This window comes from Manis javanica, chromosome 4 (genome assembly GCF_040802235.1).
Source record: "Manis javanica isolate MJ-LG chromosome 4, MJ_LKY, whole genome shotgun sequence".
Lineage (NCBI taxonomy): Eukaryota > Metazoa > Chordata > Mammalia > Pholidota > Manidae > Manis > Manis javanica.
In genome coordinates, this window is record NC_133159.1 from 121125525 (window position 1) to 121413882 (window position 288358).

At 40.9% G+C, this 288358-nt stretch overlaps 2 protein-coding genes across 14 annotated transcripts; one reads left to right on the forward strand and one right to left on the reverse strand.

Annotated features, from left to right (window-relative positions):
- Window positions 1-73122: 73122 nt before the first annotated feature.
- Window positions 73123-201364, reverse strand: MAP2K4 (mitogen-activated protein kinase kinase 4). Of its 3 annotated transcripts, XM_037001384.2 has the most exons (12): window positions 201182-201362; window positions 191211-191243; window positions 168760-168862; window positions 139153-139327; window positions 125752-125871; window positions 114112-114231; window positions 111685-111736; window positions 102805-102932; window positions 87166-87243; window positions 84273-84421; window positions 76874-76919; window positions 73123-75662 (listed from the first exon to the last, which is right to left on the reverse strand). In XM_037001384.2, the coding sequence occupies exons 1-12, from the start codon at window positions 201294-201296 to the stop codon at window positions 75549-75551; spliced, it is 1233 nt and encodes a 410-aa protein (XP_036857279.1). In that variant the 5' UTR covers window positions 201297-201362; the 3' UTR covers window positions 73123-75548. The 3 variants fall into 3 exon arrangements, with proteins under 3 accessions (XP_036857279.1, XP_036857280.1, XP_073090861.1); XM_037001385.2 differs by lacking the exon at window positions 191211-191243 and having other exon boundaries at window positions 201182-201360; XM_073234760.1 differs by lacking the exons at window positions 114112-114231; window positions 125752-125871 and having other exon boundaries at window positions 201182-201364.
- A 15962-nt stretch (window positions 201365-217326) lies between these two features.
- Window positions 217327-262051, forward strand: ZNF18 (zinc finger protein 18). Of its 11 annotated transcripts, none has more exons than XM_073234766.1 (8): window positions 217941-218024; window positions 218682-218772; window positions 223332-223810; window positions 225061-225250; window positions 225676-225767; window positions 231176-231260; window positions 231946-232053; window positions 235013-236299. In XM_073234766.1, the coding sequence occupies exons 3-8, from the start codon at window positions 223421-223423 to the stop codon at window positions 235798-235800; spliced, it is 1653 nt and encodes a 550-aa protein (XP_073090867.1). In that variant the 5' UTR covers window positions 217941-218024; window positions 218682-218772; window positions 223332-223420; the 3' UTR covers window positions 235801-236299. The 11 variants fall into 11 exon arrangements, with proteins under 11 accessions (XP_073090870.1, XP_073090869.1, XP_073090867.1 ...); XM_073234772.1 differs by lacking the exons at window positions 217941-218024; window positions 235013-236299 and adding exons at window positions 261506-261645; window positions 261740-262051 and having other exon boundaries at window positions 218031-218772; XM_073234773.1 differs by lacking the exons at window positions 217941-218024; window positions 235013-236299 and adding exons at window positions 261506-261645; window positions 261740-262050 and having other exon boundaries at window positions 218031-218772; window positions 231985-232053.
- Window positions 262052-288358: the final 26307 nt, after the last annotated feature.

Consider the following 288358-nt stretch of genomic DNA (forward strand, 5'->3'; position numbering starts at 1 on the left):
AATGATACAGTAGTTTGTCATTTTTACAACCCGTTCAGTTATTTGTTTCAACAACGTGGTAAGGTAACTACTGTTTCCCTCTTTATTACAGGTGAGAAACCAGGAGCCCATAGAAACTGTGAGCAAGGTAAGTGGCAGAGATGGAATTCAAACGCAGCTTTTCTGAAGCCAAGTCTGTGCTCTTTATGTTCACCTGTCTACCTGTAGGGAGCATTTTTGGCTTTGCTTACCCAAAACCCATGGCCTTTTCTCTCAGTACCAGCACTTTGCTTGCCTCTGGGAAACCACCTCTTTCCCTCATGATGCAGCCTTGATGAGAATGTCAAGGTCCCCCACCCCCAACCTCCAGCCAAAGATTCCCTCATTGGAATCTGACCTTGGGATACAGAAAAGGCTGGAGCAGACCCATGCCAACAGGAGCACTCCGCCTTTCCAGAAGCCTTGCAGTAGATTTTCTTTCCCCATGAGCTACCCAATATCCAACAAGCAAATTCTGTTTTTGGTTTTAAATCAGCCACTTGCAGCTTGCACCTAAGGAATCCAGACACGAAACCCCAATCAAAAAGTTGAGTCTATTTCAGCAATACTGCTTTAACTTCCAAGTCTTTTGTTTCTAATATAAAAGTTAAATGACATGAAATACTATGTTTTTTGCTGATAATCATGTAGCAGAAGGTTAGGTGGGATATTTTCTGGTGTCTCAGAATGGACAGTCAGGACCCAAAACTGGGATCAAGGAGATGTGAAGTACCATACATTCTAAAAAGAACCAAAAACAACCAGAAACCTGCCTTGGGGCTTATGAGACAATGAAACTGGTTGTCTCAGCCATGTCTTCTATTTTCTGCATCCTGATGGTTTGACATCTTGGGGTTTTACTGACCATGGGAGGATTTAATTTCTAGAGATAAGAAACAACTTGCCCCTGAGAAGACCAATCAAATGCAAAGCAATCAATCCAGAGGCCACATTCCTAATATTTTTCCTCTTCTAGGGCCTCACATGCCAGGCCAGTATCCTCCTGCCCTAGTCACTCCAGGGCCGGGTACCAGACCACGAGGGACATCCCCTGTGCCCCTGAGCCTGAGGAAATGATTCAAATGAGCCAATCCTAAGCCTACTCACCCTTCCCCACCTGCTCCTTTCCACAGAAACCACAATAAAAGCTCTTGCCCATGGCTCTCCCCCTTCTCCCTCCAGCTCCCGACTGACCCTGGAGGTCCCCGTGTGACCCTGCCTGCCGTGTCTCCTGCTTCTAGGGCTCTGCGAGTCTATACACTTCTTATTTCATGACAGTCATTTCTACATCTGCATGGCTTACCATACTTGGTTAAGACAAGTGCCAGGTACCCTTAAAACACTGGCCTTGATCCCCAGACACTCCCAACCCCACCCCCTTTTAAAAAAGGAAAATGAGCAGAGAGAGAGAGGAGAGCTGTAGATAGGCCATCATCAGTGCCGTGAGAAACAGTGGCTTTCTCCTCTCCTCTCCAAAGTCAAGTGAGGGGCAAGGATCCAGGATAATCTTTTGCAGTGATGTCGGGGGATCTGCAGGCAGGGGGCCTGGCATCCCATTCTCCTGTTGGAGATCCCATTCTCAGCAGACTTGCTATGCTGCAGTGTCTATCTGGACGGGAGAAAAGAGAACTGGAAGCAAGTGTAGTAGGGAGGATAGTGGAGCAGCCTTCGGTCCACTGCCGGGCAAGGCCAAGATACATAACTTTCCCATGGGCCCAGCAGACACTGGAAGGCAGCTGGGCTTGTGCCATCTTTCCGGTACCCCACCAGGATGGCTGCCTGCCAGGCAGGCAGTTTAATAATGGAGCTGATGAAGAATGGACATCAGTCCCGAGGCAGAGCACCTATGTCAGGGAACTGGGCACTGGAGAGGCCCACAGGGTGTTCCAAAGAATTCAAGCAGCACCCCAAGAAAGCCAGCATTTGGACACCTGCCACACCACACAGAGCACAGAACTGGCTGGTCAGCGTCAACCCAAGCAGCAGCAGCCTTACAGAGAGGGCTGTAAATGCACCCGCTGAGGCAGCTGAGGAATAACGGGGGCGGGGTGGGAGGGGCTCACTGATAGGAGGCAGCACAGAAAGGCTTCGGGCAGTTTTCTGTGTCTTGGTCTGGTTTGCACAAGTGTTAGTGAAAAGTCAACATGCTGTGACTTGTGCAGATTTCTATATGTATGTTTTACTCCAATTAAAAATCGGTTTTCAAAAAAAAGAAAAACCACAGGACAGTCCCTCTGCCTGAGGACCAGTCCCCCACAGTGCCCCTCCTTACCCATGTCCACTTGATTTTCCAGCTCTTGGTCTTTCTGCCTCTCCCTTAGTCTCTCTAGTGTCCCCTCAAAGGCACAGGCATCGTTTCGTCTAATCCTTTAAAGTGGCACTTTCTCTAGCTTTGAGGTTATTCCTTCACCTACATGAGCTGCCCGGCCCTCATCTAAGTCTCAAGGGGGATCCTCTGCTGCTCCCTGGAGCCTTCTCTCCACAGCTCACTCCTCTGTCATGCATGTACCTGGTGATATCCCGCTGCCTGGCTGTTATGCACTCCCACCTCTGACTCCTCAACTAGGGGAGACCAGCAGCTGTGCTGGGGTCTCTCGTCCCGGGCTGCAGCCTGCAGACTCTGCAGGCAGCAAGTTGGGTAGCCACAGGGCAGGCTTCATTTTCCCCTTCAGCATCCCGTCCTCTGCTACCTGACTTCCAATGCCCAAAAACCACTGTTTTCTATATTTTGTCTTAATTTTTAGTTGTGTCTGGTGTCAAGGTAAACCTGGCACTCGTTACACCATCGTGGTCAATGCAGAAGTCCCTGGTTTAAGGAGAACCAAGTCACATCTAATTCAACAGCATTTTTTAAATGAATTGATTTTATCAAATTCTTCACAAAGCTTCTAATGTAGTTTTCCTAGCATCAACAACCCTTCTTGTTCAAATTTTACTATTTGACATGATAAGTACTGGTGATATAACTCAGTGAGGGAGTAAGCACAGTGACTCATGGTGGGGGCACACCTGCAGGAGCAGGTAGTGCCAGAGCTCACCAGGGCTCTGCTCACATTGTCACTGTGACCCAGAGAGAACAGGGCATTGTTTGTGCATCCCAGGAGTCTCCTGCAACAAAATTATTTTGGTGCATGTTCTGGTTGAATCACCTGAGGACACTCACAAGGAGATGTCCAGTTTTATACTCAAGAGAGGTATCTTGATTTGGGTAGTCTTAAGCAAATAGGAGCCAGCTGAGGCTGGCGATGGGGGCAACAGAGACAATGGAGTGTGTGCAAAAGGAGGGAAAAGAGGACTACGGTAGAGTCCATGGAGCTGTGACATTTAAGAGACAGGCCAAAAAGAGATCTCAGAAGAAGCCCCACTAGTGCCACTAAGCCTGAGTCACAGCAACCAAGAGGTGGGCAAGCCACAGGGCAGCCAGTGAAAGGTCAGTGTCGATCAGCTTCTCTGATAACACAAGCAAGGGTTGCAAACATGCTGGCCCCACAGCTGGCAGCAAGCAGAGGGGGAACACTGATGAAAGTGAGGGCACCTTTTGGTTGGCTCCCAACATCTGGACAGAAGTGCCTGAACAAAAACCCACTCTGTTTGGTAAAGACCAGCTTCACTCTGCACTTCGGGCAAGCTCAAAGTTCCCACTGTAAGAATGAGCAGAGAAAGATCACTAAACACAACAAAAATATCTGGCCCATCCAAAGGAGGGAACTGGTAAGTTAAAAGCATGTGTTATTCCAGGAAATAGGAGAAAACTTCACAACCGTCTCTAGTTTGACATCTCACTGAGATTCAAGAGCACACTGCATGTATAAAACTAGAGGGGAAATGGGGAAATAACCTAAAATCAGGAAAAAGTATGTGGTGATAAAAATACAAACATCTAATTTTAAAAGCAATGGAGGTAATGAGTCGCATGTTACTGGCTGAAGAAAACTAACCGGAGAATTCAAACCAGCTCAAGAAATCCTCCTAGCATTTAAAGAAAAGGACCAAAATAAGGTCCAATTGGTGTATTAAAAAAGTAGAAATATTGGAAAGAAGGAAATCATGGTAAAAGTTAACATAATTTGAAGATTACATAATTATCTTTCCAGAAAATCTAAAAACAACAACTACAAAATGATTCATCTAATGATTCAATAAGCTGGCCATTTACAAATGGGGTTTAAAAATAAAAACACTGAAAAACATGAAGAGGTCATTTAAAACCTATAAAAGTTAAATTAACAGTAAAAATAAAATATGATCACCATTATCTATCAAGAAGGTGCTTATGGCAACAATGATTTAATATGTATTCTTCAGCAAATAAAAAAATTTAAATAATTTATCAGTTATTGCCCAGTATAGTGGGAAATTAGCTTCTAGATTCACTCACAGATTGACAGTTGCAGGCGATTAGTTGATATGTTCATGTGTTGTAGAATTTTGCATACATTTTGACCCACCTTTCCGACTTCCAGGAACTTATCTTAGGAAGGAACCTTGATCCTGTACAAATATATAGCCACACTGTCATCGTGGTATCATGGCACTGGTGACAACAGTGAATCATTGGAAATGATCATAATTTCCAACAAACAGGACATCTGTTAAATAAATTGTGATTTATCAATATGATGGAATAATACCCATTAAAATACTATGGTAGAAAAAATTAACAAAAGGAAAAGTTTATAATAAAGTATGTAAAAATGACTTAAAAGACAATTTGAAATGATCCCATATATATATATATGTATATATATATATATATATATATATATATATATATATATATATATATATATATAGTGTACACCGAAGTGTTTAAGTCTAGCTGGTGGAATCATGGGTGCATTTTAATTTTTTAACTTCTCCCTTCTGTGTTTTCCAAAAATTCTAATATTAATATCAAGTAACTTGGTTGGTTTTTTTAAATGCTATTTTAATACTCTTCCCTGAAGTCTCTTATAGTTGCATTTTTTAATTCAGACTGCAAAGGTGATGCAACACTGAATGCAGGATAAGGACCCAGGTTGCCTCTAATTTGAAAGATTCTACACATTTAGATTTTAAGTGATAAAAGGAATCTCAAAGATGACAACATGAAAATATACATCTCTGCAGATTTGAATTTCTAGACTTACTGAGAAGCACAAAATATACGACTATAGATAAGAGGTTACTAGTGTCAGGAAAAAAAAAGAACTTGTAAAGCCTTGCTGATTCATTTTTTCTGTTTAAATGTTGGTTGAGTAAGTAAGCTGTTAGATAAGATCGTGGGTAGGGGAAATTTCCTATACTTTTATATAGCAGATGAAAACACCCAGAGACCGGCTGAATCCAGGCCTGGGAAAAACACTCATTTCTCTGCATTTTTCCTGTGTTCCCTACACACCCTGCCCTACCCTCATCTTCATTTCTTCTGTAAACCACAGAAATTAGATTATCTTATCTCGTATACATAGCTGCCGGGCATGGGAGGGGGGTGGTATTCAGGAGGATGTTTGGTACAGCTAGTCTGAATTGCACTGAACGCCTGTCAGGAGATGTGTGGGTTTATTCACATGTCTTTCCCTCTCCTCATTAGAGTTTGCACAAATTTTGCTAAAGGACTTGGGTTTTCTTTGTGCCCTGCAGCCTCTGCCCATCTCTTGCATCCCTGGGGTACAGCAGTGTGCCCCATCCGTTAACCTGCTTGGCCCAGGCTGGAGGAGGACATGGGGGCATCATTTCAGAAAGCCACAAAGGGTCACAGAGAATAGATTTTACAAAGAACAGAGCACATTCTCAGGAATTGTATCATTTTACCTTTGTTTGTTCCCTCTGAGTTTTCATCTGTACTAACTCGGTGCTTGCACTTGAAGGCAGTTCGTTTATCTACTTTGTAAACAGAAGCTTAAAATGACTCCAGATGCCAATCAGAAATCATTAAAACAGTTGGCACTGGGGTAGGGGAAACCCAGATCTAGACTGGGCTTCATGCCATGAGTCCAGAATTTGGGGTCTAAAATCTGGTACACTAGAGTGTGATTCCACAGGCAGGTGGAATGTGGTAAAAACAAACCCACAAGCCCCTGGTTCTTAGAGATCAAGGAGAACAGACAGTCTTCCTTTCATTAAATTCTTGTCATCACACAACATCATAGCATAACGTTAATTTGCATTGCATTTCCCATAATAAGCTCTCTTGTGAAGAGAGAATTCAAACGGGCATTGAATAAACCCATTTGACCATAGGCGGGTTAGTGTGTGTTCCTCACAAAGTAGAGGCCAGGGACCTTTCTGAGTCAGGAGTCAGCCTACCCTACTCCATCAGTGTCCGAGACAGAGCCAAACAGACTCTCCAACACTTGGCTTCCGCACAAGAGCCTTGCTGAAGCCTGCTCCTCAGCCGCAGAGCTCCTGGATCCAAGAACGGCCCTTTTCCACCAACGTCAGACACGTTTCACAGCTGACCTGCCAAGAATGTGGAGCCTGCTCTAAGATACACAGCATGAGACAGCCCACAGCAGCCAAAAGAGGGAATCTCCATTTAGCCTGAGTTCTAGTATATCCCCTACAGATGGACAGTGTGTATATGGACTGGCGAGGAGCCCAGCCCTTGGCCTCAAAAGAAAAGTTCAGGATTACTTCAGAAGTAGATTGAACAGATAAAGCATCTCTTCCAAATATGCCTTTGTTTTCCATGGGGATTGGGAAAATGCCATTGAAGGAGATTCTCAGGTCAGTCCCTTTAGGAGGGGTTTGACCAGGACAGGTCCTGGGACAATCATAGATCCCTGATAAACAGTGCAGACATACACAGGCTATGAAAATCTCCCTGGATTTAGGGGGTTTAGCCTTTTCTCTGATTATCTGTATAGTTTCTAGGTCCACTTGGCCAAAAATAAGGCCATATGGAAAGATCACTACACTAGGAGTAGAGAAATTTGGGTTCAAAGCCTCAGGGTCACCGTTGATGTTCCATGCACTTGGAAAATTCACTTTCCCTTGCTTCACCTTAGTTTTTGCATCCTTAAAGTGAAGGGAGAGGGAGATAGATCTGAACCAGAGGTTCCACACAGACTTGACATTCTGTGATTTTTCCTGCCCCAAATTCCCAAAATACTTCTCCCGTCAGCAGACTGCTGCAGAATGGCCCTGATGCTCAAGCTGGCAGGAAGTCCTGTATGGATGGCGTCACCAGACCTCATGAGATGGTTAGCAGAAAGCGTTTGTGTGGTAGAGGGCGGGGGTGGAAAGCAGAGTCGGCTCTCTCCCCCAGGTGTTCCCTCTCTCCACTCTCCAACTGGAACACTGCCAAAAAGAGCTGCTAAGAGACAGGAGGATAACCCTAGTCTTAAGTGTTAATGGCTCATCATCACCCAGACCTACTCTCAGAACCCCAGGATCTACCCCAGGCTCACTGGTCTTTGCTCTAATGAAGTCCCTAGCTCACTGTTTCAAGACACAAAACCTTACTAATTCCCATTTCCCGGCTTTCATGCATTAGGCTTCAAAATCTGGAGTGCCCTACTATTTGCTTCCCCAATGAAACCATATAACTAGCATGCCTTCTCATGAAAAGAAAATGCACATCTGTATTAGAAATCGGAAAAAAGTACCAACTACACAAAAACAGAAAACGCTAGGCAAGACACTGGCTAATACCTTTCAAAATCACAATGAAATGGACCATTTTACTTTAGTGAATTACCAAAATTCCTGACATGAGAAGATGAGGCAGGGAATTAATAGAAGTAATCAGGGACATTCCTGAAAAAGTTCCTTAAATGTGTATCTCCAAAAAGACTGTAGGCCCAGATGGGTTTATTAGTGAAAAAATAAGAATTGCCTCAACCATTCCAGAGAACAGAGGTAAAAATTGCAAAGCCCTTAGTGATTTGATTCCAGAGAATAGAGAAGAGAAATGAACAACAGGGACTTTATGGTGGAGAAACCTGGCAAACAGACCTTAGCCAAGTGATGAAGGTTCACGTCCCTGGTCACGACACGTACCCTTTATATATGATGTGATGACAAGCGCAGTTCACAGCTGTGGTTTTCACCCAAAAACCCATACACCCAATCAAATCATGGGAAAACCACCAGACAAACCCCAATGGGGGGAAATCTGCAGGATACTCAGCCAGTATTCTTTCAAACTGTCAAGGTCATTAAAAAACAAGGAATTGCTGAGAAATTATCACTGACCACAGGAGCCTGCAAGGCAGGAGATCTAAATGCCATGTGGTGACTTGAACTGGATCATGGAATAGCAAGAACATTCAGGGAGAAAGAGTTGAAATCCAAAGAGACTCTGGGGTTTAGTTAGCAATAATGTTTCTTGGTTTTGATCAATTTACCATGGTAATTTAGCAAGAAACTGGGTGAGGGGCGTACAGCAACTCTGTACTGTCTGACAACTGTTACGCACATCTAAAATTATTCCAAAGTTAAAGGGGAACATGTTTATAATTATATCAATAAACACAGGAGGTTTGGGGCAAGAATGTTTTCACAGGCTATAGCTTCGCTGCTCAGAGATCTGTGAGGTATGACTGTGCTATAAGGAATTCTGATCCATGACTTAGAAGAGCAAATAAAGATGCAAGTATGAAGCTCTCAGCATCTAGAGAAGGTCAGGAGGTTAAAAGCAGCATTTGGATTTCCTCTGTTAGGGAATGAAAACACATAGAGAAATCAGACCAAAATCAGTTTCAATTTAGGAACGCAACACCTAAGTACTTCTAACGAGCATTTTCTTTTTTTTTTTTCTTCCTGGCAAATTTTCATCAAGGCAAATACCAAATTGTCCTAAGGAAAGTGTCCTAAGGATTTCCGGCACTCTCATTTCAAAGCTGACCCCCAAGTCAAGAACCTCAGCACTCTTTTACTTCTGCTAACCTGAACACCTCTGGTAAAATTCTCTAGATACCATCACTAACCCATTCACTCCCAGGTCCACACCTGGAAATAGAACATGACCCACTTTATCCTCCTCTCTAGCCATCAGATCCTATTGATTACAGTCAGCTCATTTTTTACCAGCATCTTTTGTCATTAGGACTTACCGAGTTGCTCTATTTCTGCCTGAAACCCACATTTTGATTCAGCATATGCATTCAACCACCAGGAAAAACTGCAAAAGACTTTGAAATGAGGAAAACAGTGGTAGAAAAAATGAAAGGTCCTAAGGCCAGGATTCTCAGCTGTCCCTGGTCCCTCTGCCCACTGCACACATCTGGGCAATACATTATTATTGACTCTGCATAAAGAGCTCCGCCCAGTGCTCCGGGTGACACAGTGGCAGGGCTACAAGACTACATGGCTGCACAACTGCAGGAGGGCAGAGACTGGAGTGGTGGCAGCGCTGAGCACAGAGACTTGAGACAGCCGCGGGGACAGAGAGGCCCAGTGGCAGAGACCGGCTTGCTGTGTGCAGACTCGCTCTGAGTGGATGGGATTCTAGCACTTGACCTGCACGAGGAGAATAAAGTTGGGTACAAATCCTTTCTCCCCAAGAACGTCCCATTGTTATTATTGAGTCTCACTGAATCAAGAATGAACTTGCCCAGGGCTGAAAGTCTCAGGTCATTTGACAGTGTGTGACTGTCCTTTCAAATGCTAAGTCCACCCTTCTGGTTCCTTGATTTTACATTTACATTGTCACTCTCATCACCCTGTAAGGAATGCAAATGATTCTCAATCACAGAAATACAAGTGAATTCTGTCTGCCACAGATGCAGCAGATTTTGTCCTATGGCTAGTGACCATTCTTGCATCTCTTAGACAATTTATTTTTGTATTTCTCATTGCTTGCACGTGTGTGTGCTCTTTGAATTCTCCTTTGGACTGATTTTATCCTCTTACTGGTTCCTTCATTAATTAAATTTATTGAAACAAGTTCAATAAAATCCTTGATACACACATATTTTAGGTTTCTATGACAGTTGTGAATTTTTCCCTTTCTAAAAACCGTTGTCTCTTAACACAGCTTAGCATCCTCATACCAATGAGTACATAACCTGGTATTTGAAGAGAAACTACCTTGCTATAAATAGCTAAGTTGTGCAATTGGGAAGCCGAACTAAGCACGCTGAAGTCCCAGTTTCAGCAAAGATGCTCAGACCCAAAGATATACAAAACCATCAAACATCAAGAGACCACATACATTTGACAACAAGTACCTCAAAGGCAACAAGGATGGACCAAAATCTGTAGAGATCTTGCCAACACTCTGCTCTGTGCAAGGCCTTTGGAAGCTTTAGAAGACTCTGAGATTTTGGTGGAGGAGAGGAGAGAGGTGAGGGTCCCCTCTCTAAGTTGAATTTCTTGCCCCAAAGATGAGAGGAGGCCCACTTGATTTTAATTAAGATCCATGGAATACTGTTCATATCTGCTCATTGACTCTAGGGAAGGAGAAGGAAGAGATTCATGTTCTTAGTGAATTTACAGATTTTGAACATGCTCCCCATGGGGGGGTCTTTTCAGTGGAATTTTAACTTGGAAGCCCAGACCCCACCTTGCTCTGTCCTTCTGACCATGGAAAGGTCCCCTTTCCACCCAAGTTTTCTTTGGGGATAGTGGCAGTATCTGCACTCATCCGAACTGGTGTGGCTTTCGGAAGCTGCTTGTTTTATTAACAAAACCCTTTGCCACCCTTTGTTGACTGCCCACATTAACAATGGGGCACAGAACAATGACTTCAGGGTTCTTCACTGAAGTGTAATTTGACCCTGCCCTTCATTCAAGGCGTTCAGTTTGGTATCTAGCCTTAAGGGAATTACAGTGTGCCCACTTGAGTGAACCTGACTTCTTCCACTGCAGTTTATTCTCATTTAGCCTGCACTGAGCTACCTGCAAGAGATCATTCCATATCAAGATGTGACTCTGCATCTGCTCACCAAGGTGTCATCACGACCCTTCATAAGACTTGTTTTGGTGGCTTGCCCTCAGGTCCTGTGCAGTGAACAGCACCCATTCCTTCCCTGTAATTAACTCTTTGGAGAGCCTTTCCTCTAGCTCATAAAATTATTGACTAAAAATTTCAAAGGTTATTTGAATGTCAAATTAGATACTATTTAACAGTACAGTCTATCCATGAACAACTCAGGATTTAGGGCACTGACCCCCAGGTGTTCGAAAATCCCCATATAACTTTGACTCCCTAAAAACTTAACTATTAATAGCCTGCTGTTGACAGGAAACCTTACTGATCACGTAAAGTCAGTTAACATATATTTGATATGTTATATGCATCATACACTGTATTCTTACAATCAACTAAGGGCAAAGAAAATGTTTTTTCGAATTTTCACAAATCTCAGGAAAAAGAAATCCAATATATTTAATGAAAAAAAATCCACATATAAGTGGACCCACGTATTCCACACCCATGGTGTCGAAGGGCCAACGATACTTTTTGAGATGTAACTTACATTCACATGACAAAAGCTTACATGTCAGTCAGATCTTAATGGACTTCTTTACTGTTTTAGAATCTCTAATAAAGTCTATGTGATGTCCCTTTTGGATTTCTGCTTTTCCCCCAATTGCTTGTCTGTTTTAGGGAAATTATACAGCTCTTCCTGATAGGTTCCATCAGCTTCCCAGGGGACAATCCTGCCAGACCCCCTGACCCCACTCATCAATAAGGTTCATGATGTCCTTAACTCCAAGCTGAAATCCAGCACTGTACCAGTCATAATAATAGGATGAAGAGGGTGGACCTGCTTCCATGCAGTGCTCCACTTAACCTCTGGACAACATCCAGACTTCAAAGTGGCAGTCATATGCCCTAGGGATGTAGTCATACTCTGGCCATTTCACTTTAAATATGAGGAGCAGCATAGTATAAAGCTTCTGGTCATAGATTCTGCAGCAGGGATTCAAATGCTGCCTCCACCATTGAACAGCCATAGGAAACTTCCCTAACCTGTGACTCCTGACCTCTCTGAGCCTCCGTTTTTGAATCCATAAAACAGGGCTAACAATAGAATAGGTGTCAGAGAATTAAATTAGGAAATATAGGTAAAGCTAGAAATCAATACCTGACACATGATTAACTCTTTAATAAAAGATTAAAAATGCTCATATGAACTGCCAAACTATACAACACCTGTAATTTTTTCATCAGAGTTGATTTTCTTTTAATAGAGACAGGCCAACTGAGCAGGGAGAAATCACACAGAATGTGTATCTGACATGGAAACCACTTCCGGGGTGAGTGAAAAAAGCCTGTTGTGTCATTAAGACATTACCGGACTGAGGTTTATACTTTGCAATCAGTTGTTTTCAGCAGAAACTTACTGATGAATTCTGTCAGCAAGTCTTACACTGAAGACAGCAAACGGGAGCCCCAAACAGGCTCAGGCAGATAGCCAGTCCATGTTCATCTCTAAGGGGCCAATTATGCTCTGAAATTTTTTTGACTTTTTCTTTCACAGCTGCAAGTCTTTTGACTGTTTTCCTTGATTCTTTAGTCAATACCATTTCCAACTAGCTTACCCACATAAGCCAAAAGAATCTCCCAATCATCCCATTCTGCTCTCAAGACCTCGAGGGGCTCCCTGCTGCCAGGCACGCCGGCCAGCTCTGAACGCCCAAGGCTGCCACTCCATCAGCCACTCCAAACCTCTCCATATCTCTCACTCCTCCTCTCCTAGTTCATCCTTTCCAACCAACCTCTTTGCTCACACCTGCCTCTAGGATGCTTCCTATGATGTCCTTGGTCCCCATCCTGGGCCCCTTCCTCTCTACCAATCCTTTTCTCCTCCATCTTTAACCCAAATCAAACACAGGCAGGAGGAGCAGATGGTAAAAAAAAAAAAAAAACTCACTTTTTTCTCTTCTCTACTTGAAAACTTCTGACACCAAAAGCTTGGGGGTTCTCCCCACACTGACCAGTTCCCCCACTCTTCAGACACCAACTGGGTGTCCAACAAATGAGTTCAATTATGACACCACCCAGAGTTAGCGCAGACACCATAGGTTAAGTGCTCAGTCTCACCAGACTGCCCCCACTTCAGATGCTACTTGCAAGTCCCAGGTGTGCGCCTCTACTTTCGAACAACTGGCTATTAATCAGTGTTCCCACAACCCCCTCTTCAGGTTCCATATTTGCTAGAATGGCTCAGGGAACTCAGGGAAAACTTATTTACGTTTATATGATAAACAGGTTCTCAGGGTAAGACCTGGAGGGGTCCCCATGGAGGTGGAGTGCAGCATGTAGGTGTGTTCACTGAACAGAACCCCACAGTTCAGGTATTTTTTTATGGAGACTTTATCAAGTAGGCATAATTGGTTAACTCAACCTCCAGCCCTTCTTTCCTCTCCAGTGATGAGGAGTGTGGCTGAAACTTCCAAGCTTCTAAATCATGGCTCAAACTTTCCGGCAACCAATCCCCATCCTGAACATATCCAGAAGCCCACCAGCATTGCCTCATTAGAACAAAAAATACTCCCAAGAAATTTTAAGGGGTTTAGATCCTCTGGATCAGGAATCAGGACCAAAGCCAAATATTAGAACAAAAGATGCTCTTATCACCCCATCACTCAGGAAATTACAAGGGTTTTAAGAGCTCTGTGTCAAGAACTGGGGGAAGAAACCAGATATATATTTCTTATTGTCACAGATGGTCAGCAGATAGACCAGGCTTCTGCGTAAGCAGTAAAAGAGCAAGCTGCGAGATCCAAGCCACACAGCAAGGTAGACATTTTGAGAGCTGGGCCAAGAGGGAGACACAGGCTGTTGCAGAGCCAACCTGGGAAGCTCAGGTTATGTGACCATAGCCTATCAGTAAGGTGGGGAACTCTCTTCCTTTCTATGGAGAGATGTTCTGATTGAGAACCAGGTGAGAGGTGAGAGGTCTGTGCACTGGGTCCATACAGAGTCCACGGCAGAGCAGCAGAGCTCTGTCTGTCTTTATAATCCAACAAGATACTTTCACTGTCCACTAACAGTTCCTTTTCTGTGTGTACAAAGTACTTTTCTTACTTTGCTTGTTCATTTTATTGTACTAGGGTATATTATTTTTTTCCTCCATTTGGCCAAGATTTCTTTGAAGAAAGTGACTACATTTCTGTCTTTTTTACCGTATCAATGAAAAATCCTTTTAGCTGCAAGTGATAGAAAATATGATTACAGTGGTTCAAAAAATAGGTTTAATTTTCATCACCTAATAAGAAGTCTGGAGGTAGGTAATCTGGTGGAGTTCCTTGAATGTACTCTTAGAGACCTGGGTTCTTTTCATATTTTCTTTACCACTCACAGCATGTTGGCCTTTGTCCTCATGCTGTGACCTCAGGGCCACAAAATGACTGCTGCATCTCCAGGCATTATAACAATGTTCCACACTGAAAGCTGTTTTTTTCTTTCTCTTTTTTTTTGATCAAGAAAGCAAAAGATTTTCCAGAACAAGGTATCCATTTGTATCTCATTAGCCAGAACTCCAGATCAGGGCCACTTCAAGCTATGGGGAATGAGATGACCATGACTAGTTTTGAGACCTAAGACAAGGTTCCCCAGCCATGACTCAGGACCAGTTTTGCCAAACAATAACTGTGAATTTTACCTCCAGGGACAGGAGCCTGACTTTTCTGAGATCAAAGCATCTCCACAGCTATGTACCCACTATACTTTCTAAATGTCAGGCACTGTTCTGAAGTTATGTGGATTCTCATTTCATCCTCACAGCAACCCTATGCAGTCAGTACTGTTAATCATGCTATTTTCCAGAGGAAGAAATGGAGGTGCAGAGAAAAGAAGCACCTTTCCAAGGCTGCACCACTAATAGGCAACAGAACCACGCAGACTGACCACAGAGGCCATGTGTCTAGCTACTGTGTCCCATGGCTGCTTGCCTCTCTCCTGTGCTGTAAAGGGGTCAGTAAAGTTGGTTGAATGAATGAATGATTGAATCAACACACGCACCTTTTCCCAGAAGTCCTAACCATGCTAGGCGCTTTCAGGGCTGTTTAAAATCAGTGTTCTCCACCCATCTTCTTAACAGGGTCTGAGTGTTATTATATGTATGAGATTTATGTCAGTTCACTGTGCTCTGAGGGAGAACAAAAAAATCTGATTTTCTTGCTGAGTTTCCTGCATAGCAAAGTAAAAGACATTTGTAGAAGTCTGAGCTTTATCAGCAGACTAAAGTAAAACAACTCTACATACATGTGAGCCTTGAGCCAAAAAATGAACAAAATGCAAAGCATGTCCAGACTTCAGCCGAATCCTTGAAAATTCTAGTAGCATGGCCCAGGCCCCATTGGAAAAGGAGGGGAGAGGGGCACAGGGTCATCACAGACCAGAGAACTGAGTTGTAGATGCTGTCCCAGCACGGCATGAACTTAAAAGCTACAGATGCAACATGGCAGACTTGCAAAGGAGAGTTGAACAATTCTGCCAAATGTCTCAATATTTTGTCTACCCGGTGCAAACATCTCCACTGGGAATAAGTGATTGGATTTTTCTGGGTCCCTATCGAGATCTGGCGCTGCTGCAGATGTAGCTACAGTCCCCCTAAGAACTCCCAGAAGGTACTCAGACTAGGCCTCTAAGTAAAGATCCAGGACAAGTCTATGCAGCCATAATTCAGTCCGATAAATATTTGCAATGTGAATTTCTTCTTCTGTAGGGTGGCCAGATTTAGCAAATGTGAATGCAGGATACCAGTTGAATTTGAATTTCAGATAAACTGTGAATAAATGTTTAGTATAATACGTATGTCCCTAGTATGTGTTTTGGGATGTACATTTGAAACATTTATTCACAGTTTATCTGAAATTCAAATTAAGCTGGGTGTCCTGTATTGTATCTGGCAGCCCCAATCTTGCAGGATCCATAAATCTTGTTATGCTTTTGTTGCTGTTCTTGCTCCCCAGCTGTAAAGGTGGAACCAGAGACTTTCCTTTCCTTGTATTCTCAGCCGAATACAAGTGAGAAAGTCCCTTTGAGTGGCTACCAGGAGACCAGGATCTCTGTTCCAGCCCTGCCACCAACTATTTCTTTGAGCTTGGACACGTGGCTTTCATGCCTCATTTGTAAAGCGGAGGCTGAAACTCTGAAAGCACGTGATTCCTCTGCCACGTTCCTCCGAACCACATCCGGGGCTGAGCGCCGACACGCATGCCCGCTTAATTCTCAGGACAGCCCCGCCACCACTCACACCTTTGACAGGCGAGGAGCCTGAAAGGTCAGCAAGGTCTCGAGGTCCAGCCGCTCTTAGGGCTATGCTGTGATTTGCCCTTACTGTCTCTGAGGACGGAAATCCGGATGCACACAGCTAAGACGATTTAAATCCACTTCAGTGTAAACGACTTCCTGCATGAACACAGAAGTATACAGGCGATTAGGGACAGAGGCCAGTCCCCTCCCTGAGAGCCCTCGGGGCCTCTGGGCCGCCTGGCCCTGGGCAGGGGAGAACCATTAGTTTGCCCAGCCGGCTGACCAGAGACAAGGGAGGTGCAAGGTGGGGGCGAGGCAAGACCCCCCTGCAGGCGCTAACATCCCCATCTTCGCCGCCTCCCCGCCCCCTCTCACCAGGGCACGCCCAAGCCGGCCTCTTCGCGTCCCCCTCTTGGCTCCTGGGAGCTGCCAGGACAAAGGGTTAAGAACGCTCTCCCACTGACTCCTCAGTTGCCAGGACACCTCGTATTCAGAGAGCGCTTAGAGTTAGCATGACTCAGATTCCGATTCTCACAACCAGTTTTGACTCACTGGTGAGACTGGTTAGGTCTCTCTGTATCAAAAATGTGGAAGGAAGGGAGGTTAGAAAGTGGCAAAGCCACCACACCCAGTGCCCAGGGCTCCACCCGCTACACCTGATTTCCATTAACTCCCGCACGTGACAGGCGCTGCCCTGAGCTCTCGGCATCTGCACAGGAACCAAGGAGCCATCCAGAGAGGTAGACGCAAAGGGCCATCACCTGGAGCCCCCTCAGCAGCTGAGCAAGCAGGGAGAGGGCATGTTTTACAAGGACTCGGACGGGAACAGAGAGGCCTGTGGTTTAGCTCCCTTCCACATTCAAAGGGAGAACCGGCTGCGGCAGCCTCGACTGTCAGAATGACACTAACTCTGCGCAGCTGCTTTTCTAAAAGGAATTTGAACCTACTGCAGGCCACCAGGAAGCAGGAAAACCCGCAGCTGTTCAGTCCTACAAGTTTGGAGGGGAAAGGAGAATGGGGTGAGAGGAATCATTCACCCCAGGACGCAGAATGCTGGCTCCAGCCCAGAGCCCATTGGTGTGTTAAATAAAAATGGACACCAGCGTCGGCGTCCGGAGACGTTCTAGTAAAAGCTGCCTCCCCTGGTGAAGCTGGTGCAGAGCTGGGAAGGGCTCTGCCCTCTGATAAGGAAGTGCAGAGAGCTCTGGGGGAAGAGGCCTTTGCTGGGGCTCGAGATTAACTGAGAGGGGCAGGGAGGAGCCGGCTATTCTGGGAGTCTGATAAGGACAGGATTTTCCATTTTCTCCTGGTGTTGGCAGAAGTTGCTCCTCAGATTGGAAAGTCACCATAGGTTATTGCTCACTGTTTATTGCTCAATAGATGTCCTCAAGACTTAGAATTCTGTGACTTTTGTTCAAAACCCCACTGGGGACCGGAATGCAGCTTTCTCTGCCTTTCTCTCCTGGGGAGCAGTGGAAACTAACCTTCACTGCCCATGTCTATATCTAATGTGGGGACCCAGTTATGCTATTTCATCCTTACGACCTTCTCATATGGGTCAGGTGGTAAGCACTGCTGCAGGACCCGGCCTGATCCTCTTGAGGGAAAGGGAAGACACGGGCTTCTCCAGGCACTGGGAAAGCACTATAGACAATGCTGTACGGGTGGACGGGTCCAGCACACCCCGAGGAAACAGAAAGAGAGGAGAGGAGAGGGTGGAGGGCTCAAGGGGAGCTGGCCTCAGAACACACAGCTGGGTTGGTGGATGGTGGGGGGAGCTCCTGCTGCAAATATTAGACAATCCCTGCTGGGAAGGCAAATCACCTCCTGGCTCACCTGCACCCTAAAGATGGCACTGTTCCTATCCATTTCTTTTCTTTCTGCAGCTTCATTTTCTGCCCTTGGTTTATCCCTCTAGCCAGAGTGGCCTTGTCTTCTGTTCCTGAAATGTGCCAGATGAATCGTTGTCTGGGGACACAGGGACTTCAGCTCCCTCGTCCTTGAACATGACACTTACCTGCAGTCCACTGAGTCTCATCTCCACTGCTGCCCGCTCAGCGAGCCTTCCAGAAGCATCTGTATTAAATTAGCAAAATACCCTCAGTCTTGCTCCATCACACCATGTTCTCATCCGTAGCATGTTTCACCAGCTGGAATTACTCCAGTCATTCACTTCAGTGCTTATTTACCTCTCAAATAGAATGGAACAGGTTGCTTTTCATCTCTAAATCCCCAGTGCCTTGAACAGTACAAAGATGGTGTTAAGAAATAATTGTTCATTCAACACTGATTAATGATGATTAACTAATACAAAACCCAGCTGCAGAAGAAAAGAAAGGAGAGAGAGAGGAAAAAGAAGGGAGAGAAGGAAGAAAAGAAGGGAGGGAGGAGGGAGGAGAACTGATTTATTTGTACTGGGGTGGAGCCTACGGATTAGTTGCTTTTTATTCTTTATGTCTCTCAGGTGTTTCCGCTCTGCAGCCGGCACTGGGAAGGCCTGCTCTGGGGCGCACAGAGCTGCCATACATGTCTGTGTCTTCGGAGGAAGTATGATGCTTACCTATTTGGCAGGAAGAAATGGAGCTGTATCGTGTGCCTCCTACGAAACCAGCCAGCAGTGTGAGCACCCACAAGGACAGAGATGAGTTAAACAGATCAATCAGCTGTCATTTTGGACAGCAAAGAGCAACCTTTCACCATCAAAACATGACAAGGAGACAGGTAAGTGGTGGGTGGGGGGAGAGAGGAGCGTTTGGAGCACAGAGGGCCCTCCTGGAAGGCTGGACCCAGGAGTGGAATGGAAATAAAGGAAACAGAGCCATCACAACAGATCGTGACAATCACAGCATCCAGAGGGACAGTAAGGACACCACCCCTGGGCACTGGAGAGCAGATGCCTGAGCAAGAGTCCAGGTGAAGGTTGGCAAGGGCAGGGTGCCACCGTGAGGGGGAATTGGGTTCTCCCTCACACAGCTGCTTGAAAACGCAGGCCAAAATCTGAATTTGTGCTGTCAGACATCTGCCAGTGAATTCTTGCTGCCTCCTCTCCCCCATCCTGGCCAAATATGACCTGGTGTTCTGGGCTCCAAAGACACAGGTTAAGTGTGAATAAGTATTCTTTTCTATTTAATATAGAGTAGGAGCACAGAAACTATTAAAAGGAAAGAGGGCCGCTGTGACCAGGAATGCCATTTTTGCAGAAATGCATCCTGCCCCAGACATCACTCCCTGTAGCTCTATCTGACCAAAACCTGCGCCGTCCTCCATTTACTTCACCACCTGATTTATATGCCCACAGGCTATCAAGCATGGACAAGCCCATTAAGGCATTAATCACTGTGGGGTCATTTTATTTTCAGCGATAGTGTCTCTACTCCTATTACCACTCTTGTCATATGATAACAGTTGTATGTGTTGAAAAGAAGAAAAGAGAGAAGAAAAGAAAATGTGGGAAATTTCAGTAAGAAAAACATTCAGAACCTTAAAAAATGCCACAGGAACCACAATGTTGCTTGTGTAATTATATATTAATGACATCAACATTTAAAAAAAACACAAAAACCACAAGCCAAGAAAAAAATGGTAAATACTCCCAAATAGCAAAAAAAAATGCCACAGGAGCTAGAGTTGGTGTTAGTCTGGATCAGTGAGAATGTGCTATGGTAACTAATTACTCTCAAAAATCAGCAGTTTAAAAGAAAAAACTGAAGGAACAAAACAGCAGCAGACTCACAGAACCCAGGAATGGACTAACAGTTACCAAAGGGACTGGGGAGGATGGGTGGGAAGGGAGGGATAAGGGGGAAAAGGGGTATTACTATTAGCACACATAACGTGGGGCAGGGGGCATGGGGAGGCCTGTACAACACAGAGAAGATAAGTAGTGATTCTATAGCATCTTACTACGCTGATGGACAGTGACTGTAATGGGGTATGTGGTGGGGACTTGATAATGGGGGGAGTCTAGTAACCATAATGTTGCTCACATAATTATACATTAATTATAACAAACTAAAGAGAAAAAAACAATCAGTAGTTTAGCCTCACGCTTATTTTGCCTTCACGCTGCACATCCAAAGCAGGTGGGCAGCAGTTTTGCTCCAGGGATGCAAGTCAGCGCAGACCCTGCCATCTTGTGACCCTGGGGCTCACTGCATCAGAGGAGGAGAAGACGTGCAGGCCTCATCCCTGCTGGCCTACGCTTCAGCCTGGAAGAGGTGCCCATCACTGACAATTGGGTCCACTGGCCAGAATTAGTCCTGGGATCCCACAAGGAGCAGAAGCTCAGTCTTCCTGTGGCCCCAACGAGAGGAAAACCGACAGGGAGGAAGCATCGTCCCTGCCACAGAGGGGCACAAGAGCAGGCTGGTAGGAAGTGTCAGAGACTTGAGTTTAGCCCCGCTCTCCAAGGAGCCTGTGGGTGGCACTCCTTCCAGGAGCCCGGCCTCCACTTCAAGAGGCTTTCAGAGGGCGGGGCTTGTTCCTTGAGGTCAGACCCACCCTGGATTTCCTTACCTGTGTTTAGGATGAGGCCATGTGGAGACATCTGCATCCTCTTTGGTCTCAGAACATCGCTCTCCCTTCCCTGTTTCTTTCATTAGCCAGCAGAATGCATGTAGTATCAGTACTTCCCCTGTCTGTGATGCTGGGCCCTGACCACAGTACTGTGAGAAGAGCAGAGAGTCTGTGGAAATGCCCACACCCATCAGGGGACATTCCTATATTCATGGGCCCATGTTCAGAATGCCAAGAGATGGCAAAATTAGATTAGTGAATGACCCCCCATGCAGTATCACTGAATTGGGAGCAAAAGCCACAATTGCAACCCACTCCCCCAATCTGTCCAGATAAGGCCCATCACTGATTATGGGGAACCCTTGTTACATGGGAAGCAGTGAGTGGATGAACTGCAGTGGAATTATAAACATGGTGAGGGGAGGCAAGTTCAAATGGATCCAAAGCACCTGAATTTGAAAGGTTATTAGGGCTGTTCCAGTAACAGTGGTGGGCATCATGAGGTGACAGCATTCCCTAAAGGCCCATATATCCCTCCTTGTTTCCACAAGTCACATAAGCACCCCAGGTGGGACAGAGCTAGTAGGAGGTAGAGCAGGATGGGGAGGCCACATGTCTCCAGGTGGTAACATTGAATGGGTCCAAGACCCAGATCTGAGTATGAGTACACAGCTGCCGCCAAGGCCCTGGGGCAAGCCAGACATTAGAAAAGTACCTCCTTGTGCGAGTCCTTCTTTTCCTTTGGATATTTCTCTCCTACTTCTCATCTCCTGCACCCTGACCAGTTCAGGTCAGACTTCCCTCCAAATGGCCATGGCTCCTCATCACCACTCAGATTCTCAGAGTGGATGCCAATCTGATATTTTGATGGGAGTAAGTGTCCCCAAATGCGAGTTGCATACTGAAGGAGCAGCCAGTTAATGCAAATGAGTCTAAGGAGCAGAAGAGTGCCTGGAGGCTGCCCACCTGCCCTGGTCAGGCACCTGTGCCAGCGGCCACCTCAATAATGCACCCTGGTCCTGCTGCCCTCCTGCCCGTGTCCTCTGCATATCTGCCCCTCTCATACGAGCTACTCACACATGAGCTGAGGTCTCAGGCTCTGCATTAGGGGACTGCAGGCTGAGGTAACTAGGAAGGAAATGTCCTGGCTGTCTTCTGGGCACACCACCACCTCCATTTCCTGGCACTGCAGCTCCCAGGAGGTGTGCCTCCCAGGTCTACACCCAACACCTGTTACCTTCACAAGCCCAGCTCTGAGATCCCTGGTTCCTGTTGTCTTGACTCTCATTCCTCCTTTAAAGTTTCCTGCATTCATCGGTTACGCCTCTGTCCTTGGGTTAGTTTCCCACTGCAGCTGTACAAGCTCAGTGGCTTCAAACAACCCAGGTAAAAGCAGAGCTCTGCTGCCTCTAGGGACCTGATGGGGGATCATTTCCTCGCAGGCTCTCCAGGACTCCCGAATTCCTTGGCTGATGCCCCTTCCTGCAGTCCCATGACTCCAACATGTGTTTCTGTTGTCACATCTCCTTTTCTGATCCTCTTACCTTCCTCCACCTTTATGGACCCTTGTGATTACATAGGGTGCATCCAAAGAAGCCAGAAACACCTCATCTCAAAATCCTTAATTTAATCAACTCTGTAAAACCTCTTCATCCATGTGAGTTAAACATTCACACATTCCTCAGATTAGGACCTGGGCATCCTGGGGCACTCATTATATCCATGTCATGCTCTTTAAACTTGGAATATTTCTTAATTTTTAAAAAGCCCTCATTCTTCGTTCACTATGTAAGAACTTGTTCATTATGCTTCAGAAGATTGGAGACTGACGAGAACTAGGCTTGAGATGGATTAAGGATTGTGCATTGAGCATTGACCCCCCTATACAGAATTTTATTGTTGTTAACAACCATTTGATCAATAAATATGAGAGATGCCCTCTCAAAAAAAAAAAAAAGCCCTCATTCTCCCACACCTTCCTCTTTGCTCGTCTGAGTATCATAAACCCCACTTGCTCAAGCTGGAGGGACCCTCCCCTTTATGAGGTATTCATGTAGCTGAAAATACATAGATAACATGTTAAAAGTCACCCGGACCACCCCCTTTGGAGCGCAAAAAATGTTTTGTAAGAATTTACATTTCAACTCACTAGCCCATGTGCAATTCAAATTCCTATTTTTAGGGATTGGAATATTGGGATTTTTCCATCCCAGAAAAATCACAATGTGTGATTTCTCTGTGTATTTCCAGGAATCGGGATTTTACCAGCTCCATTGTTTTCTCCAATGGTGGAAACAACTCTCAAAGTCAAACTTCACCTCAGATATCACATTTTCTTCTTTTGCTGCAATGGAATTGGAAAACAGCCACCACCTTATGCATTAAGTTTTCATACATGGAAAACTTATTCACAGAATCACACAATTTAAGGCTGAAAACAACTATAGGAATCATATAGTTTATTTGCCTCATTTCCTGCATGAGTAAATGGAGGCCCAGAAAGAGATCAGGTCTCCCTCAAAGTCAAGCCACTATGTGAGTTGTCTGCTTTTAGACTCCTCAAGGAGAAATAGTCCCAATTCTTTTCATATTTCTCCCACTATTCTTGCCTTCATCTCTTCCATCATTTTTTTTACATTTCCTTGACCTTCTTGCAAAGGCCAGTTCTTCCACACAGGCTAACAACAGGAGTGGAGGCCTGGCCAATAGACATCACCCTGCACACAGCTGTGGAAATTCCTCCATCCCAGACCACATTTCTTGGCCAGTCTGTGAGGAAGGGAAGCTCTAAGGTGAACACCTCTTCCCTCTCTCCCAAGCAGATACAGTCTAAGGGTAGTTACTACTTTTGCGTGTGTGCCCCTCTGTGGTAAACTGCCAAAGTCAAAACATTGGTCCACGGAAGTGAGCAACACTCTATGCACAGGGACTGTGGTATTTGAGGCCAGGGAGGTTGTGAGGGGATCATGTCCATGCAGTCATAAAAAGAAATTTACATGCATGTATATCCAATGCAGCTGGAAGTCTGCTGCAAAGATATGTGGGAAATTCCCACATCCATGTGAAATTCCCCTTGCTGAGTTCCCAGGCTTCCCTGCCTGTTTGATCAAAGGCTGCTTCCCATCCTCTTTTCACTGTGCATCCCATGACACTAGTTTCTTTCTGGGCTAACTTCGTTTATGTATTTATGTTCACTCTCTGATCCTCCCTGCTTCCTTCCATTCTTCCCACCTGGTTCTTCTGCATTCACTCATGTTTTCATTTTTCCCATATCAAGTTCATCCTCATGATGGTCAAACGGCTGCCAGCACAGAAACTGGGGCTTTGTGCTTCCTCATTCACATGCACAGACAAGAAAACATGTCCCACAAAAGGATGATTTCCCTACACACGGAGCATCTAAAACCAGTACCTGTGGCCAGAGGAAAGCTGTGGACCTATTTATGATGCAAATTTCCAAACCTGTCTGACTCCAGGCAGGGCTGAGCCCAGAGCTCCCAACAATGCACAGGCCAGCCACAGAAAGCAGGTAATAGGCTTCCCAAAGGAACATGGGCTGCCATTTGGAAGGGAGAGGAAGAGAAATGAATGCCAAATGTGCAACCGATGGATATCACAGCAACCAGTCAACCCCATCTGCTTCCCAGCTACCACTGTGTCCCGGAGTCCAGGTCAGCCACACGGCTTTCTGGCCAAATTATTATTCTATGTACACATACATTGTCTCTGAAATAGTATCATTTTTTTAAAGCAAAGAATTGATTTTATGAGCATCCTCTGTTATGTAATGAAAATACTGTTACAAAACTCCACTTCGAATGGCCCTATCCATTTTTACCTACATTGTGCAGGATTTCCCATTTTAACCCTAATTTTTAACCTGAATTTTAACCCTGATTCCATTAGAGCAACTAAGGGCTTTTTTTAGCATCCAAAAATGCTTCTTTCAACTTGGAATCATTTAAAAAAATGGTTTTGATTTAGAGAAGTGTGTTTCTTGGCTGCATTCCTTCATGAGAGGGACAGACCACAATATATCTGGACAATGTGTTCAGATGAAAAAGCTTTCAGACGAGCTCATGTGTTTGGGGGGAATAAAATGTGAATTTTATAAAGTCTGAGAGTTTTAAGTTTTCCAGATTCATATAGTTTTTTAAATTTTCTGCAAGTAATTTGTAGATTTGTTTCCTGGATTTGGGCAGAGTGAGTATTATTACAGAACTTAAAAGTCACTGGATTTTTCTCCAGCAACAAGAATGTATAGATATTGAATTGAGATACAGATATTTAATTGGTTCCATATGTTTAACGCACTTTAAAAGATTTTGACTGAATTATTTTTTATAAATTGGGTCTAAAAGGACTTTGCTGGCTTGCTTGCTTTTTCATATTGCAGATGAGGAAACAAAAATGGGGGAAGATTGCCTAACATTGGCCCAAAGCTCTCTCCATCCGAATATATGGCTTTCCTCCACTGGGATGCATCTTCTCAGGGAAATGCCATCTCCCATAAGTAAATCAGTGCTCTTGGGTCAACCTGAGATAAAACCTTGACTTTTTTCTTTGCTTTCTAACACACTGGGCCTACATGTCACTAGCAACTTTGTAGAAACACAGGAAGTTTGAGCTCTGATTGTCAGCTGAATCCCCTACGATTCACAGGGGATTGCCTCACATCACATGTTTCCCCAGTGGCTCTATCTTTCCACTTTTATGCACACTGGTGCTGTGCCTTGATAAATATATCTCATTGCACACTAGCCCTGATGGAAACACAGGGACACAGCGAGAAGGTTTTCACTCAGAGAGCCGTGCTCCGGCGCATAGCCAGCTTTCAGCACCCGGCAGATGGTTTGGTCTGGGAGGCTGGGGAGAAGAGGGCTCAAGGACAAGCCTTCTGGACATGGGGGGCTCACTGTGTGCTGGGAAGGAAGCCAGAGAGGCAAGCTATGTATCCTGTTGGGAGTGGAAGGAGGGTCAAGGCTGTGAGCGTGTCTGCATGCTTCACGACGTGTGCGGACTGGGAGGGAAGGTGGGCGGGATGGGCATGGAGACCAGCGGCCAGCATGGCCTGGGACTGAGGGACTGGGAGGCAGCTTCCACTGATGGGCACAGAATAAGGGAGGAGTTTTGAGGATCAAGGAGGAAGTTTATACCAAAACTTTGTTGAGACAGTAAGGACCTAGAACAATCGAGTAGAACAGAAGGAGGCATTATAGGAAGCGGCGCCTGAGAAGACGGATTTCTTATCCTCTATGTGACAAACCCCCTTTACGTTGTCTCCCTGTGTTATGGGTTGAGTTGTGTCCCTCAGAAACAATATGTTGCAGCCTTAATCCCAGCACCACAGAAGGTGACCTTATTTGGAAAGAGGGTCATTGAAGGTGTAACTAGTTAAGATGGGGTCAGACTGGAGTAGGGCGGGCCCTAATCAACACGACTGGGATCCTCATAACAAGAGAGAAAATTCGGACACAGACGCCTGCAGAGAGGAGAATGACATATGGGTCGGCAGATGCAGACGGCTGTGTGAGGACGGGAAGAGACTAGAGTCACCTGCCACCAGCCAAGGAAAACACGTGTGGCTGCAAAAAAATAAATAAATATATTTATTTGCCTCTCAGCTAGGAGAGGCAAAAAGCTAGGAGAGGCCAAAACCTTTGAGGTTTTGGAGAGAGCTGGGCTCACCAACACCTTGAATTTGGACTGTGGCCTCCAGAACTGTGAGATGATACATTTCTGTTGTTTCAGGCAGCCAGTTCGTGATCCTTTGTTACAGAAGCCCTAGAAAACTAATACACACTACTTTTATGATTTTTCAATCTTGTCCAATTAAAGGACAAAGAAACACCACAAAGATATTTTCAACCAGTTTTCAAATTCATTGGTCAAAATCTACCCAAGCACGCGCTGTCCCCACCAGCTTTGTGTTTTCCCTCCACCAACTTTCTACAGGACCCTCTGGGGTCGGGAGAGGACGGAGCTCTCAGTATCTACTTTCCTAAAGAGATCTTTCTTGCTAATGTCTTTCCTCTCATCTGCTCTCTGAATCCTTTTACATTCTCAAAGTAATCGAAAGAATCTAAATGTTGCAGAACTAGTTCTCAGAAATTCCTAATGAGTATCTTCATGCAGTGAATTGTCACCTTTGTTTGAAAGTTCCTATCTGTTGTATCTTGGTGCTCAAACAAGACTTTATATTTTCAGAAATGGTGAAAGAATACAAAACTACAGAGGCTTGTAAATATGATCAAGGCATGAGAATCTATTAAAAAGAAACAAAGGTCTAGAAGCAACATGTGTAATAATCGAAATTGAGCATTTGATGGACGTGCGAGGCAGTAAGGCTTGAGCACCACAGGAAGAGATTTGACAATAATTCAACAAGTTGGAAAAGATGGTGGAGTATTTCACTCTGGCATAAAGGTCTGAGGTGAGCATTTCAGCTCATGGGCAGCTCTGTTCCAGGTGGTCCTTCAGGGACTCAAGTTCCTTCCCTCTCAATTTTTGGCCACCCCCTGGGACATTAACCTATGTGGCCACAAGCATACGGGACAGAACAGTTTCTCTTTTTTTATAACCCTTTTTTAGCCATTACTTTTGTAAAATACAAAAATATTGATTACCAGGAAAAATGATTTAATGCTTGGGTACCGTGACAATGTCAAATTCCTATAAAGTATCGAAATGCCTTCCTCTCTACTCTTTAACTAATCCCATTGCAAACCAGTGACAGTGTATGGACTTGCAGGTCGCAAGAAAGAAGAAAGGTATGGAAGAGAGACACCCACCATGCCGACTGGCACATGTCACTCCCACTCACATCTGCTGAAGACTTTGTCACATGACCACATCCAACAGCAAAGTAGTCTGGGAACTGCCACAGAGCTGAATAGCCATGTGTCCAACTATAGTACTATTAATATTGTAGTTCAAGTTGCAGATGAAGGAGAGGATGAACTATTGTATACAGCTAGCTGTCTACATCACAACTGGGTTGCCAAGCAAATTAGAGAGAGTGCAGCAGAATGTCCATAAAGTATAGAACCAAATAAATTTATCGTGGAGACCCTCCAGAGACAAAGACATGGAAATGCAAAAGACATGAGTCTTAAGAGAAGTTCCAATAGAATGGAGAAGAGACAGTATTTAAGAACAATACAGACCAAGAGTTTTGTAGAATCGTTGACAGATACCAACACTCAGATTCTGGAATCACAATGAACCCCATGCTGGACATTGTTGTAAAGATTTATATCAATACATTTAATGCACACAGCAACCCTATATGGAAGGTATTGTTATCAGCACCATTTTACCATGGAGGAAATCCGAGATTATGTGACTTTCTCCATGTCACACAGCTGTCAAGGAGCAGAGGTAGGTTTCCAGAGTCTCTTACATCAACACTGTATTAGCTCTCAAAAATCTGTACTGTTTGAATAACAAGGGCAATTAAAAAATAAATATGTTGAGCATTTTTATTTACATCGAGTTATTTGCATAAAATTTTTCTTTAGGTCAAAAGACCTGAATGTGACTCCACCCTGACTATTAAATTCCTTTCCAGAAACCCACCCAAAAAAACAAACCAAAGAAATGGAGAAGAAAACATCATTTACAGTAAAACTGGGACCTGGCTACGGCTCCATACCACAAGCCCTGAAGACTCTATGGCAGGCCCTGCCCATTTTCATCCAGGTGTAAGAGGGCCCACAGAGCCACAGTCACATTCCCATTGCTGTTCTTGGTGACACACAGAGGTCCCATCTTCTTTGGCCCATCTTGCTCTGCATCCGGGAGAGACGGAAGCATGGTCCTGCCTTCCTCCTTCCCACTTTATCTCTGCTCCTCAGAATAAGTCCTCTCTCTCCCCAGCCCCCAGCCACAGGGAGAGGACAAGGCTGCTAGTCCAAATGCCCTTGCCAAAAAGCTGTGCGACCTCAGGCAAATCACCCCACCTCTCTGCCCTCCAGGGTACTCATCTGTAAATGAGAGGCCTCACTTGCATCCGTTTTCAGGCCTTCCCAAGACTCAGATCTTTTCTACGTACAAAACCTGAAGCAGAAATCGCAGAAACTGCGTACAGAGAACGGAAAAGAAACTCAAGCCACGGGAGCCGAATCAGAGAGGGTGGGGCAAGAGGACCCAGCCGGCCAGGCCTCTCCGTCCCATCCCAGACACCGACCGGAAAACCCCTCAGAACACTCAGAGCCGTTGGAAAGGCACCATCTCTGGGATCTCTGAAGTCCTTTCTAGCCACAATAGCTGGTGATTCTCTCAGGAGCCTCACAACTAGATATCGGTCTCTGCTCTATTGTTTGGAAAAGAAATGTAAAGAGGAGATGATGGACCGAGAGGGGAGGAGATGGAGGAGAAGGAAGGAGAGGGGACGGGGAGAGGGGAGGTACGGGAGGAAGGAGCAGCCGAAGGATTCAAACTAGAGCTACAAATTGTTTTCAAGCTGGAGCCCGAATGAAATCTGACAGCTGTCTTTGCTTAGTGAATAACGAACAGGAGGTAACCGAAGAAGACGTTTATTAACAAGAATAATGTAGCTATATCTCTTCAATGCTCCATTCTATTAAAACATCTTGCGAAGAAAGAACCTGGGGAGCAGGCCAAGGGAAGCCAAGACCCCCATCTCTCGGGGCCCCAGCAGGTTGGCGGTGACAGCTCTGGCGTAAACCGAACCAACATGTCGGCGTCTCTTTGTTTCCACCTGAAAATTTCCATCAGCCGTCAATGTACGCAAAGCCAAAGAATGCCAGCAAACTGGAAACATGGAACCAGAACAAAAAGCCTCTTTTGTCTCAAGGGCAACAAAATAAAAAGGGCTTCTTTTTCAGGCCATAAGAAAAGAATTACTCACTTGAAGCGCACAAGCTGACGTTTTCATAAGAAAACAAATTTGGACGATTTCATTTACTGCTTGCAAATACTCAATGACCGGGAGAAAGCTAAACAGTGTTTCCACAGCCATCTCCCCTATGCTGCCCGGCCCACAGATGTTAACTCGCCCATGCCTTCTTCTCTTCCCTATGTATCCCTAGGGGTGCCTATAACATTCTTCTATTTATTTACTTGGGGTAATTCGGAAAGTGAGTATTGTGTCTATCTGCCATGTGTTTTTTCTCAATGTCAGTAGCAAAGTAATTCTTACACTTAAACTGTACCGAGTGCTATTAAGATGACAATGCATTGATGTTGCAGAAAATAGCCCATTTGTTCCATCTCGGAGGGGCCGTCCCTCCCCAGAGAGCCTCATGTGCCCCTGGAGCTCCCCTCCTCCCACTGAACTCGGGGGCCCCTCACACTTGTCCCCGTGGCCTTGTACCATTCTCACAGCTCTTCAGGCTTCCCGGACCGTATTGCATGAGGTCCAAAATCTCACTGGTCCTTAGATGCACCACTATTTATGTAACTTCAAGAAATGAATTTCCCTGCCAATGAAATGATGCCTTCTTAACACTCAGAACTGTTATTTTATACTTCTCGGAAGAGTTCTTTTAAGGTGTATTTAGGTATAAGCCTGGATCCTTTGCTGCAATCGTACCTAGATAAAAATGAAAATACATGCGACATTAATTGATCGCAGTGCTTGTAAAATCTCCTCATGTTGGCCGTCTAGCACTTCTGAGTCATTTTCCCACTCTGAGTCATCGATGCCCGTGTTCTTTCACATATTCTATGCTTCACACCCTCGAGTGTCGGCAATCCTGGGTTCCTGTCTCTCTCCCTCAAGATGTTCTTTCCGTCACGGACACGCATTTTGCAAGTTTTGAGGTTGGCACTTTCTTGGTCCGACCAGAAGGCATCCATGAAGGTCTTTAGATGACAATCAAGCCTGAAACTCCCTTCCCAAGATGGCTCCGAAATTGTCTCTCCACGCTGTGGTAAACAACCGTGGAACCCTGTGCGCGCAGGCAGTGACGGCACGTCACCGTGGCCACCGGCTGAAAGTGACTGTGGAATGCTGTCTGTTTTGAGACTCGTTCGGACTGAACATGGGCCGTGGCAGTGAGAAACGATGGGGTCTGCCCCCTTTTCTCTGAGTATTCTCCCCGCCCTCCCTTCAGCCCGCCCCTCTCGGGCTCCATCCCCACTTCAGGGAAGCCCTGTTCTCAGGACACGTGCCCTCCTTCAGAGCGCATCTCTCATCTGTCATTACACACTGACAAATATGGTCAGATATGGTTATAGTACAACCAGAGGAACTGAAAAAGGGTACTGAAAGAACAAGTGGGTGAGTTCCTATTGGAATCTGCATGCAAATGTACAGTCAGCTGGCAGTGAAGTGTTATCCAGGTATAAGGTATGAATGTCACTAACCCATTTATTCATTCAGCAAGTATGTTTGAGCCCCTCTGTGTAGTGTAGTAATGAGTTCTATCAAAGAAAAAAGAGCAGGCAGACAGGATAGTGTTGTAACAGAGCTGAGCAGGTGCCGTTTGAACTGACCCCTAAATGGAGGGGAGGAAGGCCGTGGAAGTACCTGATGAAGCACTCCCCAGGCAGGGTGGAAAGGCAAAGGCCTGGTGTTGGAAGGGTTTGGCTTTTCTGAAGGACAGCACAGGGGCTGGTGTGACAGGAGCATCAGCAGCAGGAAGGGAAGTCATAACCAGTGTGAGAGATGGGGCCGAAGGAGAGACTGGTAGGGCCTTGAAAGCTACCTGAACAGTATTTTGGACTGGTCAGGTGTCCTGGTGTGTATTCATGAGCCCTGTAACTCCACTGTGCTGATTCCCCTGGGGATTTTAGGGCAATGTCCCAAATAGTAACATGAGCCTTGCTTTCCATACCTGGTCATCATGCCCTTGAATCCCTACCTACCCAAAGCTCCTCTGGACAAGTATATCTGTGCTTTGAGGTAACTGCCAGCAGCACACACTGAGCAAGAAGAATGTGTAGACACAATAATTGCAAAGAAACATTTTTCTTCATCCCCTTTCCCACGCAATCATGCCCTACGGGACGTGCTACTCCATTGGCTCTAGATGGAACTTCAAGGAGGAGCGACAGACGCTCATTCTCACATCTGGATGGAAAAGAGGCAAACACGTAATGTCCAAGAACACAAAGGCTCCAGGGATTGACTCAGTCTCCTTAAGAGCCTGTCTTCCATACAGGCCTTAGAGTAAACCTCTGGGAATGGTATTATATCCAGAAGAGGAATCTATCTCCAGCCCAGACTACTTCACAAGTTGGCTATGACTGTCAAATATGGAGACCTGTGTAATACTTCCACCAAAAAGCTGAAAGCGGGGCTAGGGGTACAGGCCAGACCCGAGAGCAAGGCGATGTAGGGAGACTACAAAAGCTATGCCTTTGGACGATTCCACCATGCTCGCACACCGGCTTATGTGTTCTTTCAATTTTCAAATGATTCTAAACAAGCCCAAATTTATATTTCTATATTTAGCAGCCCCAGTTTGATTCTGATCCTGTCTGGAGACGGCATGGCCTTCTGCCAGTGATTAAATTAGTCTGTGGGATATCTATTGCTCTGAGCTAACCGATGGTCATGTGATATTTTTAGCAACTGTAACATAATGTTGGTAGAATTGTGCATTTTTATGACTTTGTAAAGTAATCTCTAATGTAGCTTAGAAGTTGCATCCCTTATTAACCCCCTAAAGGCCACAGACATCTGGAACAGGAGTGAGAAGAACAGGCCTGATTACCGAAGCAGGCAAGACCGGAGCACCGCCGTGGAGGACGTCCTCCCACAAACCACTACACTCAGGAGAGACGCTGGACACTCTCTTCTCTCCTGGATAAACCACCCCTTTGCCATGCCAGAAAGAGACATGAAGGAGAAAAGAATCTGGCAAAGTGGATGAGAGCTCTTTCTAAAATAGCCATGCCCGGGGTGCCGTGTGCAGCCCCCCAAAACCCCTCCTCACCCCTCTGACCAGCGCCACCTCTCCTGGCCCAGCCGCCCCTCCCTAGGCACCACGCACACTCTTCCGCGTCCCAGGCCTTCCTCACACAGCCTCTTCTGCCCAGATGCTCTCGCTCCACCTCTGCCTGCCAGGCCCTCCTTTAAACCCCAGCTCAATCCTACAGTTCCCAAGAAGCCTTCACAAGTGTCCCAAGCAGAACTCACCTATCACTTGTCTTCATGTTATTTCCATAAGGATAGAAAAGAAATATTCTCTCTTAAAATGTTTACAAGGGTCATCCAAAGCAAAGCAAGTCTGAGAAACCGTCAGGGCCCAGCAGAATCTAAGAAGACATGAGAACTCATCGCAGTGTGGGATCCCACGTGGGGTCCCAGGACAGAAAAGGGGATTAGGCAAAAACTAAGGAAATCTGAGTCAAGTATGGATTCCAGGTCGCAGTCATGTACCAGTATCGGTTCATTCATTTTAACAAGTGTCCCACACCAGTGCAAGATGTCATGAACAAGGGAAGCTGGTCAGAGGTCTGTGGGGACTGTCTGTACTGTCTTCACAATTTTTCTGTAAATCTAAAATTGCTGTAAAATATAAGGTTTATTAAAACCCAGACACACACACACACACACACACAACTTTGCTGGTCTGCTGCTTAATTGCTACTGAATAACAAAAAGGACCCCCATAGTTAAACCTGCCGAGAATGAGGCATCCACACAGTCATTACCAACCGCACCTGCCTCAAGAAAGAATATGGACAGGCCCAGAGCCCAGAGAACAAGTTGGTCCCCATGGGCAAGGGAGTGTCCGCCCTGATCCCAAGACAAGTTCTGCTCAGATATGTGAAGAAGCTCTCACACAGACAGAGACTGAAATGCCATGTGAAACTCTATGAATAAATGGTTTGTGACAGCATTTCGAATAGAGAATAAAATGTCATCTGATACAAAAAAAAAATGTACAAACTGTTTGGGGAAGTAATGTGTTAACATCTGTTAAACTGCAGAATGCATACAGAGCAGTTTTACTCTGGGCCTCAGTCTTTAAAAATGAATAGCAGCAGTGCCCGAGAACATGCAAGCAAGCATCTGCACTGTGGCATGGGGCAGAGGGCCCCGGACTGGGCAAGAGCTGAGTGCTAACAGGGAACTGGTGGACTAGCTGTGGGACGGGCATATTACACAATCATGTTGCAGTCCTGACACCGAGTTCTTTGAACTGGGAGGATTTCCCTGATGTCTAATTATTAAGTGAGGAAAGCAAGTCATAGCAGAGGAAATGGGCGGGGTAACAAGGAGAGACTGGTTAATGGGTGCAGAATTTCCTTCAGGGATAATGAGAATGTTCTGAAATTAGATAGTGATGGTGGTTGCACAACATCATGAAAATACCAAAAGCTACTGCATCGTACCCTTTAAAATGATTGAAACAGTGTATCTTAAATGATGCGTATTTTACCTCAATAAAAAGGATAATAAACCCTTGTACATGTATATGTTCCAGGTGCTGCCCTACGAGCTCCTTCTTGGTTAGGAAGATCCTTGGCATTGATGAATGTGCTGCAGGAGGAGAAATGAGCCTCCCAGGCCTGATTGGAGCTCTGGGCTCCAGTGGGAGGAAAGGAATCTCTCCCAGGGGCAAAGGAAGGAGTAGGGAAGCAGGAGGGTGGACAGGCCTCCTGGTTGAGGCTGGGAGGAGAGATTAGGGAGGAACCTGTCCAACAGGAATGTTGTAGGGAAATTCTAAGTGCTGAAGAACCTAATGCCTCTCCTGTGACTGCACATGCCCTCAGTAAACATCAGACATACTTTCTAATTCTTACTTAATTGATGCATGACAAGTATGTTTCATTTTCTTATGGATGCCAACAAAGATCATGAGGCTTAAATCAAGCTCAAGATGAGGTCCATAAGGAGGGAGCCCGTGGAGACCTGGAGGACCACATTCCATGAGTTCAGTCACGTTCCTCTGTGCCTCAGTTAACTGGGGGCACACCTGTTCCATGAAGGTATGGCTGAGGTCTTGTCTATCTGAACAGCCCCTGCAGTACTTAATACAATGCCAGGTACTTAGCAGGTGGTCCGTAAACATTTATGGAATTGAACTGTGTTGAGATGGATATTTTTAATTGACATACAGTTGACAGTAACATTGTGTAAGTTTAAGGTATACAATGTGCTGACTTGATACATTCATATATTGCAAAATAATTACCACCATAGTGTTAGCTAACACCTCTATCACATCATATAATTATCACTTTTTTTGTGGTGAGAACATATAAGATCTAGTCTCTTAGCAACTTTGAAACATATAATACAGTATTGTTGACCATAATCACTATACTGAACATAAGATTCCCAGAACTTATTCATCTTCTACCTATACGTTTCTACCCTTTGACCAACATCTCCGCAATTCTCCCATTCCCCAGTCCCTGGTAACCACCATTCTATATGCTGTTTCTATTTCTATGAGGTCAGCTTTTTAAAATGCCATGTATTAGTGATATCACACAGAAATTGTCTTTCTCTGCCTGGCTTATCTCAGCATAATGCCCTCAAGGTCCACCCATGTTGTTGCAAGTGGCAGGATTTCCTTCTTTGATATGGCTGAGTAATATTCCATTGTGTATACCTAAGCCTCTTCTTTATCCATTCATCTATTGATCAATGCTTAGGTTGCTTGCATATCTTGGCTACTGTGAATAATGCTGCAGTAAACATGGGAGTACAGGTATTTTTTCAATATCCTGTTTTTGTTCCCTTTGAATATACATCCAAAAGTGGAATTGCTGGAGCATATGGAATTTCTATGTTTAATTGTTTGAGGAACCTCCATACTGTGTTCCATAGTGGTTGCCCCAATTTAGATTCCCTCCAACAGTGCACAGGAATTCTCTTTTCTCCACGTCTTTGCCAACACTTGTTGTTTCTTGTCTTTTTGATGACAGGCATTCTGATAGGTGTAAGATGATTTCTCATTGTGGTTTGCATTTGCATTTCCCCAATGATTAGTGATGTTCATCTGTTCATTAGCCTGTTGGTCATTTTGTATGTGTTCTTTGGAAAAATGTCTATTCAGTTCCTCTGCCCATTTCTTGATCAGATTGTTTGTTTTCTTGTTATTAAATTGTATGAGTTTTGTATGAGTTCTTTATGTATTTTGGATATTATTATAACCATGATTCCAATATATGGTTTGCAAATATTTTCTAGCATTTGGCAGGTTGCCTTCCACTTTGTTGATTGCTTCTTATCCTGAGCAGAAACTTTTTAGTTTGGTGTAGTACAGCTTATTGATTTTTGCTTTTGTGACTTACACTTTTGGTGTCATATCCAAAAAAAATTATTGCCAAGACCAATGTCAAGGAGCTTACTTTCTTTGGGGAGTTTTATGGTATCAGGTCTTATGTTTAAGTCTTTAACCCATTTGAATTAAGTTTTGTTAGTGGTAAGATGCAGGTCTTATTTCACTTTAAAGCATGTGGTTATCCAGTTTTCCCAACACCATTTGTTGAAGAGAGCTCCTTTCCCCAACTACTATTCTTGGCTTAAGGTGAACATTATTTCTGATCCAGAGATAAGTCAAAGCTTTTTGGTATTGACAGAGTTAATGCTCATCCCCACAGTTCAAAGGACTTCAAAGCCTCTGTCCAGACTTCTTTCAATCACCCCCCATTTGGAGACTTTTCCCTGTCCAGATCTTGTGCCTCTGCAGTACCAGGTACACAGACACTGACTCCATGTCTTCACCTAGTACTACAACCTGTGGGAATTATATTCAGACTGAAAACCAGGGTGTGCCAATGAACAGTCACAGCGGTGGTAGCCAACACAGAGTCAACTGATCATTTTCCAAGGCAGATTCCTCTTCTATCCTTGTGACAGCTTCTGCACCATTCTGAGATTAGCTCTCCATTCCCCTGCCCAGCCCAGATAGAGGCTGCAAACCACACATACGAGCAGATCGCACACCTGGCCTCACACCACCTGGAACAAGCTTAAACTCAAGGCAATAGTCTCTGATGTCCATGTAGTGCTGTACATTTTTACAGAATTCTTTCTTGGAGGGCATTATTTTGACCTCAACGTAACCCTAAGAAGTACACAGGATAGGTTTTATTAGCCCCATACTATGGTCGATGCAAACAATGAGATTCCCACTCAGCATCTAAATCATAGGAGTAGTTTTTATGAGCTGAGTCAGCCCTTTGGGGAACAAAACCTCCCTGTTGAAAGCAGTGTACTTGTTCATTCATTTAATCATTTGTCCATTTGTTGATCTTCATATCCCTCCCACTTGGCCCACCGTTTAACATAATTGCAAGCCTCTCTAAGTGTTTTAGAATAAATGAATGACACTCTTGCTTCCCTAAAAAAGAGTATACCATCAGGTCACAATGATAAACAAGTAAACAAAATACAGTGTTATAACTAAAATTATATTAATTCAGTGAATATTTGTTAAGCACTTTCCATATGACAGGAGCTGGGAAAAGACAGACGAGGTGGCTGTGGTGTGGATTTTAAGCAGTATCTGATTGACTACCTGGCATCAAATCCCAGCTCTGCTACGTTAATTTGGGGTTTGGGCAAATTATTTAATGCTAAAGACCTTCAGGTTCCTCCTCTGTAAAATGAAGATAATAAAACATACTTCACAAAATAGTGGTAAGGATTATATTAGTTACCATATGTAAAGGTTTCAGAATGGTGCCTGGTCAGTAAATGTTTGTTGCCACTTTACTAGTCGTTACTGTTGGGAAGCTGTGATATAAAAGGTGGTGTCCATAAGGAGAGGGAAATTCAGATTTTTTTAAATTACAAACTTAAAATCTATAACTTTAAAAATAATTGCAACCCACCAACATATATGTGGTTGACTGATTTTCAAGAAAGGTGCAAAGGAAATGTGATGGGGAAATGAGAGAGAGTCTTATCAACAAATGGTGCTGGACAAAAACTGTATATATATATATATATGCAAAACAAAAACCCCACTTCAATCCTTACCTCACACCATACAGAAAATTTAACTCACTATGTACTACAGACCTAAATGTGAAAGCTAAAATTATAAAACTTCATCCCAGAATGCTCCCTCATGTCCCTTGGCAGTCCAACCTCTCCCCCAACCCCAATGTACTCTTGACAAACAGTTATTGGCTTACTTTCTGTCACTATCATTTTTTATTTAAAAATGCAATATAAAGTGGAATGATACAATATTTAGCCTTTTGCATCTGACTTCTTTGTTTAGCACAATGGTTTTGCGATTCATCCACATTCGTGCACATTTCTGAAGTTTGTTCATTTTTATTGCCGAATGCTATTCCATACATGGCTATTGCACAGTTTGTTAATCTATTTGCATGTGAACACATGTATTATTTGCAGTTTGGGCCTATTATAAATAAAGCTGCTGTGAATACTTGGATACAGATCCTTGAAAGGACCTGTGTCTCCTTTACACTTGGGCAAATACCAGTTCATAGGGTAGGTGAAAGTTTTTAAGAAATTTGCAAACTGTTTCCCAAAGTGGATCTTATAATTTGCCTTCCCACAGCCTCAGCCAAAGTGGGAGGAAGATGACAGGAAGAACCGTTCAGCTAGCCTAGGACATTCTGAGGAGGTACATATATGGTGTCAGACTGAGCACATGAGCAATCTTGACTCCTAAGACAGGACGTTAGGAAGACAGAGGCAGAACTGAAGCACAGAGCAAAACAATAACCAATGTCTGGCCCAAACCAAAGGCAGGGCCTCATGTTGGCACAGTCTCAAAACATCTTAAAGGCAAAAGAAGACAATTTTCTTACTCTCTAAGCTCACATTCTTCATTCATGGGCTCACTCTTTGGCATACAGAACTGCAAATATTTAGGAAACAAGAGGTTGGGGACTATTCTATATACAGACCAAGGGACCTCCTCCTGAACTGTTTCCATTTCATGTGATTTGATTCATACTTGCTTCATTTGTTTAAATTCATTAGACAGGGACTGAAGTCCAGTGAAATCCAATAGTTCTGTAAAATGCTAGAGGAAACACAAATAGCAATGGAGCATTCTGGAGAAGCATCTCCCTGCAGGTTTTTCACTGACCACATCAGCTGTAAGACCACACAGACCCAGGCACACAGGGCTGCCCATCAGGCTGGCAAAGGGAAGAGAGCACTGTACTCTAGGGGTGCTCTAGGGGTCAGCGAGATGGTGCAGGCAGGCCTGAAGGTCTAGTTGGCAGCTGCCCATAGGACAAATGGTCAAGCCGGAATCAGCAGGTGGCTGCAGGGTCCGACTTTAGACAGGTTCCCAGGATCTGAAGTAGGGCTTTTCAAACTGCCTTTAGAGGATGTATACACTCGGTAGTTTTCCACAGTCCCCACCGCTCCCTTTTATATACCCTTAAGCCAGCTTCAAGGCTCCCCACAGTGGACCTGAGGGCATATAAGGCTCCAAGCTATTCCCTTTGGCCTTCATTCAAAATAGCTCTACTTTGAAGTGTTTTATATACTCAGGTTTGCACAACAGTTCAGTGTTGTTGTTTTTTTTAAAGAAACAAAAACTCTGTTGGAAAAACAATTTGAAAATTACTACTTCAGATCTAGCTTTCAAAATCAAGCCTCTACAGAGGTAGGGATATAACATGAGTGAAGCTGGCTGAAGGATATAGAAAAGGGAGTGGTGGGGACTGTGGAAAACTGATGAGTATATATATCCTCTAAAGGCAGCTGCTACTTACTTTCAGCAAACGTAGACATGTCCACTCATGTCAGGGGCAAACACACACACACACACACACACACATAATTCCTGAAACAAGATAGCTGGAATGGGAAAGGGGATAGAAAATATAACCTTGAATAAGAATAAGGTTGGAGACTTTCTTTTTTCTTAAACATAATATTGAACTGGATATATAATTACTAAAATGAGAATATTATTGAGACTAAAAACCACCAGCAGATTTCATAATTCTTAAGAACTAGCTGGTTGTCTCTGATGGTCACTCAGGAGTACAATAAAGTGCAGAGGATACTCTCCCCAGAGAGCTGGGAGAGAGCAAATAAAATTGTTGAAGTGGTAGCTTTTAATATATGGGGAGAGGGAAGGGCATTCCAGATGGTGGGATGAAAGGTGTGGGAGTACGAGGAAGAGCAGGTCGGCCGCGGGGGCCAGAGAAGGGGAACGAAGAAGGGAAATGCGGTCCGCTCACGAGAAGGCTGTTCAGTGCTCTGAAGTGCGTCCTTTATTCTGCCAGAGACAGGAAAGTTCCTTGAGGAGTCAGAGATAGGGCCTGTTGGCTGCTTTCAGACGTAAGCATGGGGACGTTGTGTGCAGAGATGAGAGGGCCTCTGGAGGTCATGACGGTAAGTAACCCAGGTGAAAGACAAAGGCCTGAGTTAGGACAGTAGCAATTGGAATGGAAAGAAGATGGGAGGCACTAAATCTCAATCACAATATAAATGAGTCATGGGGATGAGAGTGCAGCACAGAGAATATGGTAGTAGTTCTGTGACATCTTTCCATATTAACAGACAACTACACCAGCTGGGGTGAGCATTTAATTATGTAGATAACTGTTGAATCACTGTTGGGCTCTTGAGACAAATGTAATATTGTACATCAACTATATTTAAATCAAAAAATAAAAATAAAGAGAGAGAGAAAGGAAGGAAGGAAGGAAGGAAGGAAGGAAGGAAGGAAGGAAGGAAGGAAGGAAGGAAGGAAGGAAGGAAGGAAGGAAGAAAGGAAGGAAGAAAGGAAGGAAGGAAGGAGGGAAGGAGGGAGGGAGAGAGGACGGAGGAGGGAGGAGGGATGGAGGGAGGGAGGAGGGAGGGAGGGGGGAGGGAGGGAGAGAGGAGGGAGGAGGAAGGGAGGGAGGGAGAGAGGACAGAGGAGGGAGGAGGGATGGAGGGAGGGAAGGAAGGAAGGAAGGAAGGAAGGAAGAAAGGAAGGAAGGAAGGAGGGAAGGAGGGAGGGAGGGAGGAGAGAGGAGGGAGGAGGGAGGAGGGAGGGAGAGAGGACGGAGGAGGGAGGAGGGAGGGAGGGGGGAGGGAGGGAGAGAGGAGGGAGGAGGAAGGGAGGGAGGGAGAGAGGACGGAGGAGGGAGGAGGGATGGAGGGAGGGAGGAGGGAGGGAGGGGAGAGGGAGGGAGAGAGGAGGGAGGAGGGAGGGAGGGAGGGAGAGAGGACGGAGGAGGGAGGAGGGATGGAGGGAGGGAGGAGGGAGGGAGGGGAGAGGGAGGGAGAGAGGAGGGAGGAGGGAGGGAGGAGGGAGGGAGGGGAGAGGGAGGGAGAGAGGAGGGAGGAGGGAGGGAGGAGGGACAGAGGGAGGGAGGGAGAGAGGAGGGAGGAGGGACAGAGGGAGGGAGGGAGGGAGGAGGGAGGAGGGAGAGAGGAGAGAGGAGGGAGGAGGGATGGAGGGAGGGAGGGAGGGAGATGGATGGATGGATCTGAGAACCTCAGGAACCAGCCACAGAGGAGGAACAGAAGTCAGGATGACTAACTTCTTAGAGGCTGAGCAACAAGGAACTGAATGGCACCCACAGCCTAGAGATGAAATGGAGACTGAGGAGGAGGAATCTGGATGGAAAACAATGAGATCGGTTTCAGACTTGGTGAATCTGAGGTGCTGTGGCAGGACGTTTCAGGAGGTGTCTGAAGAGCAGCTGAATTCTCGTCTTGAAGCTTCAGAGAGCCCAGGGCTGGTGGGATGCAGGTCTCTTCTAACTCAGTGTCCTCCTCAAGGGAGTAATTCCAGCATAAAGTGTTCATCCACACTTGGAAAAATTTTCCCAATTATTTTTTAGCACATCTTAGAGGTAGAAGAGAAAAACAGATCTCCTTTTAACATTTTCATTACATTCATTCTAAAATTATGCCCTCCTGATTTCCAAGGACTTCCAGTGCCTGGTGTTGATATATAACCACATAACTTCACTCTCTGTATATAATGGTGAATTACTTACGCCTCTTCCAGGGCTCACTCCTGACAAGGGATGTCAAACAGAAATAGAACATGCATCTCCTGCATCTGGGGGTGAAACCTTACAGAGAATACTACAGGCTGCAATAAATAATCCTTGATGTTCCTGGAAAGGAGCTCCGTGCACAGACAAGGTAGGGTCATTGCAGATTTATGAGTGCATCTTCAAGTCAGCAGCTCCACAGAGCCCAGGCGGGGGGCCTACAGACAGTGGGAGGTCCAAGTGACAATGCTGCAAAAGGGCAGCTGGTCCTAGGACTGTGACACCTGGCCACCTCAAGAGCCACAGATGTTTCCATTTGCCAGCTTTTTTACTGCTACCCTCCCTGCCAGAAAAAGAACTTGAGTTTTATGGAAATTTAGGTGTATTTTCTGACAGCCATTCAAGTCTGATAACACTGAGACAAGTTTGTACTATTGTGAATAAAACTTATCCTGGCTATTCAGCGTGCTCAGAAATTGGCCTTAAATGAACTGGTCATGGGTAAAGGTTGCCTCCCCATCCCCTTGCTCATTTATTCTCATTCCTCAAACACTTGGCTTGACTTCCCTCTCCTAATTTTCCTATGAAAACCCCCTTCCTGTGCTCAGTATGGCATAAATTACTTCATCTCTCAAGCCCTTCATTTTCTTGTCTACAAAATGAAGGTATAAGGCCAAATGCTTCTCAAACTTGAATGTACAAATGATTCTTCTCAGGATGTTGTTAAAATACAGATTCTGATTTAGTATCTGGCATTTCTAGAAAACTCACAGGTGATTTCAATGCTGTTGACCCGTGAACCTCACTTTAGGCAGGAGAAGAGTCCTGGATGACAGAATTCTCACGTGTAGGGCCCCCTCCATTTATGTTCATGCTTCATTTTACAGGCTCACAGAACTGTGTTGGGAGTACTGGGGATGCTTGATGTGTTGTGGGGGCCTCAGTAGGGGAAAGGTGAACATGGAAAAATGCATACAAAATAAGCCCACCAAATTCCTCTGCTGGAATAGATGATCTCTAAGCACTCTTACAATCCAATATTCTAAAACATCTGTGGTTCTCCTCAGTGGGGAACTGAGAATTAGATTGTCAGTGAAAGAATCTAATGATGATGGATTATGGGGGGAAATCTTCAAGAAATAAGGATAATGGAAATCATAAAGATGAAAGTCAATAAAACATAGGACCAAAAAAATTTGTACATGGTTAGTAAGACAAAAGTTAGCTAATAAGACAGGACTTTGGAAAAAGTATTCAAGGGGTAAAAAAAAGGAGAGAAGTTGCAAATAAACACAGTAGAAAATAGAAATGGAGGAATAACTACAGATAAAGGAGATGTTGTAAAAACTTTAAAAGAATATTATGAACAAGCAAACACCAACAAATTTCAAAACCCAGAAGCAATGGATGAATTAATTGAAAAGTATAAAATGCAAAAATTTTAATATGAAAGAATGGAAAACTTATTTAGACCAATAGTGCTGAAGAAAGTGAGAAAGTAATAAAAAGCCTTCTCTCCAAACTTACACCCGGACACAAAAGCCAGGCATAAAAGGATTGACAGGTGAGTGCTACCAAACATCAAGTTACCAATACGCCTTAGATTATACAAGTTGTCCCCTTAAAAAATAAAAAAATATTAAAATATTAAAAAATAAAAATAAAGTTTACCCTTGATACCAGAATAAACAGGGACAATGCAAGGGAAAAAAATTATAGGCCAATTTCACTTATAAGTATAAATGAAAGTTCTAAACAAAATATTAACTAACAAAATGCAACATATATCTTAAAATAACTTATCAGAATCAGAGTTTATCCCAGATATTGGAGGATTATTCAACATTAGAACATCTATTGATCTAATTCCCAAAACTTAACACAGGAAACTCAAATGACTATTTTATTAAATAATGGAAAAGCATTTTATATGTATGTCAGCACATTCTGATTAAAAATTTTCAGAAAACAAGAATATAAAAAAGGCTCTTATATTGATAAGCTTTAACTTTCAAAAGCCTATAGCAAACAAAATATAAGTAAGATAGAGAACAAAGCAAATATACATGCTTTAATCACTACTGTTTGCCATGATTTGGAAGGTCTTGTCTAATTCACTAAAACAAAAACAGAAGCAAAAGATTGAAAAAAGTAGAAAGAGATGCTCTTATTTGAAAAAGCCATGCTCATTTGCATAGAAAACTCAAAGTAATTAAATACATGTTTAATATTTATGGAATTGATGACTAAATAAATGAATGAATGTGATGGTTCAGCAAGATTCCCAGACACAAGATCAACACATAAACAGCAGCATTCAAGAAGTGCTCTGGAGCAGCAGTGTGAGGAGCTCCACATACCCTCTCTGTCTTAGCCTGTTCAGGCTGCTGAAACAAAATACTGTAGACTGGATAGCTATTAAACAACACTAATTGATTTCTCATGGTTCGAAAGGATGGAAGTCCAATATCATGGTGCCAGAGTGGTCAGGTGAGGGCCCTGTACCAGGTCGCTTACTCCTTGTTGAATCCTCACATGCAGCAAGGGGCTAGAGATCTCTCTGGAACCCCTTTTTATAAGGCACTAATCCCATCTACAAAGGTTCCACCTAATCATCCCCCAGCACTTCCATCTCTTAATACCATCACATTTTGGGAGTTAGGATTCCACATATGGATATTGGGGGACACATTCAGAACATAGCAATCTCCCCAGTGAAACAACCGTAACTAGTGAAAAGTCTCTGGAAATGATTCTAAAAGAGAACAGCAAATGGAGAAGCATTTATTCAAGAAAATCTACTCTATTCTCAGTAAGGCAGTAAGAGTTTGGTATTTGAGCCACACACTCCTCCTTACATGTTCCCCACCACCAACTTAGTGTGAAAAGGCTCTACTCTGGGCAGATGTGTTCAGAAAGACAGGGCTCCATATCCTCCAGCTCTCAGTCCAGGGGTATAGTTTCCTCTCGGAAAGAACAGATTGCCAGCACTTCCCATCCCTCCCTGCTCATGCAGAAACTCTATTTAAGGAGGATTAAACCAAGAGGTCTGGAGCACCCTTCCTCCACCAAGCCCGCATTCACAAGGTAGAGACTCTACCATAGGCACAGAAGGCCATTAACATGTGGCCCAGACCACCCTCCCCCAGGTCGCTTGCAGATTGGAGGCTGTATAGGTGGACAGGCAAACCAAGGAAACCCCTGCCCAGAGCCATGTCTGTGGAGCAGGGATACCACCCCAGGAGAAGTGGACCCTTGTCCCCAACCCCAGCTTCAGAGCAATAGTGCAGATACTCTGCCTCCTGGAGGAGGTTACAAGAACAGAGAGCTGAGCTCCACGTATCCGCCCAAAAGACTGACTTTATTTGCAACAGAGGATGGGGAAATTCAAGCCAAAATCTACTCTCCTGAACAGTAAAAATTATTTTTGATGAACGATTAGAGAAGACTGGTGACTCCAGGATAACAATAAATGAAATGGTAGGTCAGATAGAAGTTTAGTAAAGAGAATGAGGGAAGACAGGAAGATTGCTAAGAAGAGCTGTTATGAGTATAAATGAAATGTTATGGGGTTGAAGCTTACAGGAAAGTTAAAGAAAGACTAAGAGTGTGGTTAAAACTGCTGTCATCTCTGGGGGTGAAAAGCCCAAAACAGTCTGAAGAACAATGTCAAATGTTTCACACCTCATGAGGAAATTGACTTCAGTGAACTAGTCAACCAAGCCACTAAACAATTAAACTAGCAAACAAATGAACAACAACATCACAAAACACCCAACTCTGAGAGAGGGAAGGTTAGTCAGTAGTCAGAGTTCTTATATTATCCAAAATGTCCAGTTTCAACAAAAATTACAAGAATATGTAAAGAAATATCAAAGTGTGATTCATACACAATAAAAGCAGACAACAGAAACCGTTTTTGAGGGCATCTAGATGTTTACTGAACAAAGATTTCAAAGCAACTAAATACCTAAAGTGCTTAAAGGTCTTAAGGAAGGTATGATGAACATATCACATTAAATAGAAAATATCAATAGAGATAGAAATTATTAAAAAGAACCAAATGGAAATTTTGGACTTGAAATATATTATAAACAAAATGAAATATTCACTAAAGGGGCTCAACTGTAAATTTCAGCCAACAGAAGAAAGAAGTGGTCAATGCAGAGAAAAAGAGGATGAGGAAAAATAAATGGAGACTCTGAGAAATATAAGGCACCATTATATGTAACACTACATGCATAATGGTAGTACTAGAAAAGAAAACACCAGAAAAAATATTTGAAGCAATAATGGCTGAATTTCTCCCCAAATAACAATAAAACCCATTAATCTACATATTCAAGAGAATAATTCAGCATGGAGAATCCATATTCTTCTCCAATGTACATGGAACATTCTCTAGGATAGACCATATGTTAGGCCATAAAACAAGCTTCATTAAATTTAAAACAATTGAAATCATATAAAGGACACTCACTGACTACAGTGAAATGAAATTGGAAATCAATAACCAAAGGAAACTTCACAAATAACTGGAAAATAAACAACATGCTCACAAATGACTAATAAGTCAAAAAGAAATAAGAGAAAATAGAAAATACTTTGAGATGGATAAAAACAAAATTACAGCATTCCAAAACTTATGGGATGTAACTAGAGCAGAGCTAGAGGGAAATTATAACTGTAAATGCCTGTTACTAAAAAAGAAAGATCTCAAGTCAATGACCTAATCCTCCACCTTAAGAGACAGAAAAAGAAGATCTAAACTAAACCCAAAGCAAGCAGAAAGAAGGACTTAGTAAGGATTAGAGCAGAAATAAATATGAGAGTAGAAAAATCAGTGAAACCAAAAGTTGGTCCTTTGAAAGCTCAACAAAAATGGTAAATCTTTAGCCACACAAAGCATAAAAGAGAAAAAATTTTAATTACCTTAGGTCAGGAATAAAAGGAACGACAACACTAAGGACATTACCAAAATAAAAATGACTGTTAAGTGAATACTTAATGTCAACAAATTCGATTATTTGAGTGAAATAGATAAATTCCTAGAGAGGCATAAGTTAAGAAAACTGACACAAGAAGAAATGATAAGTATGAATAGGCCTTCACAAAAACAGCGATTAAATTAGTAATTAAAATAAGTTCCCACAAAGAAAAGTTCTGGGGTAATGATGGAATGAATATAGAGTTAGATCAGGCTGAATTTGCTGATATGTGCCCATTAAGAACAGATTCTGGATTCAGGGTTACAGCTTGAGGGGTTAAAAAGGCTTCTCATAGTTTGTTGGGACCAAAAAGTGGTGTACACGAAATGAAAATGAAATGTCAGAACTGCCTTGGAATATTAAAGAGGAAGGTAACCACAGGCTTGGGGAGATGGGAATGTTAGAGTGGGTCTGTCATGCAAGACCTGCTCACCTTCCCCCAGGATGGTCCAGAGGGCCCACCTTTCACCACAACTGTCAGAAATAAATTTGTGAGGGGAGCCTGAACATCTTGAATAGCTCTGTGGCTGCTCTTCTCTGTAAGTGAGAATTGCTTCTCTGTACATGGTAATTGCTACCACCAAACTGGGATCCTTAACTGCAAGAGAGGTAATTGGATCTTGGCATGGCAAGGGCCAGATGATGGCCCTTAACCTCCAAGAACAAGGTGGGTGTGATCACCATAATGGACAATGGAATCAGATATAGAATCAGAATAGTCTGACACACTGAAGTCTGTGGCACTGTGTGCATGTGGGGAAGATGGGGTTCCTATGGCCAGGATCCTCACTGAACTTAAACCACCTGATGATGTAACTGGCCTGTTGCTAGGTTACCGCTTCCACACCTTTAGGCAATAAGCTATTATTCCACTATGCAGAGAGCTCGGCCCAGTGCTCTGGGCGGAGGCAGAGATGCTAGTGCTCGACCTATCGCTGGGAGAACAAGCCAGGTAATAAGCCCTTTCAACCCAAAGAACGTTTTGCTGTCAATTTCTTTGGTCACACTGAATCCATAGCGAACTTGCCCGGGGCTGAAACCCATTGGCAAGACACACCGGCCTGAGGATCATGGTATTCCCAAAGAGTAATAGACAGGCAGTCTACTGAAATCTTAGTTGCTCTGTGCAAGCAGAAGAGTTCTAGGTCAAGTAAACAAAAACCTGACTTGAATCACCAAAACAGTCATGGGTCTTGAACCAATCCCCTGACCTGAGCCAATTTATAGAACCAGAACCCCTTGCCAGAAAGTAAAACCACACCCCTTTAATGAAGGACCCTAGTACACTTGAAAATTTATACTGTTAATCTTTCTCTTAACCTTCTGCCAAAAGGCACCTACCGTCTTTCGTCAGGTGACTGTGTTCCTTGGGCAGAGGGAAATACTCAGATTTGGGGGAGATTACCAGACACTGGTTCTGAATGACAATAACTTCAGGAGATTCAAAACATCACTGTGGTCCACCAGGCCGAGTAGGAACTTATGGAGGTCAGGTGATCAGTGGAGTGTTAGCTCAGGTATATCTCACAATGGGTCCAGTGCATCTCTGAATCCATACTGCGGTTATTTCACCCACTTATAAAAACAACATTGGAGTAGATATACTCAGCATCTGGCAGAATCCCCACACTGGTTCCCCAACCTATGGAGTCACCATTCTTGTTGTAGGAAAGGCCAAGTGGAAGCCCACAGAATTGACTCTGCCTAGGGCAATTCTAAACCAAAGACAATTCTGCATTCCTGGAGGGAATGTCAAAGATGCAGGGTGGTGTTTCCCAGCACATCCCTTTCAGCTCACCCATTTGGTCTGTGCAGAAAATAGATCTTGGAAAATGACAGTAGGTTACTGTAAACTTCACCACACAGTGACTCCAGTTGCACTGGTCTTCCCAGTGTGGCTTCAGAGAGCAAGTTAACACATCCCCTGGTATATAGTATACAGTTACGGATGTCTCAAATGCTTTTTTCTCCAAGTCTGTTAGTAGGGGTGTGGGGAAAATGGAAGTTCCAATGGCCAGGATTCTCACCTGAACCTAAACTCCTTGATGATGTAACTGGCCTGCTGCTAGGCTACTGCTTCCACACCCACAGGCAATGAGCTATTACTGACTGAGTCACTATATAAAGAGCTCTGCCCAGTGCTCTGGGTGGAGGCAGAGAAGAAGGAGGATTACAGACCTGCAGACTGCTGGGTGCAGATGTAATTCTAGTGCTCCATGTATTGCCAAGAGAACAAGCTGGGTAATAAGCCCTTTCACCCCAAGAACGTTCCATTGCCATTCTTCCATCTCACTGAATCCATAGTGAACTTGCCTGGGGCTGAAACCCATTGGCAAGACAAAGGCCAGAAGCAGTTTGATTTCACCTGGCAAGCCTGGCAATACAGCTTCGCTGTCCTTCACTGATACACTTGGGCACTTAACTCTCCAGCCTTCTGTCATGGTTTAGTTCGCTGAGATTGTGATCACCTTTCCCTTCCACAAGATAACATCACACTGGTCCATGACACTGATGATGTTATGCGGATTTCACCTAGTGAGCAGAGGTAGCAACTACTTTCAACTTATTTTTAAGACATTTGTATGTCAGAAAGTAGAAAGTAAATCCAACCAAAATCTGTCTCAGTGAAATTTCTAGGGGTTGAGTGGTACAGGGCATGTTGAGTTCTCTCTTGTAAAGTGAAAAATAAGTTATTCATCTGGCCCCTTCTACAACCTAAAGGAGGCCCGATGCCCAATGGGCCTCTGGATCTTGGAGGCAACCTATTTCTCATTTCAGTGTCTACTGAAGCCTATTTTCCAAAAAGCTGACACTTCTGTGAGGGGCCCAGAACAGGAGAGGACTCTGCAGCAGGCCCACACTGCTGCCTAAGTTGCTCTGTCCGTGGGGACACATGATGCAGCAGATCCAATGGCGCTTGCGTCCGAGGTGGTTAGGGAGGCTGTTGGGGGCCTTTTTCAGGCCCTAATAGGTGAGACACACCATGGGCCCTCAGGATTTTGGAGCCCAGCCCTGCCATCCTTTCTGGATAATTACCATCTTTTTGAGAGACAACTCTTGTCCTGCTACTGGGCCTTAGCAGAATCTGAATACTAATGATGGGCCACCACGTTACTGTGCAGCCTGACTTGTCCATCATGAGCCAGGTGTCACTGGCCCACCAAGCATCCAGTTGGGAAGGCACATAGCACTCTGTCATCAGACGGGAGTGGTGTCGGTCACATGAAGAAGTAGCCTTGGTCCCCCTCCTGCTATGTTACCTTCTCTAGGGAGCACGTTGTGTGGAGGGGCTCCCCTATGATCAGCTGCCGAAGGAAAAGACAACTCAGGCGTGGTTTACGGATGGTTCTGCATGATGTATAGACACCACTCAAAACTGGATGCCTAGAGCACTACAGCCTCTTTCTAAGACATCCGTGAGAAGCAGTAGTAAGGAGGAATCCTCCCAGTGGTCAGGAGTTTAGGCGATGAATCCCATTGTTCATTTTTCTTGGAAGGAGAAAAGGCCATAGATACAAGTCTGTGGAGAGTCAGGATCTGTGACTAATGGTTTAGCTGGATTGTTAGGGACTTAGAAGGAACGTGGTGGGAAATTTGATGATAAGGATGTATGGGGAAGAGGTATGCAGGTAAACTTTTCTGAATGGACAAAGAAAAAACACATGGACACTTATGTCTTATATGACTGCCCACCAGAGGGTGACCTCAGCAAAGTATTTTAATAATCACATGGAAGAGATTACCTGTTCTGTGGATACCAGTCAGTCTCTTAGCATTCCTTTTATCCATGGACTCATCAAGAAAATGGCCATAGAGACATGGATGGAAGTAATGCATGAGCTCAGCCACATGGATGTGTGCTAACCAAGGCCCATGATGCTACAGCCATCGCTGAGCGCCTGGCCTGTCAAACCTGAGGGCTGGTATGGCACCATCCCCTGGGGAGTCACTCAGCTCCCAGGGATCAGGTTGGTTACATCAGACAACTTCCATCATGAGAGGGGCTGCATTTGTTCTCACTGTGTAGACACTGACTATGGATACGGATTTGCCTTCCCTACACACAACACTTCTGTCAAAACCACCCTCCACGGACTTACGGAATGTCTTAGCGCCATCACTGTGTTCCAAACCGTACTGCTTCTGGCCAAGGAACTCATTTCACAGCAAATAAAGTGCAGCAATGGGACCATGCTCATGAAATTTGCTGATCTTTCTATATTCTTTTTTATCTTGAAGCTGCTGACTTGATATAATGGTGGAACGGTCTTTTGAAGACTCAGTTACAGTGCCTGCCAGTTAGGTGGCAATTCCTCGCAGGACTGGGGCAAGGTTCTCAGGAGTCTGCAAATACTCTAAATCAGTATTTAATACATGGCGCTGTTTCTCCCATAGGCAAGATACATGGGCCAGCACTCAAGGGGTGGAAATGGAAGTGGCACGCTCACTCTTACCCCTACTGATCAAGCAGCACAAAAGTTTTGCTTCCTATCCCCATAACCCTATGCTCTGCTAGTCTGGAGATGTGCATTCTAAAGGAAAGGATGCTTCCACCAGGAGCCATAATAGTGATTCCATTGGCCTGGAAGTAAAGATTGCAAAGTCACTTTGAGATCCTCATGCCTGTGAATTGATAGGCCAAGTAGGGAGCTTCTCTACTGACTGGGTGATTGATCCTGACCACCAAGAGGATGTGGGCCTGCTTCTCCACAGTGGAGGTAAGAGAGCGAGTCTGGAACATACACATGTGCCCGGTGAGCCTCTTTGGATTTTGGAGGCAACATATTCCTCATTACAGTGTCTGCTTTTAGGGTCTCTTACTACTACTATCCTGACCAATGGAAAACTACAAAGATGCAATTCAGGCAGGACTATTAACGGCCCAGTCCTTTTAGGAATGAAGGATTGGCTCACCTCACCAGGCAAAAAAAAAAAAATAATAACAAAAAAAACATAACCAGTTCAGATGCTTTGCTGAGGGAATGGCTAGTGGAACAAGGTACTTATAAATGGCAGCTACAATCACACAACCATTTGCAGATATGAGGAGAATAATTGTTTTGAATATTTCTTCCTTATTTCATTTCAAATATGTCTGTGTATATATCAAATATATTTGTTTTCTTCTTTTTTCCCCTTATAATCTAACATAGGTATATTAATAATAGTTAATTTTATATCAGGTGATCATAGCATGTTACAGGTTATCAAGGAGAAGCGCAGACATTACCCAAGGACTTTGCATCCTCTTCTGTAGAAAGGGTAAGCACATTTTTGGTTGTATGAAGGATGGTTGTGTCATGTTAGGCAAAAGTATGACTTTGCTATTGTCTTTATTTGGAAATTACTGGTTAGGAAAGGTATATGGGTGTCAAGTTGATAAGAAGTGGACTGTTGTGGTTAGTTTTGTGTGTCAGTATGGCTAGGCTACCCAGTTCAATGCCAATGCAAATGTGAAGGTATTTTATAGGTGTGGTTGACATCTACGAACAGGTGACTTTAGTAAAGGAGATTATGCTTGATAATGTGGGTGGGCCTCATCCTATCAGTCCTAAAGAGCAAAACCAAGATTTCCCTCAGGAAATTCTGCCAGGTGGAAATTTGGACCTACTCAAAAGAATGAAGCACACCAAAAGCAGTACATCAGGCTTGTAAAACAGTTTGTTACAGCAGCCCAAGCTGACCTATATAACCCGTGAACTTCTCACCTTCCTCTTCCTTCCATTTTTGGTCATGATACCTACATGACTTCTCTCTTTTCCCTTTTCTTTATGTCCACTTTCTAGTTCTTAATCTAGTCTTATTCCAGTTTTCCCTCATAACATATCTCTTGTGTTCTTCCAATACAGGCACTGCCATCTCCCACGTTAGCCCAGGACCTTAGCATCTGAGGCCTAAAAAGCTTTAACAACCTCCCAACTGGTCCCTGACTCCAGACTCACCTCCTTCTGTGACGAGTTCATCCTGCATAGACTCCATCTTTCTAAGCTACTATTTGGATCCTTTCCTGCTCAAAATCTTCACACTTCACCCATAAAATTCCAGACTAAGGAGTTTGGGTTTTGACCAGGAGACAGGTCCCTACAAATGTGCCCTGGACCCATCGTCACAGGTTTGTTTACCATCATACCCCTCGGGAGAGCCCTCTGTGACTGTCTGGCCTGCCTCCCACCCATCTCCGTACATTTCCCTTGCAGATTGCTGTCCACCTCATCACCGTATACCCGTCTCACAGCCAGTGACTTCCCCAGCCTGCAAGCAGCATCTCCTGCCGTATGGTAACTATAACTACAGGACCTGCGGTGTCTGAATAAGGGCATAAGCATTTGCAGGGGCTGAACTCATTGCATCAACACTTTAGAGCAAAAATAGCCCCATGCATCCTCATATGTAAGGTCAGTGCCTGGGCTAGATGATTGCCCACACCTGGAGGGATTCAGAAACTTGCCCCAAATCAAACAGGGACAAGCAAGCCAGAATCACTGTACTCCTCTCCTAGCACCTCTTGCCCCATACTGATTAGCCTTTGAAGTTTGTATTGGTTATTCCTGCAATGTGCTAAGCATTGGTCTATGCTCTGGAGATGCAGCCATGAACAAAACATGGACGGCCCAGCCCATCTGGAGCTGACATTCTAGAGGAGGGAGGTGGTCATGAAACAGAACAACTGAGTGCGGTGCACACGGCTCGGTGGCGAGCACTGTGGGAGAGGGAAGGGAGTGTGCGAGGGGCCGGGGGGAAGGTCGGCCTACTAGCACAGACAGAGGGCAAGGAGGGGAGGGGGCATCTTACAGGCACCTGCGCCAGAACGCCGCAGGCGAGGGAGAGGCGCTGAGGCAGGAGCCTCCTGGGATGCCCCATGAGCAGCTAGGAGACCAGTGCGCCTGACGCTGAGAGACCAGGCAGGAGAGGAGCGGGCCACAGACACCTGAAGACCCCACGGAGCGCTGTAAGGGTGTCACCCTGCCGCTTGGCACAGAGAGGCTGCGGGTGGGAGGTGGCTGGGACGGCGACCAGAGGTGACATAAGGCCTCTCCGAGCCTGATGAGAGCCGGGGGGTGGCGAGGGGGTCGGATTCTGGACTTATCTTGAGGAGAGGGCTGGTGTATTCGCTGATGTTTTCAACATGGAGAATGAGAGGAAGAGAGGTTTGGGGGCAACTCAAATGTTTTGTCTGAGCAAATGGAAGGACGGAGCTGCTCTTAACTGTCTGTTGGAGAAACAACTATGGGAGAAGATAAGAGGCTCAATTTTAAATAACAACATGAGATGTCTCACAGGCGTCCAAGGAGAAACAGCATGTAAGAAGTAAGATAAATGAGCCTGAAGTCCAGGGAAGAGATCGAGGCTGGAAATATAAATTTGAAACTTACTTGCTTACAGAAGTCATTAAAGCTTTGGAATTGAGAGAGATCACCAAGGAGTGTGTGTGTGTGTGTGTGTGTGTGTGTGTGTGTGTGTGTGTGCTTATTCCTGTGTACAAGTAAGTTTCTTGCTGTTGCCTGCATTTTGTAGGAACTGTGTGTATGTCAGGGTTTGATACATATTAAAAAATATCTGTTAAGCTGCTACTTTTTAAGCACAGAGAGTAACAGAATAATAAGTACAATTTGTATTTATTGTATTTATTGTATTTCATCAGCCAGAATTTGACAATAGTAGGATTATTTTAAACTCTACACAGACATGCAACAAGGAGCAGTAAACAGCAATGCTTGGAACCTCACAGGCTTGTCACCAAAGTTGATGTTTATCAAGTGACTTGCTAATGAATTAGGAAATAAAAACTCTAGTCTTCAGATTACCATTTACTTGCATGACTGTGAGCAAATGATTTCTCCTCTCTGAGCCTCCATTTCCTCATATGCAAAAGTGAAGACATAGAACTAGATGACCCTTAAGTCTCCCTCTTTGCCAGAGACTAAAACAATCTTAACCTTGCTCGGAAATCGTTTGTTTTTCAGCTATATGGCGCCCCCAAGTGGTCAATAGAATGAATACAACTTGCCCTTCAAACCGCAATTATTAGTAATTGAGTTCATGAGCTGATCATCCACCATGGGTTAGGCACTGTAGTTACCATTTTGGATGTATTTTTTAATTAAATCCTCATCAAAACATTATGAGACAGTTGTTGTTTTTATCCTCGTATCATACATAGATGAGGAAATTGAGACAGGAACCTAGTGATGATCCAAGATTCAAAGCCAGGCATTCTGAGCCATAGAGTTGAACTCCTAACTACTCTGACCGTCAGGAAAGTCACTGTCCCGGGGTAAGAATGGTCCCATAAACTGCACCTAGTGCACCTCAACGGGAGAGGGTGGAAGGTGGTGCTACGATATTTTTGTGGCTGCCATGATTTCCTTGTCTAGCATTCAGTGAATTACCAAGGCACTCACTACTTCTGGTTATTGTTCTCAAACATCTTTAAAAAAATTATAAAATATTTCAGATAAACAAGGACATATAAAGGATTTTATATAATGCACAGTTTAAAAAATAAAGCAAACACCAATGTACTCACCACAATTCCAGCTTAAGAAACTGAGAATTAACTAACACTACCTCAGAGGCCAGCCTTCACATGTTCTTCTCTGACTCTAATTCCCTTTCTCTCTTCCTGGAGAAAATCAATAGCCTGTGCTTTGAACTAATCATTCTCTTGGCTTTTATAAGAGTTTTACCACCTCTGAATGTATTCCTAAAATGTTTTCAGTTTTGCCTGGGCTTGAACTTCATATCAATGGATTCGTAACAGACATCATCTTCTGTGGTCTGCTTCATTTATTTGAAGTTACACTTTTGAGGTTCATCCTGTTGATATATGCAGTGGGATTGCTTTCATTTTCAATTCTTTCTAATATTCTATTTTACATAGATGGATATGTAATAAAATATGTATAGCTATAGTTATACATATTATGTAACTATAGATGCATAGTTACGGATCTATCCTACTGTTGGTGGACATTTGAGTGTTTCTGGGTTTTATTATTATAAACAACATAGACATTTTTATATATTTCTCCTGGCTCTTTGGCAGAGCTTCTCTTGAATGCATATTTAAGGCAAGATTGCTAAATCACAAGTTATAATCATACTCATGTTTATTAGGTTACAGCAATTTTTCCCCAAAGTATTTATATCAACTTCTTTTCCCAACAATGTGAATGAGACTGAGTTCTCTGTTCCACAGCCTTACCAACAAAAGATGGTTTTGTCCATCTTTTTTAATGTTTCTAAACCTTTTGAGTATAAAAATGGTATTTCACAGTTGTTTGAATTGACAATTTCTGAATACCACTAAGATGAAGCTTTTTTCCTATGTTCATAGTCTCATAACTTGATATATGCCTGTTAATGTTTTTAAACATTTTTATTGGGTTCATTGTATTTTTCTGATTGAATCATAGGAATTTTATACATTCTGGATGTCTCAAGTCATTAAATGTTATTTTCTATTGTCTTCTAATGTTTTGAAATTCTTCAGTTCTTGTCACCAAACTCCAAAACACAAAATACAAAGTTGTTTGTATTCTAGGCCCATCTGGAATTGATAATTGTGTACAACATAAAATTCAGTCTCTGACTTCACTCCTATTTTCTTTATCCCAAAGACCTATTGTCCCAGAATCACTCATTTCACCTTCTCCATAGAGAATGCCCACTCCATCAAAAATCAAGTTTTTGGTATATGCATGAATTTGATTCAGAGGTCTCTATTCCTCAAAATGGTTACAGAATGTCCTCAAAAATGTGTTACAGAATGTCCTGTCTTACTCTCTTGTCTGGAGGACTTGGGAAAATGTGAAATTATGTGTTCTATTAACATTTGGAAAAACTACCACCCAAACCAGGCATGCTATGGTGTGTTTTGAATATTTCTAAACTCTGTTTCACTAATTTTAATAGGTATAGAACTAATTGTGTATTCTGGGTTTTTTTGAATCAGCTTTAGTAAGCTATTATTTTTTCTATTTGTATCTCTCCATTTCCTCTAAATTTGCAAATTTACCAGTCTGCTTTTTTTGTAACATTCCATTATTTGCTTAATCTCTGTGTCAAGTCTAGTTATAGTTATAGCCTAATGTGATTTTCATCTTTTGTTTCTTTACCTCAAAATCCTCCTAATGGTTTATCCTCTCATTGCCCTTGTCAGTGAAATAAATTGTATCTTTATTGATCCTCTCTATCAAGGTTTGTCTTTGGACTTTCCCACATTTATTTCTGCCTTTACCTTAATTATTGCTATTTTCTTTGGATTTACTTCACTACCAAACAAACAAAAATTAGGAAAAATATAAAAGATCTGAACAACAAACTGAACAAGCTCGATCTAATACACCTAGAGAACACTGCATCCAGTAGAGAGTATGTATTTTTCTCAAGCACAGAGTGACATTTTAAAAAGATGATCGCTTACTGGCTCTAAAAACATGAATTCAAATTTTGAATAAATGCTGTCCATATTATCTCTACTGCAATGTAATTAAATTTCAAGTTCATAACAAAAAGGTATGTGGAAATTTTAAAATACACTGTTAACTCCTTGAGCAGAAAAAAAAATGCATAATGGGTATTTAAAGAGAACCTAAAACAGTAAAATGAAACCACTGTATATGAAAAGTTATGGGGATGCTTCAATATCTGTTCTTAGAGGGAATGTATATAGCCCTACATGCTTATATGCGGAAAGAATAAAATCTCAAAATTATTGAGCCTAACGTGGGGGCTTCAGTACAACAGCTGTGAAAACCCTATATAATCCATACCTAAAGTTGCTTGGGGGTTGGCAGCTCAGACTCTATCTGCGAGTCAGGAGAGGTGCTGTCGGCCCCAGCTAGCTGGCTGATTAAAGACTTTGCTTGAATTTACATCTCCGCATCTGTGTGGTTTGTTCTCTGGAGGAACCTCGGAGTCTCGGACCCTAACATTTTGGGGGTTCGTCCGGGATCTGAGTGACTTCCCTGAGAACAAGGGATGGCTGGAGGCAAGGTCTAATTGTCCAGATGAGGCAGTGTAATTCGAGGGTTGCCCCCTCGTGTCTGCATAAATCCTGTATAAAGAGGGAGTCGCCATCCCGTGTCTGGTCTCGGGTTAGTGATCCCGAGTAAGGAAGTCCAGGTTGGTAATCCCGGCCCCCAGGTTAGTGACCCTGGGTGAAGCCCAGGTAACCAATCCTGGCCCTAAGGTCCGAGTGACTCGGCCTTAGGAAGGCAAGTCCAATCGGCAGGAATCTGGTGCCTGAGGAGGAAAAGGTCGAGCTCGTCACCCTGCGGCAGTCCGAGTGGACACCTTTCGGGAGAGTCACGAGAGTCTTTGAGGATCCTGAAAGTGGTGAGTGTGGTGCACACCAGAGTGACAGAACGACCGGTCCAAGCGAGTGCCATCAAATGTGGTGTGTGTGTTTGGTGATATTGTTGATTGTTTAATTGTGTTTTGGTTTATATTTCTTTTTGAGCTTTTCCCTTTAAGTTTCCCTTACTCTGAGGTTCTCCTGTTCTTTCCATCCCTCCTTTCTGCCACTAAATCATTCTCCTGTGGGCACAGGTGGAGCAATTAAGAGCCCTTAGGGCGCCCGCCACTAGAAGACTCCCGTGACAGGATAAGGGGGTCACAGCCGCGAATCCCAGATAAATTCGCGTCCCCCGCAGAAGAAAAACTGTGCAACGACAGGCACCTGTTCACAAGCACATACACCAGTCATCTTGTTTAAAGTGGCACTTCTACCTTTCGCCTTTGTCTTCCTTGTATTATTCACCATGGGCCAGACTCAGGCTACTCCTAAAGGTCTGATCCTTTCCCACTTTCCAAAGGTCAAGGAACAGGCCCTAAACATGAGTCTTAGTATCAAGAAAAGTAAGCTTGATACCTTTTGCTCAGTCAAGTGGCCCTCCTTTGGAGTAGGCTGGCCAACCCAGGACTCTCTTTCCCTGGAACTTATTGACAAGGTCAAAGCCGTCATTTCTCGGCCAGACCCTGAGGGCCACCCTGAACAACTTCCCTATATTCTTGTCTGGGAGACTTTGGCCAAGAATCCCCCCTCCTGGCTGAGGCCCTTTTTGATGGGGAAATCTCACGTGGAACCACTTAAAACCTCCGTCTTAGTTGCCCAGAAAGAGTTAAAACCCTCTGATCACAGGGCCAAGAACCCTGTGCGCCCGAGTGCACTGCCTGTTCTCCCTGACAGTTCCTCCCTCTACCCCCCTCTGCCGATTGAGCGGCCACCCCCATATGCAGGAGAAGGGGGTGAAGCTGCCAGAGGGGTAGAAAACGAGGTTGGGGAGCCCAGCAGGGACCAGGCGGCCACAGCTTCCCCAGACTCTTCAGCAGGAGAAGGCAGGAGGCTGGAAAGAGCTTCCTCACGCTCCCCCGCCCTGGCCCCACGCTGGGTGCCAGGTAGAGTGGGAGGAATGCAGTTGAGGCCTCGAGGGGCAAGGGAGCAAGAAGGGGAGGCTCCCTCCTCCACCTCAGAGGAAGCAGTGCCGGTTCTGCCCGTACGTGCCATCGGTGCAGGTGGTCCGGGCGGGGCCCAGCAATATCAGTATTGGCCCTTTTCATCTAGTGACCTTTATAATTGGAGGACTCAGAATCCTCCCTTCTCGGAGGACCCCAAGTGTCTTATAGGTTTGGTAGAGTCCATTATGTTCACCCATTGTCCCACTTGGGACGACTGCCAGCAGTTGCTCCGCACCCTCTTCACAATGGAAGAGCAAGAGCGCATCCTCAATGAACCCAGAAAAAATGTCCTCGGAGAAAATGGAAGACCTACTACCCTCCAGCCCATCATCGATGAGGCGTTTCCACTTACACGCCCAAACTGGGACTTCGGGATGGCAGAAGGTAGGGAGCGTCTCCGGGTCTACCGCCAGACTCTAATGACCAGTCTTCAGGCGGCCGCCAGATGGCCCACTAACCTGGCTAAGGTAAAAACTATTGTTCAGGGGGAAAAGGAAAGCCCAGCCGTGTATCTGGAGAGGCTTTTTGATGCTTACAGGCAATATACCCCCATAAACCCAGAAGCAGAGGAACATAGATCAGCTGTAGTCCTCTCATTTATCAACCAGGCAGCCCCTGATATCTGGAGGAAACTCCACAAGCGGGATGACTTAGGAGAGATCTCTATTAGAGAAATGCTGCAGCAGGCGGAGAAAGTCTTCAATGCTAGAGAGACTCCGGAGGATAGAGAAGAAAGGCTGAAGAAAGAGAAATGGGAAGTGCAGGAGAAAAATAGGAAAGAAGACAGAGAGTTTCAGAAGAGGGAGAACAAGAAGCAGAGAGAAGAAATGGCTAGGATATTCTTAGCCGGGGTAAAAGGGAGCCCTAGATCACCTCAAAAAAAGGGACCCCGCCCATCTCGGCTAGGGCAAGATCAGTGCGCCCTGTGTAAGGGATATGGGCACTGGAAGAGAGAGTGCCCCAAAAGGAAGGAACAAGGAAGAGGGAACCCCGCTGAGACCCTCCACTTAGGAGAGGAGAATTGACGGGGACGGGGCTCGGCACCCCTCCCCGAGTCCTGGGTAACCCTGTGCATGGAGGGGACTCCCATTGGGTTCATGGTAGATACTGGGGCACAGTATTCAGTTCTCAACCAAGCCCACGGCCCCCTAAACCCAGGATGCACAAGTATAGTCCAGGGAGCGACAGGGTCCAAGAAATGTGCCTGGACTAACAGAAAAGTGGACCTAGGAAGGCATCAGGTCTCCCACTCATTCCTGGTCGTACCTGAGAGCCCCACACCATTGCTGGGCAGAGACTTATTAACCAAAGTCGGGGTGTGCATCCATTTTGAACCCGAAGGGATAAAGATAATGGACAAAGAAGGGCAGCTCCTACAACCGGTGCATGTGCTAACCCTATCCCTAGCTGATGAGCATCGCCTGTTTCAGGCAGATCAAGAAAAGGGGGGCCAGGGAGAAATGGACTCTTGGTTGCAGAAGTTCCCTTCTGCATGGGCCGAAACCAGAGGAATTGGTCTCGCCAAACATCTGCCCCCAGTTGTTCAGCTCAAAGCCGCAGCCCTGCTCATCCGAGTCCGGCAGTATCCAATACCAGAAGAGGCTAGGAAAGGGATAGCACCCCATATCCACTGACTGTTAGAAGCAGGAGTCCTTAAATCCTGCCAATCTGCATGGAATACACCCCTGCTTCCAGTAAGGAAGCCTGGTGGCAGAGAATACCGACCGGTGCAAGACTTGTGAAAGGTTAATGAAAGGATCGAGGATATCCACCCCACAGTGCCCAACCCTTACACCCTGCTCAGCCACCTGCCACCCTCACATGTGTGGTATACTACTCTGGACCTGAAAGATGCCTTCTTCAGCATCCCCCTTTCTGAAGTTAGTCAGCCTTTATTTGCCTTTGAGTGGCAAGAACCAGGGGGAGGAAGAAAAGGACACCTTACCTGGACTAGGCTACCACAGGGTTTCAAGAATTCTCCCACCTTATTCAATGAAGCCCTAAGCCAGGACCTGGAGCCCTTCCGCAGGAGCCACCCCCGTGTGACACTGCTGCAGTATGTGGATGACTTGTTGCTGGCCACCGAGACCCGTGAGGAGTGCGAAGAAGCCACAGGGAACTTGCTGGCTGAACTAGGTGAACTGGGATATCGAGCCAGCGCCAAGAAAGCTCACATCTGTCAAAGGTCAGTGATCTACCTGGAGTACAGAATATCTAACAGAGCCAGGTGGCTAACACAGGCCATGAAACGAACTATTCTGACTACCCCCATCCCTTCCTCACCCCGGGGAGTGAGGGAATTTCTTGGCTCAGCCGGGTTCTGCAGGCTCTGGATTCCAGGGTATGCAGAAATAGCCCGACTGCTATACGAGGCGACCAAAGAAGGGCCGGGCTGGCAATGGACTCAGGAACAACAAGAGGCTTTTGACAGACTAAAAGAAGCTCTCCTCCGGGCCCCCGCCCTATCTCTGCCAGACCCAGAAAAACCCTTTATCCTGTTTGTAGATGAAAAGAAAGGAGTGGCTAAAGGAGTCTTGGCTCAGCAGCTAGGCCCATGGAAAAGACCTGTGGCCTATTTGTCCAAGCGACTAGACCCAGTGGCCTCCAGATGGCCACCTTGTCTGCGTATCCTAGCAGCTATTGCTCTACTGGCAAAGGAGGCAGAGAAACTCACCTTTGGCCAGAATCTGAGGGTAACAGCCCCACATACTGTAGAGGGGATCCTCAGGCACCCTCCAGGAAAATGGATGACGAATGCAAGACTCACCCATTACCAAGGGCTCTTACTAGATTCTCCACGAATTGCCTTCTCTGACCCAGTAACCCTAAATCCTGCCACCCTTCTGCCAGACCCAGATCTGTCGACACCCATCCACAACTGTAGAGATATTCTTTCCAGAATTGTCCAGGTGCGAGCAGACTTAAAAGACATGCCATTACCGAACTGTGAACTAAATTGGTACACAGATGGGAGCAGCTTTGTGCAGGAGGGAGTCAGGAGAGCAGGGGCAGCGGTGGTGACCGACGAGGGAGAAGTAGTCTGGAGCACAGCCCTGCCCCCTGGCACCTCAGCACAGAAGGCGGAACTTATTGCTCTTGCTGAGGCCCTGGAGAGAGCAGAAGGTAAGCGGGCCAACATCTACACAGATAGCAGGTATGCCTTTGGCACTGTCCATGTCCATGGTGCCATCTACCGGGAAAGAGGATTCCGCTCCGCGGAAGGAAAGGAACTGAGGAATCTACAAGAAGTCCAAAGATTACTAGCTGCCATCGAAAAACCGAAGGCGGTAGCAGTTATACATGTACCAGGCCACCGATCAAAGAAGACGCCTGAGGCCACCGGCAACAAACATGCTGATGCGGAAGCTAGGAAGGCGGCCCTCTCAGACTCCCTTGTGCTTGCAGCCCTTGAAATACCTATACCTGAACTGCCCACCCTGCCACCCAAACCTGAGTATTTCCCCTCAGGATTTTGAGTGGATTAGGAAACAAGTCTCGGGGAAAGTAGTTGGGGAGGGAAATTGGAGTAGGGACAAAGAAGGTAGATTGGTCCTGCCAGAAGCATTGGGACAGTACATGCTTGCTAATCTGCATAAGTCCACCCATCTAGGCTGGAAAAAGCTGCTCAGCCTTTTCCAGTCCACGCAGTTGGTGTTTCCCCACCAGAATGAGGCAGCTCGTCAGATCACAAGAGAATGCAGCAGCTGTACAATGCTAAAACCAGCCCCAAGAGGGCCGCACCCAGCAGGTACTTGGGAAAGGGGGAGGGCTCCAGGGAGGAGCTGGGAAATAGACTTCACCGAAGTAAAACCAGGGAGGTATGGGTATAAGTATTTGCTAGTTATAGTGGATACCTTCTCAGGGTGGGCGGAGGCTTTTCCAACCAAGTATGAGACCAGCCAGGTAGTAGCAAAAAGATTAATTGAAGAAATTATCCCCTGATATGGGATCCCTGAGGCCATAGGCTCCAATAACGGCCTGGCTTTCGTTAGCAAGATCCTGCAGGGACTGGCCCAGGCTTTGGGGAAGTTACATTGTGCATAAAACCCACAAAGCTCTGGGCAGGTAGAGAGGATGAATCGGACCCTGAAGAAGACCCTTTCTAAATTGGTAGTGGAGACTGGCAGAGACTGGGTGACCCTCCTTCCCTTAGCCATCTTCTGCACTCGGAACTCCCCCTATGTACATGGTTTAACTCCATTTGAGATAATGTATGGGGCCCCTCCACCCATAACTCGGCGAGTGCAGCTTCCCGGGGCAAAGGACCCGGCCCCTGACTATCTGAATGTGTTGCAAGTTCTCGTCAAACTGCAGCAGGAAATCTGGCCCATGATTAGAACATATTATGAGGGCGGGAAGATTCTGAGCCCGGAACATGACATAGTCCCAGGAGATATGGTATGGGTCAAGAGACACCAAGTAAAGACTCTCGAACCCAGGTGGAAGGGACCTTATGTTGTGTTGTTTACCACCCCCACTGCCCTCAAGGTTGATGGTATCGCTCCCTGGGTGCATCACACCCATGTTCGGAAGGTCCTGCCTCATAAAGATCCAGAAGCCCGAGGAGAAGAGTGGAAGGTGCAGCGGCATCCTGTGAATCCCCTAAAACTACAGCCGAAGATGAAGGGGATTATGCTGGTAAGTGCCTTAGTCACCATCCCCCAGCTCGAAGGCACCAACCCCCCTCAGCCATGGGACCTGACCTGGATGTTGGTAAATGGCACAACTGGGGAGGTCATCGGTACCATGGAACACAGGGCGCCACTCGGAACCTGGTGGCCTGACCTGTTTTTCTGCCTTCGACGGATCAACCAAGGTTACAAGACCCTTTGGGGGCTGGGGCCCTACACCCCTCCGGATAGCGCCCAGGGATTTTATGCTTGCCCGAAAATAGGCGAAAGCAATGCATGTGGGTGGGGGCCCTTCTGGTGTGCTAGCTTGGACTGTGTAACCTCAAACGATGGGGGTCAGAAATGGCCAGTTAAAAAAAGGGATGCTGTCAAATTTTCTTATGTCAATCAGGACATCCCACGGCACGTGCCCAGGGACAAGGCTTGTGACCAGGACCGGGATTGGGTACGAATTCAATTCACTAAAATGGGCAAAAATACTGAGGTGTCGCATTGGATAAACGGGCTAACATGGGGGATAAAGTATTATAAATCTTGGGGACATGAGGAAGAAGGCTCAACCCTAACCATTAAATTAACTGTGTCTGCTCCCAGGCCAGCTCCCAACGCCGCCGTAGGTCCTAAGCAGGTTACAACTCCCCAGATCCTTGTTCTGGGCCAAAAAGATAAGAAAATGTTGACCGGAACGCCGGCCCCAGAACCCGTAAGAGAACTGGGTCCATTGACCTCTGAGTTAGGAGCCCAGCACGCCCCCTCTGGGTTAGATAATCCTTTGTGGGAAATGGTACAGGGAGCAGCAGAGACTTTGAACTGCACCACTCCCTCCCTCCCCAATCCCTGTTGGTTGTGCTACCTAGGTTCACCCCCCTTTTATGAGGTGATCGGGATAAATGGCTCCTACACTATCACTGATTCCTATCCCACTTATTGGGACAATGGACCACTGGGGATCTCGATCACTCAGGTTTCAGCCGCTGGTACATGCGTAAGCACAGTCCCGATGATCCAGAACCAGTTATGCTCTTCTTACACCTACACTACGTGGGAGGAGCATAAGTGGATTATGCCCTCCTCGGGTTGGTGGCTTTGTTCAAAGACAGGCCTCAGTCCAGCCCTACCTACCTCTGTGCTCAATGCTAACAGTGAGTTTTGTGTGATAGTGGCCATTCTACCTCGCCTAATATATCACTCTCATGAGTCTTTCCTTTCTGATTGGGAAGAAAGGCCGAGCCCCCACTGGAGCAAGAGGGAGGTTGTTACCACCCTGACCATTGTGACCCTCTTCTCCCTAGGGATAGCAGGGGCAGGCACTGGGGTCGCAGCCCTTGTAACTCGGAAAAAAGGGCTCACAGCCCTGAGGCTGGCTGTCGACAGGGACCTAGAACAACTTCGACAGACAATATCAGACCTGGAGCAATCCCTCACCTCCTTGTCAGAGGTGGTCCTACAGAATCTAAGGGGCCTGGACCTCTTGTTCTTAAGAGAAGGTGGACTGTGTGCAGCCTTAAAGGAAGAATGTTGTTTCTATGTAGACAAGACAGGTGCAGTAAGAGATTCCCTAGCCAAACTAAAGAAAGATCTAGAGAAGAGGCATAAAGAATATGAAAGTGGCAAGGGATGGTTTGAGTCTTGGTTCAAATACAAACCTTGGTTCGTTACCCTCCTCTTGGCCATTGCAGAGTCACTGGTCATCCTGCTGTTGTTGCTTACGATTGGCCTGTGCATAATTAACAGTCTTGTTAGGTTTGTGCGAGAAAGAATTGACACTGTCCAACTTTTGGTCCTTCATCAAAGGTATCAGGCCCTAAATGCCGCTGTGGAAGATTCCTCAGTCTGATCAAGAAAAGGGGGGAAATGTAAAGGAACGCAGAACATCAAGAATCAGGATAAAATTTAACTGCACCTTAGAACAAAACCACCCGGTTTACGTAGAAATTGCCTGAGGCTAACATTCCTGGACCCTGCCCTAAGTTAGATAACTAGGAGTGGGCGACCCCCTAGGGCCGAAACTCGTGATAAGTCACAAAGGAATAGGCAACCGGTGTGTTCCCCTTTCAGTTTTATTGGCTAAAGTATAGAATGTGTTCCAAATTCATTGGTTGTGGTAACGTGGGGGCTTCGGTGCAACAGCTGTGAAAACCCTATATAATCCATACCTAAAGTTGCTTGGGGGTCGGCAGCTCGGACTCTACCTGCGAGTCAGGAGAGGTGCTGTCGGCCCCAGCTAGCTGGCTGATTAAAGACTTTGCTTGAATTTACATCTCCGCATCCATGTGGTTTGTTCTCTGGAGGAACCTCGGAGTCTCGGATCCTAACAAGGTATGTTCTCATTAAAATAAAATACATTATATTAAAATAAGATAAGCATGTCTCTTATCACCCTTCTATTTTGAAGGGTCTTGAAATGGGGAAACAAAAGTCTTCCAAATTTCTTCTTTTTCAGCATCATTTGTTCCACATCACTTGCATTTGCATGTGGGTTACAGGATCAGCTTTTCAGTTTCTGCAAAGAAGTCAGCTAAGATTCTTACAGGGACTGTGTTGAATCTGTAGATCAGCTGGGGGTCAGTTTATCACTTTAACAGTGTTGTGTCTTTCAATCCATGGTTGTAGGATGTTTCTTCTTTTCTTAGATCTTCAATTTCTTTCATCAGGTACATCACATGTTACTTGGATGAATTCGGATAAATCTTGAAAACATGCTAAGTAAACCTACTAAGTAAACAAATCCCATCATATAAATCCACCTATTATGTGATTCCATTCCTGCAGAAGTCCAGATTAGAGAATCCCTATAGGACAAAATAGATTAGCAGTTGCTTAGGGCTGCGAGGGGAGGGAACTGGTTAGGCGGTCATAGCTCAAGGGTATGGGTGTTTTTTGCAGTGATGAAATGTCCTATAATTGACTGCGGTCAGTGATGGCTGTACACATCTGTGAATATACTAAAAACCATTAAATTGTACACTTCAAATGGCTGAATTCAATGGTGTGTGAATTACAGTTCGATAGAGCTGGTTTTTAAAACGTATACAGAAGAGGAAGGGGTCAAGCATTTCAAGGTCCCTGTTAAAGAGAAACATAGGAAGAAAGTATCAGGTATCAGGTTGTTTACCACAGAAGCGTAATAAAGTCAGAGCGGCCGGTAAGGGGCAGACAATAGACAGATGGAAACAGATTGAGAAGCTTTGTAATATGATAAAGGCGGAATGTCTTGACAGTATGGAAAGGAGAGGAGCTAAGGGTCTAATAAAGGGAGCCTGAAAGAAACGGTTATCACAGAAAAGCTGGATATCTTTACCTCACACCACCTGCAAAAATCCACCTACAAATGGATTCACAACTTGAATTTCAGAAATAAAACTTGAACTTCTCACTCGGTAATGGATGTCACAGAACAAAACAGGGCAAACATCATTCTAAATGGGGAAATATTAGTTAGATACATATTACATTCACATGCTTTATGGTCCAGCAATTAGACTCAATATAGACCCAAAGGAAATTCTGAAGCTTGTAAAACAGGACACGTGTACAAGAATATTCAGTGTTACAGTTCACTGCAGAAAAATCTGGAAATAACCTAATGTCATCAATGAGAATGGATTTTCCTTTAAAAAATAGTGAAATATTACATAGCAATCAAAATGCAATATGGATATAACAGACTATTAGGTGGAAAAAAATCCCAACATACAGATAGCATGACCTTTTAATAAGATAGAAAAATGAAACCTAACCCAAAAATATGTTCTATCTATCTATCCATCTCTCAGTGGAAGGGAAGAAAGAGGGAGAGAGAAAAGCAAGCAAATGACCACAAGGACTCCAGAGGACAATTGCCTTGTGTCAGGAAAGGTTGGGAAATGGGATAATGAATGAACTGTGTGGTTAGGTTTAGGTTGTTAAAGTTATAACCTCCATATTCACAAGTGCTCATCGCATTAGTATTCATTAATAATCAAATATCCAAACATCAGTGAGGGGGAAACAGTCACTAGCTAGGCAGCTGAATGCCCAGATAACATTCACGTTGGTATCCCATGTTTTTATTGCCAAATGGGAAAAGAAGGGTAGAATGTGTGGGGTGTGTGGGTGTGTGGATGGGGGAAGGGTGAATCGGTAGTCTCCCCACCCATTCACTTTATTATTTCAATCTTCATGCTATTCAACTCCAGAAGTCTTATTTAATCCTTTTCATTTCTTATTAGACCTGATAGTCCCATTTGATTAACATATTACACGTGGTTTTGTGTGTGTGTGTGTGTGTGTGTGTGTATCACTGCTATCGTCTCTGCTGGTTCTCACTCTCAGCAGCTTGCTTTTTTCCCGTGCGCTTGCAGGTTTTATGAGCCATTCCTTTCCCCTTGAACCTTACCCGTGGTGATTCTTTGAGACTGAACTGGATGGAGAGTTCCCCCAAAGATAAGTTTGATTTGCTCCTGCTAGTTGCCTGGGAAAGGTACTAATTTAGGTCTGTTTAAATTCTTTGCTTGGGGATTTTGGACCACAGAGGCAGTGTGCATTCAGACCATGAACCCACATGAAAGCTGACCTGTGGTTATGGATTCTTGGAGATCTTAACAATTTTCTATCACCCAGTGTTAATGTTTCAATTCCATCTCCAAGCAATTGGGAGATTCTGTTTCTACCTTACACTCTGTATACAGCCCTTTGTGGTCCCAGCCTAACGGGAGGTTTCCTAGTGGATAGCCCACAGTGGGCAGGCTCCACTTTTATCTCCTGAGCCCTGAACCCTGTGTAATTTTAAACATGAAAGCTCCAGTTTCTGGGGATCAGCAGAAACTGTCAGCACAGAGGACTTACTTGCTGGCACTTAGTCAGGCAGCTTTCCAGGAAAAGCCCCCAAATCTTCATGAACAAAAGCTGTTCCTAGCAAGTTTGTAACACTTTTTTCTCTCAACTGAAGCAACTCTTCAGGCTTTGAAAATGGACTTACTTTCCAGGAACAGGCCAAAGCAACTTGAGGACCAGAGTTCCTGTTTCTATTTATGTTGGGACTTTTCAGATTGCTTACTCTTGTGTCAACTCAGGAAAGCATTTTGAAGTAAGTATTTTTCTTTTGAACCTACCAGCATAGTTGCTCCAGTTAGGAGTATCATCAACGGTATCTCAACCAACACCCTGTTGGGAGCAAGTCACCAGTACTTTCTTAAGGACTGCTGACTACTGTGTATGCAGGACCTAAGATCCGATTGCTCACCATCCAGTGTGTTGTGGGACAGCCCTCACCACAATCTATGTTCACTTCTTTGCTTTTAGTGGAAATATGCCATGGATATATAAATCCAATCTATTTTGCATTGTTCTAGGGAAAAATCATCTAGGCTCAATAGAATGAAATGCTATCATCGAGTGTGAAAGAATCAGGCTTATCTGGCCTTTTTAACAGAAAAGCGTCACACACAACAACGAGGCCAACTGGGCTCCTAGGCCAGAAAGATGACTAAGACTGACTCCAAGTAACTCACAGCCAAGTAAGGAAAGACACATGATTAAAGGCTGCATAGAGACATGTAAGACCAGAAACAAAAAGGGATTTGAGTTCCAAGGACAGAATTAGGAAAGGCTTCCCAGAGGGGTGACATTTAACCCAGGTCTTAAAGAGTAAGAAGGTTCTTACAAAAGACAAATGAAAAAAAAAAAAAAGGATTCCAGACAGAGGGAACCCGCTTAGACATAAAGGAATAGCAGCTTTGGTAAACCATGGAGGGAGGTGAAGAGCACAGCACACTTTCCAAAGCAACCTGAGAGCCCCACGCCAGGAACCATTTCTCAGGCTCGCCCACCCGCCGTTTTACCTTGCACATTCGAGCAGGAACCAGTCTAGCTAATTCTACCCCCAAAATACATCTTTTCATCCCGATATTTTTCTTTAATGAACTACAATTATATACAATATTATGTTGGCTTCAAGTATCCAACACAGTGGTTTGGCACTTCTATAAACGCTCTCCCCAAATAGTGTAGTTACTGTGAACATGGCAGGATGCTACAGAACCATTGACTATATTGTCTACTGTACTTTCATCCTGTGACTAGTTCATATTTTGACTGAGATTGTGTGTACCTCCTAAATTATCTCTTGAATATCCTCTCCATTCCTGAATCCGGTACTTTACCTCTCTCAACTTTTGCCAAAAATGTTACAACCTTCTTCATTGATCTTCCCATCTCCCCATTTCCATTCCAGCCTACCTAGTTGCTGAAACTATTTTTCTGAAGTACAGATCATATCAAACCATTTCCCTCCTTAAAATCCCATAGGGTTCCCCAGCACTTAGGAAAGTTCATGCCTGGCACGATGTCCAGTTCCCTAGGACCGCGGCCCTGCCTGCCTTTTCAGCATCATGCCCGGCTCCTGCCATCCCGATTCCGCTCTGGCCCCGTGATAGTGGGCAGGTCACTGACTGCAGCAAGCCCATTTCCTCATCTTAAAATGGACATAGTAGTTCCTACCCATGGGCTGAGGATTAAATAAAACCATACTTCTAAAAACAGGAGTTGCCTTTTTCTTGCATATCCCAGGGCCTCATGCGGGAATTACAAGCAGAATAATGACCTGACTGGATTAACACTCTATAAAGATGGAGGGCAGTGGTAGGAATGGACTGAAGGGGAACAAAACGAGAGGCGAGGAAGAGCAGCTGGCGGGGAGGGACACACACGGAAAGTGGGTGTGCGATGGCAACGAGAGCAGAGGGGCAAAGGAACTGGAGAGAGTGAAGGGACCTGATCAAAAGGACCTGGTTACTATTTGGAAGAAGAAGGTGAACAAAAGGATGTGTAGGCAAGTTTCTAAGAAAGGCCCTGATATCTTCTGATACCAAAGCCAGTTCTAACAAGTTTTTATACTTTTTCTGCCGCCAGTTGAAGCAGTTCTTCATGCTCTGAAAATGGATTTACTTTATAGAAACAGGCAAAAGTGGGTTGGGAACCAGTCTCACAAACAGAGAAATTAAGCTGTGAAATAGCATTTGGGATCAAAGTGAGCAGGCATGACTGTGATGCTTCTAATCAAGTATTAAGGCCATTTTTCCAAAGGAGTAAATAATGTTCTCATCAATGGTTCCACAGACTGGAATAAAAGTAGAGTCTATATGGCAGGAATGTATACATTACCAGCCTTTGCTTTAAGAAGAAAAAATCTATAACCATTTTATAATCAAACCTAGAAATTCATCACATTGTAGGAACCACATGGTTTCATGAGGACAATCTCAACAAAGCATCACAAACCTGATGCTTTGATGGATGCTCGACTCTGTAACTGGATTACCACAAGCAAATCACCTAACAGGCAATCTGGGTGCAGGACTGAGGCAGCAATACCCCGCATCCCTCAAGAAGTTGTGTTCACTTTAAATCTCTGGGTAAATGTTATGAAAACCTACCAGTCTTATTTCATAGATCTTCAGCAAAGCATGTATGTAGATAGAAATCACCAATGATGATAACAATTTGGCTCATTATACATTATGATTACTCACTTATGACTTTACACTATATGGACTGCCAATTCTAAATGGTGGAATCACACTTTACATTTAAGAAGTATAAGTACATTTGGGCATATCAGGAAAAAAAAACGTTATTGCAGATACTAAACGACTAACCCTTATTAACGATCTCAAGGTTTAAGATTCCTGGATATTTGTCTAGCTGAAAGATGGAGAAGACCAAGAAATACATCACTTCAGTCTGCAGTAAGTTTCCAAAAAGATACAGTAGCTGATGTTTACATAATAAAGCTATTCCTTACACCACAGTCTAATGCCAACTTTCCATTGTATGAGATTCTTACAGAGTACCCTGAGAACCACTGACTAAATCTTCCCTCTTGCCACTCACTGGGGTATTTAGGGGAGCCAGCAAGTTCAAGACCAACAGTGCTTAGGTTTTTCTGTCCCTTACATCCCAATAAGCACAGATGGTATGGCTGTGACTGGTGCAGACAGCCCTAGCCAAGAGCTGCTGGGCACGCAAAATCATGCCTGGGCCTCCAAGAAAGGGAGGCTGGCAGTCCAGGGCAATTTCAAGACCTTATAGGTCCTTTATCTGCCCTCCTGCAGCTAAGACAGATGGACAGGATCAATGAGAGAGAGGCCACCTCAAGTTCCTCTCCTGCCCAGGCCCCCTTCTTGGTGACTGCCCCATACCATCCTCCACCCTCCATTCCCAGATGTTGCTTTTCAGAATTAGGATGTAGAGTTGCTCTTGCTAGTCCTACACAGCTGCCCTTCATCGGCCACTAAGCCCACTGTGGCTCCTAGGATCCCTGACACCAGCTCATTTCCAAGACAGTGAAACAGAGGCCCCAGCAAGGCTCCTGAGCAGGGATGCCCACTGGAGTTCACTCTACTTCTCAACTCCCAACACTTCTGTGATGACAGGTTCTTAATTAATATGTCTTCTGGTACCTGGTAGACTTGAATTTGAACCTCAGCTCCCCTCCCTGTTAAGAATCAGAATTTCACTTCTGGAAGCCTTGTTTTTTTCTCCTATCTGAAAAGAGACATTAGACTTTGGAAGGCTAAATGAGCCACACACACTCAGGTGATGTCCCAGGAAACCGGGTGTATAGTCCACCCATCGGTCACTCTGCCTCGCACACGGCTGGTGCTCAGCTGCGATCTGGAAACTCCAGGGGTATCCTTTGTGGCTAAGGCTAAGGCTTGGGTGGAAAGGCCAGGATTCCTACAGCCATACCCCTCCTTGGAGAATGTTTGATACTTACTGCATCTGGTTCTGGCATTGGATCTCCTGCAATTCAGATCAGGTCAGAAGCAGGCAGAACAAAGGGGCAAGGTGCTGAATGAGTGTATACTCAGGAGTCAGGATCTGGTGGGTGACTGGGAGGGGAGAGTGTTAACAGATACACTCCGTGCTGGAGCCTCAAAAAACTCTTCTCTTTCATGTCATTTTGTTCACCTCCACTGCTTAATCCCAACCATAAAACTCCCGAGTCTGACCCCCGCAGGTCTTTGACCCACAGATCTCCTCCCCGCCCACCCCCACCACCTCCAACAGCAGGGGTTGCAACCTGAGCCCACGTCCAACTCCTGGGCAGCCAGAGCAGTAGGAGCAGAAAGCGTGGCCACAAGTATCCACCGGGCCAGGACAGACCGGTTCTCCAGGCTGCCCCTCCACCACAGCCTGTGCAGGATGAGGAACAGCAAGCACCCTGGCCCTCTAGCATTACGAGAGCGAGGGCAGGGGAAGCAGCCAACAGGGACGGACACCAAGAGACCCTGCACCCGCCCGCTCAGAGAGAAAGCACAGCCGATGCCTCACGGTCCACCTGTGGTCTCATGAAGAATAAGAAGATTCACAACCACACGAAGGGAGGAGGAAAAAAAAGAAGTCATAACCACTTCAGGAAAAAGGGATTTTTTCCCAATGTGAAATGCACAGATAATTTAATGAAATTTCCTTGATTTCCCCTCAGGGTCTGACTTCAGAAAATCAAATTACAAAGTCATCAGCACATCCTAGATTTATTACAACTGACCTGCAGGCAAAAGGATAGACTATGACATAAACACTTCGGTTCCATGTGTGTATCTTAAATAGAGGAGGAATTCAAACAGAATACAGGATAAAATATTTCAAAGCTCCAAGAAGCAGTTATGTTACTGAGCTCCATTTTTACAGACAAATAAGGCAATACCCCTGCACATTAGCTTTTTGATAATTTTTATACATTTTTCTATGGTACAAGAGAAAAATAACCAGAGCTTACAATGTACAGTTCTTACACTATTTTCACAGTTTGTGAACACTATACACCCTTTTGTTTTAATAAAGATACATTGTAATAAATTCATTGCCCTTAAGTTTATAGTTCATAATAATCTATGATTAATACACTAAAACTGCCTTTTTATGTGGCCATCCACACAAGAGAATGATCAGATTAGCTCCTGGACAGTCAGAATTGCTTTTATCTCCATTTGTATAAGAGCAAAATGACCCTACACTGAGCCAGACAGGAAACTGACAGCAGAGAAACAAATTCCTCTTGCAGCTCCGGGAGGAACGGAGGACGATGGCTTGGTGTGGCCCGAGGAAGACGTGGCCACGCTTCCTTTCAGGACACTGGGAAGCCTAAGGTCGAGGATGCCACAGGAAGGAGGCAGGGAGATCAGGCAAGTGGGCCAATGCACTGGACCGTGTCTGAATTCTGAAATGTACAGGGATGTAACTTTAAACAGCACCACTCCCCCTTTATTGTGTTATAGTGTTTATGACCGTCACTCTGGGAAGAGACACACAGCAACACTGCCACCATTTGTTTCTGTAATGGCATCATCTGCATCTCAGACCACGGCTGTTTTACACTCCAGTGTGCTCAAGCTGCCTCTCACATACGTGCTGCTTAACTGTGTACAAGGCCTATGCTCAGAGCCGGGAAGCCAGGAAACCTAAGGAGAGCCCAGCTAGCAGGTAAGTGAGGATGCGCAGGAAGGGAGCAGATTCCAATGACCTCTCCTAACTACTCTGGGCTGTTCTGTTTGCAGAATTCCAATCAGTGACGGTGACCTGCTAGAGATTCTCACAGGTGATGATTCATCTAAAGAACTGCCATTCAGATCCTCATCTGGTCAAATGGGTCTCTGGAAAACATGCTTCTTCACCACCTACCACACCAGCTGGGCCCCACGTTTCTCAGCCTTTTAACCTTTAGAGCATATGAGGGATTTGGGGCTAAAAATCCTTAGTAAGGAACATCCCTGGTAATTACAAAGTTTCTGGTACTTTAAAAAAAAAAAAAGGCAAAATACTGGATTAAGCAAGTCACACAGCGGCAACAGACCATGCGGGCAGGGAAAGAGTCAGAAACTGAAGACCTAGACCAGTGAGGGCAAACAACTGAGATTTGGTCTTTCGCTGCCTACAAGAAATCTTTACCTAATCAATCAAGGCACATTGCTACTAGCTCCATCTCCATGTTAGCTGAGTTATGATGGCTAAAGTATCAGGACTGGGACCACGGGGAAATATATAGCTGCTACAAGTTGTTCCATGTAAGATACTAGAATTAAAAACATCTGTAAACTTTGCCCTCCGCACTTTTTCTTCTTTCAGTCCTGGTGGTTTGTGGCAGGTGGAACATCTAGTTGGCAGCATACCAAATTCTTAGGATCAGCACCTTCTTTGACAAGTGGCAGACTCCTGAGTCTTCCCAGCAAAGAGTAGAAGGACTGGTAAAGGAGAAAAGAAACATTCTGTCCCGTCTCAGTATTTTAATGTTCACCTCTTTGAACGCAACATGGTTTTTGGTAAAGATAAATTCATTCTAATTGAACATGATCTTTCATACAGGAAATCTGGCTGAGCACATCGATCCCCAAACATCGACTGTGACTGTAAAGCAACAGAATATCAAATCAGTAAATCTATTGCACTTGGTGAAGAAAGTAAATTCCTCCTTTGTCTCCCAGCTCCAGAAGGCAATGTGTCTCCTTGCTGTGCAAGCTCTTCTCACTCAAGCCCGAGTCTCTGCGTTCAGACATAGTACATCCATCACCGTGTTCTTCCAGTGTTTGGAAGTCTGACAAAACACCATTCCAGTAGCTGCGTCTCCAGGTTTTGAGTCTAGAAATGAATTTTAAGATGCAATCTAAGCACAGTCAACATATTGATCGTACTGACTTCCACATCTCAGGAATATGTTCACCGCGAGAGCAGCGAGGCCTCTCTGACCAGCACTAACACTGTGATCAGCCTGGTATTATGGGATGCATATTCTAGGTGACAGGAATATACAGACATGATGAAAACGAACACCAATCTTATTGCACATGGTGTCTGGGAGAGCAATAAAAACACTGTGATACGGGATGAAAATTCTTTACTTCTTGCTTCCTCTCAGCCCTTTTTCTAGAGTCTGACATAGCAGCGATATCAGTCGACATACATGGGAGAGCTGGGAGTAGCTGGCATTTGATCCAGGATTTTACAAACATAGCATGCGACCTCTACAGTACGTTCTTCATACATCAAAATAAAGGGATGTTTCTGCAAGAAAATTGAAAACAGAAAAAAAAAAGAAAAGAAAAGAAAAATATATCAAGATTCACATCAGAGCCCCACACTTAACCTTCCCCAATTTTAATCCAGTGTAGAACCAAGGGCTCCAACCACATACGGCTGTAAGATATTGCAGCACCAGTTCAGCAAGGCAAGCGGAACCTGGATTTCATGGCGATGCTGGTGGGCATGGGCAGGCCTAAATATTATGCATGGTGCTATGATCTGGAGGGGCCACCTCGGCAGTGAGCTCTGGAAACCTATTTGTATACCAGGGAGTATGTGCTGAGACAGAGAGCAAAACTGTTTCTCAGCACAGAACACAGCCAGCACCTGGGCCACCACCTGAGGGCCAAGAACTACATGAATGCCAGCCACTGCTCCTCTAGGGACAATGATGGGGATCCCCACATGCAGCAGAAGGATCTTAGAAAAAGGAGTCTGTTCCCATCTTTATGGCCCCCTAGTCCAAAAGAGGCTCAAGACAATTATCCAATGAGCCTCTGCACTGCACTCCCCTAAGCCCACAGCCCCATATCTGCCTTGCAAACCCACCTCTATCCTCCATCTCTATCAGTATTCTTCTATCAGTAGTCTTCTCTATGTTGACTGGATGTCTTTAGTAATTGCTGGGACTGATCATAAATTTGACCTAACATCCTAGAGAACTAGAAACTAAGTGTGACAAACAAATGGGTCTTCTCTTAAAAATTCCTACAGTATTAGATCATAGCACTTTCTTCACTGGTAAGACAAATGCCACATCCAGGAGACTGCTAAAATGCCCAAGTTCCGTGGACAGGTAAGACCTCACAAAGAAATGAGAAGTGGCTGCGTGATGTGAGTGTAAGAGCTTTAGTACAGGCAGGGCAAGCACAGTACGTGCTCACAACTGCATTATACACCCACATAGACCATGCAGCAGAAAAGAGCTCTGTAAAGGGAATGTTATAATTCTTTGGGGTAATTTTTTTTAACATGTCAAGGTCAAATTTATATACAAGAATATAGCTAATAAACTAGTAGGTAAATTATACCTGCAAATTTTCTCCTTCTGAATATCTTTGTTTCAAAACATTTAAAAAGTATTTAGTAAGGTCAAGCTGTTTGCCAATAACAGGCCCACTGCTTGCTTAGTGAACCATGCCAAGAGGATTCAGGGGTGAGGAAATAACTTAAATTCCCAGTCTTATACTCACCAGAAGTTCTTTATACTTTGGCCTTTTGGATTCATCCTTTGTAAGGCTAAAATAACATAAAAATAACACTATTTTATTTATGTTAACATTATTAAAACATTATTGGGCCACATTTACCCAAATGATTTTCTTTTCAAAAGCGAAATACTACAAAGAACCATATAGCTTTTTTCCTTCAGATACAAAATAAACAAAGCAGACAACCTGCCAAACAGAGAAAACATAAAAAAACTGGACAATCTATAAGTCAAGGATTTATCTTCAGGATATTCAGTGTAGGAGCATTAGTAAAAAATTAGAAACAAATTAACTGTTGAAAACTGAATAAAGTATGGCATAGCTACATGGCAGAATACTATTAAATACATGAATGTATGTATAAGTATAAAGTATGTGTGTGCATGCTCACGTGTGTGTTTCTATATATTTACACAGGTGTTACAAAGACAGCACCTAAGAGAAACCAGTAATCTAGCAATCTGAAAAGCAAAGTATATATAAATTGTATCAATTTATCCTTAGATTTCTAAAATGTTTGCACTCTGTATCTCAATACTGTGTTTTTGGTTCAAAAGTTTAAATAGTACAACTTCACTAGGGAAAATATTAACATATTAAAAACCTTTGTCTTGCTGATATTCTCCCCTTGGATTCCACCCTAATTACTGTTGCCAGAAGCATTTTAATTTTATTTACATTTACCTGATTTATCTTGGACTACATCTTAATCACCACTCTCCTCCAACCTCAATTAAATTAATTGTTTTACTATAAAAAGCTATTCAATATTCGCAACATAGTTCATTTATTTCTAAACTCAAGGCTGTTTTTCATGTCCCACCCCTTTTGCAGTAGAGGCTGCACCTTCTGTGTAGAATTCCTCTTTGGGAATGAAGGACATACCCCTCACTGCTTGGGAGAACTGCTGCTGTAAGGCAGTCCTCCTTGTGGGACTCTTAGGGATGGGCTACCTCAGTTGAAAAGAGCCATTTAGCCTCCCTGGGGCAGCCTGTATCTAATGACTTATCCACAGAGGGGCATAAAAATCCAAGACTCTCACCTCAAGTCAGGTCAACCATGCAGGTCATCCAGCTTTCTAGCTTCCCACAGGGTCAGCTGAGGCGTTCACGAGACTGCACTGCAGCCCACCTTCTCCTGCTGCCTAACCCTGCCTGCCTTCCCTTTGCTAGTTGTTGATCACTTCCACCTCATCAACTTCCTGTACACAGTCTGTCTCCACCAACCTGCAATACCATTCTGCTGGGTTTACATTCCTTCCTGGTCAAATGCTTCTTTTCAAAACAATCCATGAATAGTTAACTTAGTTTTTCATGCCTGAAAAAAATCCCTATTTCCTCCTTATTTTGAATGATAATTGAGTGTCCAGGTATAAAACTTCAGGACAGGGTTAACGATTACTTTTCCTCAGTACTCTGGAGCTGTGATTCCACTGTTTTCTGGCAACTAATGCAATTGATAAGTTTGCTGTTAGTCTAATTGTCTTTTGCAGGCATTTTAACATTTCCTGCTTTTTCATTATTAATGTTCTGCAATTTTACTTCAATGCATTAGGTATAAAAATTTACCTTTGTTTATACAACATGATTCAGAGACTTTAATTTCAATCTGAGAATATATCCTAAGTCAATTCTCAAATGCTTTTCACTATTGTCTCCTTAAATATTACTTCTCCACTTTCAGAAGTGTCTTCTGTCATTTCCATTACACTCATCTTAGAACCTCTCATTCTGTTCTTTGTGACTCTTACTGCTCTTTCACACAGTTCACATCTATGCCATGGGAAATTCCTCAGGTCTACCATCCAGTTCCCCAATTCTATCTGCAATTGTTATTTTTATGTTATTTTAGCCTTACAATCTTTTTCCAGTCTAGAGTAGTATTAATAGCTACGCTTTTTCATTCCCAAGTCTTCCAATTAAACAGTTTTTATATCCAACTGTTTGTTTCAGTTTTGTTTTACTTCTTTCTCAATTTTAATGTAATGTACACCTTTATTTCCCTGGGCACCCCAAATATTTTATTTTGAAGTGTATTTTAGACTATTCCACAAATTCATGTTGATTTAAAATTCATCTTCTGTTTTGTTGGTTGCTTTTCTTAGCATTAGACTTCATGTATCTTGAACTTCTGGTTTGTACACTCATTTTGAAAGAGTGTTCTCACACTGTGCATATCCATACATTTGTTCCCCATCCTCTAGCCAACACAAGTGTCCTCATTAGAAGTAACTCCAGCAAAGACTGACCTTTCCTTAACAGGTCTTTCCTGCCAAGTGTAAGGCTTGGGTGAATATTGTCACAGATTCCCAGCTGTGTGTGGAATCTAGTATATAAAGAACTTCCTCAAAAGACATTTTTAGGATCAAGATTTGAACCCTAATTGTCCCACAAGTTGCCTTCTTTTCCAGGTCCTACTGTCCCAAGCAAAGGAGTTCCTTTGCAGGCTTTATATCTTTGTGTGTGGGTGTTCTTTTATCCCCTGCACATGACAAATTCTGGAGTAGTTAGTCCATCCCTGAATTCAGTCTCATTTCACAAAAATGCAAGGAGAGTACTTTCTGCTCTTTTACAGAACAAATATTTTTTTCCTTTTTTCCTTTAATATTCATTGGTAACTTTAGTAAAGAGGAATTTAAATATGAGCTGAGATCATCATTTTAATTCATAAATCATCTTTCTTTACTCTGTAAGCAAACCTTTAATTGAAGCATACATACAAAAGAAAACCCAAGTCCTAAGTGTAGAACTAAAATAAGAGCAACAGTATTCTGTCCATTACTTTTTACTGTCCGCTGTTAATTTTCACATAAATGAAACCATACATGTTTTCTGCTTTACTTCTTTGACTCAACGTCATTTGTGAGATTTATCCCTGTTGCTGAGTACAGCACTGGTCCAATCCTTAAGGCTATACCCCATTATAAAATTAATGCTATAATGGATCATCTATTCTACTGTTAATAGATGTTTTTTCTTTCTAATATGGATTATTATAAACATGCTGATCTGAACATTTTTAAACATGTCTTTGAGTGTATGTGCTTTTGTTGGGTATATAATTGGGTCTTGATTGCTGGATCCTAACATAGGCATCAGCTGTATTAGAAGTGCTATACAAGATACGGCCACCATTTTCCAGACGGAGTACACCAATCTGCACTCTACAAGTAGTGAGACAGGTGCTTCTGATCCTCTTGGTACCGCCAACCCTTTACACTGTAGTCATTCTGGTGACTGTAATGTTATTTCCCTGTAGCTTTAATTTGCATTTCCCTTGTGACTAGTAATGCTGAATGCATACCTCTCAGTCTCAGTGCTTACTGACCACCTGAATATCACCTTTATAAGTGCCTTTTCAAGAATTTTGCCATGTTTGTCATTTTCATAATTATAAGTGCTTTGTACCTATAAGTACTCTTCACATATTCTGGATAAAAGTCTTTTATCAAATATCTATAGACAAGTACACAACATGAGTTGGCATTTATGCAGTGGTGTCTTTTAATCAATAGCTCTTAATTTTAATGAAATCCAATTTTATCAATCTTCTTTTTTCTTGCTTTCTGTGTGCTGTTTAAGAAATCTTCATCTACCCAAAGGCCATGAGAATATTCTCCCCATGTTATCTTCTATATGCTTTTTGTTTACCAAACTCAAGAAGCTCAGTCTGGCAGAAAAACAGTTCAAGGGGAGTAGTGAGAAATGTGACTAGAGCAACAAGCCAGGTCCAGATCATAATGGATTTTAAAAGCCATTAATTGAGACTTTATTTTAAGGGCAAGGGTTAAGATGCAGACCAATGCATCTCAAACTGTTTTTCATTATTGCCCTTCCTTGCTATGAGATTTAAATACTGCATATCTATTTATCTACTGTAGCAGTCCTTTGGAGAGCTACCATTACACTATCCAAGACTTTTTTGTTTCTCCAGAACAAATTTTTGCCCCCTTGAGGGTGATATCATTTCATTAAGAAAACATGATCAAAATCCCAATCAAAATACCAAAAGCATTCTTCAACGAACTAGAACAAATAGTTCTAAAATTCATATGGAACTACAAAGGACGCCGAATAGCCAATGCAATCCTGAGAAGGAAGACCAAAGCTGGGGGGAATTATGCTCCCCAACTTCAAGCTCTACTACAAAGTCACAGTAATCAAAACAATTTGGTACTGGCACAAGAACAGACCCATAGACCAATGGAACAGAGCAGACAGCCCAGATATAAATCCAACCATATATGGTCAATTAATATATGATAAAGGAGCCATGAATATACAATGGGGAAATAACAGCCTAGTCAACAGCTGGTGTTGGCAAAACTGGACAGGTACATGCAAGAGAATGAAATTGGATTATTGTCTAAATACACAAAAGTAAACTCAAAATGGATCAAAGACCTGAATGTAAGTTATGAAACCATAAAACCCACAGAAGAAAACAAAGGCAAAAATTTCTGGAACATAAACAAGCAAATTATTCCTGAACAAATCTCCTCAGACAAGGGAAAGAAAAGCAAAAATGAACAAATGGATTGGCCATGGGCCTCAGTTTGCACGTAGAAAAAGAAAATGAACAAGTGGGACTACATCAAACTAAAAAGCTTCTGTACAGCAAAGGATACCATCAGCAGAACAAAAAGGCATCCTACAGTATGGGAGAATATATTTGTAAACAACATATTTGACAAGGGGTTAACATCCAAAATATATAAAGAACTCATATGCCTCAACACCCAAAAAGCAAATAACCCTATTAAAAAAATGGGCAGAGCATATGAACAGACAGTTCTCCAACAAAGAAATTCAGATGGCCAACAGGCACATGAAAAGATGCTCCACATTGCTAATCATCAGAGAAATGCAAATTAAAACCACAATGAGATATCACCTCATACCTGTGAGGAAGGCCACCATCCAAAAGACAAACAACAACAAATGTTGGTGAGGATGTGGAGAAAGGGGAACCCTCCTACACTGCTGGTGGGAATGTAAACTAGTTCAACCATTGTGGAAAGCAGTATGAAGGTTCCTCAAAAAGCTCAAAATAGAAATACCATTTGACCAGGAATTCCACTTCTAGGAATTTACCCTAAGAATGCAGCAGCTCAGTTTTAAAAACACAGATGCACCCCTATGTTTATTGCAGCACTATTCACAACAGCCAAGAAATGGAAGCAACCTAAGGGTCCATCAGTAGATGAATAGATAAAGAAGATGTGGTACATATACACAATGGAATGTTATTCAGCCATAAGAAGAAAACAAATCCTACCATTTGCAACAACATGGATGGAGCTAGAGGGTATTATGCTCAGTGAAATAAGCCAAGCAGAGAAAGACAAGTACCAAATGATTTCACTCATATGTGGAGTATAAGAACAAAGAAAAAAACTGAAGGAACAAAAGAGCAGCAGAATCACAGAACCCAAGAAGGGACTAGTGGTTACCAAAGAGGAGGGGTGGGGGAAGGTGGGTGGACAGGGTGGGAGAAGGAGATGAAGGATCATTATGATGAGCACAGATAATAGAGGGGGAAACAGGGAAGGCAGTACAGCACGGAGAAGACAAGTAATGATGACTCTATTGTATCTTACTATGCTGATGGCCAGTGACTGTAATGGGGTGTGGGGGGGACTTGATAATATTGGTGAATGTTGAAACCACAATGTTGCTCACATGAAACCTTCATGAGATTGTGTATCAGTGATACCTTAATAAAAAATAAAAAATAAAAACACATGCTCAAGACAGTTTTCAGCAGAGAAGTAACAGGGTCAGATATGCATCATAAAAAATATAACTGACAAAAAGGACAGTGGTTTGGAACAAGGAAATACTGAAATATGAGGTAACCAAATAGAAATCTGAATGATCCAGACTAGAGTTGACTGCATATGCCCAAGAAAGTGGAAGGGACAAATGTGGAGAGCGGATAGGAGCATACCATAAAAATAGATACACTTCCACTATAGAACTGAATGATTTGGAATGAGATGGAACTATGAACCTACTCAGGGAAAACAGTGGGGCACTGACACCTACACCCATTATCTAAGAGAGTGAACTGGCACCAAGGGACACAAAAATTAAGAACAGACAAGTAGTGCACATTCATAAAACCAATAAAGACATCAGAAATTAAGAAGAAAGCAACCCTGGTAGAGGTGTCACAGTTAATTATTTTAGATATTATGCTTTATGATTCAGATTCTTTTAACTAAATACTTCATTAAAATGGAACATATAAAATGACAACATTTATGCAGTTATATAAACTATATATATATGTAAACTGGTAAAAATAGACTATTTTTTTTTAAAGGAAGAAACAACCCATTTGAGTTGTCCTTTGGCCTTCTTCTATTAGAAAATATTTAGGTGTTCCTCTCTTCTTGAAAGCCAATGCAAAAGTAGAATTTGGTTAGAGAAGATGAAAGCAACTTGAAAACTAGATTCAAACAATTTTTTTCTAACTATTCAAAAAGAGGGCAATGTGAGACCATGAAATATAAGTCTGAAAGACCTATAAAGAGTAGAGAGAAACAGCATCCCCAGCAAGAAAAAATTATGAGAAAAAGAAAAGCATTCTCAGGAATGAAAAGGAGATACATTAAATGCTCTAGCTTTTAAGATAATAAACATATCTTACTTTTAAATCATGCTGGATAAACAGAATTATCAAAAACATTCAAATGAGAACCAAACAGGTTTTATTTAAAACACAGACTGAAACAGTACAAAGCATGACTGTATTATTGCCCTATCTACACATATTTATTCTTATGTGATACACACACACACACACACACACACACACACACACACACACACATACATACCTGTTAAAACAGTGGACAAACATCATCAACAGGTGTGGGGGTTCACAACTACCTGGGGAAGAGGTTTCAGAGCCAGTACATGGCCCTCCCAAGAGCTTTGTACCTTACTCTACTACATACATCCGAGTATGTTATATATTATGTCAGAGCAGACAACCACCCCTGAAAATCTTAGTGTAAGTCTTGGCTTAGTAAAAACTTCCAAGTGAATCTGGTATAATTTCACTGTTAGAATCACATCAGAATAAGATGGTTAGTCTCAGCTAGGCTGTACTTCTTACGCAAGGTACTAGAAATTTGGAGGCAACAGCTTCTCATAACTCAGAACTGGTTTTCATCAGTACCAGGGCAGTAGAATAGACCCCGATGCCTCCCCAGGCCAGCCGCAGTCTTCCATACAGCAGAGACCCAGAGCCCCAGCTTAGAAGGCAGAATGTCATGAAGACTCTCCTCCCCCAGTGTGAAGTACCAGTGTGGCTAAGATTAAACACTGCTGTTCTCACCACATTTTCAAATATTCATAAATCAAGTACTCACCACAAATTGACAAAGTTGATGAAACTTGGGGAGAATTCCCTTTCCTCAGAATTACTCAGCTGTGGAGGATCTCCTTTCACAACTTGAGTTAGTTGATCAAATACACTATTCCACTTTGGATAAGGAAATCGGCCTGTGGCCAACTCATACTGAAGAAAAAACAGAGGAAAAAGCAAAATACATAGGCATTATTACTACTCTCCATTGGAACAGCTATGTTGAAAAGCTAAACTCTAAGCAATACTCTTGTTAAGAGCCTTGAACTGAACCCAGATCAGGCTGAGGTGGAACCTTCAGAATTATCATTATTTAGAACTTAAGGTAATATTGGAAATTCCTTATCAATGAAATTCAAAGACTTGGACTAAAAGGAGACACCAAACTTAAGCTCAGACAATGTCCCCTGGAGTGCATGCTCCAGGCAGCCTCTGATTCCAAGTCTTTTGTGTGAAGGACTCTGGAAGGCTGGTTTTAGAACTTTTTAAGTACAAAGTCCAGAGAATATATAGTGGTCAAATTCATTTTTGAGATAAAAGAACATTCAACAAACAAAAGCCCAATCTGAGCTCATAAGAAACAATGTGTAAATCCTCTTCTATAGCCTGTCTGTGGTTACTAAAATTTCAACAACAATCAGACATTACTATTGCTGAAAAATGTCAGGGTTAAAGCCTTCACGTGAATTCCAATTCCCTGCATTCTAATAATGATGCTCAGGACAAATCTCTAAACCATCCCAAACCACATCTGAACAATGCTATGGACGTGTGTCCCAATCTGTCAAGAGTCAAAAATATTTGTGAATTGTATTCTCTCCTTTCTCCCTCTCCATTCTGAGGATAATGAAAACCTAGAAATTGTGCTTTTTCCAAGAAACATATTTAAATCTGCAGCATGACCTAAATGAATCCCATTTTATGTGCACTGACAGGTGGCAGAATATAAGAGACTCTAAACTTAGAGAGAGGAAGGTAGAATGAGAGAAAGAGCACTATCTAAGAAGGCTGCTTCAGAGTTTCTTCAGCTTAGACTTGATTTTGTCAGTTTAGTCAAATATTAAATTATGATATAAAATGAAAGCTATCAAGCAAGCACAAAGCCATCCTCAAACAGAAAGGTGGTATGGGAAGGCCTTTTGCCCCCAAAGAGGCCTCCCCCTCAGTTCACCATCTTCAGGACACACATGTGCCTGTGGAGAAGCAGAGGTGCATGCAGGAACACACACACAGGAATTCATTCCTTTGGCTGAGGTTTCTTTTTGATAAAAGTACAAATGCTCCAGAAGAGGGAAACCTTACTGGTTATCACAGTATTAGGAGTAACTTCATTAGATTCATTCTTGAGAACAGGTTTCAGTTAGAGAAGGAAAAAGGATGCACATAATAACGTGAAGAACTTAGGATCTTAGAAATCAATTTCACACATTTCATCTTTTTTATAAGATTATCCATGTGAAAAATAAATTAGGATATAATCATAAGTACTGACTAACCTGCTTTTAAACGAAGTTTAGCCAGATGTACTAAAGGAATTTGCTAAAAGTATTTCTATGTTAAAACATCTCATGAAACAAGACTTTGTTTTTATAATGAAGTAATACATGCTTTTTAAACGTGACTGGTTTGGACATGGATAGGTATTTCTGAACTGTAAATATCCCTTATGTGCAAACTGGAAGCTAGAGGTCTTGCTGCAATCTTGGGACAGTCACCAGACCTAAAAGATGCCCAAGTTCCAAGTTCTCTCCTGCCTAAGGAAGACGGTAGTCCCTCTTTAGTCAGCTGACTTCACAATGAGAAGCGAGTCTAGGAGGTAGCCCCACATTTGGTCACAAGGGAAGCCAAATGCAGTGTCTGCAGAGGTGAGCTCTTAGCCTTCAACTCTATTCAGAGTCCATTAGGCCTAATGCAATTCACAGGTACGTGATTGTAATCTATAGAAAGAGGATCCTAGGACCATGTATTGCCAATGAACAAATGGATTATTTAATAAGCTACAAAAAGTTCACTGCTCTGAACCTGTATTATCTCTGGGCTGGAGGCTTTTCATGAAGACGGGAGAAAATTGAAAGGAAGTTTGGGCTGCCTCCCCACAGGACACAGCCCCATCTAGTGATAGTGATGAAAATTCACACCCAGTGTAGAAGGAGCTGTAGAAGCTGTCCAAAACAAAATTTGGTAATAAGGAAATAAGCACATAAGTATACTTTTTAAATAGAATCAAAACTTCAATTGTCCACAGGTGAGAAAGAAGAGTCTAAGTGTGTTTACTAGCTGCAAATTAAGTAGCTTTCTTACTGTACTTTCCCTGTATTGTTTTAAGGTAGAATTTTCATTTAGAATGACCGGTCACCTCGGTAGTTCTCATTTCTCCACAACTGAATTACTTTCAGCTCCTTCACCTGTGACTCTGCTGTTCAGTGAATAGGAGATTCCAAGGAGAAACCTCTCATTCATGAGAGCATGTTACCCGTACACACACCATCTGCACTATCACCGCACATGCTACCTGCTGGCGTGGAGGAGCCTATCTGCCTCCCTGCTGCCTTAACTGCAAGGTGAGCCGCCCTCCCTGTTCCTGTTCTTGCTGACACCTGCAGTCCATGGTCCAGAGATGCAGAGAGACACCATTAAAGAGCCCCAGGCATGTCATAAAAACCCTGAGGGAAATAATCAACTGGTTCACTTTTAAGGTAAAAAAAACATACTTATTTTCAACATTTAGAAGATATAGTCCCTGTGATTATTGCCATCAGGGAAATAATAGGAAAATAAAATCAAAGACTAGCACAAAAAAAGCAGCAGTTCTTATGAGGGGTGAAAGATTGATGAAATTTTCTTTCATTTCTGAGTTCGTTACACTACCATGACAAGGCTGATTCAGTGTAACATACCAATGTGATTCCCAAACTCCAGACATCAGAGCGGACATCGTAGCCTTGTCGGGACGCACTTGGGTCTATTCTTTCAGGCTGGAACACAAAGAGAAGCCATGGTCATTAACTGCACACCCTCAAGCAAAAGGAAAATGGAAGCAATAGCTGGCTAGAAGTGCCAAAATACCAACATCCTCCTAGAGCAATCCATGTCTAATATCAAATTAGGAGTAGTAGGGAGTCACAATTAATTCAAAACAAAACAAAAACAAAAAGCCCCGCAAAAATGGCTACCTCCATAAGGAGAACATGGAACAACTCTTAACTTCTCCTGAAGACTCACAAACATTTGTAAATCAAAAGCTGAGATCAGACAAAGAAAGAAAGGAAGAAAACTGGAAATATGGAAAGAATAAAGATACAGGGTCAACTTAGTAGCACGTAGTGATAAACAAAGACTAGATCTTTGTTTCAGTGAGTAAAACCATACCACAAATTTGAGATTAAAAAGCAAATACAACCTAAATTTATCATCATCAGTCCACCCTTTCTCCATTATAAGGCCAAATTTATCACTATGAGTATATTTAAAGATATCTATTAGTTATTTTTAACCAAATTAAGGCATTGCCAATATAATTATATGAACAGCAAAAATCATTTTTAGTAATTTCTGTGACAGAAGCATCTTTACATTTCCCTGAATAAGGGGCCACTATTTATAAGTGTGTCTGGGCCAGAAAAGAGGGAGGGTATCAACAGCACAGAGCAGACACCAGATCCTTAGCTAAGACTGAGAGTAACCACTATTGAAAGAAAGGTCCAGAAGCCTAATAGTCAACTGCGTTATATTCTCTGCCTGTCAGCTACTAGTTTGAAGACCCAGGTATTTTGTTTTAAACATGAGCACTGTAGATGCATAAATACTCACTGGAAACTATTCATTTTTAGTTGTAAATGTATTTACTTCATAACATACACATTCCATTAAAAACCCCAGATAGTCAACCAAGAGAGAAATACTCTATCCAGTAACAGCAGAACACAGTTGCTTCTCAATTTCACATGGTGCGCTCACTAAAACAGATGTTCGGGGCCATAAAATATACCTAACTGTAAAAAACAGCGAGTATGCAAAGTATGTTCTCAGACCACAAAGTAATTAAGTTAGAAATCAGTAACAGAAAGATACCTGCAAAAATGCCCAAGTATTTAGAGATTAAACAACATATTTTTAAATATCACACCGATCACAGAAGAAGTCTCAAGAAAAAGTAAAATATATTTTAACTAAATGAAAATGAAATTACAATGTATCAAAATTTCTGGGATGTGGCTAAGGTAATGTTCAGAGGGAAACTTAAGGCACTGAATGCACATCTTAGAAGCAAAGACAGATCCCAAGTCAATAACCTAACTTTATATCTCTAAGGAATTAAAAAAGAAAAAACTGAACCCAAAGCAAAGAGAAGGAAGGATGTAATAAAAAGTAAAGGAGAAATAAGTGAAATAGAAGACAAAAATCCCACAGAGAAAAGTCAACAAAGCCAAAAATTGATGCTGTGGGAAGAGCAACAAAATTGACAAGCCTTTACCTACACAGACCACAAGGAGAGAAAACTGAAATTACTAAAGTCAGAATGAAGGGGCCTCATTACTAATGACCTTGCAGAAATAGACAAAATGAACCCATTCTTCAAAAATGAAAACCTACCAAAAATAATACAGAAATATGAATAGCCTTAAACTATTTTTTCAATGAATTTGTTATTAAAAACCTTCCCATGAAGAAAAGTCCAGACCCAGATGAGGCCACTGCTGGCCTCCTCCAAACATGCAGGAGAGAACCAGCACTGGTCTCCCTCGACTGCTCTCAAGAACAGAGGCAGGTATGCCTCTGTATTTCAAGAGGCCGTGGAATCATTTCTGAAAGCTGAACAGAGACATTACAGTACAATTACCATCCCTCACAAAGGTGACACAAGAACAGTTAACAAAATAGGAGCACATGTAATCCAGCAACATATAAGGAGCTAATCTATCATAACCAAGTGGAGTTTATCTCAGGAATACAATCCTAGTTTAATACTTGAAAATCAATGTAATGCACCACATTTACAGAATAATGGGGGAAAAAAAATTCTATCATCAACTCAACAGATGTAGGACTGGCATCCAAGAAATTTCAATCATAATAACAACTTTTAGTATACTAAGAAGAAAAGGAAACTTCATTTCATAAAGGGCACCCAAGAATAACCTAGAGCTAAAATTGTATTTATTAGTGCATACAGAACACTTCCTTCCTAATTAATGCTGGAACAAAGTACTACTTCTATTCAGCATCGTACTGGAGGTCTGAGCCCATTCAGAAAGGCAAAAGGGAAAAAGCATTTCCCTTATTCACAGACATTTGTATTTCTACAACTGTTTACATAGCAAATCCCAACTAAAATTAATGGTGAGACTAACAAGGTCATAGGATACAATGTCAAAATGTGCGAATCAGTTGATTTTATCTACAATAGGAAAATTTTGGAAAAAATATTAATTCCATTTACAATAGCAGCATCAGAAAACATGAATTCCTTAGGAATAAATTTAAAAGGTGCTCTAGTACTCCACAGTGAAAACTATAAAACATTGCTGACAGCAAAAAGACCCAAGTAAATGTAGAAAGAGTAGATATTGAAAAACTTAGTAATGTCAAGATATCCAGAGGTGGCTGGATAAATAAATTGTGGTCTGTCAATAAAATGCAAAACTTCCCGGCAATAAAAAGAATGAACTATATTCACAATAGGTGTATCTTCAAAACATTATGCTGACAGAAAGAAGGCACACACAAGCTAGTACAGGTTATAAGATTACATTTACATGAAACTCTAAGAAAATTTAGTTGATAGTAACAGAAAATAGAACAAATTATCTTTTCTTGGTGATGGACATGTTTTCTGCCTTGATGATGAGATGATTACATGAGTAACTACATTTGTCAAAACACAAATTATACACTTAAACACATGTCTATCATTTGTGGTTACAGTGGTAATGTCATTCTGACACTACTGAATGCTTACGTCAGTCGCTCAGAGCTGAAATTTCTAGCATGTCCTATGTTGGGAAAACTCAATTCCCAGAAAGGGTCACATTTCCCTTCCAGGAGCATAGTCTGAGCAAGCCTATCCAAGGGTCTTTAAGTGTACTTTTGTTCTGCTTGATACTTACTATGTATTAGGACCAGACACAAGATACACAGTAACCTACAGATTTTTGTCCAGTAGAGATGCAAATGGTTTCTGTCCAATAACCCCAAAAGTTATTGTTTTGTTTACCTGGAGATAATTAGCAGTACTGTATTTAAATTAGCCACCTCAGTCCAGCATTCCATCTTCAGTGAATTACATAAACAATCTGGGAGACAGCTTCACCATCCTGCCTGTCCAGTTTTCTCATTCATCAGGTAAATACATTTTGACACACTGATTCTTTATTTGTATGTGTGATATTTTAACATTTCAAAAATTATTCTTTGGATAGAAGTGGAGTTTAAGATCCACAAAATTAACTAAAGATTATAAATCTGGACTTAGATCAGAAATGTAGATTTGAAATCTAAATCTAAATCAGAAGTATAGGTTTGAAAATGAAAAAGCTTTTTAAAAGTATAACAGGAAAATACCAACTTAGAGAATAGGGCAGGCAACATTTAACAAAAACCGCAAAAAAGTGATAGATAAAACAATTTTATATCCCAAATATATATATAAATATATATTTACAATAAATGCATAACTCAAGTTACTCAGTATTGAGACATAAAATAAAATCCAAGGCATAAGGAGAAATTGACAATTGCAATGTTAACAAATTTTGAACAAATCCTTCTCCATTTTTTGGAATTAAAGAGGCAAAAAAGAAGTACTGAATAAATGTAATTAATAATACAGAACAGATCTTTTCCAATATTTCATTTTTTAACTGACCATTTATCATGCTAAAGAGAATCTTAAGTCCTGAAAGGCAGAAATGTACGAGCTAAAATACTTTGAAAGCTGAAAGGTTAACAAGAATCAGTGAAACACTGTATTGGTTAGCAATGTTGTGTTAACAAATTATCCCAAAACTTAACAGCTTAAAGCAAACATTTATTATCTCATGATGTCTGTGAATCAAGATTCAGGGAATATTTTCGGTGGGTGGTTCTGACTCAGGAACTCTTTCAAGGGTGCAATCAAGAGGTCGGCTTAGGGCTGAAGGTTTTACTAGGGCCAAAGGATCTGTCGCCACGCTCACTCACACAGTTACTGGCATGAAGACTCAGTTCCTCCCCACATGAGTCTCTTCATAGAGCTGCCTGTGTGTCTTCAAAACACGGCAACTGGCTTCCCCCAAAGCTAGCAATCCAAGAAAATAAGAAAGAAGCCACAGTGCCTTTTTATGACCTGCTGTCAGAAGGGAGACACTGTCATTTCTGCCATACGCTCTTCATTAGAAGTGAGACACTAAGCTCAGCCCACACTCAAGGATGGACTTAGTCTCCAGTTTTTGAAGGGAGGTGTACTAAAGGAATTGCAGACAGATTTTAAAACTACCACACACGAATGTTAAAATCACTCCAGTAAACAACTCTTATACCTAACACTTAAAACAATTAAGAAAACAAAAATACCTATCTGTACACATATGTAATGCATGAGCACACACATGCATGTGCTGATGCTAAGGAAACAGTAAACCTTCATAGTTTTCAATGAACTATCTATTTTTCCTAAAGACTCCTGGCCAAGGTGGATTTCAATTTCAAAAGAACAGAAAACTATTCTCCCACAACTTTTCTGTAGTCGGGAAAATTTTTTGAGCTCAAGGAGGCCAAAGATTTGTTTTTGCTCATTAGATGATCAAAATTTTTTTTGCTGAATATGAATAAAAATAAATAAAAATGAAAATGTTCTCAATTAGATTTTTATATCTAGCATAATGCATATAAAATCCTTATGGCAAACTATAAACCAATATCACTTGAATATTTTTATGTAGAGATCATAAATATGAAACATACCAAATGTAAAACTATGTTAAACATATAAAGCATGAGACACGTAGGGATTATTTCTGGAATGCCAGAATGGTTCAACCATAGTTAATATATGCTACTATGATTCATTATATCAGTAGCTCGCAGAGAGAAACATTTTATCATGTACTAAATGATGCCAAAAAGGCATCCCATAAAATTTAATAGCCATTCCTGACTCATTTTTTCTTGTTCTCTTTCACACACATATTCTCACAATCAGATATGCACCCAGACTTAGTAAACCAGAAAAATGCATTTGCTTTCAAGTCAGAAACAACACAAGAATCTTACTATCAATACTGTCATTCAACTTTATCTTGAAGTTCTAGACAAAGCAACAAAAGTTAAATGAGAAAAGTAAAAAGATATATATAATAAAAGATCCACTGAGGAAGGCCAAGCCAAAAATTATTTCCAGAATGGTTCCTAGAATACCATCTGAAACCTGTTTCCAAAAAAGGCAGATCAGTAGTTTGGCTTGTTATAAAATAAACATATCAATATAAATAATAATTAGTCAGGAAAACAAATCCTATTCAACATAGCAAGAAAAAAACTGTCACAGCACCCAAAATACAGCAGGGAACCAAACAAAGACTGGTCTCAAGGGGCTCACAAACTAGGGAAGAAAACAGTCAGGTGATAATAAGGGTTATGAAGCAGATAGGGATCAGGAGCTGAGAGTAATGGAGGGTGCTATTGAGATGTGGTGGCCCAGGAAGGACCATCTAAGTGCGTGTAAGGATGTGGGCTCAGAGACCTGAAGAGAAAGACTGGCACATTAAAAATATTCACAGGGCAGAGAGTTCAAAGGAGAAAGGAAAAGATCATGAAAAAGAATATCCTCCACATAGTTGTGAAACAGCAAGGAGGTCCATGTGGTGGCTGGAGCTAGGCAGAAGAGGGGGAAGGTAATGGAACAGTTTAGAAAGAGAGCTGAGGGCCAGATCATGTAGAGCCTTACAGACCCATTATAAGGACTCTGGAATGAGTTTTAAGCAGAGGGATGACATGATCTGGCAATACTTTGAAAGGAAAATGCCAGATGCTGTGTTGGGAATAGACTGTAGCAAAGTAAGAGTATAAGCCAGGAGACCACTCTGGAGACTACAGCAATAAGGCAGGTGAGAAATGTCATGGATGTAACAATGAGCACTGGAGGTTTTAAGAAGAGCATGGTTATTTGTTAATGGATAGGATGCAGAATGTGGCAAGTAGAAAGAAATGAAACTCCAAAGTTTATGCCCTGAGCAACTGGACAGAGGGAGTTGGTATTTGCTGAAACAGAATAACTGGGGATGGCAGATCATAGATTTTGCAGGGAGCAGAAAGGTGATAGGAGATCAAGAGTTTGGGAGTAGACATATATTTGCCACTTCTGTGGAATCTAAGAGAGATATAAAATAGGAAACCAAATACATGACTTTGGAATTTACAGGTGAGGTGTGGCAGGAAAGAAATCAAGAGCTGTCATCATTTTCCTGAGCACCTGCTAAGTGTTGGGCACTGCACATCACTGGGCAAAAGACAGTATTACTCCTTAAGACTAGAGAACTCACTAATGAGATCTGGGTAGTTGGAAGAACACAAGGAATTGACTACTCAGGCCTGGATGCACTAACATGAAGATATCAGAAAGCTGAGAAGGACCAAGAGAACCAGGAGAGAGGGACGAGCCAGTCAAGTAGCAAGAATGTGTAAGCTCAGGGAAACTGAGTGATGACAGTGTTTCAATAATAAAGAATTTCAAACGTTACAGGTAGATTAGGAAGATTATGACTCAAAAGTGACTACTGGCTTTGACAATACAGAAGATAATGGTCACTGAAAACAGCAGTTAAAATAGAGTGATGGGGATAAAATAACTCATTAGAATGGGTCCAAAAAGAATAAAAGGAAAAACAGCCAGGTATAGACAAGTATTTAGAGTTGACAATAAATTTTTTTAAACTTATTAAAAAATGTACACAGCTCCATAAGAAGGAAAGACTAACATGACACATTCAGACTACTTGAGTGAATGGAGAGAAATAATATATTCTTCATTGAGAAGACTCAACATTATAAAACAGCAATAATGCAATTAATTTATAAGTTCAATAAAATGTCAATAAAATTCTTGCTGCATTTAAAAAAATGATACTAATATTCATATGAAAAGTACAGAAAAGTAACACAACAAAGTCCAGAAACAGTCTCAAACCCAAGAATTTATGATAAGACTATTAATTCTAAACAACGGAGTTTGAACAAACATATTATTAAAAATAAAAATTCTAACTGGTTAACCATTTGTAGGGAGAAGAGTTATACTCTTTCTTGTGATAATATACCAATACTGATTATAGCAGGACTAAAAACTTAAACATAAAAAACAAAAGCCTAAACTTTAGGTACTAAACATTCTGCAACTATTTCTAATTTGGCATGAAAAACATCTTTCAATATATGACAACAGCCAGTAACCTGAAAGTTAACTGATAAGCTCACATTAAAATTTTCTATTTCTGTAATTCAACAAAAAAATATGTAAAATTTAAAGACAAAAGACAATTTTGAAAAACAATATGTAACAATAAGGGTTAAAATTCTCATATCAGTACAAAAGATTAACATTCTAATAGAAAAATGGGCAAAGGATAATCATTTTATGAAAGTGACCAGACATAAGAAAAATACAGAAGTACCTAACTTTATCAACACCTTAAAAATATATGACTAAAACCCCATTAAATTAAGAGAATTCCATTCCAGCCTAACAACTTGACAAAGATACAACTGTCAACTGATCCCTACTTAGAAAGCACACCCTTTCAATCATATGGTGTATCCCAAAAGTCCTGAGATGTGTGAACTTTTTATATTCAAGGAAAGATAAAACAGAACTGTGTGAAGATAGTTTAAAAAATGTTTAAACCAGTAGTTAGTATAACAAAACACTAGAAAAACAACCAGGCAAAAGTAGAAAGTTAATTTTTAATAGCTAAATACATTATATGTGAAGATGCAAAACCTAGAATAATGCCTACAAAAGCAGATGAAAAACATATGTATAATATGTTTTACATTTACATAAGAACGTAAAAGGATGTATACTCACAAAAAAATTTGTCTTCCTTTATAAATGAATTATGGGTAATTAATTCTCCATTTTACTCTTCTGTAGTTTATCTTTTATACAATTAACAGGGACATAATCTTCCAATGAGAAACACATTTATAAAATCATACTGTAGTAGAGTTATTCAAATGTACAGCTATTTTATTTACCATTGTAAAAAAAACAGGAATAATGCAATATTTTAAGAGGGTAAACTATATGTTTTAAAGTTAGGGAGACAAACAGAAAAAGGAGCACACGAGTCTCATGTATACATGCGCATTCAAAGGAGAGAAAAACAAGAGAAGGTGAAAATAACTAAAACCAGATATCCAACTGAGGACATTACTACCTACCTTACAGAAATAAAAAGACACATAAGAGAATACTATGAACAATGGCATGCCAACAATTAGATAACCTAGATGGAATGGAAAAATTCCTAGAAACACAAATATTACCTAAATTTGTAATTCTTCTGGCCCAGAAGAATTAGAAAACCTGAACAGACCTATAATAAGACAAGACACTGAATCAGTAATAAAAGAGCCTCAACAAAAATAAGTCTTACAGGAACTGCTAAGTATTTTCTTTACTAGACATTTTGAAACCTGAATGGTCATGCTAAAGGAAAAAAGTGAGTACTATTTTTTCAGTATTGTATACAAAGGGAAAAAGAAAATTATACCCTGAAGAATAAATTTCTTTTGAAACCAAAGAGACAGAGAGATAGGCTATGAATGAATGAATCAGTATTATCAAATTTGTTGAACAAAGATCAAAGGAAGATATACATAAATCAACAATTTCCTAATGTTGATGAGATATAACTTGCTTAGATTTTCATGACTAATAGGCTATATGTATTTTAAAGATTATGTCAAGGTTTGAGAAATGCCCAAGATAAATGAATTGACATATTTCAAAAAGTACTGCTATGAAATTAGTTTTTATTTCTATTACCAATTAAGACACTTTTACAAATTTATGGAACACAACAAAAGCAGTTCTAAAAGGGATGTTGTTTACAGCAATATAGGCCCACCTCACGAAACAAGAAAAACATCAAATAAACAACTAAAGAACTAGAAAAGAAAGAATATATAAAACTCAAAGTTAATAGAAGGAAGGAAATAATAAAGATCAGAGCAGAAATAAATGAAATAGAGACTAAAAACACAATAGAAAAGATCAATGAAATTAAGAACTGGTTCTTTAAAAAGATAAACACAATTGATAAACCTTTAGCAAGATCCAAGAAAACAAGAAAGAAAGCCCAAATAAAATCAGAAATGAAAAAAAAAAAAGGATAAATTCCTAGACACATATGATCTTCCAAGACTAAATCAGGAAAAACTAGAAAATCAGAACATATCAATTGCTAATAATGAAATTCAATCAGTAATGAAGAAAACTCCCAATAAACATAAGTCCAGGATCAGATGGTTTCACCAAACAGGTTTCTACCAAAATATTCCACCAAACATTTAAAGAAGAATCCCTACCTATCCTTCTCAAAATATTAAAAAAAAAACTGAACAAGCTACCAAATTCATTCTATGAGACTACCCTAATACCAAAACAGAGAAAGTCACTACAGAACAAGAAAATTACAGACCAATATCCCTAATATGGGGATAGACATCAAAAATTGGTAGTTGCAAAATTCCTCAACAAAATATCAGCAAACTGAATTCAACAATACATTAAAAGGATCATACACAATAATCAGGTAGGGTTTATGCCAGGGAGACAAGAATAGTTCAATATCTGAAACATCAATCAATGTGATATGCCACACTAACAAAACTAAGGATAAAAGTCATTCCCACAGATGCCTGGGAAAATGCAGAAAAAGCTGAAAAAGCATTTCAGGAAATTTAACACCCATTTGTGATAAAAACTCGACAAAGTGGGTACAGAAGGAACAGACCCCAATACAAAGGCCATATACAACAAATTCACAGCAAACATCATACTCAATGGTGAAAAGTGGGAAGGTAACAAAACAAGGATGCCCAATGTCATCACTTTCATTTAACACAGTCCTGGAAGTCCTAGCCACAGTAATTAAGCAAAAAAGAAATAAAAGGCACCCAGAAGAAGTAAAACTGTCATTACTCACAGATGACATGATATTCAATATGTAAAATCCTAAAGCTTCCACCCAAAACTGTTAGAACTAATAAATTAATTCAGTAGAGTTGCAAGATACAAAACCAATATACAGAAATTTGTTGCTTTTCTATATATTGATAACAATCTATCATAAAGAGAAATTGAGAATGCAATCCCATTTATTACTACATCAAAAAGAATAAACTACCTAAGAATAAATTTAACCAAGGAAGTGAAACAACTGTACTCCGAAAACTTGAAGACACTGATGAAAGAAATTGAAGCCAACATAAATGGAAAGATATACTATGCTCCTGGATTGGAAGAATTAATACTGTTAAAATGTTCAAAGCAATCTACAGATTCAATGCAATCCCTATCAAAATACCAATGTCATTTTATAAAGAATGAGAACAAATAATCCCAAAATTCATATGAAGCCACAAAATACTCTGAATAGCCAAAGTATTTTGAGAAAGAAGAATAAATTTGGAGGTATTACAATCTCTGATTTCAAACTATACTATACAGCTACAGTAACCAAACCAGCAAGGTACTGGCACAAAACAGACACACAGATCAATGGAATGGAATAGAGAGCCCAGAAATAAACCCATGCTTATATGGTCAGTTAATCTATGACAAAGAAGGCAAGAATATACAATGAGGAAAAGACAGTGTCTTCAATAAATGGTGTTGGTAAAACTGGACAGCCACATGCAAAATAAAAAAAAAAAGAAAGAAACTGAACCATTTTCTTACATTATATACAAAAATAAATTCAAAATTTCAAAATATATTAAAGATTTAAGACCTAAAATCATAAAATCATAAAATTCCTGGAAGAAATGACACTGGTCTTAGGGACAGATTTTTTTGGATCTGTCTCCTCAGGCGAGGACAACCAAAGCAAAAATAAACAAGTAGAACTACATAAAACCAAAAAAGTTTTGCACAGCAAAGGAAACCAGTAACAAAATGAAAAGGCAAACTACTGAATGGGAGAATATATCTCCAAGCGATATATCTCATAAGGTGTTAACAGCCAAAATACATAAAGAACTCAATGTCAAAAAAAAATTGATTACAAAATATGCAAAGGTCCTTTACATTCTTCCAAAGAAGACATACAGAAGACCAATAGGCACATAGATGCTTAACATCACAAAGCATCAAGGAAATGCAAATCAAACCACAGTGAGATACTATACTTCATACCAGTCAGAATGGCTAGTACCAAAAAGACAAAAAATAACAAGTGTTGACAAGAATATAAGGAAACCCTTGTGAACTGTTGGTGAGAATATAAACTGGTGCAACCATTATGAAAACAGTATAAAAGTTCCTCAAAACATTAAAAGTAGAACTACATGTGATCCAGCACTTCCACTTCTAGGTATTTATTCTAGGCGTTTATCTAAAATGAAAATACTAATTTGAAGACACATGTACTCCTATTTTCATTGTGGAATTATTTACAATAGCCAAGATATGGAAGCATCCTAAGTGTCCACCAACAGATGAATGGATAGAGAAGATGTGGTACATATATACATACATATATACACAATGGAATATTAGCCATAAAAAAAGAATGAAATCTTGCCATTTGCAACAACATGGATGGACCAAGAGGGCATTAGGCTAAGTGAAATAAGTCAGAGAAAGACAAATACCATATGATTTCATTTATATGTAGCATCTAAAAAACAAAACAGAAACAGACTCACAGACTTATGGTTTCCAAAGGTGGATGGGAGTTGGGGGTGAGGGGATGGATGAAATTGATGAAAGATATGAGAGATATATCTTCCAGTTAAAAAATAAGTAAGACACAGGGATGTAATGTACAGCACAGGGAATATAGTTGATAATATTGCAACAACTTTGAATAGTGACAGATGATAACTAGACTAATTATGGTAACTATTTTTTAATGTATTTAAATATAGAATCAGTGTTGTAGACCCAAAACTATTATAATATTGTATGAAAAAAAGACTATTTTACAAATTAATATGGATGGCCTTCTATAATTTAAGGAGAAGAGGTACAAAAGGAAGTGCTGCTAAAAGAGAAAGTGAGGTGACTTTGTAGAAGTCTGTTCATGTTGGAGGATAGCAGAAGGAAACAATGAGAGGGTATTGGGTGAAAGAATCCTTTAAAAATTAAAAGATTACCAATTACTTACGGAACGGGAACAAAGCAAAAGTTAGAGGAAATTCGTTTCTATTTTGCAAATGTTTCAACTGCTTAAAGGAAAAAAAAAAGCATGTCTGTGTTATAATTAGTGAGATAACTTCACATTATATGCTTTGTAATGTAAAGCAAATATAAAGTAGACACTACCTATGCAGTATTCATGCCAAATGTTGATAGTCTGAAACCAATCATAAAGAAACACACAAATCTAGAATGTGAGACATTCTAAAACCATCCCTCAAAAAGTCAGTCATTGGGGTAAAAAAAAGATCAGTTAAAAGAATTCAACAACTAAAAGCAATGTATAATATGCTGATGTAATCTTCGATTGACAGTTAAAAAATAATTAATGTTGGACAACTGGGAAACCTAAGTATGAACTATACATTAGATGAAATAAATTCTTGTTAATATTTTTAGGTTTATGTTTTGGGTCTGGTAATGATATTGTGGTCATATAGAAGTATGCCCTCTTTTTTGGGAGATATGTGAAGTGTTCAGAATGAAATTAATGATATCCACAACTTATTTTCAAATACTCTAGAACATATATACATTTATATTTATTTGTATATATATATTTTTATATACACCTAGACTTACATATATATATATACACATACATATACACACACCTAGATCGATCGATCGATCTATCTATCTATCTATAAACACAGTTGACCCTTGATCGATCGATCTATCTATCTATCTATCTATCTATCTATCTATCTATCTATCTATCTATCTATCTATCTATCAACACAGTTGACCCTTGAATTACACAGGTTTGGACTGTGTGAGTCCACTTATATGTGGATTTTTTTCCAAGAAATGTAGTGGAAACTTTTTTGGAAATCTGTGACAATTTCAAAAACATTTTCTTTTCTCTAGCTTACTTCATTGTAAGAATACAGTATATAATACATATAGCATACAAAAACATGTGTTCATTGACAGATTGTTTAGGAAAGGCTTCCAGTCAACAGTAGGCTATTCATGCTTTTTGGGAAGTCAAAAGTTATAGGCAGATTTTTTGACCACATGAGGGGTGGTGCCACATTGTTCAAAGATCAACTGTAAGGGCCATTGTTCGAGGGCCACAAGTATACATACATCTAGAGGAGGAGCTGGGAGGTGGCAAAATGTTATCAGTGGTTTATGGAAAAATTTATGTCTGAACTCACATTTTATGTAAATTTTAATGTTGAATAATCTAAAAAGAAATCATAATTTCTATAGACTAATGACAAATACATTAGTCAAGACACATCAAAGAAGAGTCAAGCCATTTAGAGGCTTATAAAAATGCTGATTACATTCTTGTCCATCTATACAGGCCTCAAAAACTGGAACAGGTAGATGTCACTTCATTCAGTCTAGTAAAAAATTAGAGGCAGAGGTTTATCATCAGCCTGCTTATTCCAAAGATGAACAAGGAGCCTGTGAACTTTTTCTCCATAAAAGCTGAAAGTCTATTTCTCTCTTAAATTACCTGAATGCAAATATTCAGCTCTATCTGGGCTGCAACTGCATTTTTAAAACATGCATAAATCAAATATAATTCTTAGACAATGTTACACAGCAAAAACAATCAACTTTAGTACTGAGACAAGCCCTGTAAGTATAAGTAACAGTTTGCAGTTAACTCTTAGGGAATCATTATTGAATGTGTAAAATGCTCCACGTTTACATTTTTTTCTCACTTTTGAACTTATTGTTCCATTTATCTCTAATAATTACGATGAGTGAAAGGTCTTTCAAATTTTCCCAAGAATGCCTCGCCAGTAAACACCCATAAAGCCCAAATTTTAAATGCTCTCTTTTTGTATTCATACATACACACACCACTCATACATTTTACTTGTAGAAAGGGTGACATGAAAAGATCTACCAAAACAGAAACAAGGTATTGAAAACTACAACAATTCTAAACTATTGTCAATAACTAAAAATTTTCAAATGCAATGTTTTTCAAGATACAGTGACCAGAGTATAAATTTGCAATAGAACATAGAACGTATGTAATACTGTGCCTTACACTGTTTACAGATAGGAGTATACACAAAGAGAAAGATTGGATGTAAAATTTACTTTCAAATGACGCTGCAAATAAAACGTATTCAAGCTTTTGACAGAAGTGTGAAATTTGGGGAGCACTAAACCTACCCATCCATAAAAAAAATTTAAAAAGCTATTTAATATATAGCCTATAATTCCTTGTACTTTTCTTTTGCTTATAGCATTGGATTTGGAAATATATAAATCAAGAATAAAATCAAGAAATAAAAGCAGAGAAAAATTTTATTCAGTTCTAAGTTAAGCTTTAGTTTAAGAGTCTACATAGACTGCAACAGAAACTGCTGACAGTTTGTTGAGGCTCCACAAACTGCAGAACCCAGTTTCAGCACTTGACATAGCATGCTGGTCTCCAGAGAAGACACCAACACCTAGGGACTACAGACACTAAATTTCTAATCAAACACAAGTCAAAATCCAGGCTGTAGGAACAGTATATGCAAATACACTGGCATTAGCCAGGTAGGACATGTATAGGACAATGCAGGTCAGCCTCCATGAAGGGAAAGAGACTCTGGGTTGGGAAATATCTGAGACTCTACTTGCACTTGTCAGTGTGCTTCATTCATCTCTAAAAAACAAACCAACAATATTCAAAACACAGCCTCAGACTTTAGAAGACATACTGAGTTCTAAAAGGCACTCGGCTCTTCCCATTCTTTGCTCACTGGAAATCAGCATCACTTAGCGGCTGAAGGCACGTTACCCTGGGTCCAGTAATTACCTACTATGGTCAAGAGAGCATATGGGGTGCTAGAAACACAAAGAGGCCCCAGAGAACTAACCATAGCTTGATCAGTAGAGTTGAATATAATGAAAAACAGTAATCAGTGAAGACCACAAATGTTAAGTGGCAGGTAAGGGGAACAGAGTAAGACAATGAAACAGGAGTTTTAACTGGGATGATTATGCAGTTTCATGGATAAGCTAGAACCCAAATTTGGTCTTCAGGGAAGTGGAAAATATTCTAATGTGGTGAAACTGTATGACCAGTGGCAGATTCCTTAGAGACGTAGGACCAAAGGGCATAGGCTCTCTGTGCAATGCCTGTCAAGCAAGAACGGTTGGCCTTTGCACTTACTGCCATGTATGGCCTACACCCAGCATCTCGTGTCTTGGCAATGGAGTCCACAAGCTGTCCACTGATGCCAAAGTCACAGAGTTTAATATTTCCACTTCTGTCCAGAAGAATATTGGAAGGTTTGATATCTGCAAGAGACAGATGTCATTCAGTATACAAATAACAGATGAGCTTATATTCTAAGCACTTTAAGCAAAAATAATGAAAAACCTTAGACAACATAAGTGATTAGGTCCTTAAAATTCAGACATACAGATGAGAAAAATAAGAAAACAATTTTCTGAATGCCAGTGCTTAAAAACTCCGTATCAAAAAATGCTTCATAATAAATTTAGGCATTTATAATGTTTTGTTTTCATCAAAAGTCATATTCATTTACTTGTTTCAAATTCATTACTTAATAGTCAAAGTATGAAGAATGAGTTTCATCTATAAGAGTAAGCTAAGCTACTTTACAGTATATGTCAAAGACTATACAACTAGATACAAAGTACACAAAGCATAAACCCACAATTTAGTTAGAGTTTTATCTAATTTAGAAAAGTATCCAGTCCAGCACATCTAAAAGGCTACAAGCTTTGGTATTAGAGAAACAAAGGTTCAAAATCTAGGTCTGAAATTCACAACGTGACCTGAAAGGCAAGCTGCCACTTCACAACCACAACTTCCTTGTCACAAAATGAAAATAATTCCTACTTCAAAGGGCTGTGGAAATTTAAAATACCTAATACAGTACTTGAAACATTACATGTCCTCAACAAATGCATTCACTTAATAATTATTTCTCCTAGAGAAATAATGAATCTTATCTTTGATGGTTTCATCAAATTTCTCCCAACTAACCCTTTCTTAGAGTCATCCCTGAGAAACTAGATTCCTCTTTACCACTGCCAGCACGTGTGAGCTCTCCTGCCAACGTGAGGAAGCCAAATCCCTCTCACTCGGCTCTCCAGGTTCTATACAGTCTGACCAAACTGGCCCCTAAGCTATCACCCATTCCTCACCAACAACCACCTCACTGCCACTATATGCTGACCAGCTATCTAGCCTGTTCTCTCTTTTGCTCACTATCCCCATCTCAATCCTTTCACCCACTTCACTGTCGCTATCATAGCTCAATAAATAAAACTAATTAAGGATAAAAATAAATTACCAAAACATCTGTCTATAATTCAGAAGGTGACCTACAAAGAATCCAGGGAACATCTCTCAGCATTACTGACACAGCCAATTGCCTATCAAGCATCCATTGCTAACCACGCCATCCTTTCTAATGATGCCTGCATTTTTAAAAATTATTTTATTTTATTTTATTTTGTTATCATTAATCTACAATTACATGAAGAACATTATGTTTACTAGGCTCTCCCCTACCCCAAGTCCCCCCAACAAACCCCATTACAGTCACTGTCCATCAGCATAGTAAGATGTTGTAGAATCACTACTTGCCTTCTCTGTGTTGCAAACCTCCCCTTTCCCCCACCCCCCACATTATACATGCTAATCATAATACCCCCTTTCTTCTTCCCCGCCCTTATCCCTCTCTACCCTCCCATTCCTCTCTACCCTCCCATTCTCCCCAGTCTCTTTGCCTTTGGTAACTGTTAGTCCATTCTTGGGTTCTGTGATTCTCCTGCTGTTTTGTTCCCTCAGTTTTTCTTTTGTTCTTATACTCCACAGGTAAGTGAAATCATTTGGTACTTGTCTTTCTCCGCTTGGCTTATTTCACTGAGCATAATACCCTCTACTCCATCCATGTTGCTGCAAATGTTACGATTTGTTTTCTTCTTATGGCTGAATAATATTCCATTGTGTATATGTACCACATCTTCTTTATCCATTCATCTACTGATGGACACTTAGGTTGCTTCCATTTCCTGGCTATTGTAAATAGTGCTGTGATAAACATAGGGGTGCATCTGTCTTTTTCAAACTGGAGTGCTGCATCCTTAGGGTAAATTCCTAGAAGTGGACTTCCTGGGTCAAATTGTAAGTCTATTTTGAGGAACCTGAATATTGCTTTCCACAATGGTTGAACTAATTTACATTCCCACCAGCAGGGTAGAAAGGTTCCCCTTTCTCCACAACCTCGCCAACATTTGTTGTTATTTGTCTTTTGGATGGTGGCCTTCCTCACAGGTATGAGGTGATATCTCATTGTGGTTTTAATTTGCATTTCTCTGATAACTAGCGATGTGGAGCATCTTTTCATGTGTCTGTTGGCCATCTGAATTTCTTCTTTGGAGAACTGTCTGTCCAGCTCCTCTGCCCATTTTTTAATTGGATTATTTGCTTTTTGTTTGTTGAGGTGCATGAGCTCTTTATATATTTTGGATGTCAAGCCTTTATCGGATCTGTCATTTATGAATATATTCTCCCATACTGTAGGGTACCTTTTTGTTCTATTGATGGTGGCCTTTGCTGTACAGAAGCTTTTCAGCTTGATATAGTCCCACTTGTTCATTTTTGCTTTTGTTTTCCTTGCCCGGGGAGATATATTCATGAAGAAGTCACTCATGCTTAAGTCCAAGAGATTTTTGCCTATATTTTTTTCTAAGAGTTTTATGGTTTCATGACTTACATTCAGGTCTTTAATCCATTTTGAATTTACTTTTGTGTATGGGGTTAGACTGTGATCCAGTTTCATTCTCTTACAGTAAGCTGTCCAGTTTTCCCAGCACCATCTGTTGAAGAGACTGTCATTTCCCCATTGTATGTCCATGGCTCCTTTATCAAATATTAATTGACCATATATGTTTGGGTTAATGTCTGGAGTATCTAATCTGTTCCACTGGTCTGTGGCTCTGTTCTTGTGCCAGTACCAAATTGTCTTGATTACTGTGGCTTTGTAGTAGAGCTTGAAGTTGGGGAGTGAGATCCCCCCCACCCCCCACTTTATTCTTCTTTCCCAGGATTGCTTTGGCTGTTCAGGGTCTTTGGTGTTTCCACATGAATTTTTGAACTATTTGTTCCAGTTCATTGAAGAATGTTGTTGGTAATTTAATAGGGATTGTATCAAATCTGTATATTGCTTTGGGCAGGATGGCCATTTTGACAATATTAATTCTTCCTAGCCAAGAGCATGGGATGAGTTTCCATTTGTTAGTGTCCTCTTTAATTTCTCTTAAGAGTGTCTTATGGTTTTCAGGGTATAAGTTTTCCACTTCTTCGGTTAGGTTTATTCCTAGGTATTTTATTCTTTTTGATGCAATTGTGAATGGAATTGTTTTCCTGATTTCTCTTTCTATTGGCTCATTGTTAGTGTATAGGAAAGCCACAGATTTCTCTGTGTTAATTTTGTATCCTGCAACTTTACTGTATTCTGATATCAGTTCTAGTAGTTTTGGAGTGGAGTCTTTAGGGTTTTTTATGTACAATATCATGTCATCTACAAATAGTGACAGTTTAACTTCTTCTTTACCAATCTGGATTCCTTGTATTTCTTTGTTTTGTCTAATTGCCATGGCTAGGACCTCCAGTACTATGTTAAATAACAATGGGGAGAGTGGGCATCCTGTCTAGTTCCTGATCTCGGGGGAAAAGCTTTCAGCTTCTCGCTGTTCAATATAATGTTGGCTGTGGGTTTATCATATATGGCCTTTATTATGTTGAGGTACTTGCCCTCTATACCCATTTTGCTGAGAGTTTTTATCATGGATGGATGTTGAATTTTGTCAAATGCTTTTTCAGCATCTATGGAGATGATCATGTGGTTTGGTTTTTGTCTTTCTTTTTGTTTATGTGGTGGATGATGCTGATGGATTTTTGAATGTTGTACCATCCTTGCATCCCTGGGATGAATCCTACTTGGTCGTGGTGTATGATCCTTTTGATATACTGTTGAATTCAGTTTGCTAATATTTTATTGAGTATTTTTGCATCTACATTCATCAGGGATATTGGTCTGTAATTTTCTTTTTTGGTGGGGTCTTTGCCTGGTTTTGGTATTAGGGTGATGTTGGCTTCGTAGAATGACTTTGGGAGTATTCCCTCCTCTTCTATTTTTTGGAAAACTTTAAGGAGAATGGGTATTATGTCTTCTCTGTGTGTCTGATAAAATTCCGAGGTAAATCCATCTGGCCCAGGTGTTTTTTTCTTGGGTAGTTTTTTGATTACCGCTTCAATTTCTTTGCTGGTAATTGGTTTGTTTAGATTTTGTGTTTTTTTCTTGGTCAGTTTTGGAAGGTTGTATTTTTCTAGGAAGTTGTCCATTTCTTCTAGGTTTTCCAGCTTCTTAGCATATAGGTTTTCATAGTAGTCTCTAATAATTCTTTGTATTTCTCTTGGGTCCGTCGTGATGTTTCCTTTCTCATTTCTGATTCTGTTGATGTGTGTTAATTCTCTTTTTCTCTTAATAAGTCTGGCTAGAGGCTTATCTATTTTGTTTATTTTCTCCAAGAACCAGCTCTTGGTTTCACTGATTTTTTTTCTACTGTTTTATTCTTCTCAATTTTGTTTATTTCTTCTCTAATCTTTATTATGTCCCTCCTGCTGACTTCAGGCCTCATTTGTTCTTCTTTTTCCAATTTTGATAATTGTGACATTATACTATTCGTTTGGGTTTGTTCTTCCTTCTTTAAATATGCCTGGATTGCTATATACTTTCCTCTTAAGACTGCTTTCTCTGCGTCCCACAGAAGTTGGGGATTTGTGGTGGTGTTGTCATTTATTTCCATACATTGCTGGATCTCCATTTTAATTTGGTTGTTGATCCATTGACTATTTAGAAGCGTGTTGTTAACCCTCCATGTGTTTGTGAGCCTTTTTGCTTTCTTGGTACAATTTATTTCTAGTTTTATACCTTTGTGGTCTGAAAAGTTGGTTGGTAGGATTTCAATCTTTTGGAATTTACTGAGGCTCTTTTTGTGGCCTAGTATGTGGTCTATTCTGGAGAATGTTCCATGTGCACTTGAGAAGAATGTGTATCCTGTTGCTTTTGGGTGTAGAGTTCTATAGATGTCTATTAGGTCCATCTGTTCTAGTGTGTTGTTCAGTGCCTCTGTGTCCTTACTTATTTTCTGTCGGGTGGATCTGTCCTTTGGAGTGAATGGTGTGTTGAAGTCTCTTAAAATGAATGCATTGCAGTCTATTTCCTCCTTTAGTTCTGTTAGTATTTGTTTCACATATGCTGGTGCTCCGGTGTTGGGTGCTTATATATTTATAATGGTTATATCCTCTTGTTGGACTGAGCCCTTTATCATTATGTAATGTCCTTCTTTATCTCTTGTCACTTTCTTTGTTTTGAAGTCTATTTTGTCTGATACTAGTACTGCAACACCTGCTTTTTTCTCCCTATTGTTTGCATGAAATATCTTTTTCCATCCCTTGACTTTTAGTCTGTGCATGTCTTTGGGTTTGAGGTGAATCTCTTGTAAGCAGCATATAGATGGGTCTTATATTTTTATCCATTCAGTGACTCTATGTCTTTTGATTGGTGCATTCAGTCCATTTACACTTAGGGTGATTATCAATAGGAATGTACTTATTGCCATTTCAGGCTTTAGATTTGTGGTTACCAAAGGTTCCAGATTACTTTCCTTACTATCTAAGAGTCTACCTTAACTCACTTAGTATGCTGTTACAAACACAATCTAAAGGTTCTTTTCTATTTCTCCTCCTTTTTATTCCTCCTTCATTCTTTATGTATTAGGTATCAAATTCTGTACTTTCTCTCTATCCCTTGATTGGCTTTGGGGATAGTCAATTTAATTTTGCATTTGCCTCACAATCAGCTGCTCCACCCTCCCTACCATGATTTTACTACCTCTGGTGACAGCTATCCAACCCTAGGAACACTTCCATCTATAGCAGTCCCTCCAAAATAGACTGCAGAGATGGTTTGTGGGAGGTAAACTCTCTCAGCTTTTGCTTATCTGGAAATTGTTTAATCCCTCCTTCAAATTGCAATGATAATCTTGCTGGATAAAGTAATCTTGGTTCCAGGCCCTTCTGCTTCATGGCATTTAATACATCATGCCATCCTTTCTGGCCTGTAAGGTTTCTGCTGAGAAGTCTGATGTTAGTCTGATGGGCTTTCCTTTGTATGTGATCTTATTTCTGCCTCTGGCTGCTTTTAACAGTCTGTCCTTATCCTTGATCTTTCCCATTTTAACTACTATGTGTCTTGCTGTTGTCTTCCTTGGGTCCCTTGTGTTGGGGGATCTGTGGATCTCTATGGCCTGAGAGACTATCTCCTTCCCCAGACTGGGGAAGTTTTCAGCAACTACCTCCTCAAAGACAGTTTCTATCCCTTTCTCTCTCTTCTTCTTCTTCTGGTATCCCTATAATGCGAATATTGTTCCGCTTGGATTGGTCACACAGTTCTCTCAATATTCTTTCATTTTTGGAGAACCTTTTTTCTCTCTGTGCCTCAGCTTCTTTGTATTCCTCTTCTCTAGTTTCTATTTCATTTATTGTCTCCTCCACTGTATCCAACCTGCTTTTAATACCCTCCATTGTGTTCTTTTAGCAATTGAATCTCTGCCCTGAATTCATTCCTGAGTTCTTGGATGTCTTTCCGTACCTCCATTAGGATGTTGATGATTTTTATTTTGAACTCCCTTTCAGGAAGAGTCACAAGGTCCATATCATTTAAATCTTTCTTGGGAGTTGTATTAACAATTTTACTCTGGACAAGGTTCCTTTGGCATTTCATGTTTGTATATGGCGCCCTCTAGTGTCCAGAAGCTCTATTCTGGAGCTGCTGAGCCCCTGAAGCAATGTCAGGGGTCGCAGGGGAGCGGTACTGGTGCCTGGGGGAGGGAAAGAGCTGTTCCCCGCCTCCTGGCTCCTGTGCCTGTCTCCACTGCCTGAGCCAGTGGGCCGGGCACATAGGTATAAGTTTTTGTCTCAGAGCAGCCAGATATGGATCCCTGCTTTCCACAAGCAGCCGGAATCCCAGTCTCCCCAGGAACTCTGCCTGTATTAACTTTCCAATCTGGTAGTCATGCGAGTCTCATGAAAGCACCATGAAATGTAGGTTTGTGCTCCCAGAGCAGATATCTGGAGCTAGGTATTCAGCAGTCCCAAGCCTTCCACTCCCACCCTGCTCCATTTGTCTTCCTCCCGCCTGTGAGCTGGGGTTGGGGAGGGGCTCTAGTCCGTTACCCCATTCGCTGAGGTCTGCTCTTTTCTCCAGGTGTGTGCAGTCTGATGCCGTCCTCTTTCCTGTTGCTTTCTCAGGATTAGTTGCGCCAATTAAATTTTCTGATTGTATCCAGTTTTTGGAGGAAGCGTCTGTCTCTCCTCTCACGCCGCCATCTTTAATCTCTCCCTGATGCCTGCATTTTATGATGCATCCATCCTACTCTGTGTAGCTCTAGCCACAACTCCAAAAAGTAGGTCAGGATGGTCTGATCTTATCAGGGTAGGAAAGATTTCCCCTCTCCTAAGACGATCACACAGGAAAAGCATGCTTCTTCCTCAAGAGGATAGCATGTCCAGAGGTGACACTGGGGCCTGCTTTGGTTGTGGGTAGCTGAGGATGGCACCAACATATTAAGGAGGGCAGAGCTGAAAGAAGAGAGCTTGAGCCCTGCTCATACTGTGCTTGAAGCCACCCAACCTCTGGACTTACTGTCACAGGTAATGAATTTCCTTGAAGCAGAAGCCATTTATCAGGATATTCTGTTACTCTAATTGCAGCAAAAAAGCTAACTGATCTGAATTGATAAAAGACTGCTCTAAACTCATCACTTTATTTAGTCATAAGAAAACCCAAGTTATTTTTAAGACTTTTCCTTTTATTCAACTACTCCTCAGGCACTCTTATAGTACTTTACTGTGATTGGTGAGCATCCCTAAGGCAATGACCAAGTGCCCTAAAGAGGACCCTCTCATGACTATAAAACACATCCAAAAAAGAACAAGATGAACTATAAGTAGGATAAAATAATTTTGTTTAGGGACTTAAACACTAAATGATTTTAAGCCAAAAGAGAAAACATGAAGGCTACCTAAATATTTTTTTAACAAGCATTAAGCAAGACAAAATTAAATGAAATATTCTAATGTTCAATGTTAACTAATTTCAATGGTAGGGATCAACCTCAAATTAAAATTCCTAAAATTACTTAAATAAATGTTTCAATTACTAATTTCTTTAACCACTACAAACTATGTTTCTTAGAATTCAAGGTTTTTCACTTTCCTAAATATGGCCTTTTACTTTGTGTCTTATTTATTGTTAGGCTGACTCACACACTGCCATGTACTTCTTAGGTTTATCCATTACAAATTTACTGAGGACCTTGTGGGCCTCTTCAAAGCTACCACGGAATCTAGCATAGGAATAAACAGAGTAACTGTTTACTATTTGCTGAATTAAATTCAAAATTCATACTGCCCTCCATTGCGCCTGTGTCTAACAAGGCTAAGATCACTGGTTTCACAAATACAAATGCCTTAGAGGAGTTTCAATGTATGATACTAATTAAAGTCTTTCGATTTCCAAAAATATCCTCTAAAGTAAATAAGAAACACTTGATAGGCATAGTATCATGCTATTGAAATACTCAAGGGTACTGTCCCTCGGATTCTTCTGTGAGTGCCCATGAGACCAGCTTTGTGCCTTACTTATATACACAGAGAAAGAATAATTATCTATCAGACAAATGAACAATTATTTATTAGGAGTAATAAGAACTTGCAGCAAAATCTATTTTCATTTCTAAGTCCAACATGCTAATTAGACTGAATTTATAGAATCCCAAAAGGGAAAAAAAACTAAATTAGTAATAGTTTTAGGGTCCACACAGTATATTTTGCTAAAAATACAAATATTTCAGAAAATCTTATATAGTGACACTGTAATTTTCAATAACTTTTTCCTATTAAGGATAAATGTTCATTTATAGCCTATAAAGAACAATTCATACCCACCTCTGTGAATGATTTTCAAGTTTTCTTTTAAGTGGTTTAGTGCTTTCACAGTCTAGGATGAAAAAGCAGAGATGGGATAAACAATTTCCACTTAAACAGCACCACAGTTTATCATAAGTAACAGCCCCCACAGACCTACACATTCTTTTACACTTAATATTTCAATATTCTGTCCATTTTTTATGTCAATCAAAGATGCTGAATGATGACTTCAGATCTGAAAACCTAGTTGCTTTTACATGTTGTTACAACACCTAAAAAAATCCTAGTAACTTCAAGTTTTTTAATGAGTCTTTAAACAGTTGTATAATGTTTCTTCTACTTCCAACTTTTCAAGAATATATCTATTTAGCATGAGATCATCTAATAGACTTGGTTTCATCATCAATCCTAATTTAGTAAGTTTTTGCAAATTCTCAGTTTCTCACAATCATTCACCCTCACTGAGTACTGAGCCTTCAAAGCAAACTTTGCGAAGCCAGATTTTCCAAAGCTCTGCTCAGCCACTACTGCAACTTATCCAGAATTTATCCTAGTGTTCAAACACTGCTCTTGATCAGAAAATCAGAAATTTCTTCAGGAATTCAAGGAACAGAGGCTTGACTTAAAATTCCCACAACTTCAAACAAAAAGAGAACTGAAGAACAGACCAGCCGTTTGCTATGGCAAGATGGAGCCTTTGCTGCCATCCAGGTGCTGGGGTTAAGAAACAGAACACGCCAACCTGCAGTGTTCCAAATAGCTAGGCTTGTGTGTTCACTGGGTTATTCATTAGCAGTAACAAGTTTAACACACAGTAATTTTAAATGTCATACTTAATGTAAAGAGTGACCACTAACTTTAGAAATGCAGGCAAATATATAATAAATGATTTAGTAGTGTTATATTATACATACTGCAATACACGATAAAATGATTTTATCTCTTTTCCAGTTTCATGATCACCCTGTTGTATAGTGGTTAAGAGCAGAATTCTGGGATCAGGCTGCCTAGGCTTAAGTCATTTATCACTTACAGCTGTATGAACTTCAAAGCAAACTAATTACTTAATCTCTCCATGCTTCACATTTGTCATCTGTAAAAAGGGGTCATAATATTAGTCACGGAGAGTCGCTATGAAGATAAACATCCTAAGACTTTGGCCTGGTGCAAATAAACATTCAATAACCATTAGCTATTATTATTATTCTACTATTGTTCCATTATAATTATTATAAATAGTAACAAGTACCAGGATAATAGTGGGTTTGACATACTCTAGAGAGATGACTAAACTATTAATATAAAATTTCACATACCTGTCTGAACAAGGAACAAATTTCTAGTAAAACTTGGCTTCTTTCTATAAAATTATACGAAAGGGGCTATATCTTAAATTTAACTTATAAAACACTCAATTTAAGCATTATTTGGCTAAATAACTTAAAATATTAACATGAAATATATTAACATGAAATTTATTAAGTCTTAAGATTATAATGACTGTAGAGTTTAATCTTATTTTTAATATTCCAATTACATACACACACCTCTTACAACTAAAACACAGTCCATAAATTGTCTATATATGTTTAACATTAACTCTTAATGATTACACAGGATAAACTGGCGACTAAATGGAGAGCTATATTGCAGATACAGGATGCAGGGAAGAAAGAGATAGGAAATTACATCAACTAGAATATTTGTCTTACATCATCCTATAAAATTTATAGGACAGGTCATGTCATTAGCTCAGATTCTCAGGGGTTTCTAAGAATCTTAATAATTTTACTCTATCAAAAAGAATTTCTTTTGAAAAATAATCTGAACAACCTTTGTCAAGAGCAAGAAAGAAAATGATCATGAATTCACTTCCAAATGTAAACAGAACATATACGAAAGAGTACCTCTTTTTTTTTTGGTACTCTAGGAAACGTGAATTGACCAAATTAATAGTAATGCTGGTTACTGAAATTGCTAGTCAAAAATTTAAGTAGTTTAAACTGGAAAGCCCAAATCTTAAACCACTGGAAATATACTTTGTCAAAGACTTTCAATTAAGATATTTCAAGGAGAATGCTGTGATTCTGAGTAATTTTGGGATAACTGTGATTATATAACCTATTTAAAAACAGCTAAAGCAACAGGGAAAACAGAACAAAAAATTGCTTTTTCTTATCTTATTTACAATACAGTTCATTGTGATTTTAATGAGGAGAAAATTGTAGAAATACAATTTTTCAAAATATGTAGACCATATTTTGAAAATTATTCTTATAACTTGTATTAATATCCCCACAGAAGTGCTTTGTCTCTTTTCCTATTACAAATGGGTTTCCAGAAGGTCAATAGCACCTGTGAAGGACATTCAGATATGTGCATTCAAACATCCAGCAGCATCTTTATATAAGTACAGAATGAACAATCTGAAAACCAGGTACTTACTGCTAAAGTGATTTTGCCTAAAATTTCTTCTGGAATAACATCATCTAATACACTATATACATATTTGTAAAACTTATCAAACGAGGTAGACATGAGTTCCATACAGATCCAACAGTCACCCTATAAAATAACAAACATCTGTTATTCTTATACATCTTAATATTAAATACTATGTTTCCTTTACTTAAATTAGAAATACGGTTAAGGAAGCAATCTTCTCTTTTTTTATTAATCTCAATATAACAGTAATTTTTGCTTCCTTATTCAAGCTCTGGGCAGAATATTCTCCTGTTTAAACACAAACTTATTTGCCCAATGTTCCCCACTCTTATGGTTAGGACAGAAACAATCTTATACAGAAAACTTTTGTGCCTTTATAAAAACATCCAAGTTTGCCAGAATTAAATGTTAATATAGAAAATATGTGAGAAACTGTTCATTCTAACAAAGAACACAGAATATATAATCTCAAGATACTATAAAAATGTTTAAATCAGGAAAAGAGAATGAAAGGAATGCATAAAGTAAACCCAATGCCTCAAGTCCTTGCTCAAATGCTACTCCTCAGTGGCTAACACTGAAATGCCTGACTCATTCGGGAGCAAGTCACTCTGTCCTCAGCACGCCTCACTCTGCTCTGTTCTGTACAGCCTTTATCATCTCCCAGCATAAAATACAACATACTTATTTATCATGTTTGTCACCAATCTTCCCCATGGAAATATACACTCCACCAGGACAAGGTCTTAATAAATGTTCCTAAATGAATGAACACTGGCTGTAATTCAACTAATCATTCAAAAACTATGGGCAGCATTATACAGTGTTTTAAACCGATCTGAAGGCAATCTGACAATGAAACAAGAGAAACAAAAGGGTTGAGCCCCTTTAATAGAGTCATTCCAATGACTGGAAATCTAACTTAAACAAACAGCCCATAAATCACAAAAAGAAAAAATAAGAACAAAAATAAAAACTACAAAACAAACTATCTCAAAAGAGGAAATGGTACATTAATGGGATTATCTAAAATTAGATTATTTTGAAAACTATACAATTCATGAGAGGTATGCATGAGAAAACAGACTATAAGCAGACACCATGATTATGATGTAAAAATATGTGCATGTCTGAACAAGGACTATAAAGTACCTTGTGAGAGTGAAAACAGCTACCATGATGATGACAAAAATTATCTTAAATGATTTTGAATGTTGTTACTAATGCATCGATCCTCCTACTGTATCCTTGGAGATTTTCCTCCACAGATCTCACCCCTCACCCTGACCTGGATTGATTATGTAAGAGATTAATACCCATTAAAGTAAAATGGCTTGCCCGGAACAACACTGCAAATCGTATATAGCCATGAACAGAATCTAGTTTACTTAACTCCTTTCTCCTAATGACACCCATGGTGCGGGACACTTGGCCTATATGTAGAAAAGGCACATGATGTGACGAACACTGAGATGAGTGACAGCACCTTGCACTAGGACCATCTGCATTCACGTAGCTGTACAGTTTTACAGAATGCTTACTTGTAAAGCATATTTGACACAGTAAATTTTTACTTATATTTCCTTTAGGTCTTTCTTCTGGGTCTCTTCTTTCTATTGAGAGAGTCATTCTGCAAGACATCACCTTCACCCAAAACACATGCTTGGATTTATTTTAATCTAAGGACACCATGTCAATAGATTTACTAGATTTTTTTTATTGGAGGAAAAGCACATTTAACTCACCTACCAGAAAAACAGTGAGGAAGGAACTTAATGTCAGTAGTCTAGCAAAGTGGAAAGATCACTGGTATTATTAGAGTCTGAAAGCCTGACTTATTATCCAGACTCTCCTACTTTCTACTTACTTGGGCTGCCTCAACTCCTCATCTATGAAATGGGATTACCCCATCATCCTCAAGGACTATGATAAAGATCAAACAGGTTAACATATGTAAAGTTCAAAATAAAGGTCTAGCAGGTGCTAAAAACTACAGTTAATAAATCATTTAGTAGTGTTATATTACACATATTGCAATACATGATGAAATGATTTTATCTCTTTTCCAGCTTCATGATCACCCTGTTGTATAGTGGTTAAGAGCAGAATTGTTGCATCTGTCACATGTCAGATTTTTCCATAAGAAAATGAAAAGGAGAAGGGGCAAGTATAGAAAAATAGGAAGGCAACCAAAGAGAAGGGACATGGGAACAGGAAAGTAGAGGTAAAAAGTGAGGACTGAGAATGAGAAGGGGTGGTACACAGGAGCAATTAGCTCGAGAGAAAAAAACCTTTGTGACTTCCACATATACTCTACTGTAAACTTCTTATTTCTTCTGGCAGCTCCTCTGGCCATAACTGAGAATACACAGCAGCAATGAGCTGCATCTAAACAATGGAGATGTCTGACCTGCTTCCAAAAGCAGTTACAGCAACATTGCTTTCGTGTGTAAGTGAAACGTGGGATGACCACATGACTGAATGCAAAAGCAGTGAGTGCTGAACCTGGATTTACTGAAAAGAAGTGTGGAGGATAATGAAAAACTCAACTACTAAGACCAAGATATGGGTTCCTAGAGACAAGAACCCTATAAAATTGGTAACATACTTATATTCCAACATAACTACTTAGAAAATAAAATGTTTAAAAAGCCATCACTCAAAATAGAAATACCATTTGACCCAGGAATTACACTTCTAGGAATTTACCCTAAGAATGCAGAAGCCCAGTTTAAAAAAGACAGATGCACCCCTATGTTTATTGCAGCACTATTCACAACAGCCAAGAAATGGAAGCAACCTAAGTGTCCATCAGTAGATGAATGGATAAAGAAGATGTGGTACATATACACAATGGAATATTATTCAGCCATAAGAAGAAAACAAATCCTACCATTTGCAACAACATGGATGGAGCTAGAGGGTATTATGCTCAGTGAAATAAGCCAGGCGGAGAAAGACAAGTACCAAATGATTTCACTCATCTGTGGAGTCTAAGAACAAAGAAAAAACTGAAGGAACAAAAGAACAGCAGACTCACAGAACCCAAGAATGGACTAACAGTTACCAAAGGGAAAGGGACTGGGGAGGATGGGTGGGAAGGGAGGGATAAGGAGAAAAAAAGGGGCATTATGATCAGCCCACATAATGTATGGTGGGCGGTGGGGGGTCCCAGGGAGGGCTGTACAACACATATAAGACAAGTAGTGATTCTATAGCATCTTACTACACTGATGGACAGTGACTGTAATGGGGTACGTGGGGGGGACTTGGTGATGGGGGAAGTCTAGTAAACATAATGTTGTTCAAGTAATTGTAGATTAATGATATCAAAAAAAAAAAGCTATCCCTCATAATAGAAAGAAAAATGATAAAGCACCTATTAATGTATCTAACAAAAAGAGGCAAAATGCTTACTGAAGGACCTAACAACCACCCGACCAAAACAGACAGGCAAAATGTGTTCACAAATGTGGAGACTCAAGATCATGAAGATGTCAAACTCCCCCAAATTAAGAGAGAACTCAAGTACATTCTTTAAAAATTGCCATCTGTCTGGACAAGATGATCCTAAAATTTATATAGAAAAGTAAAGTCAATGTAGCCAAAACAATTTTAAAGAAGAGGGACTAACCTACCAAAGACTTTTTATAAAGCTCCCCAAATAAAAGACAGTAGTACTGATAGAGAGAAAAGTAAATGTACCAACAGAATACATTCACAGCCAGTCACATACAGAAATCTGACATGTGACAGATGCAGCAAGGCGCACAGGGGCAAAAGGATGTGACAGTCAATGAGTGCTGCTGCGCCAGTGCATCTCCATATAGAAAAAAGTTAAATTAGGTTGCTACCTCAAATCATTAATAAATAAAAATATGAAAACTCCCAAATGGATTCTTTGAAAAACAAAAGCTTAAAGCTTTTTATAAGAGTTCTTCATGACTTCTTATAAAGGAAAAAATTTCTTCCCAAAAACGTACATGAAAATAATAAATCATGGAGGATAAGACCTGCTCAACTGGACTGCATTATAATAGATATTTCTGTATGATAAAGGACACCGTATCAAAAGCTGGGGAGAGGGGAGACAAAAACATTCATTTGGATGTAAAAAAACAAAGGATTGGTACCCTGAGTAATAAAGCACTAGGCTAATAAACTAGGAAAAGACAAAACTTAATAGAATAATGGCAAAGGGATAGGAATAAAGGCAATTCATAGAAAAGAAAACCTGAACACACAAGTAAAAAATTTTGTACCTCACCAGGGACATGTTATTTTAAAAGTAATGTACCACTTCAAACCCAGCTGTGCCAAAAATAAAACATTCAATAACAAATGTTAGCAGTAAGGTCTGTGACAGTAAATGTTACGGCCTACCCAACAAACCTCCCCCTTTGCTTCATATCAAATGCCCAACTAAGACTACACTTCCCAGTCTTCTCTGTGCAGAAAGACGGCCAAGAGAGATGGCAACACACACAGCTGGTTGGTGATTCCAGGACAGCCCTTCAGTTCTTCCTTCATGCGGACATGACACTGAGCCCTGGGAGCCAACCTGACCCATGAACAACTGAAACTACAAACCAGCAAAGCCACGAACAGTTTCTGTTACTGACATGGAACATAATTCCTGATACAGAAATCTTCACTCTTACTGGTAGGAATAACAGCACAAGCAAGAGAAGCACAACCGTAGAGAAGCAAGACAATATCCACTAAAGCTGAACATACGCTCATCATTTAACCTAGCAACAGTATTTCTAGGTATATACTCTACAGAATCTGTAACCTAGGTTGTCAAGGAGACATAAAAAAGGAAGTTCATTTTTACACCATTTACAGTTGCAGTATATTAAAAAATTAGAAATAACTTATATTAGGATTATTAAAGAAACATAAAAAAGGTATATTTAATCATTGGAATACTACATAGCAGTTAAAAAATTAACCAAATCTATATATTGTAGATTTGTATTTACATGGACAAACCTTGGAAACCATGCTGAATAAAAAATGTTATGGGGGATACATACAGGGTGATTTCATTTATGTAAACTTTGAAAATACATAAAGCAACACTATATATTACTTGGGGAAAAGTACAAATATGTCAAGCCTAAATAAACAAGTTGAAGGAACTATCAACTTCAAGGTAGTGTTCAGGTCTGGAGACGAAAAAGTGGGAATGGGGTGGGGGCTTCAACTGTATCTATAATTTAAAGACAGATAAAGAGCAAATATGCCAAAAATGCTCATCTGTGTTATGGGTATACTGTAACTCTGCTTTAACTTCCTGTATGTTTGAAATAGTTCATAGTCTACGAAAGTAAAAACTACCTTAAGACACTAGAAAAAGAGCAAATTAAACCAAAGTAAGTGGAAGGAAAGAAAGAATGATCAGACTGAAAAATTTTTTAATAGAAAAAAACACAAAAAGTGGATGTAACTGAAAGTTGGTTCACTGAAAGATGAATTGATAAACCTCTAGCCAAACTAATCAGGAAAAAATAGAAGGTACAAATTACCTATATCAGGAAAGAGAGGGAGAGAAAAGTAATAACATCATAATAGATTCTATAGATATATAGCTGACAAAAAAAGGAATATGAATAATTCTATGTCAATTAATTTGACACTTTAGAAGAAAGGGACAAACTTCTTCAAAGAAATTAATCACCAAAAATGACTCAAGAAGAGTTAGAGAACTTAGGTAGAACTCTATCTTTGAAAGAAATTAAATTTATAGATAAAAATCATCCTACAAAGAAAACTTCAAGTTCAAATGGCTTCACTGGTAAATGCTACCAAATATTTTTAGAAGAAATAATATCAAATCTATACAAATTCTTCCAGAAAACTGAAAATGAGGGAACACTTCCCAAATCATTTATAAGGCTAGCAATACACTACTACAAAGGCCAGACAAAAACATTGCAAGAGAACTACAGATAATCTCGCTCATGGACATATACGTACAACTTCTAAATACAGTTTTAGCAAACTGAATCCCACAAAACGTAAAAAGACAATACATCATAATCAAGTGGATTTATCCCATAAATGCAAGGTTGACTTAACATTTGAAAAGCAATCCACACAACTTACCACGTTAAAAAATATTTTTAAACACCATATAATCATCTCAAGGATGAAAGAAAAGAATATAACAAAACTCTAACAACCAATCCTGATAAAAATTCTCAGCAAACTAGGAATAGAAGGGAACTTCTTCAACCTGGTGAAGAACATCTAAGAAAAACCTACAGTTAACATCATACTTATTAATGGTGAAAGCCAGAATGCCTTCCTCTAAGATCGGAAACAAGACAATTTTATTCAAAAGTAGACTAAGGGATCTAGCCAGCACATAAGGAGACAAACAAACAAACAAAGAAATAAATAAATAAAGGCATCAGAACAGAAGTAAACTTTCTCTATTCACAGATGACATGAATCTACATAGAAAATCTGATGGGATCTACAAAAAGCTACCAGAACTTGCGAGTTTAACAAGGTTGTAGTACACAAGATAAACAAAAATCAACTGTGTTTCTATATATTAGTCACAAAACAAGAAGAAACAATTTTTTAACATATCATTTATTAAGGATTTGCAAAACATTAAATACTTAAGGATAAATTTATTGAAAAATGCAAAAGACCTGTATGGTGACAACTACAAAATATTGCTGAGAAAAAATAAAGGAGATGAAGTAAGATACCATGTTAATGGGTCATTAGACTTAATATTGTTAAAATATCAATGCTTCCTCAATTGACTTATAAATTCAGTATAATCCCAATTAAAAATCTCAGGGATCTTTTTTTTTTGTAAAATCTAACAAGCAGATTCCAAAACCCATTTGGAAATGGAAAGACCCCAGAAGAGCCCCAACAACTTTAAAAGAAATAAAGCTTAAAGACCAGCATTACCTGACCTTAAGATGCTCAATAAAGCTAGAGTAATCAAGACAGTGCAAAGACAGACAAAAATTTGGTACAAAGACAGACAAAACAGATAAATGAAACAGACCAGACAGTGCAGAAAGAGAAGTAACTCATGTGGATAACCAATCTCCGGCCAAGGTGCAAAGGATACCCACATGCAAAAAAGTAAACATCAATCCATACCTCTCACCATGTAAGAACTAACTCCAAGTGGATGATAAATGTAAATGTGATATCTAAAACTATGGAACTGGTAGAAGAAAACATAAGAGAAAATCTAAGTGACCTTGAGTTGAGCAAAGATTCCTTAGATATAACCCAAAAGCACAATACATAAAAGGAAAACCTGACAAATTGGCCTACATCAACATTAAAACTTTTGCTTTCCAAAAGAGCACTGTTAAGAGTATAATAGATAAGCCACAGATGGGGGAAGGGGAGCACATGTTCACAATCATATATCTGATTAAAAAAACCTGTATCCAGAATACATTTTTTTTAACTCCCAAAATTCAATAAACAGAAAACAATTTTTTTAAATGGATAAAAGATTTTAACAGAAACTTCAAGTTGGTAAATAAGCACATGAAAAGTTGCTCAACATCATTAGTCATTAGAGAAATGCCAATTTAAAATACAATGAGATTCTACTATACATGTATCAGAATGGCTAAAAGTTAAAAAGACAGACCATACCAAGTGTTGGAGAAGATGTGCAAGAACTAGAACTCTCATATACTACTGGTGAAAGCTGAAAATAGTACAACTGTTTTGGATAATGGTTTACCCAGTTTTTTAAAAGTTAAACATATACCTTCACTGTGATCAAGCCAAAGCCATATCCTTCACCAAGGGAAATGAAAGTAGAAGTCCACTCAAAGACTTGTACCCAAATACTCACAGAAGCTTTATATGCAAGAGAGTAAAACTAGAAACAACCCAAATGTCAGTCAGCAGATGAATGAGTAAACGAACTGTTGTGCATCCACACACTGGAATACTATTACTACTCAGCTAAAAAGGAACTACTGATACATAAGAGGACTTGCAAAATAATCATCCTGAGTAAATAAAGACCAAAGAAGTACATACTGTATGATCCCATTTACATAAAGTTCTACAAAACACAAATTCATCTATAGCTGCAGAAAGCAGATCTGCAGTTGCCTGAGGACGATGACAGCAAAGAGGGAGGGTGTATGACCTATGGGGCACAAAGAAACTTGTGAATGATGGATATGTTCAGTATCTTGATTATGGTAATAATTCTATAAATATATACATTTGTTTAAACATCAAGTTGTATGCTTTAAATATGTGCAGTTTATCAAATGTCAGTTTTACATCCATAAAGCTGTATTTAAAATCTGCAAAAGGGAAGGAAAGGGAAAGGAGCCCATGAGAAGCAGGGATGGAAAGGGAGGAGGTGACTAAATTCAGCTAATATCACTGAATATAATCTGATACACTTCTATGATCACAAGTTACCCAGCATAGTATTTCCTACACTAGGATTTCTCTGACCTAAAATACTGAAGGTATTTTAAAGAGCTTCCTTGCTAATAAATTATGAAAATTTACATTAAAATATATTTTTCAGAGATTCTAAGTGTCAGTATTGATAAGATAAATGATAGGTATAGATCTTTAGGTAGGCTATAGGCTAAAACTTACTTTTATTCAATACTGTCAAGCTTCTTTTTCCTGTTACAAAGTCTGAAAATGAACTTACAAATCTGTACAGTGTCTTAACAACTTATCTAAATCAAACTCAAGTTGTAGTTTAGCCTTTTTATTTGAGCTGAGTTCCATCCTAGAAAGAAGTGTACATGGGTGGAGACAATGGCAACTACTTATCATCTGCATCACCAAATATTATTCACCTCTCTGAATAAAATGATGGAATTTCAGAGGCTCCATATTTCCCAACTCTACATGGTAACTGCAAGAAGAGTATCTCAGCAGAATCTTCACTGATGGCTGATTAAACCAGACCAAGAGCTGAGGTCCTGTGGTCATATAAATTATGTGAAATGAAAGTCTGAGGGGTTTCTCACAGTGACAGGAATTAAAAACATTTGCATCTCTTGTAGGGGTCCTTAAGATAAAAAGTCCTGCATGCATACATTGTGCAACATTCACTTTATTCTTTCTTTTCATAAATCCAGAATTTTGTTTCTACTATTGGAACTGAAGGTCATGTCACCAAAAAAAAAGATCCTTTTAAATGATCACAATCTCTAAAAATGTTTCTCTAAACCCTTACTAAATCTGTTTCAAACAGCTAACCTCTGAAATTCAGGAAACACACCTTGATTATGCAGTCTTTAAACATGAACTTTCTGCTTCTAAAAATCATTTTTTTATTATTCAAAAAGTACCTATTACTTCCTTCATTCTAAGATTTGGTGTGGGGGTAAAGAGAGGGTTCATATTCAATTTATCCAAGCATTCTGTGACTTTACATAACTTAACTGTATAGTTCCTAAGGCTTCATCTTTATCATATACTCAAAAATGTTTAAAAAACATTTTTTCAATGAAGGTAAAAATTCTTCATCCCCTAATCACTTGCAGTATAATAGAAACAGTAAGATTTTTGTCTTTAAAATCCTGTCTCTGCCACTTAATGGCTGTGTGACTTTTGTCAAATTAGTACTTAAATCTGTTTCCCCTTTGGAGAATGGGGAAAATACCACCAAACCCTGAGACTTGTGAAGATAATATACACAAAAACCATGGGGCATTCAATAGATGCTGGTGCTTAAAGCTGCAAACTCAACTCCCTTCAACCTTCCTGAGATAAAAACTGAACTTTGCCCAGGCACACATAAGAAACCATGAAGATACTGTTCAGATACTATTTCAAGCTTTTTGTTTTGTTTCCAATAGTTTTTCAATCACAGAAATTTACTTACTCTACCTTCTTTTCATAAAAGCAGATTTCTTCACTATCTAGCTTAGGACTATATATTTAATTATTGCTTAAATGAATGATTAAATAAATGAACATGATCAAAAAGCTGGTGTGTTCAAGCGCTGTGGAGGTGAACTGGGGCCAGTGGGAGTCCATGATAACAGTGAACACAGCACTGGAAAAGCTGACTGTGGAGAGAAAACCTAGCCCAACACCTAAATAACTGTTGTTCTGCATAATATTTGAAGAGTAAAGTGGCCAGGTGACTTAGTGATTATGAAGAATAAATTCATGGTTTGGGAGAAGAAGGGAGGAGATGGCAAGATTCTTTTTCAACATGACTAAAACTCCCGACTAATGACCCTACATACAGAATAACACTATGTAATACTGAAGTGCAGGACAAGGTGTGTGCCCGCATAGATGACTGTATACTGATGCAATGCAATACTGATATGAAACCAAAAAGTGAGTTAATAATTCAATGTCATCTGATCATAAAAATGAATATTCAAGTCATAAAAAGTAATACAAGGACAGGAGTAGAAAAAACTACGAGTCTGGAATTAAAAGTGATTAAGTAGCGATTCAACAAAGAAATGGGCTTTATCATGAAGTAGAATGCTTCCAGTTACTAGTTACCTATGAAGGACACAGAAAAATTAATGAAAATGTTGGGATCAGGTAGAGAATTAATTGACTAACCTCTAAGGTCTTCTCCAAATACAATATTTCATATATTCCCACTCAGTGTTACACTCGGTCCTGTCTTACAACACAGTATTTTTTAAATCAATAGCTACAAAAGAAAACCCCAAGGCTATTCTCTTTGAGAACCAGTTTCAAGAAGAAGGCCAGGAGGGATTTTTTTCTTACCCATTCATAACAACCCCAGCAGCACACCAGCTCATTCTAATATTTTCAAAATGAGAATGGTACTTTTTAAGAGTATTTAAAATGAGTAAGAGTTCAGTTTAAGTCCTCCTCATCAAACCAAATATCACAAATGTTTGATGACTACTGAGAACACCATAAAGTATTTGATCCATTCACAGCTCCAGCCATACTTGCTGGCCCTATTTCACTGCCCTGCTTTAGGTAATGGGATGACTGGAAATGCGTAAGGGGGTTGTCAGTTGAGGACAGAAGTGATAACCCACATCAGGATACAGAATAACCAAAGGCCAAAAGAACATGATCATGAGACCAAGAAATTAGAATTCTAATTTCTACATAAAAATATGTATCACAGAATTGATAAAACAATTTATATTATAGCTGTTAATTTCCATGATGAGTTTTAATGACTGTGGGTAGGGACAAATAAATGCTTATTAAATGCAAATACAGTTGATGACAGAAATGAATAAAAGCAGATAGGGGGACACTGAGTAAGTCCAAGCCAAAAGAAATAGATCTAAACCCAGGGCAAAAAGGTTAGAAGGGTTATAGAAGTCAGATGATTTACCAGGTTCTAAGGAACAGAAAATATAAATGAAGGAAGAGGAGATTCACAAATGATAGCCAAAAATAAATATACAAGTATGTATGAGAGTGTATAATAAAGTATGAAATTCACCCCTTAATCAAAGGAACAATGAATGGTAGAAATTAATATGTAGATAATCATGGCTATATAAGAAAATATTGAGAAACTAACTGATTACTAATGTATGGCATTTAGCTGGAGACTAGAATCTAATACTGCCATTCTCTTTATTCCAATCAGATATTCATTCATCAGCTAAAACCCAAACAGTTTATTCCTACCTCTCTGAAGAGTGCACCATAAAACTGAACAATGTATGGGCAATCACTACTCCGCATTACTACATCCAAATCCATAAGAAGTTGTTTTTGTTCTTTTTCATCCACTGTTGACCGAATTCTCTGGAAAAGAATGACAAAAGATGTCATAAAAACACACAACAAATTTAGAAACCTGAGAAAAATTGCTATCACAAGAAGACCGAAAATTCCCAAGCAAACTAACCAGACATAAAAGTTATCATCTTCCTTAATAAAGTACAATTTTTAGCACAGAAAAACAAGAGAACAGTTAGGAATTTTTATTTTTTAACAAAATATCACTTAGAAATTCTTCAGAGAATACAGGGCTTTTTAACCACAAGAATTCACTGATGATATTGGAAAATAGGCAACAAAATCCTTGGGCAGTGAAAATTAACCCCCATGTGCAAATATAAAGAAAATCATAATGACCTACACTTTAAGCAGTTTTCATGTGAGCAGTAACAGAGAGCCTTTTGATCACCATTTCAGGACTGTATGGAATCTGGGCATTCAAGGCAGGAACAGCCCTCTTCACTCTCTGGCATCCTGGCACCACAGCACCCTCATTCATTACAGATGGAAAATAGTCCAGAACGGAGAAAAATGAGAACTGGTGCAGGGGCAGAGCACAGACTACAATCCATGTCTCCCAAATCTTAGTCTGGAATTCTCCCCCTCCATCATACTTTCTGTACATTAACACCAACAAGTTCTGACTCTCCAACCCATGAGTTAAGAATTCCAGGCAGCATAAACACGTGGAAGAAAATCTGAAACTGAGGACAGAGGGCTCTTTGTGTATTCCTAACCTGGTAAGGCCCACCTCCACACACTGTAGACGTGGGGTATATTGCTAACCCACCTGTACAACTTCTCTGCACAAGTCTAAACAACTGCCACAAAAGATAAGCACCCCCAACCCCCTCAACCACCTAGGATCAGGACAGCACATGGAGATGTTCAGGGACAGTTCCCACTGCACTAGAAAGGAAAGAGCCAAGCTCAGAAATTGTGAAACGTTAATATGAAATTATAGTTTAATGTCAAGGCATACAAATAACTTCTTCTCTCATAAAGACGTTCACAATGTCACATTGCACCACTGTGTACAATACACAGCACATACTTACAAGGCAAGTTAGTAACAAGTTTAAGAAAAAAATGCCACAACGTGGCATTTTGTCTTCCAAAGAGTTCAAGGTATCTGTCCTCAGTGTTCTTCAAGGGGCTGAAGGCAAGCAATTAAATTCTTGAGCCCATTTTACAGAAGAGAAGTCAGAGGCACAAAGATATACAAAAGGTGTATTCCATGCAACATGACAATAAGCAGTCATAGGAACAGAAGCAGCTTCTCTCATTTTCATTTTTCCACACTAAATGAAGAATTCCATGTACTCCATATACAAACAAATTTAATTTTGCTACTTAAAACTTTCAGCCTGTCAGATGCTTAGTGTCTAGTACTTTGTATTAAGTAAAATTTACTTTACTGACATCCACCTTGTATACACTGATTTATTTAAAACTTTTATATTTATCATCACTGCCCAGATAAACAAGGGGAAAAAGAATGAAAAATAAAAACAAAATAACTAGTGCTTTAAGATTAAGAAAATTTCCCTTTTCTCTCTCATTTCTGTATTTCGTAATTTGGAGATTTAAAAATCTTACTTTTAAATCAACATCATTGTTTGCTCAAAAAGGATATTTTTAAAGTCAAAATAGACCAGAGATGTAATTTGTATTTGTTCAAAACATAACATTAATCATTTCTATAAACATTTTAATTAGATGTATTCCTGTTTTAAAAATACAACTTTAGTAAGTATAGATGTGAATACCAATACTAACACTAAAAATACCCATACTAAAAATACTAATTTGGGAAAGCAATTATTTTTTAAAAGATTTAATAATCCCACATATCTACATATAAAAGACTGGTGATTAAATATAAATATATATATGATAAAAATATATAAATAGAACTAAATATAAAAGCTAGTGATTAGGGGCAAACAAGGAAGCGAAAACAAATGCCCCTCTGTCTGGAGAAGATTTCCACCTACCAAAGAACTCTCACTATTAAAAGGTTTAAAAACTTTCTCTATTTTTACGTGTATGGATATATATCAGTAAGTGTAAATATACTCATATACACTTATAAAACACTACTTTAAAAAGATGCCCCTTTGCTAATTTATTTTTTGTTTCCCTAAACTGGTAATGTGTTTTTTTAAATTTACATTTGTACAAATGCTTATATTTGATCTATTGGAGCATACAATTACAGTCAAAAGCTATCATCAGTAACTGACCCCTGGGGACCAATTTTTAAAAACACCACAGTAGCTCCAGAAAGGATACATGTTACCACGCGCACTGAAAGCCCCAGTGAAGTCCCAGGATCTGACTGCTTGCTGTCTAATACTCAATTCCTGACAGGATTACTATTAACCAGAATAGACAGAGGTCCTGATGCAGTCCTATCCTTTGAGATCAACAGCATAGCAGGAAAATCTATTCATCTGTATAATATTCTTTAACGCCACTGCTAGTACAAAACAGAACATGAGGCTGCTGGAAGGCCTACTGGTCTAAAACATGAAAATGATTCTGCTTGGATGCTTGTCAACAGATTAACACTGCCTCACACTCTCTGAATATCCTGTCCAAGTGACAGGCAGTGGCTATAAGAGTAGCTGCTGGTACTGACTTGTTTGGGGTTGAGCAAGTACAGCTCACTCCTAAATATACTAAAGTTTTACAGTTGTACTGCAACATTTATTATATATGAGCACTTAATAAAACAAACTAATTCAAAGGTATAAAGGACTCAAAAAGGGGATTCACTACAAGTGCATACCTACAATAGTGGTAGCTTCAAAATAAGGATTTTAATTCAATAATCCCATAAATAATTCAAACAGGAGAATACATAATGATATGCAATGATTCCACTGAGAGAATACTCAGTAACAAAAGTCATTACCAGGCAGTTTTTCTAACGGAACAACAAAACAATGCATATGGAAAAGATCTCTACCAGTTGAAATAAGTAAGGCCAGGATTCTCTAATACTAAAGGAGCATAATAATCCCCTACACTGGAAGACATCAGTGAGAACAAATTTCCCTTCCCTTTAATAAAGTTGTCCTTAATCAAGGGCACTGGAAAATGGAAGTACAAGGTTGAAGCCAGTTATGCTATGTAGAATTCTCTTGAAATTGGAAAGTTCAGAAATCAAATAAACTATTAAATGCCTTGAATTACAGGAAATTTTCATATATTTATATCATAAATTTACAAGTTAGATAAAATGGATGTTTACTTGAACTCAACAAACTTTTTTTTCTCTCTCTCATAAAGCCTGGATGTAAAGCCTTCACAAGACCACAAAATATTCAGGAAAATCATCTCAAGGACCCTAAGTTTTAAAAGAAGTTTCATCTTCACCCAAATATCAAAACCCATTAAAATCACTCTTCTTTCTTCATTACAGGGGTACTGAGCTCTTTTCCTTGTCACTACTTTACTAACCTAGCTTCAGTTACTACATGCTCTCAGGACAAATTAAGCTGTCCTTTTTGAAAACAAATCCATATTGCTTTTCCAATAATGAAATATTATCAAAACATTGTAAGTTTTACTTTATATGAAACATAAGGTAGAGAAAACCCTTAAAACCAAACAGAATTACTACCCTACATATATCAGCAGCTTTCCACAGGGAAGAAATTTATGTACTTGAAGCTAAAAAAATGTTTTTAATTGTTTTATACTCCTAATAAAGCTTCGAAATAGGTAAATGCCAATAAAAACAGCATGTAGATATGGGTCAGCTAGACCAAAATGACTCCAAATAAAAGTCACTTAGAGACAAAGGGCAAATTAAATTCCCAGTTCTCTGATTTCATGACTCTTGGTGTTACACATGGTTCTATCCAAAAATAAATTTCAAAGAGTTTCACTTTTCTAAAATAGCCAATCTAACTCATGCCATAGGCTGGAGCAGCCACAAATTCAGTTACTAGGAATTCTGTGTGGATTAAGCTACACTGATAGAAAGTTAACAAATACCATACATAGGACAAGCTAAAGAATTCAAGTTAGAAATTGTTCTCTTGCCCTCACATGCACAAAACAGGAAGAACGGCGGACAACACAGTGGTTAAGGGATGAGCTGCAAAGGAAGTAAAATAAGAAAGGCCCACAGACTAGGGCCCTGGAAGGGTCACGAAGGAGCATTCTGCCTAGGAGGCTCAATAACCACCTAGCTGGTATGGTCCCTGCCCCTCACTCTGACTTCCGAGTTAACCCTTACATCTGCATGTCAGAGTTCTCAAAGACAGCTCAGTGCTAGAGAAACCAGGCATACATCAAAGCACAACGCCTGCCTTGAAACAGCCCTAATCTGTGATCACCTGCGTCCTGATGGGAGAACTCCTGACTCATCACAAAGCCAGTTTTTCTTCCTACCAACTCAAGCTATGAGAAAAGGTCAGGCAGGTAACAAGCTCCATTTTCTGGACAATGTGTGTACAGAGAAGGCCCTTGAGTTTATCTGATCCCACTCCTGCTTAGAGAAGGGGAAAACTGGTCATCATATAATCAAAAGACTCAAAGTGAAGGAAGTTTGATGACAAGTCATACATGCTCTTGATTAAAAACAGGAGCTCCACAGTGTGTACAACAGGTTAGTTCCTAGGATCTGAGCATTCCTGGTGAAAGATACAAGTCATCTGCAAGCTGATCAGAAATCAAGAGCTGAGGAGTCCAAGAACTGACTTCAGGAACACAGACTTGAAAATAGCAACACAGTCAAATCCACTTACAAAAGGTCTATCAACTCACAAAATTCTGAGACTCTTGTTTTTGTTTTGAAACGGAAAAAGTATATGGGAGAATGACATGGGGAGAACAGAAGCAATGAGACAACTAACGTGGAAGGACAAGACCACTAGGCCTGGCAAACAAGGTCTCTGAATTCACACATGACAAATTCTTGCCAGATTTTTGCAGGTCTCAGTAGAGGGTCCAGAGAGCAATATAACAAGATAGTAAGAGGAAGGGATATGAGGTGATTCATATTTCTGATGCACATACTCACATTTAGCTACTTAGAGTAAGTTAAGAATAAGGTACAAGTATTCAAGAGTAAAAGAGGGGCAAGCCCTCTGATCAGAAATTAGGGCATGGACACAATGAAAGTCAGTGGGGGGATGAACTATGGAGGAAATCAGTGTATGGCTTTAAAGATTATTCTAGGCATTGATTCAACCAATTTGACATGAGATAAAATGATGCAAGCTTCGGTATCTTTTCAATTTACCACAAAATCAGAACACCAGAAGGCATTTACTCTTCAACAAAGCTGGGTGGGATCTGCTGTCACTTGAGGGTAGTTAAAATTCCTATTTCACTGGTGTGGTTCACTCCTCTACATAAGCGCCTATCATTACCTAAGGTTACCAAAAGTATCTGTATTTCATATCTCAAGCCATTGCTAAATGTCTTGCCAAAACGGCATGGTAGCTAGAACCACTCACAGGACAAGAATGAAATTGAAAGTTCCCTGTGTATCTTTGGTGCCAAGTGGACACTGATAAATGTCACCCATTCAAATAGTCATGAGGCAGATATACCGCATGGGATCTTAGGTGGAACTCCTCTCTTCAGAAAATGTTACAGTGAAGATGTGACAGCATTTCTTTTAAAATCAAAACATGAAGAGAACAAGGATTACCCTAATTGACACAGCTCTAACAATGGTTATTTTGAAAATGTGTTCAGTCCTGGGATCTAGAAACACCAAAACCGCAATGGCATAAACACACCCTTGTTCATTAAGCATTCACTGCTCAAGACCTTTCTTAGGTTAGTATCTGTGAATAAAATATGAAGGGGAGTCCAATGCCAGTCAGCAGATGACTTCAGATCAATTGAAGACAGTGATGTTGGGAATAGGAAAGTAGGGATCACGTTCAGATCCTCAAACGTCCCCTTGGATCCTTACAAACAGATGTGCTGCCTTCCCCAGAAGAAATGCCCAGCATTCAGTTCTCATACAAAGTTGGAAAATCTCAGAAACCATTGTGGCACATCAACGTGCTATCACCTTCCTCTAGCTGCAGGACATCTTGGGCATTCTTATTTTCCTCATTTCAAACAAAGATGCAGCAAGACTCTTAACTCTGCCGCATGAATTCATCTTTAGCTGGTAAAGAGTATCCTAAATAAACAAACAAAACAGCCCATTGCATCTCACAATGCTATCACTAATAAGGTCAAAGCAGAAAAGGTGATATCGGCCAAAACAGTAAAAAAGCGAAATATTTGGAATGCTGATCACAGATGCAAAACTGGTTTTAGTGTCAAGGAGTAACAAACAGTATGTGTCTGTAAAATCAATCCTTTTAAATTATGAAAACACATGCATTTATTAAAGGCAGGAAGAAAGGATACTAATTCTTAATTGCAAAATCATCCAAGTGTTCAGATCAATTTAATGAACTCTCAATTGTATCTTAGCCACATTAATTAATAGTACCTCTCCCATTCTTCTCACTTGATGATATTCAGGCCCAATTAATTCTTTTACATATCTTCTACTACGTGTCATCAAAGAACTTGAGGAGATCAGCTCCAAAAATACATGTGATATTATATGACGGGAAGAGCTGCCCTGAGGACGAAGTTAATGGGACAAGCTCCGTATGTCTTGATAAGGGTGGTATCATCTCTTCCTCTTTACTGATTACATCATCCACATGCAAAGGGCACAATGTTAATCTTGGCACCAAAATTTTTTTAAGGACTTACAAAGATCATAAATGACAGATCATTACTTCAGGACCCATGACAATAAAGTGATAAGAGTAGAAATGTAACGTGTAGCCATTTTCACAGGCATGGCTGTAAGACTGCCAAGAATAATAAAAAATGTGCAATAGTTATATCAAACACTGGTTCAGATGACCCTCATATAGGTTTTTCTCAAAGTAATTACACAAATTGGGATATAATCCTACATTACAATTCAGTCAGGTCAACTAATAGCAGAGGATTTCAGAAACTAGGTCTCCAGAAAGTTCACAAACAAAATGGCTGATTCAGTCTCACCCAGAGCGACCATTTCCAAATAGTCCTACTTGGATTCCCAAGGTTTCCTCAGAGTTCATGCCCCACGGGCTTCCAACATGGGTAAGCAGGGCTCCCACTTTCCATCTCTTAGATCAACCAGAATCAATACTAATTTTGTCTATTTCATTTAGTGGGGTCTATATACAATTCTGTTAACATAGAGAACCCACAGGCTAAAAACCACTAGGCACAACACATGGACACTGGGAATTCCAACCCCAAAACACAAGGAACCTGAGTTCAGCCATACCTCACTCTTGGGGTCTCCCCACACCTGGAAGTGCTACATCTACACTTTTCATTTGCATCAAATCAAGTAATTCTTCTATATTTCCGAAGGACAGATTAAAACACAATGATAAAGCTACGTCCAGTGTGTTTCTCATCTTAGCAAGAGGAAACAGCAGGAGTGGGAACTAACGGCGTCATAGTTCCTTTAAACCTCCACAGTCCTTATCACAGAGCTGAACGCAGTGCGAGTCAGACGCCAGATACAAGCCCTCAGGCTCTCACTGCCTCTGCCTGTCTGTTCTCCTCAGCCTCTCACTGTCAGTCTGTCTGAACTCCTCAGTCTCACACAGCCTGCCTGTCTGTCTGTACTCCTCAGCCTCTCACTGTCTGTCTGTACTCCTCAGCCTCTCACTATCTGTCTGTCTGTCTGTATTCCTCAGTCTCACACTGTCTGTCTGTACTCCTCAGCCTCTCACACTGTCTGTCTGTACTCCTCAATCTCTCACACTGTCTGCCTGTCTGTACTCCTCAGCCTCTCATTGTCTGTCTGTCTGTACTCCTCAGCCTCTCATTGCCTGTCTGTCTGTACTCCTCAGCCTCTCACTGTCAGTCTGTCTGTACTCCTCAGTCTCACATGGCCTGCCTGTCTGTCTGTACTCCTCAGCCTCTCACTGTCTGTCTGTACTCCTCAGCCTCTCACTATCTGTCTGTCTGTATGTATTCCTCAGTCTCACACTGTCTGTCTGTCTCTACTCCTCAGCCTCTCACACTGTCTGTCTGTACTCCTCAACCTCTCACACTGTCTGCCTGTCTGTCTGTACTCCTCAGCCTCTCATTGTCTGTCTGTCTGTACTCCTCAGCCTCTCATTGCCTGTCTGTCTGTACTCCTCAGCCTCACACTGTCTGTCTGTCTGTACTCCTGAGTCTCACACTGTCTGTCTGTACTCCTCAGCCTCTCACTGCCTGTCTGTCTGTACTCCTCAGTCTCACACTGTCTGTCTGTCTGTCTGTACTCCTCAGCCTCTCACACTGCCTCTGTCTGTCTGTACTCCTCAGCCTCTCATTGCCTGTCTGTCTGTACTCCTCAGCCTCACACTGTCTGTCTGTCTGTACTCCTGAGTCTCACACTGTCTGTCTGTACTCCTCAGCCTCTCACTGCCTGTCTGTCTGTACTCCTCAGTCTCACACTGTCTGTCTGTCTGTCTGTACTCCTCAGCCTCTCACACTGCCTCTGTCTGTCTGTACTCCTCAGCCTCACACTGTCTGTCTATCTGTACTCCTCAGCCTCACACTGTCTGTCTATCTGTACTCCTCAGCCTCACACTGCCTGTCTGTACTCCTCAGCCTCTCACACTGTCTGTCTATACTCCTCAGCCTCTCATTGTCTGTCTGTACTCCTCAGTCTCACACTGTCTGTCTGTACTCCTCAGTCTCACAGTCTGTCTGTCTGTACTCCTCAGTCTCACACTGTCTGTCTGTCTGTACTCTTCAGCCTCTCACTGCCTCTGTCTGTCTGTACTCCTCAGTCTCACAGTCTGTCTGTCTGTCTGTACTCCTCAGCCTCTCACACTGTCTGTCTGTACTCCTCAGCCTCTCACGCTGTCTGTCTGTACTCCTCAGCCTCACAGTGCCTCTGTCTGTCTGTACTCCTCAGCCTCTCACACTGTCTGTCTGTACTCCTCAGTCTCACAGTCTGTCTGTCTGTACTCCTCAGTCTCACACTGTCTGTCTGTACTCCTCAGTCTCACACTGTCTGTCTGTCTGTACTCCTCAGCCTCTCACTGCCTCTGTCTGTCTGTACTCCTCAGTCTCACACTGTCTGCCTGTACTCCTCAGCCTCTCACTGTCTGTCTGTCTGTACTCCTCAGTCTCACACTGTCTGTCTGTACTCCTCAGTCTCACACTGTCTGTCTGTCTGTACTCCTCAGCCTCTCACACTGTCTGTCTGTCTGTACTCCTCAGCCTCTCATTGTCTGTCTGTACTCCTCAGTCTCACACTGTCTGCCTGTACTCCTCAGCCTCTCACTGTCTGTCTGTACTCCTCAGCCTCTCACTGTCTGTCTGTCTGTACTCCTCAGTCTCACACTCTGTCTGTACTCCTCAGCCTCACACTGCCTCTGTCTGTCTGTACTCCTCAGTCTCACACTGTCTGTCTGTCTGTCTGTACTCAGTCTCACACTGTCTATCTGTCTGTACTCCTCAGCCTCTCACTGCTTCTGTCTATCTGTACTCCTCAGTCTCACACTGTCTGTCTGTCTGTACTCCTCAGCCTCTCACTGCCTCTGTCTGTCTGTACTCCTCAGTCTCACACTGTCTGTCTGTACTCCTCAGTCTCACACTGTCTGCCTGTACTCCTCAGCCTCTCACTGCCTCTGTCTGTATTCCTCAGTCTCACACTGTCTGTCTGTCTGTCTGTCTGTACTCCTCAGTCTCACACTGTCTGTCTGTCTGTACTCCTCAGCCTCTCACTGCTTCTGTCTGTCTGTACTCCTCAGTCTCACACTGTCTGTCTGTCTGTACTCCTCAGCCTCTCACTGCCTCTGTCTGTCTGTACTCCTCAGTCTCACACTGTCTGTCTGTACTCCTCAGTCTCACACTGTCTGTCTGTACTCCTCAGTCTCTCACTGCCTCTGTCTGTATTCCTCAGTCTCACACTGTCTGTCTGTACTCCTCAGCCTCTCACTACCTCTGTCTGTCTGTACTCCTCAGTCTCACACTGTCTGTCTGTCTGTACTCCTCAGTCACACACTGTCTGTCTGTCTGTACTCCTCAGTCTCACACTGTCTGTCTGTCTGTACTCCTCTGTCTCTCACTGCCTCTGCCTGTCTGTACTCCTCAGTCACACACTGTCTGTCTGTACTCCTCAGTCTCACACTGTCTGTCTGTCTGTACTCCTCAGCCTCTCACTGCCTATCTGTCTGTACTCCTCAGCCTCTCACTGCCTGTCTGTCTGTACTCCTCAGCCTCTCATACTGTCTGTCTGTCTGTACTCCTCAGTCTCACACTGCCTCTGTCTGTCTGTACTCCTCAGCCTCTCACACTGCCTGTCTGTCTGTCTGTACTCCTCAGCCTCACACTGCCTCTGTCTGTCTGTACTCCTCAGCCTCTCACTGCCTGTCTGTCTGTACTCTTCAGCCTCTCATACTGTCTGTCTGTCTGTCTCTACTCCTCAGTCTCACACTGCCTCTGTCTGTCTGTACTCCTTAGCCTCTCACACTGCCTGTCTGTCTGTCTGTACTCCTCAGCCTCACACTGCCTCTGTCTGTCTGTACTCCTCAGCCTCTCACTGCCTGTCTGTCTGTACTCCTCAGCCTCTCATACTGTCTGTCTGTCTGTCTGTACTCCTCAGTCTCACACTGCCTCTGTCTGTCTGTACTCCTCAGCCTCTCACACTGTCTGTCTTTCTGTCTGTCTGTACTCCTCAGTCTCACACTGCCTCCGTCTGTACTCCTCAGTCTCACACTGTCTGTCTGTCTGTACTCCTCAGTCTCTCACTGCCTCTGTCTGTACTCCTGAGTCTCACACTGTCTGCCTGTACTCCTCAGCCTCTCACTGTCTGTCTGTCTGTACTCCTCAGTCTCTCACTACCTCTGTCTGTCTGTACTCCTCTGTCTCTCACTGACTCTGCCTGTCTGTACTCCTCAGTCTCACACTGTCTGTCTGTACTCCTCAGCCTCACATTGTCTGTCTGTCTGTACTCCTCTGTCTCTCACTTCCTCTGTCTGTCTGTACTCCTCAGTCTGGTTTGTGTATCTAAGTGATAAGGGAGCAGAGTTTCTCATTATCATGAAAGCCTAAGTTTTTTTTTAAAAGACCAAGAATAAATACACTTTAATTAAAATCAAATTCTAAGTTAAAATCTGCAGTAGATGGCATATGTCAGTGATCAATTGCTATCAGATTTTTAATGTATATTAATGCAAAACATGCTTCCAGTATTACATGAAGTTATTGAATCCAATGGTAGACCCATCAATATACTCACTGATATGTCGTATTACCGCCCTCTCTATGCTAAACTACCATTCTTGCTCAATAATTCAAAGTGATAAGTAAAAGTAAATAATATCACCCGGTGGATATAGATGTCAAAGTTACCAATCTGCAGGTGTCATGACCACCTTAGAAGTATTTTGTAATTGTTGGAATTTTTAATAGAATTTCAACAGGGGCTCTCAAAATAAGGTCAAGTTACAAATAGTGGAAACCATTTCTTATTTTCACTCTTAAATTTCTTCAAAACTTGAGCAAGCATTATGTAGTTCCAAATACTATTAAATAAAGAAAAACTTTTTAACATCAAAATTAAGAACCTTCTATATTTACCTTAAAAACCTATAACCATGGCTAATGTCAAGTCAGATTACTAAAGCAGATTAAGATGTTGATTCAACATAATAAAGTACACATAGCATAGACTGAAAAAAGTAAGACCTAATTATTTAAAAGTACTTCCCCTAATATCAGAGAGAAAAGTTTAGAACTTTGGTTACAAAGGAGAGCTTCCCGTAAGACCCAGCCAAGTAAACCTGGATGTCATGCACAGACAGCACAGTGCTCATCCAGAAGAGTCTAAACAAAATGACTGTCTTTCCACTTAAAATGCAGTGGCACAAAATAAAAACAGAGTTCACATTCAAGAAAAACAACATTTTATTTCATCAGCTAATCCAAAGCAGAGGTCTTAGCCTGTGTATCTTTAGAAGTCTACAGGTTATAGGCAAAACTTTGTATATTATGACTCTTCCTAAGAAAAAAAGTCTAGAGCTCTTACCACATTGTAAAAGAAATATGACCAAAAGCAAGGTTAAGAATCCTTGGAGAGTATCATAGTTCCCCCCACCATTAATTTTTCATTAGCTTTATGTTACCCAACAAAGACAAATGCTCAGCAATGAAGAAGGCTAAAATAGAGGAACATTTTGCTCACAATAAACCTCAACACAGCTAGCATTTTATATTAATCTGACACAAATCCACTCCCACAACAATCCAAGCAAGAAACTAAAGGTCTTCCTCTCATCAAGCCACTTTGATATACTCTCTGAACTAGGGGTTAACAGGAAGCTTAGACTGTCTGCAAACTCATTCTCAACTCTGTGGGACATAATTTGTTCCCATAAGAACTTTAAATTCGATGAGAGTATGGCCTTATCCCCTTTCTTCCGTTTTCTTTTGAAATTGCATCCCACCCCACCCCCACTTTTTATTTTCCTGAAAATTTTCCATAAAGCAAATATTCATTAAACATCTGAACAAACAAATGAATAAATTACAATTACACAGACCCACTAGGAACTGCATGGAAACCATCTGTTCATGTAAAGAACTTGTCAGGTACCGTATGTAGGCCAATCTCCCTTGCTGGCCTTTTCTGTTTCTTTTTTAAATGAACATGTTCAATGGCATGACACTCACAATAAGGACAGAATGTGACAACATTACCACAAGGTATGCATCGCAATACAATGTTCAAACCGGGGAACAGGGCAGTACTGAGTGGAGATGAAACAAGCCAACAGAAGCCGAGCCGGTCAGGACCGAGTAAGGTTGAGGTTAGTGGCAACAGCATGTGCGTGGTCTCCAGGAAACCGTCAGTAAGATGCTGTTAGCCCTAGCCCCGCACCTTGCCCAGCCCGGTGCACTGCCTCTCTTCCAGCTCCCCGCCTGGCTCTGTGCAGCACTGCCCTGCTCCCAGGGCTGCAGTGCCCTCCTGACTCACCTTGGCAGTGGAAGGGCCTGAAGTTTAAAACATGTTAATGCATCATGCCAGAAGTGCAGTGGACATGCACACCTCACACACTCACATTTCCAAAGAGCTAGAAAACAGGCCACCAGTAAGACAAGCTCTATACAAAACACCCTCAGAGAATTTGGAGAAACAATTTTATAAACACCCAGTTACCACAAAAGAAAGAGCAGAACAATGGTGGTTTTATTACTGCACCAAGAAATTGTACCTAACAGATTAAAGTACCAAAAATGATTAGGGGCATCACCTACTTTAACTGCCATTATTTGCCCACTTGGTTTGTGGACCATTTTGTTGACAGAACCATAAGCTCCTCGTCCAATTTCTCCAAGGTCTTTCAAGTCCTCTGCAGTGAAGTCCCAGTGCTGTTCAGGGGAGATCTTCAGTTTTCCTGACGATTCAATGCTGTGTGTTCTCAGCCTCTCTCTGTTAAAATATTGGGAAGCAATTTTTCCACATTTTAAATAAGTTTTGACTTTTTTCCTGTAGCTAGCACTGATTAAACGCATGGGAAAATTTTTCTCATAAGTTAATAAAACAGTCTGACTCCCATGTTTTTGAAGTTTTTTTATTTGCATGGTCTTAGTTTTTTACACACTGAATTAACTGATTTAGATAGTCAATAAACTAAATTTAGGTAGCCAAAAAACACAGCTTTAATGGGATTAATACAACCAAATTTCCATTTATTGAAGGAAGTAATTGTGCAGACCAGTTTTCATTTCCAAATAAAAGATCTTTCTCAAACTATGCAAAACTGCATTATCAAATGTAGAATCCCAGCAGCTATAATCCTCATTTCCAAATGTTCTTATCCTACCTTACCCAACATTTAGATTTCAGGCCTTGATCATTAGGACAGTTGGTCACAAACTTTGCTGCATATTAAAATCATCAGGGGAGAGTTTTAAAATCCTGATGCCCAGATATCATCCCATAGCAATTAAATCAGAATATCTGGGGATAGGAGTCAGAAAACAGTATTTTTAGAGATCCCTAGGTGATTCTTGCAAAGTCTGGAAACACCTTAGTCTATGTACTGCCTGCTCATGTTAATGCCATACTGAGGTGAGGGAACAGTTAAATGAATAGCCAACTGACTCCAACAGGAAAACTGTCATGTGCTATTTCATACTGAACGTTTCAGTCCTTGTTCAATAGAGCAATGGGGTAACAAATGATTCATGAACTTTTAAGAGCTCACTCATTACAGATCTTCATTAAATAACAAAACCACCTCCAAGATTCCAACCTGGAGATAAAAGAAGTAACTTCTAACTATGCTTTTGTAAAAAAGCAAATACAGTGATAAAGGTAAAATCAATCTTGTTTCTCTCTTTCTCTCACACATACTTATACACATACACACACCAATATTATACACATACACATACCAATATAAAGGAATGAACTGTATCAATCTGGAGAGTGCAATATACATAAAGAAAAGATCCCATTGAATATCACCTACATTGATGATCAGAATCTCTTTTATAATCTGATCTGGTGATACAAGCAAGAAAAGTTTATATGCTTGGTTATTTATTTTTCTTCTTCCAAAATTGCTTCTCAGATTGGTAAAATTGTTTTTTGTGGCTTCCTCAGAATATTCAGAATTTTTAAATTGCTTCCCCAAAATAATGATATATATTATTAATAACCAAGATTAATGGTTATAGTTCAAATATTAATATATTTTGTCTAGAGAACTTAGTGAACCAGCATTCCAAATACTAGATTCTCAAGTGCTAATATTAATAAGTCGAAATATCAGCTTTCATGTAAGTTCTTCTCAATTTACAAAATAATTCCAGCATTATTACTTATACTCTAGCATCTAGAGTCACAAACCCAGAAATCAGTGGCTTAAGTGACCATTATGTATGGAGGTGAAGCCTGAATAGACTTTTTCGGATGGAACTCAGATCTATGCATATAAATCAAGCCCAGTGACTGATTTTCTCACTAATCTTCTTCATGAAGTAGGCACATTAAGCCAGAAAATATTCTAACATACAGAAGTTCCATTATAATAATTACTGTTCTATGATCTTTGTCAAGTAACCAGCATCTCTATGGCTCAATTTACTCAATGGTGAAATATACAGCACCAGCCTACTGCAGAGGGTAGCTGACAAAAATTAAGTTACATGTAAAGTAGAAGCAATATTTTTAAAATATTCACAAACTTATGGGCTATGCAGACAGTCCACTTCCCTGGTGTTCACATCTTTGTGTAAGTTCCTCTCTGAGTATGGATGGGACCTGCAACTTGTTTCTGACCAATAGAATGTAACAAAGGATATCACTCTCATGACTATACTGTATTATGTAACATTTTTTGCTAGCATTTGTAGAAATGAAATGAATATTTTATTACTACATAAAATTACAGAATAGCAATAGTTATACTGTTATCTATTAGTGTAAAGATCCACTTTCAGAATTATAAAACCTCTGCTAATAGTTTAGCTTTTATAGTCTACTATGTGGTTTCAGGATACGGTCCATTTTTGTTTTTGAAAGAGGACAGATGAACCAAGGGATGCAGATTATCTTCTTGGGCTAATGAAGACGTTCAAAAATTGAGTAAGGTGGCAGATGTGCAATGCTGAATATACTAAAATCAACTGAATTGTACAGTAAAATGAATGAATTGTGTACAGTGTGAATTACTGGAATAAAGCTAAAAGAAAAAGACAAACAGGAGAATGTGTCCAGAACAGAAGAGGAGAATGTTCCCTTTCTCTTTTAGACAGGAAAAGAGCTGTGAATAACCTGGTATAGTTACGCCATCACCAAGGCATATTCATAGAGTCTGTATTCATACTGAGCTGACAATCTTTCCAAGACTCAATTTCACAGCTACTGTTTTAAGAGTTAGTCAAACCACAGTGGCTTCCAAGACTGTACATGGATACAGCACTATAGTGACTAGACCTGTAAGCCTGACCCAAACCTTTCCATTAAGCTCTAGTAGCCAATCACTGAAGCAACCGTTCTGAATTACCAAACTGTAAGTTGCAGTTCATCTTGAGGTAAATTTGTCAAACAAGATTTAAGTGTTACTTTTACTAGACAAATCAGAAATTCCCAATCATTTCATTAATTTCTTACCTGAAAATCAGTTCATCTCAACTCCACAAGCCTGTAATTCCTGATGCCTCTGCCCTATCAGTAAGTTCAGCCTGTGAACTTATATTTACTTTTATATTCCTTCTAAAATGTATATTAAGTGCTCTACATGAACAATACTTAACCAAGATGTCTCACCATTCTCTCCTGGGTGAGAAACAAGCAAGGGATTGAGGATCCTAGTCTCAAATTCACCCAAATATCACACAGGAATACAATCCCAGCCCCATATCTAACCCTCCACATAGAAAAAGTACAGTAGGAAAAAATCCATAGAAAAATCAGTAACATTCTCCTCTGGATTTAGAGATCTTTAATATGAAAACAGGTTCCAGTAGTTTTTGCTGTATTAGGACTTGTAATTAGCTACCAAATGATATACATCCCAATTAAAAAATCAGGTATACACATTTTTTAATGCCTATAGATCACAAATCTGACTTAAATTGTATGTCTCTTGAATACAGTATTTCAAACAGTATGCATTTTTGGATAGACGTTAACACCACCTGGGAAGCTGTTCAGATACAAACATGTTATCATTAAAATACTTCCTCCTACAAAAAGGTAAGCAGAATTTTAGTGGCAATAGTAAACTTGGGTAAAATCTACAGACACCAACACAAAGGATTAAAATCTGAAAAATATCAGTCAACCTTATAGATTGATTTGAATCACATCTGAAAAATTAAGTCATTGACATACTGTATTTTATTAGCATATTCATTAATTAAATAGACTGTGAGCATGTTCCACATACTTAACATCTTCATGTTCCCTTTCAAAAGACTATATTCCCTGGCTTTATAAAGGAATGTCATATAAATGACTGGAAAATTATTAAAGTTTTTAAAGCTTACCTCTCCCAGTTGTTAAAGAGAAGACTTTATTACCCCACGCCTCATTTTTTCCTGCAGAAGGATTTACTTTCTCACCCAAGCCCTTGTTGGTCAATCAGTTAATGTAGAAGAAACCAAACACACTCAGTCCAATTCTCTTTTGAAACCTGCCTGCCTACACAGAGGGTACATACACTCTGGCTGTCCCTCTGTCGTGCCTTACAGGAGGCTGCCACTCATAGGGTGGGTTAGTCTAAGTATCTGAGGGCAGGGGTAGTTAGCACATTATTGGCCTCAAATGCAGAGCTACGTTTCCAATTTTACCAAGAATATGATGAAGATTGTAATCTCCATCTGTCTGCCCCTGCACTTCTCTCAATGGGTTCCAAACACAAATGGAAAGAAAGCTTTTAATTTTTCACTAGACTTCTAATAATTAATACTTTTTTCAAAAAATTTAACTGAATATTGGATAACTAAATTAAATGTATACAATTTCTAGGGTTCAAAAAGACTAAAACAATTTCAATGTGACCTAAGATCTTCCCAGCTTCAAAAGCTTCAGAGCTATATAACATAAACCCCAGTCTTTTTAGTCCCTTGTAAAAGTGCACAGAGGTACGTAAGACAAGTATTTTTGATGAAACTCAGTTATGCCTGTTACTTCGGAGTGCTGGTTTGTTCTACTTCTGGAAAAAATTCACCAATACTCCCAAGGGAACAAGGTATCATGTGCAGTCTGCTAATTGTAATTTCTGTCCTAAGATACAATTTCTGACCTGAACTACATAGGAGGCCTAGGAAAAACAGAATATGAATAGTAAAAAAAAAAAAAGACACTCATTGAGAAGACTGGGGTAAAGTTAAAACCAGCAGCAATGTCAAGTTGCTCTTATTTGTTGATAACCTACAGTTATACTCTTAAAAGAGAGAAAAGTCCCCTGACTTCTCTTTGGACATCACTTTCTTGAGAACAGGGACTATAGTTTATCAGGAATAATTCCTGAAAATCCCTTGTCTTTCCTTTCATAATTTTCTATACATGATTTTATACACATAATCCTCAGATGCCGTCAGTGAACACTCTACAGGGTTCCAACTTTAAGGCCCTGATATCAACCTGGGAAACTCAGCCAAGAGACCCTGTGGCACTTACTACCTACCACTTACTACTACTCCCAAGATCCAATCTCTTAATGGGACCTTCTTTGATTCAGGGTAGCAATACACAGCTAAGACTGTACTTTCCAACTGCTAGGAACTGAATTGTGTCCCCTTTCCCCCACCCAATTCTTGTCAAAGCTCTAATCCCTAAGTGACTGCATTGGAGACAGGGCCTATAGGAGGCAATTAAGGTTAAATGGGGTCATAAGGGTGGAGCCCTGATGTGACAGAATCAGTGTTCCTACAAGAGACACCCAAGAGCTGCTCACACGGGAGTCTCCCCAGCGCCCACAGACACACAGAGGTCATGTGAGCACAGTGCCTTGGTGACAACCTGCAAGCTGATGGAAGAAGTCTCAGAATGAAGCCTACTTTGTCAGCACCTTGATCTTCCCAGCTTCCCAAACGGTTGGAAATAAGATTCCTGTTGTTTAAGCCACCGGGTCTGTGGTATTTTGTTACGGCAGTCCAAGCAGGCTAAAATGCCAAACTTATTTGCAATTAGAGGCAGCAATATGAATCAGGGCTTAACAGGCGCTGATTCGGATGGAAGGAAGCTTATTGTTTTTTTCCTCCCTTTCTCCTTCTTGTTGCCTGAAATGTTGGTAATGACTAAGTTCCAGCCACCCTCAAAGCTCTTGAGAATGACAACGATGTACTGAGAATGAGGGAGCAGGAAATTAAAGGCTTCTGAGCTCTGAAGATCCTGGGACCACTACACCACTGAACTGCCTATCCCCAGACTGTGTCTGCAGAAAAGAAGTATTTAACTACCTTCTCTAGGCCAGTATGTGTCATCATTGTTGCCATTTATATGCAAACATACTTATTTTCAGTTAATACAGCCCCTAAGGGTATTTTAATCCCCACTGATTCTCACAGGAGTTGGTCCCAACCCAGCCCTGATGTGGAAGTGGTGGGGACCCGAAGACGGATTAAGCAGCAGTCAGTCGGTTATCACAATGACCAGGAAGTGCGAAGATCACTTAGTGGCTGGGAGTCCATGATGCGAAATGTCTGCAAAGCCACAGACCAGTTTCAAACAACAAGTCAAACGCACATCCTTGAATAAAATTTTTATTCAGGTATCCCTGATTTCTTAGAGCCCATCTAAAGACCCATACCTAATAATTCTTATGTCCCAGAGACTAGAAGTTTCATACTCTAGGGAAAACACACAAACACACACACCAAAACAGTAACAGTGACGCTATGGGCATCCCAAAAAAGTGAAATATGTGTTCACAAATCAAATTTTTACAAAGCATGCAAAATTATAGGTAGACTTCTTAGTATACAGCTTGACTCCAAATAATACAGGCTTTACTAAAATATAATTCAAGGTACACAAATTATTTTTTGAAATCAGGGAAATACCTTGTTACCTGAAAATCTGAAAACTACAATTTTTGAGTCCACATGTTTGCACTGAGTCCTTTCTGTATACTTTTCTGATAACTGATCTTCCAGATAGAAATGACCAATCTGTCCATTTACTATTTAATACTGAATCACTGCTATTTTGTTTTAATTGTCATCCTTTCATTGACCCAGATTAATATATAAATTTTTGAAATCCTACAGACTCCAAAAAAGTCAAAGAACTGAGACATAAAGTTCCAGAACATTAATTAGACTTGGCACTGAGAAAGAACTTTAATTTTATCTAATGTGCCTAAAAAAGCTGCCCTGGGCCTTGTATATAGGCGAATGGGGTTGTTTATTTAAAGAAATAGAAATATAGTGGCACAGCCCAGGTAATAAGGTAAATGGGGTCACAAGGGTGGAATCTGGGAAAGTTCTAGCCCCACCCACACCTCCACCCTCTACTAAATGCAGTATTTTGCTATGTAAATTCAGCAGTAGGACAAGTATTTGAACCTCTTTTTCCAACCAAATTACCCAGCCCTAAGTCTCCCTAAAGCTACATGGGTAGAAGGCAAATAAAAAAGGAGGAAAATCTATCACAACCCAGAGAAAACCACAATTAACAATTTAGTATGCACCCTTTGTATTTCTGCATACTGCTGCATAGGTTAATAAAACATGTCACACCTACTGCTTTCTAGACTCACTTAACATACTTTTGCCACGTGAGTCAGTATGCAGTCCACATGGTTACTGCAATGCTAAGCAGCGGGCCACTCCAACTCTCCAGCACGAGCATCCAGAGCTGCTGGGCCCAGTCAGAGCACCCTTTCCCCTCAGGGTTCATTACTCATTTTAGTGCATTTTGATTTATTACTCTTAAGAGTTTGGCACTCTTACCTATTTGGTGAACAAGTGTTTCTTCTTTTGTCAACTGCCTGAAGGAAGGCGCCTTCCTTGCCCGGGAGCTTGTTTTATTGTTGCTGTTTCTGCTGACAATTTTTCTATATTAACCTATCTATCACTCCTTTGTCCTGCACTACAAATATTACTCCGGGGTGTTGTTTACCATCCCACTGTATTTATGAATTTATGTATGTAAAAAATTCAGTCATTTGTATGCTTCCAGATTAATCATTCCTGATACATCCATTTCTTGGCTGTCAGGCAGTATCACTTAAGTTCATGTCTACGTGCAATATGAATTTCCCTCCACCACTGCATTTTCAGTTTCCTAGCAATGTCTTACTTTCTCATCTATCACCCTTTTTAGTAATCCTACTGCCTGTTCATCTGAATTTGTTCTCTCCTCAAGATTTTCCAATCCTTTTTAAAGCCATCATTTCTATTCTATTAAACATGCTAATCACTTTAAAAAATCTATTTCAAATGCTGCAAAATATACTCAGAGATGGTCTTTCTCAAAGTCATGATGATTTTGTTCCCAAGTTCTATAATTCCTGCTCCCATCTGACAATGAGTATCAGTATGGTACTTGAACTTGGGCTGCCCCATTAGCAAATTCTCCAAACTCTCAAATCTCCTTGTTCTAATACTGTACTCTAAACTGACAGTCACAAATATATAAATAGAATTCTCAGTCTATATTGCCACTACACTCTTTCTTTTCAACCACCTATAGCACTACTCAGAATGACCACACTTCCCAGATAGAATGTGCCTGCATCCCTTTCTCCTTCCTCTCATCCCCCAATTATTTTCTGGTAGTTACCAAGATGGGGAAGCACAAGAGAGGGCATGGAGATGCTCTGTCTTTGAGACTAGTGGGTCGGAAGAGGCCACCTTTCCTCAGGTAGTCTCTGCACGAATGCGCAAAGAGAAACCCTGGGTAACTTTTTTTTGAATTCTGAATGTTACTATTATTAGAGAAACTCTATAGGGTTTAGCATTGTCTTAATTTTCTGTACTAGGTATTTTCATCTTTGTTTCCTAATAAATATTTTAGCAGAATTATGCTACTCATACATTACTTTGTACTACAAATCTGAAATTGCTTTTGCTAAGTCAGACTTTAGTTTCTAAAGTAAATAAAAATCAAGTCTTAACTACTTTTCATTCATAATCTGTAGCTAATTTTTAATACTATTATGTGAATTGTCTTTTAGACATATAACTATGAAACTACATTCTCAAGCTTACTTTTATTATTTTGTGGAGACATTTATCCAAGCAAGTCAAAAAGAATATATAAATTTTATTAACAGACATACTTAGGAACACATTTATTTTATATAATACACATATTTGAAAGAGACTATTTTTGAACCCCTTAAAGTGCTGAAATTTTAGCTTGTATGATCTATGACCAACCAGCTTAATTTAATCTCAGTCTATGCTGTAAACCTTATCTCATTCTATTTCCTTATGTATACTCTAGATGCCAATGAAAAACAGAAGTTAAAGGTCTAATTGTAGTTCAGCTTGTATCTTCCTGTGAAGCTATTTAAGCTCAAGCATACAATTCAACATGGGTGGCACTTAAAGCACAAAATACTTTGTTAAAAGAACAAAAGGAAGAAAATGTTCATTCCACAGCTTCCTAATGTCTCAATGTGGTGTTCAGGATATATATAGTCACAGAACTCTTGACTGAATTCTGTTACAAAAGAATTCTATTAGAGTTATATTAGAAAGGAAATACATTCTTCATCCAATCTTGTCCTTCAGGAAACTGCCTGAACATCCTGGATAGAGTTTAGTGTTCTTCATCTGAAATCAGGAAACACCCAGTCCACAGCAAATTCCTGATCCACAGTCCCAGTAACATATTAGGCTAGTTTGGTACTGCTTATTCTTGGTGAGCCCTAATTTGGATCCATTTCTAACCATTTTTGCTTAATTATTTTGATGATTATCTCTCAAAGTCTAAAGCAGAGGTTTCATTTTAAAGTGCACAAGTAAGGATATATATAGGCTTTAGGCTAGGGTCCCTCAAGTTACAGAATGAGGAGGGTTTTTCTGCAGCTCCAATATCCACACTGGAATCCCATCTACTATTTGATTCTTCACCATGGACATGCATCACTTCTTAAACATTTCCAAATAAACTCAAATATGCTAAAGGCAACTTCCAAAGGATGCAGGGATAGTCATCTACTGCCATTACTACTACTATGGCTCACAAGTGTGCTCAAATTTGATAAGAGGAAAACATCACAGACCTTCCCTGCCTATGCCAATAGTCTTATACTCCCATAATGGTACAGAGCTTCTGCAAACAGCATTAAGTCTCACACTCATGGTTCTAAACACTGGTGTATACATTCCACATGGTCATTCCTCTGCTCATTTATGAAATCTGCTTATTCTGGGTCATATATGCATTTCCCATTGTCATAATGTGGTCACAAGTCTAATCCCTCAAAACTGATTCTTATTTTGGTGCCAACTATATTTCACTAAAATTTTAAATTCACTGTGCTGGTTTTTTGGGGGAGTCAGGGGGAATTGAGAGACTGATGGAGATATGAAGTATCAGACAGTACTGTTCACTAGTTTCCTGTGAATATTTTAGTACTTTTTCTCCTGTTAATATTTTAGTACTTTTTCTCCTGTGAATATTCTAGTACTACCTCTACTTTGCTGATTATGTTTATATCACAGAGGCTGTCTTCTGTGATTTTAAACTATACCTGTATTATCCGGTCCTTAAACCGGGTAAAGTGAGTTTAATATCCTTTCCACAGGTCAAGTCTATTGTGGAGTATATTCTGTAGTTTTCAAAATAATCTTACCAGGAGCTAGCTATTCTGAACATAGAATGTGCTCTACGAAGCCCAAACCCAGTTCTTTAATACCCTATTCAGTGGGCTGAACTGTGGACCCCAAAAACAGATGTGTCCACCTGGAACATCTGCAGGTGATCTTACCTTTACAGATACAACTAAAATGAGGATCTTGAGAAAAGACCATCCTGGATTAGGGCATGCCCTAAATACAATGGTGAGTGTCCTTATAAGAGACAGAAAGAAGACGACGAGACACACTAAGAGACACAAGACAGAGGCCAAGTGAGGCAATGACTGGAGGTATGCCACCACAGTACAAGGAATGGAAGGAGGTGCCAGAGCTGGAAGAGGGAAGGACCCTTCTCTAGAGCCTCTGGAAGAACCATGGCTCTGCTAACATCTTGATTTCAGATTTCTGGCCTCTGGAACTATGAGAGAATAAATTCTGTTTTTCAAATCAGCAAGACCATAGTAATTTATTACAGGAGCCCTAGGAATCCAATACACCATTTAAACACAAGTCACCGAACTTTTTCTGTAAAGGGACAGATAGTATTTTCAGTTTTACCAGCCATACAATCTCTGTTCCAACTATGTAATTGAATGGGTGTGGCTATGTTCCAGTGAAACTTTATTTACAAAAACCAGCAGCAGGTCACCTTTGGCTTATGAGCTCTAGTTTGCCGACTACATAATACCTATCATTTAAATGATTTAAATCATATCTATTCAGTTTTTATTTCCCTTCTCTTTCAAATTTACAATTATTCTCTGGAAATAAGAAACTCCAATTATCTACTCAAGTCCTATTTCCAGAACTAATCTTGAAATTCATTTCAGGCTTTTTCTTTAAAACCCCCTACAAATCAAGAGGAGGTGGGACTAGGGGTCCGATGACCCTTCCCCAAGTCTGTCACTCAAGTACTCTAAGTGCACTAGGAAGTCAGCAGGCCTCCTGAGCACTTGGGCACCTCTCCTGCCTGTGACCCTCAGCAAGAACAAACCACTTACCTTCACAGAGTTCTTTTCCTAGACGTGAGAAGCTGACTCTTCAAACCTGCCTTAACTACTAATTTTCCTTTGATAAATAAATATCTTCTAGTTCCAAGAACAATCATCAGCAAGAACCTTTTATTACCTGATTAGTTTGAAGTGTGTTTTCCTTACGTCATTATTGTTCTTCCACCTCATTTATCTTGATCAATGTATCACAAATTTCTTCCCAAATCATTTCTTCATTCTTTTCCCCTAAGCATCCTTAATTTCATTTTGTCAAGCCAGCATATACTAAAATACCTCAGGCTGTTTTACTCTCTCCACAGTAAATATATATATAAAACTAGTAATCCTCCTTAGATAGGAAAATAAACATAACACATACCCTGCACACCACTGCCACTGTTCTTCTGTGTCCATATTTAGGATCTCTAGATGAATACTGCTTTATACATCCTTCAGCAATGCAGCTCTGTTAATTCCGGAAATTTCCACAGTAAACTCGGTCTGTCAGTTGCCATGGAAACTGCCGGCTTCCTAGCACTACTAACAAAATTTGAGTATCTTTGCTAAATCTAAGATAAGGCAGAATGAAAAACTGAAGAAAAGCTGCCCAGAAAAACTTCTCAAACACTCCAAATATAAATTTTCAAATTCTGATATTCATATTCAGTGAACATAAGGTACTAATTATACAAATCTGCAGCATTTTGAAGTAGTACTGACATATGAAACAGAAAGCAATTTTTTTATCATCATGGAAAACACTAGCATTAAAGAGTAAGATAAACATTCATGTTTACATCTTCCTGTGTAGACAGCAAATTCCCTAAGAGCTTATCATGTGTCTGCTGTACTTAGAACTTTCCATTAGAATAGCTTTTCTCGGCTGTATTTCTTAAACAAAAGTTAGGAAAGCTGCCCTAAACAAACTGGTTATAAGTTTTCTTGAGATCCTTTCCCTGTTTGGGCCCCTTCCCCCCAAATACAGAAGAAATCACAGGAGACGTCACCACGACAGCAGCCTTACTGGTACTCTCAGAATATTAGAGAAAGCTGACCATAATTCCCTCCCACCTGCCCTGTGAAACAACACTTGGTTTCTATGAAATCACACTCTATTTATTTGCTTCCTACCTCTCAAGCATCTTCCTATCTTTGGCTGCCACTTCTCTTTGCCCAATCTCTAAATGTTAGGTTTTCTCAGGGCCAGACTGGATCCAGCTCTCTCATCAAGACAATCTCTTCCTACACCATGTTATCATCTACATGTTGACAATTCTCAACCTTTAATCTCCGATCTGTACCCTCTCCACTGGGAACCAGATTCATACTTTCGACACCACAGCATGTATTATGCTTCTCCTTGATACCTCTCATAGTACACTTCACCAGCACCACAAAACTTAATGCATCTAAAGCAGAACTCCTGCTCTTCTAGGCTCCCTCACCCACAGATTCTCCATTCCCAGTGCCCTCACCCCTGTAACAGCTACTGAACCCCTTATTGGGCCCAATTATTTTGGAAGTCACTATGAATACCTTTCCCTCTTTATCACCCACATTTTTGTTACTGTTACCTTCAAAATGTCCTTGGAATCTCTCAATTGCCCTCCATCTCCACTGTCATCAACCTAACATCATTATCACCCATATGCTGCAGCTACACCACCACAGCTTTACCAGAACTCGCCAACTGCATTCTAACCTAACTCCAATACACACTCCACAGAGCAGCCAGAATAATCACTTTACAATATAAATCAGACCTACTTTCAATCCATCCATAGCTCCCCCCGGCACTTTGGATGTCATCCCAACCCTATCTTCAAGCCCTACATTATCTGGCCCATAACTGCCTCTGCATTCTTATTTTAAATCCACTTTTCCTTCTCATTCATTGTCCAGTGAAACTGTCATTCTTCAGTTCCAGGAAAAGCTGCATCTTTCCCACCTTGTTATCTTGTAACTTCAAACACATGCTATTCCCTCCACTTGGAACACTCTTATTAGTCCCTTACCCAAACCTAGGAAAAACCTACACAGATTGAAAAACCTTCAATGACTCCCTCCTCACCATCTCCACTCCAAATTAGGCCCCTTTTTTACTCTGTGAATGTCTCAATGTCTGTGTCTACCTCTAAACCTTAAGCTTTACGAAGTGGCAATCAAATCTCTTCTTTTTAACATGAAGTGCTCACCACAGTACCTAATATATATTAATCATTCAACAAACACTTGCTGAATGCATGATAGAACATGTACTGGGTTGCTTTGATTTCTCACAGCTATCAGTTACTCACAAAGCTTTGATGCACTCCCTGGACTCTGAAATACCCCTATAGCTATTCCCCAAACTGTCCTCTTTTTGCATCCACTCAAACCCCACAGTAAGGAGAAACACATGTCTTACATCTGACTTGGACAGCTCCTCAGTCAGTAGAGAGGCAATAGTGACCATCTGTGTGAACCAGCAATGCTCTCTTTATCAAAGGTCCTCAACCACAGGCAATTTTGCACCTTAAGGATCACCTGGCAATATATGGAGATAATTTTCGTTCTTTTAACTTGGGGGCTACGAGCATCTAGTGAGTAAAGTCCAGAGATGCTGCCAAACATCCTGCAATACAGCCCCTATAATAAGAATTAACCAGCCAAAACTCAACAGTGCCAAGGCTGAGAAGACACAGCTCTTTCCACAGCCTCCTAAGAGAGCAGAAGAGCCAAAACTGCCAATCTGTAAAGGGTTAAACACATTTTAATAAAAAAACTACACCAGCACAAAGTTGCTCTTTAGAATATTGTTTTTAATTAGAAAAATGAAAATAATCCAATGGCTATCAGTAAGGAACAAACTAAATATGTAATACACCTACACAATGTAGTAAAATATATATAACTAAAAAGATTAGGATATGTACTAATTTAGAAATATCTTCAAGGATGTAATAAGTGAAAAAAATCAAGCTACAAAGCAATGTACAATAAAATTGCTCTTTGTATAAATACTTTAAGGATTTACATAAATTATTTATTTTGGTTTCTAAACAAGTTTTTCTACAACTTAATAGGGTTTTATCTTTAGAGAGAAATATTAAGAGCATGAAGCTTATTTTCTACTTTCTACGCTAATTGAAATCTCCTACCAGAAGCATCTATTAGTCATTTTTCAAAGGGTAACATGAATTATCTGGATGGTAAGACTATGGGCCATTTTGGTGGAAAGGAGGAGAGGGGAAAGGAAAGAGAAAGACAGAAAGAAATAGAGAAGAGGGAAAGGGAGAGGAAAAGGGAAAGAAAGGAGGAAACACTAGTAAATATTCTTCTTAAAGCATAATGAAGACGACATGTCCCCACACATTTCATAGGGGAACCCAACTAAGGGTGCACCATACCTGATGTGACTCACCAGATGTTCTAGATTAATACTCAATAGATAAACGTTTTAAGATGGTCACTTTAGGTTTCTTTCAAACATGACAAAGGAAACCAAATGGGCAAAAATAAAAGCTGTCACAATATTGTTCGAGGCATAAGAGCTGAATTCAATAAAAACACAATATTTGTATACTTATCAAGTTGAAACACAAAAGGACAGAACACCAGAAGTTCTGCTTAGTGAGGGTAAACAATATACTCATCATCTTTGTTAGTATTCTTGCTTTTCTAAATTGAAGTATCATTTCATATAGTGAAATGCACAAATCATAAGTACAGAGTTGGACACATTAACAAACACATACACCCTTATGTGTCACAACCCGATCAAGATGTAGTATCATTCCATCACCCAAGAATGCTCAGAATGCTCGCTCGTGCCATTCTTCTCAGTCCCTTGCAGAGACATATACTGTTCTGGTTTTGATTGGTTTTGCCTACTTTAGAATTTCATACAGATAAGAGCAAACAGTGTATTCTCATGTCTGGCTTCTGCTCAGCATTTCTGGAGATTAGTGTGATTGCAGGCATCAGTATTTTGTTGTTGTTTATTGTTGAGGAGTACTTCACTGAACAATATGCCACCATTTGTTTATTATCCATTCTTCCATCACTGCACAGATGGGTTGTTTCTAGCTTGGAGGCTATTATGAACATTTTTATGAACATTCATAAGCAAGTCTGAGGACATTTTCATCTTGGGTAAATAAAAAGGAATGAATTGCTGAGTCATGGCATAGCTGCATTGTTTAACTTTATAAGAAGTTATTAAAGAGCTTTCTAAAGTGGTGGTACCATTCTTCTACTTCCCCAACAATGTACGAAAATTCTGACACCATACACTTGCCAATATGATAAGTGGTCTTTCAAGTTTTATCCATTCTGGTGGGTGTGTAATGGTGTGAAATAAAAGAAAATGTGTGTATGTGACTCTGCCCCCAGATCCTGGCACAGAGCTCCTGAAACGTGTATAATTTCCTAACTGGTAAGAACACTAGGAGCTTGTACTAATTGTTTTTGACCCCACCCATGACATGGAGCTCCTAAAACTCTTGTAAATCCTTAAATGATAAGATCATTAGGAGCACCTTTCGTTCTAATGAGGTGACTCTGGGTGGACTCCAGGATGGCTCCTGGATGAGGGTTGGTCACCAGAAAGCCATGATTAAAAGCTTAGTTTTCAGCCCCAACCCCTATCCACCAGAGAGGGGTGAGGGCCTGGAAAAGGAGTTAATTATCAATCATGCCTACAAGATACAAAGAGTAGAGGGCTAGGAAGGCTGCCAGTTGGTGAACACACCCATGACTTGAGAGGGTAATGCACCCCAACTCCACAAGGACAGATGTTTCTGCACTTGGGACCCTCCCAGACCGTACCACATGTATTTCTTCAACTGGCTGTTTAACTGTGTCCTTTACTACATCCTTTAATAAAGTAGTAAGCATCAGTGTTTGCCTGAGTTCTGTGAGTTGCTAGCAAGTTAATAGAACTTGAGTTCTATTGGCCTGTCAGTCAGAAGCACAGGAGATAACCTGAGCTCACAAAGGGCGGCTGAAGTGAGCTGGGAGGAGCAGTCCTTTAGCGCAGAGCCCTTAGCAGTGAGATCTGACACTATCTCCAGGTAGTTCATGTCAAAACTGAGTGAAATTATAGGATACTCAGCTGGTGTCAGATATTCTTCTTTCGGGGGGAAAAAACCCACATTTGGTGACCACAAGTGTCAGAAATGAAGTGTTCTGTGTGAGGAGTAAAGGAGACTCACAGAAAGAAACAGTTCCAACCTACACAAGTGGAAAATCTGAGTTTTTTCCTTTATAAATATCTCCTTATAATTTTAATTTGCATTTCTCTAATTACTAATGTTAAGCACATTTTTCATATACTTATTATCTATTCCTATACTGCCTTTGTGAAATGTCTGATCAAGTCTTTAACCCGTATTTTTAATTGGGTTGTTTCATGTTTTAATATACACTACAGTCCTTTGTCAGATATATAAACTCTGAATTATTTTCTCCTAGGATGTAGCTTGTCCAGTAATTTCCCTATGAAACTTCTGATGAACAGAATTTTCTAGTTTTGGTGAAATCTAATTTATCATTTTTAGTGATTATTTCCTTGTCCTGTCAAAGAAAAATGTGCCTATGCCAGATAGCAAACTTATTTGGATATTTTCTTTTAGAAGCTTTATACATTTTTGATTTTAGGTCTGTAATCCATCTCAAACTAATTTTTGTACATGGTGTGAAGTCAGAGTCAAGATTTATTCTATCCCAAATCTTATTCCAGTTGTTCCATCACCATGAATAGTCTTTCCTTTTCCCTACTGAACTATACAGAAGTCTTGCTCAAAAATCAACTTACTGTATGTGTTCATCTACTGGACTTTCTATTCTATTCCATTAATCTATTTGTCTGTCTTCAATGTTTTTCCACAATGTGTAGCTTTAATAAACCTTTCGTTTAAGTCCTCTAACTTAGTTAATCTTTCACAAAATTGCTTTTGGCTATTCTAGGTTCTTTGCATTTCCATATAAAGTTTAGAATAAGTATGTCAATTTATATATTTTTTTTAAGTTTGCTGGGATTTCATTGGGAGTACACTGAATTAATAGATCAGTATGGGAAGAACAGGCATCCTAGTAACACTGTACTTTCCAATCCACAAGCATGGCAACTTGATCCATGTATTCAGATCTTTGTCTCAGCAGTGTTTTATAGATTTCAGTATAGAAGTCTACTCATCTTAAATTTAAGCTTACTAAGTATTTTATACTTTTTTCATGCTACTATAATCATTGCTTGAATTTCACTTCTAAGTGTTTTTGGCTGATTTTTTAATTGATTTTGGAATATGATCATATATCCTGTGACCTTGCTAAAGTCACCTAATAATTCAAGTAATACTTTGTATATTAGGGTTTTATACATATACAATCATATCATCAGCGAAAAAGAAAAAAAGACTACTTTGCTTCTTTGTTTCCAATCTTTCTGTCTTTTAATTCTTTTTCTTACTTTATTGCACTAGCAAGGGTCTCTGGTATAATGATAAACAAGACTGATGAGTGCAGATATTCTTATATTATTACCAACCATATGGAGAAAGCATTAAGTCTTTCATCATTATTATATTAGCTGTACGTTTTTCATAAATGTCCTTTGAAAAGGCTAAGGAAGTTCTGCCTCTTTTCCTAATATAATGAGAAATTCTATAATGAATGGATACTGATATTCTCAAATGCTTTTCTGCATCTACTGAAATGATTAATAATTTTTCTTCTTTATCTTATTAATACAATTAGGTATACTGATAATTTTCAAATGCCAGATAGATAAGATGAATGCCATTTGATTGTGATATACTGTCCTTTCTATATATTGCTTATTCAATTTCCTAATACTTTATTGAGGATTTTTGAGTGTATGTGCATGATGGATAATAACCTATAGTAGTCTTTCTTTTATAATGTCCTTGTCTAGCTTTCATATCAGGGTATGCTTATTCATAAAGTGAGTTGGGAAATATTTTATACTCCTCTAGTTTCTGAAAAAGTGTGTGGAAGCTTAGCCTTATTTCTTCTTTTAATATTTGATAAAATTTACCAGAAAACCTTCTGGGACCCTAAGTTTCCTTTATGTGGAAGTTTTTAATTATAATCTCAATTCTTTAACAGATATATACATTCAGATTTTCCATTTCTTCTTGAGTCAGTTTTGATTATGTTTTCAAGAAATGTATCGTTCAGGTTATTGAATTTACTGGCGTCAAGTTATTACATTTCCTTATGCTTTAATTGTCTATGGAATCTGTACTGATATATCCCCCCTTTCATTCCTGACAGTAATAACTTGGGCTTCCTCTTTCCTCTGATCTGTCTTGTTAGGGGTTCATCACTTTTATTGCTCTTTCCAAGAAACAACTTTTGAATTTGTTGATTTTCTCCATTATTTGCCCATTTTCCACTTCACTGATTTCTGCTCTTATTATTTTCTTTCTTCTACTTTCTTTAGATATCATCCGATTTTCTTTTCCCAGCTCCTTAATGTTCTTCATTAGTCTTTCCAGTGATTTTATGTTTGTGGCAAGCCACAAACATAAAATATTGCCAAATATTTAAATATTTGGCAACATTATCACCACACTTTCTATTTCTGATTCATTTAGATCTGTAATCATTCCCTCAATGACTTTAATTCATGCCCCTTCCTTTTCATTTTAAGCTTTAAATTAAGAAACAAATAGTAGGGTGGGGGGAGCACAGAGAAGGCAGTATAACAGAGAAGACAAGTAGTGATTCTATAGCATCTTACTACACTGATGGACAGTGACTGTAATGGGGTATGTGGGGGGACTGGATAATGGGGGGAGTCTAGTGCCATAATGTTGCTCATGTAATTGTACATTAATGATACCAGAATAAAACAAATTAAAAAGTACTTAGATGATCAGTTGTTAAAGCATATAATGCTAGACATAATCCTTATTACAACAAGAAGTTTAATTTGAAAAGCTCACTTAATGAAGAGATTTTCAGATAAACATTCATTAATCCCCCCTCCCTCCTGAAGCACCAATGGAACAAGAGAGAATGTTTAAATACACAAACTCACAATGTCAGAGACTAGGAGAGACCACACTAGATGAAAAAACAACAACACATTTTTGGAAGTTCAAAAGTAAATGAACAAGCAGTAACAGATTAAGCAAAGCAGAGAAAGGTGAAATTAAGAACTGCCTGCAGAAGGAGATACCAAAAAACGGAAATTAATTTATACCACAGAAGCCCAGAAAAGTTCAAGAATGGGAAGTATCAGTTAAGAATGAGGGGTGGGGGTTAAATCCATAGGCAATATTAAAAATCTAAATAAGGAGCAATTAGATCCCTAGATCCCCCAACCAGGGGATGATCCCTCCTCTGCCTCAGCAGGTGACCCCAGGCTGTATATTCTGGAGAAACTACCAGAAAGACACCAGGCACAGAAAAGGAATGCAGTACGGTGGATTAAAGAAAAGCCTATACAACAGAGATATATGTAGCCTCCTTTACATAAATCTACTGCAGAATTGTAGCAGCCTGACATACAAAATCTCCCAGAAACCCAGTCTAATCCCATCCCACCCCTCCTTAAAGGAAATACATTTCCTGGTCCCGGAAATGTTAAAAAAAAGAGAGAGATTTATCCAAGAGAAAGGAGAAAAAGATTTCCAGATAACTGACATTTGGGAGTCCTCCAAGAAAAAAACTCAGGCAACTCTCTTTCACCTCACTGAGAATCCTACCAGTCAAATCACAAAGCTTCCATCAACTTTTTGTTGCCTCCTTTCACATATGCATGTGTGTGTGAGAGACAACCAAGATCAACCAAAGAACAAAAAAATAAAAAGACATATGAAGTTGAAGGGAAAAAAAATTAAGAAAAATAGGGACTCTAACAAAGAGGTTCAAAACCTAAATTGGAGTTTCATTAGAAGAGTTACTAGAAAAGAAAAAAATCAAAACAATAAAAAATAAATAAATCATGTATCCTAGAAAGAAAGACAGAAGTTTCTAGATTGAAAGAATTCACCAAGAGCTGAGCAGAAGAGGAAAGGCAGGAGAAGAGAAAAACAAAGTGAAATAAAATGAAAGCAGAGACGGTGTGATTTCAGACACTGCGGGAAAAGACAAACCCCTGCAATCATCCACAAAGAAAAAAACAGGTCACATTCCAAAGTTCAGAAAATTACAATGGCATATGACTTTTTGCCAGTAATTCCAGAACACAGGGAACACTGGACCATCATCAAAATCATGAAGAAAAGCTTCTACCCCAGATTTTACAGGAACAAAAGCTACTAATTTATTAAGAGAGTTAGATGAAGGCATTTTCACACATGCAAAGACCCAAAAACATTACCACTAATAAAAAAGAACACTTAGCTCAGGAAACTATTAGATCAAATACTCCCTCAAAATGTGGAGAGAAAAAAATCCTGAAGTCTCAGAAATAGGGAACCAAAATCCAGAGTAACACAGGCATTCACAGAACAATGGTATCAGCCATGAAGCGGGCCTGAAGAGCAAGCACTCCAAGACCACAGCAAAAGCATGGATGGATAGGTAACCAGGACACCAGAACTGAGTGACCACCTGATGTATTTAATCACATTGAGAAAAAATTCACAGTGAAACATTCAAGAAATGAAGCAATTATTAACTCTGGGGAAAACAATATGTTTAAGAACACTAAAGTGATCATACTGTGACTAAGCTCTGAATAATAATGATAAAGAACACTCCGAAAATATGTTTCCTTTAAATTGTATAATTCCTTATTAGTAGATAAAAGTTTCCAGAAACATGACTGCAGTACAAAGGCAAAAGACCTCTATAATATTCTAAACTAAATCAGAACTCAAAACCTTGCTGGCTGATTAGAAATGGTTGGAAAACCCACTGAAAGCAAAGAAACCATGTTAGCACGGCCTTTGCTGTGTCCCATAGATTTTGTGGTGTTGATTTACTGTTGTCATTTGTCTCCATATGTTGCTTGATCTCCATTTCTATTTGATCATTGATCCACTGATTATTTAGGAGCATGTTATTAAGTCTCCATGTGTTTGTGGGCTTTTTCATTTTCTTTGTGTAATTTATTTCTAGTTTCATACCTTTGTGATCTGAGAAGCTGGTTGGTACAATTTCAATCTTTTTGAATATTCTGAGGCTCTTTGTGGCCTAGTATATGATCTATTCTTGAAAATGTTCTATGTGCACTTGAGAAGAATGTGTATCCTGTTGTTTTTGGATGAAATGCTCTGTAGATGTCTGTTAGGTCCATCTGTTCTAATACGTTGTTCGGTAGCTTTGTGTCTACTTATTTTCTGTCTGGTTGATCTGTCCTTCAGAGTGAGTGGTGTGCTGAAGACTCCTAAAACAAATGCATTGCATTCTATTTCATGCTTTAATTCTGTTAGTATTTGTTTCACATTTGTAGGTGATCCTGTGTTGGGTGCATAGATATTTATAATAGTTATATCCTCTTGTTGGACTGACCACTTTATCATTATGTAATGTCCTTCATTGTCTCGTTACTTTCTTTGTTTTGAAGTCTAATTTGTCTTACAGAAGTACTGCAACTCCTTTTTTTTTCCCTCCCTATTAGTTACATGAAATATCTTTCCATCCCTTGACTTTTAGTCTGTGTATTCGTTCGGTTTAAAGTGTGTCTCTTGTAGGCAGCATACAAATGGGTCTTGTTTTTTTGTCCATTCACTGACTCTGTGTCTTTTGATTGGTGCATTCAGACCATTTACATTTAGGGTGATCATCAATAGGTATGTACTTATTGCCATTGTAGGCTTTAGATTCGTGGTTACCAAAGGTTCAAGGGTAATTCCCTTACTATCTAACAGTCTAATTTAACTCATTTTGTATGCTATTACAAACACAACCTAAAGGTTCTTTTTTTTTCCCTCCTTTTTCTTCCTCCTCCATTCTTTATATGTTAGGTATCATACTTTGTACTCTTTGTCTATCCCTTGATTGACTTTGGGGATAGTTGATTTGATTTTGCATCTGCTTAGTAATTAGTTGTTCTACTTTGCTGTAGTTTTATTTCCCCTGGTGACATCTACTTAGCCTTAGAAACACTTCCATCTGTAGCAGTCCCTCCAAAATGCACTGTAGAGGTGGTTTGTGGGAGGTAAATTTTCTCAGCTCTTGCTTATCTGAAAATTGTTTAATCCCTCCTTCAAATTTAAATGATAACCTTGCCGGGTAGAATATTCTTGGCTCAAGGCCCTTCTGCTTCATTGCATTAAATATGTCATGCCACTCCCTTCTGGCCTGTAAGGTTTCTGTTGAGAAATATGATGATAGCCCGATGGGTTTTCCTTTGTATGTGATCTTTTTTCTCTCTCTAGCTGCTTTTAGAAGTCTGTCTTTATCCTTGATATTTGCCGTTTTAATTATTATATGTCTTGATGCTGTCTTCCTTGGGTCCCTCATGTTGGGAGATCTGTGCACCTCCATGGCTTGAGAGACTATCTCCTTCCCCAGATTGGGGAAGTTTTCAGCAATTACCTCCTCAATAACACTTTCTATGCCTTTTTCTCTCTCTTTTTCTTCTGGTACCCCTATAATGTGGATATTGTTCCATTTGGACTGGTCACACAATTCTCTCAGTATTCTTTCATACTTACAGATCCTTTTTTCTCTCTGTGCCTCAGCTTCTTTGTAGTCCCCTTCTCTAAGTTCTATTCCATTTACGGTCTCTTCTACTACATCTAGTCTGCTTTTAAATCCCTCCATTGTATGTTTCATTTCAGATATGGAATTTCTTAGTGATTGAATCTCCATCTTAAATTCATCCCTGAGTTCTTGAATATTTTTCTGTACCTCCATGAGCATGTTTATGATTTTTATTTTGAACTCTCTTTCAGGAAGATTGGTGAATTCAGTTTCATTTGGCCCTTTCCCAGGGTTTGTGAGATTTTGGTCTGAATCAGGTTCCTTTGACATTTCATAATTCTATGTGGTGCCCTCTAGTGCCCAGAAGCTCTAGTCTCTGGAGCTGCTGAGTTCGTAGAGTGAGATTGGGGGTCGTAAGGGAGCGGCACTGGTGCCTGGGGGGAGGAAAGAGTTGCTTCCTGATTCCCAGATGCACTGCCTGTCTTCAGTATCAGAGCCAGTGGGCCGAGCACACAGGTGTAAGCCTCTGTGCTTGGCGTCTCTAGCTGCTGTAGGTGGTGCCTTCCTCTGGCTGCCTGACACCAGCACAGTGACTACCGGTTTGTGGGCAGGTGCCGGCAGGCCAGGAGGAAGGCGCGGCAGGCTGCATGTCACAGTGGGGGGCCTTGGAGCTGAGTAGGCAGCCAGGGGGATGAAGTGCCTGAAGCTCCTCAAAGTTCCCAATCTGCTGGGCAGAGCACACACAGACAACCTTGTCCAGCTCTCCCTTCTCCCATGCAGTAAGCTACGTGCAAACCCTGCTCCTTCAGCAGCTCTCTTGCTGCTAGGAAGCCTCTCAGACCACCTGCCTTTCCTTTGTCCCAGAGCAGCCAGATGTGGATCCCCGTCCTCCACAAACAGCTGGAATCTCAGTCTCTCAAGCATTCTTCATGTCCCAGCTCCCCAACCCCACCACCTCCAGAGCACCACACAATGTAGGTTTGTGCTCCAAAGCAGACCTTCAGCAGTCTTAGGCTTCCACCCCCTCCCCACTCCATTTCTCTTCCTCCCGCCAGTAAACTGAGGTGGGAGAAGCGCTTGGGTCCCGTCGGATCAAGGCTTTCGTACATTACCATTTCGTGAGGCCTGTTCTGTTAATGAGGTCTGTATGCAGTCTGGTGCAGCCTTCTTTCCTGTTACTGTTTTAGGACTAGTTGTATTAACTACATTTTCATACAGTATGTGGTTTTGGGAGGAATTCTCTTTCTTACCTCTCATGCTGCCATCTTGAATCCTCACCTGCTGTCATATATTTTTAAGGTAAAGCTCTACTGAGCAAGCTCATCATGAAATTAACGATCCTAGTGATTAACTGGGAACTTTAATACTACTTCCTAGACATTCTACAGCACAACACAGCCTTTTTCAGCTCAAATGTAATAACAATAAATGAGATCCTAGAGATCATCTTTGTCTCAACAAAGAGATTCTCTTAAACTTAGAGCATATGGCTCCAAAATGTTTAGCTTAAGCCCCAATATGTATCTACTCATGACTATGTATTTCTAATGTTAGCTTTTAAGCTAGTGTTTCTCTTGTACACTTCTGGTATGTTGATACAGTTCTGATATAATTCTGGTGAAGATAAAAGGGCTGTTCTTTCAGAAAACAGTTGTATTTGGTATATTCTGAACTGAGAGTGCTCACACATTATTCAGTATAATGAAAGCATAGAATATACCAGTAGAATATCTACTTGTTCCTATCAAATTCATATACAGAACATGATTTTAGCACAAGCTTGCCATTTTTATAAAAATACCGTTGGGGTATCAAAGACTTATAATACATAGTATAACCCAATCCTGATGCAACTATAAGGTAGCCACACATTTTTCCTTTTGTTTTTTCCTTGTATTCTTTAGTTTTACACTTCATCTCTTATTGAAGAGCCAAAGGGCAAAATGTAAACATATGTTACAGCGAGGTAGTAGGTACAAGAATCTCTATTATAAAACTCACTTTTAATGTGTTGGAAATCCCTATAATTTTAACCAATGATAATTAAAAACCAAGGTTCACTGTTCAGGTTATTTCCTCACTCTCCAAGGACTCACATGGAAAGAATGGTTGCCAACAAAGGAAATAAACAATGAAGAAACTGAGAGAGTTAAACAAATTTCTGAATGCTGAAAGCAGATGAAAATGTACAGACAAAGCAAAACTAATCCATTCCAAAAGAAGGGACTCTGTGGTTTCAAAGGCCTACCAGCCAACTGCAGTGCAGGACCTTGTTTAGATCCTGCTTCAAATTATTTTTTTAAAAAACTGATGAAGTGACCTTGATGATACTAAAGAATTATTTATTCTACTAGATATAATGGTATTCTAATTGTTTTTAAAAAGGATTCGTTATCCTTTAAAAATACATCCTGAAATATTTAGAAATGGAATAGCATGTCTCAGGTTTAGTTACAACTAAGGAGGGCAGAGGAACAGATAAAAACAATACTGGCCACATTAACTGTTGAAGCTGTTAAAGTGGATTGATAAATACATACTGATTCATCAACTACTCTCCAGTTTTGGACATATAGCTGACCCTTGAACAACACAGAGGTTGGGGACACCAAGACCATGCACAATCAAAAAATCTATATGTAACTTTTGACTTCCCAAAAACTTAAATGCTGTAACAACAAAGCAAAACTGAAGGAACAAAACAGCAGCCAACTCACAGACTCCAAGGGACTTGCAGTTACCAAACGGGAGGGGTGGGAGAGGGAGGGAGAAAGGGATTAAGGGGTATTATGATTAGTGCACATGGTGTGGGGGGTATCATGGGGAAGACAGTGTAGCACAGAGAAGACAAGTAATGACTCTGTGGCATCTTACTACACTGATGGACAGTGACTTCAATGAGGTATGGGGGGAACTTGATAATATGGGTGAATATAACCACATTGTTTTTCATGTGAAACCTTCATAAGAGTGTATATCAATGATACCTTAATAAAAAATATAAAGTAAATTAAAAAACTTAAATACTAATAGCCTGCTGTTGGCCAGAAGCCTTATCAATAAAATAAACAGTCAATTAACACATATTTTGTATGTTATGTTTATTATATGTTGTATTCTTACAAGTAAACTAAAGAGGAAAAAAATATTTTTTCAAATTGTCACAAATCTTCAAAACAATTTTCTAATATATTTATTGAAAAAAATCCGTGCACAGTTCAAACCCATGTTGTTGAAGGGTCAACTTTCCCTAGCAAGGGGTTAAGAAAAAAATGGTAATAGAGACACTACCATCCTTAACCAATGGTGGGAGGGCAGCATGCAGTAGAGATGAGAGTAAGTAATGGTCCCAAGTGAACTATAGAGAAGATCTATGGTTGGAAAGTGTGAAGGCCTAGAAGCAGAAGTGTTAATTAAATTTCTTTCTAGAACAAAGGTCTAGTTAGCTCCTTCTTTTCTCTCCACCCTCCCCACAGAAATGAAAAGACAGCAGGTCTCTAAAGAAAGTAACCATACTATTTGGAGAAAATGTTCCAAATAGTGGATGTTCGCCCTACTCATGGTGAATGTTCGCCCTACTCATTCTGGCATCTAGAATATTCCTGCTCTAACAGCCAGCTATCAAATCAGTCCCAGAAAAGTAAAGTCCATCAGTTGAACATCTATAATCAGAGCTTCCAATCAGCCTTCTAATTTCCATATCTTCAACTATCAATGGACCATCAAAAATTATAAGACGTAGAAAAAAACACAAGGAGAAAGACAAAGATAAAAGAAAAACTGAGCTTTGAGGAAATAGATTACAAAGAGGATAGAAAAAAACTTTAAAATTCCAGATTTCACATCATAAATTAAGAATAATAGTAAGAAAAAGCTACACTAAATTCTTGGAAATTAAAATCAATTGCCAAAATAGAATATTCCACTGAGGGGTCAGAAAATAAAGGAAATCTCCTAGGATATAGAGCAAGAAAATAAAGAGGGGGAAAATATGAAAGAAAATGTAGAGACCCAGGGAATTCAAAGAAGGTCTAACTTCCAAAAAACACACATTTCAGAAAGAGAGAATAAGAAAAACTGAAGAAATCTATCACACACACAAAAAAAAGCAGCATACGTTTTATCAGAAACAGACACTCGAATCTTCAAACTAAAACAACTCATCCAGTATAAGGAAAGACTGTTCAAACCTATGCATATTCTCATATAATTATAGAACACCAAGAATAAAAAAAAAAACTGCTTAAAGTTTCCAGTGAGATAGAAATAAGTAATCAATATACCAGAAACCTCTCTACTACAATTAAACAGATCTACATATGATCCCCACAACTTATCTTGTACTTAGACACTCACCAAAATGCCACTCTCCCTTCCCTCTATCTATCCTTCTCTGGCTTTCAAAATCCAATCCCAATCTTGTCCCTTTGTGAAAGTTTCCACCAAGTTGTTTATCCAAAGTGATCTTACCAACTCATGCACTGTATTTGCCATTCAATCTGTATTACCTTATGCCTTATTTCTTGAATTGCTGTAGCCAACTGTCATCTCTGGGAATTTTATTTAAACTTCTGGTTCTTAGAAAATAAGAACACTGTCTTAATTTTTTTTTTTAATCTGCTCCAGAATCCTACACCCAGGAGACACAGAATGCCACATGGATCTAAAACTAGTTCCTGGGACATATCTTAAGCTTCATTAGTTGCTTGTATTTCATCTTTAACCTAAATTCATGAAAAAGTTCTATACATTTATCTGTAACAAGGAAAACTGAGTTCAAGGGAACTGTAGGAGAAAACTCATAAAAATGGCACAGGCATATCCTTTTCAAACCCCCCCAATTATTGTATTTTCTAGTTGCAAACTACTTAATCTAAATAGTAATGAACAGTGGTGTTTAGTGTCTGATAGTATACAACTCAGAGGAAGAACACAAAAGAAAGAGGAAGATCCCTCATGAAAGAGTGTGGCGAGCTACAGAAGATACGCTGCCCCAGGTAGTGAAACTGTCCTTGACCAGTTTCCAATACTAGCAGTTGCCTATTCCTGATCCAAAGATCAATATAATAACAGAATTCAAAGTCTGAGTCAAAAAATTTTATATACCAGAATCAAATTCTAAAGAATCTATCGTAAAATAAAAATTCTTTTTACCATGTCCTCTCAAACACCTGCTGGGAAGAGACAAAGGATAAGAAACCTAACTGACTATAGGATTACAATGAAGTAGCAGGGTTTTTTGTTTTTTTGTTTTGAGAAAGAAAACCTGATTGACTCAAATTTTGGAGAACAGCTTTTATTTCCCTGTGTGCTGTTAGGGGAAAAAAAAATATGTTGTGTATGAATTCCCTATACATCAAGAAATTCTTAAGGCAAGGGAATACAAATACGTATTTTTCCAGTTCTAAACCTAAGTTAGGTTTGTCTTTCTTAGCCTAAGTAAAGCTTTAAAAAACAAAGAAAAAGAAGTATCTGTTAAGCTTGGTAATAACTACATATCCTTTCTTTCTGAGACTTCAAATAATGTGGTTCGGCTAGCATCCAAGATAAAAGAAATGAACTATGTTCAAGGAACAGTTTTGCACTAGCTTTTGCCAGAAATTCTAGGGAATGAGGAAGAGGTTCCTTTAAGGGTGTTTCCTTACAGCCAGAGCTCTGCCTAATTAAGGACTAAGAGTTTCCTTCTGCAGTGCAGCCCCCCACTTAATGTTTCAATGGTTAAATAGGCTGGGACTCTAGGCCAAACTCTGCCAAGAAATCTCATTATGAATACCAGTCTAATAAAATTATAAATACCATTCCCAGTCAAATAAACCATTACTCCAGTTTTCATTTAAAATATCTTTCATTCCCTATAAGGTTGTAGGTGAAACCTTAAAAACACATACACACACATACACAGTGCTCCCTTCTAGACACTGCTGTTTTAAAGATAACAAAATGTTTCAGTATTCCTATTGCAAGACACTCTACCTTCTACCAGTTTGTTACTATTTACAAATATAATGCATACCAAACATCAAAAGAAAACAGTGATAAAAATGTGCCTCTTTGGAAAGAATAAATTATTTGCAATCTAATGAGGTTTGGATATAAATCAAGGAATTATTGAAAACTCTTAAGATAATGTATTCCGACAGCTGTTTTAACCTTACCTTCCACCACTTGTTTTATAGTTCTTAATACTAGAACTAAGTGAAAATTATTTTTATGGACATGTGTATAAATGTAAGGCCCCTGCTCTGACCCTTCATGTTCATGATAGGTTTTGAGGGGGAAGAAGTTATTGTTCAATACATCGCTTCACTTTGATTCAATCAAATGTTTCTATAAAATACTATTTGAAGGTATTATTTTAAATTAACTAGCAGATATTTTTAACACTTTCAGTGAGATGCTACAATATCATTTCTACTTTTTAATAAAAAATATTAAAGGAATAATTTTTTTAATCACTGACACCTGTATACTGAGATGTACACATTCTTTCAATTTACTGTGACATAAAAATCTTACATTAATTTAGTATATTAAGTTGGGCCTCTATTTTGCCACCTAGTAAGTGGGAATGATTTGTGTTGATCTACAGGGAAGAGTTAAGTTTCCTAAATACCACTTATTTCAACTTATTTCCCTTAAATAAGATTTGAACATAAATTAAGGAATTATTGAAACCTTGGAAAACTGAAAATCCAGAAGGAAAGGTATAAACAATATCACTGTCAGAGAGTTCACTAAGAAAGAAATTAAAAGTTATAAATGTATTTGGATCTTCAGTTCCTTTTTGCCTTCAAGTAAACTTTAGAAAATTGTGTTCACCTACTTCAGACTACAGAGTCACAAGCTTTCTGTGTTAGTTCAAATGGTATTATTTCAAATGGCTCATAAGATAATGGAAATACTAACCCCTCGACTTGTAAAAATTCATGAAATACAATTAACTTTAAAATTTTTGCTTGAGTCGAGCCTTTTATTTGTTACCAGAAATACTCACATGTGTGGGTTTTGAACTCCTGTAGGATTGGGATTCAGAGTAAACCTTGCTGTAGATTTGAAAGGTGGATTTGCAAAATTCAACTTCAGTGCTTTGCGTTTACCTAAGAAATAACAAATAAAAAGTAAAAGTTTCAAGTACTATAAAACAGGTACTATTCTGAGGGAATAAGAAATTCACATGAAAAGACAGAAAAATTTGCTTTAACATATGGTTAATATAATATTTTGAAAGCAACAAAGAATTTCTCAGAATTAAGAAAAAGTAAGTGAAAATGATCTAAAGTTTTAGCTAACCACAAATCAGTCATTATGGTCCAACACAACAGAAACCAATGCTCAGTGCTTCAAGTCTATGTTGTTCAGAGATGCTAACAGTTTTGCAAGGAAAAAACCACTGTGAAAATCATTTATCTAAGCAGTTATATTGAAAAATCCTAAAATGGTACCATCTTTCCAGTGTTACACTTTAATGCCTTAGCAAAAATCATTTTCCCTTACATGCAGAATCAACAACTGACTGAAGAATCCGAAGTATTCTGCACCATTAAGGGGTTAAGAAACAGCGTGGAACAGTCAACTTCCAGTTAGTAACACAGGTACTTCAAATAATCATTTATGTGAAACAATTTATTTGGGGTGGAGAGGGGGAAGTTTGTCAATGCTTTATAGTATAGAAATAAAACATCCTCATTATAGAGAAGCCAGAAAATTCAGAAAAGATAAACAAAAATATATAAAACATTACATATACACCTATGAAAATATATAGGGTTTTTTTAAAACTTTATATATACTGATTAAGTTCAATTACCCTAAATAACCATCATCTATTGCAGACTATTTTCTATACAAAGATACCATTTTTTTTCTCTACAAATAAAGTCAGGCCACAATACTGTTACACTATTTTCCTTACTGACATTTCTATGTCAGTAAATCTTACAAAATTACTTCTTCAGGGCTCTACTATGTGGAAACATTGTAACACAGCTAGCTGGTTTTCTAAGCATTTGTAGCACATCTTGGTTTCATGTCCATGTAAGAATACTTTTCCCACCACTTACTCTTCACAGTTTATTATACATGTATCTACCTTAGCAAATAACATCTCTACAATTCAGACACTTTCCCACCTCAGTAGATTCAGAAGATGTACTAGAGGGCTCAACTTGCTCAGCCTCATGCTGAAAGATCTGAAGGTTCAGGTGTGCCACACCAGCTGGACAGGACCATGAGCACATAGTTCCTGGCCATGGCTCTGGGCTCAACTAGCAGGGAGGGGGCCTTTCCAAAGGATAATGTGAATTCCCAAGACAACTACACACATCATTTTCAGAAATAAGCATAGTACAGCATGACTTTTCCACATAATTTGCCTTCTCAGGTATACCAAACATTTATTGTAAAATAATTTTTATTTCACAGCAAGTAGAGGAAGGATACTCAAAAAGAAACTCTATGAAAATTAGCAAATTTGCTGTATTGAAAAGCAAACTGTATATATTACAAAAAAAATAAAAATAAAAATAAAAAGGAAAACCTGGGAAAATCCTTGCAATACAAGATAGGAAATTCTGAATATATAAAGACATTACACAAATAAGGAAAAATAGGAAAACTGGCAAGGGTATGAATAGTAAAGCGAAACTGAGAGAAAAACTTTGAAAGGCACTTAGAACTTTTGTTCATGTGAAATTGGCAAAGTTTAGAGGCTTTATTTTATACATATAACTTTTTTTTTTTAATGATAACATGTTGATCAGAGTGACCAGGTAAAAGAATCTCCAGTGCAATACACTGCTGGTGGATAAGGAAACTGATACAAGTTCTCTCATGAGAGGTTCAGCAATGTGTAAGAAAATTCTTTAATGAATATATACTCTTTGACTTCCTGGAAATTTGTCTTTTGGAAATATTTAAAGGCAGAGGATTATTCCCAGGCCTCGAAACTTGATGGAATTTGTCCTTCTGGGATTTCAAATTGCTTGGGACTACTGACTCCCTTCTTCCTTCAGTTTTCTCCTTTTTGAACGGGAATCTCTGTAACTACTATCCAATGCCTGACCCACCACTGTATTTTGGAAGCACATAACTTGTCTTCTAGTTTCAAAGTCCACAGATGGAGAGGAATTTTGTCAAAATGGATCATACTCAGAGTATCACCCATACCTGACTTACATGGTTCTGATGAAAAAATTGGGGCCTGTTGAGCTGATGATGTCTAGATGAGATCTGGATTTGAGCTGACACTGTCATGAGTTAATAAGACTTTGGATAATGTTCGAGTAGGGTTAATGTATCTTGCACATGGGGCAGATATGAATATTTGAGGGCTAGAAGGCAGACTGTAGTAGACTGACTGGTGGCCCCCAAAGATAACCAGGTCCTAATCTCTGAAATCTATGAATGTTACTTTATATGACAAAATTTCTGGAATAAGATTAAGTTAAGGACTTTTGCTACCATAAATTTGAATGAGCTCAATGCCCAGAAACCCCAAGTCAAAAGCTGAACACTGTCTGTAATGTGCTATATCTGAAACCATCATGATCTCTATATGATGCAAAATTGATAAAAGACTGAGACAAAATGCAGAACAGTAACAGAACAAAGAATCATTGTGAAAACTACCCAAAGAAAAACACCAAAACTAGCCATTTCTTCAAAAGCCCAATTTGAGGGGACAGTAGCTAACCTTTGCAAATAAAACATATCACTACAATTAAAACTTACTCAAACTGTTTTCTTGAAAATAAATACACATAATAGACACACATACATACACAGAGATTCTTTTTCAGCACTGCACTTATATTTAAACAAAAATAAATTGGGGTCTTTAAAGGATATACTGCACAAATGAACAAGCACACAAGTGTAGCAGAAAGTGCCTTTAACGTACATAAATTAGATTTAAACACACTCTACACTTCAGAAATACCCAGAACTATCTTGAAAACTAAGTATATATTCTGATATTTCACTAACAAAATATATTAAATTATTTCTTAAATGTTCAAAGCCTCTCTAAGCAGAGATGACTCAGAGCCTAAACTGGGGTCTAGGGTATGATCAAGTTATTGGCTTCTTCTCAGTAGTGTTCCCCAGCTCTCCCAGTGATGAGATCACTTTAAGATGAACTCACAAAGTAGTCTTGAAAAGAAGAAGGAACATCCCAGAAAGTCAATCAAAGGAGAGATTTGGAGAAAGGAAGAAAGAGGCAGTTTTTGCAATACTTTAAAGAGGCTAGTTCTGGCTATCTGCAACTATGAGCTTTTTTGGGGGGCAGGAAGGGCACCTTTTCCTCTCCCTTTCACTTTCTCTAAGCAAGAACCTCTATTAGCGCTGGTCCTTCTCACCTTTATTTCTCTTTCTCAGGGGCCCCAAGAAACTAAACCCTAAAGGCAACCTGTCACCATGTATTCAGATACTTTCAATGACAAAACTAAAATTAGACATCAGATCAATATCGGTTGTTTTTTTTTAGCCTGTGACATCTGCAAGGAGAAAAGAACATAAGGAAATAATATTATAAATGGCCTGTGGAGATTTTTACAAGCTAACAGGGATTAAATTATTTGTACAACAGTGTTTAAAGTAAATGATCCAGAAAGATCATAAATTTGACCATAATTCCCCATTTGGTGAGACTGTCACCAAATAATCAATTCCTAACTAGTCAACAGACGTAAAAAGAGCTTCCCCTTTATCTACAGCAGGATAGAAACCAGGTGTGATCAAACATCTTAAATTATTTATATGAAAGGAGTTTCCTGAGAGAAGACTGCCTTTGTATTCTTAAAACCTAAGCTCACTGCCTGATACACAAAATGCTTTCAAATGTTTATTGATCTGGGAGTAAATCTGACATGGACAGCCCCAGACATCCGATGCAAGTTAAATTAGCTAGAATAAATTTCTGTTGTTTGCAACTAAGAACACTAACTGATAGGGAAAACAGTACCTGACCTCATCCCATCATATTCCCAAAGCACTACTATATCCTTTAGGGCAACACTGCCTACCTTTTTTCATGTCAGAGCTTACACAGAAAATAAGGATGCTTGCTCAATACACTGAGAAAATGATAATCCACAGCGTATATAGAAAACAAAGACATTTGTTCAACACGATGGGAAAATGACAATTCCCCTGCTTAGGAATTAAATTGCATGCAGATGACATGGAATGGGTTGTTTAAATAGTACCAGGTATTCTTTTTAGGAAGAGCTTTGAAACCAGAATTTCAAGGGTGGTGCAGAGAAGATTGATCCCCTCAGTCCTCAGAGTGGCTAAGTGGGGCCTGTGGCTGCCAAACCACCTAGACGGACCTCTGTCATTTTCTGGGATCTTCAATAATATTCAACTACATTCTGAAGAACAAGGATTAGTCCAAACACATCCATTCTCACTAAGGCCTATGAATATCTTTTTCCCTAATTCTGATCACAGAGCAACTCACAGAATATTGAAGCTGGAAGGAAGACATATTTCAGCCTTATCTTTAATCAAGATGAGGAACAGCCCCAAATATTCTTCCTCTTCTAAATTCTCAAGCAACATAAACCTTCAACATCACTTTCCACAAATCAGCTAAGATGACCCATAGTTGAGTTCAACCTTGGCCAAAGTCCCATAAAGGGCAGTTGAGAGTCCACTCCTCAAATATGGAAGATGACCACCCTCTGCAACCTAGGTTACCAAAAACATTTCTCCTTCACCTTCCACAATCATAAAAAAGATACCATTCCTCATTATTTATTCATTATATGCTGCATTATTTACAGTTTCCAAAATCATCAAATGCAGTCTGTCCTCAGAGAGATATTGTTACCCTCTCCCATCCATCTAAAGCCTATGCCCATCATCAAATTGGGAGCAATTTTCTGTTCTAAACATTTAACTATCAAGTGATCTTTGAACCCTGAAAATCACCTGTAATAAGTAACTAAAACAAAATAGCAGTTCAACACATATTTCTTGAATTAAAATTATTAGACTGCTTTTTATCAACATTGCAGTACCCTCTCACACAACCTAGTAGACTTATTTTCTTTTACTGTATCCTAGGAAAGCAAGTATGTTACCCTCATGGTCATAATAAGAGAACCAGAATCCTCCCACCCAACCTGTAAGAATGGAGACCATCTCTAAAATGTTTTTGTCAGTCTACGTGTCTTCAACACCAGTGATTTCACCAAATTTGAATTTGTTATAGCAATGTTATTGTTGATGGCAATAAAGATCATTGAAGGACCTGTAATAGCTGCCTCTAGAGGATGGCTTTTTTGATATCATAGTGAAGAATCACTGTGAATTATGTGGTAAATTGTTACAGCCACCAATGAATCATAACTCCCTCTGTCCATACTTCTTTACAATGTGACTTTGCTGCTTCTCCCATCAATGGTGGAGTCTAGTTCCCTACCTCCTGAATCCAGGCTGCCCTTGGGACTCACTGTGCTCAGGTAAAAAAGCAGAAAGGATGCTTTTGATTTCCAAAGCTAAGCCTTATGAGGCTTGCAGCTTTCACTTCCCCTCCTCAGGGAAGCTACTAAGTCTAAACATAAAGCAATTCAGTCTAGCTTCCTTGACGATGAAAGACCCCATGGAGCTAGACGTCCAGAAGCCCTAAGCGTCCCAGCTGAGCTTAGTCCACCTCAACAGACCTACTAGCTGAATGCAGACACATGATTGAGCTCAGGGGAGACCAAAAGAACTACCACCAAACTAGTAAATAGAATCATGAAAACTAACAGTTGGTCTTTTAAGCCACTACTACTACAGGCCAAAGGAGCTAGGTAGGAATAAGCAAACAGCAATCAGAATCAGTCCCTCTTCATGAATAGCCACTGCCACCACAGGGAATTACACAGAAACAAGGAAAATGAGAATCTGTATTACCTTCAAGAATGCTGGTGAACTGGGATGGCAGGAAAGGACTGCCTTTAATTCTCATTTCTCCCTTGGCTCTAATTCTTAACACCTCATTTTTCAAACAGAGCAAACAGAATAACTTTTTTAATTATTTGTAATCACTGGTCATTAAATGAGGAACACACAATTCCAACCGTACAACATTATATTCAAACAATTTCAGAAATGAGGAAATAAAGGAGTAAGCAAGAACCTACTTCCATTCCCTTTTCTGTCTAAACTACTACTACAGCGAAGAAGCCCTTAGTTCATAAACTTAAGGAAATAAAAGGAAAGATGTTAGACTTGAAACTAGAAGAAATGGGTAACTCTGTCATTTTGATTGATCCCAGACTTGTCAGATCAGGCATTCCACATAATAAATCAGCTACTGCCACCTAATACTATGTTGCCCCTCTCTGACTCCATTCATTTCCAAAAATTCATAGAATCTCACTTAGAACTTTGAACTCCATCAATTAAAAAAACACTGTTATTCATCCACACAGCTAAGCATTTTGGAAACTGGATTGTTCTGAGTTGTTTAATAAGCCAAGTAAATAGACCAATAGCCCTTTTAGCACATTTCAACACTTCTGTGTATAAGATGGATTTGGGGGAAGTCTAACGTAGTAAGTTACATAGTCACAGGTGCAGAAATATCATAATTATACAAAGACTACTGTGCCAGGCAGTGGAGACAAAAAGACAATGTGGCTGACCTATTCACATGGACTGTTTTTTTTTGGCATCCTACCAAAATTAAAAAAGATGTGGTAGGAGGAGGCTAACAGGTAGGTATAGGTTAGAAAATTACTTTTGCTAGATGCTAAATGGATCTCCACCGAAATACTGGTAAATATAAATGGGGATATTTCTGTAGTCTAGTAATTTACACATTTGTAAAACCAAGATAAGAACAGCAGCTTACCCGGAAGCACTGCTGTGGTGAGGACTAAAACACCTTAAAAATGTGATGGCTAGCAAACAGTAGCTATGAAAAAAATGGCAACTACTATGTATGCTATTAATCGTAAGTATTAAAACCTACTGGGAAGTTAATTATTAAATTTGCTAAAAGAGAGAAAAATAACTAGAAAGCCTTTAACAAAATTAATCAACAAAATATATGAACACGGAAATTCAGCTTGCTTTACTGATTTGTTTAAACTACTATCCCATCAAAATCCCTATTCCTAGCCAAATCCAGCAGCCCAGGTGAGCTCCATCAGACAAACTGGAAAAACCAATATGGAGTGGTAGAGCCAGCCTACTTCTGAAACTCAGCTCTGCTACTTATTAGCCATAAACTCTTGAGCAAGTGATGCCACCTCTCTGCCTCAGTCCCATTCCTGCCAAATGGGATTAATATTACCTTCCTCAGAGGGGCGTTGGTATGAGTAAAGGTTACTATGTATAATACCACATCATCACTCAAGCTTTTTTACCCAGCTTTTATTATGAACTTTATCTAGGTTTATGATGGCAAGGTCCTGAACTAGGGTGGTAGATCACTACCACCAATGCTTCCTAATGTTAAACATTTCCCTCATTTCACAAGCTTGGGCCTCAGAGGCTGTTTGCCAAAGAAAGAAATGAAATAATTCACTCTCAGCATTCCCAACCTTTGGCAGATGACTCAGTCCTCTCGTTGGGTAGAAAGATTCTTTTTTTAACCTGGAATATCAAGGATTCTGTTATTCCTTTTTCAGTCCCTGAAGGCATACTGCTCTGACACAAAGGCATGAAAAATTCTAGCAGATTCTTAGAACTCCAGACAACAGCGAAATATTTCACTTTTGTACACATTATTTTACTATGAGGCCCTTCTTTGGTCAACAAGTCTTCAGGAGAAAGGCTGAAAGCTTTAAAAGCCCAAAACTTGCTCCCAAGTTGATTATCCAACAAGGAAAATCAAAATTAAAACTCATTTTCTACCACAGGAAAAGAGAGAGTTTATAAAGTTTCATGGAATGAAACTCACAATAGGTCCTAAGATTCTTCCAAACCTATGAACAGAGACTCATAATTAAGTCTTCATTCTCTGATTCAGCTAACCATCAACTCTGACATTGATTATATGAGCCCCTCTATGATCACCAGTAATTGTACCTCAATTAGGCACAATGTCATTATCATAGGTTCCTAGAGGTAGCCACACCTTTGAGCTAGCACTTAATTAAAGCCAACAATATCATCACTTTTAATCAGACTCTGACCCAGAAGTCTACTATGAGCAACCAAATATAATTTCTCAGACTAAACTGGGCAAGCCCTGACCAGTTCAAACCCCTTAGAAATATCCAGGCAGCTGGCTAACTCAGGAAGACCCTACTGGGATTTAGCAACACAGCACAAATGTCAAGGTTTTACTGAAATAAATGGAACTTGAGATGTTTCTCCACACTGTCATGTAAATGGAATCAAACATTCGGTTGAGCAAAATCTTGGCTTTGGATCTTCATGGTCCCCAGGCTCATGGAGGAGCAAAAAGAAAATACCCCTGTCTGAACTACATGGCCCCAGCTGAAGCCACTTCCTTTTGAAATAACAAATGCCATGTTGATCAGCTACAACAAAACTTTCTATGCGAACTGGTCAAAGTGATACCTTCTTCTGTGATACATAGGCCATACAGTGACACCTGCCTTCCAATCAGACCCCTCAACATATAATTAAGCTCCTCATCAGCTCTCCGAAGTTTTAAGTTACTGTCTCACCATGCAGCAATAGCAAGATATTAGGATTTCTAGAAAACCACCCACAAACTGACGCTTACTTTTCTGTACCCATCCTCCTAGTGGGACAAGCACATAATATGCAAACCTAGAAACCGTGTCACTAAGACACAAGCCTTATTCAGGTTTCCATCAATAGTCCAGAGCCCATTAGAGTGGCTTCCAGCCCACCCCACTGTCGAGAGAGAGGTATGTATCACACAGCAGAGATTCTCAGAAATGGCTTGCTTGAACTCTAACAAGGAACCAGAGTACCCACTGGTCTTAGGTCACATTTATTTTTCCTGCTTGATAAACTCCACAATATCTTATCACCATTTTAACCTTTCGCCAACCATAAATGCCATAAGCACATTAACCATATTTTCTAATCAGTATTTTTTCAATCAAAGCTTTAAATCTTTTTATATATGCCATGATGTGAAGAAAAGAACACCTGTAGAACACAATGAAAGAAAAACAAGTTTGTTCTTGGGTAAAAGCCACTGACTAGAGCTCTAAAAAGTGGTTCCACGCCACAGGCTAAGGAAATAAAGATTTCAGCTGACAGATAATGCTCACAGCAGCATCTAAATTGAGGAGCTACAAGAAAACAGGTATGACTTCTCCTTGAACAGTTTACTTTGAATAATATTAATAACCACACAATAAAGCCACATTTTTGTCAGCCATTAATTTCTTCCTGTATCTTCCCAAAATACCAATAAAGATTCCCAACCAGTGATAAATAACTGACTCTTCTAGACTCATTCTACATGAACTTCAATAGCAAGTAGACTAGGATAAAAGCTTTAAGATAAAGACAGTTTAATTTATTAGCATCATAGTGAAGGTACCCACACCAGCCCTGCCAACTTTGGTCCTAGAAGATAAGACATGCTACTTTACACAACAGAAATCACCAATCACTGGCCAAAATAATATTGGGTACCCACTTTTCTTTCCAGGTAACGGTAGATCAGCCCTTCTAGAAACCTTGCAGATTTAAAGATATGAGTTTACTTCACAGTGAACAAGATAATTTTGCTACAAACAGTGTCTGTGATATAATGAAAACTATATGCAGCATGCTACTAAACAATCTATAAATCAATAAAGAAATCACAGAGAGAATCAAAAAATACTTGGAGAATAATGAAAATAGAAACACAACAGTTCAAAATATTTGAGACACAGCAAAAGCAGTTCTAAGAGGGAAACTTAATAAAAGGCCTACCTCAGGAAATAGAAAATATCTCAAACAATCTAACCCTACACCTAAAAAAAGTAGGAAAAGAAGAACAAAGCCCAAAATTGATAGAAGGAAAAATAATAAAGATCAGAATGGAAAAAAAAATGAAATCAAAACTAAAAAAATAATAGAAAAGATCCATGAAAAAAGAGCTGATTCTCTGAAAAGAAACTGTTAGCTAGACTCATCAAGAAAAAGAGAAAGAAGTCAGGAAAATCAGAAATGAAGTTACAACTGATACCACAGAAATACAAATGATCATGAAAGATTATTTATGAAAAATTGTGTGTCAACAAATTGGACAACATAGAAGAAATGGACATGTTTCAAGACACATGCAATATTCCAAGACTGAACCAAGAAGAAATAGAATACCTGAACAGAACAATTACTAATAATGAAATTGAATTGGTAATTTAAAAATTCCCAACAAATAGAAGTCCAGAACCAGATCACTTCACAGGAGAATTCTACTAAACATTTAAAGAGTTAATACCTATCATTGTCAAGCTATCCAAAATATTGAAAAGGAAGGAAAGCTTCCAAATTCATTCTATGAGGCCAGCAGCACCCTGAGACCAAATCAAAGACATGACAAAAAAAAGGGAAAAGAAAATCAGAGACCAATATTCCTCATAAACATAGATAGAAAAATCCTCAACAAAACATTAGCAAACCAAATTCAAAAATACATTAAAAGGATCATTCACCATGACCAAGTGAGATTTATTCCAGAAATGAAAGGATGGTTCAGTATCCACAAATCAATCAATGTGTTATACCACATTAATGAAAAGGATAAAAACTGTATGCTCATCTCCATAGATGCTGAAAAAGCATCTGACACAATTCAACCCCCAATCATGATAAAAATTCTGAACAAAGTGAGTACAGAGGGAATATATTTCAACATAATATAGGCCATATACGACAAACCCACAGCTAACATAATCAATGGTGAAAAGCTAAAAGCTTTTCCTCTAATATCAGGAACAAGACAAGGAAGCCCATTCTCACCATTTTTATTCAACATAGTACTGGAAGTCATGGCAATCAGACAAGAGAAAGAAATAAAAGACACCCAAGTTGGTAAGGAAGTAAAATTGTCACTATTTACAGACATATATTTTCTATATATATAGAACCCTCAAGACTCCACCAAAAAAAAATAGAATAAATGAATTCAGTAAAGTTACAGGGCACAAAATCAATATACAGATTGGTTTTGTGTTTCTCTATAAAAATAATGAATTAGCAGAAAGAAAAATTAAGAAAATAATCCCATTTACAACTGCATCAAAAAGAATAAAATACCTAGGAATAAATCTAACCAAGGAGGTGAAAGATCTGTACTCTGAAAACTGTAAGACAATGCTGAAATTAATGTATACCCATGCTCAAGAACAGGAAGAATTAATATCATTAAATGGCCATACTATCCAAAGTGATCTACAGATTTGATGCAATCCCTATCAAAATACCAATGGCATTTTATACAGAGAACAAATAATACTAAAATTTGTATGAAGCCACAAAACACCATCAATAACAAAAGCAATTTTGAGAAAGAGGAACAAAGCTGGAGGTATCACATCATGCTCTGATTTTAAACTATACTATAAAGCTACAGGAATCAAAATAGTATAATACTGGCAAAAACAGACACACAGATCAATGGAACAGAACAGAGAGCCCAAAAATAAACCCACACTTAGATGACCAGTTAATCTAATGACAAAGTATTGCCTAATGACAAAAGAGGCAAGGACATACAATGGGGAAAAGACAGTATCCAATAAATAGTGCTGGGAAAACTGGAGAGCAACGTAGAAAAGAATGAAACTGGATCACTGTCTTATGCCATATACAAAAGTAAACTTGAAATGAATTGAAGATCTAAATATAATATCTGAAACCATAGAATTCCGGGAATAAAACATAGGCAGTAAACTCTTGAACATCAGCATTGAACATCTCTGGATATGTCTGTCCCCCCAGGCAAGGAAAACAAAAGCAAAAACAAACAAATGGGACTATCCAACTACAAAGCTTCTACACAGCAAAGGAAACTATCTACAAAACAGTAAGAGAAGGCATTTCCAAATGATACCTGATAAGGGGTTAACATTTAAAATATATAAAGAACTCATACAACTCAACACCCAAAAAACAAATAATCCAATTTAAAAATGGGCAGAGAGCCTGAATAGACATTTTTCCAAAGATGACATACAGATGGCCAATGGGCACATGAAAAGATGTTTAACATCACTAACCATCAGGAAAATGTAAATTAAAATCACAATGAAATATCACTTCACACCAGTCAGAATGGCTAGTATCAAAAAGGTAAGGAATAACAAGTGTTTGTGAGGATGTGGAAAAAAGGGAAGGAACCTCATACACTTGCAGGTAGGAACGTAAAATGGTGCAGCCACTACGGAAAGCAGTATGGAGGTTTCTCAAAAATCTAAAAATAGAAATACCAAAAAACCCAGTAATTCCATTTCTGGAAATTTACCTGAAGAAAACAGAATCACTAATTTGAGAAGATACATTTATGTCAATGTTTACCACAAGCATTATTTACAATGGTCAAGATACGGAAGCAACTTAAGTGTTCATCAATAGATGAATGAATAAAGACAATATGGTACATATATACAATGAACTATTGTTCAACCATAAGAAAGAATGAAATCTTGGCCATTTGCAACAACATGGAAGGGCCTAGAGTTAATTATGCTAAGTGAAGTAAGTCGGACAGAGAAAGACAAAAACCATATGATTTCACTTACATGTGGAATTTAACCAACAAAATAAACAAAACAAATGAGAAATAGACTCACAGAGTAGACTGGTGGCTGCCACAGTGGAAGGAGATGGGTGAATGGGTCACATGAGTGAAGGAAAAAAATTATATATTATATATAACATATATTTATTATATAAATATATATTCCAGGCACAAAGTTCTTACAACCCTTGGAATTTTCTAAGTGACAGGAGTGTGTTTTGTTATTCATAATAAGCCCCTTTAAACCATACCAGAGTTCATGCTAATATAGTGACTGGGAAGTGGGAGGACATACATAACTTCAGGATGAGGGCTGGTCTGCAGAAAAACCAAGCAAGTGATCAGAGGGTTACAACTTTCAGCCCCACATCCTAACCTCCATGAAGGGTGGAGGGACTGAAGACTGAGTTCAATCACCAATGGCAATGATGGAATCAACTGTGACTATGTAATGAAACCTCCATAAAAACCCCTAAGCAACTCAAGTTTAGGGAGCTTCCTGGTTCTAGGAAGAACCAGGAGGATGACAAGCCCAGAGAAGGCAGGGAAGCTCTGCACCACCTCTCTCCATACCTTGCCCTATGCACCTCTTCCATTTGGCTGAGGTGCACCTTTAAGCGGAAAATATAAGTGTTTTCCTGAGTTCTGTGAGCCACTCTATCAAATAATTGAATTGCAGCGTGGGGATGTGGGTCAAGGAAACCCTCTAATTTGTAGTCAGACAAGCAGACGTGCAGAAGCATGGGAACCCCTCTGTGGCTAGATCTTAAGTACAGGCAGTTTTGTGGCGCTAAACTCTTTAACTCACTAATGCTAACTTCGGGTAGAAAGTGTCAGAATTGAACTGAATTGTTGGAAACTCCATTGGATTAAGGGATTTGGAGAAGCGGTTGGTGTCAGAAACACCTCAGAGTCAAAATTGGAAACATTGCAAAGTGAGAAATATTAAGATTTCCTAAAAGCCATGAGGTCAGTTTCAAGAAATAAATCTTTTATTTCCATTAACACATTTTTTGTACTATCCAAATCTATAACCATGCCTAACAAAGGGTGACTCATCTCTATTCTATTAGAGATAAAGTGGCAAGATATGGTTTATGAATATATTTTTCTTTATCACGTATCAACAGCCAATTTATAAACTAATGACATAAAATATTATCGAGGATTATCAAGCCAGGAATCCTTCAAATACCCAGCAGACAGACTCTGATTGGTCTTCTTAGAGCAAAGAATGAACATACATGACCACATTATGTTAGCTCAGGAAAACCAGGTAGAGAGTCTTAATTCACTTCTTTTTCCCTTTTATTTGGCTCACAGTTAACTTTCTATTCCAAGCTGACTTCTCTGGCTCTCCAGGGAAACACCTGACTGCCTTACCGATTTGCCCCTGAATTACCTTATCCCAAAGCAAAAGAATTCACATCACTACATAAAACTTTACCTGTGATGACTCTGCTTTTCACTGTAAGTCCTTAGGAATCCAGATAGGCAATAGCAATCAATTTTGTTCGTATACATAATTTTGCATATATCCTAAGTCAATTAAGATCATTTGAAAAGCCTTCAGGTAACCTTTTACCACTAAACAGTACCTAAATAACAATAAGGCTAAATTTTACTGACCATTTGTATTCATGGTTGCAGACAATATGTACTCAAAAACAACATGTGAGCTGCTTGCTGCTGTGAGGCAGTGGAATGTCAACTTTTTTCGGTAGCTTACACTTTCTAAAGCCAAAGGAAAGCTTTACTTTCAAAGATGATTTCCCCAACTCTAAAGCACCATCAACAGCTTAGTAATAATAACTGCTGATAAGGGGCAAATAATATCACACTAATAAACTTCACCTAGTCTTCAGCAACATACTACATTTACCTACTTAACCTCTCTATTTCAGGAACACAGCAACATTTGAACATAAGTATTCTTCACCTTCAGAACCTAAATATTCATCTGGACAACTTTTAACCACTGGAAATTAGATATAGCACTCCCATGACTCAGTACTTTTTAGAACAGCACCTGACATTATCAGAGGAACTCAAATATTTCTTGAATAAATGAATAACCCACACTCGTTTTTTTTTTTCATTTTTTTTTTCTCATTAATCGAAATACATGTAACTAGAAGTCAAGTAGGTTCTGTGTACAAGGAAGCCAGAAGTTTTAACTAGGGAAATGCTGATAGAACTTCATGATCCATGAATTAGTCAGCCATATCCCAGCTTTAAGATATTTGGCATTTTAAACAGCCTTGACTTGCACAACATGTGACAATCTTTTGTACACCCATCTGACTCTCCCACCTCAGTGCTGCATGACATTATATACCTTCTTAAAGAAATTTTAAGTAATAATTCACAATACAAATTTAATTAATAGGCTTGAGATGGATTAATGATTGTACATTGAGCGTTGACCCCCCTATACTGAATTTTATTGTTGTTAACAACCATTTGATCAATAAATATGAGAGATGCCCTCTCAAAAAAAAAAAATTAATTAAATCCAACCCTATTACTACCAAAGCAAATAACAGAGGGGGAAAATGAACAAGAACCTTGTACACGAAGCTAACAGTGCACATGCATAAGCAGTACTAAGGTACTCTTATTCTCCTCTCACCAGGATCTATCTGTGTAGTTTCTTAGGATCCCACTGAATAATACCTCCCAATTTAAAAAATATTAAGATGTGAGTAACACTTGCATTCCTTAGTGGACATGATTAAGTACTACTGGTTGCCCATAAAGGTATTCTATAAATTGAGGTTTTGAAAAGGCTAGAAAAAAGGAATACTAATCAAGAGAGTAAATGGCACTCAAAGAGGATATGTTGCATTCTGTCTACTTCCTGAATATATCCCACATGAGTATTCTGACTGAAATTTCTATTTTTACTTACTATTCTATTTAAAGTGTGCGAGGTCAAATCAGTTTTAGAACATTACGAAGAAGAGACTTTAATAATTTAGTTAGGTAAAAAAGGAGAGCTGGCCAAGAAATCGCTCCTACTGGAAGGTGAAAGATGACACCTGTTGGACAAGAATATACCCATCATCGAAAAGGTTAACTGCTAATTGGAACACAGGTAGTTCATCAGGTTTTCATTCCAGATGACAACTCTCATTTACGTTCCATCTCATCAAACTGCTTTCCAATGACTACCTCTGATCCCAAGTACTGGGAAGGGAATGCCCTGAAGGAGCTGAGTATTCTAAGCATAGAACATATATGAATAAACAAAGCTGGTCTCCACTTCGGGATTGATCTTAATTTGACAGAACTGGTCTCATATACCCAGGGATTCAACAACCTCAACACAACATGTCCAGAATTACTATTTGACATGTTTTTTTATTATCTCAAGAGATCAGATTTTAAAAAGTTAAAAAGAGCCCTGGTTAATGATTAAACTCATGTTCCAAGGTATGAAAAACAGATAGATGTGCAGTTTTAATTCTCTCCAAGTACAGAAAAGCACAGTTAAGAGTTTGTGTGTGTATACGTGTGTGTGGATATATACATATATACATATAGATATATGCATGCATATCCTTCAACATTGGCGCAGTTAAGTCAGAGATGATTTATGCTTAACTCTTTATTGCACTTCATGATGTTCCCCAAACACAAACTGGTTTTTGGCTCACTACAGCTACTATCTGCATAGTCCACATATGTTTGGAAATATGAGTTAACCAGTCCCTAATAAAATAATTAATTTAGACAAAAATCATTGAAGGTGGCCAAAACTATCAGGTGAAACAGGCTGACGGTGAACTTTATCCTGTTCACCGTACCGTCATCACTGACAGCACCCAAATTCACCGATCAATCTTAAGAGCTACAACCAGAAATCATATGCCTCCTGATGTGATAAAACAAGAAATACACAGCACCACCTTTGAAGTGTCCTTACCAAAAATCTGAATCTCTATGTGATCAAGCCTATATATCTAACTACCAATTAAAAGGAAATACAGGGCAAATAGGAACATGTGAAACACTTAGTAAGGGATGTAATCAGCCAAACTCAAAATCTGAAAAATGTTACAGAATACATGACCCAATTTTTTCAATGAATAAATAGCAAGAAAAAAAGGAGAGATGAGGAAACTACACAAGATTCAAAGAAACTTAAGAGACATATCAACCAAATATATGTGGGGACCTTGTTGAGATCTCAACTTGAACAAATCAACTGTAAATAAGACATCTGCAAGGCACTGGAAGAAAATAGAACATTGAGTGACTATCTGATAATATTGTTTCATTTATTTAACAGTGTGATAATGGTACTGAGGTTATATATCTTAAGAGTCTTTATCACTTAGAAGATATGTGATTGACATATATGTGGATGAAATAATAATCAGAATATTTCAGCAGAGACAGATGGAGGGAGGAACAGATGAAGTAAGAATGGCCATATGTTAATTATTGATGCTGTTTAATGGGTGTGCAAGGGTTCTTCTACTAGTCTATTTTTTGTATGTTTGAAAACTTCTTTCACTAAAAGTTTTTAAAAATAAAATAATGTTCTTTTCCCACCTTTAAAAGAAAGTGGAAGGGACATAAACATTTTGCTAAAAGCATCACCTGGTGATTAAGAGAGTCTATACACAAATTTGTCCTCACACAGTACACTACTACATCACCTTGTTCGCTGACTCCCAAGTCTCCTGACCCACCTTACCCATCTTGGGCAGCTGTTTCCCAGACACAAAATTCATTTGAGAAACCCAAAGTAATTCATTCTCTGCATGTGTCTAGGCCGAAATAATTTTGTATTTTTATTAAACATTTCTTCCCTGTTGGTAAATCCCTTATATCCCTAACTTCAGAGCCACAAGAAGGAATTCTTACATTTAATGTTCAGTCAGGCTTACTAGACACTATGAAACTCACTGGGGCCAGAAAATCAGAAATTACATAAATGAAGTCCAGATGCCATGAACATTTGCAAATGAAGCACCCTCAAAAGATACATGGTTCAAAAAGTAATTCCTATAAACACCCTATGCTTTCTTTCAAGAATCAATACAACACTAATGGTTTACCACATGTAACCTATGACCAGACCAGGACCACAGAGTTCTGCCACTCATTAGCTGTATGATTTTGGCAAATTTACTTTTCTGTGCTTTAGTTTCCTCATCTACAATAATTATTGTACCTACTTCATAAGGTTGTTGTAAGACTTAAAGAAGTTAATATTAAGTGCTTAGAACAGGGTTTGGCACAAAGTAAACAAGAGATATTATTTCTACCACATAGTCTGTCTCTACATGCTCAGTCTCTCCAAGAACGTAAGCTTCTTCAGAGTAGGCGCTAGATTTATCTTTAAAGACCCCAGTGCCTCTTACCATTAGCAGTGCATAGATATTTGTTAAATGTTACATTTGTACCTCTGTTTATTTCACCTTGAGAGGTTCTCTATAAAGGGGAATGAATATCCTTATATACACTTGATTTTCATTTCCGATTCATGTTCCCTTAATTCTAACTGATGAGAAGATGAACACCACCATGGTAACTGCACTTTCTTCTATAACATCTTCTCATCTAGACACTTGTGTCTGCGTTTTGAAAGCACTCATAAAATCATGCAGTGAGAATTCAAGTATTCACTACACCTTGTTTGAAAACCTTCACCCTAAATTTACAAGCTGAATTGATAACCATTTTGCTCAACTAGAGATTTAGTTAGGAATACTCTCTAGAAACTTTCTACACAATTTCTGCTCTGTATCTGTTCAGCTACAGAAGTTTTGTCAAATATCTCTTTAGTTACTAGTGGTAAAGTTCAACTGGAAGAACAGAGAAACTTTCTGCAATGTGGAAGAATCACTGATTTTTTCCTCATTCAGAAATATCACATATAAACTTTCTCCAAATGATTCTTAAGGTGCAGATGCTGTTCAAAACCTTCCTTCTTCTAGCAATAAAAATTGTTTGCAGGAGTCATTGATGTCCCCACCACTCTAAGGATCAAAGATAATCAGCAACATTTCTCTTGGAATAGTAGGAGGTATAAAGGGAATATGTGCACCTTGACTCCGCCTGTAATACTACTACAATTCCTAGGCTTTAGTATAAAAGCTGGTTCCAAACAGAAGAACTTTCCATTGGCAGCTTATTATGGTCCACGAAGATAGTGATGCATATACTGGACACTAGTCAGGCTTATGGCAAATCCTACACAAGCATCGTTTTTCAACTAACTTCAACATCTATATAAATTTAAATAAACCTTGTTAACCTCCAATAGTTAACAAATGTGGTCATTCTGTTTCTCATGATTGTAGAAAAACTTAACTGAGTTTAATAAATTCCAAATGATAAAATTATAGTCCTTGGGTATATATTTTTACTACATAAAATGGAAAATTAGAATTTAATCAGCTGAATTTTCTAAGCTCTTAGCTTTAAGTGCAGGATGACTTGACCCTCCCTCCACTCCTTACTTCCCCTGGTTTTCTATACTCCACCTCCAATAAGGTCAAATACTCTCTTGAGAAAAACATCATCTTTTACAGACACTTATTAGGTCAGTAAACTTAATAATAACTTGCTCAAGTTTCTAGAAAGAGTCACAGAACATCCTCCTCTTTATTGTTTCCTTGTTATTATTATTAGTTTAAAAACAATTACAGATGTTTATTTTAAAAGAATAATTTCACAATGAACTGATATTCTGCTTAGGACACCTCCATTTTTTTTCTCAAAGTACTCTGTGGTACAGTGTTACCAAAAGCAGTAAGTACCTGTAATCTAATTTCTCTTAGTAATTTAAAGGGTAACAGCTCTAGAGTATATAATTTTCTAAATAAAGACCCCATCACTATGCCAAACGTTTCCAAGTAAAACAATTTTTAAGGTTACTATCAGTTTTTAAGGCTACCAAAAGTATACAAGGCAAAGCTACAGAACCTCAACATGCCCAAACTTCTTTGGTACTCAAGGACTCCGTGGCCATAGGCTGGATTTACACTGCAGTACAAGGGGGAAAAGCCCATGTGTGAAAACTAAATTATTAACAGAGTATTTGTCAAACTCTAACTACTTCCACTTTGATTAGCACAGGGTTCTGTTAGACATTTCCTGAGGAAAATCCCTATGCCCCACAATTCTTAATGGGTAGAAATTCTCACCCAAATAAAAAACCAAAATGCTGATACACAAGGTAAAATTCACAATTATAAAAGCATCTCTCAAAACTCTGAATCTAGCAAATCTCCTCCCCCCTCCAAAAACACTGGTCTTATAAAGCAAAGAAAATCATATTGTAAAGGACTGTTTTGACAAGTTAGCTCACTAAAGCCTCTGAGTTATGATTAATTCATACTTGGTCATAAATCACATAAACATATTTACAAGTACAAAATCATTCTCTCTAAATGATGAATTAATCAAGCCTCTAACGCAGGTGCTCTACATTGAAAAAGAATATTTTACCTTGAAGTAATCTTACATTCAGACTTCAGAAAAATTAAAATATAACACTGTTGTCTTGAATAATAACTTTACTTACTTACTCATTATCTTAAATATATATTATCTTAAACATATATATTTAGAAAACCAAAAATCAAATACACAAACTATAATCGATAAAAAGGAAGACTATGATATGCAAAGTGGATTTTTATTGAATTTCTATAAAAATCTGGTTTTAAAATTATTTAATCTCACACTATTTATTTGTATGTGTAGCTATTTACACACACAACTCCAATAAAACTCCACTAACTTGTAACAGGCAATTGTTGTAAACTAATTGGAATAGTGATGTAGCAATATAAAAAACAAAACTATGTGAAAGTCAAACAATGGGAAAAAATTAATCCTTCAGAGCTTCCATTAGTCATCAGAATCATCTTACAATAGTTTTTTTGATTTGTGATGGAGAACTGAGCATTTGAAGCTGTAGTATTCAAACTTACTGGACTTTGAACAATATCTAATTTTGTGCTCTTTGTACCCCATCCCCCCACACACACACAACTACTGTATGATATATAATTATTTTTAATGAATCAAATGTAACTTTTTCTGATAATTTTGAAGCACTCCTAGAATAAAACTGGAAATGCTGACATTACAGTATGCATTAATAGGTGAGAAAACACTGCATTGGTGATTTTAAGCCCTTTATTTTTAAAGAAATTAATTAACCTAAAATTAATCTCTATATGCCAGAGCAAACTGGAAGACTGATTATCTGTGAACATTACAAAATTGCACTGTTAATCTGTAAGTCATGCAAATCAAAGCACCAGTCTTGGAAAAACTAGTGTGTGTATGCAACTGAAAACTTACCTTAAAATAGTTACCAACAGTACAAAAATAAATGCTGTCAACCAAGAGCTGGCTGGCCATCCCTACCAACACCCCAACCAAAACTCCCTGCTATGTGTGAGTACTGCACTAAGGTCCACGCCAGCACTGACGGCTGTGCGCCACTCCAAAGTGGGGCAGGCCCACTGATGGACCTATGAGCCAGGGTCTTCAGCCAGCAAAGCAGCTCTGATAAGACCCACAGCACAGCTCATGCTTGCTTTCTCATGATAGAACAGCAGGAGCAAAGTGTCCAGGACACAGCTGCTCCCACACACCTCACCCTGGCTCCAGCTACTTATCTGTAGTATCACTTATCATCAATGTAGGATCATCTCTAGACCACTACAATAAGAGCCTTCTAAGGACAGGGACCTATTCTATTCATTTGTGTACCAATACGCCCTCTCTCTTTATGGGTTGTTCAATATGTGCTCCGTGGATGAATGTAAAAACTGTGTTGAGTCACAAAAGCTGGAAAATGAGGAGGATCACCCAGAGACAAACGGACAAAAAAAAAAAAAGGAAATGTGAGAAAGCAGGCAGTGTGAACAGGGAGTGGAGGAAACCAAAAGTGAGCATCCAAGTGGGAATACATGTGCTCTCTTGTTAGATTCTTCCATGTACATTAAGGCAGGAGGCACTGCAAGCCTATCCTTTCTACAATGGGAAAGGGACAGGACCAGTCAGACGGCCTAAGGGCATTTTTAGTCTACCTATAAAGCTACATATAGACACTGTATACACAATTTTAAGGTTACATTTCTCTTGTTTTATTATGTTCACAATAGGACTAATTTAGAAAAAAGGCAACAATGTGATGCAGCTTTAAATTTTTTAAATGTCAACATTTTTCTTAAATTAGGGGAAGCAAGAGTAAGAAACAAGCTTCGTTTTAAAGGACAAAAAATAAATGCTTTATTTAAATATATGGTTTCAAATAAACTTTAAAGCATGAGCTCTCTGAGTACAGTTACATACTTTTTGCCCTACAATCTTAAAAATGAACTTTCCTCAACTTGTGATTTCAATTAGTTTAGTCCAAATGCCAATATACATCTTTCTATAGCTATATACAAATGAATACCTTCTTATCTTTCTGTACCTATATACTCGTTCTAAATCAAGTATATCTTCCTACACCTTATATATCTAAATATCTATATACATCTTTCTATACCTATATACATTTGAATACCATATGCATCTATTTCAATTGCAAGTGAAAACAAGAACAATTTATAATCAAGACATTAGAATACAGGGGTTTTTTTAATTTGGAAAAAAATGAAAAATGGAAGCTCTTTTAACGTACAATTGCCATGGTTGGTTAGTTGAAACAATAGTGGACACATTCCCAATACCAAGATGAATATGAAAAAAATAAGTAGCATAATATCATAAAATTTGTAGCTTACTTTGTGCCTTTTCACAGAAGTTTATCTGAAAGCCTAAAGTAAAAGAGATAAGTTCCAGTTCATTTACTGTAAATCAAACAAACCAAAATTAGAACATGATATTGCATTGTTATATCACTGAATAAAACTAACTTAAGAACAGTTCATATCACATAACCCCCACCAGCAGAGAGATAACCATAACACATGGGCTTTCTTTAAAAATTCAGCTCTTTCTGATGTAGATGTACTTTATTATTTGTAATTGAAATCCAGTTTAAATTCTAAGAGGTACAGTGTTTTTACCTTTATTTTCTATGTCTGTTCACTAAAAAGAATAACTGTTAGTCCTTTGAAGTTAAGAGTAAACTTTTACGATAGTTTTGTCCATTTTTTCAATCTACAAATTCAGAACATATAAGCTGTTTCATTAACTCAAATTACTCACTTACAACTGCTCATGATTAATTAGTACCCAAGTCCAAAGCTTTAGTAGTTCACAAATTGAAACCTAAACATACAGAGCAACATTTTCTAGTCAGTAAGCTAACTTTAAATGGTAAAACAATGAGCTCCTGAAGAGATGCTGAAATTATTCTAAACTACACCTGAAAAAAACCCATGTCCCTAAGAAAGATAAGGCAGAATCTAGAAATTATGTGAACAAAACCTGTCGGTTCTCCTTAGAAACATGAATGTATTCTTCCAAATCCACTGGATATGGTTATACCTTATGCACACATTGTATACAGATGTAATTTTTTGTAAAATGCACCCAGTAAAATAAGCTGTTTAAAACAAAAACCTTCTAAAAAACTCTTAGTTCTCAAAATACCCCTTAGTTTGTTGAGTGAATGTCTGATTTTCTTAGGGGTCTACTCACTACTTTGAAGAAAAAAATGGAGAAACTCAATTTAGAATGTGTATCATTCAAGCTTGTATTTATACAAATTAAAACAAAATTTGAAGGGAAAAGACCAGGAGTAAAGAAGGAATATGTCTTAGTAGTCTTTCCTATCTAGCAACCAAAATACTTAGGAGTCGAAGATAAAGATATTACCTATGATAGACAAAATCCGAAAAATGGCAGTGTTATCTACTCTGCCATGAAGGTAACTCTGGGGCACAAAAGTAACAGACTGCTTACCACCTAATCACACAAATGGTGACGCAGGAGGAAGCGGGGATGGAGGCCCTTTACAGGACAGTACTGGGGGCAAACCTGGGGGCAGCACTGGAACCCATCTCTCCACTGACACTCATTATGCCACCCTGCCAGATGTGCAGCAGGAACAGGCTTCAGAAAGAAGGCACTGCAGATCCGTGGGTCTTATAAACCTATGCAACTAAAAGCCAGCCAGCCTCCCATCAGGCAAAATGAGCAGAGCCTAAGTCAAGAGGTAAGGGACCCGGCTCTCTGGAAGCAGCAGAGGGATAGAGAGCATTGACGAGCTCAGTCACAGTTCAGAAGCCATGGCCCACTTGCTCCACTGGAAGCAGGAAGGAACAAGTTACCTGACCGCCTGCACAGGAGGCTGATGGAACACTGAACCAATTTAAGGCAACATTACTCTTCTCCCCTTATCTAAAGACCAATGGTTTGCAACTCTGCAGCACAAATATAAGGTGAGAGAAGAGGCGAACAAAACAGCAGTATGACTGGAGAACGGAGTAAGAAATATAAGCTTGAAAGATATATGAAAAAGAATGAGTTGGCTCTGTACAGTGTGTAAAAATAAGTTACAGGATAAAAAATAAGAAAAAAAATTTTAAGGTATATGAACTGACAATGTTAGAATGTCACCAATTACTGCTCTAAACACATTGGAAGTTAAGCCCATTTTTAAGTGCTAAAAAAATTCTCAAAACTTGACATTCTGTCATCAGTACAGAATCAATGTAAGTAGCTAAAGAGGGAAGGAGATGAAAGTCTCAAAGCATAACTAAAACTTGCTCATTTTACCTGATTATGGATAAAGTAACCAGGTGAATGGATTCTGAGGTCTCGTACCAATATCCATCTCTGCATTATTTCTCATTCAGAAGACTTGCTACCTGACCCAGAGTTCATCAGCAAGCAAGGGCTAAACTAACTGGAACATAACAACATAACGGCTCACCTTTTCCTTGGAATTCCATTTATCTTTAATCAGTTACATCAGATAAAAAGCTATTAACTAAATCTTTCTAGACTTCTAAAAGACTGTGCGTGTGTGTGTGTGTGTGTGTGTGTGTGTGTACACATACATGATCCTCTGCTTCAGATTTTAGCATTTTTCATTTTAAGTGGTCCTAGGCAAGTTTATTTTCATGAAATCTTAGACCCCTAAGAATAAATATCGCGTAGGGCAGAGGGCTAGTAAACCTACAAAAGAAATACAGAAATTAAATGGGGCTTCTCCTCTCCTTTTTCTTGAGCCCTCCTCACCCTCTTTTCCACATTTTCTATCTTGAGAACCCTTAACTGGCCATCACTCAAAACATACAATTTGCTGTATTCACCAAATAAAGTGAGCTTATCTGTAGTAGGCTAAAAGGCTAGTTAGGATGTTATGTGTACATACAAACAAAAGGCAGACACCATCTGGAAAGTACAAAATGGTATGAAGAATGTCAGACTAGGTTCTAGTCCCAACTGAAATAAGCCATTTCACTTGAGCCCTGGGTTCATTATTTACATATAAAATTAAGAGTAATATCAGACAATCCTATCTTAGAATCTGGAAACTGTCTAAACCTAATTTTGCTAGTGGCCCTCATGGGGTTTTGCAGTTCCTGGGTCCCCTTCCTCTGGGTCGCTGGTTCCACTCAGGGAAGAAGCAAGGCAGGCGCACAAGGGGTTTCCCACATCCTCCTCTCACAGCTCCTCAGACAGCCTGGATTTTAGTACTGCGGAAAATGGATTAGGAACTCAGCTGACCTAAGAAAATCAGGACTGCCTTGCTAGGTCGCGCCCACAGAGCAAGCTAACCAAGTCTTCTTCCAACACAAGCATGAATAATCTAGTTGTTTGTAGCCTTCCAACTTCCACCTCAAAATTTTGATGTGTGCCTTAAACTGCCACTGTGGGTAGAATTGTAACATTTCCAGAATATCTCGCCTGGCTTTAGTACATCTGCATATCAATACGCATTCAGAGGTGGAAAAAAGTATGGCTTTAGTGCATTTGCATCATTCCTCAGGGGTGAAGAGAAGTTCATCTCCACATCAATGGGTAATTACCTGGGCAAGGAGGGCTTATCTGTAGCCGAGAGGTGAGGGGAGGGCCAGTTTTGCTTCCGCAGGAGCAGGAAACAGAGAAGGCTCCGGACTGCAGTTTGTAAGCAATAAACGGGTTTTAAACTTTATTTCTCCCTTTGACTGATTTCAGTTTTTAGAGGTATGTTGCCCTGGGATTTCCTCTCCGTGGACTTATAGCCACGTTACTCACAGTACATCATTATGGCTCTAACATCCAAGGATTTATCTAAGCTTGTCCAAACTTTGTACTTTGGTTGTACTTAAAGTAAGTTCCACAAGATTTATTTCCTGCTGTTATTACCCTTAGCTTTCCTTGCTTTACCCTTCTCACACATAAAAAGCTACCTTAATTTAATAATTCTAGATTGTTTACATCATCCAGAACCATTCATGATTTTATAAATACTAATCAAATCCTTTCCATATTTTTTTAAAGTCAGGCATTTGTCAGTTCTCATATGCCAGTTCTTTTCCTCCCTGTGGCCAATGACTACTTGATTTACTCTTTGGTTATGTAACTAAATGCTGTATTACCATCTCAAGACTGTTTAATAAAAGCCTAGTATACCCAAGGAAAGTAACTGATTAACTATGTTACTGTGAGCAAGTATCTAACCTCTAGGAGCCCCTATTTTCTCATCTGTAAAATAGAATATAGCACCCAAAAGCATTTTGTGATGATTGAAATGTCCAACACAGAGGCTGTAATAGACCAGGTTATTAGTACCATAGTCAATGTTCCTGGTCTCTCCCTCAGGTGAGCAATGTTTATGGCACCTTCCCTATCAGACCAGCTTAACCTACCCGAAAGTAGCCACTCTCCTTTCATTCCCAGTCATCTTGAGAGAGGTAAAAAGCAAGGACACCAGACGGCATAGGGATCCCCATGCAACTCTCTACATCTTTGCTACAGCCATTTCTAGACAGTTTGGTGATGTCCTGAGGGCTCCAACAACTCCAAAAAGTGGATACTGTCCCCTGGCAGTAACCTATCACAGAGCTCAGGATACTGGCAAACTCATCAGGAGGGCCATGCAATGTCCCATATTTTTTAGCAAAGCCAGGCAATGAATAGCACAGACTTGTCAGATATGTATCAGAGATATATTTAGCAACATTTTTATTGTTTCCCTCTTTTTCAATTTTTGTTTGAGTGATTTTTGCTAAGAAGAAATATGGCCTAAAAAGCTGCTGTGGTATCCACTCCAATCACCTTTCCCCATGGTGGGGAATGATGTTTTTCCTGCAAGAATCAACTTGTGCATAACAGGATTGTACCTTCTTTCAGAAAACCCACCCTGTGTTAACTACTGGTCAATGCTAGCTTTCACTGTGCAGCCACAGGTTAGGTCAATCTTGACACTACTTGTCCTTGAATCCTTTTTGTGAGTATATACATTTACTTTCCACCTTGCCTGGCGTATGAAGAGATATGTGACAACTTCCTGGTGTTGGGGGAAAAAGGGCAGAAGCTAACCCATGCCTGAAGCAGGGACAGTAATTTGCCCAGATGACAAATTCAACCAGGATGATAACATATGTTAACTCTTAGGTTAAACGGGTTTATTTTATATTTTGTGTGTGATATTTAAATAATTCTATTACCTTTCAAATATATACTGGCCTCCTGGGCCAGTGGCTACTTAAAAGTTTTCTACTTACTTGTACATTCCCAATCACAAAGCCACCAAGTTCAAAAGGCCAGTGTAAACCCTCTAGGATATTAGAACTCAGAACATAAAGGAGCAGTGGAAGCACCAAGGCTCCAAACTCAACCCAAACATGCTTCCACCCAAATGAAATCTAAAATACGTCTTGTTTCTATTCGTGAATCTGACTCATTTCTGGCAAAAATTCTTCTCTCAGACCTAAATGGCTGAAATGACTTAAAGAGAGCTCTGAGAACCCATGTGAACCTTCTAGTAGTAAGAACAAAGGCCTACCAGTCATACAGGTGGATTAAAACCTACCTCTATGAAGGCAAATGGCTGAAATGTCCTTTTCCTAATCTATGAAAGGGACTGTGCTCATCTGTCCTTAAAGGATGCTTATATAATCATCCAAATAGGTAAAGACAGTGAAAAGGAGCTCTGTAAATTATTAGTTTCCCCTCTTAATTTTAAATCTGAATTAAAGTTTCTCAGGTTGTATAATTTGGACCACCTCTATGTCATAGAGATGGAGTTTGACCTGGATCGTGTGTGATGTTGATTATGATCTCCAGACCCCTAAAATAAGGACAATTCTATGGACCTCAGTTAAGCCCAGTTTCTCAAATTAGATAAAAGAAATGGAAAGAAAAAAGAGAAATTTATAAGAAAAGGAAAACATGACTCAAAATACAGGGTTAACTAATTTCCTATCTTAAACAAGGTTCAGTACACATTCCCTCTGATAGGGAACGCTAATGGAGAACATGAGAAAGTATTCTGAAACATTATGTTTTTCTACTTTAACTTTAATACTAGGGTTACTCTCATTTTAAAGGGAACATAGAGAAATGCAGTGTGTGCTTTGAGGGGGGCCCAGTTTGTTGGGCTGGACTTGTATCAGGTTAGGTCAAATAAATGGTAAAAGAAATAGTATGCAACATACCAGGAAGGGCAAGCAATTCTAGGGTACAGAATTATATCTGCTGTCCACACAATTCAGTTCTTTACAATTAAGATTAAGGCACCCTCCTATGGTTCTTCAAAAACCATAGACTAAATGATAAAAACACAGTCAAATACAATCACAAATAGGGCATTTCATATATATTTTATATATTCAAACATTCCCCGGAGAAAAAATAGCATATTGATTTTAAATCTTCACTTTTTCTTAACAGATATGCTTCATTACGTTTGAAAATTTTGTGTGTAGGTTTATTTTGTAATTTTTTTATTGAGGTATTAGTTTCAGGTGTACAACTTCAGTCAGCATTTGTATATATTGTGAAATGATCACCACGATAAGCCTAGTTAACACCCATCACCATATATTCATAAAGAATTTTTTTCTTGGGATGAGAACTCTTAAGATTTGCTCTCTTAGCGACTTTTAAATACACAAAACAGTATTATTAACTATTTAATAGTTAACCATGCTGTAATTATTTTTTGTTTTTTAAAAGTAGATCAAGCTATCATCATTTTTACTTAAATTGGTATTTATAAAATGTTCAGCTGAGGATAAATAGGTAAGAACTGAACTAGTCTGTAACTTTTCTGTTACACATATGTATTTGAGACCCAAGAAGAAGAAAAGAGAAGCTGCAGAGATCAGCACATTAGGAAACTCAGAGGCACCTACAACATATACTTTATAACTATTTCATGTAACAAGAACTCTATAAATGTCTCCATGTTTTTCAATCAGTCACAGATTCTAACTTGTCTAACCATGTTTTAAAAACTAACATTTCTCAGCTACCAGAGTAAAATTTAAGGAAGTTTTCTTTAAGCCTTATATATTTTTGTGTTTATGAGATCTTTTAAATCTATTTCATTTTAAGAGGCTAGTACCTAAAGCAGGTAAAAACCATGTCTAAGAACAACCCTTTTACACTCATATTTTGTAATTTTCCAAACATGTTCATGTGCATTAATCTAATAATGTGATGCTTACTATACTCCTGTAAGGTAGGAAATTACCCCTATTTTAACAGATGAGAAACTCAAATGTTCCAAGGTCACAGAGTTTGCACAAGGCAGAGACGTTACCTGAACCCGGGTAAAGTCTCATCAAGAATATTCTGAAAGGAAATGTTCAATAATGAAAAATGGAAATCAACAGGTTAGAAAGAAGGGCAGGACCCTTTAATAATGAAGCTAAAGAGACTGTGGTGGATCATAAGGGGTTAGAGACTCATCTACTAATAATGAAAGAGACCATTACAAGGTAACATTATGTTGCTATTAACAATGGCTAACTACTTGTATCACATGTTTACTATATGTCAGGTCCCTGCTTTAAACGCATTCTCAAAACACTTGAGAGGAAAGCATTCCTACTTTCCTACTGAGAAACTAAGGCTCGATAAGAATCTTACCCAAGGTCAGAAAAATCTTAAATCCTGATGAGGACATTCAAATTCAGAGCTCTGGTCTTGAGCATTATGATATCAAGAAAACAATGTCTCCTAACTTGGACCACTTTTGAGTCATAAACCTCAAGGAATGAAAAACTGCAGTTATCCAGTGCCCAGCACGGTGCTTATCACACAGAAGAACCTCCCATGTGTGTTAGATGAAATGTATCCTTTATATGTCCCACAACTGAATCCTGTGAAAGACCATGGGCAGTAACAACTCCCAGGAAAGTAGTGTTTCGGGGTGGCAAGTAGAAGCAGACTCGGGGACTGGATGGTGTATCCCAAATATCTTCTAAGAATCTGAAGTCTGATGTAAAGCCACAGGTCTTTGGTAGATAATGTATGAGAAGTTAGGCTCTAACATTACAAAGCAAAGATCCTAAATTGCTGCTTAAAGTCGTACTTTATAACCTGGATTGTATTGGCCAAAAAGTCAAGTGCTTCTCTTCATTCTGAGTAATAATCCAAAGAGGTTCAAGAACAAGGTAGAACAACAGGTTCCTAAATCAATTAAGGCTACACACACAACAGGTTCCTAGAAAATCAATCAATAATTCATGCAGAAGTCTTACATCCTCCTCCTCCCTTCTGAAATGGATTCTGCTTATTAGAAAGTTTAGATTAGTAGGTATCAAAACACAAACACAGGAGTGGGGAAGCAGAAAGGAGAGCCTCACAACAATTCCTAGCCACAACACTGAGATCCTAGGACACTCCAAGCTCTTCCCCTCTTTGGAAACTTCATACACTGTTCGCTCTGCCTAGAATCCTTTTCTTTAGCCTAAGTGTCATCTTTCCAGACATGTCTTCTTGGACCACCTCATCAAAGCAGACTGCCCTCTCCTTCAGTCTATCACAAAACCCAGCATGTTACCTTCATAACACTTTTCTCAGTAATTTTCATTTACCTGCATTATCTTCTTTCCCCTATCCTATCAGGATGAGACTGTCCAATTCTCTTTTTTCTGTATACCCAGCTTTAGAGTACTATGTCTGGCACTCAGCAGATGCTCCGTATTTTTTAAACAAAACATAAATTTATACAGCTTTTTCAAACTATCAGCCTCCCTACCATCCACCAAAAAAACCTGAAGCTCCCCTTCCCCCAAAAAAAATCTTGGATTATTTTTATAAGCTTTGTGAGTTGCCCATTTTGGATAGGCAATACAACCCAAAATTGTTATTTTGCTGTTTCATTTTCCCACCACCAACTAGACTGTACAGCTGTAAGATCAGTAAGCCCATCCTGTACTTTGTATACTGTGCTGTGCAATACAGTGACATCCAATAACTAATTCAATCTGAATTAATTATCTGAGGGCCTGCACAGCAAGTGTCCTCTGAGCTCTGACATCATCCTGTCTACATATCTATCACCATTCTATATATATATAGATAGATACATACATACATATATCTATACACACAGACATCTATCTTATGGGGAGGGCGACAAGGATACAAAAGTGAATAAAATTCTGTCTCTGCCTCCTGAGTCACACACTCTCATAAAACGAAATATTCAATAAATGTTGAACCTAACGACACATAATTAAGACAGAGCCAGGAGCCCTTTAAAAGAGTTTAATCAAAGAGTAATCATGGTCACACTGACCACAGGATACCCTAAATGATTCTGCTAATAATTTAACATCAGCAGTCTCTGCTAATAATTTAACATCAGCAGTCTAAAGTCCACAGATTTCTGAGATTCTCTTTTAAAAATAACATTACTGTTCGAAATTTCCCAGTCAGCTTAAGGAAATGGTCCCTAATGGTCTGGGGCCTGGTATTTTCACAACACCCCTAGTCCAGAGCCCTGCAGAACTAATAAGCATTCTCAGTGCAGAAAGCCATTAATTAGGGGAGCTGCTTCAGATGTCCGGACAACACACAGGACCACTTTGACACCTGCCTTTCTATTTACCGTATCTCTCCGTTTAAACCGAATTCACTTTTTGTTTGTCCGTCTGTTTTCCTGCATGCAATGCTAACACAGCCTGGCCCGGAACAAACTGCCTCTCCCAGGCCAAGGACTGTGTGACTACCTTACAGGTGGCACAGGCCTGGCAACCCCCCGCCCCTCCCAGCGCACGGAAACCCTGTAAAAGTTTGGAACCGTGGGGTCCAGCAGGAGCGCGGGGCCCAGAGGTCATCTCGTGGCCCGGCTCCAGCCGTACCCTAACGGGAGGCAAGATGGCCCGAGCGGGGCCCACGGCGGCGGCGGGGCGCAGGGCCGAGGGGCGCCGGGCCGGAACGCGGCCGCCGCCTACCTGAGCGCCGGGGGACCCGCGGCCAGGCCGGGCGGCGCCTCCCTGCCGGCGGCGGCCGGGCCAACGCGTCCCCGGAAACGCGGGGGGGCGCCAGGTGAGCGGCGGCCGCGGGGCCGGGCCGGCCAGGTGGGCCCCGCGGGCCGGAGGGGCAGCCTGGCGGGCCGAGGGGCCGGGCGCAGGCGGAGACCGCGGTGCGGGCCAGCGCCGGCCGGAGCCGGGATCTGGGCCGAGCCGAAGCGGCCGCACGGGGCGGGGAGCCGGGAGGGCGGGAGGGCGGCCGGCGCGGGCGACTCCCGCGGCCTCTTCAGCCGGCTCCGGGGGCGGCCGCGGCCGCGGGGACAGGCCGCGACGACGCCGACGGCCGCGCCAGGGGGCCGGGGTCGCGGCGCTACCGCGTTCCTTACCCTGCATGCTGCTGACGGCCGGGTGGCCCGGCGCCGAGGACCCTACGGGGCCCGGGGTGCCGCTGGCGCTGCCGCCCCCGGAGCCGCCGCCGCCGCTCGGGCTCGGAGCCGCCATTGTTGGGAGTGAGGAGCCGAGCGGCGCCGCGGCGGCTGCAATGCAGCAAGCTCGGCCTCTCGCACGGCCGGGGGCGCGGCTAGCGCCCTTGGCCCTGCCCAGAGCCTTGGGCACGCCCCCGGCACGCCCCCAGCACGCCCCCGCCCGACCTGACTCCCGGCGGCCCCAGACGCGGAGCCGCTGAGCCCCGGAACAGCCGAACCGCCCCGGTCGCGGGACCTGAGGCAGGTGGGAGTCCTGCACCCGCGGGGCCTCCAGCGGCTGGCAGAATCAGTGTGGGCATTTGGGCAGTAGGAGGGTATAGCTTTCATCATCCCCACAGAGGTCTATGACCCCAAAAGTGTCAGAACCCCCCTGTTGCAAACTCTGAATCCAAAATCAGAATAGTACAGCTGAGAGGGATTCCAAGGGTCACGCTTCTTGTCTGGTCTCTGGCACGGCACTTCCAGAGAGGAGTCGGCTCTAGCTATAATTTCAACTGGAGTTCCTGTTAAGCCCTGCCTGACGCCCCAACCCTCTACATGCCCTGGGGGCTCCTAATTGGTGCTGCTTAAAACACTGTCCACGGGCCCATTCTGAAACAAATGAATCAAAACCTATATTCCCAGGTAATGTGTATGCATATGAAATTTGGAAACAGTACCTTAAGCACCCAACATTCCCTGGCCTCCCAAAATATCCTGTCTTCATCACCGTTTTCCCCTAAACACACACTGTAAGACCAGCCATAGCATTATTATGAATTACGTAAAATAAGAACCCCAAAAAGCAAAACCAGGTTTCTTCCAGTGCTTTGCCCAGAGAGTTTGGTTTTAGGAAGACAGCAACCAGAAGCAGATAGTTCTCTGTGAGGCGAAGGGTTTGTGGGTCAACAGAAACATAATTGGAGTGGGTCTATGAGCAGAGAGGTATGCCTCACCTGTAATAGAAGTGACTTGAGTATACAACAACCCTGGGTGGGGCTGAATGTTCGCTGCCATTTGGAAGTGTTGTGCAACGTCTACAAGGACCTCCTTCTCCGATCTCCTTCCACCCAGACTTCAGCTATGCTGAAACTTCCTCTGGCATTTTGGAAATATGTTCTCAATTAAAAAAAGCCCCACCTTTTTTCTCCAAACCCAGCCTCAGCCTCCCCTTGATTGCTCAGATGCTAACAGTGGCTACAGTTAGGGCTTAAGGAAAGTAAACTGGGGAGGCAATAGAGGCAAACTGAAGGTGACAGCACATAGGTGGGCTCAAGCTGAGAGCCTTGCACATTCCACTCTGCCAGAACTCCGCCCCGAGGGTTCGACTGACTGAGCAATAGCTCCAAGTTCAGGTCTTTATAACCATCGCCAAATCCCCAACTGGGACTCAGTAGCCGCCCTTGCTCTTGTTGGTCCTGGGGAATCCTAACTGTGGGGTCCCCGGAGAGAAATCTTATTGGAACCAGGAAGGAGAGTTCCCCATTCAGGCTGTTCAGTCCAGAATACAGGCTAAATAGTCTGTCTGTACTTTCTGCATAGTGCTGATGAGAAGAGAAAAAAAACACGACAAAGGGAAGAGCTGTGGCTCCCTGACATTCTCTCCTCCTAAGGTGCAGATAGGAAGATGGCTTTCTTTTCTTTGGTGTATATATTTTAGTGCCTGGAGGGGTTAATATCAAAAATCAAATGAAATTCTTCTTTCAAAATATGAACACAACTTGCCAATAATCAGAAAAGATCAGTGCAGAAAAACAGAGCACCCCCCCCGCCCCCTCCACACACACACAGTTTTGTACTTCTGTTGGCTTGGCCACTTTGCACACTGAGAAAAGGTATCAATAGCCCCATAGTTTGCTGGCAAATGAACCAAATATAGTAACTTATCATCAAGTTCCAGATACCAAATAGTTCTATTTGAGTAATTTTCTGACACTTGAATTCAGTACCTGCCACCAGGGTTCCCAACCATTCCCTGTTGTCTGAATGTCAGTGTTGTGTTTGCATCATCTCATTCTTTTCCAGCTCCCTAAGGATTGAAGTAGAGCCAAAAAAAAAATGTCTTAGAGGAGTTTTAGTGTCCCTATCCTCATAAATACCATAGAATCCCACCCCCATTCTTTAATGTAGACAATTGACATAGTCACAGTCTGATGTAAAGTGCTCTAAACCCCCTTTTCCAATTATACATACTTTTTAAATAGAAACTTTTTATTTCTTTGTAGAAATCCTAGAGGTAATACTAGAGAATAGGCAACTACTAGAAAAAAAAATTTTTGTAAACCTGTAGTTTTCCAATGTTGTTTTAGGTTATTTACAGGTTACATTTAAAATTTTTTTGAAAGGAGTTTAATCCAGTAAGAAAAATATTAACCTGATAGAGTTAAAGGAACAAAAATGAGAAAAATATATGTAACAAACCCGAGGGAAAATATTCAATGTAGGAAATTTATTCAGAAAAGTTTAATTAAAAGAGTAATATATATAAGTGATTAGCCTTTTTTGTTGAATAGTACCTAATGCTGGGTTTGTGATAAAACTGATGGTACACTTGCATTACTGTTAGCATTGTAAACCGGTGGATGAGAACTAGGGATAAGAACAATCAATTAGGTCTACATATGGGCAAAACAAAAAAAGAAACTTGATTTGTTCAAACTGGTAGAGCTGTGAGCTTTTTACTTTTTCTTCTGCTTATATTCTTCTTATATATTTGTGTTTTATGGTTTGTTATGGACTACATTGTATCCCCTGACCCTCAAATTTGTATTTGTAAGTCCTAACGTACAGTACCTCAGACAGTATTTCCAGATAGGCCTTTTTCCTAAGAGGTGATTAAGGTACAGTGAGGTCTTATAGGTGGGCCCCAATCTATTATGACTGGTGTCCGTCTAAGGAGAAGAGGACACAGACACATACACAGTGAAGACTGTGTGAGAACACAGGGAGAAGACAACCAGCCACAAGCCAAGGAGAGAGGCCTCAGAAGAAGCCAACCATGTCAGTACCTTGATCTCAGACTTCCAGCCTCCAAGACAGTGAGAAAATGTGTTTCTGTTGTTTAAGCCCCCCTACTCTGCATTACTTTGTTATAGCAGCCCTAGAAACTTCATGCATGATTCAAAAATGAACTCCTTAAAAGAAGGTTAGACATTTGAGTAATTAGAATAGTAGGTGGCACAGTCTTTGAGAGGAGGGAAAGGCAATTAGGAAACATGTATTAATAACCAGCAAATTCACATTTATTAGAACTCCTTGAGAAAATCTCCATATGGGCCTGAATGTCTTGGCTCTGCCATATAATGACTTTTCCTTCTCTGGCGAGGATGGGAATAACAGATGAAGACCGTTGCTATGCACAATAATGTATGGCAAGAGCAGAGTACCCTGTCCTGCAAGAGGCTGCAGAGAAGGGTAACATCTGCATATCTGCTGCCCAGAGCACCTTCATTTAGAAATCTAGCTTGCAAGGTTCTTTTTGATACATATATCTCAATGGTCTAGATAAAGAAAACAATTTTTACTTCACATTCCAAATAAAATAAAAGAAACTTACAACTGGATTCACCTTAGGACCCTAATTTCATCCTCTGAGGAAGTAAGAAGAGGGGTCAGACACCTCCATTTGGCTGAATAATCACCAGATATTACCTAAAAGGTCTCAGCAGTTGGCTTTGAGCAAAATCCGTCTCCTGTTCATTCCCAAATCACTGAGGTCTCAAGACCAGGCCATCCAATGACTAATTTTGCCTCTTTAGGCAGAGGCCTGCAAACTGTACAGTTTTCTGGATATTGGCTGAGCATCACATTTAATTGGAAACAAACACCATGTGTGAAGCTTTGACAGGTTCATGCCATCAGCAGAACCAAAGTTTCATTCTGGTTCAGATAAAAAGAGGTATTATTTATATTTTATATTTTATACTCAAATCTCATATTGAGATGTTCAATAACTGTACATGCATATAAAGATTTATAGGTAAATGTTCATCACAACCTTATTTATAAGAGAAAAATAAAATACCTCACTATAAGTCACTACCACTAAGTAAAAGGTTATATTGATAGTATTAGGCATGGTCTGACCAGATACAAATATATACTAGAATGATATGACTCTTATCTGCCAGAACTACACCCACAGCCTGTCCTCATGCTCTATTCTGTTAATGTATTTTCACTATCTTTTAAAGAAACAAAATAAAACTGGAATAGAAAAAATATCAACAGTGGGCACCTTTTGGGGGAGGAGGGCATTAGTTTAGCATGACTCACTGGGAAGGGGCTGGAGGGAACTATCTAAGGTAATGGCCATGTTCTATACATGGACAGGGGTTTGGATTACACAAATGTATGCACTTGTCAAATGCAGCCAATCCATGCTAAAGACTCATTCATTTCAATGTATGTAAATTATATATCAAAAGAAAAGCAGTAAATATCAAGCTCTGGCTAATGTTATGAATGCTAAATTATTCAAGAGGACATGTACTGATACCTGCAATTTATTTGGAAATGTGTTAAAAAAAACAGATGGGTGAATGAAAGAATATCAAGATGGATAGGTAAACAGATACGCGCTGAAACAAGCATGATAAAATGTTAGTGGTAAAAGCTAGCTGGGGCATAGACTGATGTTAACTGCAATTTTTTCAACGTATGTTTGAAATTTTTCATAATAAAATAGTAGGGGAATTCAAGATGGCGGCATGAGAGGTGAGACAGAGAATTCCTCCCAAAACCACATATAGTGTGAAAATACACTTAATACAACTAGCCCTAAAACAGCAACAGGAAAAAAGGCTGCACCAGACTGCATACAGACCTCACAAACAGAGCAGACCTCATGAAACAGGGTAATGTACGAAAGCCTTGATCCGGTGGGAGCCAAGCCCTTCCCCAACCCCAGCTCACAGGCAGGAGGAAGAGAAACAAAGCGGGGAGTGAGTGGAAGCCTAGAACTGCTGAACACCCAGCCCTGGAGGTCTGCTTTGGACCACAGACCTACATTGTGTGGTGCTCTGGAGGTTGGTGGGGTTGAGGAGCTGGGACAGGCAGAGTGCCTGACAGACTGAGATTCTGGCCATTTCTGGAGGACAGCGATCCTCATCCAGCTACTCTGGGACAAAGGAAAGGCGGGCGGTTGGAGAGGCTTAAGAGGCAGCAAGAGGGCTGCTGAAGGGGTGGGGTTTGCACAGAACTTGCTATGCAGAAGGGATAGGTGGACAAGATTGTCTGGGCACACTCTACCCAGTGGGTTGGGAACTCTGAGGAGCTTCAGGTGCTCCATCCCCCTGGCTGCCTGCTCAGCTCCAAGGCCCCCCACTGTGACACACAGCCTGCTGCGCCTTCCTCCTCACCTGCCAGCGCCTGCCTGCGCCTGCCTGCAAACCCGTAGTCACTGCGCTGGGATCAGGCCAGCCAGAGGGAGGCCCTGCCTACAAGAGCTAGAGATGCCAAGCACAGAGGCTCACACTTGTGTGTTCGGCCCACTGGCTCTGACACTGGGAACAGGCACTGCATCTGGGAATCAGAAAACAGATCTTTCCTCCCACAGGCACCAGGGCCGCTCCCCTATGACCCCCAACCTCATTTTAGGGGCTGAGCAGCTCCAGAGACTAGAGCTTCTGGGCACTGGAGGGCACCACATAGAATTATGAAATGTCAAAGGAACCTGGTTCAGACCAAAATCTCACAACCCTAGAAAAAAGGCCAAATGAAACTGAACTCACCAATCTTCCTGAGAGAGAGTTCAAAATAAAAATCATAAACATGCTCATGGAGGTACAGAAAAATATTCAAGAACTCAGGGATGAATTTAAGATGGAGATTCAATCACTAAGAAATTCCATATCTGAAATGAAACATACAATGGAGGGATTTAAAAGCAAATTAGATGTAGTAGAAGAGACCGTAAATGGAATAGAAATTAGAGAAGGGGAATACAAAGAAGCTGAGGCACAGAGAGAAAAAGGATCTCTAAGAATGAAAGAATACTGAGAGAACTGTGTGACCAATCCAAATGGAACAATATCCACATTATAGGGGTACCAGAAGAAGAAGGGAGAGAAAAAGGAATAGAAAGTGTTATTGAGGAGGTAATTGCTGAAAACTTCCCCAATCTGGGGAAGAAGATAGTCCCTCAGGCCATGGAGGTGCAAAGATCTCCCAACACAAGGGACCTGAGGAAGACAACATCAAGACATATAATAATTAAAATGGCAAATATCAAGGATAAAGACAGACTTTTAAAAGCAGCTAGAAAGAAAAAAAAGGTCACATACAAAGGAAAACTCATCAGGCTATCATCAGATTTCTCAACAGCAACTTTACAGGCCAGAGGGAGTGGCATGACATATTTAATGCAATGAAGCAGAAGGGACTTGAACCAAGAATATTCTACTGAGCAAGGTTATCATTTAAATTTGAAGGAGGGATTAAACAATTTTCAGATAAGCAAGAGCTAAGAAAATTTACCTCCCACAAACCACCTCTACAGTGCATTTTGGAAGGACTGCTACAGATGGAAGTGTTCCTAAGGCTAAGTAGATGTCACCAGGGGAAATAAAACTACAGCAAAGTAGAACAACTAATTACTAAGCAGATGCAAAATCAAATCAACTATCCCCAAAGTCAATCAAGGGATAGACAAAGAGTACAGAGTATGATACCTAACATATAAAGAATGGAGGAGGAAGAAAAAGGAGGGGAAAAAAAAGAACCTTTAGGTTGTGTTTAATAGCATACAAAGTGAGTTAAATTAGACTGTTAGATAGTAAGGGAATTACCCTTAAACCTTTGGTAACCACGAATCTAAAGCCTGCAATGGCAATAAGCACATACCTATTGATGATCACCCTAAATGTAAATGGTCTGAATGCACCAATCAGAAGACATAGAGTCAATAAATAGATAAAAAAACAAGACCCATCTATATGCTGCCTACAAGAGACTCACTTCAAACCCAAAGACATACACAGGCTGAAGGTAAAGGGATGGAAAAAGATATTTCATGCAACTAATAGGGAGAAAAAAAGACAAGTATAAAATGATTTCTCTCATCTGTGGATTAAAAGAATGAAGCAAAAACTGAAGGAATAAAACAACAGTAGACTCACAGAACCCAAGAATGGACTAACACTTACCAAAGGGATAGGGATTGGGGAGACTGGGTGGGAAGGTAGGGATAAGGGGGAAAAAGCAGTATTACACATATAATGTAGGGGGTGGATACAAGGAAGGCACTATAACACAGGGAAGACAAGTAGTGATTCTATAGCATTGTACTATGCTGATGGACAGCGACTGTAATGGGGCATATGGTGGGTTTTGATAATAGGGGGAGTCTAGTAACCATAATATTGCTCGTGTAATTGTACATTAATAATAGCAAAATAAAAAAATAAGAATAAAATAAAAAGATCAACAGAAAAAAAATAGTAGGTGAAAGTGAAGACACCCAATAAAACCAATCATACAAAATTTAAACATATTGCTGAATAATATTGCCCCCTAGAGCAAAATTGCAAACCAAATAATGTAACTCCCAATGACTAAGTTTCAGTCTGGCTGATTTATCTAATTGGGTCAGTTTCTTACAACGATCAGGACTTACTGAAATGTCTCATCTAAAAGGAAGCAATCATCTAGGGTCCAGCCATGCGGTTTCATAAACATAGAATTTTACTGCTTCCCAACTCCTTTGTTTACTTCCCAGTGGTCATCTTCACCTACCCGTTCCTTTGTATTTTTAAAAAACCCCAAACTGTCTTTCTCTGTCCCTCTCCAAATCATGGTTTCTCAACCTCTGCACTGTTAACATTTTTGTACTAGGTGATCTGTTGAGGCGAAGAGTAGGCGGTGCTGTCCAATGTGGTATAGGATGTTGAGCAGCATTCTACTTTTTACCCAGTAGAATTCAGGAACACAGACACCCCACCCACACTCATGACAGCCATATTTTAACTACTTTTTTCTACCATCTCACATGTCTGTGTGTTAGAAATCAGGAATCTATTTTTAGACAGGTTTTGTGCGGTTCGGTGGTTTTCAGGAAGCAAAGTTAAGGGTTTCTTGTTTCTTTTCTCTCTTTTCTAGCCAGTCAGGAGCAAGGCAACATGATCTTAAGAGCCAGGAATGTTGACACAGATATGGAAGGGAATCTGATTGTGGAGGACCCTGCAGGCCCCAAAGGCAATTCCCATCATTGTTTTCAGAGGACCCAGGGATGCTATTTGGAGTAAAAAGAGCATGGCTGCCTTGAAGGCAAGGCTGTTCTCTTGGAATCTTGGGTGGTGTAGGTGGTTCTGGGAATGGCCCTGTAAGAGACACACAGGCTTATAAAAGGCTGTCTACATCAGTCCATGTCTCTTTGACTATAAATGTTTTCAAGTGCATGGAGGAAATCCAAGATTATTCAGTGGATTCTCACTGAAAAGAAGCCCAGATTCTAGTTTATAAGCAAGTGCAACCTGAAAATCTTGTCTCCTTCTCCCAGACAGGGTTTGAGATTCTAACATCTTCCTTCCCCTTTGGCACCCCCAGTGGACCCTGGCTGAGATCTATACAACCCCAGAGTCATGACATTTTCAGGGTGTCATGAAAATTTCTTGTCAGAATTTCAAACACTATGTTCTTAATTTTGGATATGAGATCTGAATTTGGTTCTGAAAACACAGTTACAGTATACCTAGGCTAAATTATCTGTTGACCTTGGCCCTCTCTTGGGAGTTCCCCAGAATAATGATGAAATCGGGGAAGAAAACTTCCAAGATGCCTAGTGCCTGGTGGGGGGCAATAGAGTGACCAACCAACAAGCTGTGTGTGTGCTGTGGGATGTCTACAGTAGTAACCTTGCCTCTTCCCCTGATTTCCCCGAGACCCTCTGGTCAGCAAAGCTCTCCTGCATCCCCAGTGGACTCTAAAACCCAGAATCCAAGGTGGGCATCATTAACGTCTCATCTCCTCTGCCTTCTGAGGAATATTACTGAGTAATCCTGTTCAAATTCTTTCAGAGGCCAGGCAGGAAAGTATTGTGAATATATAAAGAGATCTGGTTTAAAGAGATGGTCAGGCTTATGATGAACTGGAAATTGCATGCTCCATAGAAAGCATTCATATTCAAAGTAAGAATTTTAAAAAGTGTGTTTGCCAAATGAAATACATGCTACTAATTTGCAACTCCTGCTTTGGAAGGTCCACACTAGCATCAGAGAGAAGTGGTCTTGGTTAGAATTCTGTAAACTTTAACAAACACATTCCATGCCTAATTCTTAGTAACCAGCTTCTTCCAAGGTGGGGTGTATATTTTGTGCCTTTGTCTGTTTCTTCTGCACAGCTCCACAGGCAACCTGAATCTCTCTGTGGTGGCTCTCTTGAAAACTTTGTAAAATAGACTAATGTTGCTGATTAATTTCATTTTCTCTCCATTCTCCTAACACCACATAATGAATAGGCTACCTCTGGATAATAGTTTTAAAAAACAAACAAAGCCTTGCATCAGTTAATCTTAATCCTTTCCCTTCTGTGTGTTCCCCAACGTTCAGACCCTTTTGGTCAATTAGCAGTGACAGATGAGTGACCTGTCTTGCTGTCTCCCCAAGGAAAGAAGAAGCTTGCTTCTCATTAATCTGGGAGACTTTCAGGAGTCACCACATGCTCCTGGAAGCTTCTGTCAGAAGAAGGAAAGTTCAGTCTGAAAAGCCTGGTGCAGACAGAAGCCTGCCATGGGCAGAGGTCCAACCATCCCTAGCATCAGACAGCAGGAACAGATGGGGCTTCCCACTGCTCAGTGCTGATGGGATTTTTGGGAGTCCTGGCCATCAAGGAGAGGTAAATGTCACAGGCCCAACCAGGGCAAGATCTGATTGTCCAAAGTTGGCAATTCACCAGCTCAGCAAGAAGTCAGGCAGCTGAAAGCAAAGGAGGACCATGTGTCCTTTTTTTCCATAAGTGACCATGGGAAAAACAGAAGTTGGTTAAGACGGGCTAAAATTGGCACTTATGGGGACCAAACAAGGAGAATGCTGGATGATGGAAGGTTTAAGGGAGTCTGATGCCTCTTACCCAATCCCTCCAAAATTGTTACTGGAATAGAACTCCTGCAGTTTCAAAGGGGCCTGGGCAGTGAATGAGATAAAGAATCACCTACAGATTCAGAAGCTTTCCAGATCTGCATCTGAAAGCTGGAGCTTTGTTTCTGGTGTGAACTGATGTTCAGCAGGGGGGTCAACATATCCCAGCACTCACTGAATTTTAGGCTCTGTGGTTGAAGCCCTAACCCTCTTCTTAATGGGAGAAGCTGAAATCTTGATATCTACAAGGACAGTAATTTAGCTCAGACGCACAGGCAGATTCTTCTGCAAAGACAGAAATAAAATGAAGATTAACTGCTTACAGAAAAATGTATTAATCCTAAAGTGCTATCTCTATGAAATGATATCCATGTCTTCCTTTGGGTTTACTTTTAATGTTGAAGAAAAATATATTTATATACATGTATATACACATATTTACATATATTTATTATACTATTTCAGAACATGTCACATTTTATGGAACTCAATTCACTTAGCTGAGGCTTTTATTGCATTCCCAATTCATTACAAATCAATTTTTCTTCTGAGATGTCAGACATTATGTTGCAACGCTGGTGAGAGCAGTGTGGGTAAAAATAATGTTTATGCTCAGATATAATAATTTTGTTACCATTCTCTCCAGGCATCTCCTGTTCTAAAATGACTGCTATGTAAAAATTATCTTATCAACAACAAAAAGATTTTTTTCATGGGCCAGACACCATTGTAGGTATTTAACATTATTACCTTTCTTAATTCTCTTAACAGTCCTAAGAAGTAGGTACTATTGTGTCTCTGATTTTACTGAGGAGAGAACTGAGGCAGATGAAAAGTTCACAGATGAAGGTGCTGACAGCTTGTTCTATTTTTCCTTACTCCAAAGACATCTTGATCACCAGTCACCTGTGTTACTCTCTGTGTGATGTTATCCTTCCTGCTCATACATGTTTTGGCAACAAAATAGATCTGTTTGTCTCTTGAAGTTTTAGTTAACAGATAATTATTTCTAACTGTGCATGCTAATGTTTCTCAAATCAGTCTGCCAAAAGCATCACTTTGGAAGTTTGTTAAAAAATCGTATATCTAGGCCCCACCTCTCAGAGAATCTGATTAGGGGAGAAGGCAAGAAATCTGGACATAACATGCCCTCTGGGTGAGTCTGATGTGCACCCAGGCTTGAGAAGCTTGATCTAGAGCAGTGGGCTCTCCCCTTTCTTAATCAAGAACTTTTTACCAGTAAAAATATGTTAGGCCCGGAACTAGCGGTTACCAAAGGGAAGGGGTTGGGGAGGAAGATGGGTAGGGAGGGAGAAGGGGATTAAGGTGCATAATAATTAACACCCACAATATAGGTAGGTCACAGGGAAGACAGTACAGCATGGAGAAGACAAGTAATGACTCTGCAGCATCTTACTACTCTGATGGACAGTGACTACAATAGGGTTGAGGGGGACTTGATAATATGGGTGAATGTTGAAACCACAGTGTTGCTCAGGTGAAACCTTCATAAGATTGTATATCAATGATACCTTAATTAAAAAATAAAAATTCATGAGTCTAGATAGCCACTATTTCTGTATGTATTTATTCATAAATAATATACTTATATTATTTTGTCTGCCCATTATATATTATGAAACATACACAAAAATAAAAGTCAAGAAACACTGAGGTAAGAATGAAAAAATCATATTTGAAAAATGTTTTTCTTATTGAATTGAATACAGTTCTCACTAAAATTTTAGTGAACAATGAGATTAAATATGCCTCATTATTTGAGCAAATTTTGGATAAACACCATGTTGTATAGAGATTTTTTTTTGGTCTGGTTCTAAGTTCAGTTTGTTTTTGACATTCAGTTTTAATGGTTGTCATAAGTGAAAGAAAGAATCTTCACTAAACCTCCAAATAGAAAAAATACATAATTGATAGCACATACTCATTTTCATTACCATCTGCTAATTAAGCAAACATTTTGATGAAATGTGGCTACTAACCTCCATAGTCCCTGACGCACATCAGTAGCTCTTGCAGACTAATTGGAAGATAAATCGTATTTTAATCATTTTAATTTGGGTACTTAAAATGAAAAGCACTAAAATTTTTTATACGGAACATTTTTGTATATTGTTTTTCATCCACCAGGGCCTCAAAAGAGGCTACTAGACATTTTTCATTAGATTTGATGAAACTTCATAAAGTACTTGGTAGGATATTGTATGACCTTAAACATTTTTGAAAAATTATCTTCATGTTCAGGATGTACATATACATACATATACATGTATAATCTCTATATATTTAGTTTTTGTATGTATTTGATAGCCATACACATGTATTTATACATAGTATTTACACTAATGGAATTATACATGTATATCCAAAAATACATATATACATGCAATTACATTTAGTATATAAGAAGATATATTTTTGTACATATAAGCATAATACACACTATGTGTAAATATACATACATACATACATATACCTAGTTAAGGCAACACTCATCATTAATGAGAGTGGATACACATTTGCAGTAGACTTCTCAACACCTGAAATTATTTTGCCTGAGTTTTGGTCAGATCTCCTTGGGTTGGTACTACTTCCCCAATGTATCTTATAAGGGACTACAGCTAGAAATGTAGTTCTGCCATTTTCTTGTTGGTTACCTTTACCTATGTTATTATTGTAGCCTTCAAACTGAGATGACTTGGCAAGAAACTTTTAAAACTGTGTATCTGGCTTGTTCAAGTTAGTTAAAACTAAGTAATTTAATCCATAAATCTGTTGAATCCAACAGGTCAACTGAAACATGTCTCAGGATGTTAAAAACAAATGAAAATGTGGGACACCACTATCACCCCCTCCATGGCGTGGGCCTCCTCCTTTTCCCTCATGGCACCTTCCATACTGTGACCCAAGTCTGTTCAGCCTATGACAAATGAGGGGACCAGTCTATTATATTCAATTCTGGTAGAACTAAGTTTCTTTAATATCTTCCCAGGTCCATGGATTTAGAAGTTTAAAGGAGTCTGCTTAAACATGTAGTTAAAGTTAAAAATAAATCATAGATCTATTCAAGGAACTCCCCAGAAATAGTCGTATACCTACAAACATCTATATTGAAGATGCTTGATCATTGAAATCCTGAAGCCTCAGATTGAGAACCCCTTGTTTAAAGACATTTTATGTCCTTAGGGAGTAATTTGGCCTGTTTAGAGATGCATTAGTATTTATCCACAGATTAAAAAAAAAACATATAAGCGTTTAGGATTCAGATTTCTCCAGTCAGGTTTGTGTTCCATTGTGTCACCTGTAGACACTATAGGAAGTCCTTTTTTACCTCCACCTCAACTTTTTTGAACATCCTGAAGATCTCCTTCAGGACATCTCCCAAAAGACAAGTGATATGTTAAGACTTCTCTAAAAGAGAAAAATAGAATTAGCATCTTGTTTAATTCTCTATTCTCCAAATAGCCCATAGAAGACAATGCAGGTTCCTTCTGCCATGAATTAAGTCGTTATCTGCTCTAATGAAATCAACAGGATCTCCAACAAACTACATCTTGATGGCAGAGGGAGAGTACTGGAACTGGTTTCTGTTTAGTCTCCCTTCCCTGCCTGGTCCCCGTGATCAGTGTTTCCATAGGGCCTCCACTGATACCCGAGTTCCCTTCACCTTTCAGACTGAGCCGATCTGAATCTCTCCCCTAATTCAATCTCTTTTTAAACTTCTTCTCCTAAGTTGCAAAGACTTGATGGAATAACTGATCTGGCCCGCCACCATCTCATGGATTTAATTTCATTCTTGTATTAATGTAAATTCTTCTCCTGGGAGATCTTCCACACTGTCCTCCCAGACCTTACACAATTAGAGTAGCATGTCCCCACTGCCCTGCTCTGTTTTTGGGGCTCCATGCAGCAGAGAGAGGGGAGAAAGGGAGAACATGGGATTTGGAGCCAGAAATAACAGTTTAAATTCAGGCTTAGCAACTATGAATGTCTTTGTGGCTTTGGGTTAGGCACTTAGCCCTTCTGAATCTCAGTTTCCTTATCTCCAAGTGGGAAGAAGGATATTTGCTGTGTATGATTGTGATGAAGATTCGACATTTCTTAATTTAAAAAGTGAATATCTTTTAATATATAAAAAACATACTTGGCCCTACAGTATTATTTCCCCCTTCCTTCCTTCCTTCCTTCCTCCCTTTCTTCTTCCCTCCCTCCCTTCTTCCTTCTCTCTTTCTTTTCTTTCGCATAATGTTCTTGGCTTGTTTTATGGTTTCTGCTTCTTTTACCTCTTTGAACAACTCAGAGTACCTATTTAAAATCTTTTTCAGATTGCTCTAGTATCTCTAATTTTGGGGTACAAGCTTTCTCTCTTTTTTTAATAACTGGTGGTGGTTTCTTTTGATGGACTGTGTTTGGTGTGGTTTGTAATTTTTGACATTAGGCTCCTCTTCAGTGAAGAAGGTTTCTGTGGGTTCTTCACATGATCTAAATTGTAGGAGCACCCTGGAGGCTTGTTATTCAAAGACCATCCTCTCCCCTGCTCAAGGATACTGTTTGGTAGGTGTCCTTTCCCTTCGGTGCAATGCAAATCTTTCCTCCCTACTGGATCATTTCAATCAGCATGTAAACCGCAATATCTTCTAATTTGTCTCATTTTGATATTTCCCTTTATAGCAACATTTCTTGAATGACCTGTCCATATCCAATGCTCCAATTTTTCTCCCTTCATTCAGGGAGAACTTGCCCCAATCAGGCTTTCTGCACTCCTAACTTACTCTTGTCAAGGTCACCAATGATTCCTTGTTGCTAACAGTTCTCACTCTTCATCACACATTTGATCACCAGCATTTGATACAATTTATTCCCTTCTGTCTCTTCAAACATTTTTTCCACTTGGCTTCCAGGACATCACTCTCTCTGGGCTCCTCCCACCTCAGTGCTCCTTCAGCTTTTTCTTCTTGGATGGGTCCTCATTTCCTTGATCCTACATGTTGGTGTGTCTCAGGGGACAGTTCCTTACACCTTGTCTCTTCTTGGTTTTCACTCTTTGTCTTAGGGCTTGGGCGTTTGTTATGTCCTCTGCCTGGAAAGCTCCCCCAGATATCCACAAGCCTTGCTCCTTCACTGAAGGTCTGGGTTCTAGGTTGTTTTATCAGTTAGCCCTTCCCTGACCATCCCATATATAAATTACATTCCATCGCTAACTCTACCTATCTTCTCTTACCTTGATTTGATTTTCTCTACAACGTTTATCATTACCCACGTACTTATTACTTGTGTATTTATTTATTGTCCAGCTCCCTCACAAAATATAAGTCCCATGAGGGCAGGGACTTTGTTTATTTCAGTGTTGTATACCCAGCCATTGGAACAGTCCTGGCACAGAGGAAGCATCTGATAAATATTTATTGAATGAGTGAGTGAATAAGTGAATGGAAATAGATGACACCTTTCCATTATTTCCTAAACTGAGGTAGATGTCGCTCAACTTTTAAAATATATTTTTTAGCTTTTTAGTCTGTTTAAAAAAGAGAAATTCCATCTTTTGCCTTAAGTTGCCATTTTACAAATAAATTATTAAACTGCCAAGTGTCACTTTCATATCAGGAGCCATCTACCAGTGTCAGTGTTGTATACCCAGCCATTGGAACAGTCCTGGCATAGAGGAAGCATCTGATAAATATTTATTGAATGAGTGAGTGAATAAGAGCACTTCACTGTTCTGCAACTCCTGTTTTGAATGCTCTGCAGTTTGCTAACTGCCTGAGATTAAAAACATTTATGATACACTTTTAACCTGAGTCTTTCGAATTTGGACATGTTCCTTCTATTAACGCATCTTACTATCACAAGGTAACTTGTAACCAAATGCAGGATCATCTGCAAATGGGCAAGGGTGGACACTCAGAAACAGGTGACACAGCTGGGGCCATTACGTCGGTTAGGTATGACATAGAAAGAACGCAGAGGTACAGAATGGGGAGAGGGAGACGTGTCTGAGATGAGGTTAAATCATAGGACTTGCCGATTCTTGGTGTGTGGGAAAGGTAAGGAGAGGGGACGCGGGAGGCAAGGATGACATTCAGGTTGAAGTGGCGCGAGTGTAAGGGGTAAGAGGAAAGGGAGGGTATCAGAAGAGAGTAAGTAGTTAGAGAGATTAGCACTGCACTGACTTCCAACACGGGAGAAGTAGTAGAGCGCCCCGGAAATGCCAGTTGGTGAAAACTGGACAGGGCAAGGTCGGAGCCAATCAAATGCCCCAGGGAGGCCAAGCGAGGTGAGAAAGTCCAGGAGGAGAGGGATTCCGGTTAAGCACTGCGGATAACTGCAGAGTTCAGCTTTAGGTGTGGGCCAGGGCAGGGTCGGGATAGGCAAGGGAATTATCTCTGTAGCCCTCTCAATGCTTGGTCCAGGGCCTGGCAAAAACTAGGGCCTCAATAAAGTCGGTTTGGGGTGAATTTAAGAGAATCGGGAACCTCGAATAAAACACTGAATAGCCGGCTGTGGGTTACGCAGAGCAGCTTCTGCGCAGAGGGGGCAGCCAGGCGCGCGACCAATCAGGGCCTGCGCCTCACTTCCGGCACCGCCCCGCCCCCGCCGCAGCTCGCAGGCTGCATGAGCAGCGCGCAGCCGCTCGTCTCCCGGAAGTGCACCCGGTGCCGGCGCCACGGGCCGAGGTGATCTCGCGCGGGCTGGGCGGGCCCGGCAGCAGCCGGCGGGGTTCGGCCTGGCGCGGTCTGCGTCCGCGCGGGACTCGGCCGGTTCTACCGGAACCACGCGGGGCCTGCGCCCTGGAGCGCGCTCGGGGACGCGGCGAGTGCGGGGGCGGAGCAGCGGGGCTGAGTCTGACGCTGGGGGCTGGAGACGCCTGTACGTCCCACGGCTCTGCATCTCCGAGCCGGTGGATCCCGCCGGACTCACTAGGGACGTCTCTGGACTGGGATCGAAAACCGGCCCTTTCCTCCTGCCTTCCCGCAAAGGCTGGAAATGCGCCTCGGGAGGAGAGAACCCGGATGGGCCCGTGCCCGAGTCTTTCCAGGGTGCTGTCGCTGGAGGGGTGCGGAGGGTGGAGAACACATTAGTGGAGAGCACCGCCCCGCGCCGTGCAGGGTTTGAGCAGCTCTGGCCCCCGGGGCGCTCAATGACAGTAACTCCCCTGCTCCCCCGCCCCGCCACCGGCCTTTAGTGACAGCCCCCAAACCCGCCTCCACAAATGTCCAAACGTTGCCAGCTCTGCCGTCCCAAAGCACAGGTGTTACAGCTTCCCGGGTTTGGATCTGGCCGCCATTTGTGAGCCTCAGAGGTTCCTGATCTGTAAACATTAATATTTACAGGTTGATTGTGAGTATTGACATGAACAGGGCCTAGTATGGAGCTGATACATAGCGTTCAAGAAAAAATGTACTCAGACACTCGTTAAAGACGGTAAGGCTCACTCCGGTCACATTCAGGGTGAAGACTACAGTGGGGTTTGGCAGTAGCAGGGAGAAATTGGCTGTACTCTGCGTACAAGATCAAATGGAGAATTACAGCCAAGGAACAGGGTGTGGGGGTCAAGGGGATGGAAAATTACTACGAAGAAATATCTGGTGGAATGGGGGATTCTGGCTAAACCCACTTGACAAGATTTTTATTGAAGGTAGGCCAGGGTGATAAGGACTTTAGATACCAAGGGTTGTCAGATTCCAAGGTTGGGAGATGCAGAATTTAACCAGGTATCAAGTTGGGGGATTTTCCTTAAACTGGATCCCCCAAGATTCTTGTTAAAACTGTACAAAAAGGGCCAAGAACAGAGCCCAAGGGCCAGGCCTGGTCAAGAAGAGGACTCAGGTGCTTGACAAAAGTTTCGTGAAGGAGAGAGAGTTCGACCATAGTAGGTGTGCAACAAATGGTCGCTTACGCAGGTATAGTAAGTACACTTAGCTAGATACACATTTTTAATTTATTCTAATTTGTTATTAACTTTAATAAGCATAACAATTATATGTTCAGGATAACTTGAACATTGGGATATAAACCTATAAACCTTTCAGAAAGTCATTTAAGTTTGAATAATTGGGGCATTTTTCTTATTTTGTGAGAGTATCATTACTAAAATCAGATTTAAGTCTTTTGTAAGATATATAGTTTTCCCTAAACGTTAACTAAACTGTTGTAATTCAGGAACGAAATAGATCTGAATAAGTCTGCCCATCAGTGTCTTGCTATCTGAAATCTTTCTGCTTGTTATTTGTAACTCAGATGCCAAATAGTGAAGGATATGTGTATATTTATACAATTTTTAAACATTTATTTAAAACTGTACATTTCTAAGTAGTGCTTTAGTAGTTTCCTAGAAATTTAGATATATTGGTTTTATTGTCATTCAACATGAAAATGTATTTTACTTTACTTTTTCTTTGACCAGAGGTTACTTAACAGTGTTACTTAATAATTTCCATATGTTGGCATTTTCTCAATCTTACTGTTACTGATTTCTAATTTAATTGCACTGTGGTCAGAGAATATGTACTTTTAAGATTCCAGTCTTCTGAAACTTAATTATGCATATGGGCTATTTTGGTGAGTGTTTCATAGGCATTTGAAATGAGTGTGTTTTCTGCAATTGTTGGGTCTAAATGTCAATTATATGAAGTTGGTTAGTGTAGTTCAGATTTTCTGTATCTTGATTTTTTTTTTTTTGTCTACTTGTTCTAATTACTGAGAGAAAGTTTGTCAGTTTGAGATTTTGAGTGGGAGAGGTGAACCCCTTACCTAACTTTGTGGAAGTATAATGGACAAACAATAAACTGCACATATTTAAAGTGTATAGTTTGGAAAGGTTTCACACACATGCACATGTGTGAAGCCACAGTCATATCCATCCTTCCAAAGGTTTCCTTTTGCGCTTTTGTAACGTCCCCTACCTTTCTCCACTCCTCCAATCCTGAGGCAACTACTGAACTGCTTTCTGTTACCTTACATTAGTCTGCATTTTCTAGAATTTTATATAAAATAGCATCATGCCACATGTACTCTTATCCTTTTATGATTGAGAATTTGTCCCTGTAGATCTGGTACTAGGTGTGTACCATTTAGGGTTGCTTTCTGTTCTAGATGACTTGACCCAATTATCATAATGAAACGTCCTTTTTCTCTATGTCAGCAAAGTCTTTTGTTCAGAGGCTAATATAGCCATAGCAACTTTCATGTGCTGGCTGTTTACAGAGTTTTTCTTCCATCACGTTGTTTCTAATCTGTGTCTTTATGTATAAAATGTCTCTTGTAGATGGCATACAGTTGACCTTGCTTTTCAAAAAATCTGACAGTCTCTATAATTCAAGTGTTTAGTCTGTTTACATTTAATGCAATTATTGATGTGATTGATTGTTAGTCTATCATATTGTCTTTTTTTCCATTTGATCTTTCTGGTTTTTATTCTTGATCCTTTCTTATCACATTTTAGGTATTGAGTGTTTTTTAGTATTCTTTTATGACTTTTTAACTATCTCTTTGTATAATATTTTTACAGCTAGCAGTATGTATCCTTAAATTATCAAATTTTCTTTAATCAGAGGCTACTTTAATATTGCACCACTTTATATCTCACAGTTCACATTTCTTATTTCCTGACTCAATACCTTTACATTTCCCATTTGTTGCTTGACACTTAGCACTACCCCTTCTTACTTCCTGATTTTCAGTTAGCAGTTCCTAAATGTATCAACCTAACAACAGATTAATTCTATTACCCTCTCCTTGCAGTATTTTTATATTTTCTACTTACACTATTATATTTGCTTTTAACAGTCAGTTGCCTTTTAAGGAAATTGGAAGAAATAAAAGCATAGTATTTTTACATTTGTTCACTATGTATTTACCATGTTTAGAGATCTTCATTCATTAATGTAGATATGAGTTTCCTTTATTAGAAGAATGCCCTTTATCATTTCTTACAGTACAAGTCAGTAGTAAAAATTCTCCTAGCTTATTTTTATCTGAAAAATGTTTTTATTTTAATTCTTGGTTTTGAAAGAGGTTTTTGCTGGATGTGGAATTCTGGTGGATTTTTTTTTCTAGAATTTGCATTTCATTCTTTTATAATTTCTGTTTCTCTGTGGAAAGTCCCTATCTCTTCTCTCATTGACTATATTTTTCTTTAAGTCCTCAGGGCAACTTGGGGTTGGTTTCTCTTGACTACATTTTTCTTTGACTTTGAGTCAGATTTTCCTATTTTTTTATGTCTAGTAATTTTGGATTTCCTGGATATTGTGGATGGCACATTGTAAACAGTAAGGATTCTGTTATAGTCCTCTGAAGAGTGTTAATTTTTGTTCTAATAGGCGGTTGAGTTACTGACTGATCACCTTTAATTTACACTGGCTCGATTTTATTCCTTGTTAGGGCAGATCTTGCTCATGTGGAGGCTAACCCTTTGCCATGGGCTCATAAGGAAACCCACATGGATGTCTGTGCTGCACCCCCACAACTCTCTCTTCTTCATTGGCCTGTTCTTCAGATTCCAGCCACTTGAGCAGCTCCAAATTCTGATCTCCACCTCCTTATTTTAGTGAGTCACTGAACTCTGAGCACCATAGCTGGGAATTGTCCCAGTGCAGACATCCATCGTGATCATGGGGCTTACCTTGAGTTTTTCTTCTTGCAGGGATTCCATTCTTGTCTGCTTATTGTCCAGTGCTTGAAAATAGGTGCCTGATAAGTTTTCTCCACTTTTGTAGTTTTTTTTACAGTGGGTGGTCTAGTTTATACTATCAGCTCTGCCATGGCCAGAAACAGAATTCCCCAAGTATATACTTATAGAGCATATAATATATGACATTGTAGCACACTGGGTTCTGTATGAATATATAAATGAAATATGTGGTTTCTTTTTCAACAAAAAATTAGTGAAGTCTACAGGAGAAACATAATATTGGATTAACTCCTTTTACCTCACTCTTTCCTTTTTTGCACTCTTGAAAATTGTTTTCTTATCTTTTTGGCTTCTAAGTGATTTCTGATATAGGAATTGTTTGAGGGAAGTGGTCAGTGCTAATACTGAAGGAAAAAACAGCTATTAAAAGCTGGAGAATTATACTGATCTCTGATTGAGCCTGACAGATTAAGTGATTGGGTGTTTTTTTATTGTAACAATTAGTGTTATGGAGAAATGATACCCTCTAGCTCCTTATTAACATTTAAGGATTGACCCAATAATTCAGTATTAGGATTATATACAAAAAGTTAACTAAAAATAGTGTATGAACCTTTAAAAATATCCAAATATTAACTTTGCCATTTAATATTTCTCTTTTCACTATCTTGGTTGCTCTCTTCTCAATTTTGATACCATTCACCATAAAATACTTACTTACTTCAAGGTAGTTTTTAAGGTGGTCAGTATTTGTTCTAATCCTTCTCTAAACCCAAGGTAGAAAATTTCAGGTGTAACAGGATTTTCATTAAATTCCTAAAAAGACCAGTTTTTACCATGGCACTCAAAAGAAGTCACTTAGAAATTTCACTGTACCTTTTGGGGTAGAGTTAATTTGTTCTCTTAGGCCTCATTTTATTGTGGAAGCATCTCATCATTTCAACATTAGCCTTTACTTCCAGGGCATTGATATCTTCGTTCAGCTTTATTTTTTAGTCTGCCGACTTGTGGGTACAGATATAGAAGTGCTGTGTGGAAGAGCAGTTCACCTGGAAACCAATAGTGAGAATGGTCTGCATGGTGCATTTGCTTCTTGTACTTGATCTGGACGTTTGCAGAGCAAGAGAGAATGTTATAAAATGGTCAGGGTGGTGGTGACAGTTTAGATACAGTATTAATAATTTGCTTTGTGGCATCAAGTTTACAATCTTTCGAAATAGAATAGTATGTCCATTGATTTCAGAAGATCTAAGGTTCCCTCTGAGGCCTCTCAGGTCGGGGACATGAATTTGTTTTTTCTGAAAATGTGCCCTTCTCCTCTGTGTAGCATTTGCTCTCACTCCCTCTTTAGTATCTCTCTGAGAGGCTCTGTGAAGACCTGGTTCTCCCCAGAGACAGCTCCATCAGAAGCTCTCCTCCTGAAAGGACTTGCCAAGCCGCATGATGCCTGTTGAGCTGGGGCAGGCCCCTGTTCTGCTGCCGCCCCTGGCGAAGGCTGAGGACCCTCCGTGTTCTGGACCAGATGCCACCCCTCGAGAGGAGCTCTCTGGCCCTGAGGCTGCACACCAGCTTTTCAGGCAGTTTCGTTACCAGGCGACATCTGGGCCCCATGAGACCCTGAGACAGCTGCGGAAGCTCTGTTTCCAGTGGCTGCAGCCAGAGGTGCACACCAAGGAGCAGATCCTGGAGATCCTCACGTTGGAGCAGTTCCTGACTATCCTGCCCGGGGAGATCCAGATGTGGGTGCGGAAACAGCGTCCAGGCAGTGGAGAGGAGGCCGTGACCCTTGTGGAGAGCTTGAAGGGAGATCCCCAGAGACTGTGGCAGTGGGTGAGCAGAGGGTGTTATCTGTGAGCGAAGCGGAGGGCTCCTTGGGCGTCTCAGCAGGCATGTTGTCTTTTTTCTGACACTATATGTGTGAGATTTTTCCACATCAACAACCAATTCTCCAGTGCTCTGATGCCTGCTAGGCATCCTACCGTTCAGTTCAAATAGACACTCTGGGGTTGGCTCAGACTCCCCGGCGTAAGGGTCAGTCTTACAATACTGCTCCCATTTCAGACCTCAGTCCCAGAGGGTTCCTGGGCTTACCATTGTCTGGCTAGCAATTCAGAGGTTCCCACAACCCCTTCCTCAGGTTTGATAATTTGCTAGAATGACTCCTAGAACTCAGGAAAACACTTTACTTACTTATGAGGATATGATTCAAAAACAGCCAAATGGAGGAGATGGGGGTTTTGTGGGACTTCCATGCTCTCTCTGGGTATGCCATCCTTCCAGCAATTCTGTGCGTTCACCAACTCAGAAGCTCCCTGAACCCCTAAAAATTAGCGTTTTTTTAATGGGAGGTTCATTACTTGGACAAGATTGCTTAATCATTGGTCACTAGTGGTTGAAAATCTCCAGCCTCTCTCTCTTCCTGAGAGGTTGAGAGGTGGGCCTGAAAGTTCCCCTCTGATCACCTGGTTCCTCTGGGGACCTGCCTTTATTCTGAAGCTCTCTGGGGGTCCCCCAAGAATCATCTCATCAGCATTAGCTCAGGTGTGGTTGAATAACAGAAGTCGCTCCTGTCCCTCCTATCCTTCAGGTAATTAGAAGGGCTTAACATGCTCTGGGCCAGGAACCTCAGACAGAGAAAAAATACGTATTTCTTGTCAGGGTCTTCCACATCAGTGTATCCCTATTCCTCACCTAATTCTGAGACTCTCTGTGACTCTCAACACTTTTTAGACATTAGGGGTTGCAGATAAAGTCCCCCATCCCATTCCATCTTTAGGCTAGAATGTTCGAGAAATTCAAAAGATGCCTGAGTTTTAATTGGTGGTGACTATTCTGTAGAGGCACAGTACTGGTTGCCAGTGTCGGAGGTCTCTTGGCCTGCTTCACGCCTCAGCTTGTGGCCTCTCTCGGGATGTTTCCCGCACCAGTTCCTGCAGGACTAGTCATAAAGCTGGGTTTCCCTCTCCCTGCCCCATGACCTCAAGGACAGTCTTACGATCGGTTACAGGGGTTAGCTTTGCATCGTTCAGAAACCCTCATCCTGGGTCTTCAGTAATTAATTAATTCTGTGTGGTCTCTAGATAAGCAGCCAAGTTCTAGGACAGGAAATTTTATCAGAGAAGTTGGGACCTGCAAGCTGCGCAGCGGGGGACATGGAGCCCCCTCTCGAAGTGGTGCCTCAGGAGCTGGGACTTGAGAATTTGCCCTCTGGGCCTGGGGAGCCACTGCACTGCGCTGTGAAGGAGGAGTCTGACACGGAACAAGAGTCGGGTAAGGGACACTTATTCCCGGCCAGTGGTGCTGTCCTGGAGACGTTTGGGGGTTGTGGGTAGTGGGCCTGAGGGGGAGTTGGAAGTGGTATGCTGCTCAGATGGGGAAATCTCTGGGAAGTTTGGGAACAGCATAGACCTCCACAGATCACTCTGATTTGGAGACTTGGAGTCTAATGTAAACCACTTCATGACGGCTAGACCATTTGGATTTTGGTTTTGAGGAAGGAGGTGGGAGAAGATAAGGGTGAGATGGTTTGGGAGGTGGGAGGGAGTTGGAGTTTGTTAGGGAGGTAAACATAAGGCTTGAAATCGAGGGTGGTCGGGCAGGTGTCAGCCCTGCTTTGTGAAGATTTGTTACCTGTGCCCCGGGGAGTGGTTATCGGGGCCGTCTAGGCTCTTCAATCTCCTGTTTCTCAACTTCAGTGGTGGCTGCTTCCCAGCTTCCTGCCCAGCCTGAAGAGAGGCTCAGCGGGGACCAGGCCTTTGGAGCCTCTCTTCTCCAAACAGCACCGCAGGTGAGCTGGGTCCCTCCGCTCCTTTTCCCCAGAGAGGTGCGTGTCAGCAGTCAGGAGCTTTTTGGGGAGAGGCATCCACAAACTGAAGCAGAGAGGAGGGCCCAGCAAGGGTAACAAGAATGATACACATGGAATGCATCCGGAAATCAGTATTTCTCTTAGGGCACTGTTTCCTAATTACCATCTTGAATAATAGAACCTGGGCCTGGAAGACGTAGCAGTGAAGAGGCACTCTTGTCTTTCCTTTTTATTATCTTTGGGTTATGCCAAGAAAAGTCTTTTATTTCCTAGTCCAGGCCTCTCACACAGGAGTCAGTTTGAGATTTTGAGTGGGAGAGATGAATTCCCCTATCTAACCTGTGGAGGTGTAATGGAAAAACAATCAACTGCACATAAAGTATATAGTTTGGAAAGGTTTTGATACAGTCAAGATAAACATATCTGTCCTTCCGGAGGTTTCTGTTTGCCCTTCTGTAATCCCCCCATGCTTCTCCACTCCCGAGGCAACTACTGAACTGCTTTCTGTTACCTTACATTAGTCTGCATTTTCTAGAATTTTATATAAAATGGCTCATGCCATATGTACTCTTATCTTTGTTCTTCTGCATATAATGTATCTTTCTTGCTTCTTTTAGTGTGTTCTCCCTGGTTCTAAACAGTTTGACTGTGATGGACCTTGGAGTCATTTTCTTCAGGTTTCTTGTACTTGGGATTCATTGAGCTTTTTGGATCTGTGGGGTTGTAGTTTTCATCAAATTTGGTAAATTTTTGGTCATTATTTCTTCAACTGTTTTTTTATTTCCTACCCTTCCTTTTCCACTTTTTTGGGGACTCTGAGCACACATGTGGGTTGACAGAGAAAAAAATTCATATTTCTTGTCAGGGTCTTCCACATCAGTGTATCCCTATTCCTCACCTAATTCTGAGACTCTCTGTGACTCTCAACACTTTTTAGACATTAGGGGTTGCAGATAAAGTCTCCCATCCCATTCCACCTTTAGGCTAGAATGTTTGAGAAATTCAAATGTATCTTTATACTTTCATTTGGTTATTATTTCTTCAACTGTTTTTTTATTTCCTGCCCTTCCTTTTCCACACTTGAATAATGTAAACAGAAGTCTCTGAGTATATAATGAGAAAGTGTACATGTTCATAAGATCTCTTTAAATCATCCCACAGTTAGTTTACTGATGCTCTTTTTTTTTAAAACATCTTTTATTTTGGATAGTTTCTGTTTATGTGTCATCAGGTTTATTAATTTTTTCTGCATTGTCTAATCTGTTAATGCCATCCATTGTATTTTTCATCTCTAGAAGTTTGAATTGGGGCTTTATTATATCTTTATGTTTGTTCTTAATGTGTTGTCTTTCCTCCAGCTCCTTGAACGTATGAAATACAATTGTAATATCTGTATTAATGTCCCTGTGTACTAATTTATCATCTCCATCAGTTCTGAGTCAGTTTTCATGGATTGATTGATCTTATTATGAGATGATTTCCTGCTGCTATGTTTGCCTGGTAATCTTTGATTGGATGTCAGGCATTGTGAATTTTACCTTGTTGAGTGGTGGATAATTTTACATTCTGTAAATGTTCTTGAGATTTGCTCTGCGATATGGTTAAGTTACTTGGACATAGTTTATTATACGGCACCAGAGAATCCTTTAGGGCTAATTTTTCCCACTTACTGAGGCAATGCCCTTCTAAGTATTCTATCTGATGCTCCTTGATGTACAAGGATTTCCACTCTGGCTGGTAGAAATGTCAAGTATTTCCAGCACTGTGTGAGTTCTGGAGATTATTTTCTGGGCTGCTTTTGGGGGATCTCTCCTAGATTCAAGGGGCACCCTCTGCAGAACTCCAGAGCTGTCTTTTTTGTGGAGCTCCCCCATCTTTGGTCTTCTGCCCTGCTGACTCTGTAATTGCCTGAGCCTCCTAAACTCTGAGCTCCGGGGGGCTGCCTGGCTCCACCTGGGTTCCCTTCTCTGTGCTGCTGTGGAAGCTGTCTCCAGGCAGTAAGTTTGGGCTCCCCTAAATTGTTTCCTTGCTTTCAGGGAATCTGTTCCACTTTGCCTAATGTGTAATGGCTTCAAACCATTATATGTTATATTTTGTCCCATTTTCCAATTGTTTCAGGCAGAAAGGTAAATCTAGTCCCTGTTAATTCATCTTGGCTATAAACAGAAGTCTCTGGAATAGGTTTATTTTGTTGATGCATTTAACAACTCTGAGAAGTCCCAGTGTTTCAGGAACCTATGCACCTAAATCAAAACATGGTTTCAAACCTTTGGGGGGCTCTTCTTGGGGCTTGCCTCCTGAGGTAGTTCAGAGTAAAGGTGAAGATAGGGAAGCCAGTAGGTGGTGCTTAACGTGGCGCTTAAGTCAGGTCTGAACTTCAGCTTTCCCGGCTCAAAGATTTAGAAATCAGTATACCAACTTTGTGGTTCACTCTGGAGGTGAGGGCTGGGAAGGGGGCATGGGAGGGGTATTCCTTGTTATTGCCTCAAGGGTACCCTTCTCCCTGCCTTCAAGATACCTAGAAATGAAATTGTTAGGTCGTGGCTTGTTGAAAAAGATTTGGGGGCATATTACAAGCACACTTGGAGGATTATTGCTTCTGTAGTAAGTACAGAACATCCTCGTAAAAGGTATATATAATTTAGAAACATATTGTAACTAGTAGAGTTAAGTTGTATCACATTAACAGCATTAATCATGACTTGTTCTGGATAGCTTTAAGTTCAGATGAAAAATGCTCACCCAGCAGCATCATATATATGTACAGAGATACATAAAACTCCCTGTATTTAGCAGATAGCTGATTAGCAGCTGCTCAACCCCGACAAACAAAAATCATCCCTACCCAATACCCTCCCTCAAACTCACAGCACCTATTTGCCTTAGACCTTGATATTAATGGGATCTTATCTAAGTGAAGGAACATTTTCAGTATAAGTAGACATTCCCTCTAATCTCGTCTAGAAATTAGGAACTTCATGAATAATGCCAGAATAATGAAGTAGCATTCCGACACGGTGGTTCTTCATTCACAGAAACCATGGCTGAGTCAGAGCCTCCAGCGCTGGTGATGCGTTTACTCACATGCCTGGGTTTCCAGGCTCAGGGATAACTATGCAAGTCGGTTGTGGCAATGCCTCATTAGCGCACAAGATGGTGCTGTTACCACACAAACCCAAGATCTCCCCATCAAATCCATACTTAGTCCTTCTGGAATAGGAATTTAGATTTTTTCCCCTTTTTATAAAAATGAGAAAAGGGCAGGATGGCTGAAGTTGCTGTCCTGCCCATAGAGTTCAAGGTTTATCCAAGCATCCCTAGCTCCTCGGTCATTCCTTAAGTGTGTGGCCTTACCCTGAAGGTACACTGTTGAGCATACTGTGCATCTTTTCTGGTTTTGGAAGAGCAGATTGTGGCCCTTGGGGATTTTGGTGGCTGTGTTCTTTCTGCTTTGTACTCTACTTGGTAGCTGCCATTCTGGTGCCCGTGGACTAGGCCCCATGCCCAGCAAGCCAGGCAGCCAAGCAGATATCGCCGTGCTTGGCATGTCCATCCTTTCCTCTTCCGGTGCCAGACCAAGGGTGTGTGTGTTCTGACCACCATGACAGAACCCCTGTGTTCAGCAATGTTTGCTCAAGCTGGTTTATTTTCAGGAGGTTGTTTAGGTAACTTCATTCACAGATTAACAAAATAAGGTGCTAACAATTCAGAGTTTAAACATTAAAATTAAAATTCATATTTAAAATATGGTTTTAGTTAATAGTTCCATATGTAGTCATATATATTGAGGTTACTTTCACATTTTCACCCTAAAATATCCCATCCCTCTTTCTTTTTCAAATTTTTGCTTAGTATCTGATAATGAGAGACTTTTTGCTATCTCCATTCTTTTTCAGCCATTCCCACTTCCCTTGATATGTTACAAGGCAGGCTTGAATTAGGCCTGAGAGTGGCCTCCCTGAGTGGTATATTGTGTATAAGAGGAGGATGACTTCCTCTCCTTCTCTCTTTGTTTCTGCTCCCTATATTCTCATCCTTCATGACAATAATAGGTGACTGTCAACTTTGGGGTTCCTGAGAGTGTACAGAATCCCCTAATTCTCTCTGCAAACCCTCGGGGCTGAGTCGGAGCAACTGAGCATCACACAGATGCATATGCTGCTTCTCCCAACATAAATCACCTACTGAGGGCTGACTGCTGAGGGTTTTATTTCACCTGGACAATGTATGTTGACTGCCTATTTCTCTGTTGGTCAGGGTCCCAGGGACTGGAAAGTACAATGGAGAGTCCTCTTCTCTTGAAGCTTACATGCTAGTAGAGGCAACTATTAATCAAGCACCTATGTGTGTATATGTGTATGCACATGCATACACACAGACATATACATACCCCAAATTGTTTAATAAGCTGTATGAATGATATGAATGTAAAGTGCAATGTGCTTTGAAAACAAATGACACTTGCCTAAATTCTGTTAAGCCTCATGACAGTTACTTGAGTTCAGTACTATAATTAGGTGAGGAGTGAGGCTTTTAACTCCCTTGCTTAAAGATCACACAACTAGAAAGTGGCAGAGCTGGCCCTTGAACCCTCTATGTCTGACTACAGAGACTATGCTGTCAATCATTCCTATACAAACAGTTTCTGACAGTCAGCCCCTTGGTGGGATGATAGAAATTCGAATTCGCAAAAGGAGATGCTAATTCGATAGGGTCCTAGCATTCCCACGCTGCAGTCTCCAGTTCCATAGGAGAAGAAGGAAGGGCCTGTTTGGGGGAGAACTGAGGGATACCTCACTCCAGAGAACCCATCAATTTCCCACTAACTGGGTGGAAAACTGATTTAATATTAGACTCTAAAACCAGGACTATCGGGAGATTCCAAGTGTATTTGGCCACTGCCTCTCTCTGCTCTGAACCTGCCAGTCATCGTTTCGGAGGCTTATAATTCAGTTGACCTAATTGTTGACTCTTCCCACCATTTTGCTGATTTGCATTTGCTTTTGCAACAAATTGCTTTTTAATTTATTTCTTTTCCCTCTTGAGTTTCCCAATTTTAATGAAATATTGGGAATATTAGACTCTCAACTGTTCACAGACCTCATTTACAAGGACTAAAAGAGTTAAAAAAAAAAGGCACAGCGTAGAAAAAGTTCCTGTCTTCTCTGTGTTGTCCATTCTTAAACACATACAATTTAAAGAAATCCAGAAAGGGTAAGAAGTACCGATGTGGTTTCCCCCTTGGCCTCTTCCCTTGAACCCCTCCCGTGATCTTGCAGATCTCTGCTGGCTGGGACCCGAGGCGCATCCCTTCCCTCCCAGCTTCCCCGTCGGCGGGGAAGGCAGAGTTCAAGGCCCTCCACTCAAGTCACCGTGTTGTATTTTTCTAGGTGCAGTGGAGGCACCTGGATTCCACTCAGAAGGAGCAGTACTGGGACCTCATGCTGGAGACCTATGGGAAAATGGTCTCAGGAGGTGAGGGATGCGCCAGCTTGGTGGAAGGAGATGGAAAAGATGGTCAGACATTTTCTGTGCACTTTTGGAAATAGCTGTTGTGCTTAAAGTTCCCTGGCTGAAGGGAGTTCTCAGAGACAGGGCTGGGCACTGGAGATAGTGGGGTTAGCCCTGCAGCTTCCTGGCCCTGAAAGTTCTGTGCCCATGAGCTGCCATTGGTGCATGACACAAGCTAATTCCTGTGCCCCATGGGATGGGCAATGATGTCGCCGTTTTACAGGCGATGAAAGTGCATGTCAGGTGAGGTCCCTTGCTCTCTGTTACGTGCGTGGCTCTTGAGTGTTGAGTCACAGTGGCACTCAGTGTGGCAGGCTCTTGAGTCTGCATTCTTTTCTACTGAACCACACTGTCCCAACCCACCTCTCTTGGGGACCCAATCATGAGCCTTGGACGAGCCTGCCTGGTGGGCTGCAGGCCCTCCTGGTCACCCGCCCAGACTTCTTTTGATGGCTTTCACCGTATATCCTGGTCATCTTGTGAGTACTGGTGTCTGAGAATCCCCGCACATCCTTGTAGATGAGTTTCCTTAAGTGGTATCCAGAGCCTTCAGTTTCCATCTCACGCCCAGGGTGTGCCTTTGGAAGACACAGCTTGGGGCCTAGTCCTCCCTGTTCATCTGGGCCCACATGTTATCTCTCTGTGTCAGGCATTTCCAGTTCTAAGCCTGATCCAACTAATTTAACAGAGTATGGGGATGAGCTGGCAGGACGGCACTTTCATGTCATTGAGAAGATCCCGAGGCCCACATGCATAGGTGAGTGAGCTCTCACTGGGCCCGAACTGTCTCTGGCCTCCTGTCATTAAATTGGAGATGGTGGAGAGGTATTAGGACTTGATTTCTATCACCCTGGTTAACACTCCATGATCTGGTCAGTCCCATGTGAATACCAAGGTTGGGTCTCCTCATCTCTGTCTGTAGGGCTATTGACACACATACTTAATCATGGAGGAAGGACCACACATTGGATCTGCTGCCATCAGTCTTGTCTGCCGTGATGTGACAGTTTCTTTCTCAGAGAGAGTAAAGATCAGAGCAGATCAAGCCCACTAAAGATACGAATAGATTCCATTATAGAAACAGATGTGTCACAGATATTGTTGCCCTTCTGAACTCTTGTTTGTCTTTTTGTATTTTGGTTGTAATGAATAGAGTCAACCCACTGTCAACAAAGTAAGACAAAATAAACAGAAAAACATGTTTTAGCTAATCTCCATGCACCTGACAGTTATTAAACAGCAACAATGATAGATTCTTCATATAAATCTTGTCCCTTAAGACTGGGAAAGAAATATGAACTTGTTCTGATGTAATGTAACAATCACCCCTTATGCCCTTTTAAAACCACTGTGTTCTTCACTCTTTAAAACACTGCAGTTATGTGAAACCTAACTATCAGACACACACACACACACACTCTCTCTCTCTCTCTCTCTCTCTCTGTTGCATATACAAAAGTACCCAGGACCATGGAGGAAGAAAAGGATCAAGGATGAGAATTACATGACAAGCCGTCTTTCTCCCCAGTGGGATCTAATTAGTTCTCTTCCTTTGCTAATATACTACAGAGAGAGCAAATATCAAATGATATATATGATTTTATTTTTAAGCGATATATTTACCATAATACTATTTCACAAGGATTCTTTTGGAGCAGTATTTTTTAAACTTCATTTCACAACTAATTGGTGAGTTGTAAAATCATATTATAGGTTGTAACCAGCATTTTAAAAAGTGAAATGGTAACATGGAATAGAAAATATCAGATTGCAAATAGAAAATACTAGATGTCAGGGTAGGAAGTATTTCAGGAAATTTTTGGCCCAAATATGTTGTATGCATTATGTTTCATTATAAATATATTTCCTGCTGTAGGTAGCAGACAGAAAAGCTTGAAAATACTACTTTAAAGATTGTGCAGTAGGATTTTTGTTTTATAGACTATTTTTTAGAGCAGTTTCAGATTCACAGCAAAATTGAGTGAAAGGTACAGAGATCTTCTTTGTTGTAGGTTTTCATTTGTGACCTATAGCTCATGTGTTCCTACTCATTCTCCCCCACCCCTTATCCCACCTGCTGACTGGGCCCCATTAGAGCTTACCTTGAACCAGACTGGAGAGTTTACAAAGCCAGCCTGCCTTGATAAGGTAAAGAAATGCCATTGTAGGTTCTTGAGAGAGAGAGTATGTGGGAAGAAGAGAGGTTGAGGAGCAAAGTGCAGGAGCCTGGGAGGAAATATGTGGAGGAGAGGAGCCCTGTGGGAAGTTGGTGCAGGAGTCCAGCTGTGCAGGGACAAGCCCTGGGCTGGTATGGAAGTGAGCAGCAAGGTGGGAAAGGACTGGGCCAGTCTGAAAGCTACAGCAGTTAGGCAGTCTCCAGATTGGGGTGAGACCATGGGGGCAGAAGGCATGGAGAGGCCGTATGTATTGTTTTGTTTGATCTACCAGAGAAGAGCTCATAGTTAAATCAGGCTAGCAGGGGCATAAATCTCAAAAAGATGCAAGAATAGTAATGAGGCTTTCAAAGAAGACTGCTTCATCAGTATGTGACTATTAAGAGTCTGTTGTTTTAAAAAGGCAAAAGCACTAAAATAGTGGGATACTGATATAGAAATATTATTATGTGTTTATTATGACATCTCCATGATGGACCATGACATTTTTAAGACTTCTTTAAAGACATGAGAAACTACCTTTGCCATTTGAGAGGAATAGTCTGAGGTTTTGTGAACTAACAAGTTCAGGTCTAATTCTCTGGCAGATTCCTGGATCTGTAGCAAATAACTTGAAAGACATGAATACAAGAAGGGATGGTAAATAGGTTCTTTAGATATTCATAGAGTAATTCATAATAGTTGAAAATAAATACTACCACCAAAATAAAAATCTTTACTATTTGCACCAAAGTAGTAATAGCTGGAAACCTAAGTCATGATAACACAATTTTACCTGTTAATGTGAATTAATGAAGCTCAAGTGAATGCTAGATTCAAGTATAGATCAAGGAACTCACTTTTCCACTAACACCTTAGTAAAATCAGTGCATTTCATGAATTTTTAGTTTACTTGTAAATGGGAGAATCCATGTGAAAATGATAAATACCACCATTTGCAGTTTAAATGCTGCAAAGCCAGATACCAAACTATATACAATATGATGTCAGTTATGTCAGACTTGCATACATATAGGTTAAATAAAGACTGGGAGGAAATGTATATTCAGTGGATGTTACCTCTGGGTAGTATGATTGAGATTGATTGGGTTTTCCTTATGCTTTTCTCTTCAGATTGTTTTTAGAGATCATATTTATCCTTTATATATAATCAGACAAAAACCAGTCATTTTTAAAAGTAACGCTTTGATACACTTTTTTTCTAGGAAAAGAAATGTGTGCCGCTTTCTTAAGGGCCTGAAGAAAGGCATGCTGCTTATTTATGGCTGTTAGGGAGGAGGGTGGGGCAACAAAATGCTCTGTGAGCCCTGCTCTGCTGTCAGGCATGCTTTGCAGCCTAGAGCTGGATCGCTTAGTCTGGACCAGCACACAGGTGTAGGGAGTGCCAGGCACTCAGGCTGGATGACATATTTCTTCTTCACTCACCAATGCCCTCTTCATAAAAAGAAGTAATGTTTTATGATGGTTCTTTCCTTCACATATCAGTTAGAAAATAGGGCAATCCATTTATTGAACTGTTTCAAACCCTCTGACTTCTTTCAGGAGAAAGACAGGAAAATGACAAAGAGAACCTAAACTTGGAAAATTACAGGGACCAGGAACCTCCAGATGCCTCCTGCCAGGCCTCAGGAGGGACACCTTCTCAGGTCTCTTTGAGTGGCTTCTTCAGTGAGGACGAGCTGAGATGCTTGGGAGAAGGAGAGAAGCTCCCTGAGGTTCAGGAAAACCTTCAGGGTGAGGGGACAGGGGGACAGCTGTCTCCTCAGGAAAGGACTTCTGGGAAACAGCTGAGTCAGCATTTGCCTCATCCTCATCCGGGAGAACTGTCTGTGCTGTGGCTTGAGGAGAAGAGAGAGACCTCCCCTAGAGGGCAGCTGAGAGCCCCCATGGCCCAGAAACTCCCCACCTGCAGGGAGTGTGGGAAAACCTTTTACAGGAATTCTCAGCTTGTTTTTCACCAAAGAAGTCACACTGGAGAGACGTACTTTCAGTGCCCCACCTGCAAAAAAGCCTTCCTTCGGAGTTCAGACTTTGTGAAGCATCAAAGGATTCACACGGGGGAGAAACCTTGTAAGTGTGATTACTGTGGGAAAGGCTTCAGTGACTTCTCAGGATTGCGCCACCATGAGAAAATCCACACAGGAGAGAAGCCCTATAAATGTCCCATCTGTGAGAAAAGTTTTATTCAGCGGTCCAACTTTAATAGACATCAGAGGGTTCACACTGGAGAGAAGCCTTATAAGTGCACCCGCTGTGGGAAAAGCTTCAGCTGGAGCTCGAGCCTTGATAAGCATCAAAGATCCCACTTAGGAAAGAAGTCCTTTCAATAGCCAAGCTCTCACAGCCCTTTTCCATCTTCCAGTCCATTTAAAACCCTTAGCATCCTCCAGGGAGGCTGCATTTGTTAAAGTCTATCCCTGTTCTCCTTCTGGGGGATTGGAGAGGGGAGTTCCTTTGCAGGTGTGGTTTTGGACTCGGAGGACATTCTAAGCCTCTGGATTGGATTTCATACTGGTTTAATTTCTTGCTTCTGCATCAGGAGAAAGATACTCATCATCTTTCTGAAAGTTCCTTCTTTTGCACCTCTTGGGGAAAAATGCGTCACTTGGAGACCTCATTGTAGAGGTGCCATCTGGGAAGAGTTAAGTGGGAAGAATTAGCCCCAGTTGCTACTCATGGGAAGAACTTCGGATAGGCCTCTGGAGAAGGACTTCTGTTGTGGGAAGCAGGGCATGGAGTACCAGTGAGCTCATGTGTTCTTTTTGTAATCCAGGTGCCAAAGTAACTTCAGGTGTCCCTTGTTTTAAATAAACTTAGCATTACTCCCTAGCTCATTTGTGTCTGAAGTGTCCACTGTGTGCTGACTGTAACTCATATAGTGCATTTTCTCAGCAAAGACCCCAGATGGCAATTGAGCTCCTATATCATCCCATACAAACATATCAAGTTTATCAGTCAGCTGAACAATGATAGGAAAGTGCTCACATGGTCCCCCGGTGTGAGAGCCTGGCCAGCGCTGGGCATTGTCTCAGGTAAGTCTGTCCTGGGTGTCCTTTTCCTGAGCTCACTTCCCACTTGCCTCAGGCTGCCTCTCTTTATCCTGCCATCCCACTTAGGCTATCATTTTTGCTAAAAACATTCTGTGCTTTTAAAATTATCTTTATTTTCTCATTTTGTCTGAAGGTATTAGGAAGAACTCACTAGTACGGATCTAATTTATAGTACTATCTAGAGGTTTGACACATATCTATCCTACTTGGTTTTGCTTCAAAAGATACACGCTCCAAAGTGTCCTGCTCTTGTGTGGTGAAACGTCACCTTCCTTCCTCCTCAGTCCTCATCTTGCCTGCTCTTACATTACTGTTCTCGGTGAGGCTCAGGAAGCAGGATGCTCATGAGGAGGGCAGAGCTATCTGCCTGCAGACATTAAACTGTAGGCATGAAACTGCAAGTTGTTGGCAAACAGTGGGAAGTACTGGTTGGTGAGAGACAAAACTCCAGTTTGATTCAACGGTCCACCTTTAATAGACATCAGAGGGTTCACACTGGAGAGAAACCTTATAAGTGCACCTTATATGTGAATCCAGTTTGAATTCCTGGATTCCAGAGGAATTTGTTAACTCTTACGTCATGGAGATGAGGAATAAGGTCCCTCACAGGACAGAAAGCAGGAAAATCACGGAGGAATTGGCATTAGATTCTGTATTCTGCATAGCAGAGATTTGTAGGTAGGTGGGATGTTCTGTCTTGAAGAACAGTTCTCAAAGTGGTCCCTGGACCAAAAGCATTGGTAATTTGTTAGATTTATTGAATCACCAATTCTGACAATGGGGCCCAGCAATATTTTTGTTTTAACAAGCCCTCCAGCTTATTCTGATGCCTGTTCAAGTTTAAGGACTACTCTTTTGAATAACTCATTCCAGAAAAAGTTCAAGGATATGTGGTAATAATTGTAGAAGGAATAATGGGCCCTCCCAGACTTTTTACCAAACAAGCTTCCCTGGAGAGCTCTTTAAAACTCAGTGAAACTGTGGAATTCTTTGAGCTTCCAGTGCACATTTGTTCTACAGAGAAAAAGCTAGAAAACTTACAAGTTAAAAAGCTTTAGATGAAGGGTTAAGGGTTTCTCCTTGGGCTCCCCGTGAATGGTTCTGAAGGATGATAATGATCCAAGGGAGCAACCTACCTCATTCACAGGTATTTTCTCGGCAAATAGTGTTAGATATGAATTTATTGAATGGAAGTGTGAGGTAATGAAGGATAAATATCACATACATACACATTTCCGTTATCCTCTAGAGCAGTAACCAGCAAAATATGGCTCAGTAAATAAAGTTTATGGACCATAGCCACACCCATTTATGTATTGTCACTGACTGCTTTTGGGCCTCAGGGGCAGAGTTGAGAAGTTGCAACAGAAACAAATGCCCTGAGAAATCAAATGTTTTCTGTCTGGCCCATTACAGAGTTTGGTGACCCCTGATCCAGAGTAAAGTTTCTCAAACCATAATGTGCACCCAAATCACCTGGGAAGCTTGTTAAAATGCACACATGGGGTTTTTCAGTGAGTGATGCCAATGCTTTAGGTTCACAGAGGAGCTGGCGGTTAGAGCGCTGAGCACAGGGCTGTGTAATAGCGCCAGGGCTCAGGCAATTTGGTGCATTTCTCTGGTCTCCAGGATCACAACTGCACTCTTAAAGCCTCTGGACAGTTGAAGAATAAATCACTTTATTAGGAAAATGTTATGAAAAGCTCCCCAGTTTTGGGGTCCACACTCTTCCAGCTCAGCCTCACTTTAGACATTTCTTGCCTAGTTCCTTAAAACAATTCTACAGAATTGTGAGTACTTAAGATTTCTTTTACCTCTCTGTGTGTCTGTGGTACCCCTCACCCAAGTCCCCCTGGGCAGCCTCTAGCGCAACCTTGTTTACTCTGTTTCTGCAGGAAGCTAAATCTGGAGAAGCAAAGCAACTCCAGCTAGAACCCACTTAGATGGGTTCTCCTTCGTCTTCAGGTTGAAAGTCCACACATAGGTGGGTCCCCGCTGACAAGTCGTGTACACAGGACAAGGGTAGACACTGCGGCAGTCCTGCTTATCTGCAGGAATGGCCTTGATGAACATCACAGGCATGGGGGGCGTCAGATCCTTCAGCTTGGCCTCTGTAATGATCCCAGCCTGAGAACAAAAACACGAAGAGCTGCTTCAGAACAGACCCAATGCCCAGCCAGCCAGCCAGTCAGCCTTCCCATTAGAAGACCCCTTAGATGGGAGATGGGGGAGGCCTGGTTGCCTTGTAGTCCTGTCATTAGCCCATGATGGAATGCATCTGATACCTGGAAAACATTTCTGTTGTTTTCCAGCCTAAATCACTTACTGAAGGAGAGTTCCAAAAGCTGTTATTTATCCCTATATAAATTCATCCTTGGTAAGCTTGAGTTGCTCTTATTTTTTATTTTGGTATCAATATACAACCACATGAGCAACATTGTGGTTACTAGGTTCCCCCCCCATTCTCAAGTCCACACCACATACCCCATTACAGTCACTGTCCATCAGCATACTAAGATGCTGGAGTCACTACTTGTCTTCTCTGTGCTATACTACCTTCCCATGCCCCCCCCCACATTATGTGTGCTAATCATAATGCCCCTTATTCCCCTTCTCCCTCCCTTTGCACCCACCCTCCCCAGTCCCTTTCCCTTTGCCAACTGTTAGTCCATTCTTGGGTTCTGTGAGTCTGCTGCTGTTTTGTTCCTTCAGTTTTTGCTTTGTTCTTATGCTCCACAGATGAATGAAATCATTGGGTACCTGTCTTTCTCTGCCTGGCTTATTTCACTAAGCATAATACCTTCTAGCACCATTCATGTTGTTGCAAATGGTAGGATTTGTTTTCTTATGGCTGAATAATATTCCATTATGTATATGTACCACATCTTCTTTATCTATTCATCTACTGATGGACACTTAGGTTGCTTCCATTTCTTGGCTGTTGTGAATAGTGCTGCGATAAACATAGGGGTGCATATGTGTTCTTCAAACTGGGGTCCTGCATTCTTAGGGTCAATTCCTAGGAGTGGAATTCCTGGGTCAAATGGTATTTCTATTTCTATTTTTAGTTTTTTGAGGAACCTCCATACTGCCTTCCACAATGGTTGAACTAGTTTATATTGCCACCAACAGTGTAGGAGGGTTCCCCTTTCTTCACATCCTCGCCAGCATTTGTTGATCCTAGTCTTTTCTATGTTGCCACCCTACCTTGTTTGAGGTGATAACTCATTGTGGTTTTAATTTGCATTTCCCTGATAATTAGCCATGTGGAGCATCTTTTCATGTGCCTGTTGCCATCTGAATTCCTTTGGAGAAGTGTCTGTTCATATCGTCCACCCATTTTTTAATAGGCTTATTTGCTTTTTGGGTGTTGAGGTGTGTGAGTTCTTTATATACTTTGGATGTTAACCCCTTGTCAGATATGTCATTTACAAATATATTCTCCCACACTGTAGGATGCCTTTTTGTTCTGCTGATGGTGTCCTTTGCTGTACAGAAGCTTTTTAGTATGACATAGTGCCATTTGTTCATTTTTTTATTTTGTTTCCCTTCCTGTTCAGGAAAAAGTTGCTCCTGTTTATATTCAAGAGATTTTTGCCTATATTTTCTCCTAAGAGTTTTATGGTTTCATGTGACTTACATTCAGGTCTTTGATCCATTTTGAGTTTACTTTTGTGTATGGGGATAGACAATAAACCAGTTTCATTCTCTTGCATGTAGTTGTCCAGTTTTGCCAACACCAGTCATTGAAGAGGCTGTCATTTCCCCATTGTATGTCCATGGCTCCTTTATTGTATATTAATTGACTGTATATGCTTGGGTTTATATCTGGGCTCTGTAGTCTGTTCTCTTCTTCTATGGGTCTGTTCTTGTGCTAGTACCAAACTATCTTGTTTACTGTGGCTTTGTAGTAGAGCTTAAAGTCGGGTAGCATAATCCTTCCTGCTTTATTCTTCCTTCTCAGGATTGCTTTGGCTATTCAGGATCTTTTGTGGTTCCATATGAATTTTAGAACTATTTGCTCTAGTTTGGTGAAGAACGTTGTTGGTATTTTGATAGGGATTGCATTGAATCTGTAGATTGCTTTAGGCAGGATGGCCATTTTGACAATATTAATTCTTCCTATCCATGAGCATGGGATGTGTTTCCATGTATTGGTATCTAATTTCTCTCATGAGTGTCTTGTAGTTTTCAGATTATAGGTCTTTCAGTTCCTTGGTTAGGTTTATTCCTAGGTATTTTATTCTTTTTGATGCAATTGTGAATGGAATTGTTTTCCTGATTTCTCTTTCTGCTAGTTCATTGTTAGTGTTTAGGAGAGTAACAGATTTCTGTGTATTAATTTTGTATCCTGCAACTTTGCTGAATTCAGATACTAGATCTAGTAGTTTTGGAGTGGATTCTTTAGGGTTTTTTATGTACAATATCATGTCATCTGCAAACAGGGACAGTTTAACTTCTTTACCAATCTGGATGCCTTTTATTTCTTTGTGTTGTCTGATTGTCCTGGCTAGGAACTCCAGAACTATGTTCAATAAAAGTGGTGAGAGTGGGCATCATTGTCTTGTTCCCAATATTAAAGGAAAAGCTTTCAGCTTCTCACTGTTAAGTATAATGTTGGCTGTGGGTTTGTCATATATGGCCTTTATTATGTTGAGGTACTTGCCCTCTATACCCATTTTGTTGAGAGTTTTTATCATGAGTGGATGTTGTTAATTTTGTTGAATGCTTTTTCAGCATCTATGGAGATGATCATGTGGTTTTTGTCCTTTTTGTTTATGTGGTGGATGATGCTGATGGATTTTCTAATGTTGTACCCTCCTCACATCCCTGGAATAAATCCTACTTGATCATGATGGATGATCTTTTTGATGTATTTATGTGTTCAGTTTGCTAATATTTTGTTGAGTATTTTTGCATCTATATTCTTCAGGGATATTGGTCTGTAATTTTCTTTTTTTGTGGTGTCTTTGCTTGTTTTTGGTATTGGAGTGATGCTGGCTTCATAGAATGAGTTTGGAATTATTCTCTCCTCTTCTACTTTTTGGAAAACTTTAAGGAGGATGGGTATTAGATCTTCACTAAATGTTTGATATAATTCAGCAGTGAAACCATCTAGTACAGATGTTTTGTTCTTAGGTAGTATTTTGATTACCAATTCAATTTCCTTGCTTGTAATTGGTCTATTCAGATTTTCTGTTTCTTCCTCGGTCAGCCTTGGAAGGTTGTATTTTTCTAGAAATTTACCCATTTCTTTGGTTTATCCAGTTTGTTAGCATATCATTTTTCATAGTATTCTCTCATAATTCTTTGTATTTCTGTGGTGTCGATTGTGAATTTTCCTTTATCCTTTCTGATTCTGTTTATGTGTGTAGACTTTTTTTTTCTTGATAAGTCTGGCTAGGGGTTTATCTATTTTGTTTATTTTCTCAAAGAACCAGCTCCTGCTTTCATTGATTCTTTCTATTGTTTTATTCTTCTCAATTTTATTTATTTCTGCTCTAATCTTTATTATGTCCCTCCTTCTACTGACTTGGGGCTCATTTGTTCTTCTTTTTCTAGTTTCATTAAATGTGAGTTTAGACTATTCACATGGGATTGTTATCCTTTCCTAAGGCAGGCCTGTATTGCAATGTACTTCTCTTTTAGCACGGCCTTCGCTGTGTCCCACAGATTTTGTGGTATTGAATTATTGTTGTCATTGTCTCCATATACTGCTTGATCTCTGTTTTTATTTGGTCATTGATCCATTGATTGCATGTTACTAAGCCACAATGTGTTTGTGGGATTTTTCATTTTCTTTGTGTGATTTATTTCTAGTTTCATACCATTGTGATCTGAGAAGCTCACTGGTACAATTTCAGTCTTTTTTAATTTACTGAGGCTCTTATTGGGGCCTACTATATGATCTATTCTTGAAAATGTTCCGTGTGCACTTGAGAAGAATATGTATCCTGTTGCCATTGGATGGAGTGTTCTGTAGATGTCTGTTAGAGCCATCTGTTCTAATATGCCGATCAGTGCCTCTGTGTCCTTATTTTCTGTCTGGTTGATCTGTCCCTTTGAGTGAGTGGTGTGTTGAAGTCTCCAAAATGAATACATTGAATTCTATTTTATCTTTTAAATCTGTTGGTATTTGTTTCACATTTGTAGGTGTTCCTGTGTTGGGTGCATAGATATTTATAATAGTTACATCCTCTTTTTGGACTGACCCATTTATCATTATGTAATATCCTTCTTTGTCTCTTGTTACATTCTTTGTTTGAAGTCTACTTTGATACAAGTACTGCAACTCCTGCTTTTTTCTTCCTATTTGTTGCATGAAATATCTTTTTCCATCCCTTTACTTTCAGTTTGTGTATGTCTTTGTGTTTGAAGTGAGTCTCTTGTAGGCAGCTTATAGATGGGTCTTGTTTTTTTTTATTCACTCAGTGACTCTATGTCTTTTGATTGTTGCATTAAAACCATTTACATTTAGGGTGATCATCAATAGGTATGTACTTATTGCCATTGCAGGCTTCAGATTCGTGGTTGCCAAAGGTTCAAGGGTAATTCCCTTACTAACAGTCAAATTTATCTCTCTTATTAGACTATTACAAACACAACCTAAAGTTTCTTCTTTTCCCTTCTTCCTCCTCCATTCTTTATATATTACGTATCATATTCTGTATTCATGGTTTATCCCTTGATTGACTTTGGGAGTAGTTGATTTAATTTTGCATCTGCTTAGTAATTAATTGTTCTACTTTCTTTACTGTGGTTTTATTATGCCTGGTGACAGCTATTAAACCTTAGGAACACTTCCATCTATAGCAGTCCCTCCAAAATGCACTGTACAGGTGGTTTGTGGGAGGTAAATTCTCTCAGCTTTTGCTTATCTGAAAATTGTTTAATCCCTCCTTCAAATTTAAATGATAATCTTGCTGGGTAGAGTATTCTTGGTTTGAGGCCCTTCTGCTTCATTGCATTACATACATCATGCCACTCCCTTCTGGCCTGTCTGATGGATTTTTCTTTGTATGTGATCTTTTTTCTCTCTCTGGCTGCTTTTAATATTCTGTCCTTATCCTTGATCTTTGCCATTTTAATTATTATATGTCTTGATGTTGTATTCCTCAGGTCCCTTGTGTTGGGAGATCTGTGCACCTCCATGGCCTGAGAGACTTATCTCCTTTCCCAGATTGGGGAAGTTTTCAGCAATTACCTCCTCAAAGACACTTTCTATCCCTTTTCTCTCTCTTCTTCTGGTACCCCCATAATGTGAATATTGTTCCATCTGGATTGGTCACACATTTCTCTCAATATTCTTTCATTCTTAGAGATTCTTTTTCCTCTCTGTGCCTCAGCTTCTTTGTATTCCTCTTCTCTAATTTCTATTCCATTTACCATCTCTTCTACTACATCTAATCTGCTTTTAAATCCCTCCATTGTATGTTTCATTTCAGATAAGGAATTTCTTAATGATTGAATCTCTGTCCTAAATTCATCCCTGAGTTTGTGAATATTTTTCTGTACCTCCATGAACATGTTTATGATTTTTATTTTGAACTCTCTTTCAGGAAGATGGGTAAGTTCAGTTTCATTTGGCTCTTTTCTGGTGTTTGTGAGGTTCTTGTCTGAACAAGGTTCCTTTGATGTTTCATATTTGTATGTGGCACCCTCTAGTGCCCAGACTCTGTAGTCTCTGGAGCTGCTCAGCCCCTGGAGTGATGTCGGGGGTTTCAGGGGAGCAGTGCTGGTGCCTGGGGGGAAGGAAAGAGCTGTTTCCTGCTTCCCAGCTGCAGTGCCTGTCTCCATCATCAGAACCAGTGGGCTGAGCTCACAGGTGTAAGCCTCTGCGCTTTGTGTCTGTAGCTGTGGTAGGCGGGGCCTCTGGCTGGTCTTACACCAGGGCAGGGTCTGCTGGTTTGTGAGCTGGTGCCAGGAGAAAGGCTCAGTAGGCTGCAAATCACAGTGGGGGGGCCTCAGAGCTGAGTAGCCAGCCGGCAGGATGGAGTGCCTGAAGCTCCTGAAAGTTCCCAACCTGCTGAGCAGAGTGTACCCAGACAATTTTGTCTACCATTCCTTTGTCCTGAGCAGTGAGCTCTGTGCAATCCTTGCCCCTTTAGCAGCCCTCTCACTGTGAGGAAGTCTCTCAGACTGCCCACCTTTCTTTTGTCCCACTGCAGCTGGATATGGATCCCTGTTTTCCACAAGCGGTGGAATCTCAGTCTCTCCACATATTCTGCCTGTCTTAGCTTTCCAACCCCACTAATCTCCAGAGCACCATGCAATGTAGGTTTGTGCTCCCAAAGCAGATCTCCAGGGCTGGGTGTTCAGCAGTCCTAGGCTTCCACCCCCTCCCCCACTCCATTTCTCTTCCTCCCGCAGGTGAACTTGGGTGGGGGAAGGGCTTGGGTCCCACCAGATCATGGCTTTGGTACCTTACCCTGTTCCCTGAGGTCTGCTCTGTTCTCCAGGTGTATGCAGTCTGGTGCAGCCTTCTTTCCTGTTGCTGTTTTAGGATTAGTTGTATTATCTATATTTTCCTATTATATGTGGTTTTGGGAGGAGTTCTCTGCCTCACCTCTTATGGCACCATCTTGAATCTTCCCACCCCCCTCTTATTTTTTCATTCATTCATTTCATGAGCATATTGAATGTAACTATTTGCCAGATGTTGTGCTAGGTGCTGTGGATTTAAAGATGGGTAAGACACAGCTCCTGCCAGCAAATGCTCTAGATTTTCAGGTTTTGGTTGTGTCCTGATCAGTTTCATTTTTGACCTCATTCACCCTCAAACATTTTGACTTTTTGAGCAGACACAGCTATGTTCTATGTTAACTCGTGTAATAGAGACCTAATTCTGTAGTTTTCCAAATGGGCTTCTTTATGGTTTCTGAGATGTTGTGGATAAAGTGGAGGTTCCTGGGCCAGTATTCTCACCAGGCCCTGGTTGGCTAGCTCACTACACATGTGTGAGCAGTGTCATTACTGAGTCTATATAAAGAGCTCCGCCCAGTGCTCTGGATGACACAGTGGCACAGCTGCAAGGCTGCAGGAGAGCAGAGGCTGGAGTGGTGGCAGTGCCAAGGACAGAGATTGAGATGCCTGTGTGGGCACAGAGGTCCAGAGGCAGAGACAGGCTTGCTCTCTGCAAACTCGCTCTGAGTGGACAGGAGTCTTGTGATTGACCTGCCACCATGGGAATAAAGTTGGGTATAACCCTTTCACCCCAAGAATGTTCTACTGTCATTTATTTGGTCACATTGAATCCATAGTGAACTTGCCCAGGGGTTGAAACCCACTGGCAAGGCAGATGTCTCAAGAGAGCTGTCTAAGTTTTTCCTACTAGTGCTGAGAAATGTTCTGAGTAACAAAAGGGTTCCTTTGTCAGATAATCTTGGGAAATGGACTCAAAGCTTTATAGTGTACACTAGCACATAGAAGACAAGAAGTCCTAGAGGTAAAGAAAACAATTGAACTTTATTTAACCTTGTGTTTCTCAGACTTACTTGACTACAGGTCCCTTTTATTTGCAATGTATTTATTTCCTATGGCACCAATGTTTTATGAAGCATCCTTTGGCAATGGTTGATCCAGAGTGATTCACAGATTCCCAGTTGTGTCCAGGTGACTCTGAGCCCCTTATACTATAAGTAGAGTTTGATTTATTTTCCATGAAATTTATTTAAAGGCAAGGATGTGCCTCTTTAGTTCTGTTAGAGGGTGATATGAAGCATGATGGGTAACAGAACTAACAGAACTGAGCTCCAGTGCAGACTTGCAGAGACACCCCCAGAGAGGGAAGATAAGGGCAGTTTCCTGGGAATGGGGCTTTGAAGGTTCTATTTTGCTCCCTCCAGGGGCTTCTAGGCTGCTGATTCCACTGTGACTGTGACCTGTTGGTTTTCAAGGCTACCAGAGTTGGGCAGGGGAAGGGATGGGAACAGGGCTGGTTAAAGGTCACATAACTTTCTCATGCTGAGATTTCAGCCATTTTTCTTCAATAAACACTTCTTGTCCTTTGGTTGATTTCCAGAGTTCTGAAAAAAATTGATACTGACAATTTTTTGGCCAGTGTTCTTACTGTTTTTTGGAGGAGAGGATTTTGGGACATCCTTACTCCTCCATTTTGCTGAAATCTTTCTGGGATAGAAACTTTGAGAATGAGTTCTGGGTAGGCAGGTATTGCTTTCTGGGAAGTTTTTATTATTATTCAGAAACAAGTTGATGAAAAAACCAGATTAGAATCAGCAGCACTTCCCACCCCTGCAGTGCCACCACTCTTCCTTCTGAGCTCCTTCCCCGTTTATCTTTTCTGTACTTCTCTCATTTTGGTGTTTTTGGTATCTTAGCTCTGGCTCTCCCTAGGCCACCCTGCATGTAATACAATCTGTGTGGTCACCACTGACAGATTCTTGTAGAAATGTTCATGTGAAGAGAGGGGAGCTGAGTTCCTTCTCAGGGTTCAGGCTGCCACTTTATTGTCTTTTCTGTTGGCTCTTGATTGGTTTTCTGGTAATGAATCATTACAAAGTTTGTGGCTTAAAAACAACAGAAATGAGTTATTTCACAGTTCTGAAGGCTGAAAGTCTTGAATCAGGGTGTAGGTAGGGTTTGTTCCTTCTGGTGGCTCTGAGGCAGAAACTGTCCCAGGCCCCTCTTTTCACCACCGGTGATTGCTGGCACCCCTTGGTGTTCCTTGGTGTATGATGCATCACTTGAGTCTCTCCCTCTCTCTTTACAGGGCATTCTCTTTGTCTCCAATATGACCTTATTGGATTTAAGGCCTACTCTACTATAGTATAACCCCCATCTTAACTAATTATATATGCAAAGACCCTATCTCCAAGCATGGTCACATTCTGAGGTCCTGAGTGGACGTGAATTTTGGGAGTATATTTTCCAGTCTAGTACAGCCCCATATATATATATTTACATGGCCTAGGATCTTCTAGATTTTCTAACAGTTTTTCCCCATTAGCTTTGTTTTGATGGCCAGGAATAGTTGAATGTCATTTGCCAAGTGGGTATTTGACTAAGTAGTCCTTTCAGATCATGCATATAGTAAATGTAAACTTGTTCTAGAATTATCCATCCTTGTTCATGTCATTTATCCCAGCCATCATTGCTTGCTTGCCAGCTTCCTATCCATAACAAAGTATCTCTAATCCTACTGTGACTCAATTTTGTATTAGGCTTCAGTGAGGAATCCTTTCAGAATGTCATTAAAATGGTATCTACTGACACCCCTTTGCAGACAAGGGACAATATAAAAGGTAGAAGATATTCCTGCTCTCCTAGAGCTCATGAATGAGGAAAATGGACCAGGGAAGTGAACTGACAACCCCAGGTGACAGCAGAGGGATAGATGACTCCAACACATTTTGAGTACTCCCTATCTGCCAGGCACTACATATTACCTCATTTAATTTTCACAGCAACTCTATATTCCCATTTGACAGTTGAAAATTGAGATTTGGAGAGACAGAACCACATCCCAAGGTCAAAGTTAATAAATGGTGGTGCTGGCATTCAGATCCAGCTAGCCTCGTTCCAGAACCCATGCTTTTAACCACTCCACTTTGCAGAGTTTGTGTTCTTTGTACCATCCCTGGCTACATAAAAATGGCTTGACAACCTCAAGAAAAGTTGATTTAGGTTAAAAGATTCGGGGGTACCCCTCTGAGTAATCACACTTAATAGAGACAATACGGATCATCCCACACAGGATGCCCTTTGGCTCATCTCAGGATTTACCTGTGTATCCCAGCGAGCACCTTCCATGAAGAGGCCATGGATGTAAGCCCCTTCCCGAGGAGGGCTCCTGACTTCCTCTCTATTCTTCTTTGTCACATCACATTGCAGGGCCATCTGGTCTAGTGGCCACTCATTCTTGCGGGCCATGGACTGCATGATGGCGGTCAGGAAGGACTGGGGGTTGAAGAAGCCTGTCAGCCACACAGTGGAGGGCATCACAAAGTCTCCTGTCCAAGCCTCCAGTTCCTTGATTCGGTTGAGGAGGCCCAAAAACCAGGCTGCCAGGCCTGCTGTGGAAGGGTAGGCTCGCCTGGCCCAGGGCTCTGGCACTGTGTCCAGGTACAGGGCGTTCTGTAAATTCTCCATGTCACCAGTCATAGTCAGCTCCCCCTGAAGACAGAGAGCAAGAGGGAGAGAGTGAGGGGGCAGCAAGTCCCCAGAAACAGTTGGCCTTGGGGACCTCTGGCTCACAGCATGCAGGCAGACAGGAGATGACTCTAGGAGTGGTGACACGGTGACTTTCATGTTTAGTACTTGATTTGAAAGGTTTGTTTCATAAAGGCTAGTCCTTTAAAACTCCCCCTGCCCTAGTGATCAGAGTCTCCATCTATCTACTGACAGTAGTTAAGGTCCACTGAGGACCTCAGACCACCTGTGGGTTCCACGCTGGCTCATCCCTATCCTGGAGCTGAAGTTCCACAACTCTCCGCCAGACTTTGCAGCAGCCCTGCAGGCTTTTGCTTACAGCTTAGAAGCACAAGAAATCGATGCCTATGAGATCTGTATCCCCCAAATCAAGGGTTTCCTTGAAAAATCAAGCTTAGATACATAGTCAACTTTAAGGAACCCTCTTTGAATTACTAGATGACATTGCTACATGAAAGAAAGGTGTTCACCAAGAAGCATCTTTAAACTTTGTAACTGGTTATGCCAAGCATCTCTGGCAATTTGTTGATGAACCCATTTCTATTGCAGCAGTTTCTGCACAGGGCTTAAGGTACCCAACAAGACCTGTTATGAACTAAGTGTTTGCATTCTTCTCCCCACCGCCCAATTCATATGTTGAAATCCTAACCCCCTAAGTGTGATAGAATTAAGAGGTGGGGCTTCTGGGAGGTGCTTAGATCATGAGGTGGAACTCTTGTGAATGAGATTAGTGGCCTTACAAAGAGACTCCAGAGAGCTCCCTTGGTCGGCCTTGTGAAGGCACAGTAAGAAGATGGCCATCTATGATCCAGGAAGTGGGCTCTCACCACACCATAACCGCTGCCAGTGCCTTGATCCTGTACTTCCTAGCCTCCAGAGCTGTGAGAAATACATTTCTACTGTTAATAAGCCACCCAGTCTGTGTTATTTTGTTATAGCAGCCCAGATAGACTAAGACAGCTTGGCCACCCATTAAGTGCTGACTGCCAAAACGTGAGAGGTGTTCCTGGGGCCAGGAGTCTCCTTGCCTGTGGGATGGGAGACTGCACCATGTAATTCTAGGTCCAACATTTTCTCTTAACTCTTGGAACTGTTAAAGAGAGTTGCACATGTCCTTTAAAAGATGAACATACTTCAGGTCCTAAATGACAGCTAGAAACTAACCCTCTGACCCCAGATTTATAGGAAATGGGCTAATGACTTCTATATGAACTTTCTGGGACAGCCATTTCAAGATTCAGTAGGAGGTACAAGTATCCTGTATCTGCCGCCAAGGTTTATCATTTTAACAACACCAAAATTAGGTGAACAGAAGCTGCTTCTGGTAGACTTCCTTAAGGGTCTGCTGAAATGAATGCTGTTATTGGGTTAAAATAGAAAAACTGTTCTGTTTATTTGGAACCTCCACTTCCGAGGAGGCTTCTGAAAAGAGGCTATAAAATAATATTTGTGTATTTGAGCTGAAATCAAGCTTCTGAGACAATATGGTCTTCCTCATGCCTGCAGTTGTGTGAAAATTCATTATTATATGCAATTTGTCACTTATATAATAAAGCTTCCCTAAAAATAGCTGATTTAATAAAATAATATTAAATATAAAGATCCAATTTATTGTAAAGGAAAAAAATTGATCCACAAACCTTTTCTTTTCTGAGGCCCCATCTATGTATCTTTTTCTTGACTTACTGCATTATCTAGGATCTTATTAACAATGATGAATAAAAGTGCTAAGGGTGGAAATCCTTGCCTAGTTTCTAAACTTAGAGGGAAAACATTGTCTTTCACCATTAAATATGATGTTAAATTTTTCTTAGATGCCCTTTATTAGGTTGAGGAAAATCCCTTTTATTCTTATTTTTCTGATATTTTAAAATCAAGAATTAGTGTTAAATTTGTCACGTGATTTTTTTTTTGCATTTACACAGATCATATGATTTTCTTATTTAATTCATTAATATAGTGAACTTCATTGATTTTTGAATGTTCAAACCAACTTTGCATTCCTGGGATGAGCCCTATGCGACTGTGTATCTTATATTTCATGATTTGATTTACTAACATCTGGTAAGGATTTCTGCATCTGTTTATTTATAAGAACTGTTTACCTCTTTCTCATAATGTCTTTGGCGTTCGTATGAAGTTAATTCTGGCCTCATAAAATTTGTTGAAAAGCATTCCCTCTGCTTTCTATTTAAATTAAACTTTATTTTGAGATAACTATAGACACACATGCACTTTTAGAAATACGAGCTCTTGTGTACCCTTTACTCAGTTTCCCCCAATGGTAACAGTTTTCAAAACTGTAGTATAATATCACAGACAGTATACCGATATTGGTACAGTCAAGATACAGAACATTTCCATCACTACAAAGACCCCTTATGTTGCCCGTTTTATAGCCACACCCACTTCCCTTCTGTCCCCACTCTTTCCCTAACCTCTAGTAACCACTGACTGTAAGCTTGTCATTTGAGGAATGTTATATACATGGAATAATTTATAAAACGTTTAACCTTCTAGGATTAGCTTTACATTCTGCATACCTCTCTGGACGTTCATCCAGGGTTTTGCATGTACTGAATAGTTCATTCCTCTTTATTGCTGAATAGTGGTCCATGATATGTGTGGTAGGCAGAATAATAACCCCTCCAGAGATAGCTATACCCTTATCCCTAGAACTTGTGACCTTGCAAGACCAAAGGGATTTTGTAGCTGTGATTAAGTTGGGAGTTTAAAATAGGATGATTATCCTAGGTTATCAGGTTGGCCTAATATAATCACAAAGATCCTTAGAGGAGAGAGGTAGGCAGGAGGATCAGAGTCAAAGAGAGACTGCTGCACTGCTACTCTTAAAGATGGAGAAAAGGGCCATGAGTCAAGAAATATAGCAGCCTCTAGAAGCTGGGAAAGGCAAGCCAATGGACACTTCCCCAGGGCCTGCAGAATAAATACAACTCTGCCCAGATCTTGATTTTAGCCACCACATGAGACCCACTTCAGATTTCTGACCTCCAAAACTGTCAGATAAATCATTTTAAGCTATCAGGTTTATAGTAACTTATTACAGCAACAGTAGGAAATTAATAATAGAATATAGATGTACCACAGTTTAACCATGCACTGGTTGAAGGCCATCTGGGTTGTTTCTAGGGGGTTTGGCTATTATGAATAAAACTGCTGTAAACATTTGTGTACGGATTTTTATGTGAAAATAAGTTTTCATTTTACTGGGATAAAGGCCCAGAAGTGTAACTGATAGGTTGTATGTAGTTGCATGTTTAGTTTTTAAAGAAACTGCCTGTTTTCCAGACTGACAGTACCATTTTACATTCTCACCCGCAATGTGTGAGTGACCCATTTCATTCATATCCTTGCCAGCATTTGAAGTTGTCGTTATTTTTTTAGTTATTATGATTGGTGTGCAGTGGTATCTTGTGATTTTATTTTTCATTTCCTGATGGCCAATTATGATGACTATTTTTCATGTACTTATTTTCCAACTGTATATTCTCTTCAGTGAAATGTCTTCATATCTTTTGCCTATTTTCTAATTTTTTTCAAACCACTGACTATTAAGAATTAGTTATATATTCTATATGTTAGTGTTTTTTTCGGTTTGTAAATACTTTTCCCCAGTCTATAGCTTGTCTTTTCATTCTTTTAAAGGGTTCTTTTGTAGAGCAAAGATTTTAAATTTTGATGAATTCCAATTTATCAGTTTTTCATTTTATGGCTTGTGTTTTTGATGTCAAATCTCAGTTTGCCTATTTTCCTATCCCTGAGCTTGAATATTTTCTTCTGCTTTTTTTTCTAGAAGATTTCTAGTTGTAAGTTTTACACTTAAGTTCTTTGTCTATTTTGAGTTAATTATTTTTAAGATGTGATATTTAGCTTGAGGTTCATATTTTTGCCTATTGTGTCAAATTTTTCTAGCACTGTTTGTTTAAAAGTCTTTCTCTCCAATGAGTTGCTTTTGCATCTTTTTCAGAAATCAGGATATTTGGGAAGGTTTATCTACAGCTTCTTTGTTTTGTGTGTCTGTCCGTCCACCGATGCCACGCAGTCTTGATTATGTAACTATATGATAAATTATAAAATTAGGTAAACTGCTTCCTCCCGCTTTAGTCTTCTTTTTCAAAATTATTTTCACTCTTCCAGTTCTTTTGCTTTGTCACATACATTTTAGAATAATAATCTCTGTCATATCTACAAAAGATTCTTGCTGGGATTTTGATGGGAACTGCATTAAACTGTATCAATTTGCATAGAATTGACACACTATGTTGAGTCTTATAATCCATTGACACAGTAGGGTTCTCCACTTATTTATATATTCTTTAATTTTTTTCAGTGTTTTGTAATTTTCAGATACAAGTCCTGTACATGTTTTGTTAGATTTGCACTTCGTTAATTCATTTTTTGAGCAGTTATAAATGGCACTATATTTTTAATTTTGGCGTCCATGTTTTTATTGCTTGTATGTAGAAATATGATTAATTTTTGTGTTTATCTTGTATCCTGATGCCTTCCTAATTTACTTATTAGTTCTAGGAGTGCTTTTGTAGACTTCTTTTGATTTTCTATGTAGCAACCATGTTATCTGCAAATAGGGACAATTTTATTTCTTCCTTTCCCATCTGGATATATTTTATTCCCTTTTTTCCCCTATTGTACTAGCTACAACTTCTAGCACTATGTTGAATAAGACTGGTGAGAGTAGACATCCTTGCTTTATTCTTGATCTTAGGGGAAGAACATTTAACCATTTGCTATTAAGTATAATGTTAGCTATAGTATAATATATATAGTATAATTATATATATGTAATATATATAATTATGTGTTGCATAATTAACATAACATATATGATAATGTAATTGAGGATGCTTGTTACTGAGTTGAGAATGTCTTCCTCAATTCCTGTTTTTCTGAGAGTTTTGTCATGAATGGGTGTTGAATTTTTGAAATGTTTTTTCTGTATCAGTTGATATGATCATGTGATTTTTCTTATTTAGTCTGTTAATATAGTGGATTGTAATGATAGATTTTTGAATAGTGAACTAGCTTTGTATCTTGGTCATTTGGCCATGGTGAATAATTCTTTTTATATATTGCAAAATTCCCTTTGCTAATAATTTGCTAGAATTTTTGAACAAAAATTTTGGCAATTTGTGAGTGATATTGTCTGTAGTTTTACTTGTATTTTTGTACTATCTTTGGCTGGTTTTGGTATCAGGGTAATCCTAGCTTCACATTGTGAATTGGAGGTATTTATTTCCACTCTGTTTCTGGAAGAGATTGTGTAGAATTGGTGTTAATTTTTCTTTAAATTTTTCATAGATTCTCCAGCAAAACTTTCTGGGCATGGGGATTTTTTTTTTTTTTGGAATGGCTGAACTACACATCCAATTTTCTTAATAGTTATAGGCCTACTCAAATGCTCCTTTTCACATTGTGGTACTGTAGTAGTTTGTGTTTTTAAAGTGATTGGTCCATGTCATCTAAGTTGCTGAATTTATGTGTGTAGAACTGTTTCAAGACACCCTTTGGATGCCTGCAGCATCTGAACTGGTATTTCCTGCTTCATTTCTGATATTCGTAATCTGAGTCCTTTTCAATTCTTTGTCGGTCTTGCTAGGGATTTGTTAATTTTATTGCTATTTTCAAAGAGCTAGCTCTTTGTTTCATTGATTCAATTTGTTTTCTGTTTTGATTTCTGCTCTTATGTTTATTCTTGCCTCTCCCTGCTTTGGGGTTATTTTGCTCTTCTTTTCTAGGTTCTTTACGTAGGAGCTGAGATTATAAGTGTGAGACTTTTGCTCTTCTAACACGTGCATTTAATACCATGAATATCTCACTTAGCACTGCTATAGCAATGTCCCACAAGTTTTGATACACTTTATTTTCATTTTCATTCAGTTCAGTGTATTTTATTATTTCCCTTTAGACTTCCTTTTGACCCATGGATCACATAGAAGTGTGTTTTTTGTTTTTGTTAAAAAATATAGGTATTTGTATTTCTTATTGGAGATTTTTCTGTTTACTTTCAGTTACTGACTTCTATGCTGATTCCATTGTGGTTGCAGAATAAATTCTGTATGATTTCAAGTTTGTTAAATTTGGTGACGTGTGTTTTATGGTCCAGTATATGATCCATCTTGGTACATGTCTCAGGGCACTTAAAAAGAATGTGTATTCTGCTGGTTTTGGGTAGATTAAGTCCTGTTGGTTGATGGTATAATTAACTTCTATATTCTTGCTGATTTTTTTGTCTAGTTATTCTATCAGTTGTTGAGAAATGGGTGTGGAATTCCCCAGCTATAAATGGGGATTTGTCTATATCTCTTTTCAGTTTTGTAGAGTGTCTACTTCACATATTTTTGTAGCTCTATTGTTTATTGTGTACATGTTAAGGATTGCCATGCCATATCTTCTTGGTGAACTGACCCTTTTATCATAATGTAATATCCTTCGCTGTCTCTGGTAATTTTCTTTGCTCTTAAGTCTACCGTATCTGATATAAAAAAAGTCACTCCTGCTTTTTTTCTTTTAATTAATATTTGCATGACATATCTTTTTTATTCTTTTACTTTCTTCTTGCCTATATTATATTTGAAGTGAGTTTATTTGGGACAGCATAAGAGTTGGCTCATTCTTTTTTAACTATTTTGCCAACCTCTCTATTTTAATTGGCATATTGGATCATGTAGACTTAATACAATTATTGATATCTACAGGCTTACATTTGCCATTTATTTTTTGTTTTCTCTGTTTTTACTTCTGTATTCTTTTTTATGCCTTGCTGTGGATTACTTGATATATTTAAATTTGTTTTATTTATCTAGAGTATTTTTGAGTCTGTCTCTTTTTATTGGTTTTATAGGGTGGCTCTAGGTATCACGTTACATGTATATAACATCATAGTCTACTATGTCATTTTGACTATGTCATCGAGTGATGTACAGAAACATAACCTCTCTTTACATCCCTTTACACTCCCCCATTTATAATTGCCTTAAATACTTCCTCTGTATACATTTAGAACCACATTAGTTATAAATTTCGCTTCAGCTGTTAAACATAATCTAGAAAACACAAGAGGAGAAGGAAAGCCTGTATTTGCTCATATATTCACTTATTGTGTTCTTTCTTCCTTCCTGATTTTCCAACAATCTTTCTTTTATCATTTACTTTCTGTTTTTTTTTTTTAAGAAGTTCCTTTAGCATTCTTTTAGGGTTGGTCTGGTGGTGACAAATTGTCTTATGATATTTCTTCATCTGAAATATCTTAATTTCCCCTTCATTCCTAAAAATACCTTCTCTGGATTTAGGATCACACTCTGTGTGACACGTTAATGAAGGGAAGATAGCATAAGGACATCTGCAGATGGATTTCTCCTGACTGCACCTGCTGAGCCACACAAACAGCCATCTGCTGAGCTCCACAAGTTCTAGTAGCTCTTCAAATGTGGGAGTGATCTGGGGACAGGCCCTCTGACACAAGCACATTGCTAGGTCCTGCTTTTTAAAAAAATATATAATCTGACAATTCTAATTGGTACTTTGGGCACATAGACCATTTGTATTTAATGTAATTACCAATATAGCAGCATTTACTTGTTTTAGTCGTAGCTCTAGAGCAGGGATTGGCAAACTATTTTTTCTGTAAAGTGTAAAACAATAAATATTATGGGCTTTGGAGGCCATGTGATCCCTGTTGCAACTACTCAACTCTGCAATCATAGCGCGAAAGCAGCCAGAGACAATGTGTAAATTCATGGTTATGTTTTATAAAAACGGCATTGGCTGGATTTGGCCTGCAGGTCAATAGTTTGCTGAGCTTTACTCTAGGATTAACGATATGTGGCTTTAACTTATCACTGTCTACCTTCAAATAATATACCATATAGCATAATACTATCACATACAGCATAAGAATTGTACACAATTTGGTTTCATTTCACCCTTCTCATTTTTCATGCTATTGTTGGTATAGATTTTGGTTCTACATATGCTATAAAATTCACAGTAATTATATTTTTGTTTTAAAGAATCAATTTTTTTTAATGAGAAAAATGTTTCTTTCTGACATTTACCATTTATGGACATTGCCCTTTCTTTGTGTAGATTAAAATTTCTATGTGATATCATTTCCCTGCTTTCTGAAGAAATTAACATTTCTTGTACTTTAGGCCTGCTGGATGCAAATTCTCTCAGTTGTCTGAAAACCTCTACCTTGTTTTCTGAGAGATTTTTTTGCTGGTCAAAGAATTCTAGGTGTATGGTTTTTATTTTTGGTACTTGTAAGACTTTAATGACATTTTCCCACTGTCTTCTTGCTTGCATAGCTCCCTACAAAAAGTGTGTTGTCACTTTTTCTTTGTTTCTTTGTATGTACTTCTCCTGTGACCCCTGGCTGCTTTATCCACAGATTTCAGCAATTTCATTCAGGTACCTTTACAGTGTTCATTTGGCTTTTTCTGCATGGGGCTTTTCTGCATGGAGCTTCTTGAGCCAATGGGTTTATAGTTTTCATCAAATTGCAAAATTGTGGCTGTTATTTCTTCAAGTATTTTTTTCAAGAGAAACATTTATTTTTTGATTTTTTAATTGAAGTATAGTTTATATACAATATTATTTGGTTTCAACTATACAACATAGCGATCAACAGTTATCTACATTATTAAATACTTATCCCAACTACTGTAGTTATTGTCAACCTAGAAAGGTATTATAGAAGTATTGACTATACTCTCTATGCTGTACTTTCATCCTTGTGACTAATTTATGATTGAATTTTATGCCTCTTTATCCCCTTTACCTTTCCACCCCAGCCCTTCCCCCACGGTAATCACCAGTCACTTCTCAGTGTCAGTGAATCTATTGCTTTTTTGTTTGTTTTGTTTTGTTTTTAGATTCCACATATAAGTGAAATTATGTCTTTCTCCAACTGATTTATTTCATTTAGCATAATACCCTGTAGGTCCATCCATATTGTTGCATAGGGCTGGATTTCTTTTTTTATGATTGAATAATATTCCATTGCATATATGTACCACTTCTTGTTTATCCATTCCTGTATTGTGGACACTTTAGCTGCTTCCATATCTTGGCTATTGTAAATAATGCAGCAATGAACACAGGGGTGCATATATCTTGGTGAATCACTGATTTGTTTTCTTTGGGTAATTTCCTAGAGGTGGAATTACTGGGTCATATAGTATTTCTATTTAGTTTCTGAGGAACCTCCATACTGCTTTCCATAGAGGCTGCACCAATTTATATTCCAAACAGTGCAGGAGAGTTCCCTTTTCTCCACGTCCTCACCAACACTTACTTTTTCTTCTTTTTTTGGATAGTAGCCATTCTGACTGGTGTGAGGTGATAGCTCATTGTGGTTTTGATTTGCATTTTCTTGATGAAATCGAAAAGTGGAACATTTCATGTGCCTGTTGGCCATTTGTATGTCTTCTTTGGAAAAATGTCTATTTAGGTCCTCTGCCCATTTTTTAATTGGGTTATTTGTTTTTTTTTGGTATTGAGTTGTATGAGTTCTTTATATATTTTGGATGTTAACTCCTTATTGGATTTATCATTTAAGAATGTTTTCCCATACTGTATGTTGCTTTTTTGTTTCATTGAAGGTTTCCTTTCTTTAAATGTATTTTTTTTTTTTTTGTCCAACTTATCCTCCTGGGATAATTACACGTAGTACTAATTACACATATAGTAGACCCTTGAGATTATATCACAGGTCACTGATGTGCTGGTCACTTTTTTCAGTATTTTTTCTTTTTCCCCTCACTTTGTATAATTTCTATTGCTATGTTTTCATGGTTCATGATCTTTCTTTCTGCAGTGCCTAATCATTTGTAAATCTCCCAAAGTTAATTTTTCATTCGGATGTTGTAATTTTTATCTCTTTAAGTTCCATTTGGGTATTTTTATATCTTCCAGTTCCGCCTCATCATGCCCTTATTTTCTTCTATCTTCTTGAACATACAGAATGAACTTATAATAGTTATATTAACATCCTTGTCTGCTAATTTCATCATCCATGCCATTTCTGTCTCCATTTCAGTTGATCAACTTTTCTCCTGAATATGGATCATATATTTCTGCTTCCTTACATGTCTGTCATTTGTTCATGTCAGACACTGAATTTCACGTTAGTGAGTTTTGGCTTTTGTTGTCTTCCTTTAAATAGTGCTGGGATTCATTTTTGCCAGTAGTCAACTTAAAATCAGTGGATCTGTGGGAGGCTTGCATTTCAGTTTTGTTGGGGGAGGGTCCAGACCAGCCTTCAGTCTTAGTCTAGGTCTAATGGTAAGTCAGGCTAATACAGCAACTTGTCTATGGGAGGCAGCTCCACCTCCAGTCTTGGCAGGTGGAAAAGAGCCCTGCTATGGACTGAATCGTGTCCCTCTAAAATTCACATGCTGAAGTCCCTAAAATTCACAATACATGTGAATGCATTGGTGATAGGGCTTTAAAGAGATGATTAAGGTTAAATGAAGTCACAAAGGTGGCCTGGTCCAGTAGGACTGGTGGTCCTGTAAGAAAGAAGAGGAAAATCTCCCTCTCTCTCTCTCTGCCCTCCTCTCTCTCCCTTTCTCCCTGCCATGTAAGCACACAGTGAGAAGGTGGCAGTCTGCAAGCCAGGAAGAGGGCCCTCACCAGAAGCCAAATCATCTGGCAGCTTCATGTTGGATGTTCAGCCTCTGGAACTGTGAGAAAAGAAATTTCTGTTGTTTAAGCCAACCAGCATACAGTATTTTTGTTATAGCATTCTGAGCTGACTAATACAACCAGGAGCAAGGTCAGAGAACTGTAAGTATTTACAGTGGACTGGACAAATGGCTTTTAAGAGCTGCAAGCATTTTAATGGGGAGGGGCTTTAATTCACCTTTGGGCAGGATGAGAGACTGTTTTTTATGGGAAAACTACTTGATATTCTCTGTAGCAGACATAGCTGCAAGGCAACGTTTTACCCATTATTCTTGGCCCTACATTGTAGCACCCAAAGGCAGATATTTTAGGACTACCATGTCTAAAACAAGAATGACCAACCTTGTGTGGCTGTTTAAGTGCAAATTATAAAAGTAAATATCAGTTCCTCAGTCATATTAGCTACATTTCATGTGTTCAATATGTGACCTTGTCACATGTGACCTTAATGAAGATATGGAAGAGTCCCTTCATCACAGAAAGTTCTACTGGACAGTGCTGGTCTAGACAGAAAGGCTAAGTTTTCTGTTTGGTAATGTAAACAGCCAGCATCCAATCCCTAGGAGGCCAGCCACTTCCAACTACTCCCTTCTTGAGGGGCTACAGGCTGCATCCTGTCCTGAGGGTCAGCCCCTGGCTGCTCTTCCTTCCCTGTGAAGATGGTCTTGCAATCAGTACGTGTGTTTTGCCCAGGTTATGTTGAAAATTCTGTATGTTGCAGTTTTAATAAAACGTGTTTACTGGCATACAGTAGTACATACTTTCTGCCCAACTGTGATTAAGAAGATATGTACATAAATCAAGACTCATTACAAAATAAGAAAACCCAATAGACTTTTAAAAAAGACAGAGGCCATATTTATTTTTCCTTTGAACATAAACATTTTAAGAAGTTTCCAATGGCAACTTACTTATATCATTATAAATGATACACTAAAATAAGTTCACTTCTCCACAAAATGGGGATTTTGTTAAATCTGGGTATATCTATGGATGTATATTGTACATGTGAAGATTGTCTGTCCCATGAGTTGATAGGGAAGGAGTAAAGGTCCTATCCTGGAGTTGTCCCTCAACATGACCTAACAGAACTGGGTCAGCGGTACTGGAGTAAGTGTGGTAACAATGTCTTGGTCCTTTGTCACTTCCCCTGAAGGCCATGGCAGAGTGAGACAAACAGACGAACCCAGACAGAGCCACCGTCGTTTGCTTGTATGGAGAATCCTTTGTTACCCAGTTATCTCCCCAGCTGAGTCCACCGCTCACTCTGGCACCATGCCTCATGCAGAGATGTGCCATTTCTGAAAACAGTGAGCCACGTAGACCTCTGTTTCTCTGATTTTCATTGTAAGGGGATGATGTGCTTGAGATTAAAACACAATAGAGAGGATTTTTTAGGGCAGTGAAACTACTCTGTAAGATACTATGATGGTAGATACATGCCATGATACATTTGTCCAAATCCATGGAATGTACACCAAGAGGGAACCCTAATGTAAAAGAGAGACTAGGGACTTTGGGTGAATATGATGTGTCTATGTAGGTTCATCAGCTGTAACAAAAGGGCCACTGTGGTGGGAGGTAGGCTGTGGTGTAGGACAGAGGGGTCCACGGGAAATATCTGTACCTTTCTCTCAGTTTTACTGTGAAACTACAACAGCTCTAAAAAATAAAATCTTACTATAAAAAATATATATGAAATACTTAATTTTTAACATTCTTTGGAAATCTGAAATCATTTTGACACCAGAAAAGTAGAAAATGTCTAACTTGGCTTTCTTTAAAATTTCTTATACCTGCTTATAATGTGATTCCAACATATTCTAACAATGATTTTGCATTTGTACTTGAAAGTGCCAGTAATAGAGCCTTAAAGAATGTATTCTCTCTTTGTTTTTGCCAGTTTGAGAATAAAGCAGGAAAAATTTAGAAGAGGAAAGGATTCACCTTGTAATTAGGTTTCTGAACTCAGATATTCCCATGACCTTGACCTGAGGTAGCAATGACTCATTTTCAGAGGAGGGGCTGAGAAGAAACAGAGAAAACCTGGCCCCAAATTCGCTAAGTATAACTTGCATCCCTTTCTTAGGAGAAGAGGAGGAAATGCATCTACAGACTCAAGGACAGCATTTTTTGAGAAATGTTCACAAAAAACTAGTTCCCCAAGATGTTGGCACGCTTGTTGGGTCTGGGATGGGCAGACAGGAAGCTTCGGTGACCAGACTCGGGGTGAGTGGGCCCTGCTTAGAGGCTCAAGCTGTACCCATAGAGAGACCTGTTTATATTTGTTCAGGCCTGAGTTTCTCTAACACCTCCTGCCTAGGTCCTGTGTAACCCCAGTACATATCTGCACCTACTTATGATAGAATCGGAACCTGAGGACCACCGTTTGAATAAGCCCACCCACCATCTCAGAGAGACCTAGGTGTCATCTTCCCCAGGCTACAAGAATCCTCCAGAAGACACGTCAGCAGGCCACTCTCCCACCTTTCCCCTGACCCCTCCCCTCTATGAGCCCGCCAAAGCCCTGGCCATAAAAGGCCTCTCGACCTGTTAGAGACCCTCCTTCCTTTGTTCTGCTGGCCAGGACAGAGGGCTCCCTCTCAGGCTCGGCAATAAACCTGCTTGGACTGTGGAGTTTGCATCCCCTCTCTTCTTTCAACTTGCTCACAGATCAAGAGTTCATAGCAAAGAAAACTTACAGAGAAAACACTGAATGCTTTTAAGAAAAATGCTGCATTTCAGGGTCCTGTGACTGGCTTGCTCCGTCAGCACTGCAGGGAGATCAGGGAGAACTGGCGGCTGGGCAATCCCTTACTGTGGACATGAGGGCTACACGGCTGTGACCTTAACCACTTTATTCGTCCCTATAAAAATGCTTCCATAACCTTTCTCGGATGTCATATAGAGTAATAACCTTATTTTTTCCTGCAGGCCTTCATTCTTTTCAGTCAGTGTGCTTGTTAAAAGCTCAGATTCATAGCTACAACTTCTGGAGGGCCAGGGACATCCCTTTGGAAAGGGCGGCTCTGGCATGTCTGAAGCAGCTGGTGCTCTGGCTTGGCAGCAGGCAGCCAGCATCCAGTCCCTAGGAGGCCAGCCACTCCCACCTACTCCCTTCTTGAGGGGCTGCAGGCTGCATCCTGTCCTGAGGGTCAGCTCCTGGCTGCTCTTCCTTCCCTGTGAAGATGGTCTTTGCAATCAGCTTTCATTTATATGAAACACAGGAGGTGAAATGGGGAGGGATGTAGAAATTATATGGGTCCACCCCTCCCATTGTGGCTTCCAGACAGAGGGTGATGGCAGCCTGTCCATCTGGGCATTCTGATAGGCTGGCAGACCAAATGCCTACGGGCTGGGGCAGCTGCTTGGGGGTGGGGGGTGATGATTTTGAGTCCTTAGAGGGTCAAGGAAAGGCACACCTCTCAGGCCTGCACTAAATAAATGCACAGGCATCAGAGTAAAGAGTTGGAGTAGTTCTGTAAGTCAGTCAGCCAGGCTTTAAGTCTGAACATATCTTTCATATATTTAGAAATGAATTTTGTCAAACAGCCACTGAAAGCATAGGAAAAAAAGTCTGATGCTATCAAATGTTTGTAATAAAAATAGTTCCCAGCCCTGCCCAGATTCTAGGCTGGCCATGATGTTTCCTTACATGCAGCACATCTCAGTTTGGATGAAGCACATTTCAAATGCTTACCTGTCATTGGAGGCTACTGTATTAGACAGTGCAGATCTGGGAATTTAGCTTCTCATGTAGTTTTCCTACACAGGAAGGGAATTTTGGGGGCAGAATGCCATCAGCATATGGCCCTTTGAATGCTACACCTAGTTGTTATTGTAAAGGAATAAATTGGCCTTTGGGAGTTGTGTGTATCAGGTTTTTGCATGTTTGGTTAGTAGGAGTCAGTACCTTTGACCACTCAGCTGTGGACCTGGCCCTTCACTGCGAAAGGCTGAGAACCAGATGCCTGCATGGTGATTCCCAAGGGAATTCCTCTCTGTGGGGACACGGTTGTAGCTAGCTGACCTCCCTAGGTGACTACCCTGCCTTCCCCTACCACTTTGTGTGCTGTGTGCTTTGAGCTCCCCAGTCTTCAGCAGCTCAGCACGCTGTGCCTCTCCGTTCAGCTAATACTTTTTGGGTAGCATTATGGTTTCCCACCCAGCCAGCTAAGGATGAGGATAATAAACATTTCTTTATCATAAATCCTAAGAGTGTTGACTTAATAATTTAAAAAGATGGACGTTTTCTAACTTGGGTGCCCAGTCTGGGCAGAGCGTTTGGGTTTTTGCCCAGTTGATGTGCTGGGTAGCATGAGTTGCCCACGTCCCTCCGTGCTTTGCCTATAATCCTCCTAGAACTCTGAAGTGGCTGTTAGAGAGAAAGCAAGCAAGGATGGGGAGAGAGCCTCCGTGGGGATTCCCTCCCCGCCCCTGCCGGGGAAGCTGGCCCGCAGAGCCCACCGTGCCTGCCCCCCGCGGCCAGGGGAAGCTTGGGGCTGAGTGGCTGTCACTCGGTGCAGCGGGCCCGGTCCCAGGGAGCCTCGCCTCCCCCTCACAGGCCGGGAGGTCCTGTGCGTCCTGTTCGAGCCACTCCCTCTGCTGTCCCTCTCCTGCTCTCGCTTCTTGCCAGCTCTTCCCTAGACTTAAACACTCTCCCTTCCCTGAGCTCTGCTGCCATTTCGTTTTTCCATGAACACACCCGTCCATCCTTTCCTTCCACCTGTTTGCCTTAACGCTGTGCTCCACAGACTTGGCTCATCACGACACTTGCTTGCCTGGCTGCTGGTTAAAAATAGTTTTCACCCCGGCTCCAGGGGTTGGTAGGACCAGAGGGCAGAGATGGGGATATGAGCTGGATAAATCCCCCAGGGTGTCTGACGACCAGGCCAGAGTTGGGGGGACCTGTCCTTAAGAGACTGGGTTTTCATGACAGCAATTTAAAATGGAGATGGTGCCATCTGTTCCCCACTTCACGGAGAGGCCAGGAGACAAAGGTAATATACAGGTGCCCTGATTGCATCTGGGTCTCTGGGTCATCGTGCTGCCCCCGCCGTTTGAAGTTCCCCATGACACTGCCACTCGCCTGAGTAGACCCTTCGTCCGGGCGAGAGCAGGTGAACTCCCGGACCGCCAGTAAGACTCTTCTCCTCATCCCCACCTGTCATACATAATCCTACCCTGCCTCTGGGTGCCCTCGATGGCCCCTCTCTGGGGCCTTCCCTGATGCACTCATTTCTTCCTTTCTTCTCCCATATCTCTCCTTGTGGCCCTTCATGAATCCTGCCTGCGTTACAATCTGTGCACTCATTTTTCCAAGCTTGTTGTTCTGGAGTGGAAGGCTGCCCTGCCAGCCTCCCCGGCGCCTCCAGCACGGACTTGCCCAAAGAGCCCATCCGTCAGCAAGGCTTGAATTGGACTGTAAGAAAAGAGAAACTTCCTCCTCACCCCTTCATCTTTGCCCAAGCACGCTCTGTGATTCATGATTCCATCACAGCGAAGGCTCTTGGAAGAAATTTCAGTGGATGAATTGGAAGTTGAATGGATAAACAGACTGCACCAAATTGCATGGATTTAATAAGTTAAGATTGCAGCAAACCTACTCAAGATAATTGCTAATATACACCTGCGTACCACCATAATGCGCTGCACGGCGGGACAGCAGAGTCCTTATTTACATTTGAGATTATTCTATGAAGTTTTGTAGTCTTCTGATTACAAGCTGGTACATCATTTGGAACCATTCCCAAACACTGTCAGTCCCCAACATTCCTTTCTGCCTCTCCCGTCTCCTTATTTCCCTTCATCTATATTGGAAGGAGAAGGGAAATGAACAGCTAAAAGCAAATCCTCACTAACCTGGAATTTGAGGCCTATTTCCTAGTGTCTGTGTGACTACATGTGCAGAATCTCAGTTGTTTTTCATATGCACACAAGACTGTGGATGAGGAACTCCAAGCGCCAATGGTAGATGGCAGCGCATCTCCCCCTGGATTCTGGGGCTGAGCTGAGCTTTCACTGTTGGCCACAAAACTGGCTTCTCACTTTCCTTCTGTCTGGGGTCATTGTTCTTTTCATAAATGTGCCAATGTAAACAGACAATGGTCACCTCCCTCAGCTCCTAAAGGTGACCCAGAAGTCCTCCCATTCATATATCACTCAGGTGTACAGCAGTAAAGGTGCTTACCTAGTAAGCTCTGTGCTAGGCATTTGACATAATTATCTCATGGTACACAAAATAAGCTTGTTTAAGGAATTAGTGGTAGAAGTAGAAGACTCTTCCATGGCTCAAGAGAAATGTCAGCTTGTGCAGTATCTTGGATCTCTGAGACCACCTTGAGGTTGTAAAGATTAAAATTCCTTCCTTTGCCCTGAGGGGACAGTAAGTATAATATTATGAGCTAGTACTTTGGGGGTACTTGCCATGTTCTGGGCATTGTTCAAAACCTTCTAGGTACATCAATTTACTGAATCCTTCCCAAAGCCCTATGGCATAGGACCATTATCCCTGTTTTGGAGGTGAAGAAACGAAGACACAAGAGATTAAAGTCACTTTAAGGCCACACAGCAGGGGAACGGAAGAGCTCGTAGCCGATCCCTGGCAGTCCAGTATTAGAACCTGTACTTTTACCCAGCACCACTTTTGCCTCCCACGAAAGCAACATAACCTATGAAAGCACAAGACACCAGGCTGTGAGGACCTCTCCTGCGTGGTGCTCGCAGTGTAGAGTCCTGGGGCAGCTTGTCAGGGCCCACTTCTGGTTTCTGGGAGCAACACCTTGGGCATTCAGATTGCTGTGGAACACCTGCTCTCAGTCACCTGCTTCCCCGGTGCCCCTCTCTCCCCAGGAGGCCCAGATCCATCCTCTGGCAACGTCTCCCCTGCCAAGACCTCACCCACCTTTAAGCCGAGGTCCAGCTCCCTCAGTGAGCGCTGGATCTCTCTGGTGAGGATGTTCATTCGTTCACACTCCTGGAAGGCAACTACTATGTACGGGGTGCGCTCCTCCACTTTGGCCATCAGCTCTGAGATGTTAAACTCATCTGTCACCCGCTCCAGTATTTCTTCCAGGAGGACCTTGACCTGCCCCGCAACAGGAAACACAGGGTTAAGAAGGGGCTCTAATTCTCCAGAAGGGCTCCATTCCCTTGTGGTGTGGCCCCAAAGAGGCCAATCATCCATCCCCGGGCCACACTGGTGCCCGCTTGCTCAGGTCAGCTAGGCTGGAGGTGTGGACCCACCACGGGATGGCCTCTCTGTAGGCTAGCCGGCTCCCTGCGGCTTGTGTGCCCAGTTTAAAAAGATGAACACAAATGCCTTTCTAAGAATTGGGAATTGGAAAAACCTAGAAACTGACCCAGTTATCTATAGGAATCAAACTAGAAAAGCCTAGGATAGCCAAGGGCAGTCATCTGGGACCACAGGACAGCAGCAGTGACGTATATATATTTACACACACGCCCATTCTGAGTCCCTGAGGCTGCACTGCAGTGTCTGCCCCTGGGTCCTGGAAGAGACACCCCCATCTATCAGGTGGATCTCCTTTCCACCCCACGATTCCTTTTACCACACAAGGTGCCAGCTAATTAGACCAGGGGAGCTGGAACATCCAAGGTCTCGCTCCTGGAAAATTGCAACTGAGATACTGGGCTCCTTGGAGCGAGCAGCTGAAGGCTGCACCTACTATTTTGAAGTGAATGAGTAAGGCCAGGAGGTCTGTAAGCAGAGGAAGAAAAATGAAACAAGTGGAGACATAACGGCATATGTGTCCAGCAGAGAGGGAGGAGGGGAGGGAGAGCACGAGCCAAGGAGAGTGCCAGCCCTTCCTGGTCGTGCCAGCTGAGCTCCAGGCTTGTGGTGACCGGCTGTTATTTTTGCCTGTTTGCCTTCCATCTCCCCTTTGTCTGTAACTTCCCCATCTCCTTTTGTGAAATTACCCCTTCTTCCCTGTTTTGGGTACAGTCATGGAGCTCAGCCCTCCCGTGACCCAAGCAGGCTGGTCAGAGTATCTTCCACAGAAACAGGAGCATCTGCGTGTCCAGCCTTGGACTCAGCGCGGGGCCGTGGCTGGAGCCCCTGGCAGGATGGAAGTGCTCTGACAGGGCTCCCCCAGGGCCCCTAGAGCCTCTGCGGTGGCGAGCCTCTCTCAGATCGATTCCTTTGATATAGCGAGCTATTTCTTGTCCATTTTAGCTACACTGGTCTCTGCTGCTTGCAGCCAGAGAGCCCTGACTGAGTTAAAACCGTCCTGTTATGCGTTACCCGTGTGAGTTTAAGGAAGTCATTTAGGCCTCAGTTTTCTCATGTACAGAAATTTCTAAGAGTGTCTTTCTCTACCTGCCCCTTCTCCCCCAACTCCCCAGGCTGATGTGAAGATCAAATCAACTGAGTTGATGAACGCGGCAGCATCTGAAAGCTATAAAGCACTACATAAATGTACAGGATAATTAATATTCACCCTTCCTTGTATTGTTAACACACAATACATTCTCTAGGAAAAGAGCTGGTGTTAGAAAAAAAGGAGGTAAAAATTCATCACCCTGTCACAAATGGGTCTCCGGTGCTGTCATAGCAAAAACTGGGATGGAATTTTAATGGTAGCTGAAAGCTGCTGCTGGGGTAGAAGACAAACGGCTAACATACTTCTGTCTTTGGAGCTGAATTTGAAGAAACAGCCCTCTCTCAGTGAGCTGCCATTTGGACATTATTCACAAAAAGATAAAAAGATAGTGTGGAGGCATTGTTCCAAAATCCACTGGACGTGGGGTAGCAGTTCTGTTCTGTCGCCGATGGGGCTGTGGAGCATTTGGGGAGCAGGCGTGCCAGTGAGGGACCCGTCAGCGAAGGGAGCAGACCCACAGCTGCAGACAGGACCCGCTTCTACCCCTTCTCAGGGGGCAGCGGGCCCCAGGGACGTGGTCTGCTTTATTTGTACACAGGGACACCTCTGCCTTTTTTCCTTTTTGGGAAAGTGAGAAATGCTTACTGCAAAAATCTCAACATTACAGATACTTAGGATATTGGGAGCAAAATCTTCCCACCATCTTGCCTCTTCCCTTCAAAGGGGAAAGAAAAGCCACTGTTAGCTGTTCATTTTTTTGGCTTATAGTTCCTGCAGTTGTCCTTCAGTGCATACAACTCTCCACCACCTTCCGTTCCCCCTCCGTCCATGTCCTTAACCACCATGCCCGTCCGCGGTGCCCTCCTCCTGCCTTCCTCTTCCCACCGCCCCCCCACCTCCCTTCCCTTTTCTCCACCCATCATTAAGGGAAGCATACCTCACATGGCTTTTTCAGCTGTGTTCTTTTAATCTATACAATGACTCTTGGACACATTCCTTGTTAGTATGTATGCATATGTCCTTTTTTGTTTAACAGTATATATGTGTATGTATGTGACTGTTTCAGCATATGCAATTTATTGCATCTTTCCCCTATTGATGGATATTTGGTGTGTTTATCACTTCTGCTACTAGCAATGCTGCACTAGATAAATATAAATATATCATCAAATCTGTGCACTGCTGAGTGTTTCCACTGGCTGAATTCCTACAGATAGAATTATGAGTAAAAAGTAAGAACTTTTTAAATGCCAGAGCTATTGTCAAATTGTCCTCTAAGTAAAACCTCTACCAATAGGGAGGAACATGCGTGTTTTCTTCTGTCCTCAACCACTGGATATTATCACATTTAAAAACCTTCCCTGTTAGGTGAAAAATGAGATGTCGCTCAACTTCATTTAGTTGTGAGTGACTCTGAGAACATATTGCTATTTTTATCGGCCATTTGTATTATTATGTGAATTTCTTTTATGTCTGGGCTTCTTCCCCCTCCTCTCTTCTTTCTCCTTCTTTTTTCATATGTAAGAGCTCTTTGTAGACTAGCAAAACTGTCCGCTTCCTGGTATCTGTGCTGCCGATAGGTTCTCCAAGTTTGACTTTGTTCAGGATATTTTTTGCTTTGCAAATATTAAAAATTTTTTAAGACATCAAATTTTTCAGTCTTTTCCTTTATAGATTCTGAGTTGCCTTTTTTTTAAAGGTTTTATAAGGCTTTCATAAGATAATAAAAGCATTCTTCCAAGGAGTAGGGAGCCAGGGACCCTGCTTCACCTCTCTCCTTATGACTCACCAGCTGTTCGATGCTAAAGAAATCCAGTAGTCCAGGGCAAATGGAGGGCAGACAGCTCCTCACCACGGAAGCAGCAGGGGTGGTGTCCAGAGGCCAGTCGTGAGCCTCTAAAATTCATATGTTGAAGTCCCAACCCCCAGTACCTTAGAATGTAACTGTATGTGGAGTACTTAAAGAGGTAATTAAGTTAAAATGAGGCTGTTAAGACAGCACCTAATCTGTAAGACTAGAATCCTTCCAGAAAGAGGAGATTTGGACACACAGAGACCAGGGGCACAGGAGTGCAGAGGAAAGGCCTACTGCGACCCCATGGGAAGACAGCCACCTCCGAGCCAGGGAGAGAGGCCCCAGAAGAAGCCAGCCCTGCTGGCGCCTTTGTCTTCGATTTCTAGCTCGTAGAACAGTGAGAGAATAATTTGGTTGCACCCTGTCGGTGGCACTTTGTTACAGCAACCTAGCAAACAAAAATGGCCGGGTACCCCCCTGATTCATGGCAGATTCATCCGCCTAACAGAGGCATCTGGGGCCATGCAGCACTCGCAGCTCAGGTCATCCAATGAGCCATGGTGTCCCAGAGAAAATGCAAGCTTGGGTTGAACACTGTGCTGGACTGCTGGCGTCCTCTGCCCAGCTTCCATGCCCCCTGACTCTTCTCTCTTCCCTAGGCACATGGCTGCCCAGCTATACACTCCATTTCCCGAATTTTCTTCCCTGTAGATGTGGACATGCAAGGGATTTGGGTCAGTAGTCTGTGAGTGTATATGTGCAGCCTCTGGCCCATTTCCAGCTCAACACACAAACACTCCCTCGGTTTTGGCTGTGTGCTGTCCTCTGGGGCTGTCCCGTGCATGTGAAGGAGCACGGCTCGGGAGAACACGCAGGCGCTGAGAGAAACTGACTGTCCCGGGTGAGCACTGGGACACTGCACAACTGACAAACACACTAACTCGCACACCTGCTTCCCGCACACCACAGTTACGGCCAGTGAGCACGGCTCACTTGTTTCTGCGAGACCCATACCCACACCCACACCACAAACCCACACGCACCCTCACAACCCCAAACACCCACACACACCTACACTCACACCTACACCCACCCACATCCACCCCCACATCCACACATGTCACCTCCCACATACACATTCACACACACACGTCATTTCCCATCATGTCCTTGTCATCCTCTCATCATGTCCAACTCTACTGAGCTGGGCAAAGGTGATAAGGAAATAACAAGATCTAGAAGCTTCTTTGAACCCCGCCTAAAGAATCCTAAATCTATTATTTATATAGTCTCAGCCTTTTTTCATTTTTAGAGCTAGGAACATTTTTCACACTAGGTGGTTTGGATTCTGAGCAACATAAAATGTCTTCTCTGCCTTTTGTTCTCAAATGATATCTTATGCATCAAACAGTGAAACAGGCTGAGTGACATGATTTAGAGCAGCTTTTTCATGTGCATGCTCACCTGCATCAGAGTCACCAGGGAGCAAATTCCTGGACCTAACCCCAGACGTCAGATTCTGAATTTCAAGCTCCCTAGCTCATTCTGAGGTATTTGAAAATTTAAGAACTACTTTTTTATGACACCACTCCATACCTTTAAGCAAAAGTCCAGCCCCTTTAATATCAGTCAGTTTGTTTTCCTAAAATCGATCCCTGGTGCCTCAAAGTCTGGTAACTACCCTGGTTTCCTAACCCCAAATTTCCAAGTATGTTTCCTGGTAAGGCCAATGGAATCTCCAAGTAAAGATTACAAGGACCCAGGCTGTCCTGTGGAGTGCAGGTGGGGCGAGGGGCGTCCATCTCTTGGGGGCTGGATTTGCATGCCCCAGGAAAAGTTTCCCTTTGGTGCCCTGGGCCTTCTCTGCCCTTGGCTGCACCCATCAGGAGCAGAGCCCTCAGACTGCCTCTGGTTGTCCCACAGCTAGCACCTCACGCTGGTCAGCTCCGTCATTCCTACAACCTTCTTGACACTCCGGAAGCCCCATGCTCACCAGCACCTAACTGTGCGTTGGAAGTCAGATTAACTCTTCTGCACAGAGAGAAGGCACTTTCATTCTGAAGAATGCTTTCATCTGCCTGAGCATCCGGTTGGTGGGATGATGGTGGAGGCGTTTAGGAGCAGCTGCCCCCCCATCGTGAAGTCAGTTTCAAGGTTCCCAAACCACCATTGTTCAGTCCTGCCTTTTCTTCACTGTGGCAGGAAAACTGAATAGACATGGACTTCGGGTGGACTAGCAAAGCAAACGGCCAAACCCCAGGACAGGGACTTTGCATGATTTAACCAGATGGCCAGCCTGGTGACATGACCAGGGAGGGGGCCTCCTGGAGGTGAGGGGCACGCATGCCAAGGCTGGACCGGCTGGCCATGTGCAAGGGGAAGGAGTGCACAGTGCGGTGCTGTGTACTGGGGCCCCCCTGTGACCCATAGGCTGACCTTTTCTTCTCTTGTGGCTCCTGCCCCTTCTCCACCTTGGGTGTCCCGGGGCTGCAGCTCCAGGACCATGCGAAAGAGCTTTTCCGAGGTCTGGGTCAGGAAGCCGATCTCTGCATTGGGGTGGAGGCCATAGAGGTAGGGCGACTCTGCGGGCAGCTCGGCATCGATGTACTGCAAGTCGAGGGCAAGCCCATTAAAGAGCAGCACCTCCCCTCTCCCACTCTGGATCTGCCCTGAAGGGCAGTTGGTGGGCCAGAGCAGGCCCCCGGCAGCAGTGTCCCTTTGGCCCTCCAGGAGAGCACACTCAACCGACGCCGGTCACATATTCTCTACCTGTTAGTGCACATCCTCTCCCCGGCCTTTCCTGACACCATCTGTTTTTGCAGGTGGGCTGGTTTTCCAGACTTCACATTCACAAGAGCATTCTCTTGTCCGGGAAGCTTAGAGGACTTTATCCCCAATCTCACGCCCTTCACCGCTGCCTGATATACACCGGTCCCTCCATGCGCAAGAAGGATGCTCAGTGTCCTTCAGAAATGCTAATCCCAACCTGGTGTTTGTGGCCAAGCTCTTCTAGGGTCCCAGCCCACTTCCCCTTAAATTCGGTTTCTCTAAATCAGGAATCACAAAGCTGAACACAAACATAGGGACAGGCATACAGAATAAATGTGTGAATCAGGCTGTGGGATGAGGTGAGTTTTGCTGTGAGCTGGAGAGTACCTATCTCTGGTGGAAATTATTAGAATTTTAAAAACTTAAATCTGCGTCACCAAAACGACGCCTCTCTGTGGTCAGTTGTGGTGGGCCACAGTCTGCCGTCCCTAAAAAAGTCCTCCCCGGCTCTTAATCCTCTCCAGCTCACTTTCTTTTCTGAATGGTCTCCAAGTACTCCTTCCCAGTTCTTTCTGTCACAGTGAGAAAACATCCCTCAAGTTTAGCTCCTGATTTGATTTTGATGTTTTCTTGGTGTTATTAACATCTAGTCTAAGTAAAATATTGCTCATTCCTCAAAGGCAAATCTGTGTGTTTATTTTTGTATTTCTTTCAGCATCCAGCCCAGCACACTCCTAGGCTCTTGGTAGGTTCCCTATAACAACCTGTTAATGGACAGATGAGAGACAGGTATGAAGAAAAGGAAAATCTACTGCAGTGATTTGGAAATGGACGAACCACGTTATTGATGCCCAGCACGGCTCCAGCCTCTTGTCTAATTGTGTCACGGACACTAGGGGACGCTCTTGCACAATTTTCTTGGTTAAAGTATTTATGCCTTTTGGTCAAGTAGTTAAAAAAAATTCCTCTTACTTTCTTTAAAGAGTCTTATTGGTTTTAATTTGTTCTCATTGGTCCAGTTCTGGATCTAATGAGTTTTATGACTTACCTCCTTAAATTTTATGAATTAAATATATTTTAAAACTTGTAATTAGTATTTCTATGACTGGTATTTCCCTTAAGTTTGGCATTCAAAGTTCTTTCATGCATGTTCAAAAGTTAAGCCATAAAAGAGGTTTTAAAAATGATACTATATTTCGAGAGGAGAACCAAAATGGCGGCATGAGTAGAGCAGCAGAAATCTCCTCCCAAACCATATATATTTTTGAAAACACAACAAATACAACTAATCCTAAAAGAGAGACCAGAAGACACAGGACAACAGCCAGACTACATACACACCTGCGAGAACCCAGCGCCTCGCGAAGGGGGTAAGATACAAGCCCCGGCCCGGCAGGACCTGAGCGCCCCTCCCCCCGGCTCCAGGCAGGAGGAGAGGAGTCTGAGCGGGGAGGGAGAGGGAGCCCAGGACTGCTGAACACCCAGCCCTAGCCATCCGCACCAGAGCGCAGACACACAGTGCATGCGTGGGGTGCTGGAAACTAGGGAAATAGGACAGTAAGACCTGTGAATGGGTCCCCGTAGCCAGCACACTTGGGGACAAAGAAAAGTGAGTGCTTTTTGAAAGTCTTAAAGGGACAGGGGCGCCACAGCTGGACAGAAGTGCCCTGGGACACCTAGCCCAACGTAGGGTATCCTGGGGAATTCTGGGTGCCCGAACCCCTGCAGCGCAGCTCGGAGGCCCCTCACAGAGATAAACAGCCTCCTGCCTATTCTCCCGCCTGTTCCCCCTCCGACGCGGCTCCACCGTATTGGAGAAGCAGCCTGAGGCAGGCCACGCCCACAGCAACTTCAGAGCTAAATAAACTCCATTAGCGGCTGGGCAAGATCAGAAGCCCTGTCTGCACACAGCTGCCCAGCACAAGCACTAGAGGCCGCTGTTCTCCCAGGAGAGGAAGGCTACAAACTGGCAAAAAGGGACTTTCTCTTACTCAACACATGTGCCAGCTCCCCACAAATATATTTATCGCCATGAAAAGGCAGAAGAAATTGATACAGACCAAGATCACAGAGGCAAACCCTGAGAAGGAGATAGACCTAACCAGTCTTCCTGAAAAAGAATTAAAAATAAAGCTCATAACCATGCTGATGGAGCTGCAGAGAAATATGCAAGAGCTAAGGGATGATCTCTGGAAGGACATTACAGAAATGAAACAATCTCTGGAAGGATTTATAAACAGAATGGATAAGATGCAAGAGGCCATTGATGGAATAGAAACCAGAGAACAGGAATGCATAGAAGCTGACATAGAGAGAGATAAAAGGATCTCCAGGGATGAAACAATATTAAGAGAACTGTGTGACCAATCCAAAAGGAACAATATCTGCATTATAGGGGTACCAGAAGAAGAGAGGGAAAAAGGGATAGAAAGTGTATTTGAAGAAATAATTGCTGAACACTTCCCCAAACTGGGGGAGGAAATAATCGATCAGACCATGGAAGTGTATAGAACTCCCAACAGAAAGGACCCAAGAAGGACAACACCAAGACACATAATAATTAAAATAGCAAAGATCAAGGACAAGGACAGAGTTTTAAAGGCAGCCAGAGAGAGGAAAAAGGTCACCTATAAAGGAAAACCCATCAGGATATCATCAGACTTCTCAACAGAAACATTACAGGCCAGAAGAGAATGGCATGCTATATTTAATGCAATGAAACAGAAGGGCTTTGAACCAAGAATACTGTATCCAGCACAACTATCATTTAAATATGAAGGAGGGATTAAACAATTCCCAGACAAGCAAAAGTTGAGGGAATTTGCCTCCCAAAAACCACCTCTACAGGGTGTTTTAGAGGGACTGCTCTAGATGGGAGCACTCCTAAGACTAAACAGATATCACCAGAGAAAATAAAGTCACAGCAAAGAAAGCAGACCAGCCAAATACTAACTAAAGGCAAAAAATAAAATCAACTACCCACAAAAGCAGTTAAAGGAAGCACAAAAGAGCACAGAATAAAACAACCAACATATAAAGAACGGAGGAGGAGGAATAAGAAGGGAGAAAAATAAAGAATGACCAGACAGTGTTTAAAATACCTCAATAAGTGAGTTAAGTTAGACAGTAAGATACTAAAGAAGCTAACCTTGAACCTTTGGCAACCACGAACCTAAAGCCTGCAATGGCAATTAGTACATATCTTTCAATAATCACCCCAGGACTGAATGCACCAATCAAAAGACACAGAATAATAGAATGGATAGAAAAGCAAGACCCATCTCTATGCTGCTTACAAGAGACTCACCTCAAACCCAGAGACTATAGGAACAAAGAAAGACTGAAGGAACAAAACAGCAGCAGAATCACAGAACCTAAGAATGGACTAACAGTTACCAAAGGGAAAGGGACTGGGGAGAAAGGGAGGGAAGGGAGGAATAAGGGTGGAGAAAAAGAAAGGGGACATTACGATTAGCATGTATAATGTGTGTGGGGGCACGTGGAGGGCTGTGCGACACAGAGAAGACAAGTAGTGATTCTACAGCATCTTACTATGCTGATGGACAGTACTGTAATGGGGCTTGTGGGGGGGTATTTGGTGAAGGGGGGACCCTAGTAAACATAATATTCTTCATGTAATTGTAGATTAATGACAACAAAATAAATTAATTAATTTTTAAAAAATGATATTATCTTTCAATATATTTTTCATGACAAGCTAAAAAGGTAAAGATGCGCTCCTTACAAATAGCTGTAGCAATAGGCAAAACCAAAGAAGTAGTATGAAAAAGCTCCATGAAAACGTTTTTCTTGCTGTGTGTGTGTGTGAGCATATGGCCTGTGTTCCCAGCAGCGAGCAGAGTCGGAGGGGTGAGAGGACTGGCCACAAGATCGGGTCCCTCTGAAGATACTGAGAATAATAGGAACGACACTAAAAGCTGGGTAAGTTCTTACTGAAATTTTGCTCCTAATGGCTTTGCCAATATCCTGAATGAAAATAATCAAATGAATACCCCAGATGTTATTTGTAAAAAAGAGCAACAAATAGAATTATTGAACCAAACATCAAGAATGAAAAGATCTCCAAAGGCTCAATTGTATCATTAATATTTGATGGTAGAAATCCTATAGCTCTCGAACTGAACAGGGCAAATTTGGGGCTGAGGCCCACACTGCAGACAGGCCCAGCTCTGAGCGCCCCAGGTCCTGTTGGGCTGCAGCGAGGGAAGAGCGGACCCTGTGTGAGTGCCATCAGTGCCTTTGGCGGGAAAGAGCAGAGCCTCACCTGATGGTAGCCATTGTAGTCCATGTTTCCTGGGACCAGGAACCCTGGGGCCAGACACAGCTCTCCTAGTAGCATTTCTGGTTTGATGAATTCCTCCAGATAGGTCCTGCAGAGTCTCCTGTCCCAGTCATCTGTGATATGGCCTCCATACATGATCTCTCCAAAGAGGTAGCGCAAGTCGTCATAGGGGACCTGAGAGAGGGGGAAAGAAAGGGAGACCTCCACACGGGCATCGCGGCTGTCCTGATGCACAGGCAGTGTAAGCCGCGGATGGCATGCCTCTCAAGACTAGGAGCAAGGTTTTACTCCCGTGCACACCCCAAGTGCCCAGCAAAGTCAGGCATGTTTGGGGGGCCATTAAATGTTTGAAGAATTGCATCACAGGGTGTGGGGGGGAAGGTATATGCCAGTCCCCTCGCATAAAGGCCTTTCCTCTCTGGTGGTTATTAACTGTGGCCATGAATCCGGGCTCTACCTGAGTCTTTTAAATAGGCAAATGGCAAATGAAAGAAGCAAGGAGCGGGGCACCTCCCTAATTTCCTGCCACTAATTAGCTAATAGTTAATTGTCTCCTTTGAAAGTTCATAGTGAATGGAATAGAGTACATGAGTTGAGTGGTGTCAAAGTTAGGAGGGAAATCACTTGGGGAAGCCTGGCCTCCGTGGAGCGAAGGAAGGGATGGCAGTGTGGGGGGTAGCAGTGTGGAAGTGAGTGGGGGGCTCCTCCTGACAATCCACAACCCCTGCAAGGCTGTGCATGCCCTGGGCTGGTGGCCTTGGGAAGGGCACTCATGGGACCGACACTCACCGGATGTGAGTCACTAGTCTGGTTTCCCGGGCTCTCTTGGCCCTAACCTCTGTAGGGCACTCTTCTTGGCCTTGGGTCATTCCGGATCAGCCACAGGGTTAAACTTGCACTTCCTCACACCGCTTGGGAGGGTGCCCAGCACACATGTCCCTTTTTCCCTGTGTGGGTGCTGCACCCTCCTCCTCAGGGGTGGCCCTTCCCACCTACCTCATGCCCCCTGCACTGGCTGGAAACCTCACCTTTGCGTTGGCCTCTAGGAAGTTGTAGAGCACATTCACAGAGATGGTGAGGTCCCCGGTGCTGAAGGGGTAGGAGCGATTCCATCCCTGGGGCCCAAACTTTCGTCTTTCGGCTACCACCCCATGAAAGTAACAGAGAGCAAAGAGGATGCTCTTAAACTCCGTCTCCCGGGAACACATCTCCAGGGTGTCCTGAAAGGCAAGTGTTGCCCCCAGTGATGACACAGACACACCATTACTCAGGGCAAGCCGCGGTGTGGCTACGGTGGCTGGGGCTTGCGTTGGATTAAGCTACCGTGTATCCTCCTTAGCTCTGAGCTGCTGTAGGACTGCAGCTTGCATAGCAGACAGGCACAGGCTTGGGGTTCCAGGGGACCTTGCAAAGGCGTTGGGTTTTAGTTTAGAATCTGAGCTAAGGTTTAGATTCTGGTTACAGTGGGGTACAGTTTACAGTTAGGGTTCGCACATATGGACATACTAATGAAGTTCCCAAGCATAGCTGATGGAAAACAGGGCAGTGGGCCCCGGAGCACTGCGTTCTTCACAGTGATGTCATTTTGCATCGGAGTGTGGGTGAGGACTCTCACAGCGGCCTCTCTGACTTCTTCCTTTCCTGCCATGGTGTCTGGCCCCTCATGGCACCTCAGGAGGTGTAATTAGCCTGCGTGAGAGGAATGCCCAGCTCATCTGCTGAGCAGATGCTGAAGGGGGGCAAGGATGGGAGTCAGAGCACAAGGAACAGAGGAGTGTCATGCCCTCCACCACCCTAACCGCTCCACTACTCCTGAGGGGGAAGCCGGATATGCGGCTGCAGAAACAAGAGGGGTTCTGACTGCAGGGTGCAGACTGGCAGAAAAGACATGGCTCATGGAGAGGGGATGAAAGACAGGATGGATCGAGAAGAGAAGAAGGAGATAGTCTGGAGGGAGGCAATAGAACTGTGCTTGGTGGGTCTTAAGAGGGATGGCGGTGAAGGTGGAGATGTGGGAAGCTGTGTTTTGAAGGGATGGTAGGACAAAAATCCCTAGATTCTTTGGAATTAAAAGTAATTTCCTCTGAGTGAGACCCTGTATGTTCAGCAAGGAGCAAGATGTTGCAGGTGGAGCCCAAGAGAAGCACCTCCAAAGCTCATGCACGCTCATCAGGGTCAGGCCTGCGTTCCTACCAGGAGCTGGTCCTTGCACTTTGCTCACATGGGCAGGAGGAACAGAGGAGACAAACCAGGTTAAGCTCCTGGTCGGTCTGGTTTGGCCGTGGAGGGCCCACGACAGTCCACCTCTCTCTGGATATGTGGGGGTCACCCTGGTGCCTTTGGTACCATATTTGGCACAGAGGCATGGAGAGGCAAGGTCAGAAGTGGTGCAGAGGACAAAGTCACTGTCCAGTGCGAGGAAGGACCTAGGACTGCTTTCTGGACCAAGCTGTTCCCCAGAGCTGGAGGATGCCTGCTTTGTTACTTCTGACACATTTGAAGAAACTAGATCCTGCTGAAAAATGCCTCTCAGCGCAGACAAGAAGGCATGCGAACAAATGCTGAAACTGGCCGACAGGGGCACACTCAGTCAGAATAAAACAGTCAACCCCCGACAGCACAGCTGTCAGGGAAGCAGGAAGAAAGAGAGCTCAGTTCTGCATTTGTCCCGTAAATGGTTAAAAGGGGGCTTGGAAGGCACACAGTGAGGAGTCGTGAGTGTCACACCAGGGCCTCTGCTCCAGGGCATGTGGAAAAGCAGAATGGAACAATTAAAATGCTTGAGAAGGATGTATACACTCATAAGTCCATCTCCTTTCTCCGAATGAGCTGCGGATGGTGGCTATAGATGCCCAAACAGCCACCTGTGGCAGGCACAGAAGAACCAGGAGAAGCCGGCAGCTCTTGGACTGTCTTCCCAGCTGCCTGAGCATCAAGACAACATCAGGTTTGCCAGGAGATAAACCCAAGAGTGGGAACTAGGAAAAGCCAGCAGCTCCTGTTCCTCCTGAGCCCCATTTTAACCATTTAAGGGACAAATGCAGAGCTGAACTCTTTTATTCCCACTTCCCCAAGGGCCCTGCTGATTAGCAATGGTTGTTTTATTCTGACTTTGTGCTGCTGTCACCAGTCTCAGCATTTGAAGGTGTGCCTCTTTGTCCTTGTGCCTGGGGGCTTCCTTCAGCTGGCTTTCCACTACAGCTCACTGCATTCTAATGCCTTTTTTTTCAACTTTTAAAAAATTTGTGATAAAATATGCATCACATAAAATGTACCATCTCCACTATTTAAAGTGTATATAGTGTAGTGCTATTATGTGTATTCACATTGTCATGTGGCCCAATGCCTTTCAGGACAGAAATGTCTTCTTGGACCCAGCTACACCTTCTGTAAAGAAGGCTGTAGATTTCAAAGTTAAGAATGTGTATTTCCTTTATGCGGAATATAACATCTAGAAAATTTAGCAGTTCTGACCTCTGGTAAAGAGTATCTAGGATTTTAGGCAAGGCCCGTTTAGGAAAAATTTTAAAAAAGAAATGAAAATGCCCCTGGACAGAAGAACATTCTACTTTCTGCTCCATGTTGCAGTGGGCAGGCATCTCTAACAAACAGGTCAGACTAAAATATCCTGAATCTCTGGGTAATGTTGCCCCACTCTCTGTTCCAAATGATGAGTGGGTTGGGAAGGTGAGTGAACCTCTCAATTGTTTTGGAAGGTTTCCTGTCCATGTTGGACTGCTGGATTCCTACATTATGATCCGTATCATGCACTTGATAAAATCTTCCGAGACTCCAACTGCCAAATGGCCTTCATCCCATTTTAAGCTAAACCAGACCCCAAAGGGCCACTGGTCCTGGTGCTTCAGTTAAGTGGCACTAGCTAGGCAGCTGTCCTGCTGAGCGGCCTATTCCAAGTCCCCTAGATGAGTTGTAGCATGGGCTCCAATGAAGCCAGGGACCCACTGGCGCTATTGTAAGATGCCATCAGAGAGGACAGATCCCAGAACCCTGTTCTGGGACCCAGCCAAGGCCCAGTGAGGTGGATGGACTTTAAGGCAACCCTCATGGCCCCTGCTCTCCTGGTAAACACACTTTTTGTGTCTGCCTTCCCAGGAAGGGGGAGCTCGTCAAGGAACGGGCAGCCAGACAGGATGCCTTCCTGGGAAGAGGAAAACTGACCTGGCAAGCTTCATACATGGAGCCGGCTGCCATGGACCTGTCCTCAGCTTTAAATGAACACTCCACAGCATGAGTCTTGGAATTCCCAGTAATGGAAACTCCAGTCAGTAGCAGCCCGTTTTCAAAGCTACTGCCTTGATAGTCTTCGTTGCATTGTAATACAGCATTCGCAAAGTTGACTGTGCAAGGGAGTCCCTGGAGGACTCATCAGGACACAGATTCCTGGGCCCCACCCGAGTTTCTGATTCAGAAAGTCTAGGGTGCAGCCTGAGAGTTTGCATTTCCAGCAAGTTCTTCGGTGATGAGGCTGGTCTGGGATCTATGGTAAGAGTCTGATACATGGTTACATTCCAAGTCTAGATCCCCACTATCTGACACCTGGACTGTTTGAATTAAGAATGTGTATTTCCCTTATGTGGAATATAACATCTAGAAAATTTAGCAGTCTGGCCCCTGGTATGGAGTATGTAGGAGTTTAGGCAAGGCCCGTTTAGGAAAATGATACTCAAGATGATGCAGATATCAGTTCTTATCACCAGAACATGAGTATCAACCTCCTTCTTGAAGGCAGTATGCTTAGTGGCAAGTGTGTGACTGGCATAGCATGTCAATTAGGTTTATAGCAACTTAACATGCAGACTTACAGAAAGCTCCCCCAGAGTTTTTCCAATGAAAGGCCTAAGCCTGGCTCCCCCAGGCATATTGGGAATTGAGAGCTGGTTGTACTCAGCAGGCACTGGGAGGAGTCAGCTGTGCAGGGGCCCAGTTGCTCCACAGCCCAGTAGCTCCGTCCCTGCTCCCTGCTGCACGCTTGTCTCCCACCTGGCTGAATCTGGTCTTTGCAGGCGGGCGCTCCTCTTCCCTCCCACCCGGGGCCTCACCTGGGTGAAGTTGTCCAGGGCCTTGTGCAGGTTGGCATGCATGCCCGTGGGAGGCTCACTGGTGATTTTAATGGAGTTCTCCAGGATGCCCTGGGGGATGATGTGACCCTCAGGGGAGGGCGCAGGCTCCGCGCTGATGAAGACCCTGAACTCTGGGTGGCTGTTCTCGCTGTGCTCCTCCAGCTTCTTCTCCAGGGTGCTGAGCCACTTGGCCACCAGGTGGATGTTCTGGTGGGAAGGAAGGACCCCCTTCAGTGCAGGCCTCTGCCTTGTTTGCAATGAATGGTTTGGGGAAGGCAGCTCGAGGAGGGACCTGGCCTTAGCGTCAAGTGAGTCACATGGCAGCATGAGTCTTGGGACTCTCAGTCATGGGGCCATCTAGTATCCTTCAGTTGAACCGCATCCCTGTCCTAAATTTAACACCATGCTCTCAGACTTGACTATGTATCCAAGTCTCCTGAAGGGCTTGTTAAAACAGATTATCAGGCCCCGCCCCAGTGTGTGTAATTCAGCAGGTCTGAGGTGGGGTCTGAGATCTGCATTTCCAGCAAGGTCCCTGTGACGCTGATGCTGCTGGTCTTGGGGCTACACTTTGAGTCTAACACACAGTTATATTCCAAGTGCAGATTCCCATATCTGATACCTGCTTATTTGAGCCCTTAATACTCAAAAGTGGGGTCCATGGACCTGCTCTTTGGCATTACCAGGGAGCTAGTTAGAAATGTAGACTCCTTGTCCCCCAGACTTACTGAAACAGTGCATTTTAAGAATATCCTAAAGTGATTTGTATGCATCTTAAAATTTGAAAAGCACTGACTTAAGCTTCTGCTAGCTAGCTCTCTCCACTCCTCTCTCCCTCTCTCCAAACCATTCTGCTAATCATTGCCAGACTTATCTTCTCAAAACATACAGACGTTGCTGTGTGCATTCGGGGAGGACTCCCTACTCCAAGCCCGAGCGCCTTTGTCTGCTCTTAGAGCCGTGCTCCTCCAGCCCCCATCTGGTTCCTGTCTGCTGTCTGCCTGTCTATCTGAACCTCCATCTATTTCTCAGAACTACTTTGCAGAATGCACGTTCACGCCAGAAAGGATAGTAACTTTCCTTCATTGCAGTATGTTTCATTAGAATGGTAGATGAAAGCTCCTCGATAGATATTTGAGGACAGCCACTCAGACAGCCTTAAATACACACACTGGCCCAGAGCACACTACTCGGGCCGAGCAATCTGGTTTCTGACTGCTGCTTTCTCTTCTATGAAAAGAGAAGTAACAATAATGTTTGCCATACTTATATCACAGAGTTGCTGCAAATAACCACAGGGAATGTATTTGAAAGGTTTCTATACTGCAAAATGCTCTGAGTTAGTAGTGCTTACTGAAATGAAACTTTGTTAAAGAATTCATTTATAATCATTCTGTTGGAGTCGAGATTTTAGTGGGCTGCCTGGAGGGCCAGGACTCGGTCAGCCGGGCAGGGCTGGAGACCCACAGATAAGTGCTCTGTTTCCTCAGGAATTCAGTTTCTGGATTTGATCTTGGAGAGCTCTCAGGAAACCACATCAGTGTGCATGTGGGGGCCCTGGGCTGCCGGTATGTGCTGGAGGGAGAGACACTCTGTTCATTGTCTGAATGGCTGGGTTCCCAAAGGTGCCAGGGCCCAGAAGGGGGTTCTCTGGCAAGTGATCCTGAGATGGTTGTGGGGGACACACTTGCCCAGCACCATGCTGATCACATGGGAGGGTGCAGGACCCCAGCTGTTGTCATCTTTTCACCTGATATCCTCACTGATGCTGGTAAAAGAGTCCCAGGGAATGGCAGATCCCTCAGTTGCTAGGCTTCAAATAAATAATAGGCTAATTCGGATGGAAACCCCGCAGCAAGATGTGATGCCGTAACGGGTCAGGGGCCAGAGGAAGTTTCTGGTAACTAAAGCCAGGAGAGGATGGAGTAACTTTGTTTTCCTTTTTTTCATTTATTTTTTGTTTCATTGATTTCTTCAATGATTATTTTTCCCAACAGGCTTTTGTTGAATGCTTACTATTGTTCCTGGTAGTGTGCTGGGTGCTAAAAGGTGATTCAGAAACATAGCTCTCCCTAAGAACATGTAGGCAAGGACATACTCGTATATTTACTAAATCATTTCAACATAGCCACAGGCACTTGAATAGAGGTTTGTAGGGTGTTGTGGAGGAAAACAGAAGTAAGCCACTTCTACCACAGCCACAGTATCCATGCAGCATAGATCAGGAATAAGGGACAGGCCATGATAGAAAAGGGGGTAGGTAGCCTTTATTTCCTATACGCAGTCAGTGAAATGGCCAGATTTCCATGCACCAACATGAACTGTCAGTGAAGAGGCTAATTTCTAGTTAGAAGTGTGATGTTCTGGTTGCACAGGTAATGAAGGACATATAATGTGTAACACAATAGAAAGGTACAGTAGAGGACAATTTCCTGAAATGCATGGGAAGACATCAACAGCTGAAAAAAGAATTGGCTTCCCTGGTCTTTAACTGCACGCCAGCTTCCTGAGCGTTTATCGAAACAGGCATCAGCTTCCATGTAAATGAGAGTGGGGTGGAAGCCTGTGTGGGGTGGGGGCAATGAGGAGTTATCAGGAGGTGGGGTGAGGAAGACGTCACAGGAAGGAGGACAAATGGAAAGAGAAACCAGCAAGCAGAAGGGGTGGGGGTGTAGAGGGAAAGGTAGATGAGTGGGGAAAGGAGCCCAGAGGAGCCCAGAGATTGTGATGTGAAGTCCAGAGGGTTCTAGGGTCAAGTATGACCCCCACCAGGGCAGAGGGAGCATACCTGCAAAATCACCCAGTGACCCTTCCTGGCGGCCAGGTCCAGGGCAGCCTCAGCCACTGCCTCCTGTCCTTGCCCCAGAGACACGTTGTGGAAGTTCCGGTTGTTGAAGGTGTATCCGAGTTTTCTACCTGAAACGAGCATGGGGTTGTTCTGATTATCTCTTGTGTCTATTGATCTGTGTTGGTGCATGTTCATAAGGCAATGCACATCTCCACACCACTCCCCAAACACAGGCATGCCTGAATCCATATCCTGAGCCTCATATACCAGCCCCTTTCCTTCATGGTGGGGTGGACGTGGGGGCTATATCTCCCCGCTCTTTGCTCCCAAGTGAAAGGAAGCCCTTGTCTAGACCAAAATTGCTTCATCCCCTGCTCCTCACTTAACCCACAAGAATGGGTAGACATGCTGACGATCTTTGGTGCAGCTTCATGGGAGGACCACACATTAGTTCACTACCTACAGAGTGGTAAGGCTCAAAGGGTAGCAAGCATGGGAGTGTGGTGTCTGCTGACTTGCTTTGTCCTCTGAACATATATTTTCCCTGGAACTTTACTGGGAGGTGTGGCCAGTAGGGGCAGGATTCAAGGAGTTATGACTTCCTGGACTTTATGTAGAATTAACCTACTCCCCTATTATTTCCAACACCTGGAAATGTTTTAGCTCATTGTTTTGCATGAATTAGAGTAAAGAGAGGCAAGAGGCAAGAAAAGAAGGGGCTTGGCTGTACATGTATAAGTGTATCTTGATAAAGGGTTGCTGGTGTCAGGAACGGAGTATGGAAACTGCTACACCAACACAAATATCACAGCCGTATCATTGGAGTGAGGCCAGTGCTCATGCATTGTTCTGGAAGCCCCAGAAAAACTTCACACAAAGGAAGAAATGACCTTCATATAGACGACTAATTCTGCTTGGACACTGTGATCAGCCCTATAGGATAAAGCGTAGGGAAACTGCATAATATGTTTCAGACAAAAGGATCATAAAAGTGTTTAATACCAGGAAGGGATCATTGAGTGATTTTTTTCTAGGGAGATGAAGTATACAAGAGAAAAAAGGAGAAATTTAAAAAGGGAAAAAATAAAAATCTGTTCTTCAAAAATGTACTTTCAGGGGAACTAAAATTGAAGACACCATTTGATACTTGTAAGAAAATTTAAAGAAAACTGTTAATTTGGATATTTCTTTTAAGTACTGAGAAAAATACAGCATCTCCTTCAACTGTATATGACAAAGCAGCATAACTTTTTGTAGTGAGGAACAGTTATCACAGATTCAACTGAGATGAACCCAACCCCAAGACATACCGTTATTGAATCCAATAAATCCTAGCTGGCAATAGACTTTAGAACAAGGGATATAAACAATTTATTCAAGAAAATACCAGGATAAAAGGTGCTGGGATTATTAGATAGCCTTGGTGACATTTCTACTCACCAAAGAGCCTATTTCTTTTCTTTATTAGCAAGATATGGGATAAACGGGGCTTAATAAAGATTAGTTTGAAAACTGCAGAGTGGGAGGACTGTTGAGGGAAAATGTAGCACCACACAGGCTAGCTGGGGTCAGTTTGCATTAATCTAGGCTTGAGGCATAATGAGGAGCCTGAGGACAAAGCAATGGATGTCGGAGATGTGGATAAGGGGGAGACCGGAGGGGTTCTCAACTGACCGGACACTCAGCCGGAGATGATGGTGTGGCACGCAGGCCTTGCGACGTGCTGAGGCCGCCTTGCAGAGCCCTTCTGTTTTGCAAGTTGAGGCCCTCAAGATGCCTTGCTGGGTCATCTAGCCAACTACAGTCACTTGGGTTTCTACCTTCACATTACTTTGCGGTATGGGTTCCACCCCCCTCCCACCCCCCATGGCCTTTAACTCATCTTTCTGTTTCTGATCTTCTTTTCAACTTTCCCTATGGTGGTGTTACCCGGAATGGTGCCCCGTTGTAAACCTTGACATCTTCACCATGTGTACCCTTCACCTTCAGTACTTTTTTTTTTTTTGAGAGGGCATCTCTCATATTTATTGATCAAATGGTTGTTAACAACAGTAAAATTCTGTATAGGGGGTCAATGCTCAATGCACAATCATTAATCCATCTCAAGCCTAATTCTCATCAGTCTCCAATCTTCTGAACAAGCAAGTTCTTACATGGTGAACGAATTCTTACATAGTGAAAAAGTTCTTACATGGTGAACAGTACAAGGGCAGTCATCACAGAAACTTTCGGTTTTGGTCACGCATCATGAACTATAAACAATCAGGTCAAATATGAATATTCGTTTGATTTTTATACTTGATTTATATGTGGATCCCACATTTCTCCCTTTATTATTATTTTTATTTTTAATAAACTGCTGAAGTGGTAGGTAGATGCAAGATAAAGTTAGAAAACATAGTTTAGTGTTGTAAGAGAGCAATTGTAGATGATCAGGTGTGTGCCTGTAGACTATGTGCTAATCCGAGCTAGACAAGGGCAATAAAACATCCATGGATGCAGAAGCTTTCTCTCAAAACAGGGGGGGTTGAGGTTCTAAGCTTCACCACTGTTGTTTCCCGATTTCTCACCTGATGGCCCCCCTGCGACTGTGCCTGTCTTAGGTTGTTCCTCCCTTGAGGAATCTTACCCATCTCTGGCTAACCAGTCATCTTCCGGGGCCATACAGGGAAATGTAAAGTTGGTAAGTGAGAGAGAAGCCATATTGTTTGAAAAGGTTAGCTTTTTACTTCTTTGGAGATTTATGCCCTGTGGCTTCTATGCCCAGCACTTTTCTCGACATACCTTTACCACCTGGAGGAATTATGATACTCGGTAAATTCGATATGAGGCACGAATTCTATTTAAGGGTTGTAATTAGGAAGGAAGAAGAAAAGCTAGAGAGGTAACATATGGAAGAAAACATGGGAGGATTGATTATTTCTTTGACATATCTTCTTGTAGAGTACCTTAAGTATGTATAGGTTTTAAACTACTAACTAACTTGCACACACATATTAACATAATAGGAATACAGTGACATAAACAAAGCAAATCTATAATTACCAGCCATCTCCAGTGAAGCCAAGAAAACCATTTAGGCACCCTAGGCATTTGTGAAAATTAGTCTATGATATGATGGATATTGTCCAACTGTACTTGAACAGTCTGAGAGAAGTCAGACAAATTAAAGCAACCCATTTCTGGGATCTGTTCACATCCCATATGTTCTTTTAACCGTAGATAGTCTATAGTCGTAAGATTTTGAAGCGCTACAACTTGGATCCCTCCCAACTCCTGATTGAGTTCCAACAGTACAGATCCGGTCAAATTCTTTGTCTCACTGTATGTACATGCCAGCCTAGACATCTCCCTCCTCATTCCAATGGCAAGTCCAGGAAACGGTGGGGTGGACGCAGCCACAACTGCAGCATCGCCTGGATCCCTGTGGAGGCTTTTTGATGCTCATCCGCCGGCACGAGTCCTCCAGAGAGTGCTGATGCCGGAAGCTCCTCCTCATATCGTATCTTAGTTCCTTTTCTGGGTAGCCAAGCTAGGCCTTGATCTTCTGCGTAGAAACAAACAGACCCTTTGCCCACACTTTGACATGCCCTCTATACCACTGTGCAGAACTCATTGGAGGTCAGCACACAGGAACTGATCTTTTTTTTTTTTTAATCTTTAATCTACACTTACATGAAGAATACTATGTTTACTATGCTCTCCCCTATATCAGGTCCCCCCTAAAAACCACATTACGGTTACTGTCCATCAGCATAGCAAAATGTAAAATCAGTACTTGTCCTCTCTGTGTTGTACAGCCCTCCCTCCCCTTTCTCCCTCCCCCCACTATGCATGCTAATCTTAATACCCCCCTTCTTC

Excerpts from the sequence above, each read along its gene's own strand:
- ZNF18 (XM_073234769.1), top strand. The coding sequence starts at position 223,421 with ATGATGCCTGTTGAGCTGGGGCAGGCCCCTGTTCTGCTGCCGCCCCTG. Across the intron at positions 223,811-225,060 it reads CCCAGAGACTGTGGCAGTGG|ATAAGCAGCCAAGTTCTAGG; the intron begins GTGAGCAGAGGG and ends TGTGGTCTCTAG. Across the intron at positions 232,054-235,012 it reads CCCGAGGCCCACATGCATAG|GAGAAAGACAGGAAAATGAC; the intron begins GTGAGTGAGCTC and ends GACTTCTTTCAG.
- MAP2K4 (XM_037001384.2), bottom strand. The coding sequence starts at position 201,296 with ATGGCGGCTCCGAGCCCGAGCGGCGGCGGCGGCTCCGGGGGCGGCAGC. Across the intron at positions 111,737-114,111 it reads TAGGCAAAATCACTTTAGCA|ACTGTGAAAGCACTAAACCA; the intron begins GTAAGTACCTGG and ends TTTTCATCCTAG. Across the intron at positions 87,244-102,804 it reads GGTGTAGGCCATACATGGCA|CCTGAAAGAATAGACCCAAG; the intron begins GTAAGTGCAAAG and ends TTTGTGTTCCAG.